The sequence below is a fragment of the Pelophylax lessonae genome (genome assembly GCF_965119305.1).
Source record: "Pelophylax lessonae genome assembly, chromosome: 4".
Taxonomy (NCBI): Eukaryota; Metazoa; Chordata; class Amphibia; order Anura; family Ranidae; genus Pelophylax; species Pelophylax lessonae.
In genome coordinates, this window is record NC_138771.1 from 624,899,081 (window position 1) to 625,158,921 (window position 259,841).

The window sequence follows — 259,841 nt, forward strand, 5'->3', positions numbered from 1 at the left end:
TTTAAAGAGGTTGTAAACCGAGAAAAAATTTTTTTCTCTTCTTTACATCCTGAAAGAGAAACCCATAATGAGCTAGTATGCATCGCATAGTAGCTCATTATGAAATACTTACCTCAGAACGAGCCCCCGCCGTGCCGTCCGCTTACCTGTATGACGGGCGACATGTATAGTCGCCCGTCTTCCGGGATCGCGGCATCCGGCCATCTGATTGGCCGGAGCCGCGGTGACGTCACTCCCGCGCACGCGCGCGGGAGCCGACGGTCACGGCACGGGGCTCTGAAGGAACGGCACGATCTGCCGTTCCTTCAGAGCGCATGCGCCAGTGACGTCACTGGCTGCATTAAAGGTAAATATCTCCTAAACGGTACATGTTTAGGAGATATTTACAGTACCTATAGGTAAGCCTTAATATAGGCTTACCTATAGGTACAACTTCCTGAGGAGGGTTTACTTCCTCTTTAAGAAGTCAGACTCTCTATTTGTGCTCACAGATGGACCTTACAAAGGGTTGTCCCCTTCTTCTTTGACCATTTCCACATGGATCAGACAGACGGTGGTTCAGGCTTATTGCATCAGGGGTCAGGTTCCTTCTTTCCCTGTCAAGGAGCACTCTACTAGGACGCTTAGTGTCTCCTGGGCTTTCTGTCATCAAGCGTCAGTGACACAGGTTTGCAAGGCGGCCTCCTGGTTGTCGGTGCACACTTTTACAAAATTTTTATAAAGTGGATGTGTTGGCATCTGCGGATGCTACTTTTGGCTGCAAGGTTTTGCTGGCTGCTGTTGGGAGGACCTGATCCTCTTTTAGGGTGTATTGTTTTTTTCAGATGAGCTCCAGTTCTTTATGGATGAGCTCCATGTTACATGTTTAGCCTTGGGAATTTTTTATGCTTTTTCCCACCCCTCATGTTTAACAGTGCTTTGGGGCATCCCAATGGTTAAGAAAAATCAGGAGCTGTGTCCATCAATGAGCGAAGGGATTTTTGACTTACCGTAAAAATCTATTTCTCTGATGTTCATTGACGGACACATGACCCACCCTTCTGTGGAGTTGTAATTCTTCTGACACTGCTTGTAACAAAACTGAGTGCCTATAGCTGAGAGTGGGTGTATACCCCCTGGGACTGCCCATAGGCGTAGTCAATCTTTTTCCTGCCTAGTGTCCTACTCCTGTAGGGGGCAGTATAACCAATGGTTAAGAAGAATCAGGAGCTGTGTCCGTCAATGAACATCAGAGAAATGGATTTTACGGTAAGTAAAAAAAAATCAATTTTTAAAAAAAAAAAATGTATTAATGTGTATTTTTTCTCAAAAAACTGTGTTTTGAAAGACTGCCGCGCAAATACAGTGTGACGTAAAATATTGCAACGATCGCCATTTTATTCTCTAGGGTCTCTGCTAAAAAATGTTTGGGGGTTCTAAGTTATACTGATTTTTAACTTGCAAGCATCAAGTGTCAGAAAAAGGCTTAGTCTTTAAGAGGTTAAATTGCCCTCACTTACAGATGGAAGTTCATTCCTTTGATCTAAAAGAAGGAAATGATACATTGTAAAACAATGTGCTTAGTTATCTAGCAGCCTAAGTGCCGGTTCACACTAATACGACTTGTCAGGCGACTTGGTCAGCCTGGCAAGTCGTGCACCGTCGCGGTCATTGAGTAGTACAGGACCGGTTCTAATAGGAGCAACACAAGTCGCTCCGACTTAGAAAACGGGTCCTGTACTACTTGGGGGTGACCTGGAGGCGACTTGCATTGACTTCCATTATGTGAAGTCCGTGCAAGTCGCGCCGAAGTCGCGCTGCACGCGACTTCACAGGTCGCCCCCTAAGTCGGATAGACCTAATGTGAACAGAGGCTTAACACTATTGAAAAACATTTGCTGGAGGTCTTTTTTTTTTTTGTGAGTGAGCAGTGAACGGCTCTGTAAGAATCGAGGACATGCTGTTTTAAGATCGTGAGGGGGGTGAATCGAGATCGCAATTTTCTTAACGATTAGTCTTGCAGCTCTATAAGGGACATTACAGTAGTAAGGAAGGCACCGGTGTCGCTCAGGTAGAGGAGTGTGTCATCCACATATAGCGAGATTTTGTCCTCTCTGCCTCCTCTAAGGAAACCTGTAATCGCTGGGGAAGGTCTGACTATCGCTGCCAACGGTTCAAGGGTAAATGCAAAGCGGGGGTGACAATGGAACCCCTACCTTGTACCCCGATAAAGAGAGGGATTGGTTAAATCCCCATTAATACGCAGCCTAGCCGTGGGGGCTGAAGTGTCTTAAAACCGCCCATAAATATAGCCACTCTACGCTATCGAAGTCTTTGGTTACATCTAAGGATAGGATTGCACGATTGCCCAGATTGGTTACAGATATCTGAAGGTTCAGAAACAATCTTCTGATATTCATCACTGTGGATCTAGCAGGGATGAAACCAGAATGATCCCTGTGGATGAGCTTACAAATGACTCTTGCCAGACGTGTAGCCAGGGCTCTAGCTAAAAGTTTGACATCTGTTGTTAACAGCGAAATGGGTCGGTATGAGTCTGGTAACAGGCAGTCTTTGCCAGGTTTAGGTAAAAGAATAACTGCCTCATTCATAGAAGGGGGGAGGCGTCCCAACTCCAAAGCTTCTAAGAAAACATCATTTAATTGTGGTAAGAGGGTCCTGGCGTACTTCTTATACACCTCTGCCGACAACCCATCCGCACCCGAAGGGGAGACCTTGGAGGAATATACATCAACATAGAAATCCCAAAAGGTTGTAAGTATTTCCAAATGAGTTTTACCCACTCGACCCAAAACGTTAATAATTGTAGTAATCAAGGACAAACCTCTGTGAGATTTTGCTAGCATCGCCAACATATGTCCTGTGTTCTCCCCTTCCTCAAAGAACTTTTGTTGCAAAAAAAAAAAGTTTATTTTTGGCTTTGCTCAAAACCACCTGTTTGGATAGTCGCTGGGCTTCTACCCATGTCCTCTCAGTATGAGAGGATGGGAGATCCACATATGCGGCTTCAGCTTTTTTGACTTCCCGTATTAACAACTGCTCCCAGGATCTGGTCTTGGTCTTAATGGAGGAGATTTGTTTTTAGAAAATGGCCCAGTTTAAAAGCCTTTAACGCATTCCCAGAACATCCCTGAGGACGTTGTGAACAACCGTTTTGGTATGGGGTCAGGCTCTGGGAACAACGATAGCCAGAAAGGGTTAATTTTCCAGTACGTCTATTTTGAAACGTCCAAAGTTACAATGCGGGCATGGGGGGGAAATGGTCAGAGATAGTCCTCGACTCTTAATTGGATGACAAAATCAAGGGAAGCATTTCATCATTACAAAGACCGAGATCAATTCTGGAGAAGCATGTCTGATGGAGGGAGGGGCCTGAATATGGCGCCAGCAAGGACGGATGTATATGTTGAAACTGATGGATGAACAATCTTGTAGAGAATGGAGTAGTTTGATGTGAGCACAAATGGGTCTCCTGTAAACACACTACAGAGGAACCTAGACGTTTCGCCGTGTGCAAAACAGCCAGTTTTTTCACTCGTTACCCAACCCTCTCATGTTCCAGCTAATTATCCCATGTGATCTCGACATAGCAAAACTGTATAAGAAATGTTAAGTGAGTTAATCCAAACAGTGCAGAACTTCATCACATCATACAACACCCTTGAGTCCTGCTAAAATGAAGAGGTGAAGCAGTAAATGTGACACACTACAGGATCACAGGTCCCAAATCCAGAGGTGGAGGCACTCCTCAACCACATGGAATCTTCAAAAACCAGCAAATGTCTTCCAGTGCAAGAACAGAAAAAAAAATAATAAAGCTCATGGACCAACAGAGTCCATAAGTTAAACTACAGTATGAAAATGTACATGTGAGACCAACATCCAGGGGGTTTAAACAGCTGGACTACATAGCATAGCCAGGCTCATAGGTATGGTGCAGAGTTGTCAGAACTAAAAAGAAAAACCAACCAAAAACAAATGTATCAGGTACTTGCATAGATCCGCCTTGAGCAAAGATCAGGGGCAAATAAGGCAATACAGTAGGTGATTGAGAACGCTAGGAGTAACCAGCTCATGTAGCTTGCCTGCGTCTCACAGCATCTTCCCGAAGTGATCATTCCTCTCTGTCCAGCAATTGGGAAACAAGAGGGTTTTTCGAAGAAGTGTGTTTTATTCTTTAGGTATCACACGTAGGCGAGTAGGATACAGCATAGCATATTGTAGATCCAGAGCCCGAAGGTGTTTTTTCACCTCAGTGAATTGTGCCCTCTGCTTTTGGGCCTCTGCTGAGAAGTCAGAGAACAATGAGATCTTTGAATTGCCAATCACTAGAGCAACCCCCATAGACCTGGCTTTGGAAAGGATCACATCACGATCTTTTGTAGTTGAGCATCTTAAAGAGGAATGATATTGGAAAATTGTCTGGTGGTAAAGGTCTGGGAGGGACCCTATGGGCCCTTTCTACCGGAAACATTGGTGAAAAGGAGTCTCTTCCGAACACAGAAATTAGCCATTGTTCGATAAATGCGACTGGGATTTTCCCCTCGTTTTTTTTTTCCAGGATGCCTATCGCTCTAGCATTGTTTTGCTGCAGACTGTTTTCCATGTCATCAAGGTGAGCAGTGAGGGCTTGCTGATAATGTACATCATGCCGCAAAGGTGCCCAGGCGCCCTTCCAGAGCTGTTGTGTGATCCCGCAAATTTTGCATTTCTTGGCGGATAAGGGAATTTCGGTCTTCATCCCCTTAACCTCTGATGCAAGCTCTGTAATGGAGGAGCTACAGGTGGTGACAGCCACTGGAATGTCCCTCCAAAGTGGGTTCCGATCCAATCAGGCTCTGGGTCTGTTCTGCACGGCTGGCCATGTTAGTAGGAGGTGTACTCGCTGTGTCCCACGAGGGTAAGAAGGCAGAGGAGTCTTCCAGCGGTACAGTGTCATCAGCCTCAGACTGATTGCCACTATGGTCTCCTGGAGTGTCAGGCGGTGAAGGAGCCTCCCATGGCTGCAGCTTGGCAAAGCACTTTTGAGCTGCCTCTTTATATTTCTCCTTTGGCTGGCCACTGGGGGACGGCACCATCTTGCCCCATACTGTCCGAGGTAGAGCGGGAGGTAGATCCACGTTTGAACATGTCGCCCGGAAGTGGGGAGAAGTATCGCCGGGTAGCCCAAGAACTCAGCTTTTACCCAGTGTAGGTAGCTTGGCAGGGAGAGGAGTATCGTAGGTGCACGAATGTTCGGCGAAGCTAGGAGACCACGTGTCCGTCTACATTTGCTGCCAAGCCACGCCCCCACATTAACTTTAATGACATCCCAGTCTGTCTGTAGGATTCAATATTGAGTTGGCCCACCGTTTGCAGCTATGACAGCTTCAACTCTTCTAGGAAGGTTGTCACAAGGTTTAGGGGTGTGTCTATGGGAATGTTTGACCATTCTTCCAGAAGCGCATTTGTGAGGTCAAGCGCTGATGTTGGACAAGAAGTTGAGGTCAGGATTCTGTGCAGGCCAGTTAAGTTCCTCTACCCTAGACTGCTCATCCATGTCTTTATGGACCTTGCTTTGTGAACTGGTGTGCAGTCATGTTGGAAAGAAAGGGGCCGGCCATCCCCAAACCGTTCCCACAAAGTTGGGAGCATGAAATTGTCCAAAATGTCTTGGTATTCTGACACTTTAAGCGTTCCCTTCACTGTAACTAAGGGGCCAAGCCCAACCCCTGAAAAAAAATCCCACACCATAATCCCTCCACCCCCCCCCCCCCCTTCCACCAAATTATTTGGACCAGTGTACAAAGCAAGATCCATAAAGACACGGATGAGTGAGTTTGGGGTGGGGGAACTTGACTGGCCTGCACAGAGTACTGACTTCAACACAATCGAACACTATTCCAATTAGTGCAGCTCTTACTCAAAATAATTTACATATTTGATAATATGTGAATCAATTTTTAACCAATAATTAAGTAAATAAATGATGAATAAATGAAAAAAAAAAATGAATATTGTGCAACAACACATCAGTCTTTGTGCTGTCTCTTTAAAACACCCATTTACATTTAACCAGTGAGTCCAGACAAAAAACACAAGTGATTCTAATCCCTACAATAGATTGTATCCTTTGATTGTAGAAGATATCCTTAAATGTATCCACTATTCACCATTCTTTAAAGTGGATGTAAACCCCATTCATGAAATCTGACCTGGCACATACAGTTAGGTCCATATACACTGCTCAAACAAAATTAAAGGAACACTTTGAAAACACATCAGATCTCAATGGGGAAAAATATCATGCTGGATATCTATACTGGTATGGACTGGGTAATGTATTAGGAATAAAAGGATGCCACATCATTTAATCAAAATGAAAATTCTCATCCTACAGAGGACTGAATTCAAAGACACCCCAAAAATCAAAGTGAAAAAATGATGCAGCAGACTAGTCCATTTTGCTGAAATTTCATTGCAGCAACTCAAAATGGTACTCAATAGTTTGTATGGCCCCCACGTACTTGTATGCATGCCTGACAACGTTGGGGAATGCTCCTAATGAGACGACAGATGGTGTCCTGGGATATTTCCTCCCAGATCTGGACCAGGGCATCACTGAGCTCCTGAACAGGTTGAGGTGCAACTTGGTGGTGTCAGATAGACCAAAACATAATTTCCCAGAGGTGTTCTATTGGATTTAGGTCAGGCGTGTGTGGAGACAATTCAATGGTATCAATTCCTTCATCCTCCAGGAACTGGCTGCATACTCTCACCACATGAAGCCGGGCATTGTCCTGCACCAGGAGGAACCCAGGACCCACCGCACCAGCGTAGGGTCTGACAATGGGTCCAAAGATTTCATCCCAATGGTAGTCAGGGTGCCATTGTACAGCCTGCAGAGGTCTGTGCGTCCCTCCAAGGATATGCTTCCCTGGATGATCACTGACCCGTCAACAAATGGTCATGCTGAACAATGTTACAGGCAGCATAACGTTCTCCATGGCTTCTCCAGACCCTTTAACTTATGTCACATGTGCTCAAGGTGAACCTGCTCTTATCTGTGAAAAGCACAGGGTGCCAGCGGTGGACCTGCCAATTCTGGTGTTCAATGACAAATCCCAATCGAGCTCCACAGTGCCGGGCAGTGAGCACAGGGCCCACTAGAGGACATCGGACCCTCAGGCCACCCTCATGAAGTCTGTTTCTGTTTGATTGATCAGAGACATTCACACTAGTGGCCTGCTGGAGGTCATTTTGTAGGGCTCTGGCAGTGCTCATCCTGTTCCTCCTTGCACAAAGGAGCAGATACCGGTCCTGCTGATGGGTTAAGGATCTTCTACGGCCCTGTCCCGCTCTCCTAAAGTAAGCGCCTGTCTCCTGGAATCTCCTCCATGGTCTTGAGACACTGCTGACCTTCTGGCAATGGCACATATTGATGTGCCATCCTCGAGGAGTTGGACTGCCTGTCCAACCACTATAGGGTCCAGGTATCGCCTCATGCTCCCAGTAGTGACACTGACCCTAGCCAAATGCAAAACTAGTGAAAAACAGTCAGAAAAGACGAGTAGGGAAATTAATTTCAGTGGCCTCAACATATAAAACCATTCCTTTTTTGGAGGTTGTTTCATTGGTGCCCATCTAGTGCCCCTGTTATTTCATTAACACTAAAAGTAGCTGAAACTGATTAACAACCCCTCTGCTACTTAACTGACCAGATCAATATCCCAGGAGGTTAATAGACCTAATGCTATACTCTGATTAAAAAGTGTTCCTTTCATTTTTTGAGCAGTGTATATTTAGACACAGGACAATGTTCATACTTTTGGCTCTGTATGCCACCAGAATAAAAATAAAATGAAACAATCCAAATTAATTTGCAGTGCAGACTTTCAGCTTTAATTCAAGGGGTTGAAAATAAATATCAAGTACAAATTTTAGGAACTGCAACCATTTTTATACACAGTCCCCCCCCATTTTCAGGGGCTCAATTGTAATTGGACAAGTGAATATAATCATAAATAATATGTTAATTTTTAATGTTTTGTTGAGAATTATTTACTGGCAACGACTGCCTGAGATCTGTAACTTCTAAACATTACCAAAGAATGGGTTTCCTCCCTTCTGATGCTTTGCCAGGCTCTAACTGTAGCTGTCTTCAGTTGTTCTTTGTGGGTCATTTTGCCTTTTTAGTTTTGCCTTCAGCAAGTGAAATGCATGCGCAATTGGGTTGAGATCAGGTGATTGACTCGGCCATTGCAGAATATTCCACTTCTTTTCCTTCATAAATTGCTTTTGCAGTGTGTTTTGGATCATTGTCCATCTGTACTGTAAAGCGTCGTTCAATCCAACTTTGCTACATTTGGCTGAATCTGGGCTGACAGTATATCTCTAAACATTGCAGAATTCATCCAGCTGCTTCTGTCTTCTGTCACATCATCAATAAAAAACCAATGACCCAGTGCCACTGAAAGTCATGCATGCCCATGCCGTCACACTGCCTCCACCATGTTTTACAAATGACATTGTGTGCTTTGGATCATGAGCTCTTCCAAGCCTTCTCCATACTTTTTTTTTTTTCTTCCCCTCATTCTGATACAGAATCTTCGTTTCATCCATCCAAAGAATGCTTTTTCAGAACTGGTCTGGCTTTTTTAGATGTTTTTGGCAATCTAATCTGGCTTTTCTATTCTTCAGGTTTATGAATGGTTTGCACCTTGTGGTGAACCCTCTATTTGCTCTCGTGAAGTCTTCTTTGTTGACTTTTATAATGATACGCACACCTCCTGGAGAGTGTCCTTCAATGGTCTGAATGTTGTGAATGGGTTTTTCTTTACCATAGAGAGGATCCACCACTGTTGTCTTCCGTAGAAGTCCAGGCCTTTTTAAGTTGCTGAGCCCACCAGTGCGTTGTTCTTTCCTCACATTTTACCAAACTGTTGATTTGGCCACTCCTAATGTTGCTGCTATCTCTCTGAAGAATTTGTTTCATTTTTGAAGCCTTAAGGCCCGTACACACGTAGCAATTGTCGGCCGTAAATATTCGGCCAACGTCCAATCGGCCGATTGTCGGCTTGTTAGTATGATGCTTCCGACAACCGACTGCGACTTTTCGGCCGAACAGAATCTGGTGTGCATGCTTTAAAATTTTTGTTGGCCAACACCAGAACGGCCGATTGTTCCTCAGTCAGTACAGAATTCGGCCGACAAACAGCAGATGAGCAAGACTGGGCATGCTCAGAGAAGAAAAAACACACGGAAAGTTAACCATCACATGACATCACTTCTGCAGTCGGCTGTTGTTGGCCGACAAAATTCATGTGCAGTCTTTAGCACTTTTCAACCGACAGGACAGCACCGGACAAAAGATGGCCGATCGTTCGGCCGACAATCGTTACGTGTGTACGGGGCTTTACAATGACCTCTTTCACTTGCACGGACAGCTACTTTGAACGCATGATGTAGGTTCACAGCAATAGTTTCCAAATGCAAATATCACACTTAGAATTTACTCCAGACCTTTTACCTGCTTAATTGATGAAGAAATAATGGAGTAGCCCACACCTGGCCATGAAACCGCTTTTGATTCAATTGCCCAATTGCTTTTGGTCCCTTGAAAAAGGGGGATGGCTATTCTTAAGAGGTGTAATTCCTAAACCCTTCCTCCAATTTGAATGAACATACCCTCACATTAAACCTAAGAGTGTGCACTTTCAACCCATATCCATTATATAACTATAGCTTGAATATGTTTTGGTAAATATCTGAAAAAAAAACTAAATTTGTTCTTGTGTCCAATTGTATATGGACCTAACTGTATGTCGGTAGTGTTACTTCTCTCTCTCCAAAGCCCTCAGTCCCATGTCTTTGTGCTGCTCCGCTCCTCTGTTATCAGCATGATAACTTCTGACAAGTTCTCTGACACAGGAGATAAAAGCAGCTGAAAAATTGTGCCGGGGAAGGGACTTGGAGACAAGCAGAGAGCTGGTCTATTCACAGCAAAGCTCTGCAAGTTTCTTCCTTGCTCTGCCTATGTGGAGGGAGGGTGTGTGCCTTTTCTCCAATCAGCTCACACACAGTATAGGCCCAGACTCCATACCCACTGCAGAAACAGGAAGAAGAATTTCTAACCCGATGTCCACTTTCTAAAGCAGGGGCTGACACCTGTGTTCTAAAGGATTTAGAAAGCTAAAGACAGCAGATATACAAGTAAACCTTATGTAGGGAGATTTTGGCTCCTCTGTGTATCATCTGAGACTGTTCACTTCACTGGGTATATGAGGGTCTACATCCACTTTAACTCTCCTAAAGATTCATGCCACCTTCACCAGATGTGCCCTCACCTTTTATAAGGGTATAAACAAGCCTTGGTACATCCTTAATTCCATAAAATCTTTTTCTCTTCACTCCGTGCTCCGCAAGTGTATCACTCCTCCTGCTGTTAAGCAGCCTCCAAGCTTCCAGCTTTTATGCCACTCAGTACTCATGCAAGAAATCGAAAGTGCAATAGTGCTTTATCTTTTTAAAAACTCTTTTTAATCACACAAAATACCACTCACATTTGAACAACCACAATATCGCCCAATATTGCACATAGCTGCTCACAAGAGTGTAACATACCCAATAGAACACCTTTGGGATGAATTCAAGTGAAGACTGCGAGCCAGGCCTTCTCGTCCAACATCAGTGCCTGATCTCACAAATGTGCTTCTGGAAGAATGGTCAAACATTCCCATAGACACTCCTAAACCTTGTGGACAGCCTTCCCAGAAGAGTTGAAGCTGTTATAGCTGCAAAGGTCGGGCCAACTCAATATTGAACCCTACAGACTAAGACTGGGATGCCATTAAAGTTCATGTGCATGTAAAGGCAGGCGTCCCAATACTTTTGACAATATTGTGTATATTTAGGCCTCATGCACACTGGTCACTTGTACAGCTACTGTTTTTGTTAACTTTGTTAACCCTTTTCCACCTAGTGTCCTACTCCTAGAAAGTGCAGCATAACCCATTTGACTAATGAAGATATGTCGCTGTGTCCGTCAATGAACATAAGAGAAATGCAAATTTTCCGGGAAAAACTATAGTAAAATGAATTTTAGTGCAAAACCACGCCATATAAAACCCATTTTTGGTTAAAATATAAAAGAGGAGGTTGCATCGAATAAAGAGATACCCAACATGCCATGTTTTAAAATTGTGTGCGCCCACGATATCCCCAAAAACTATGGTACCCAAAAATCATTATAGGGGATGCTTTAAAAGCCGTCACAGCTCATCAATTTAGCATTAACTAGGAGCTCTTGTGCTAGAATTACTGGGCAGTTCCAGGTGGTATACTCCCACTTCCTGCTCTAAGATTCAGTTTTTTTCTGCCTAGTCAGGAGGTACTTGATGGCGACTGAGTCAATTCAGAAGTTGGATTCCTTGCTTGTTCTCACGGAGAGTCCTCATAAGGCTCAGGCTGCGTCTGCTGCGACCATTTTCAGATGGATCAGGCAGACAGTGATGCAGGCCATTAAGGGTCAGGTTCCTCCTTCCCAGGGCCGGTGCTTCCACTAGGCAAACTAGGCAGCAGCCTAGGGCGCATTGCCACCTAGGGGCGCAGCCACGAGTCAGCACTCTCCGTCATGAATGATCCTTGTGAGCTGAGGGGAGGGGCAGCAGTGGGGGAGGAAGTAGGGACAGAGGAAGATGTCAGGTGTCTGAGGCAGTGGCAGAACTACCAGGCCCTGGCTTTCCACCATTGTTGGGGGAGCCCCAAGGGGCAGGAAAGAGCCCACCGGAGTGCTACCTGCATGATGATCCTCTTCGTCTGGAGCTGAGCGGCCTAAACCATGGGCGGGAAGTCACTCTCTACACTGAGCTGGTGGGCAGCCGTTCATTTCCCTGGGTCGGTATTAAGCAGGGAGTGGAGGAGAGCTGAACCGGAGCCGGAGCTCGGCACTGGAGGGCGGCACCTTTACTGGAGCAGAAGCAACAAGGCACCGGAATAGTCTGAGGATGTTGGTGATGAAGGAGGTGCGGAGCTCTCTGACTGCTGCTGCTCCCTCCACCAGGAGTCGGTTGGAGCTGTGGTGAGCACTGTGGTCCAGGAGAGGAGCATCCTGAGAGAAGGAATAAGCAGGATCATGGTGAAAGAGGGCAGAGTGCAGGCCACTCTCTTCATACTGCCCTGTGAGTGTCCCCAGAACAGGGGATCAGGGTCCCTGGGTGTGACATGGAGGATCCCTGGTGTGAAAGAGAATTGGGGTCACCAGGTGTGCCATGGGGAATCTGAGTCACAGAGGGGTCACAAGTGTTACAGGGGTTCGTGGTCACCAGGTGTGCCATGAGGAATTGGGATCCCTGGGTGTGCCATGGGGGATTGAGGTCCCCAGATGTGACATGGAGGAACATCAGGGTCCCCAGGTGTGACATGGAGGAACATCAGGGTCCCCAGGTGTGACATGGAGGAACATCAGGGTCCCCAGGTGTGACATGGAAAAACATCAGGGTCTCCGGGTATGACATGGAGGAACATCAGGGACCCCTGATGTGACATAGAGTAACATTGAGATCACTGGGTATGACAGCATGACATGGAGGAACACAGGGGTCCTTGGGTATGACATGGAGGAACATCAGGGTCAGTGGGTATGACAGCAGTATATGGAGGAATATTGGGGTCCCAGGATGTGACATAGGGGGACATGAGGGTCCCTAGGTGTGACATGGAGGAATATGGGGGTCACTGGGTATGACAGCATTACATGGAGGAACCATCAGATCAGGGTCACTGGGTAGGACATAGAGAAGTTTTTAACCCCTCCCCGTTTTATTTTTTATTTTTTGGGAGGGGGGGGGGGGCGCAAGTAGCTGATCTTGCCTAGGGTGTAAAACAGTCTAGCACTGGCCCTGCTCCTTCCCCCTGTCAAGGTGCATTCTAAGAGGACGCTCAGTGCCTCCTGGGCCTTCCGTCATCAGGCGTCAGTGGTTAAGGTTTGCAAAGCGGCCACCTAGTCGTCTGTACACACATTCACTAAGTTTTACAAAGTGGATATTTTTGCATCTGCTGATGCTGCTTTTGGCCGCAAGGTTTTACAGGCCGCGGTGGAAGAGACTTCTACCTCTTGAAGGTGTGCTTTTCTGGTATGTGAGCTCCGGTTGTTCCTGGTTGAGCTCCTTGGTTACCTGGTTGGCTATGTTTAGCCTGTTGGGAATTGTTCTTGCTGTGTTCGTTTCTCCCCCCTCATGCTGATACTGCTTTGGGACGTCCCATTCGACTAATGAAGATATGTCGCTATGTCCGCCAATGAACGAAAGAGAAAACTGGATTTTTGTCTTGCTGTAAAATCCTTTTCTCTGATGTTCATTGACAGACACAGCCCCCGCTCCTCTGTGGAGGTGGGTTATGTATTCTTCTGACGCTGATTGTTACACAACTGAATCCTAGAGCAGGAACTGGGAGTGTACCACCTGGGACTGCCCCATGGGTGTAAAGTTCTGTTAACTTTTTCCGCCTAGTTTCCTACTCCTGGGAAGCGCAGCATAACCCATTCGATTAATGAAGATATGTTGCTGTGTCCGTCAATGAACATCAGAGAAAAGGATTTTACGGTAAGACAAAAATCCAGTTTTAACCAGTTCTGGACCGGAAGGATTTGCCTCCTTAATGAACAGGCAATTTTTTGCGATTCGGCACTGCGTTATTTTAACGTAAAATTGCATGGTCGTGCGACACAGTACCCAAATAAAATTGATGTACTTTTTTTTTTCCCTATAAATAGAGCTTTCTTTTAGTGGTATTTTATCACCTGTGTGATTTTTTTTATTTTTTGCGCTATAAAATTTTTTAAAAAAGACCAACAATTCTGAAAAAAAAAAAAAAAACACAATATTTCTCACTCTCTGCTAGATAACATTTCCCCCCCCCCCCCCCCCCAAAATTTTTTCATCCTTTCAAACCAATATGTATTCTTCTACATATTTTTGGTAAAAGAAAATGGCAATAAGCGTATTTTGATTGGTTTGCGCAAAAGTTATCACAAATACAAACTAGGGAAAAGATTTATGTAATTTTTATTTATTTATTTTTTACTGGTAATGGCGGCGATCTGTGATTTTTAGCGGGACTGCGACATTGCGGCGGACAGATCGAACCCCTAACTGACCTTTTTGATACTTTTGGGGGGGGGGGGGGCAGTGACATTACTACAATCAGTGCTAGAAATATGTACTGTTACTGTAATAATGACACTGGCAGGGAAGGGGTTAACCCTGTGGGTGATCAACGGGTTAAATGTAAGCCTAGGGGAGTGTTTACTAACTGTGGGGGGAGGGGCTTGTGAAATGACCATAGAGACCAGTGATCCATAGAGACCTGTGATCCTATATAGAAGGATCACAGACGCTCTGTGATCATTAAGAGATAAGAACGGTTGGCTGTGTTTACAAGAGCTGACCGTTCTTCTCTCTCTCTCTCTGCGGGGAGCAATCATGGGTGGCTGGCGGCAATCGGTGCCACCAGCCCCGTGCATCGGCAGCCTAGTGGCTGGCGGCATCGGCTGCCTAGTGGGGGGTGGCAGCACCACGCGCGCGACCGATGTGGTCCACAGGAGGAGCGGGCTGCCTGCCTCAGTAAAACTGCGACGGCCGGTCCGGAACTGATTAATAAACAGTTGCGCAAATATCATTGCAAATTTTTGTTTCACATGATCACCTTTTTATTATACAGTGCCTCTGCTTGCAGAAAATATTTAATGTTCTGGGGGTTTATGTAAATTTTAGATTTTGTTTCATGTATGCGACAATAAGAAAAAAAAAATTGCTCTGGAGCAAAACTTGTGTTTTTTTTATCAAGTTGTTATGGGTAAATTCTGCTTTAAGAAAGATTGGGTGTACCCGAAGCATTGGATGATCCTCCGTTTTTCAATGTTTACAATTGCCACACGGTAATATGTTTTGAGGATTTTCATTCTAGCATTAAGATGGTCCTATTTGTCTCTCTTACAGTTCCATTGCTGCAGGAATGTCATCTTTGCGCTTTTCCGGCTCTTCTTTGGATACTCCATCACACCTGTCAAGCAGCTCGTCCTCTCCTTCACTGGTTCGCAGGATCCGCTCACAAGGCTCGTCCGTGAGTTCTAGCTCACCTCATGCAGAAGGCAGAGAACTCGAGGTGGAGGAGGAGCCAGAAGAAAATCTGTAAGCAGTTTGTATACTTCCAGCAGCCCCCCATATTTATGGAGGCACACAGGCGTGATAAAATAATCCCGATCTATGCTGAATTTTTGTGGCAGAAGCTAACAGAAAAATCCAGCGTTAAAATGCTCATTTTGGAGCATAAACTCCATTTAATAATGCATTTAGCCTCGGTTTACACTGCGGCGGCTTCAGAGTTGTGCGACTTTGATCCCAACATTCCAGCCAGATTTCACTACGGCTTGCATACGACTTCTTTAACCACTTAAGCCCCCGGAATATTTTACCCCCTTCCTGACCAGGTGTTTTTTTGCGTTTTTTTTGTTTTTTTTTACTGCGTGACTTTAACGGACAATTGCGCGGTCGTGCGACACTGTACCGAAACAAATTTGACGTCCTTTTTTTCCTACAAACAGAGCTTTCTTTTAGTGGTATTTGATCACCTCTGCGATTTTTTTTTGATCATGCGCTATAAACAAAAAAAGAGCTTCAATTTTTCAAAAATAACTATTTTTCACATTTTTTTATATGAAATTCCCCCCCAAAAAAATGTAAAAATCAAAATTTTTTAACATTTTCGGCCAATTTGTTTTCTGCTACATATGTTTGGTAAAAAAAAATTGCAAAAAGCGTATTTTGATTGGTTTGCGCAAAAGTTATCGCGTTTACTAACAAAGGGAAAGATTTTTGTTGTTTTTTTTTTATGAGTAATGGCGGCGATCTGCATTTTTTTTTTGCGGGACTGCGACATTACGGCGGACAGATCGGACCCTTGACTGACATTTTTGACACTTTTGGGGTTACCAGTGACATTACTACAGTAATCAGTGCTATACATATGCACTGTTACTGTAATAATGACACTGGCAGGGAAGGGGTTATCTTTTTTTTGAGAGGGAGGGGTGGTGTGTGTCCCTAGGGGCGTGATTCTAACTGTGATTGGCTGTGGCTTGAGGTGTAGGAACAGTGATCAACGGTCCTACATAATAGAACCGTATGATCGCTGTTTCTACACAGGGGAGAATGACAGGCGGCTTGTTTACATCAGCCGCCTGCCTTTCTCCCTCTGCACCGACGATCGGCGGACATCGGGTCTGCCGGTCACACTCGCAGGGGGGTCCGTGATTCCGGGGGCGCGAGCTCGCTCCCTAGACCCTCACAGGCTAGCGACGTAGTACTACGTTGCTTTGCCTGTGAGGGGCTGACCGCCGCAGTAAATAGTCGTGTGGCGGTCGGCAAGTGGTTAACAGAAGTCAATGCAAGTCGTGCTGAAGTCACACCAACAGGAGTGCAATAACGATAAAAAATCCAGAAATAGCGCTAGGACATAAGAGACATATAGCAACAGTGATGAATATGGGTCCAATGAATGGGTCTTGAGCTGCTAGCACAACGTCCTATTGGTAGAGGATACAATCAAATTAAACAGCAGCGCTCAGGGTGTATATTCCTAACAGTCCTCCAGTGAGATATATATGAACACTGTGAAAAGGAATCGATGGATCCACCACCAAGATAACTAAAACATGCAGCCTCTTACCAGATGATACTGGATCAGATAGCAGTCAGAAAAAGCATTTGTCAATCGCTTGGACATTGGATCCGATCACTCAATCCACATAGGTATAGATTCCAAGGCACATACGTGGAGAAATAACAGAGCGATCATTGCGTAGACATCTTTAAAAATATTTATTAAACCAGTAAAAACTGCACACAGGATACTCACACTTTCTCCAATACAACAAGCATATAAAAATGGCAAGGAAGTGGTGTAAATTAGTTTTAAGTAAAAAACATGGCCGACCTCCAATGGCATGTATAACGCCAGCGTCATGTGGTTAGGCTTCTGCCGACGCGTTTCGTCATAGCTGACATCATCAGTAGTGCAGGAACCTTTTTCTAAGTCTGAGCAACTTGAGTCGCACTGAATAGAACTGTTCCATTGCAGTTAATGGGACGTGACTTGTAATGTGACTTTGAATCTCTCAAACACATACACAATATTCCCCACATACACATTCAAGAAAACGGCTGTTCTGTGATGCTGGGTGCTGTAATGACCACAGACTGGAAACCGTGGATAATCAAAATGAAGAAATGTCATCAGCACACCAAGGATTCCTTGAAAGGGTCCAAAGCTTTATTCTGTGGTCACATGATAAATATACAGCAACGTTTCTGAGCCACGCAGGGCCCCTTAGTCAGGCACGTGACCACGGAATCAAGCTTTTGACCTTTACGAGGAATCCTTGGTGTGCTGATGACATTTCCTCACTTTGAATCTCTCAAGTTGCATGACAAGTCGCAGCAGTGCGAACCAGGTCTTAGAGGCGTATACTTCTACTTGCCGTAATATTAATTTATTCTAGCTACTAAAATGAATATACACATTTCCAGCAATATTAGGCCAATGAGCTCCTCTCCAAATGAAGGTTTGAAGCATTTCTCAGCCTTTTTTTTTTTTTTTTTATTGTCCTGAACGCTGATCAAAAACACAGATCTAAATACCACAATGTGCATGGCACACAAAGGGGGAGATTTACTAAATCTGTTCCAGCTGTGCATAGTAACCAATCAGCTTCTTCAGCTTATTCAATTAGGCTTTAACAATAAGGCTACATTTACACTTGTGCGACTTCAAAGTCGTGCAATTTCCATTGGGACTTTCATGCAACTTTGGATGGGCGCGACTTGGAGGTGACTGACTGTTGGCTTTGACGGTTGCACAACTGTTACATTAATTAGGGTGCAAATTTCATTTGACTTTTCAGAGTTTACATTGCAGTCTATGGCACTGAAGTTACATGAAAGTCGCATCAGAGTAGTGCAGGAACTTTTTTAAAGTTGCTGCAACTTTAAGTCACATAGATTTGAACGGCTTCTGTTGAAATACATTGGCTGCGACTTGTCATGCGACTTTGTGTCCAAATTCACATGGCAAGTGGCACAAGTGTGAATGGAGCCTTAGCTCTGGTTCACACTTATACAATGCGGGAAACACAGCGACTCCTGTGCATTGCCTGCATCGCATTGTGATTGCACAGCGCCCATGCAATCTGCTGCAGGTGTCAATGTTATCTTAACGATACCCCGAAACAAATTGCAAAACGCAGTGCGATTGCCATAATCGTATTGCATGGCTGTGAACACCCATGCGATTCAGGTGCAGGGGGGAAAAAGGGTCCATCACCATTTTGGTGCAGATGCGATTTCAGCCATACAAAATGTACAGATGTGCACAGGAATGTGATGCGATTCCTGTGCGATCACATGCGGTAATAAAAAAGGTGTATCTCTACGCTGTGGTGGGGCGGCAGCTGACACCGATAAGTAATATAACAAACTTATCCTTAAGAAAAAGGCTTCTGCACACATAGAATGCATTAAAAAGTAAAAAACCCTGAACTGTTAGAACAACTAAACCACTTTAAATTTGGAAGCTGATTGGCTGCAATGCACAGTTGCATCAGATTCTGTGTGCACCAGTTTTAGTAGGGTTGCATCGGTACTGGTATCTGTATCAGTGCTGATACTAAGCATTTGCTTAGATACTTTATATCCAGATACATGCGCTGACATCTTGCACTTAGATGGCGCTGCTCTTTCTTTTTGCTAAGTTTTCATAAATCTCCCCCATTGGCTGAAATAGAGCTGCGTTTAGGGGGAAGTTAAAAAAATATTTTGTGTCTGTGTGCATGAGGTTTGTTCATAATATATATATTATCTTAAAAAAGTAAGTTATTTTTTGTAACACTGAAGAAATGACACTTTGCTACAATGTAAAGTAGTGAGTGTACAGCTTGTATAACAGTGTAAATTGGCTGCCCCCTAAAAATAACTCAACACACAGCCAATAATGTCTAAACCGCTGGCAAAAAAAGTGAGTACACCCCTAAGTAGAAATGTCCAAATTGGGCCCAAAGTGTAAATATTTTGTGTGACCACCATTATTTTCCAGCACTGCCTTAACCCTCTTGGGCATGGCGTTCACCAGAGCTTCACAGGCTGATACTGGAGTCCTCTTCCACTCCTCCATGACAACATCACGAACCTGGTAGATGGTGGGGACCTTGAGCTCCTCCACCTTCTTTTTTTAGGATGTCCCACAGATGCTCAACAGGGTTTAGGTCTGGAGACGTGCTTGGCCAGTCCATCACCCTTACCCTCTGCTTCTTTAGCAAGGCAGTGGTCATCTTGGAGGTATGTTTGGGGTCATTATCATGTTGGAATTCTGCCCTGCGGCCCAGTCTCTGAAGGGAGGGGATCATGCTCTGTTTCAGTATGTCACAGTACATGTTAGCATTCATGGTTCCCTTAATGAACTGTAGCTCCCCAGTGCCGGCAGCATTTATGCAGCCCCCGACCATGACACTCCTACCACAATGCTTGACTGTAGGCAAGACACACTTGTCTTTCTACTCCTCACCTGGTTGCTGCCACACATGCTTGACACCATCTGAACCATATACGTTTATCTTGGTCTCATCAGACCACAGGACATGGTTCCAGTAATCCATGTCCTTAGTCTGCTTGTCTTCAGCAAACTATTTGTGGGCTTCTTGTGCATCATCTTTAGAAGAGGCTTCCTTCTGGGACGACAGTCATGCAGACCAATTTGATGCAGTGTGCGGAGGATGGTCTGAGCACTGACAGGCTGACCCCCCCCCACCCCTTTAACCTCTGCAGCAATGCTGGCAGCACTCATCTGTCTATTTCCCAAAGACAACCTCTGGATATGACGCTGAGCATGTGCACTCTTTGGTCGACCACGGCGAGGCATGTTCTGAGTGGAACCTTTCCTGTTAAACCGCTGTATGGTCTTGGCCACCGTGCTGCAGCTCAGTTTCAGGATCTTGGCAATCTTCTTAGAGCTTATGCCATCTTTATGTAGAGCAACCATTCTTTTTTTCAGATCCTCAGAGATCTTTTCCATTAGGTGCCATACTCAACTTCCAGTGACCAGTATGAGAGAGTGAGAGCGAAACACCAAATTTAACAAACCTGCTCCCCATTTACACCTGAGACCTTGTAAATTTAACGAGTAGCATTACACTGGGGAGGGAAAATGGCTAATTGGGCCCAATTTGGACACTGTCACTTAGGGGTGTACTCACTTTTGTTGTCAGCGGTTTAGACATTAATGGCTGTGTGTTATTTTGAGGGTACACTAAATTTACACTGTTATACAAGCTGTACACTCCCTACTTTACATTGTAGCAAAGTGTCATTTCTTCAGTGTTGTCACATTAAAATATATAGTAAAATATTTACAAAAATGTGAGGGGTGTACTCTTGTGAGATACCGTGCGTGCGTGTGTGTATATGTATATGTATATATATATATGTATATATATATGTATATGTGTGTGTAATTTTTTTTTGTCTTCAGAATCACTTTAAATAGTATGCTTGGACCAAGCTGGTCTAAACAAACTATTTTCTTCAGTAATACATGCAGGGGCTGTCAGCGCTGTATGAACTGTCCATATAGTAAACAGAGCTGTGTTCCCGCAGCGGGACAGGGACTTCCATCCCGTTCCCACTAAAAAAATCGGGTTGTGTTGAGTGCTGTTCAGCCATTCACAGGAAGATTTGTATTAATGCATATGAGTTTTACGTTGATTGGCTGAGGTGGAGATTGTGACATCATCTGCCTGCCTCTCCATCTTCGCCAATCAAAGGAAGCCTTGTATTCCAATGTGTATTTTAACTAATGTTGTATTTGTTTGCCAACATCTAGTCCCCTCGTAGGCAGTAGTATAACCTAAAAGTAATGACTTCCCTAGTCTCCGTTCGCTCTAAGAAAATGATTTTACTGGGAGATTAAAGTCCTATTGTTTTCATATGGGATATATAAATGTCATTCTTGCTTTCTGTGTTCGTTCTTTAATCATGTGAATTTAATTTAGTGATTTGGACAGTCTGGAAGAGTTTTCTGATGATGATGGGAGTGACTTTGAAGACTCTCTAAAGAAGAAGCACAGAAGACCTAGCAGGGATTTTATTAAACTCACCCAAGTAAGTTGCATGACATTTTTCTACGGCTTATGACTACAGCGTGTTCACAGCGGTAAAATCCAAATAAAGTCCAAATCATTTGGTGGAGGGAGGGGGATTATGGTGTGGGGTTGTTTTTCAGGGGTTGGGTTTGGCCCCTTAGTTCCAGTGAAGGGAACTCTTAAGGCGTCAGCATACCAAGACATTTTGGACAATTTCTTGCTCCCAACTTTGTGGGAACAGTTTGGGGATGGCACCTTCCTGTTCCAACATGACTGTTTGTTAGCTTACCATTTTTTAGTACCTGCTAATGACAATGCACAAATTGTGCGAGGTGTCTGCATTCAGAATAAAATTACTCAAGGTACCATTTTCACTTGGTGGATGTTTGACTCTTAAATCCTTTATACTGTCAATGCAGAAAAAAGTGTTCTGTATTCAGCAACCTGTATGACACTTAAAGTAGAGCGCCACCCAAAAGGGGAAGATCTGCTTGTTTGCTTCCTCCGCTGCCACGTTTAGCATCTTTCGGGAGGTGGGGGGGGGGAGCAGGTACCTGTCCCCTGGAAGTTAGGCCCCCCTCCTCCCTTCCCCACCTCCAGGCCATTTACAAAGCGCAGTAATGAACCAACTGTGAAGCTGCAAGCTGCACTGCCTGGTTCCCTTACATGGAATGGTGGCAGCAGCACCTGAGAGCGGATTAAATAATCAGCTGGGGTGCTGACACGGGGGGGGGGGGGGGTACCCGGAACAGGTATGTCTTCTTCTAATATTAACAGTAAGCGTGTAGTTGGACTACACGGGGATGAGAGAGGACCAGAGCGGCGCACCTACAAAATTGCGATCCGGCTGGAGACAACCTTTAAAGACTCCACCGCAGCCATAACAAAAGAACTAAGGCACAAGGACCTCCTTGAAAAGGACCGGTTTTATTTATACCGGAACCAAATTAGCCATTAAGTGAAACTGGGCCACATATATGAAACCGCATAGGCTCCCGTTGTGCTAAAGAGGGAGTCACCTCAACATACAAGGATTTAAAGAAAACAATATAAATGGTGACTAGCAACCTTGAAAAAGGCCCCCTCTAAAAAGGGCCGAAACGCGTAGGATATAGGAGACATCTCTGATCAAAGCAACCCAAGCTTACCAGCAGGGAATGACAGAGATACACCCCTAAAAAGTCACCATTTACCACGTGTCACTATCCTCCAACTATTACACACCTTCACAAGGGTCTATAACCCTTTTCACGCTACTGTACTTCACTGTACTTATGTTTTTAAGGATTAAATATTATTTTATTATTATTAGCGATTTTGCTTGAACTTTATCGTATCTTCATACCTGCCTTAAAAGTCCCACTTTTCATTGGCCTGAGGTACCAAAAAACTGACACAATATTCAACCAGGGACGACGGCAAACCCGACTATACATAGGGCTATAGAGATCAAAAAACCCTTTCTACTGAGCATGTGCAGAGCAGGGTGAGACAGTGTATTACAGGATTTTAAACAGTATAGACACTTATTTTTAATGTTTTACATAAATATACCTTCAAAAGAGGCCAGCCTGAAGTGATCTAGCAGGACCTCATTTTCTGACTAAAGTTCAATGTTAACTACTTCCATACCGGGCCAATTCTGGCATTCCACTCCTACATGTAAAATCTTGATCTTCATAACCATTGGGTTATACTGCCCCCCTACAGCAGTAGGACACTAGGTAGAAAAAAAGTCTGGCTACACCTATGGGCAGTCCCAGGGGGTATACTCCCTCTCTCTGCTATAGGTACTCAGCAGAGTATGGACCTAGTTCCTTGCTGGGATCTTTGGTCCTGGCAATTATTTTCTTTTTAGATAGAAGTTTTTTACCTGGGTTTTTCCTGTGAGATCTACAATCAACTGCCGGACTGGGCGACGGGCTAGATAATCTAGATCCAGTAGTCCCCCCCAATCTAGCCAGTGAGCGCATTCAGACTTTGTCTCCGCGCTAGGTCGGCCACGACATAGCCCCACCGGATGGGGGCTGGCCTGCGAGTTAACCTCCTTGCAAGGGCGCATACGACCGGGTCACAGCGTTCCTCCTGGTCGACAGCCCCCTATTTAGATGGCAAGGAGTTCTGTTTGTACCTGGTGGGGGCTTCTGCCTGGGCGCCTCGTTCTGCCTACGCCAGCCCTTGAGCAACCGCGGCCATTTTGCGGTGGTTTGCTATTGAAAATAGCGGCAGCCATGACAGTGGAGCCCTGTGAGTGGCAATTTCAGCAGGGGGGTGCTGGATGGAGTGCAGATTATCCTGGTGGCTGCAGGTGCCTGTTTCTGCTGGGTGGGGAGTCTCTTTCTCTCTGCTGAGGATCATTGGGTGGTGCTGCCAGTGCGCTGGGGGTTGTCCGTTTGCAGTGTTTTACACTTTTTGTGGAGTCCCCCTGGTGACTTTTGGAGCGTATCTCCTCAACTGATCCCCTCTCTGAGGCTGCAGGGCTCTCCGGGTTCCAACCATCTATCGATGCATTGACGGCAGTTGTGGAGTCCTTTGTGTCCCGGGTGGAGGTGGCTTTCGAGGGACGGGCTAGCAAAAAGCGTCCCCCGCCTTCCCCTGCCTCATCTGTCTCATGAGATCCTGAATCTGATTTGGCCGCCACGCAAGTAGGTCACCCTGCTGGGTCTGCGACCATGCGCCCGGAATCCTCCGATAGTGAGGATGATTCCTCTACATCTGCAAGCGCGCACGAAAAGGCGCTGGTGGAAGCACTGATTGTATCTGTGCGTTAGACTTTGAAGATGGAGGACGAAGCAGTGACGGAGGCGCAGGTTCCCTTTGGCCCTCACAAGGCACCCAGAGCGAAAAAGGTGTTTCCTTTCCCCTCCTATTTTGCCATAATGGTCGCTAAAGAGTGGGGGCGACCAAAGCGTCCCCTTTGGGTCCCTAAGCGATTTACTAGGCGATAGCCCTATGAGGAGTCCCTTATTAAGAAGTGGACTGTTCCACCGGTGGTGGACCCTCCGGTTTCCAGATTGATGAACAAGGCAACCATGGTTCCGGTTGAAGAATCCCCGGCCTTTAAGGATCCAGTTGACAGGAAGGCGGAGGCGGACCCACAATATGTACACTCTGGCTGGAACCAAATGAACCTGGTCTGGCAAGCCAAGAGCGGGCTTCTCCAGACCCGCAGACAAGGCTCCTTCTGCATAAAGGTGCGCCCTCACCCGTATCGGGGGTGGGGGGGACATCTTCTCTGGTTTTCGGACCCGTGGACTTCCCTGGTACAAGACAAGTGGGTTCACAAAGTCATTCGGTCTGGCTACAAGATCGAGTTTCGCTCTTGCCCCCCGGCAAGGCTCTTTCCTTCCAACTTGCGCTTGTCCCTGGACCACTTACAGGGTCTGTTTGGGGCGGTACAAGACCTGTTACTTCAAGGGGTGATTGTCCCGGTTCCGACTTCGAAACGTTTTCAGGGTTTTGTAACTCAAACCTGTTTACAGTTCCCAGGAAGGTAAGGCACGTCCAATCCTGGACCTCAAGGCGCTGAACTGCTTTGTGCGGGTGCAGAAGTTCAGGATAGTCCATTCGCACAGTGGTGGCATCCCTGAATCAGGGGGATTTTCTTGCCTCTATCGACATCAAGGATGCTTGCCTTCACATTCCAATATGTGTCAGTCACAGCGCTTCCTACGTTTTGCCGTGGGAGAGGAGCATCATCAGTTTGTGGCATTACTCTTGCAAAAGTGTTGACACTGGGGCTAGCATTGCTATACCAAAGGGGGATCGTGGTACTAGGCTACTTGGACAACCTCCTTCTGCGAGCGGTGTCTCCTACTGCTCTTGTGCAAAACCTAGAAATCCCCATACAAACTCTGTAGGAGTGTGGCTGGATTCTGAATTTTCTGAAGTCTGCTCTGGTTCCGTCCACAAAGCTGGACTATCTGGGTCTGACTCTGGACTCGGCCTTGGCCGGAGTGCTCCTTCCTCTGGAAAAAGTCCAGAAATTGCAGACCGCAATTCATCTTCTGTTGTCCAGCAGATGGTCTTCCCTCCAGACTTGCATGCGGGTGCTGGGCCTGATGGTGTCTACCTTCGAAGCGGTTCCATTTGCACAGTTCCATATGAGGTCCCTGCAAAGGGAGATTCTGACCAAATGGGACAAGACTCCGCAGTCTCTGGACAATCGGATCCGGCTGAGTCGGGGAACGAAGGAGTCCCTGATATGGTGGCTTCATTCTCCGGCGCTTCGGCTGGGAGAATCCTTCCTTCCTCCCCTTGTATTGGACAGTGGTCACCAAGGATGCCAACCTATCCAGCTGGGGAGGCGTCCTCGGGCAAATATTCTGCTCAGAGGCCCTGAACAGTGAAAGAGTCCAGACTACCGATCAATGTCTTGGAACTCTGAGCGATCAGACTGTGCCTGGACCATTGGATGGATCGTCTTCAGGGATGTCCAGTGCGTTTTCAATCGGACAATGCCATGGCTTATGTCAATCACCAAGGGGGCACAAGATATATCCTGGCGGCTCTGGAGGTAGCTGCCATTCTAAGGTGGGCAGAACGGTTAGTTCCTGCCCACTCCGCCAACCACTTGCCAGTTTTCCCGGGAATGTGTTTTACCTCAGTGGGCAGGTGTTGGACCAAGGGGAGTGGTCCCTTCATCCTTAGGTGTTTCATCAGTTGTGTCTCCAGGGGGGCAACCCCAAGGTGGATCTGTTGGCATCTTGGCTCAACAGAAGGGTGCAGAGGTTTGTGGCTCGGTCAAGGGATCCTCTGGCAGACGCCATAAACGCGCTGGTGGCCTTCCCTCCTCTCAAGCTTCTGCCAAGACTTCTACGCAGGATCGAGGCAGGAGGGATTCCGGTCATCTTAGTGGCTTTAGACTGGCCTCACCAGGCTTGGAATGCCGACCTGGTGCGGCTGGTCGCCAATGTTCCTTGGAAGCTTCTTCTCATGGCGGAACTGCTGTCCCAAAGAATAATCTTCCATCCTGCTTTGGTCGCCAGCTTTGACGGCCTGGCTGTTGGTGTTGGTGCTGATGGATAGAGGTTTGTCTGAGTCAGTGATTCCAACGCTGTTAAAAGCTAGGAAATCCTCTTCTAGGAAGATCTGCCATTGTACATAGAAAGCGTATATTGCGTGGTGTGAGTCTCCTGGGGTTTACCCTTGCTCTTTTTCGGTGGCTCGGATCTTGACCTTCCTTTAACGGGGGGTGGAGCAGAAACTGGCCTTGAGTATTATCAAGGGCCAGGTGTCGGCCTTAGCGGTTTTCTTTCAACAGCCCTTGGCCACACACTCCCTGGTGGGTACTTTTCTTCAGGGAGCTCAGCACATGGTTCCTCCAGTGCGGTCTCCATTACTGCTTTGGGACCCTTAATTTGGTGCTCTAAGTCCTCTAGAAGCTTCCTTTTGAGAATCGTCAGGAGATTCCCCTGCTTATACTGTCCCAGAAGGTGGCCTTTTTGGTGGCTATCACCTCTGCGTGCACGGTGTCAGAATTGGCGGCATTATCCTGGCAATCACCTTACTTAGTGATTCACAGAGATGAGGTGGTTCTTCTCCCCTGTCCGTCGTTCCTTCCAAAGGTGGTCTCTGGTTTTCGTTTGAATGAAGTCATTGTGTTGCCTTCCCTGTGTCCCAGGCCATACCATCTGAAGGAAATTGCTTTGCATGCCTTGGATGTGGACCGGGCAATTGGGGTGTACCTGGCAGCTATGGAGTATTTTAGGAAATCAGACTCACTATTTGTGCTTCACGGATGGGCCTCAAAAAGGGCTGTTCGATTCCTCTGCAACCATTTCCAGATGGATTAGACAGACGGTGGTTCAGGCCTATTCCATCAAGGGTCAAGTTCCTCCTTTCCCTTTCAAGGCACATTCTACTCGGCGCTCAGTGCCTCCTGGGCCTTCCTTCATCAGACGACAGTGTCGCAGGTTTGCAAGGCGGTCAGTGGTTGTTGATGCACACTTTCACAAAGTTCTATAAAGTGGATGTGTTGGCATCTGCGGATGCTTCCTTTGGCCGCAAGGTTTTGCAGGCTGGTGGTTAGAGGACCTGGTTCTCTTTGAAGGTGTATTGTTTTTTCAGGTGGGCTCCAGTTGTTTTGGTAAGTTCCTGTTTACCTGGTTGGCTATTGTTAGCCTTGGGAATTTATTTTTCGCTGTTTCCCACCCCTCATGTTTAATACTGCTTTGGGACACCCCAATGGTTATGAAGATCAAGAGCTGTGTCCGTCAGTGAATGAAAGAGAAAATAGGATTTTTGACTTACCTTAAAATCCATGTGTCTGATGTTCATAGATGGACACAGCACCCACCCCTCTGTGGAGTTGTAATTCTTCTGACACTGCTTGTAACAAAACTGAGTACCTATAGCAGAGAGAGGGAGTATACCCCCTGGGACTGCCCATAGGTGTAACCAGACTTTTTTTCTGCCTAGTGTCCTCCTCCTGTAGGGGACAGTATAACCCAATGGCTATGAAGATCAAGAGCTGTGTCTGTCAATGAACACCAGAGAAATGGATTTTACGTGAAGTCAAAAATCCTATTTTTTTTGCTAGAAAATTACTCAGAACCCCCAAACATTATGTTGTGTTTGTTTTTTTTTGTTTTTTTAGGCAGAAACCCTAGGGAATAAAATGGCAGTCATTGCAACTTTTTATGTCATGCAGTATTTGCGCAGTGATTTTTCAAAAGCGTTTTTCTTTTTTTTTTTTTTTTTTTTTTGGATAAAAAAAAGTTTCATGAAAAAAACAAAACACTAAAGTTAACAAAAAAATTGGGCTAATGTGAAAGATGATGTTACACCGAGTAAATAGATATCTAACATGTCCCGCTTTAAAATTGCGAATGCTTGTGGAGGAATGGCGCCAAACTTCGGTACTTAAAAAAACATGGGTAACGCTTTAGAATTTTTTACAGGTTACCTGTCTAGAGTTACAGAGGAGGTCTAGTGCTGGAATTGTTGCGCTCTCTCTAACGTTTGCGGTGATACCGTGTGGATTGAACGTCGTTTACATATGTGGGCGCATCTACGCATGTGTTCACTTCTGCGTGTGAGCACGTGGTATCGGGGGCACTTTAAATTTTTTTAATTGTTTATTTTATTTTCACACTTTCCCTTATTTTTTTTGGGGATCACTTTCATTCCTATTACAAGGAATGTAAACATGCCTTGTAATAGGAATAGTGCATGACAGTTCCTCTTTATGAAGAGATCTGGGGTCAATAGGACCTCAGATCTCTCCTACAGGCTGGAAAGCCTGAGATAAAAAAAAAAAAAAAAAAAAAAAAAACTATCTTGGCTATCCAGCTTAGATCACAGCAGTATTTACAACTGCAAGCTGGGCGTGACTTCATAACGTCACACCTGGGCCTTTGAGAGTCATAGAGACTAGGGCTGCACGATATTGGAAAAAGTACATTGCGATATTTTTATTTCCAACGATATATATTGCGATATTGAGAGGAAATCATGGAAGTACTGCAGCAGGGCAGCCTTCTTCTGATTGTAATTGCAGATTGCACCATACAGCCAGGGCAGGGCAGTGTTAATGTTATTGTAGGGATTGACAGTGACAGTCAGTGTGGATTAGGCACAGTCGGGACTCAGTGGTGGCAGGAGGTATAAGAACACAAGCCTGACATGACATCTGTCCACGGTGTACTGAACTACTCAGTGAACTGACTCTTCACTCTGAACTGTTACAAATTTACAAGTTTGTATCCAGTTCTTCAGTGTCAGTGAGCTAGGAGCCGCTGATTGGTTACAGGGAGGAGCTGAGCTCCTTACTCTAGGATCATATTACCATCAGCTGGAGAACTAAGCTAGCTGCTGGCAGGCAGACTGAACGTGTGGGACGGATGTTGGCTCTGTTTTGCTACAAAGACTGTGAGTCATCCCGACTTCTCCCTGCCTAATGCCTATGCCTTACATCGTTATCTTCAGCGATGTGACAATCGTCCACGCCCACAGCACGATAGTCGATATCACATCGACTATCGTTCAGCCCTAATAGAGACTGCCGGGGACCATCTAGTCCTCGGTATTCTCTATGATGTACTTCCGCCGCCGCTGGATTCCTTCTCCTGCTTGCTGATCACACAGGGGAGCCGGTAGAAGCACCGGAGGGCAGCGGGAGGGGGGGGGGGACATGCCATCCCATCCCATCCCGCCACCTGTAACTGGCTGAACAGCCGCTATGATTGTTCTTATGGTGAAGAGAATCGCCGGCTAAAATAAAATATCTGATGCCTGCAGCTGCACCCATCATTCAGATATCCCCACTCAAAGCCCAGGATGTCATATGACCTCCAGCAGTATGGAAGTGGTTAGAGCAAATCTTATTGCTTTTTCCGGTTTAGGCAAAGCAGAGGTTTTTGTTAAAATGTCAATCAAACGGCTGAATACACAGTTGAAACCCTGCCAAAGTATTTGTAATTCTGTGCAGCATTTTTGATGCAGGTAGAACCAGGTCATCAATCTTCAGAGATGGTTCACACTGGAATGCACCTATTATGTTTGCCAGCCCATTTGGCTAAAAAACTCAGGCAAAGAGCAGTGCAACACTCATATTTTTTATATCTCTTTGAAGCAAATGTGGCTGCAAATGCACTGCATTTGTGAGATGCATTTGAGGTGCCATTAACAAATTATTGGCATCCACGCACATCTTGAAAGGGCGGCAGTTTCATGTGTGGTGCACGAATTGTGGTTTAAACGGGCCTTCACTGCAGGGAAACCGTCTATCAGAACATTTGCACTGTAGCAGAACCTGACTGGCCCTGAGTGTGTTGACCTTGCCTCTACACAGTCTGTTTATGCAGAGGACCTTTTAAAAAAATGCTGATATCAAGTTTGTGCTGCCTGGTGTTCAGCTTTAATGTGGATATCAGTTGCCACTTTGTCTGACAGCAATAGTAAAGGCTCACAAAGTTAGGATCCAGCTGTAGATGGGAAGTCCTCTTGGCGATGTGGTTTCTGGGCTTTGTCCTGCTCTGTGTATGTGTGGGAAGCCCTGTGGAGGAGATACACTTGGACGGAGGTTAATTCTTACTTTTAGTTTCAGCTTTACACCATTCGTGTCTTTCATCTTTTGCCTGGCATCCTTTTAACTTTTTGTTTTTCCCATAAGGCCTCTAAAAGAATTAGAAGAGATGAGAGTGCTGCAAGAGACCTGTTTGAAGCCATCAGAGGAGGCAAGAGCGCCATTCAGGTGAGAATCTGTTCAGTGCTGCTGTCTTTTAAACCGTATTTATTGGCTCAATAACTCCTTTTTTTTTTTTTTTCATTTTTAGTCATTTTTTGTTTTTGTTAGAAAAAAAATAAAAAGCCCAGGCATGATTAAATACCACCAAAAGAAAGCTCTAGTTGTGTGAACAAAGTGATATACTTTTTAGTTTGCGCGATCATTCAACACTGCACCCAATCATCATTCAAAGCACAACAGCACTGAAAGCTAAAAATTGGCCTGGGCAAGAAGGGTGTGAAAGTGCCTGGTATGGAAGTGGTTAAAGTGAAGCTGTAGCCCGGCTATCGATGTCTATTTATTGATGAGTATTTCGATATTTTTTAGTAGGCTTTAAATGAGTTTCAGAGCAATACTAAGGGTCCTTTCACACTGTTCGTTCTGTGGACGGACTCCGTTCTGCTCAGCGGGGGATCGATCCGCCGATCCCCACTGCGCAGGCGGATGACAGCTCTATCTCCGCTCTGTGTGCGGAGAGGGAGCTGTCAGATCCCCGCTGTCCTCTGTGGGGAAATCGGATGAGAAGGGACCGCCTGTCTGTTCTTATCCGATCCGCCAGACGGATGGAAACCCTATTTTTGACAGACCGGATTGGATGGCAGCGGGTGTCAGCGGACATGTCTCCGCTGACATCTGCTGCCCCATAGGGATGCATGGGGGCATCTGATCAGGTCCACCTGAAAAACTGACAGGAGGATCTGATCGGATCGTTAGTGTGAAAGGGGCCTATCTCTGTAGTTGCAGGCACTGTGGAGCAATGTATCCAGTGCAAAAGCTCTGTAGTCATTCAAGTCCTTTTTCTAAGCAGCTCTGCTCACCCTGCTCTCCTTCACAACAGTGAGTTATTAGCTCAACTGAATGCAGCTTTTGCATGTGTTAGCAAGACATACATATCATTGAAACTAATGACTGTACCTTGTTTTTATTTAGGATACATTGGGGTGGCTTTACTAAACAGTAGAGTTCAAAATCTGGTGCAGCTCTGCATAGGAACCACTCTTTGTTTACATTAACCACTTAAGCCCCGGAGGATTTGGCTGCTAAAGGACCAGGGGTTTTTTTGCGATTTTTTACTGCGTGACTTTAACGGACAATTGCGCGGTCGTGCGACGTTGTACCTAAACGAATTTGACGTCCTTTTTTTCCCACAAACAGAGCTTTCTTTTGGTGGTATTTGATCACCTGTGCGATTTTTTTGATCACGCGCTATAAACAAAAAAAGAGCGTAAATTTTGCAAAAATAACAATATTTTTCACATTTTTTTATATGAAATTCCCCCAAAAAAAAAGTAAAAATCAAAATTTTTTAACATTTTTCGGCCAATTTGTTTTATGCTACCTATGTTTGATAAAAAAAATCGCAAAAAGCGTATTTTGATTGGTTTGCGCAAAAGTTATCGCGTTTACTAACAAAGGGAAAGATTTTTGTCATTTTTGGTGTTTTTTTTTTAACGCGTAATGGCGGCGATCTACGATTTTTTTTTCGGTACTGCGACATTGCGGCGTACAGATCGGACCCTTGACTGACATTTTTGACACTTTTGGGGGTACCAGTGACATTACTGCAGTAATCAGTGCTATACATATGCACTGTTACTGCAAAAATGACACTGGCAGGGAAGGGGTTAACTTTATTGGACAGGGAGGGGTTAAGTGTGTCCTAGGGGCGTGCTTTCTACTGTGCAGGGACATTCCTATTGGTGTAAAAGCAAAGATCAACCGTTCTACATAGTAGAACGGTCAGATCTTCACTTTTACACAGGGAGAACTGACAGGCAGCTTGTTTACACAAGCCGCTCTGTCTTTCTCCCTTCACAGGAGCGATCGCAGTGTGACTGGCGGACATCGAGTCCGCCGGTCACACGCACTGACTTGCCTGTGAACGAGCCTCGGCGGGCGCGCGCCCGCCCGCGATAGGCTCGCAAGTCAGTGACAGGCGAGTGACGTACCGATACGTCACTCTGCCTGGCCGGGGCTGACCGCCGCAGTATATAGTCGTGCGGCGGTCGGCAACCGGTTAAACTGTTACTAAACCCACAACAGTAAAAGCAGCCTGTATAATTCAGTAAAGCATGCTTGTTATACTCCCTGTGGGATTTAAGGGGTTAATCCTCTGCATTGAGTTAAAAGGCTGCTTGATCCTGTATGCACAGATCCTCCTCCTCTTCCACTGATTACAAAACCTGTCTGGATAAGACGGAGCCTTTGGAGTAAGGCTGCACATGCTCAGTTTGGTTTGTATTGCTAGAGAGGTTTTTTTTTTTTTTTTTCTTGGGAGAGTGCATGTGATCAGCACAGGGCCAATTGGCACTGTACAGACAGAGGGTCAGGAGCCCTGCAGCCTCATAGGACAGCTCAGTGCAGCATGAAAACTCCTCCTACAAGCCAGCAACTGATAGAAATCACAAGACTGCTATATATTGCTGATGAGAAAAGGTATTTAGCTGTTTATATTTACTAAAATAATTACATTTCCATGTTCTGTGCAGTGTGGGAGACCAGATATAGTGACTGCAGGCTCCTGGATTTAGTAACACTTTAAAGAGAAGGCTGCCAGGTCACTGCTAAAAGAGGGGGTTGCTGACTTGCAACGCTTCAAAAGCCAAAGCTGATAGGCGGCAGAGATTAACATTTTGGTTAAAGAAAAAAATGAAGAGAAAATGATAGCAAAAAAAAAAGTTCAGACTTTTCTTAGCAGAGCTCCTAGAAGACAAGCGATAAACTGAGCCTTGCTGGTAGTAGAGGGGTTATCCCTGGCCTGGCCTACATTTTTCTGATGTCCAATCCTCCTGTAGCCAACAATATAACCAGAAGGAGAAAGCTTCTGAGCCACTGAAAAAATATTTTATGGTAATCACAATCCTAAATGTGTAGCCATTTTTCTTTCTGTTTTCGTGTGTCTTTCATGCTGCATACATTTTCTGAAAACAAAGAGAAAGCTGCAGTTTGAAAGTTGGTTAACCACAAGCCACAAAAATGTATAGATGGAAAGTGTAGTATTGAATAGAACAGTAGAGAATTTTCCTTGCTGTTTATGTGCAGTTTGGTTTCTATCCAAGGTAAACTTCAACATTATGGGGTATGTTTTAACCCTTTCCCACTCGCCCAGGCGTCCCTATAAACAGTTCTGAATGCCCAGGGAGGGGGAGGATCGGCGATCATGATCAGAAGCCCGCAGCTACTGATCTTTAGTCAGGTCTGAAAGCTTTTTTGACAACTCGGTCTTTGTGCTGGGATTGCGCAGTGTGCGTGCTTCCAGCACATAAACATTGGCTGCCCTGTGATGCATATGTGCAGCGTGTAAGTGTTTAAAACCCACCCTTTTGTGCATATATGTTAGATGGCCGTAAAGCAGTGAATGCCACATTCACTGCAGATTAGTATTCCTGATGCATGTGTTTTTAAATTACCTGCTGTGAATATTTAATGAATTAGACATTTACAGGCGGTCCCCTGGTTACGAACAAGATGGGGTCTGTAGGTTTCTTCTTTAGGCCCCTTTCACACATGCGGTCCCTTCAGTTCATCAGTTCAGTCACGTCAAAATGTATCAGTTTTCCGTCCGTTTTCCGTCCGTTTTCCGTCCGTTTTCCGTCCGTTTTCCGTCCGTTTTCCGTCCGTTTTCCGTCCGTTTTCCGTCCATTCTTCATCCATTTTACGTCAGTTGTTATTCGTTTTTCGTCAGTTGACGTCCGTTTTTCATCCATTGTCGTCCGTTTTTCATCCATTGTTGTCCGTTTTTCATCCATTGTCGTCCGTTCTCCATCCGGTTCTCCATCCGTTCTCCATCCGTTCTTCATCCATTTTTAATCCGTTTTACGTCAGTTGTTGTTCGTTTTTCGTCAGTTGTCGTCTGTTTTTCATCCATTGTCGTCCGTTTTTCATCCGTTGTCGTCCGTTTTTCATCCGTTGTCCGTCCGTTTTTCTTTCGTTGTCGTCCGTTTTTCTTTCGTTGTCGTCCGTTGTCATCCGTTTTTCATCCGATCCGTTCTTTTGACGGATGAAAAATAGGGCATTCATCTGTTCAAAAAAAACGGACATTGACGGAAGCGGATGAAAAGGGATGTTAACGGATGATCATCCGTTGTCATCCATTTTTACATAGAGATACATTGATGTCCGTTTTTCATCCGTCAACGGATGGACGAAAAACAGACAAACGGACAACATGTGTGAAAGGGGCCTTAGTCGAATTTGTTTGTAAGTCGGAACAGTTACATTTTTTTTAAGTTTAGCTCCAGCCAAAAGAATACATTTTTTACGTTTTTTTGGATAGCATAGGGAAGGGTTAACACCCCTGTACCATTTGTTTTTCTGTCTGTACCCCTGTTCAGAAGATTTCACCTCACTTTCTGTCCCTATGCATTTTGAAAATTTTGGGTTGTTGTGGAAACAAGGATTGGTGATTAAAGCTTCAGTGGAGACACCTTTTCCCATGAGAACTCTTACTGGAGTAAATTTCCCTTCCTAAGGCGAGATTTCTCCTCGCTTCCTGTTGTCTTTCTCCGTTGGTAAGTAGGAGTCTTTTGTAAGTCGGATGTTTGTAACCCAGGGACCGCCTGTACTGCTTTGAAAATATGCCTCTATCTGTATGTTGCCCTTTTACAGAGAGTGATCACTCTGATAGCCAGTCACAGGCTTTTTCCAGCGATCATGTATAAAGAAGGAGCCAGTCCTTCTGTACGAGTCCTGAAGCTGTGGGTGCCGGCTTGATCTCCATTCTGGGAGCGTGATATGGAGTGTGCTTCCAGCACAAATACAGAAGTGCACATATTGAGCATCTTCAATGAATACCCAGGCTGCATATATGTCTGAGGCAGTCTGCTATGGGTAAAAGTGGTTCTAAAGCCTTAGGCTGCATTCACACTTGAGCGTAGCGTTTTTACCGCGATTTTACCGCGATTTTTACCGCGATTTTTTCAGGCGTTTTTCATTGACATCTATCAAAAACGCTGGTAATCAGCCCAAAAAGAAGCTCATGTACTTTTTTCAGCTACAGGCGTTTTGCAAAACGCTCAGATGTGAACAGGGGCCATTTAAATTAATCGGGTTTTACTTGTTGGGTGTTTTGGAAGCGTTTCTTTTGAGCGTTTTTGGAGCTGAAAACGCCCAGGTGTGAATGGAGCCTTAAGGTTTTTACCTTCATTCATTCTATGCATTAAGGTAAAGAAACCTATTGCAGAGGATCCCCCAGCACCACATTATACGTACCTGAGCCTGATCTCATTCCAGGGCTTGTGCACGAGGGCATCGGCTCTCCTGACTCTGTCCCTCCCCACAGGGCAGATTGAGAGCAGTGGGAGCCATTGACTCCTGCTTTTTTCAATTGAATCCTATGACGAGGGGGGCGGGGCTGAGCTCTGCTGTCTGTTTCAATAGACACAGACCATGCAGCTCGGGGGCGAGTTTGCTCGAGTACCCCCATAGAAAGTGGCTTGCTATGGGGGCACTCAGTGGAGGACCCGAGAAGGGGAAGATCGGGGCTGTTCTGTGCAAAACCATTGCACAGGGTGGGTAAGTATAACATTATTATTGGCTATCAATATAGAGTTTTTACTTGGTGAACAGCAGCTGCATTTCTGATATTCAATTTTTTTATATTATCATTGTTATTTTTACACTTAGCGTGGGTTTAATAATTAGTTAGATATTATTATTATTATTATATAGGCTTCATTTAGTGCCAACAGTTTACACAGTGCTTTACAACATAAGGGCAGACTGTACAGTTACAATACAATTTAATACAGTAGGAATCAGAGGGCCCGGCTCGTTAGAGCTTTCAAGTTTTTATAATTTTTTTTCTTTAACAGAAAAGTTTTATCGATATAAAACAAGTCAAATACAACCATCAAGGTACATTATCCAAAAACAAACCAGTATAAATACTTCTCATGTGCACAAAATTTGGTATTGTATGTAAGCGTCAGGAGCTAACACAGTATATCATATAAAAGTGTCAAACGTGAGCAAAACCAAGTCCCAAACCCACGGTTACTCGGGGTCCCCCAGGGAGGAGCGGGGCTGGAGGGCCAGGACAAGGGGTGCCACAACAGTGTGTGCCCCATTCCCCCAGGGGAGTCCATAATAGCACATTGCCCAGAAAACATAAAGTAGAAGATCAACATCCTCGCCACCAAGGTAAGCCCCGGAAATCTAAATCGGCAGAGACCTGGCCCCAAGCCACGGATCCCATATCTTCCCAAACTTTTGGGGGCATTACAACATGTTTATAATTTTAATTAAAAAATAAAGGAAGCTTCAGCGCCGGTTCACATTGCAGCGACGCTACTTCGCACCGCGACCTCCGAGGAGCGGCCGCCACGGACTTCATAACATTGAAGTCTATGGCGGTCGCCTCCGGGTGGCCCCAAAGAAGCTCCGGACCCTTTTTCTAGGTCGGAGCGACTTGTGTCGCTCCTATTAGAACGGGTCCGCAGCTTCCCTATGGGAGGCGACCTGTGAGGCGACCAGGTCGCCTCACAGGACGCCCTAGTGTGAACCGGCACTTAATAGCACTTTCTACTGCTGATTTCTCACTGTGGGATTTTTGTATTATTTCTTGGTGCAGGTTCTTGTTGATGATTGGTTGGACAGTTATAAGAAAGACCGAGCGGCTGCTCTCCTGGAATTGATCAATTTTCTAATACAGGCTTGTGGGTGTAAAGGTGAGGTTGTGTTTATATCACAGAGACATCTTGTTTTTCAGTTGTATAGCTGGCTGATAGGAGAGAATTGTGCTACGATTTACAGTCTCCCATTTATTGGCTGCCTAATCGTCAAATTCCTGCACTACAGTTATTCTATTGTTAACCACTTAGCGACACCCTGTAGCAGTTTTACTGCTACAGGGCGGCAGCTGTGCGCAGGATGACGTGTGTGTGTATATATATATATATATATATATATATATACGTGATCCTACACTTCTGGGTAGGGGGCATAATTGAGTGCTGCTGGCAGGTCGCTTCCACTGTGATTACACACAGCGGGAGCAGATCGGCAGATACTGCAGATTCGATGTCCGTCGGCATCTGCTGATCCTTGACATGTAAACAAGGCAGATCGCCGTTCTGAGAGGGAGGAAGGCATAGATCCTGTGTCTTTGCAAAGCAGGGACTATAATCCATGTCTCCCCCTAGTAAAAGCACCTACCACAGTTTAGTCAAACACTGGCTAGGCACACAGTTAACCCTTTGAAAGCCACTTATGTTAACCCCTTCTCAGCCAGTATCATTAGTACAGTGGCACTTTTTTCTTTTTTAGCACTGATCATGGGTATATACTGGTAACAAATGATGGATATAAAGTGCAATAGTGTTGAATATAATAATAATAAATAAATAAAAATTTGATCAATTAATACAATTCCTATAGGTCATCAATTCACAGTGAGTATAAAGTGCAACAGTGTTGGATATATCGGGTACAAGACATTAAAATCATGCAGGCAATAGCGTTGGTGGTCAGCGGTGCGGGCTGCACATTCTCCTCACGGAGCTGGCTTCCGGCTTCTGGTTTGCGTTCCACCAACGTAAACGTAACGACGCCATGCGTTCCAAGCTGACACGTTTCGTCACTTCCGGTGACGTCCTCAGCTCTGAGGACGTCACCGGAAGTGACGAAACGCGTCAGCTTGGAACGCATAGCGTCGTTACATTTACATTGGTGGAACGCAAACCGGAAGCCAGCTCTGTGAGGAGAACGTGCAGCCCGCACCGCTGACCACCAACGCTATTGCCTGCATGATTTTAATGTCTTGTTCCCGATATATGGGTAAATAAACTACCTATAATACTACACTATTTGGAGCATTCTTTCTCCCCCTCTATTGGACCGGATTATATATATTGGAACCCAGAGGAGTTGTTGCCAGCCCACGGGATACCGTCCAGAGGGGACCCATCGAGCCCAGGGGGCTTACAAAGTTTGTTTGGTCCTGGTGCCGTATGGCATTCAGGACCCATTACATTCGGTAAGTGACCCAACTTATTTCCTACTTGGGATTGGATACCGCTGAGACTATATCAATCAAGCCTGAGCACGAGCACTTTCTGAATATTTAATAATCACTCTCACCAAGGACTTTTTTATATATATTTTTTTATATAATTATCTGAGCACTCAAAGTCACTGTTGTATTTAAATGTAATGTTGTGAAATATTCCATTTTATCCAACACTGTTGCACTTTATACTCACTGTGAATTGATGACCTATAGGAATTTTATTAATTGATCAAATTTTAATTTATTTATTATTATTATATTCAACACTATTGCACTTTATATCCATCATTTGTTACCAGTATATACATTTATTTATCACCACAGCAAGCGCTGTATTTGGCTTTTTAGACCAATCACTTGCAACTATTCCACTTTCATACAGCAGCTGCTATTATATTCACTTATTTATTTAATTAATATTGTTTAGTAAACTACACTATTTACCATCTCACCCTTTCCCAGAGGCGCGTGGAAATATACAAAGTATATTTATTTTTTACTGATCATGGGTGTCACTGGTTCCCAAAAGGTGTCAGAATGTCCACCCCAATATCGCAGTCTATATGTCGCTGATCACTGCCAGTGCCAGCAACAACATTTTTTTTTTTTTTTTTAACCTCCTGCCATCCGCGCTATAGCCTATATACGGCTGCAGCGCGGACTCGAATTTTCGGGAGGCCGTTTTTGAACGGCCTCCCAGTGACACGCCCCCCGCGCGCTCCCGCGAGCGCGCATCGGGGAGAATCTGTGTCGGCCGTGTCCCTTGGACACAGCCGATCACAGATCGTGGTGAATGGCCAATCACAGCGGCCATTCACCACGTGATCAAGCCGTCCAATGAGAGATGATCATATATGTAAACATATGAGATCATCTCTCATCGCCGGCGCTCCTTCCTCACACAGAGCCTGTGTGTGAGGAAGGAGGGAGAGCTGCACAGCGCCGGGGACACAGAAAAAAGTAATCAGGGCACTGATGACCAGTGCCCTGATTACTAGAGGTACACCAAACACACCTTCAATGCCCACAGTGCCCACCATCAGTGCACACAATCAGTGCCCATAGTGCTGCCAGTCAGTGCCCATAAGTGCCTGCTCATCTAGGCACTGATGAGCACTGACTGGCAGCACTATGGGCACTGAGTGTGGGCACTGATGGTGCCGCCCATCAGTGCCCATCAGTGCCGCCCGCCAGTGCCCATCAGTGCCCATCAGTGCCGCCCGCCAGTGCCCATCAGTGCCGCTCATCAGTGCCACCTCTCAGTGCCCGTCAGTGCCACCTCTCAGTGCCAAGCAGTGCCACCTCTTAGTGCCCAGCAGTGCCACCTCTCAGTGCCCAGCAGTGCCGCCTATCAGTGCTCATTAGTGCCACCTATCAGTGCTCATCAGTGCGGCATATTAGTACCTCCTCATTAGTGCCACCTCAGCAGTGCCCATAAGTGCCACCTCATCAGTGCCCATCAGTGCCGCCTCATCAGCGCACATCAGTGAAGGAGAAAAATTTATTTATTTTCAAAATTTACTCGCAAAAAATAAGAAAAACTTTTTTTTTTTCAAAATTTTCTGTCTTTTTTTCTTTTTTTTTGTAAAAAATAAAAAACCCAGAGATGATGAAATGCCACCAAAAGAAAGTTCTATTTGTGTGATAAAAATTTTATATGGGTACAGTGTAGCATGACCGCGCAATTGTCATTCAAAGTGTGAGAGCGCTGAAAGCTAAAAATTGGTCTGGATGGGAAGGGGGTTTAAGTGCACAGAAGGCAAGTAGTTAATAAATAAAAATATCCTATAGTTTGTAGATGTTATAACCGGTTTATTGGGATTTTTTTTTAACCAAAAATATGTAGCAAAATACATATTGGCCTAAATTTTCTAAAGAAATTTAAATCATTAAATTTTTTTATTGGATGTGTTTAATAACAAAAAGTAAAAAAAAAAAAAAAAAAAAAAAAAAGGTATTTTTTTTTTTTTTCAGAATTGTTGGTCTTTTTTGTTCAAAGCGCAAAAAAAAAAAAAAATGCAGAGGTGATCAAATACCACCGAAAAAAAAGGACATACATTTTATTTGGGTAGTGTTGCAAGATCGCACAATTGTCAGTTAAAGTAATGCAGTGCCTTATTGGAAAAAAATGGCCTGGTCATAAAGGGGGGGGGGGTAAATCTTCCAGAGGTCGTGGTTAAAGAGTCAGTCCACCCAACACTGATATTTTAGAGTTGTACCTATGAAGTGTTTCAAATTTATGTATGGAAATGTTTATACGAGTATCTGCATCAATGGCACTTAGTCTTCAGTGCCTTGAAAAAGTTTTCATACTTTCCACATTTTTTCATGTTACAACCAAAAATGTAAATGTATTTTATTGGGATTTTATGTGATAAACCAACACAAAGTGGCACATAATTGTGAAGTGGAAGGAAAATGATAAATTAAATGGATTTCAAAATTATTTACAAATAAATCTGTGAAAAGTGTGGCGTGCATTTGTATTCAGCCCCCGGAGTCAATACTTTGTAGAACCACCTTTCCCTGTAATTACAGCTGCAAGTCTTTTTGGGGATGTCTCTACCAGCTTTGCACATCTAGAGAGGGACATTTTTGCCCATTCGTCTTTGCAAAATATCTCAAGCTCTGTCAGATTGGATGGAGAGGGTCTGTGAACAGCATATTTCAAGTTTTGCCACAGATTCTCAGTTGGATTTAGGTCTGGACTTTGACTGGGCCATTCTAACACATGAATATGCTTTGATCCAAACCATTCCATTGTAGCTCTGGCTGTATGTTTAGGGTCGTTGTCCTGCTGGAAGATGAACCTCTGGGCCCCAGTCTCAAGTCTTTTGCAGTCTCTTTTAATAGGTTTTCTTCTAAGATTGCCCTGTATTTGTCTCCATCCATTTTTCCCATCACCTCGAACAAGCTTCCCTATCCCTGCTGAAGAAAAGAATCCCACAACATGATGCTCCCACCACCATCATGGTGGGGATGGTGTGTTCAGGGTGATGTGCAGTGTTAGTTTTCTGCCACACATAGCGTTTTACTTTTAGGGCAAAAAGTTCAATTTTGGTCTCATCTGACCAGAGCACCTTCTTCCCCATGTTTGCTGTGTCCCCCACATGGCTTCTCACAAACTGCAAACAGGATGTCTTATGGCTTTCTTTCACCAATGGTTTTCTTCTTGCCACTCTTCCGTAAAGACCAGATTTGTGGAGTTGCAGGACCTGTGCACAGATTCTCCTACCTGAGCTGTGGATCTCTGCAGCTCCTCCAGAGTTACTATTGGCATCCTTGGCTGCCTCTCTGATTAATGCTCTCCTTGCCCGCCTGTCAGTTTAGGTGGACGGCCATGTCTTGGTAGGTTTGCAGTTGTCCCATACTCTTTCCATTTTCCAATGATGGATTGAACAGCGCTCTGTCTGATGTTCAAAGCTTGGGATATTTTTTATAACCTAACCCTGCTTTAAACTTCTCCACAACTTAAAGTGGATGTAAACCCAAACATCCTCAGATGATACACAGAGATTAAGCAAATCTGCCCACATAATTTTTACATGTATATGTGGTGTCTTCAGCTTTCTTTACGGTTTAGAAAATGCACGTCCTGTTAGAGTTTTCTCTTCCTGATTCACCTGTGGGTGTGGATTCTTGCCATACACTGTGAGACAGCTGATTGGGGGAAAGGCACATACCCCTTCTCCACATAGGCAGAAAAAGGAAGAAACATGAAGAGCTGTGCTGTGAATAGACCAGTTGTCTATTTGTTTTTTCTCTGCACCCACCTCGACACAAAATTCAGCCTGGTTTTATCTCAGTTGATAGGGAACTTGTCAGAAGTTATCATGCTGATAGCAGAGGAACGGAGCAGCAGAAAGATGCAGGACTTAGGGCTTTGGAGAGAGATAAGTAAACACTACAGATTGATGTGCCCAGGTCAAATTTAATGGATTGGGTTTACATCCACTTTAATCCCTGACCTGTCTGGTGTGTTCCTTGGCCTTTATGATGCAGTTTGTTCACTAAGGTTCTCTAACATACCTTTGAGGGTTTCACATAACAGCTGTATTTATACTGAGATTAAATTACACACAGGTGGACTCTATTTACTAATAAGGTGACTTCTGAAGGCAATTGGCTCCACTAGATTTTAGGTAGGGGTATCAGAGTAAAGGGGGCTGAATACAAATGCACGCCACATTTTTCACATATTTATTTGTAAAAAACGTTGAAAAACACTCCTCATTTTTCTTCCACTTCATAATTATGTGCAACTTTGTGTTGGTCTCTCACACAAAATCCCAATAAAATGCATTTACGTTTTTGGTTGTAAAGGCCCGTACACACGTACCGATCGTCGGCATACAAACGTCGGTGGACGAAGGATCTGCCGATTGTACGCGTGTTAGTATGGTGCCTCCGACAGATGTCTGCGCACAATCCGCGGACAAAAGTCTTTCTTGCAAACATGAAAATATTTGTATGCCGACACCAGAACGGACGATTGTTCGCCTGTCAGTACACAATTCGGCCGACAGACCGCAGATTTGCAAGACTGGGCATGCTCAGAAAATAGAAAACACAGGGAAAGTTAACCATTACATGACATCACTTCTGCAGTCGGCGGACAAAATTCTTGTGCTGTCCTTGTGCTGTCTTTGCACTTTTCAGCAGACACCGACATCCCGGGGAGAAAAGAGGAACATTTGTAAGCCGACCATCGGTACGTGTGTACGGGGCTTAACATGACAAAATGGGGAAAGTTCAAGGGGTATGAATACTTTGAAGGCACTGTACTTTACTCTACCTGCCACAGCCTAACCAAATACTAAACTCAGTACACATAGGAGCCAGTTACGTTTGATGTAAGAAAGCAGAGTTTGTGAAGGCTGCCCACCAATTCACTGTTGGGGGGGGGGGGGGGCAGTAATAGTTGCTTCTCTTTCTGAAAATAGTCCTTTGCGTTAATACCTGTAGTTACTCTTGTCTGTTTATTGCCAGGTGTGGTGACCCAGGAAATGTTGGATAAAATGGAGAACGCAGACATCATTAGAAAGATGACTGAGGATTTTGGCGAGGTCTGTGGTAAACTAGGAAGGAATTCTACTTTGTTTTTTAAAACCAAAAGGAAAATGTGCAGTGTTGTTTTATTCCTATTGTATTGTATAAGTATGCTAGTAATTTTTTTTTCCTCACTAGTGTTCTCTTTTGAAATATAATATTTAATTGTCATTTTGATCCTACTGTAGGACTCTGCAGACTACCCCCTGTCACTCAGTACACAACCTTGGAAGAAATTTTGTCTCAACTTTGGGGAGTTCCTGGATAAGCTGGTTATCAGTTGTCAGTATAATATCATGTATGATGACGTTCTCATGGACACCCTCGTCTCCCTCCTTACTGGGCTTTCCGATTCACAGGTGCGAGCTTTCCGTCACACAAGCACCTTTGCAGGTGAGAACATTAAATCACACCACGAGTGTTAAAATCGAAAAAAAAGATGACATTTATTCAAGTAAAAAATAGCCATGGCAACAACAATTTTTTTCTTCTTTGCATCTGGTACTTAAGCAGACCATAGACAATTCAAAAACCAAATGAAAATTCTTGGTTGTGCGTTTTCGGTATCATTAGTGTGCCAGCTGCAACATGCGATTTTCCTGCTACAATTGAAAGTGCCTTATCCAACCTGCTGGGCTTTTTTTTTTTTTTTTTTTTTTTTTTTAGAAAAACAAAAAAAAATTATGGCACAAACATGCATTATTTTCGTTTTTTGAACGTCAGAACATTGTTTTCGACTCGTCTATGGCCAGCCTTCGTTAAATTGGAACAGTGTGAAATACAACACCCCTCCTTTTATTTAATGCATACATACCTTTTTTTTGGCTAGTCTGGTGGTGCCACAGACTGCTCTTCTGCAGCAGGGGGGGGGGGGGGGGCGGCTTCCCTTCCTTACTGCTGAATGAGTGCGCCAGGGGGCTTATCCATGACAGCCTTGGCTACAATGAATAAACTACGGTATAAAATGTGAAAATGTTTTCTTCCAACTTCATTGAGGTACTCAACAGAACTCTGTGGTATAAGCCCTGTCCCAAAATTGGATATGCCAAATAGCAGAAGACCATTTCTTCTCTATTTGTGGGCTATACACTGTTGCACGGGAAGTGAGATCTCAGAAGTAGCTAGCAATACTAAGGCTCCATTCACACCGGAGCGTGTCGATTTACTGGTATTTTTCAGGCATTTTAGGCTATTTTAAAGCGTTTTAGAAGTGTATTACAAGCGTTTTACAGCTTCAGGTGTTTTTTTTTTAGCCAATAGAAAGCACTAAGGGGAGGAGAGGGAGAGAAAATTAGGGGTGGAGAGATGCTATTTGAGCATTTTGCAAGGGGTTTTCTGCTCTGTCTGCGTTTCTTTTGAAGTCTATGGGGCCAAAAACGCCTGTGATCTGCCAAAAAGAAGCTCATGTACTTTTCTGAGCTCCAGTCGTTTTGCTTCAGGTGACAGAATGCTCAGATGTGAACAGGGGCCATTAAAATGAATGTTGTTTGGCATTTTTGGACTGTAGAGCTGAGTGTTTTACAAGCTGAAAAACCCTTAGGCTCCATTCACACTAGAGCGACTTGTCAGCCTGACAAGTCGCGGCCCCTTGCGGTCCATTGACCGCTACAGGACCCGTTCTAATAGGAGCGACACAAGTTGCTCCGACTTAGAAAAAGGGTCCTGTACTACTTCGGGGCGACCTCGGGGCGATTTGCATAGACATTCATTATATGAAGTCCGTGCAAGTCGCGCCGAAGTCGCGGTGCACGGGACTTCACAAATCGCCCCCGAAGTAGTACAGAGTCGTGCCGCTGCAGTGTGACTGGGCTGTAAGGTGTGAACAGGGCCTAAGTGAGGTAGAAGTTACAAATGTAACATTGAAAAGCAACAGGCAAATTTCCAAGACCCCAGAGGACGATTGTGTTCCCTAATAAACTCTTCCAAAAAAAAGAGTACAAAATGTTTGTGAGTACAACAATCCTACATTTTTTTTTGTAACATTTGGTTACCAAAATGCTCTGCCCAGGAGAAATCAGAATGAAAATCGGTTATCTGACATATTTAGGGCACTGTGGTTGGATGGCTTGCTTTCAGGAAGAGGAGGTTAAAGGAGACCCTCAGCAATGGAGTGACACCATTTGTGATGGAGTATTGTTTGCAAAAAAAGAGTTGGGAAGTGAATAACGGGTCACTAACACTTTGGGGCATCAACATTTTCTTATGAAGAACTGAAGTCCCTTCTTCTTGGCCACTAATCAACATATCTGCCCTGAAAGTTTGGATCTGATTGGCGGCCATGGGTAATAACGTCTTAAAGAAGAAGTAAACCCTCCTCAGGAAGTTGTACCTATAGGTAAGCCTATGATAAGGCTTACCTATAGGTACTGTAAATATCTCCTAAACATGTACGGTTTAGGAGATATTTACCTTTAATGCAGCCAGTGACGTCACTGGCGCATGCGCTCTGAAGGAACGGCTGATCGTGCCGTTCCTTCAGAGCCCCGTGCCGTGACCGTCGGCTCCCGCGCGCGTGCGCGGGAGTGACGTCACCGCGGCTCCGGCCAATCAGATGGCCGGATGCCACGATCCCGGAAGACGGGCGACTGAACATGTCGCTCGTCATACAGGTAAGAGAGCGGCACGGCGGGGGCTCGTTCTAAGGTAAGTATTTCATAATGAGCTAGTATGCGATGCATACTAGCTCATTATGTCTTTCTCTTGCAGGTTGTAAGAAAAAAAAAAAATTTTTGAACGAGTGTACAACCTCTTTAAAAAGAACATAGGGCTCTTGTATGTCCCTATATCTCTGCTCTTGCAACTTCTTTTTTTTATTAGCAGGCTCTTTAACTCCTTGACACGGACAGTACGCAGATATGCGGCCTCACTGGACTGGACTTTTTTCCGTGGGGGCCACATATTTGCGTATCCATCTTTGTGCTAGGAGCGCGCTCTCAGCACAGACACTGGGGTCTCAATGGGAGTCCGTGTCCCGTACTGGCCATTGGGACCCAGCACACCCGTTCCGGGTCACCTGAGCCTCTGATTGGCTATCACAGTGATCAGTCACTGTGAAGTCTGCCCCTGTGTTTCTCTCTCTGTGAACGGAGAGGAAAAATGCATTGTCTCTTTCTCTTTCTTTGCAGAGAGAGAGAGACAAACAACTGTGTGAAAAAAAAAACAAAAACCCTAGATCAAGGTTTGATCTAGGTCAGTGTCAGGGTTAGTGTTTGGGTCAAGAAAGGATCAAAGGTCATGGTCATTATATTTTAGATTTTTGGACAGGATTTTATCTATTTATTTTTTTTTAAACGTGTGTTTTCGGTAGGATAAAAAAACAAAACAAAATGCGCACTATTGTACAAATAACATACACATATGTAGCATCACTGTGGTCATTGGGAGCAGGGGAATTTATTTTGAGTTGTTCTTTGGTTGTAGGTTTCGTTCATTGACAGACACAGCTCCTGTCATTCTTGATCATTGAGTTATGCTGCCCCCTACAGCAGTAGGACACTAGGCAGAAAAAGCTTCTGGCTACACCCATGGGCAGTCACGGGAGGTATACTCCCTTTCCCTGCTAGAAGTCGCTCAGTTTTTTTCTGCCTAGTCTGGAGTAAGGACCTAGTTCCTTGCCGAGATCTTTGGTCCTGGCAAAATTTTTTAGATAGAAAATGTTTTCCTTCTAGATTTTTCCTGTGAGATCTAGATTTTTCCTGTGAGATCTAGTATCAACTGCCGGACTGGGCGACAGGCTGGATAATCTAGATCCAGTGGTCACCCAAGTCTGGCCAGCAAGAGCACATGCCTCCGCTCCGCACTAGGTCAGCCGCGACATAGCCCCACTGGCCCTGCGAGTTGAACGTCTCGCAAGTAGCTGTCCCCCCTCTACCCCTGGTGGGTTTTGGGGTGGGCGTGGGCCCTTCCTTGGGACAGTTGGACCCCTGGGTTCCCCCTCTTCCCGAAGGCATCCTCCTTGCCAAGTTCCTCATCCTGGGCTGGGGGCAGGGCACTAACTGAAGATGCAGGGGGAGCGCCGTGCCGCCGGCGACTGGACGTTCGACTGGCAGGGGGAGCTGTACCTGGTAGGGACTCCCTGTCCTGCCTGGATCTGTCCTGAGGCCTGGTCTCATGATTGTTGGACCCCTGTAGGCCTCGTGGCGCTGCCATTTTGTTGTAGCCTTGTGTATTCCTATATATGGCGGCCATGGTTTAGATGGTTTTTTCATTGCAAATAGTGGTGGCCATGACAGTGGAGCCCCGTGGACGGCAATTTCGGCAGTGGGAACCCCTTCTTATCCCCTGGTGCTGACTCCTGAATCATTTAGCTTCCTGATCGCCGCACATGTAGTGCAGATTCTCCTGGTGATTGCAGATGCCTGTGTCGGTGGGTGGTGAGTCTGGTGGGGTCCTCTCCCTCTCTGCTAAGGATCGATCTGTGCTTTGCGACCGGGTAGTGCTGCCAGCGCGGTGGGGGTTGTCCCTTAGTGCGTTACACTTTTTGTGGGGTCCCCACCTGATTCCCTCTGAGACTGTGGGGCCCTCTGTGCCCCAACCATCCATCCATCCATGCACGGACCGCGGTCCTGGAGTCCCTTGTGTCCTGGGTGGAGGCGGCTTGCGGGCGTCGGGCTAGCAAAAAGGGCCCCTCTGCCTTCCCCTGCCTCATTTCTCTTGTTAGATCCTGAATCTGATTCGGCCGCCCCGGACGTGGGTCACCCTGCCAGGTCTGTGACCACGTGCTTGGAATCCTCTGATAGTGAGGATGATTCCTCCACATCTGTGACCGCACACGAAAAGGCGCTGGTGGATGCACTGATTGTATCTGTGCGTGAGACCTTGAAGATGGAGGACGCAGCTGAAGCTGCGATGGAGGCTCAGGTACCTTTTGGCACTCACAATCCCTCTAGAGGGTTTCCTTTCCCTGCCTATTTTGACAGAATTGTCGCTAAAGAGTGAGGATGACCAAAATGTCCCCGTTGGGTTCCTAAGCGCTTTACTAGGTGTTACCCCTATGAGGAGTTCCTTCTTAAGAAGTGGACTGTGCTACCGGTGGTGGACCCTCCGGTTTCCAGATGAAACAAGGCAACCATGATTCCAGGGGAAGAGTCCACGCCCTTTAAGGATCCGGCTGACCGGAAGGCAGAGGCTGTGGCCCGCATTATGTACACCTTAGCTGGTTCAGCAGTGAGGCCGGTGTTTACCATTGCTTTAGTGTTGCAAACTCTGACAGAGTGAGCTAAGCTCCTACGCCGTGAATGGTTTAGATTTTATTTCTTGTTTGATGGTTCCCACTACCTCCAGGTACAGGGTGTGGCGATGGGGACATGTTGTGCCCCATCGTACGCCAACCTGTACCTGGGGGAGTGGGAACGCACTCTCCTCTCAAACGAGGACCTTGTCGAGTACACTGGCCAGGTCTCCACCTGGCTAAGGTACATCTACGACGTCTTTATCGTTTGGGAGGGGTCAGAGGCAGCTCTGCTATCATTCGTAGAGTTAATGAACATTAATGATTTAAACCTGAAGTTTACCCTAAGTTATAGCAAAAATACCATCAATTTTCTTGATCTACAGATCGGACGCACTATGGGGGGCTGTCTTTCGAGCACACTCTACAGAAAAAGCACAGCGGGAAATACTCTGCTACACGCAGACAGCTTCCATCCTGTCCCCTTAAAGAATTCGATTCCATTTGGACAGTACCTGCGTTTGCGCAGGAACTGTTCCAGCGACGAGGGAGGGAGGCTGCACTTCTCCAACAGAGGCTGTTAAAAAGAGGATATAGTCGTTCATGTCTCAAAAGAGCATATAATAAAACTCTACTAACAACTAGACAAGAATTACTCTTTGGTTCCAAAAAGCCAATAAATTCTAGCTCTAAAGACAAAAACCCATCGCGCATTATTATACGCTACTCACGCCAGCATGCTGCCATCCGTGACATTATCAATCGACATTGGTCTATTTTGACCGATGATCCTAAAATCCAGAAATTTGTGCCCCCAATACCTGCTATCACATTCAAACGAGCAAGTTCGCTTAAGGACAAGCTCGCATGTAGCGAATTCCATGACCGCAGTAAAAAACACTGTCCTACTACAGGCACTTTCCCTTGTGGACATTGCTCACATTGCCCCTACATAGAGAAGCGCAAATCATTCAAGCTTCCTAACGGAGAAACTTTTACCCCTCAACATTTTGTAAACTGTCAAACAAAGGGGGTAGTTTACATTTTCCAATGTGAATGTGGATCTTTCTATATTAGAAAGACCAAACAGGAATTCTGGAAAAGATTTTCAAAACATGTTTACAGCATGGAAAAATGTAACCTACATCTACCACTGGGCAGACATGCGGCTGTAGCACACCATCGAATAATGCCAAAAGTCACCTTCGCGGCCCTGGAGCGTATCCATGTTCCAGATCGCGGAGGTGACTGGAATAGAATTTTGCTGCAGTGGGAACAGAGATGGATATATAAGTTGAACGCTACTGTAGCCCCTGGCTTAAATGAATCCATTTCATTTGTTCCCTTTTATAAAGGGTTTGGCTTCTGGTAAAACTCAATAAAAGTCCCCTCTAGTCCAACAACATATTTGTCTATTGCTCCATATTTTTTTTTTTTTTGCATTAGATCAGAAGGTTACATCTAATCTTTGAATTGTACTAATATCAATATTATCAATAGTTGAAATTTGTCTTTGTCCTGGCACTAAATGCTTTCCATGGCTCTTTGTTCATATGTATATTTGTAATCTGTTGTTCAATATACCAAATTGTTAGCAATGTGTTTGCATCTTAGTATTTGCAACGCTTTGTTTGTTATCATAAATAATTGCTACATTCCAATATTTATCCAAGCCTCTCCTTACATGGACAGGCTGTTCCTCGAATTGGGCTCCCCCTTCTCATTTCCATGCTATGGCTTGTTAGTGTACAGGTCTCCCAGCATGGGGAGACATTCGGTCATGTGTGACCGTCTCTCTGCTTCCCCTTCTGGCTTTTTGCCACCAGGGGGAGCATCCTCATGCTGGCGCCGTTCCGGATCTCCGTGCCCTCTCTTCCTCCGATGCGCATGCGTGGCCTCCTCCTCCGCTCCTGCGAACTGGATGGAACGGGTTGGCATGGCGACGGCGGACGCCGGCAGGAGGCTTCCGCCTCCTCTTCCGGAACGCCGAAGGAGCCACCCGATCCACGAGGCGGATCCCGCCGGCCATTAGGAGCACACACCTGATGGAATATGGGCACCTTTACACAGGTATTTAAGCCACCATTAGAGTGAGGGCACAAGGATCCTCCTCTCTGCAAATTGCAGTACTGACCTGACATGGGTAAGTGTGGAGTGCTGGGCTCTATGCTCGTTTCCCCTGCTACAGTTCTCCTCTTTCTATTTCCCATTTCGTTCACTCCTTGGTTGCTGTCCTCTCCCCTATGTTTCCTGCATGTTCCCTGTTCTCTGCTCTGCGTCCCTCTTTTTCAATGTGGTTCTATGCGGTTGGGCTCTCAATGCCTATACCTCTCTCTGCTAGCATGTATCTTGACTCCTATCCTTATATGTGCGATTGGATCTGTTTTTTCTAGTATGTGTTCTTGACTCTTATCTACATGTGCGTTTGGACTCCTATTTCTCAGTCTCTGTTCTTTTCATGTTTTGGTTCTGTTCCACATTCTTTCAGTGGGTCCTTTGCCGCCCCCTATCTCCTTCCCAGTCACTCTCTTTTCCTTCCCCCTTTTCCCTACTTTTCCCCCCTATTCTACCAACTCCACCCACTGCCCTGTCCGTATCGCTACCACAGCCTCATAAATTAATATGCCTTTTTGCTTGGATAGCTTTATCATGATACACATCTCTTACCAGGTGTTTTATGCCCCTTTTTTTGGCGATCGTCTGTTGGTGACTCCCTGCAGACCTCTACGCCTACTTTGTCCTGCATGGTGGTAGAGGGTATGCCCTTTAACTCTCGAGGATGTTCTAACTATCCAATTTGCTCCTTGGCTTCCAGCCCTTGATTGCTACAATGGTAAAATTTATTACACAATCGTGTAAAAAGTGTTGCTGTCCTATGATGTGAACATATTGATAATGCTGATATGTTTTTTCTAGATAGCACAGTCCCCTTGAAGAAGACCGCCATTAGGTCGAAACGCGTCGGGGCTAATGCCCCTCCACCACTAAGTGTTTGGGGTGTTGCACTGTATTTACCTTGTGACTATCATTATGCAATTCAATTAACATGTATCAACAATCAGGAGCTCATAACATACTTCCCGTTTAAGGGTTGTTTTTAACATGTATATTTATTTCATTTTTTGTCACTTTTTCCACCTTTTTTGTTTAATAAAGAAAACTTTTTATAAATCTTTTTTGAAATCTTCATTCCAAGATTTGGTTAAATTTGCTTCCTAAAAACCCGTTGGGGGTTGATACCTCCGGTATCTCTTGTTCCAGCTCCTACGCCGTGACCTGGAGAGTGAACAACTCCCTCCTGCCTTTGCTGAGCTGGCAGACCAGCTGGTTCAGGGGCTGCAGTTTATCTGTGATGCCTGTTTGGATACGGCTCCCCTGATGACTCGCCTCTCTGTTTTGGGGGTGGTCTTTCGGCGTGTCTTTTGGCTCAAATGCTGGTCTGGGGACCAGACTTCTAAAAAAGGCCCTGACTGATCTTCCTTTTCAAGGAAGTCTGTTTGGAGCTGCCCTGGATGACATCATTAAAGGTCTCGCAGGGGGGGGGGAAGAGTACCTTTCTCCTGCAGGCTACTAAGGGCAAAGAACCTCATCATAGACGCAGACCTTCCTTCTCGGTTCATAAGAAGTTTTTTCGACTGACAAGGGCTTGAATGTTTTTCGGCTTGACAGATGACCCTGGTTTGGCAAGCCGAGAGCGGGTTTCTCCAGGCCTGCAGACAAGGCTCCTTCTGCATGAAGGTGTGCCCTCATTGGGGAGGACATCTTCGCTGGTTTCTGGACCCGTGGACCTCCCTGGTGCAAGACAGGTGGGGCCACAAAGTCATTCGGTCCAGTTTCGCTCTTGTCCGCCAGCAAGGTTTTTTCTTTCCAGCCTGTGCTTGTCCACAGACTGGTTGCAGGGTCTGTTTGGACCCGTACAAGACCTGTTCTTGAAGGGGTGATCGTCCCGGTTCCGACTTAGTAACATCTGTTTAACCCTTAGGCATGCAGAGGTTAAAGTTGGAAGGCCTGTTAGCCTTAGTGCCTACTCTAATAAGGGTCTAAGCTGCCAGTTGGCATTTAAGTATATCTGATAGGAAGAGGTGTATTTCCTAAACTAATGTATGAGTTAATAATTCAGTAGTGGCTCACTGGGTCATTATTGACACCAACCAAAGTCCTAAAACTCAATTTTCAATGTACTCGAAAACAAACCTAATAATTCTCACTGTGGTTAGGAGATTAAATGAGAAATGTGTATTTTTTATATCTGTAGCCATGAAAATAATGACCAGTATGGTGAAAGTAGCGAAGGAATTGACTCATCATATTGACACAAGCAAGCGTCAGCTGGATGTGGAGAGGGCAAAAAGCCCAGAAATTAGGGCACCAGAAAAGCTGGAGAATCTGCGTGAGAAGATACAAGAGGTAATGGAGAAAAATATTGTTTAAATGGTTCACAATGTGCACACCAATTTCAGAATCAGTATCAAGTTGCACAGCCAGCAAGTCCCAGATTAGCTTAGTGTCCTGAGGAGGAGGGACATTTTTATTTATTTATTTTATTTATTTCAGGTTCTTATATAGCGCTGTCAATTTACGCAGCACTTTACATATACATTGTACATTCACATCAGTCCCTGCCCTCAAGGAGCTTACAATCTAAGGTCCCTAACTCACATTCATACATACACAGTAGGGCCAATTTTTATACAGGATCCAATTGACCTACCAGCATGTCTTTGGAGTGTGGGAGGAAACCGGAGTACCTGGAGGAAACCCACGCAGGCACAGGGAGAACATGCAAACTCCAGGCAGGTAGTGTCGTGATTGGGATTCAACCAGCGACCCTCTTGCTGCTAGGTGAAAGTGCTAATCGCTACACCACTGTGCCGCCCATCCTCTCAACTTAATGCTGATTCAGGATGATTGAAGATTCAATGCATAACTCTGGTAAGAAATGTCCCCTCTTTCCCTCATCAGTGATCACTGTGTATAACAATAACTTTCTCTAAATACGTTAACTGCTTGGGGGCTGGCCGCATGCAAATATGCCGCCTCTTGGCACCTGGGCTTTAGCGCTTATAGGCCGCATATTTGCTTAAATTGTGGTCAATAGCGCTGTGCCAAGAGCGTGCGCCCTGTGCGCTTCTGGCACAGTGACCAGCGTCTAACTGAAAGCTCCCGATCGCTGCATGCGATTGGGAGTTTTCAGATTACGTGACAGCCAATCACAGCGGTCACATGATCCTAAGCCACGCCCAACCTCCCAGTCTCTTAAACCTTAAAAGAGCTGGAAGGTGCCAGTGTATAGAGGTTAAAAAGTCATGGTCACGTGACTGCTGTAGTCCCTTCCTTCCATTTTTCTTAGCAGTAGGGAACAGTGATGACCAACTTCTTCACAAAAAGTGATGAACACAGGGAAAATGTCCTATGATGTGTTGCGTCTTCAGTAGTGAGGGATATGGGGAAAGTATGTGGCTCGGAAGTAGTGAGGGGCTGAAAAATTGTATGCTTAATTATTTGCGGACCGTATAACTTGCATATATGACGGCAGAGTTCCTGTGCTGGATCACGTTCCCAGTACGTAATCTGCACGCTCGGGAAGGACGCGCAAACCAGCCCGGCTGTGTTGTGATTCTTTATAGCACATGCTGATCACGGGGTCCCGGCCAATAATTAACTTGAATTGTCGGGACACAGTGATCGGCACTGAACACAGCTCTGTCATTGTAAACAATACAGAGCTGTGTTGACGAACAGGGGATCTTGTTTTTTTATTTCCTGCTAAGCAGGAGATTGAAACAAGATCCTTAGTAAAAGCAGCACACATTACACATAGTTGGGCACACAGGTAATCCCTTAAAGCGGTAGTATCCCGCTTTTTGACACTTTTACCTACAGGTAAGCCTATAATAAGGCTTACCTGTAGGCACAAATAATATCTCCTAAACCGGCATGGTTTAAGAGATATTTACAGTGCATGCAGCCGATCTCGCGAGCGGCGCATGCGCTCTGAAGGTCCGGGGGGGACCTTCAATTAATTTGCCGGGAGCTTGCCGGAAAATCACTCCCGCGCTCATCGCAACGAAGCCCCGACACGGACCCCCGGACATCGCTGCGGGCGCTGCCATGATCCCTCGCCGTCTCTTCCGGGTTCGGCGGCTCCGGCGCGGTGATTGGCTGGAAGAGACGGCTCCGGCGCGATGATTGGCCGGAGCCGCCGAACCCGGAAGAGACGGCGAGGGATCATGGCAGCGCCCGCAGCGATGTCCGGGGGTCCGTGTCGGGGCTTCGTTCTAAGGTAAGTTACACATAATGGGCTAGTATGCGATGCATACTAGCCCATTATGCCTTTGTCTTGCAGATTTTTTTTTTTCCTAGGGTTTACAACCGCTTTAATTGCCCTCTTCCTTCCTACCCAGTGTCATTATTACAATGACAGTGAATTATATAATCACTGATCACTGTATTAATGTCACCGGTGATGTCAGTGGCATTTAGTTCCCCCCAGCATCAGGGGTTTATTTACTAAAGTTAGAGAGGGCAAAATTAGTCACAATTTTGCAGAGAAACCAATCAACTTCCAGGTTTTATTGCTAAAGCTTAATTAAACAAGATTTCTCTGCTGAATTGTGTCTAATGCTGGCCATATACTAGCCGAAAGATCGTCATTTGGTCAGATCATTCGTTTTTCGTCTAGTTAATGAGCACTTTTCGTTTTTAACTTTTCAGAGCCGAAAAATCGAAGGAACAGTTTTTTGAAAATCCGCCGACTGAACGATAAACAAACGATAAATTGAAAGGTTAATCGTCTGCTCTCACGGCCGATTTTTCGTTTTTCAAAAATGGGCTTGCCCGATATTTCGGCTAGTGTATGGCCAGCATAACTAGCATAAGCTATAACTTTCACTACACACTTATTGGCATTTTGTTTACCAAAGATATGTAGCAGAATACATTTTGGCCAAAATTTTATATGCTGTTTTTTTTTTTTTCAAAATTGTCAATCTTTTTTGTTCGCAAAACATAATAAACCCAGTGGTAATCAAATATCACCAAAAGAAAGGTCTATTTATGTGAAAAAAATTAAATGCATTTAGTTTGGGTACAGCATTGCATGACCGCGCAATCTGCGTTTAAAGTAATGCAGTGCCAAATAGCAGAAAATGACCTGGTCAGGAGAGGGGTAAAGCCTTCTGGAGGGCAAATGGATAATGCCTCTTATCACACCCAAACACATCACAGAACAAGCTACAGTACTTGGCAGGTAGCAAGTTGATGAACGGAAACATGCATTTTTGTTTTTTAAGCTACATGGCGAGCATAGAACAGACAGAAAATGGCTGTGCGACGCTGGCTGTTTGTTGCAGAGCCAGAAGTTGAATTCTAAACAAAGCCAGTTTTGGATTTTTAAATGAAGATTAACCCCTTCCCACCAACGGAATGCAAATATTTAGCTTTAGCTAGAGGCATCACCCCAGTATTGTTTAGCGCTGACGGTCGGCTTTCTTGTAATGATAACCGATGCAGCTGAGCAGTCGCTCAATTGTCATTACAAGGATCGGGAGGGAACCACCATGACCACCCCTCCCACGGCTCGCCCCGGTCTCCCATCCCACTGCATGTCCGCCGGCTGGCCAAAGACCCAAACAAAGCCGAATTTGCCTCTGATCAGGTCTCTGATGTAAAAACCCAGAAGTGATATCATGATATCACTTCCAGGTATTGTCATGACATATCATGACATCACTTCCAGGTATTGTCATGACATGTCATGACATCACTCCCAAGGCCCCAGATTAAAAAAAAAAAAAAATGACAGCTTTCAAATGCTGTCTTGAATGCTTTTAAGTGCAAAGGAGGGATTTGGGGTTTTTTAGACCCCAGATCCCTCCATAAAGAGCACCTGTCACTGCCTATTACTATGACAAGGGATGTTTACATTCCTTGTTACAACAATAAAAGTGAGCAAAAAAAGCGCCCCGTCCCACTGTGCTCACGCACAGAAGCGAATGCATACATATTTTGCGATTGCATTTGTAAACGGTGTTTAAACCACAAGTGAGGTATCACCACGATCGTTAGAGCGAGAGCAATAATTCTAGCACAAGATCTTTTCTGTAACTCTAAACAGGTAACCTTTCAATTTTCTTAAAGTATCGCCTATAGAGATTTTTAAGTACCAAAGTTTGACTCCATTCCACGAGTGTGCGCAATTTTAAAGCATGACATGTTAGGTATCTATTTACTCGCCGTAACATCGTCTTTCACATTATACAAAACAATTGGGCTAACTTTACTGTATTGTTTTTTTTTTTTTTTTATTCATGAAAGTGTATTCCTTCCCAAAAAATTGCATTTGAAAAACTGCAGCACAAATACCGTGTGACATAAACTATTGCAATGATCGCCATTTTATTCTCTAGGCCAGGGATGGCGAATCTAGTTTTGGGACTACATTTCCCATGAAGCTCACCTACACTGCTGAGTGCATGAGCATCATGGGAAATGTAGTTCCAAAACATCTGGGATGCCAAGGTTCGCCATCACTGCTCTTGAGTCTCTGCTAAAAAAAATATATATAATGTTTGGGGGCTAAGAAATTTTCTAGCAAAAAAAAATACTGATTTTTAACTTGTAAGCAACAAGTGTCAGAAAAAGGCTTAGGCCTCTTTCACACTTATGCGACGCGATTTTGCGGCGCGATTTTGAAAGCAGTGGCTATGGCTAAGGCTCAAAACACAATCAATTCGGGGCAAAGTAGTGCAGGAACTACTTTGAAGTCGGTGCGACTTCAAAACGCACTGATATGAATGGGGCTCATTGAAAATAATGGAAAACGACTTGTCATGTGATTTTTGCGGTCCAAAATCGCTGGACAAGTCGCACTAGTGTGAAAAGGGCCTTAGGCTTCAAGTGGTTAAATCCATTATAAATATAGAGGACAGCTTTGATGCCCACATGGGGTATAGAAGTTAAATATTTATGTTGAAATCAGAGTTTTAATGCTGGCTTGAATGTGATTTTGTTACTTTGGGCAATGCTTATGATTCTTATTTCAAACATGTTTCTGGATCAGAGTTATGACTAATTCTTCAAAGAAAGCTAAGAGCAGTTCTTCAGAGATTTACAGCGCCATGTGTTAAAGGGTGACGTATTTCATTCGTGTCTGCTCTTTTCAGCTTGGCTCAAACTTGGAAGATGTCGGTAATATGATGAATTCTTTATTCAAAGGCGTGTTTGTGCACCGTTATCGGTGAGTCATTTTGCTTATCTCATATTTCTTGATGCAAACTCTATTAGCTTGGTGACCCCCATCTTTGAAATGTACTGTGGAAAGGCGAATAACTGTAACATTTCAGTGCTACTGAGCTGCTGTTTAACCTCTTGCCGACCGCCCACCCTTGTATTACTGCGGCAGGGCGGCTCGGCTACGCAAAATCACGTAGTACTACGTGATTCCGTGCACGAGTTCTCAGCGGCGACCGGAGCCACGCTTCCGCTGTGTTTGGACACAGCGGGATGCGGGCCGCGGGAGGAGTGGCGGCGATTGCCGCTGGCCTCCCGCGATCGTCAGAGAAACTGACAGAAGACCCGCCTGCTTGTGTAAACATATCTCTCTGTGCCTGTCACAGAACCATTCCCCCACACAGTAAGCATATTTAGGTACACATTAACCCTTTTCGATCACCCCCAGTGTTAACCCCTTCCCTGCCAGTGTCATTTATACAGTAACAGCGCATAATATTTAGCACTGATTACTGTATTAATGTCACTGGTCCCCAAAAAGTGTCAAATATGTCAGTTAGGGGCCAGATCTGTCTGCCGCAAAGTCGCAGTCCCGCTAAAAATCACTGATTGCCGTCATTACTATTAAAAACAAAAACAAAAAAAATTCCAAAAAACTATCCCTTAGTTTGTAAACACTATAACTTTTGCGCAAACCAATAAAATACGCTTTTTGGGATTTTTTTATTTACCAAAAATATGTAGTAGAATACAAATTGGCCTAAACTGATAAAAAAATTAGTTTTTTACATTTTTTTTATTGGGAATGTTTCATAGCCGAAAGTAAAAAATATGGCGTTTTTCTTCAAAATTGGCTCTCTTTTTTTTGTTGTTTTATAGCGCAAAATCTAAAAACCGCAGATGTGATCAAATACCACCAAAAGAAAGCTCTAATTGTGGGGAAAAAAGGACATCAATTGTATTTGGGTGCAGCGTCGCACGACTGCGCAATTTTTCATTAAAGTAACGCAGTGCTGAATCAGAAAAAATGGTCTGGTCATTAAGGGGGTAAAACCTTCCGGAGCTGAAGTGGTTAAAAGTCCTACATTTTAGCATATATTGAACCCCCCTGGCTTCTTCTTAGTTACTATTCCTGTAGCCAGTGAAATCTCCAATCCCTGCCTATGTCGAGGTTATTATATAATCTTTTAGGTTATGTCCACCATTTTCACTGACTTGCTGCAGATTTTAGCATCTAAAGTATACCTAAAAGGCAAGAACACAACCTGGTTCCCTGAACACCAGCTGACCTACTGTCCGCCCAAGTATGCCTGACTCCCTGAAATATACTCTTAAAAACACTGCTAAAGGATCCCATGGTGGCTGAGCGTATGAAAAATTGCCATGACACCCAGTCATGTGATCCCCAGGGAGCAGAATAGGGCCCCTTTAACACTTGTGCGACTTGTCCTGCGACTTGGGACTACAAAATCGCACGACAAGTCGTACCCCATTATTTCCAATGAGTTCCATTTATATCTGTGCTACTTCAAGTCGCAGCGACTTCAAAGTAGTCCCTGCACTGCTTTGGTCCAACTTGGATGCGACTTGAGGTCCATAGACCTCAGGATTACACAGGCATTGCATAAAGTCGCAGAAAAAAAATCGCACGGCTTTCAGGTCGCACAAGTGTGAAAGGAGCCTAAGGCCTCTTGCAAACAATACTCCTGTTTTGAGCATCTACTTTTTCCAGACCTTTTTTTTGTATGTATTTGCGAGTATTCGCGTGCATTGAGGCTTAAATTACTGACCAAAAATGCAGATTTTTCTATTTTGTTCTTTCTGAAAAATGTACAGCGCTTGTTTACGCGCCTGTGTGCATAGGCACATTACAATTAATGGGCTGCATTTTAGCTCAAAAAGCTGTACTGAGCATTTTCAAGCCGTGAGATGCTCAAACAGGAGTATCGTGTGCAAGAGGCCTAAAGGATAAGTTCACATTTAAAAAAAAAAAAATAAATGCACATTTTCATTGTTTTTGCAGGTGAAAAAATGTGCATTTATTATTTTTTGTTGCAGAAGCCGGAAAAGCATTGCACCAGCGACCAGCAGATCGCAAATGCCATGCAGGTCTCCTGCACACTGTCAGTGTATTGGCTTATCTGTGCATCCCGATACTCACTGACAGGAAGACTCATTGAACGAACACAGCCCTCCTCAGGTAGTTCATTGAGAATTACAAGCGGACAGCCGCAAAGGATGTTGGGGCTTGTAGTTCATTCAGACATACGAAGCTGTGTGACTGAATGACACGGATGTGTGGGCGGAGCCCCGCACGACCACGCTGCTTTCAAATAGTGGCAGCTAGTACAGGGAACTTCTCTTCTGGCAGTGGGCGGCGGCTGCAGCACTGGGGACATATTACATGTTCCACCCTAAAAACATGTTACATGTACCCAAGGGTAAACTTATTCTTTAACCACTTCTGGACCGGATGGTTTTACCCCCTTAATGACCAGGCCATTTTTTGCGATACGACACTGCATTATTTTAACTGACAATTGCGCAGTTGTGCGATGCTGTACCCAAATAAAATTGATGTCCTTTTTTTTCCCACAAACAGAGCTTTCTTTTGGTGGTATTTGATCACCTGTGTGATTTTTATTTTTTGCGCTATAAACCGAAAAATAACGACAATTCTGGAAAAAAACAACAATATTGTTTACTTTCTGCTATATAATATTCCCAATAATAAAAAAATAAAAAATCAAATTTTTTCATTTTAGAACAATATGTATTCTCCTACATATTTTTGGTAAAAAAAAAAAAAAAAAATCCCAATAAGTGTATATTGATTGGTTTGCGCACAAGTTATCGCGTCTACAAACTAGGGGAAAGATTTATGTCATTTTTATTTATTTATTTATTTTTTTACTAGCAATAGCGGAGGTCAGTGTTTTTTAGCGGGGCTGCGACATTGCGCCAGAAAGTAACTGAAGAAATGTAAAAAAATAAATAAAGTTTAAAGCATGTACATTTATTATACTTTACCTGGTGTTCCCTACCACTCTCCTGGCCCTCTGATGTGCCCCAGTTAATGACGGTTGGGTTCCAGTCAGTGCAATAGCTTGGCCTTTTTCTTAAAAATTAAAAATAGTCAATGCTGTATAAGAGAGTGAAGTTCTGCTTTAATATTACACTCTCTCTTCTGCAGTGTTACAATTGCAGACTGCCATGTAGTGTACTATTTTTAATACTGTGTTGTCCTGCCTTTGGCTGCCAGATACTGCCAGCTGCATGGCAATGCCTTCTCCTCAGCCTGGGCTGAGTTGCTGTGCAGACTAGACTCAGGAACTGCAAATTTCATATCCCACAATGTAATACGAAAGCCCTGCACTGATTCCTGGCTAAGCTGGGCTGTCAGCCTGCATAATGTAGTCACAAACAAGTGGCTAATTAGGACATATGTTAAATTGGCTTTAAAGTCAGAAGGTTTTTTTTTTACCTTAAAGCAGTTGTAAAGTCAGAAGGTTTTTTTTATCGTAAACGCAAATAAAAAAAACAAGAAAAACAAGAAAAAAAAAAAAACCTGTAAAGAGAAAGGCCTAATGAGCTAGTATGCATCGCATATTAGCTCATAAGGAAATACTTACCTAAAAACGAAGCCCCCGCAGTGTCGCCCGCTCAGCAACAGGGCGGCCGCCATGTCCGGCCGCCCTGCTTCCTTGTTCGAGTCCTCCGGCCATCTGATTGGCCAGGGGCACGATAACATCACTCCCGTGCATGCACGCGGGAGCCGCCGTTCACGGCATAGGGTTCTGAAGGAACGGCAAGGGTGGCCGTTCCTTCAGAGCGCATGCCCTGATGATATAATCCGCTGCATTTACTGTAAATATCTCCTAAACGGTGCATGTTTAGGAGGTATTTATAGCACCTATAGGTAAGCCTTAATATAGGCTTACCTATAGGCAAATGTAAAAAGCGTGGGTTTACAACCTCTTTAATGCATTCTATGCATTAATATAAAAAGCCTTCTGTGTGCAGCAGTCCCCCTTGGCCTCCCTAACGCTTACCTGAGGTCACTCTCTGTCCAGCAATGTCCATGAGTGTCTCAGCCGTCCGAGATTCTCCCATTGGCTGCCGGTGCTGTCAATAAAAGTCAGCTAGCCAATCAGGAGCGAGAGGGGGCCGGGCCGAGGCTCCATGTTGAATGGACACAGGGAGCTGTGACTCTCCCATTGGCTCCCATAACAAGCTGCTTGCTGTGGGGGAACTCAACAGGAGGGAGGGGCCAGGAGCACAGAAGAGGGGACCCGAGAAGAGGAGGATCCCGGCTGCTCTGTGCAAATCCACTTCAGCAGAGCAGGCAAGTATAACATTTTTGTTTTTTTTATAGTAAAAAAACAAGACTCTACAATCGCTTTATTGCAATCTATGCACTAAGATTAAAAAAAAACAAAAAAAAAAAAAAAAAAACCTTCTGGGTGCAGCTCCCCCCTAGCCCCCCCTCTTATACTTACCTGAGCCCCATCTCGATCCAGTGATGTGAATGAGAGCAGCTGCCCCTCCCAGTCTCTCTCTACTTATTGGCTCACATGGCTTCTGCTGCTGTCAATCACAGCCAGTGAGCCTTTACAACCACTTTAATTATTGTAAGTGTAAGTTTTGATATATTTAGTGATTTTTATCAGGTCCTCAAAGCTTTGGTTTGACCATTTCTTTTCTGCTGTTGTACATAGTGATGTCCACGCTGATGTCCGTGCTCTGTGCATAGAAGAACTCGGAATCTGGATCAAAAGCTACCCCCATTCCTTTTTGAATGACAGCTATCTGAAGTATTTAGGGTGGAATTTACATGACAAGGTGAGGAAAATGGAGATGCCAATTAGCATGAGGATGGTCAAGCACAGAGGTCACATCTATTATTCCTCTGATTGCTGCTGCACACTCTTCGCCCTGAAGTGCCCGGCAGTGATATGTGCTCCTAGAAAGGCTGGATGAACTCTGGCACTGGGGGGGCGGGGGAGAAGCATTGTACCGGTAGGTAGAAATAATGAGGTGGCTTTACAGCCACCAGAATCACGTCAACTAAGCCGTCACAAGCTGGTTGATATCATCCTTTTGTTTGCCATAATTATAATATGGAGTATATCCATGACAGATAAGGGTTAAAGCCCAACTTAAACCAAAAGCTTCTTTTTTCTTTTTTTCCTGCCTAAAGCTTGGATGGGTTATAAATCTCTGTTGAGGAGACTACACTTTCACTTCCTGTTCTGACACCTTTCAAATGACAAGAATCAGGGAATAATACTAAATGAAGACAGTGATTGCTGTGAGTTGGGACATTTGAAAGGTTCAGCCCCTTGCACACTCCAATAAAATAATTTGAGTTGGCAGTGGGCTTTAAAACCCATATCTGGGCATGACTGGAACCCCCACCCATCCAGCTCACCCCACTTCCACCCCCCTTCCTTCTACCCATTCTAAACCATAAAAAGAAAAAGCTTTCCTAAGCCCATTTTTAACTTACTAAAGCCACCTTCACAATACCTGCTGTGACACCGATTCTGGAATGGAAGACAGATGATCCACAGCTGCAGTCTGAATCTGTTGGCAGCTGGTCTTGTTGCTGCCCATCTTTCTGACATCACCACACTGCCAATCGACTATTCAGGATGGGGATAGGAAGTGTCCATGTCACCAGCCTCTGCAGAGGAGCAAAGACCTAGAACCCGGTGCATCATGTGACCAAGGATTCAAGGTAAGTATGTGATGCATTTAGAGTTTTTGAGCTTTTTTTTTATTACTACAGTGATTAGTTAAAATGGATGGGGACTCGATGGCCAGAGTTCAAGCAGTATTAAACCCAAAACCAAAAATGTCATTTATTGCAGCTTACCAATTATTAGGTGTGGTGGCTGCATTCATTTTCTTTTTTCCCTCTCTGTTTTCACCTGGTGATCTGGCCAGTAACACACCTCCTGTTTTATGGCGCTTTTCCACTGCATGGAACCGAACGGTTCGGCACACTTTTGTGCTTTTTCCACTGCTGGTACTGCATGGTATGGTATAGGAACGGTTCGGTACGGTACGGCGGCGCTTTTCCACTACATGGAACCGAACGGTACGGCACTGTATGGCTCTGAAAAAACAGTACCTACTCGATTGTGGTTCCAACAGGTACCAAACTGGTACCATATCCCACAATCCTTTGCATGCAGTCACTACTAGCCACTGATTGGTCAGAGAATCCCACCCACCCTGTTGTTATCCCACCCACTTAACTTTAGTACTACTTTAGTGGAAAAGCAAACCGTACCGTACCAAACTGTTCCAGCACCGTACCATGCGGTACCAGCAGTGGAAAAGCAAACCCGGCCAAGCAGGGCTGAGTAGAGCCGAGCCGGTACTTGCAGTGGAAAAGTGCCATTAGAGTGCCCTCCACCCTGGACGAATGAGAACAGGAGGCACAGCAGACAGCAGCATTGTCAGTACAGCTATTTATTTTTTCATTTTGGAATAAATAATGTACATGAATAAAGAAAATCTGATCATTGTAAGCCCCCTTGTCAGTGTTAAATGGTTTGACTGATCCCTGTAAACTGATACATTAGATATATCTAAACTTACTGGCTGGGTCACCAGATGAAGAAAGAAAGCCTAAAAAAGAAAACAAATGCAGCCATCACATCTAAGAATGAGTAAGTTGCAATGCAATAAAGGTTTGCTTTTGGGTATAATACCGCTTTAAGATTTGCTTTTTTAACTTTAAAGTGGAGTTCCACCCATTTTTGGAACTTTAGATCTATGTAATCCCCTTTAAAACGGCTTTTACCAATGGAAACTTTTTTTTTTTTTTTTTGCTAGTAAATACCTTAATTTCGGCTTTATTCCTCCTCTCCTCACTTCCGGGTCCGATCGGCGATGGCGTCATTCGGCGATCCGCAGTGTCTGCTGGGATGTATTCTATTCCAGAAATCTCGCAGTAGCTGTATCTGTACTGAGCCGTGCCTGCCCCGCCTCCGCCCCGCCTCCTCTCATTGAGTTGTATTGTATGAATGTATTAAGGCTGTTCTCTGCCCCGCCTCCGCCCCGCCTCCTCTCATTGAGTTGTATTGCAATAAAACTCAATGAGAGGAGGCGGGGCGGAGGCGGGGCAGAGAACGGCCTTAATACATTCATACAATGCAACTCAATGAGAGGAGGCGGGGCGGAGGCGGGGCAGGCACGGCTCAGTACAGATACAGCTACTGCGAGATTTCTGGAATAGAATACATCCCAGCAGACACTGCGGATCGCCGAATGACGTCATCGCCGATCGGACCCGGAAGTGAGGAGAGGAGGAATAAAGCCGAAATGAAGGTATTTACTAGCAATAAAAAAAAAAAAAGGTTTCCATTGGTAAAAGCCGTTTTAAAGGGGATTACATAGATCTATGTATTCCAACCTATTAAAAATGGGTGGAACTCCGCTTTAAGGATCTCAGGTCTAAATTTCCAAAAAATGTTAGCTGAAATGAATACTAACATTTTGCATTGAAACATGGAAATGGAATTGTTAAGAATGCATGGCTCGCTCGTGCACAGTGGGCAGCTGGCTGTGAAGCCGCAAGCTGTCACAGCCGGGTGCCCACAGTTTAGATGCCGGGGACAGAAGACAGATGGAACAAACTCGGGTGAGCACATCGCTGCATCTTGGGACAGGAGAGCCTCTGTTTATGAAAAGTCAACCGCTACAGTTTTTGTAGCTGCCGTCTTTTAATAAAGACAAATATGACTGGAGCTCCTATTTAAGCGTGAGAGGTAGGTTGCTCAGCTAAGTGTCACATCAGCTGTAATTCTATGCAGAAGCACTACAAATTTTGGTTGCTGCAGTGGATTATAAAAAAGAAAAAATTGAAATAAAAAAACATCCAAGAGCAGTACATTAAAACTTTCATAGTTGATTGTGGTTGCAGTTCACTATTTGAGTTGTTTTGGTAATTATTCTGTTCTTTTTAGCAAGGACATGTCAGATTGCAGTGCATACACTGCTTGCAGGAACTGTATACTGTCCCAGGCAATGGTGGAAAAGTGGAGCTTTTTACGCATAGGTTTAAGGTAAGTTTTTTTTTTTTTTTTGTTTTTTCTTTGTCTTCTGGATTTTGGTTCATCGTGTGTGAATACACCTTCCTATTACAGGACAGAATATTGTCAATGGTTCACGACAAAGAGCCGCAGGTTGCTGCAGAATCAGTAAAGCTAATTCATCTGATCCACATGTAAGTGTTATGTCATATTATACCTTGGGGAAATATAGCGGGTCTCTGGGGTGTATAATGCTGGCCAGACACTAGTCCAGTTTTTTGTTAAATTTTTTTTTTTTTTTTTAAAGAAGGTTTGTTTGATTTTCTAATCTGTAGTGGGGTTTAATTGATGATCACTTTCGACTGCAGTTACAAGAAAATTTGAAGGAGCAGGATAGAAAGATTTTCCCGATCAAATTTCTAGAAATTAATTTTTATTCAGGAAATTTAATTCAATCCACATTTTAAAAGTAAACCTTTTCAGAAACCGTTTCAAACCACATTCGTCAAATCGTTGTGTATATATACTGATGAGAATTTTCATTTGAATGTTCTTTCGAAATTCTGCTAGTCTGTGGCCAGCTTAAAGAGGAAGTAAACCCTCCTCTGCAAGTTGTACCTGTAGGTAAGCCTATGATAAGGCTTACCTATAGGTACTGTAAATATCTCCTAAACATGTACCGTTTAGGAGATATTTACCTTACATGCAGCCAGTGACCTCACTGGCGCATGCGCTCTGAAGGAACGGCTGCTGGTGCGGTTCCTTCGGAGCCCTGTGTGGTGACCGTCGGCTCCCGCACGCAATCAGATGGCCGGATGCCGCGAACCCAGAAGAAGGGTGACAGAACATTTCACCCATGGGAGAGGTGAGCGGTCGGCGCTTTGGGGCTTCGTTCTAAGGTAAGTATATCATAATGAGCTAGTATGCGATGCATACTAGCTCATTATGTGTTTGTCTTTCAGGTGTACTTTAAAAAAAAAAAAAAAAATTCTGAGGTTTACAACCTCTTTAAGCCCTGCCCTCTAGAGGACGAACAGGGCTGCTCTCTCTTTACACTACAGTGGTGTGTTAACAGCATAACACTACAGGGGGCCATTTACGGATAAGAGGAAAGTGCTATATTTATATTGCTGTTTTAAAAATGAGAAGGTATTACAAAGCAGTGGTATGGTCACAGGCCATGCTGCGGCTTTAGAAAATGGTCCCTAAAGCTGGCCACACATGGTTAAAAAAATAGGGCCAAAGCTCTTTTGGCCCTGCTTCTCCTATGGGTCACAGGAGTGCAATTATTTCTACACTCCTGTGACCCAGGTTCAGCTGACAGCGGGCTAAATATCACCCAGCCGATCCAGACTCTGGCGGGATCCCAACTTTAAGGTCGGGATCCACCCAGATGCTTAACCAGCAGTTGGCCCATCCTCTCAGCGCGTCACTGAGAACCTGAGCCAGCTGCTCCTGTCCCCTCCACAGCCTGGCACTCAAGTGAGTGCCGGAGGGGCAAAGCAGCGAGCCAGTGGCTGACGGTCAACGCTCTGTGCTCAGTGAAGACCGAGAAGTGAGCGATTAGCAGTCTGGGATTGCTCAGTTCTTGGTCTTTAATGCGGCAGGGGAGAGATGCAGACCTATGTACATCCACTTAGGTGAGTGTGTAAGTTTATTTTTTTGAAATCCTGCTCTTCTCTTTTAAATTTTGTGGCTGAATAAAATAAAATAAAAAAAAAATCTAACATTTTATCATGCACGCTGTCAAAATACTCAAACAGCCGCATTTGAATGGGGGCATCCGCTGTTCTGATGACAATTTTTCATTCAAGATTTTTGAGAGATTTCGGTTTCTGATTTTGTACAGTGAGCAGGTAGCTCTTCTCATAAAAATAATTTCAATTGTTCTGTCTCTGGAAAATGATCATTAGCAGACAATGGTTTTTCATTAAATTAGAAAAATTACATTGACAGCTGTTCAATTTCATGCTTATATTTCATTGGTGGATATTTTTATACTTGGAATGTTGCAATTGGCTTTTGGCTGTCCTATCTCTTGAAAAGCCAGTCTGTGTACAGCTCCCTAAAGCAGTCTATAGATGGGTCAAAGTTCAAGCGGATTAGCAGGGACTTCTGTTGAGCAGAAGTTGGAAAACTTTTGTTAATCAGTGGCTTGCAGCCAGACGGCTGCTACTGCTGATCAGTGTATTTTGACAGCAGAGAAGCCCCGCTGTCGGAATACAATGGCACAGCAGAGAGGATTCCTCCATCCACCTTGATTGTGTGGATGCAGTATTTGACACTAAGGGGTTTATTTACTAAAGCTTGAGAGGGCAAAATTAGTCACAATTCTGCAGAGAAACCAATCCACTTACAGGTTTTATTGCTAAAGCCTAAATAACCCCTAAGCCTTTTTCTGACATTTGTTGCCTAAAAGTTAAAATTTGTATTTTTTGCTAGAAAATTACTTAGAACCCCCAAACATTAGATATATATATATATATATATATATATATATATATATATATATATATATATATATATATATATATATATATATATATATATATATATATATAATATTTTTTTTTTATTTTTGCAGAGACCCTAGAGAATAAAATGGTGATCGTTGCAATATTTTATGTCACACAGTATTTGCGCAGCGATCTTTCTAACAATTTTTTGGGGAAAAATACACTTTAATGAAATAAACAGTAAAGTTAGTACGATTTTTTGGTATATTGTGAAATATGATGTTAGGCCGAGTAAATAGATATCTAACATGTCATGCTTTAAAATTGTGCAGACTTGTGAAATGGCAACCAACTACGGTACTTAAAAATCAGTTTAGATTTACAGAGGAGGTCTAGGGCTAGAATTATTGTTCTCGCTCTACCGATCGCGGTGATACCTCACATGTGTGGTTTGAACACTGTTTACTTTTGCAGTCGCGACTAATGTATGCATTCGCTTCTGCGTGCGAGCACGGAGGGATAGGGCGCTTTACTTTTTTTTTTTCCCCTTATTTTATTTCTTTATTTTTTTTATTTACACTGTTCCTTTGAAGAAAAATTTCTGATCACTTTCATGGCTGCCAGAAGGAATGTAAACATTCCTTGTGACCGTAATAGGCAGTGACAGGTACTCTTTATGAAGGGATCTGGGGTCTAAAAGCATTCAAGCACCAAGTTTGGGTGTTTTGAATGCTGTCACTTTTTTAATTTGGCGCCTTTAAGTTTTCTGTAAACCGGAAGTAATGTCATGACATTGCTTCCGGCTTACAGATCTGAGACCTGGTCTAAGCCGATTCCGGACCGGCTGGTCGCTTGGGCCTCCCGGTGGGACGGGAGAGTCGGGGTGAGCCGTGGGGGGGGGGGGGGGGGATGGACGTCCGCTCCCGCTACTTGGGATAACAGTCGAGCTGCTTCTTAGCTGCATTGGTTGTTATCCCAAAAAAGCCCTATAAAAAAAAAAAAAAGGTACCAGGGTGATGCTTGCAGGCATCACCCTGGTACAAGCCCTTCAAGCCAAGGCCCCATTTTTGCAAACGGTCGGCGTGAAGGGATTAAACAAGCTGAGGTTAGAAGGTGATTGGTTTCTCTGCAGAATTGTGACTAATTTTGCCCTCTCTAGCTTTAGTAAATAAACCCCAAAGATAGCAAATCCCACAGTCACATCTGTGAGCACATGAATAGGGTCTACCAGGGCCTGCTTGGCCAATTTGAAGCAATAACAAAGCATCTATGGCTAGCCTTAATATCAAATTACAAACGTTTCTGCTTACATCTGTAACTAAGATAGTACAATATTTTGCTGCAGGAACATGGAGAATATTTTCAGTGCTGATGATTGTGCAAGTGTTGACACCCTGGTGTACACCATCAACCGTTTTGTAGCATCTGCAGCCGGGAGCTTCCTGTACCAGAGGTTAGTTTTATAGAGCCCCATCCCTTTTTTTATATTGATCTCATATTTTCCTTTCTATACCTGATGATATAGTTGATATTTTTGCCTATTAAAATCAAGTTCTTTTAGAACCTTGGTTTGTATAATTTTCTTACCATGCTCATCCAGTTATTTATGGGTTTACCACTTTGACTTCCATAAATGCTTGAACAGTGTCACTATCTCCTTTTTTCTGTTGAGGCTGTTAGGGCACTGTTCATAAAATATTCTTTCTGGTTATAGTAGCCCTCCAAAATCTTGGAAAAGGGTTCTCTGTCACTACATGCCCACAGTCTAAATATCATACACAGGCCACCAATACTTAGCGAAATATAGAGATTTTTTTTTTCATAAAAGCATAAAATGTATTATAAAATTGTTAAAACCCATATAACACCATATCCATTACTAAAACCCAGGGTTCACATATATTTTCCATATGACTACAGAGTGAAGAGAAGCGTTCCACATGTCAGCTTGACACATTTTGAATGATTACATCTTCATCAGGAGAACATGTGGACAGAACCTCTTCACTCTAGTCATGTGGACAATTTGTGTGAATCCTGGGTTTTACTATTGGATATGGTGTTATATGGGTTTTAACGGTTGTATAACAAACTTTATGCTTTCATGAGAAAACTTTTCTCTATCTGGTGCCAAGATTTATATGCTCTCTAAAGTCATGCACTGCAAATATTGATGGTCTGTGCTGGTCATAGCCCTGCTAAAGTCATGATATATGGTTCAGGGAAAGGGACCTCTGGAGATGCCTTTGTTGAATTCAAAATGCACTGACTGAGGCTGCAATGCTGCAGCGGGGTAGGGGAAGGTGGGATATAAGGACCGCTGGAGAAATAGGTATACTACTACTTCTTTTGTGGAAACTTTTCAGCTCCAGGTTTTAAAAACATGACTGGGTCAGTTAAAAGCAACATGGTAAATCTGGATCTCTACTGGTTCTTAGAAGAAAGAGGGGAGCTGCTATCCACAGTAAAAGCCAAAATTCTAATTTATTGAATAATCCAGTGCATATACCTTATACCTGGTGCTTCTAAGCTCTGACACGTTTCACTCGTAAATCGTAGGTTATTCGTAGTTTGGGGATCACAAGATAAGGCAGCTTTTATATCCGAATTGCATTAACTTACAGCTCTGTCCATTAGCAGTCCTAATATGCTGCGTGGATTATTCCTGTCACAAGTGTCTTGCTAATACACAGTGGCAAGTCTCCCCCAGAAGGAAAAGGCTTTCGTCTCTGCCAGTAGGTCTTCTACTACTGTGGTCAGGAAGGGCTCCTTTCATCCCTTTTTAGTTTTCCTCTGCTAAGTTTAAGAAATGGCTTTCCAAACTAGCCAAGACCTCTTCACAGTGATGAAACGCCCCCATCTTTGTGTTGGTGATGTCTGTTGACCTTCTGATCCCAGAAAATCCCAGATGCCTGGGTCCAAAGGGTTGTTTTTAGTGGCTAGGAGGGTGCAAACTGGAGTTTCGTACTCCTACCTCCTCCCCACTTCATCACCTTGTCGTCTTCCTCTGTCAATGTATCCCGGTGTTTCCACTAGTACATAATCAGGTGTCTGTTTGCCAACATCCGATTGTCAATCAAAAGAAAGAATCCCCCACTTGGATTTGGGACTTTGCAGGCAGACACAACACCAAAATCATACGTTTTAGCTCCTATTACCAGATGCATAACGTCCTGGGATTGGACTTCATCAGACTCACTGATGTTACTAAACTGAAGGCCTAAAGCAGAGAGGGGGAAGTATACCACCTAGGACTGCCCATAGGCGTAGCCCTCCTGTAGGGGGCAATATAATAACCCGGTGGTTCTGAATAATGGAGATCTGTGTCTGTCAATGAACTCGGAGTAATGAATTTTACGGTAAGTACAAAAATCCAATTTTTCAGTGTTGAATGTCTTCTCCAGCTGTGTCACCTTCCACTTGACCGAACGAGCAGTGGATATTGGTGGTTTGATGCATCCTCTTATTTCTAAACTATGTTGATATTTTTTTTTTAACAGGTTGCTGAGAGTGGACCTGGAGGAACTTAGTCCTGATAGGAGGAATCGTCATGAAGCAGATGTAATATTTTTTCAGAGATTAATGTCATTCTTTAATTCCAGCAAGGTGAGCGAATGTGACATTTTATTCTGTTTCTAACCTGTTTGTGTGTGTTTCCATTTCATGGATAATATTTGCATCACATTACTGTGTCCTCGTAACCCTGCACATTTTTTCACAGTTTCTGGTTGCTATGGATGACTCACTTCGTTTTTAATGTTAAATAATCCTAAATTTTTCAATAGTTCATTGAGGGACGTTACACGGTAGGTTCATATACATGTGAGTATATTGGCACCTACAGAAGGTTTGGACACCAAGTGAAAAAGTACCCTTTAGTTTCTATACCCCTGCTACTGCTGTTTAGCATGGTGTCCTCAAGAGTTTACAGGCAGGGGAATGGAATGGTCCCAAATGTCGCACGTCTCACAAAACCCAAGGTAAATAGTAAAAGCAGCTTTGGCCCAGAATCCATTCAGACCACGCCGACTGATGTGTTTCGCCCTGCCCATGAGGCTTAGTTATAGCTACACCTTGTGGGCAGTGCGAAACGCGTCATAGCAGAGCAAAACACGTCAGCGTGACTTGGATGGATTCTATGCCGAGGCTGCTCTTACTATTCACCTAGGGTTCTGTGAGAGGTGTGGCACCCGGGACCATTCTATTCCCTTGCCTGTATCCACCAAGCTGAGACCAGCTCCTTCCCTGCCTGTACTCCCAAGCAGTTAATGGACATGGACTGACAGGAGACTGGAGTGGCACCCCTTGTTTTTGTATGGGTCCTCAAGAGGATAACATATTTCACTAGCTATGCTGAAACAAGATTTTTCAAGGGCTTCTCTCTTCTGCTAGCTCAGTTGTTTGATGCCGATGTTGGGTCTAGCCTTCCTCCCTCTTGATCAGAAGGTCCTCACGACAGACAAAAACCTCTTTTTGGAATGGAGCTGTGGGCATTCTATTAGTGAAGGGTTGGTAGTCCCCAGAGGGGGTCGATTATTTTCATAATTCGAGTGATATGACTGTCCCTGATTCACTGGACTAACCTTCTGCAGGGCCATCAGCTACAAGTCTAGTCTGACAGTGCCATGGTTGGTGGCATATGTGAATCACCAAGGGAGCACAAACAGCGATGCTGCAACCAAGCTGTATTCTCAGATGGGTAGATTAGTGAGTTCCAGCCCTCTCGCAAGATCGAAAGATCCCCGGTGGATGATCATGCTTTAGTGGGACTATAGGATCAACATACTCTATTTTATGTGTTTCACCCCTTGAAGCTTCTTTCACAGCTCCTGTGTTATCTCTATCATCCCCATTGCTTCACATTGGCCAAGGAGGACTTGGTACAGACATGATTCATGTGCTTACAGGTGTGCTGTGGTGACTGCTTTTTCTTTTTTTTTTTTGCATACAATACAACAAAAACCCATTATATTAAATAAACCCACTGTTGTCTTTCATTAATATACATTAGAATTCATGATCCAGTACATGGTATAGTTACAAGTTTGCAAACGCATGAAATGAGTAAGCATAGAGGTATAGATATTGCTTCTTGGTCACTGAATTACTGTGGAATCCCAAGTGCTGGGAGAGAGAGGCCTGCAAGGGAGAGAATTTCAGTTCCTGTAAGGATTATCTTCGTGGTCGGTGTATGTGCCTTCGTCATCCTGCTGCTCTCCTCTCTCCCTTCCCCTCTCCCTCTCTCTCTGCCTGTCAGCGGCTGTGTGTGTGTCTCTCCTCGTCTTAGCGACCCCCCTGCAATATACTTCCACCTACAGGAGGATCGGACGCTAGCAAATAACAAGAACTGTAGACAAGTCCAGGATAACCCCTCCTGCTCCCAACATGCCTCAGTTTCTTGCTAGGTGGATTGATATCTTTCTTCAGCTCTGCCGGGAACAATCTAACCCTGGCTTGACTATTGTCTAGGACTAGACCCAGATACTCCCAAGTGACAAGTCGTTTCCAGCACATTTTTCTGAAGATTCAGGATCCAACCAAACCTCTGCAAAGTCTGTACAGTCGAAGCAATGTTATCCACCAGACCCTGTGCTGGGTGTTCTCTCAGCAAGAGATTGTTTAGATATCCCATAATGAGAATGCCCTGAGAACGCAGTAAGGCTACTATTGGAGCAAGCTCCTTGGTAAACACCTGAGGTGCAGAAGATAGGCCAAATGGCAGCACAATAGACTGGAAGTGCAGAGGACACATAAAGTGTGGGAATAGCTGGAGCACTGAAAAAAGTTTTCTCTGTCGCTCATTGACAGACGTAGTCCTCTTTGATTGACATCAATTGGGTTATGTTGCCTCCGCAGGAGTAGGACTAGGCACCACCCTAGGGGCAGTCCCAGAGGGTATATCCTCCCTCTCTCTGCTACAGGGAATCAGTTTTTTTCTGTCTAGTCAGGGGTAAGGTTTTTCCATTGCCCAAATGTTTTGGCAATCCGATCAAAGAAGAATGGAGTCTGCCAAAACGCACTTCTGCTATTTCCAAACGCATTAACAGGCGTTATCCGTTTGAGGAAACCCTCATTAAGAAATGGACAGAACCACCTGTGGTGGATTCACCAATTTCTAGATTAAATAAAGCCACAGTTATTCCATTAGAAGACGCTCCGTCTTTTAAGGATCCGGTGGATCGCAAGATAGAAGCTATGTCTCGCACCATGTTTTCCTTGATTGGATCAGCTTTCAGACCAATAATTGCTATTGGGCTGGTTTCGCAGACTGTAACTGAATGGACCAAATGGTTACGCCGGGACTTAGAAGAGGTCCCTCAGGCGGTATCAGATTTGTTGGAACAGATGATACAGGGGTTACAGTTTGTGTGTGATGCGGCGTTAGACGCCACTCCATTATTGGCGCGAGCATCAGTTTCAGCAGTGGTTCTCAGGCGCACACTATGGCTAAAAGGTTGGTTAGCCGACCAAGGTTCCAAAAAAGCATTGGCTAATCTCCCCTTTTTAGGAGAGCGTTTATTTGGAGCCAACTTAGATGAGATCATTAAGGATCTCACGGGAGGAAAGAGCACCTTTTTACCGCAAAGTACTAAGGGTAAAGGTCCTAGTCAAAGACGGGGGCCTTCTTTCTCCGCTCATAAAAATTTTTTTCGTCCCGCGGGTGAAAAAATTAAGTCCTCCAAAGCTCCTTCAGGAGGCTTCAGGGGACGTTGGTCGGGCAAGCAAAAGCCCGCCCCTTCCAGACCTGAAGATAAGTCTACTAAACCCTGAAGGTGCGCCCCCACCCATAACTGGGGTGGGGGGACGTCTTCGCTGGTTCCCGGATCCATGGCTCTCCAGAATCCCGGACAAGTGGGTTTGCGAAGTCATAAGGTCAGGGTACAAGATCGAGTTTCGATCTCTCCCACCGGCGCGATTCTTCCCTTCCAATATCCGACTATCCCCGGATCGTTTAGAAGATCTGCGGAGAGCAGTCACGGATTTACTACAAGGAGTGGTAGTCCACGTTCCTTGGACAGAACGTTTTCAGGGGTTTTATTCAAACCTATTTACAATACCCAGGAAAGAGGGCAAAGTGCGTCCAATTCTGGACTTAAGGGCACTCAATTCCTTTGTCAACATAAGAAAATTCAAAATGGAATCCATTGGCACAGTAGCGGCCTCCCTGCATTCAGGGGATGTCCTAGCGTCCATAGACATCAAGGACGCCTATCTTCACATTCCCATTTACGCAGGACATCAGCGGTTTCTACGTTTTTCCGTAGAAGAGAACCACTATCAGTTTGCGGCGTTACCTTTCGGTCTCGCCACGGCTCCTCGGGTCTTCACGAAGGTGTTGGCCCCAATGTTGGCACTACTGCGCCAAAGAGGCATATCGATTCTAGGTTACCTAGACGATCTTCTGCTTCATGCAGAGTCTCCACAGACCCTGCTACAAAACCTAGAGATTACTATGATTTCTTTACAGGAATTCGGGTGGCTGGTGAACCAGCAAAAGTCATTTCTGGTTCCCACCCGGAGGCTCGAATATCTGGGTCTAATTCTAGACACATTCAGGACAAGAGTTTTCCTTCCGGTAGGGAAACTCCGGAAGATTCAATCAGCAGTCCAGTTGTTACTATCCAACAGCTGGTCTTCTCTTCAGACTTGCATGAGGGTTCTGGGGTTGATGGTGGCTTCCTTCGAAGCAGTCCCATTTGCCCAGTCCCATACCCGAATTCTTCAGCAAGAGATTCTTCTCAGATGGAATCGGAATCCAGAATCCCTGGACTATCGGATCCGATTGAGCAAACAGACCAGAGAGTCTCTGGTCTGGTGGCTTCGGTCTCCAATGCTCAGCCAGGGAAAGTCATTTCTGCCAATATATTGGACGATAGTGACCACGGATGCCAGTCTATCCGGATGGGGAGGAATTCTCGGTCAGTTATCCGTTCAGGGACTTTGGTCCCCGGAAGAATCCAGGTTACCGATTAAATGTATTGGAACTGAGAGCGATCAGACTTTGTCTGATTCACTGGACCGAGCAGCTCCAGGGCAGCCCGGTTCGGATCCAGTCGGACAACGCCACGGCTGTGGCTTATGTCAATCACCAGGGGGGCACCAAGAGTGTCCGGGCGGCCAAGGAAGTGGATTGCATTCTTCGCTGGGCGGAACGGTTTGTTCCAGCTATCTCTGCGGTATTCATTCCGGGGGTGGAGAATTGGCAGGCAGATTATCTCAGCCGTCAGACTCTGGATCAGGGGGAATGGTCCCTCCATCCAGAAGTTTTCCACCAGTTGTGCCTACGTTGGGGCACCCCGGATGTGGATCTGTTGGCATCTCGATTCAACAGAAAAGTACAGAGATTTGTGGCTCGCTCCCGCGATCCTCTAGCAGAGACCGCAGACGCACTGGTCGCCCCGTGGGGGCAGTACCAGCTAATGTATGCCTTCCCTCCTCTCGGGTTACTGCCAAGACTTCTTCGCAGAATAGAGGAGGAAGGAATTCCAGTAATCCTGGTAGCTCCGGACTGGCCTCGCCGAGCTTGGTACGCCGACTTGGTCAGACTGGTGGCGGACGTCCCGTGGCGACTTCCTCTCAGGGAGGACCTACTGTCTCAGGGACCGATCTTCCATCCTGCTTTACGATCGCTGGCTTTAACGGCCTGGCTATTGAGACCCAGGTGCTGAAGGACAAGGGATTGTCAGCTTCAGTTATTCCTACTCTAGTTAAAGCAAGGAAAGCGACTTCCAGAAAGATTTATCATCGCACATGGAAGTCCTACATTGCATGGTGTGAACCTCTGGGGTTCCACCCACGTTCTTATTCGGTTAGTCGAATATTAGCTTTTCTGCAACAAGGGGTTGAGCAGAAACTGGCCTTGAGCACTATCAAGGGTCAGGTCTCAGCATTAGCCATCTTCTTTCAGAAACCTTTGGCTACTCATTCCTTGGTGCGGAATTTCATCCAGGGGGTGCGACATCTGGCTCCGCCAGTGCGCGCGCCGTTACCACCCTGGGATCTTAATTTAGTATTGTCGGTTCTTCAGAAACCTCCCTTTGAAGATATTAGGGAAATTCCTTTACCTACGTTGTCCCAGAAGGTGGCCTTGTTGGTGGCTATCACTTCTGCACGCAGGGTGTCAGAACTGGCTGCATTATCTTGTCGTTCCCCATATCTGGTGGTTCATAGAGATAAGGTGGTTCTTCGTCCGAATCCATCCTTTCTACCAAAAGTGGTTTCAGAATTTCATCTGAATGAAGAAATTGTATTACCTTCCCTGTGTCCTAAGCCCAGTCATCCTCGGGAGTTTGCTTTACACTCCTTGGATGTGGTCCGGGCGATCAGGGTATACTTGAAAACGACAGACTCGTTTCGCAAGACGGATTCACTTTTTGTGGTCCCGGATGGACCCAAAAAGGGGTTGCCTGCATCTGCCGCGACTATTTCCAAATGGATCAGACAGACGGTGGTACAGGCTTATTCTATTAAGGGTCGGGAGCCCCCGTTCCCTGTTAAGGCGCACTCCACTCGGGCACTTAGTGCGTCATGGGCCTTTCGCCATCAGGCGTCAGTGGTCCAGGTGTGCAAGGCGGCTACCTGGTCGTCGGTGCATACCTTTACAAAACATTATAAAGTTGATGTAATGGCATCGTCTGATGCCTCGTTTGGCCGCAAGGTTTTGCAGGCCGCAATTTGAGGAGACCAGTGGTCTACCTCGAGGGTTTTTTTCCGTTGGAATTTTTTTATTTGAGTCTCATTCTTTGTTTATAATGAGCCTTTAAAACTTCTAGTTGGCACCGGTTGGGCCTTCTAGATTGGATTTGATTTCTGTCAATCCCACCCCTCATTTGTGGCACTGCTTCTGGATGTCCCAATTGATGTGAATCAAAGAGGACTACGTCTGTCAATGAGCGACAGAGAAAATCGGATTTTTGTAAGATCTTACCGTAAAATCCTTTTCTCTTAGCTCATTGACAGACGTAGTACCCGCCCCTCTATCATTGAGTTGGGTTGGGTTAAATTCTCTGTTACTGCTTTATAACAGAACTGATTCCCTGTAGCAGAGAGAGGGAGGATATACCCTCTGGGACTGCCCCTAGGGTGGAGCCAGAACGTTTTTTCTTTTCTGCCTAGTCCTACTCCTGCGGAGGCAACATAACCCAATTGATGTGAATCAAAGAGGACTACGTCTGTCAATGAGCTAAGAGAAAAGGATTTTACGGTAAGATCTTACAAAAATCCGATTTTTACAAATTCTTATTGTCCACAGAAGCCAGAAAGTCTCCCTGATGGGAGGGGATGGACATGGCTATTACAGACCCAAGAGGCTCCATGAGGAATTTCTGAATCAAATGAAAACATTTAGGGCCCTGAAATCCAAGATGAGGCGTATGCCCGCCCCCCTGTGGCTTGAGGACCGTGAACAGGTTGGATTAGAACTCCTGAAACCATTTGCCATAAGGACTGGGGCAATGACGTCCTGTTCCAGAAGACTCATTAGGACTGCTTTCAGATCTGTTAATCTGTGTGGTAGCATGGGCAGCTTGGAAGTGATTAACCAGAGAGGGGTCTGGGAGCAAAGCTCTAGCTAGTAGCCCTTGGAAATCACCTTTTACACACACTCATGTTTTATGCAGGCTGTCCAAGTGTCCACAAGGGCCAGCAGATATCCCCCACTTTTGAAAGTTGGGGCACACGCTCATACCAAAGAAGACTTATTTGAGGGCTTGGGGGACTTTCTAAGTCTGGGGCAAACTGGACCTGTAATTTGAAGTCGTGGAGTAACGACAAAACGATTGCTGCCGGTATCCGCTAGGTGAAATGTTGAGTGCACTTTACACACTTTTTCCTGTTATTCAGCCTAGAGGAAGTACCATCCCACTGCCGCTCCCACTCCCACTGCCACTCCCGAAGCCCTTAGTGAATCATCCAATCTCTGGTCTCATTCCATTGCCAACCTACAGTGACTTGGTTATTTCCTGCCATCTGTGACCCAGCTGCTTGGGTTTGTGAGTACATGAGGCCTTGCCTCATTTTGGGTCATTGCTATGCAGTGATAAGTGTGTTTTCAAAGACATGCAGTCCTGCTGCAATGGCCTATATTACTGATATCTACTGTTTTATTGGTGATTTTCCTGTACCCTCAGAAGGAACCCATGACTGTAACCAAAATCATAGGATCCCTATTTCTGTAGAGTCAGCCGCCTCCAAGGTTTTAATAGCTCTGCCGGGTGAGACCTCCCCTGTGTCCACACGGCTTTTTATGTCCACTTTGGAATTTTTGTCGGTTTGTACAATTATTGGAACACAATTATCGGAACAATCTGCTAGCAGAGGCTCTAAGGGCACTCCAACGCCATCCATGATCAAGTCTAATTTGGACCTTACTGAGCCTCCATCTCTAAGTGTATCTTACCATTACTGATTCATATTTAGAGTCCTCACAGTCTACTCCGGAAGAGACTGTTTGAGCAAGTTATGTATATGACTGATAAAGTGAATAGTAGTTCATGTTTAACTTGCCTCCTTTGTTGTCTTTCCTGTAATAAACACTCTGTGATCCTGCCAATCAAAGGTCCTTCCTTTCACAGGGTGACTACTTTAAATTAGGGATCGACTGATTATCGGCAATGCCGATATATAGGGGCCGATATGCACTTTCCCCGATATAATGGATTCGGCCCCTGAGGTTACCGATATTGCCGATATTCCAGGAAAGTGCTTGTATGGGAGTGATGCCTGCAGCTAGAGGCATCACCCCGATACCGGCGTCCAAAGCCGACGGTCGGCTGTCTTGTAATGACAACCGATGCTGCTGAGAAGCCGATCGGCTGTCATTACAAGATGCGGGAGGGGACGTCCCTCCCCCTCCCGCCGCCTTCCCGGTGGGACGGGAGACCCGGGCATCCTACCTCCACGGCCGCCAAAGAGAAGACCTGATCAAAACCGCATTCGTCTCTGATCGGGTCTCCATGTAAAAACCCGGAAGTGATGTCATGACATCATTTCCGGGTACTCTGCGCCAAATTCAAAAAAATGACAGCATTCAAAACAGCCAAACTTGGCTGTTTTGAATGCTTTTAAGTGCAGAGGAGGGTTTTGGGGTCTTTTAGACCCCCATATCCCTCCACAACTGTACCTGTGAAAAAAGATAAAATAAATACATTTTTTAAATGTCCGAAAATATCGGCCAATATCGGCCGATACCAATATCCGATGACCAAAATATCGGCAAACAAAAAAAAACGATATCGGTCGATCACTACTTTAAATGGCCTGCAGTGAATCCACCCTGTGCAGCTACGTCCTTACACATGCAGAGGAGGACGGATATCCGTGTTGTCACAGCTGATACCCCTTCCCTTGCCTTTCAATCAGCAGAGGATATTTGATCCAACAGTGTGTTCTCCTTTTTTGGAGGAAATTATACACTGTACCCTCTAGGATCCCCCCTCTGAAAACTGGAGACCTCTGTTGTGAAGTCACCAAGAAGAGTAATTCTTCCATTACAGAAATAGATAAGTTTAAAAAAAAAAAACCCAACCAAGATTGCATCTAAAGAGGGAAAGACAATTCGCCAGAGAAGAATTCAATAAATAATCCTAATTTCTCTAGCGCTCATTGACAGACGTAGTCCTCGGTGATACAGCACCTTCGGGTTATGTTGCCTCCACAGGAGCAGGACTAGACAGGAAATTAAAAAGCTCTGGCCACACCCTAGGGGCAGTCCCAGAGGGTATATCCTCTCTCTCTGCCTCAGCAAATCAGTTATTTTCTGTCTAGTTAGGAGTAAGGACCTAGATACCTTGCTGGGATCTTAGGTCCTGGCAAGATTTTTTTCTTAAAAGATTTTTTAGACAGCTTTTTTTCTCCAGTGTTCCTGTGAGATCTTCAAGCAAGAAAGCTGAACTGGGCGACGGGCTGGATGTTGAGATCCGGTGGTCACCCCAGTTCAGCCTACGAGCGCGTGCAGGCCATAGCTCCGCGCTGGGTCGGCCGCGACAAAGTCCCATTAAAGGACTGACCCCGCGAGTTAAACGTCTCGCTGAAACGCCAAAGACCATGAGTCACGGCGTCCATATCGGTCGACAGCCCTCCCGCCCCGGTGGAGAGGGGTACTGTCAGGAGTTGGTGCCCGCCTGGTTCCGGTATGGTGAGTAGTATGTTCCCCCTTTTCCCCTGACGGGTCTTGTGGTGAACGCGGGCCCCTCTCTGTATGGTAAGATAGAGTCCCTCTCTATCCTATAAATGACATAGATCCTCCTACTTTGAGTGTGATTTTATGTGCAAAAAGCCAGGAGGCTTGGTTTGGGAGCTAACAATCTAATTGTATACATGTTAAAAAGATTGTAATCAGTGGCATTCTGGGAATCTTACGGTGATAAGAATAAGCTACCTACCAGTCAGAAGCCACGGACATGTAGACTGCCTTCCTAATCAGATCTCCAGCTATTAGCAGGCCTCCCGAATGGCCATGCGGTCCGCCAGGGCCGGTACCGCCAACCACGCCATATCCCCATGCAGAGAGAGTGTTGTGTGCCCTGCAGCACACCGCTATTCAGTACAGGCCGCCGCCATTTTTTTTGCTGGATCGCACGAGCCGCCATTTTGGCGTAGCCTCGTGTCTCCAGCATGGGGGCGGCCATGTTTGAGGCGATCCAAACACCTCGTGGAGCTAGGGGAGGCGCCGGAAGGCGTGCAGAGGGGCGGAGCCGCCTCCTTTCTTCCTGGGCAGCCAGCCAAAAGACTTCCTGTTTGTCAAGACAGCGCTGTAACCTGTTGCAGTTAAACTCTGAGCATCAAGTGGTGAGCCTGGGGGTCTATCTCTCTCTCTCTCGATCGATAGGGATCCCTAGCAGGTAACACTAAGGGGCTTTTTGTGGCGCTGGGGGTCTGAAAAAAAAAAAAAAAAAAAAGTTTTTTTTATTTTTGAATTATATTATCCAGGAAGTGACTGGAATTATCATGGACCCTGCCACACATATTCCCCCACCTGTTTCCCTCAAGGGGGCCACGGGACCCGCCGGTGCACAGAGTGTAGAGTCATTTACAGCAATTTTGGAGTCTATGGTGGCTCGGGTGGAGGCGGCCTGTCAGGGACGGGGGTCAAGGAAGCGACCCCCGCCTACCCCTATACTATCTGACACCTCTGACTCAGATTCAGAGATGGTCACTGCAGTTGCAGGTTCCTCTGCAAGGGCTGTTATCTCAGGTAAAGCCCCCTCAGACAGTGAGGAGGACGTTTCTTCTCCCGCTATAATTCAGGAAGAAGCATTGGTGGACGCACTAGTTGTGGCAGTGCAGGAAACCTTAAAACTTGAGGCTTTACCGGCAGAGGCAACTGAAACAGAGATTCCCTTTGGTACTAACAAGCCCATTAAAACGGTGAAGGTTTTTCCTGTACCCAAGTGTTTCGGTAATCAGATTAAAGGAGAATGGGAGCATTCTAAACGTACCTTTACTATTTCCAAGCGTATTGCTAGACGCTATCTGTTTGAGGAATCCATCATTAAGAAATGGACGGTACCACCAGTGGTGGATCCACCTATTTCCAGGCTGAATAAAGCCACGGTTATCCCAGTGGAGGACACTTCGTCCTTTAAGGATCCGGTGGATCGAAAGATGGAAGCGGAGTCCCGCACCATCTTCTCTCTGATAGGGTCAGCATTTAGACCAGTAATTGTTATTGGTCTAGTTTCCCAGACACTTACGGAATGGGCGAGAATGGTACGCCAAGACCTTAGGGGAAAAGATATTCCCCAGGAGACATCTGATTTGATGGAACAGATTATACAAGGGCTACAGTTTATCTGTGACGCAGCCTTGGACACTACTCCCTTATTAGGGCATGCATCTATGTCAGCGGTCATCCTCAGACGTGTGCTGTGGTTAAAATGCTGGTCAGCTGACCTAGGTTCCAAAAAGACCTTGACAAATCTCCCTTTTCAGGGGAATCGTCTATTTGGGGCCAACCTAGATGAAATCATTAAGGATGCCACTGGGGGCAAGAGCACTTTTTTGCCACAGGCTGCTAAAGCTAAGGGACCTCACAACAAGCGAGGACCTTTCTTTACCGCCCATAAAGGGCGCCCGGCTGGTACAAGCGGGAAAGGCAAGACTCCTCCAGGAGGGTTCAAGAAGGGCTGGTCGGACAAGCAGAGGACCAACCCAGCCAAACCCGAAGCAAAGGAGTACACAGCCTGAAGGTGCGCCCCCACCCGGTTTCAGGGTGGGGGGACGTTTTCACCGGTATTCAGGACATTAGATCGAGCATCAACCACTACTACCGGTGCGATTCTTCCCTTCCAACATTTAAGTACTACAGGAAGCGGTAGTTACCGTTCCCTGAATAGATCTTTTCCTTTACCTTTTCCTAAGATTAGTCCCTATACCTCACAGGAATCGGATCTGGTTGACCAGATAGGCCAAGTAGCCTCTAGTCGGGTGACTTCGGTCCCTGAGGTTCAACCAGAAAAGATCACCCTTCCTGATAGCAATCAGGTATCTGATAAATGTGTGGGAACAGAAAACGACCAGACTTTCTCGGATGGTCGGGGCCAGATACCTCTAGGGACGCCTGGTTCAGATTCTATCAGCGCCAGTGGTCCTAGAAATTCTAGGCTGGCCTCCTCAAGCCGGCCTGGCCGACTTGGACATGCTAGTCGCAGACGTTCCGTGGGAACTTCGTCTCAGGGAGTGTCTGTGGTCTCAAGGACCAATTTACCATCATGCTTTACAGTCGCTGGTTTTAATGGCCTGGCCATTGAGACCCAAGTACTGAAGGACAGAGGTTTGTCTACTTCAGTCATTCCTACCCTTATTAAAGCAAGGAAAGCGACTTCCAGCAAGGTCTATTATCACACATGGAAGACTTATATTGCGTGGTGCGAATCTTTAGGATTTCCTCCACGTACCTATTCGGTGACTCGAATATTGGCCTTTTTGCAACAAGGGGTTGAGCAGAAGCTAGCCTTGAGCACCATCAAGGGTCAAGTTTCAGCATTAGCAATCTTCTTTCAGAAGCCTTTAGCTACCAAGTCCTTGGTGCGGAATTTCATCCAGGGGGTGCGGCACCTGGCTCCACCAGTCCGCGCGCCCTTACCGCCCTGGGATCTTAATTTGGTTTTGTCGGTTCTACAGAAACCTCCCTTTGAAAACATCAGGGAGATTCCCTTGCTTACTTTATCCCAGAAGGTGGCCTTCTTGGTGGCTATTACTTCTGCTCGCAGGGTGTCAGAACTGGCTGCATTATCATGCCAGTCCCCATACCTAGTGATTCATAGGGATAAGGTAGTACTTCATCCTAAGCCATCTTTTCTTCCTAAGGTGGTTTCAGATTTTCATCTGAATGAAGATATTGTACTACCTTCCTTGTGTCCTCAGCCCAAGCATCATCGGGAACATGCGTTGCATTCCTTAGATGTGGTTCGGGCAATCAGGGTATACCTGAAAGCTACGGAATCATTCCGTAAGACGGATTCACTTTTTGTGATCACGGATGGCCCCAGAAAGGGTTTGCCTGCATCTGCCGCGACCGTTGCCAAATGGATTAGACAAACGGTGGTACAGGCTTATTCTATTAAGGGTCAGAGTCCTCCGTTCCCTGTTAGGGCGCACTCCACTCGAGCGCTCAGTACTTCCTGGGCCTTTCGCCATCAGGCGTCAGTGGTCCAGGTATGTAAGGCGGCCACCTGGTCGTCGGTACATACCTTTACAAAATTCTATAAAATTGATGTGACGGCATCGGCGGATGCCTCATTTGGCCGCAAGGTTTTGCAGGCCGCAATTTGAGGAGACCGGTGGTCTACCTCGAGGGTTTTTTTCTGTTTGAAAGAAGAAAAAAAAAAAAAAAATTTTTTTCTCTTTTTTGTTGATTCTCATCATTAAGGATGAGCATTGTAAACTTCTAGTTGGCACCGGTTGGGCCTTCTAGATTGGGATTTGATTTTCATTTTCCCACCCTTCATTTGTGATACTGCTCTGGGACGTCCCGAAGGTGCTGTATCACCGAGGGCTACGTCTGTCAATGAGCGCTAGAGAAAAATGGATTTTTGTAAAATCTTACCGTAAAATCCTTTTCTCTTAGCTCATTGACAGACGTAGTCCCCGCCCCTCTGTTTTTTGAGTTGGGTTGGGTTAAAATCTCTAAAGACTGCTTTTTCACATAACTGATTTGCTGAGGCAGAGAGAGAGAGGATATACCCTCTGGGACTGCCCCTAGGGTGTGGCCAGAGCTTTTTAATTTCCTGTCTAGTCCTGCTCCTGTGGAGGCAACATAACCCGAAGGTGCTGTATCACCGAGGACTACGTCTGTCAATGAGCTAAGAGAAAAGGATTTTATGGTAAGATTTTACAAAAATCCATTTTTTGATTGAGACATTATAACCTCTCATACCTTTTTTTTTAGTTCCATGAACACGCTGCATACCTTGTGGACAGTCTGTGGGACAGTGCTGGGTCTCGATTAAGGGACTGGGAATGTCAGACCGATATGCTGCTGACAGAGGCTGGTGAGTTTTTTTATCTATCATCACACTAGTCTTTCTTAATGGCAATAATTGCAGTAGAAATAACAAGATGTTGACAATTCATGCAATAAAAGCTTTGGTGCCTGATCACACTGCCCTGCATTCTTAGTTTCAAAAGCTGTATGCCACACTGAAGTATTCTCTTCCATAGTACTTCCTCCTTGGATAGTTATACCTAGGAGGTGTAGTTATATACCTAGGAGATGTGAGGGAAGGGGCATTTTATTTATTGTCAGTGGCCTGACTTCTGTGGGTCCTAAACCCTGGTGTCATTCACAGGAGTCGTAGGCCCCATTCACACCTTAATGCAGAAAAATGTTCCAAAATGTGCATTGTGCTTGCAGCACCTTCATTTCCTAATGATACCCCAAATGTGACTAGGATGTCATGTACAAAACCTCGCAATGCTCACTGTCAAAAAAAGATGCAGTAGCTACTTTGACATGTGTAGGGCAGCCCTATTTTGGATAAAGGTGTTTTTTTTATTTGCTTAATCTGGTAATTAAAGTGGAATTCAAGCAAAACACTAGCTATTTTAAGGCTCCATGTACACGGGACGCTGGAAATGGCCCCTCATGTCACAGGTCAAGCTGCAGAGACCAGAGACCGGCATAATCACCGGAGAGGTCATCGCAGGAGGACCGGAGGAAGAAGAAGAGCCGCCAGCAAAAGAGCAGAAGACCGTAGAGGAGAAGAAAAGAAGAGAGGACAGCAGAAGGGCGGACAGCAAAAGAGCAGAAGACCCCGGAGAGGAGCGGACAGCAAAAGAGCAGAAGACCGGAGAGGAGAAGACCGTATGAAGATTTTTAATAAACTTTCCAAAATGTCTCCTGTAGTTATTTCCATACACTGCCTTTTATGTGGTGAATGAGTAGGGGTACAGTGTACCCCATACCCATTCACATAGGGAGGGGGTCCGGGATCTGGGGGGCGCCCTTGTTAAAGGGGTCTTCCAGATTCCGATGAGCCCCCTGCCCGCAGACCCCCACAACCACCGGCCAGGGTTGTTGGGATGAGGCCCTTGTCCTCATCAACATGGGGGCAAGGTGCTTTGAGGTGGGGGGTGCAGAGCTCCCCCTGCCCCAAAGCACCAACACCCCCCCATGTTGAGGGCATGTGGCCTGGTGTGGTCCAGGGGGGGTGGGGCCGCTCGCTCGTCCCCTCCCCTTTCCTGGCCTGCCGGGCTGCATGCTCGGATAAGGGTTTGGTATGGATTTTGGGGAGGACCCCACGCAGTTTTTTCCCATTTTTGGCGTGGAGTTCCCCCTCAAGATTCTCATAGTGCAGGTCGCGCCGCAAGTCGGATCCGACTTGCGGTGCGACTTCCATTCAAATCAATAGGCTCCCATAGGGAACCAATGATTTTGAATGGAGGCAGAAAAATGCTGCTAAAAACAACGTGGCCAAACGTGCAATAACTCCAATGGAAAAAGTTACTGAAAGCACGTTTAACTGCTGCTTTTTCCCGGCGTCAGAAATAGCTTTGCAGGACGTTTTTTCTAACGTCCCGTGTACATGGAGCCTTAAAATGATTCCTTTCCCCCTCCTGCTACTTTTTTTTAGTCTGCTCTGGTCCGGTCATTTGATCCTGCAGCACTGGCTCACCTGTGGCATAGAGCGCTCAACAATGGCTGGAAATTCCTGGGACATCACCCATAAGTTCCCATTGCCCAGCCGTTGTCAGCTCTCTCTTCTCTCCCCCGCAGCCGCCGCTTACTGACAGGGGAGCTGCAGGACCACTGGGCCGGATGGATTAAAAAAAAAAAAAGGTAAGTATACAGATCTTTTTTGCACAGGATATGTAGGGGGCGGGGGAAGAAATGTTTTAAAGAATAGTTCATGTTAGATGTAAACCTATGCTTTTGTATGAGGAGCAACTCGTTCTTTTAATTGTGATCGCCTCTTGTACAGAGAATCTAAATGTCAGTTCAAAAATAATCTGTCAGCCAAGGTCTTTTAATGATATATAATTTTATATTCATGCCTAGGTTTAAATGACCAGGAAGAGAGCCTTCTGATAGAGATTTTGGTGTCTTCCCTAAGGCAAACTGCAGAAGGGACATCTCCTATTGGTCGAGTGCCTGTAAAAAAAGTGAGGCATTAATATAAAAAGCATTAATGTGGTCTATCTCTCTTCCTTCTCATACCTTCCATCTGTTCCAGATTCAGTCCATGAAGGACAGGAAGGCTCATACAGAGGATAAAAGCAGACTGAGTCGTCACATGATTGTCGCTCTGCCACATCTTCTGGCTAAGGTAAGGCAAGTGAGAGGTAATGGCGTGTGATACAAGAGGCCATTCTAGTTAGAGTGGAAGTAAACTCCCTTGGTTGATTTTTATCTATTGGTAAGCCTATAATAAGGCTTACCTATACTTACAATAAATATCTCCTAAACAATGCATTTACTTTTAGAAGCAGCCGGTAAAGTCACTAGCGCATGCGCTCTGAAGGAACGGTATGCCCGTGATGTTCCTTCAAAACCCTGTGCTGTAAACTGATTCTCACTCGCATGTGTGGGAGTGACGTCATCGCGGCTCAGCTGTTCATACTGCTGAAACCTGCGAACCTGGAAGGAGGACTGGGTAAAGATGCGTGCCGCTGGAGGGCTTCATTTTCAGGTAAGTCTGTCATTATGTGCTAGTATGCAGTACATACCAATACATTATGACTTAAACTGCCCAGGGCCCAATTTTTTTTTTTTTCTGCTGCGGTTTACTAGAACTTAAAACAGAGTGGTTTCTAACTGTTAAACACCTAAAGAACTCCATCTTTCCACACTCTTTATGACCAAGCTTCTCCAAACAAACTATGTCCTTCACTAACCTGTTAGGCTGCTGGATGTGCGGTATCGACTGTATGTAGCTGTGGCTACATACAGCATACCGCACTGTGTTCTGGGTGCGAGCAGAAACCTGTCTCATACCCGGAAAACAGAAGAGTCTACTGTAGTGGCATTTAGAGCATGCAATGTATTCTATCAATGCATACAAAGCTTCCTCTGAGAGGCAGAGAGGCGGGCTGATGTCACAACCTCTGACTCAGCCAATCAGAAGAAGCTGTGTATTCATTGATAGAATACATTGCTTGCTCTGAGCGGCTGAGCCCTGCTATGGTAGACTCTTCTGTGTTTTGGGTATGAGACAAGAAGTCTCAGCTCGCACCCCAAACACAGTGCGGTTTGATGTATGTAGCTGCAGCTACAGACAGTTGATACCGCACACCCAGTGGCCTCACTGGTTATTGAGGGACATAATTTGTTTGAGCCAGCTTGGCCAAAGTAAAGTGTGTGGAAATAATGGAGTTTTTCTTTAAGTAGAGAGAACAGCAACATGACATTGTTTGAAGAAACACAGCTGCAGAAAGGAGTCAAACAGTGCATAGCCAACCTTGCGTGGTAACGTTTATTCAAAACACATAACATATACCAAGTCAGTTACACTCACATTTCCAATAAAAATGACAGGCACTTCAGCAAGGACCTTCTCCCCCTCTCTCTCTCTCGGATGGTCTACAGTATGCCCTGCAACCGACAATCCGCCCAGGACACCGCCACCACCGGTCCGTATGTCTCCGGTCTCCCTTCCAGGTACCTGCATACGGGTCCACAGTGCGCCTGCGCACAGACTCGCCGGCTATTCCCGACTGCGCACGTGCACCACATTCTTGGCCGAGGCAACACTGGATACCAGACAAGAGTAAGAAGGATCACATGTGCTGCTGAAAGGTTGCCAAGATAACATGTTTCGGAGGCAAAGCCTCCTTCTTCAGGTCATGACATTGTTTGAGAACTCTTTAACTTTTTTCAAATGTTCACAGTTGAGCACCTTGTAACACTCCTAATAACCTAGACACAATTTGTTACACATAAGGGAAATAATATCTTTGCGTGTGTGTGTGTGTGTGTGTATGTGTGTATATATATATATATATATATATATATATATATATATATATATATATATATATATATATATATATATATATATATATATATATATATATATAAAGTTTATCTTTACACCCGTATTTAGGCCCCGTTTGACATTGGCTCCTGCTGCTGTTAGTCAAATCCAGTGATGCAGGGGGCAGGCTGTCTGTGTCAATGGACGCAGCAGCGGGACCCGGGAGCGAGCCCACATGGGTACCCCCAGGGAAAGCATCTTTCCCTGGGGGCACCTGATGATGCAGAGAAGGGGGCCTGGACCACTGGTGGGGCACCCTAGAAGAAGAGATTGAGGGCTGCTCTGTGCAAAACGATTGCACAGAGCAGGTAAGTTTAGGCATGTGTTTTTTTTTTTTTATTTTTTAAAAAGACGGTTTACAACCCCTTTAATTCTGGAATTTATGTTGTTTATTTCCTCATCTCATTAAAGTGCTGTGGCTGTTGTCATCTGAATAAATGTAAAGCTGCTAAAATGCAGGCAATGCCGTCTGATTCTGGAAATGCCCTCTCCCAGACCACCCTGTTGCCTAGATTTGATCTGCAAATTTGTTGCTAGGAAACTCCAACCTAAACAGCAGCAGCCTTCAAACGAACATTACTCAACAAACATAACATACTTTTTCAGTGGGCAGTGTCTGTAATCTTTGAGATCTGGTAGTGCTGCGACTGACCCTGTATCTAATGTTTCTCAATATGTCAGAGAGTAAGTCCGCCACTGTGTCCTGTAGTGGTTTAGCAGCCAAAAGACACAAAGCAAAGCGATGAACCAGGCATTCTACACATCCCAAAGTATTTACGTATAAAGACAAGTAATTATTTAATTCTTTCCTGTCCATTGAGGGAACACGGGAAGGCTTTCACCTTTTGGGTTAAACTGCCACCTTGGTCTATTGGACACTGTCAAACAAAGAAGGAACTGTCCACTTGAAGACCAGGCCTTTTTCTGGCTCTTTTTTTTTCTCTTACGTCCTCTGACAGTCGCCGCCCAATGGTATTAGCCTTCACTAATGGGTAATGGCGTACTCTGTAGGAGCAGGCTAGGCAGATAATTATCAGGTTAATACAAAAAAACCTTTGTACCTCAGCACGCCACTAGGGGGCCATCCCACAGCCATTACCAGAAACCCAATCTGATATTACTTCAGTTTCATGCTACCTAGCGTCAGGAGCAGAGCTTAGGTCTTCCCTGCTGAGACCTAGCGTCTTGGCTTTCTTATGTTTTTTTCTGAATTTCAGTGTTTTTCTTTCCACACTATTATTTTCTCTCACTATCACTAGTTAGTCAGGGATTCCTTTCCTGGAGGACCTACAAGTGACTGCAGAGCTGGGCCTCGGACTGGGTATCATAGATCCTTATGCAGTCCCAGCCTGCCAACGAGCGTTGCAGGTTACTGGTACGCTCAGGCCTCGCAAAGACAGTGCCCCTCCATATGGGGATGAGCCCGCGGAGCTGCGCTTCGCAGAGTATGTCTCAACCCAGATCGACCACGTGTTGCCAGTGTCCTTCCATGGCTGACGGCACCCCCACTTAGGGTGGGAGGTCTCCCGTTTTTGAGCAGTGCCCGCTGCTGGACTGGTGAGTACTGAACCCCTTGTCCCTGGGGACGTTTGGGGGGAGTTGTGGGCCCACTCCTGGGGATAGCAGAACGGACGGTCTCTGTAGGATCCCTCTCCTGGCCGGGTTGGGGTCCCCCCCTCCCCTCCCTGCCCCCGTTGGGGGCGCTGTATCGGTATGCTGTGGGGGGTCTCCCTGAGGTCCCTGCTAATAGCCAGAAATGTGTTTGGCGCATGTATTTTGAAGCCGCTTGGAGCGGCCGCCACTTTAGTGGTAGGAGATTCTCAGCTCTGTGTGAAACATCAGCCATGTGAGATTTCTGCTCTGGTTGCCGGTCGGGTGCCATCTTGGATGTGGGCGACATGCCTAGTAAGGACAGCCGCCATTTTCCCTGTGACTTTTGTCATAGGCTTTCATAGGCACCTTTTCTCTGGGCTCGAGGGCTGGCCTCTAGCGATGGGAGGTCACTTCCTCTTTCTTTACACTTTCTCCTGTGTAAAAATTGTACTGTCAGGCTGGGGATTTTTGCTCCTATCTCGACCATTATTAAACCAAATCGAATTCTGTTTTTTGCTAGAGCGTTTTCACAAGGGGTCTCCTCAGTGCAGATTGCGGGGGGGTCCGCGGAACCGCCAATTTAAAGGGCCAGCGTCCCTTTTTTTAATTTTAAGACAAAATTGACTCACAGGAAAACAAATTCTCCGCAGTCCTAGTGGGGGCTTCAGGTAAACCTGAATCCTCTTCCTCCTTATCTGCTGCCCTTGCGCCTTTGGCGTCCCAGGTGCATCTGCTGATGTCAGAATGCTCTTCCAAAAAATGGCCTGTGCCCTCCCAGTCCTCTGACTCTGAGCCAGAATTGGTTGCCACGGACAATGGTCCCCCTGAGGGGTCCCAGCCCCCCGCTTCTGAGCGGGATGAGGAGGAGGTGGAGTCTTCCCCCTCAGTAGTGCGGGAACGCGCTACGATGGACGCTATCATTCGCGCAATTAAAGAAGCTCTTGTTCTTGAAGATGAGCCTTCTCAGTCACGTAAGCGGTCTGCTTTCGGGTTCGACTGACCCCAGAAGTCTGGTCAGGCTTATACCTGCCCGGAGGAATTTCACGAGATGGTGAATGACCTGTGGCAGCGTATTAAGCACATGTTGGTAGTGCCTAAGCGCTTTGCCGTCTGCTATTCTTTTGCGGAGGCGGTAGAAAAACATTGGACGGTATTCCCAAAAGTGGATCACACTGTGTCTCAGCTGAATAAGTCCACCTTGATGCCAGTGGAGGATTCCCGGGTCTTCCGGGATCCGGCGGATAGACGGGTGGAGGCACTCTCCTGTCACATTTATATGGTGGCGGGTTCCCTGTTGAAACCTGTTTTTGCCTCTGTGATGGCCTCTCAGGCGCTCACGGTATGGGGCAAGGGGCTTGTCCTTGCAATGGTTGATCAGCTCATCCAAACTGGGATGTATCTGTGCAACGCGGCTTTGGACGAAGCTCCCTTGGTCGCACGGTTGTCAGCGGTGGGGATCGCAATCCGCCGCATTATCTGGTTGAAGAGCTGGTGTGTGCGGGTGCAGAAGTTCAGGATGGAATCCATCCGGTCGGTGGTAGCATTGTTGAGACCCGGGGACTTCCTGTCTTCAATAGACTAGAAGGATGCGTATCTACACATCCCGATTTTCGAGGGTCATCAGAGATATCTCCGCTTTGCGGTGGCTGGGGAGCAGGGTCTTCGCCAAGGTGTTGGCTCCGGTTCTTGCTTTACTGAGTTTTGTGGGACATTGCGGTCCTCGGTTACCTAGACGACCTCTTGTTAAGGTCGAACTCATGTGTGACCTTGTCGAGCGATCTGGCAGTGACGGTTCAGACACTCCAGGAATTCGGGTGGACCATCAATTTTCAGAAGTCAGCACCGACTCCCTCAAATCGCCTTCAGTATCTGGGGATGGTCCTGGATTCTGCTCCATCTCGGGTCTGCCTTCTGGAGGACAAACTCAGGACTTTACGGGAAGAGATCAGGGCCCTCAGGCTCAGCAATCTCTCTTCTTTGCGGACCTGCATGTGAGTTCTGGGCCTTATGGTCTCGGCAGGACACCTCAGTCCTTGGAAAGGAGAATTTCCTTAAGTTGCCTGGTGAGGTCGGATCTCTTGTGGTGGCTCCAGTCGCCATCTGTGACCCAGGGCCAGTCTTTCTGGCCTCTGTTGTGGACGATTCTCACCACAGATGCCAGCCTGTCGGGCTGGGGAGGAGTTCTGGGCACGCTCTGTGCCCAGGGGACCTGGTCGGCAGGGGAGACCTCGCTGCGGATCAATGTCCTGGAGCTCCGGGCGATAAAGCTTTGCCTATTCCAGTGGTCATCTCAGCTTCAGGGGTGTCCGGTCCGGGTACAGACGGACAATGCCACAGCCAGGGGGGGCACGAAGAGTGCCCGGGGCGGCCATGGAAGTGGCCGAGATCCTGTCTTGGGCTGAATCGCATGTACCGGCGATATCGGTTGTTCACATTCCGGGTGTGGAACACTATCTGAGTCGCCAGACCTTGGATCAGGGGGAATGGTCCCTGCATCCGGAGGTGTTTCTCCTTCTGTGTGCCCGGTGGGGGACCCCGGACGTAGATCTGTTCGCGTCCCGTCTCAACTAAAGGTGGAAAGGTTTGTGGCCAGAACTCGCAATCCTTTGGCGGACGCCGTGGACGCGTTGGTGGGGCCTTGGCACCTCTACCGGCTGGTCTTTGCCTTTCCTCCGATTCAACTGCAGTCCAGGTTCGGAACGGTTGTCAGTAATTCTAGTGGCCCTGGAATGGCCTCGATGGTCCTGGTACGCGGACATCGTCCAGATGGTCGTCGAACCTCCCTGGCGGCTTCCGCTGCGAGACGATCTTCTGTCTCAGGGACCGATATTCAATCCTGCTTTACAGTTGCTGGCTTTAACGGCATGGCTGTTGAAAGCCAGGTCTGGAGGGATAGAGGCCTTCCGCAGGCGGTCATCCCTACCTTGTTAAAGGCTCGCAAAGCCGCTTCCAGGAAGATTTATCACCGCACCTGGAAAGCGTATATCGCTTAGTGCAAGGAAAATGGTCTTCTTCCTCGTTCCTTCTCGGTGGCGAAGGTCTTGGCCTTCCTACAGTATGGAGTTGATCAGCATCTGGCGCTGACTACAGTCAAGGGTCAGTTGTCGGCCTTAGCCATCTTTTTTCAGCGACCGTTGGCGTCGCATTCTTTCATTTGCAGCTTTATTCAGGGCTGCGGCACTTGGCTCCCCCGAGGAGGGCTCCTTTGCCTCCCTGGGATCTGACTCTGGTTTTGTCGGTGTCCCAAACACCTCCTTTCAAGAACATCAGAGAGATTCCTCTGTCTGTGTTGTCACAAAAAGTGGCCTTTCTGGTGGCCATCACGTCTGCTCGCAGAGTGTCTGAATTGGCAGCCTTGTCCTGCCATTTTCCTTATCTGGTACTTCATAGGGATAAGGTGGTGGTTCTGCGACCGAGTCAATCTTTTCTTCCCAAGGTGGTTTCTTCATTCCACCTTAATGAGGATATCGTGTTGCATTCGCTGTGCGCACGGCCCAAGCATCCTAAGGAGTTTGTCTTGCATTCTCTGGATGTGGTCCGGGCGGTCACGGAGTCAATTCGGCAGTCTGGCTCTCTATTTGTTCTTCCTGAGGGATCTCGGAAGGGATCGGCCACCTCCGCAGCGACCATTTCTAAATGAATCAGACAGACAATTGTTAAGGCCTATTCTATCAAGGGTCAGGTTCCTCCTTTCCTGGTAAAGGCTCATTCTACTCGAGCAGTTAGTGCCTCTTGGGCTTTTCGCCATCAGGCGTCTGTGGCTCGGGTGTACAAGGCGGCGACATGGTCGTCCATGCACACTTTCACAAAGTTTTACAAACTTGACATTTTGGCATCTTCGGATGCTTCCTTTGGCCGCAAAGTTTTGAGTGCGGCAGTTGTTTGAGGGGACATTCATTTTTATTGTCTTTCCTTGTTGGAGTGTTTTTTCTGGGTTTGTTCCAGTTTTTTCTGTGGGCTCAGGTTGTTACTAGCCCGGTTATTTGCGTTACCTTCTTATCTGGTTGTGTTGCTTTCCCACCCCTCATACCTGCACTGCTTTGGGACGTCCCATTAGTGAAGGCTAATACCATTGGGCGGCGACTGTCAGAGGACGTAAGAGAAAATAGAATTTTTGTAAGAACTTACCGTAAAATTCTTTTCTCTGAGTCCTCTGACAGTCGCCGCCCCCACCCCTCTGGTTTATGGATCTGGGGGTTGTTGTCTTCCGGTACTGCTTGCTACGAAACTGAAGTAATATCACATTGGGTTTCTGGTAATGGCTGTTGGATGGCCCCCTAGTGGCATGCTGAGATACAAACGTTTTTTAGTATTAACCTGATAATTATCTGCTTAGCCTGCTCCTGCAGAGTGCGCCATTACCCATTAGTGAAGGCTAATACCATTGGGCGACGACTGTCGGAGGACTCCGAGAAAATAATTTTACGGTAAGTTCTTACAAAAATTCTATTTTTTTTTTTTTTTTTTTTTTAAGCAGAAGCCCTACAGAATAAATTGGTGAGTCAATAAATTGGTGGGTCTTGCAATTTTCTATGCCTCAGCAACAGTCGTGGAATGGATATCTCCAAAAGAAGCTGACACGTTTTGAGGGGTGTCCCCTCTTCCTCAGAGCTGGCCAGTTGGAAAACTGGGTTCATTTACACTTTTATCTGCTTGAATTGTTGTCTTAATTTGTTAGTATGATGTGCATATTTTTTTAAATAAAACCCTTTTTTGCAAAGGTAAAGCGCTAGGTTGGTGCGCCCTTTTTATTTTTTCTAGAGTGCCATTCGGGTTTCCCCTGACCTGCTGAGAGTGGCAGCCCACGTGGCGCTTGTGGTAGTGGACCTTCAGTTTCCATCTGTCACATTACCACTTCTCAAGCGCAGGAGCATTTACTTTGTTATTTCTGTAGGAGCACAGGGGCACCTTTTGGGCAGCAGCATTGTCAGTTTGGGGGATGGGAGTGTTAGATGTACTAGCACAGGGGTGCTCAACTGGTAGCCCTCTGATGTGGCCCGTGACCTCCTGCTCTGGAATGGTTGGCAAGCCCAGATCCTGGTTTGCTGACCAACTATCTCGGGGCATGAGTGTGAATCTATGGATGGAGCCGGCATCGGAAGAAGCAAGCGACTGCGGAGGGATCAGAAGCCGCATAAGTAGATGCCTCCACTATAGCACCGGCTACTGTCCCAGGTGGAGTGATACAAAATGCACTCCGCCTGCGACATCAATGCCTGCAGATAGGATAAAAGGTCAGTTTATGAATATCACAGTAGCAGTTGCCATGTTTATTATCCTATTTTTGCAATGTGCATATATGAGCAATGGGCATAGTTGTGCAATGGTTATTAGGATTATTAGACACAGTAGGGACAGTCCCACTATAACTTGTAACCAATTCACACTCTATGAACATCTCTAGGAGTGGCCCAAATCACCAAGTTAACTGCTGCAATGAAAATCTATAGGGTGCTTGTAACGGATCAGGGCACCCCTGACCGACCGGGTACCTCCGTTGACAGATGCTCCTAGTGCTTCCCGAGGGACTCCAAGCACTCCACCAGACACCGTAAGCACTTCAGACTCCACGAACCGCCGCAGCTTGGTTAGGGTCTTGGCATCTCCTACCCACCCTGGACCTACGACAAGGCTCCAGGTTCCTGTGGGTGAACCTCTTTCCCCAGAGAGTGCAGCAGAACAAGCTCTTATACAAGCTCTTACAAGAGCTCAGTGATTCTCTAAGGGAGTATGGAAGACCATAGCAATCCCTTGTAGCATATCCCCCAATAAGAGACAGAACTCTAGTTTGAGGTTGAATGAACTCAGCACAACTTTAATTGAACAAGACTTATATACAGTTTTCACCCACAAAGTTACCACCCAGATGGACCTTGTTGAAGACTGAACATAATATTCACCATCCAATAGGAACAGAGTTTTACACTCTCATACAGTGTACAAAATATACAATGTGGGACAATCCCCCCTCCCCCTTAGCATCCAATCCACATTCCTATACGTTTCTCTTAAGGCAGACAGACAGAACAATGGGAGGTCATTAACACGTAACAATGCAAAAGGGCAATCCACATCGCCTCCCAATACACAACAAAAGGAATACCTGTCTGACATTGAAAGCTATGTAATATACCCAGCATTTAGAAATTACAGATTTCATGGCAAATGGGAATAAATCTTAATATTCCTATATGGAAATATTGCTGGCAAATATGAAGCAATCCAAACCATTACTTATCTGTCTTTAAATTCCAGTGACGGTGAATACTGTCACAGTGCTGATCACAAGAAAATCTTCAGTGAGACTTAAGACATGTTCATCACCCAAGGACACTAGTGCAAAACTGAGGATAAGCTTTGCTGGCCTAGGAAGGTTATGCCTGAGCAGGAAAGTCTGCCTTTTCTGGCCAGTGTTCATTCACCTTCAGGTGGCAGCATAACCCGGTGGTCATGAATAGGAAGGTGCCCTATGTCCTGTGCCACCTGTACTCAAAGTAAAGGATTTTACAGGTAAACCAAAAATCCTACTTTTTGTTTTGATGCACCTAAAGTGTATTTATCTGATCTGGGGGAAAAATTATTTCTTCGTTCATTGACGGACACAGCTCCTGGCATTTATAACCATTGGGTTATACTGCCCCCTACAGGAGTAGGACACTAGGCAGAAAATAATTCTGGCTACACCAATGGGCAGTCCCAGGGGGTATACTCCCTCTGTCTGCTATAGCCACTCCGCTTTTTTCTGCCTAGTCAGGAGTAAGGATCTAGTTCCTTGCTGGGATCTCTGGTTGTGGCAATTTTTTTATTTTTAGGTAGAAATGTATTTTCCTGGATTTTTCCTGTGAGATCTACAATCAACTGCCGGACTGGGCAACGGGCTGGATAATGTAGCTCCAGTGGTCACCCCAGTCTGGCCAGCGAGTGCGCAAAGAGCTCAGCTCCGCGCTAGGTTGGCCACGACATAGCCCCACCGAATAAGGGCAGGCCTGCCAGTTAAACGCCTCGCGAGGTCACATACAACTGGGTCTCGGCCAGAGTCGCAGTGTTCTATCTGACCAACAGCCCCCCATTTCGATGGAGAGGGGTTCTGTCTAGAGCGGTGCCTGCCTGGTTCATGGTATGGTGAGTAGTTGTTCACCCTCTCTCTCTGGAGGGTTTTGGGGTGGACGTAGCCCCTCCTTGGGATGGTCAGACCCCCTCCTTCCCGCAGGTACCCCCCCCCTTGCTGAGTCCCTCATCTGCCCCCCCCCCCTCCTCTCCACATATGTTGGTGCTTTTTTTTTGGGTGCTCTAGTCACTGTTCCTGGACGTGGTGGTCATGTTTGTGTAGTCCAGGGGTCGTTTTGCTGTGGTTTGCCATTAAAAATAGCGGCAGCCATGACAGTGGAGCCCTGAGGACGGTGATTTTGGAAGTGGGAGTCCCTCCTCACCCCCTGGTGCTGACTCCTAGATGTTTTTACTTCCTGATCGCCGCATGTGTAGTGCATTATCCTGGTGGCTGCAGGCTCTTGTTGCTGTGGGTGGTTAGTCTGGTGGGGTCCTCTCCCTCTCTGCTCAGGATCCCTTGGTGCCTTGCAACCGGGTGTTGCTGCTAGCACGGTGGGGGTCGTCCCTTAGCAGTGTTATTTACACCTTTTGTGGGGTCCCCCTTGTGGAGTCTTTGGAGCAAGACCTGTTCCTTCAGGGGGTGATTTTCCCGGTTCCGACTTCAGAACGTTTTCAGGTTTTTTACTCAAACCTGTTCACAGTCCCCAGGAAGGATGGGAAAGTGTGCCCAGTCCTGGACCTCAAGGCGCTCAGCTGCTTTGTGTGGGTACAGAAGTTTAGCATGGAATCCATTCGAATGGTGGTGGCATCCCTGCGCCAGGGAGATTTCCTTGCCTCTGTCGATATCAAGGATACCTATCTTCACATTTTGATATGTGCCATTCACCAGCATTTTCTCAACTTTGCTGTGGGAGAGGCGCATTATTTGTTTGTGGCGTTACCCTTTGGTCTCGCCTCTGTTCCTCAGGTCTTCACAAAAGTGTTAGCCCTGGTGCTAGCATTGCCACGCCAATGGGGGATGTTGGTACTGGGCTACTTGGACGATCTCCTTCTGCAGGCTGAGTCTCCCTCTGCTCTGGTGGAAAACCTGGAGATCACAATACGAACTCTGCAGTCGACGTTCCTTGGAAGCTTCCTCCCAGGAAGGATCTGCTGTCCCAAGGACTGATCTTCCATCCTGCTTTACAGTTGCTGGCTTTGAGGGCTTGGCTGTTGAACACCAGGTGCTGAAGAATAGAGGTTTATCTGATTTGGTGACTCCTACACTGTTGAAAGCTAGGAAATCTACTTCTAGGAAGATCTACCATCGTCCTCCAGTACAGTGTTCGTTACCGTCTTGGGACCTCAATTTGGTGCTTTCAGCTCTACAGAAGCCTCTCTTTGAAAATATTCTGGAGATTCCCCTGCTTACGCTGTCCCAGAAGGTGGCCTTTTTGGTGGCTATCACCTCTGCACGCATCGTGTCGGAACTGGCGGCATTATCCTATTGTTCACCCTATATGGTGATTCACAGGGATAAGGTGGTTCTTTGCCCCTGGTCGTCTTTCCTTCCAAAGGTTGCCTCCAATTTTCATTTGAATGAAGACATTGTGTTGCCTTCCCTGTATCCCCGGCTTAAACATCCGAAGGAAAATGCCTTGCATGCCCTGGATGTGGTCCGGGCAATTAGGGTGTACTTGCCAGCTACAGAGTCTTTCAGGAAGTCAGACTCTCTATTTGTGCACACAGATGGGCCTCGTGAAGGGTTGTCCTCTTCCTCTGCGACCATTCACAGATGGACCAGACAGACGGTGGTTCAGGCCTATTCCATCAGAGGTCAGGTTCCACGCTTCCCTGTCAAGGCGCACTCTAAAAACAACATGGGTTTACTTCAGGGAGATCATGTCAAACAAATCTTATAGATTTTTTTGACTGGGTGACTAAAATAATAGACGGTGGAGGTGCAGTAGACATTGCATATCTAGATTTTAGTAAGGCTTTTGACACTGTCCCACATAGAAGACTTATCAATAAACTGCAGGCATTGAGCATGGACTCCCATATTGTTGAGTGGATTAGGCAGTGGCTGAGTGACAGACAACAGAGGGTTGTAGTCAATGGAGAACATTCAGAACAAGGTCATGTTACCAGTGGGGTACCTCAGAGATCTGTACTGGGACCAATTTTGTTTAATATCTTCATAAGTGATATTGCAAAAGGCCTCGATGGTAAGGTTTGTCTTTTTGCTGATGACACAAAGATATGTAACAGGGTTGATGTTCCTGGAGGGAAACGCCAAATGGAAAAGGATTTAGGAAAACTAGAAGAATGGTCAGAACTCTGGCAACTGAAATTTAATGTGTATAAGTGCAAGATAATGCACCTGGGGCGTAAAAACCCAAGGGCAGAATATAGAATATTTGACACAGTCCTGACCTCAGTATCTGAGGAAAGGGATTTAGGAGTAATTATTTCAGAAGACTTAAAGGTGGGAAGACAATGTAATAGAGCAGCACGAAATGCCAGCAGAATGCTTGGATGTATAGGGAGAGGTATAAGCAGTAGAAAGAGAGAAGTGCTTATGCCGCTGTACAGAACACTGGTGAGACCTCACTTGGAGTATTGTGCGCAGTACTGGAGGCCATATCTCCAGAAGGATATAGATACTCTAGAGAGAGTTCAGAGAAGAGCTACTAAACTAGTACATGGATTGCAGGAAAAAACTTACCAGGAAAGGTTAAAGGACCTTAACATGTATAGCTTGGAAGAAAGAAGAGACAGAGGGGATATGATAGAAACTTTTAAATACATAAAGGGAATCAACTCGGTAAAGGAGGAGAGCATATTTAAAAGAAGAAAAACTACCACAAGAGGACACAGTTTTAAATTAGAGGGGCAAAGGTTTAAAAGTAATATGAGGAAGTATTACTTTACTGAGAGAGTAGTGGATGCATGGAATAACCTTCCTGCAGAAGTGGTAGCTGCAAATACAGTGAAGGAGTTTAAGCATGCATGGGATAGGCATAAGGCTATCCTTCATATAAGTAAGCAATATCCAATAGATTATAAAGTGCATGTATACACATAAGTGGTTAAATATACTCCAAAAGAATGTTCAATGCTTGAAACAAAAAGTCCTTGAAGTGATCCAATTAAGGTGCCAAGGTGCCAAAAAAATATTCAGGTGCTTGCAAAGTGACAAGGTGCCCCTCAAGGTTCCCCACTCACCAGATTGCAGATAAATTAAGACCTTCAAGATTATTGCACATTGCCCAGGATCTTTAAAGACCAGAACTTCTCCTGTGTAGCCTTCACACTTATTGGGTCAGCTTCCGCCTCCACCGTTAAACAAAAGAATGGCCATACATGGTGAAGTACGTTTAAAACAATTTTATTCCCAATAAGTTATCCAGATGGGTACTCACAAGCATGTAAAAAGATAAAGCATATACAAGGAACTCGTGCAGCGCCGCTCTCGGCGTGCGTTCCACACACAGGAAGTTCCTGACCGGAAGTGACGTTCGTTTTGGTCCGCAACCGGAAGTGCGTCAACGCGTTTCGCCGTCAATACAGCGTCTTCAAAGACATCACTTCCTGTTAGCGGAGGCTTTTTATATCGTAGCCTCTCGGTGCTCATTTCCGGAATCTTATTATTTATACTTTGACAATCGATCACAAACCATTATACTATACTAATGGCATTATTATAGTGAATTTACTCGTCTATAGCCTTTATTAATTTGCAAAAATATCTATAATAGTCATGAACGATTGGTACGTCCGGGCATCACTTCCTGTATACAAAACGAATTTGACCCATTATTAAATTCTGCTATATTTCATTACAAAAACATCAATAACATTATATTTTGGGTTAAACAATTATATAGTTCAATTTTAAAACTAAGTTTGATAATAATATTATATTATATGTATATGAATAGAACGTTAAAATTATATATAAAGCTGATAGAAAAACCTATAAGGAGGAAATAAAGAATCTTTCATATTTTTATAGATATTGGGACAATTTCAAATAATATATATACACAAATAGGTAAAATCATTAAAATATTACAAAAATTAAAATAATATCTAGACTTCCATAAATTTATAAAAAGGAATGGGGATTCTGTATATTCATTAGAGGAGTGGGATCATACACTAATATGAGACTTAATATTATATAGTGCGATGTAAAATTGTTATGTAGAGGGTTGATTAAAAACTGAAGGAAAGAGTATGTGTAAGGGTTTGGACCTATTAGAAGGAATAAGGAAAATTTTTTTAAAAATTTAAAAAGAACTACCAATTGGATAAAAAGCAGTTGACATCTAAGTCTACGTTCAGTCCTTTAGGTTTCAGTGTCTCCAAACGATGGATCCACTGAGTTTCATTTTGTGACACTGCTTTTTTCAAGTTGCCTCCCCTCCAGTGGGGTTCTATTTTATCTATGGCACAAAAAGACAAGAGTGTAGGGTCACTATGGTGGAACAATTTGAAATGGTGGGACAGACTGTGGTTTTTAAACCCTTTCTTTATATTGGAGACATGTTCTCTCAATCTTACTTTCAATTCCCTAGTAGTCCTTCCCACATACTGCAGTCCACATGGACAAGAGAGAAGGTAAGTCACATGTGTGGATGAACAGGTTATAAATTTATTGATTTTGTACATTTTACCATTAAAAGATGATTTAAAATCCATATTTTTCCTCTTTCTATTGAAAGATAATGTTCTTAGAACTCTACTTCCATCTAAACCCCAGTTTATTTACACTAAGCCCAAGACCCTCAGATTACAATTAGCACACAACGTGGTCAATCCACCTAAAAAAAAAAAAAAAATAGGCACATTCTGGGATCAGAATGGGTTCTTTAGCTGTGGCAGATGTATGATCTGCCGCACCTCTAGGTTTAGAAAGAGGAAAAATATGGATTTTAAATCATCTTTTAATGGTAAAATGTACAAAATCAATAAATTTATAACCTGTTCATCCACACATGTGACTTACCTTCTCTCTTGTCCATGTGGACTGCAGTATGTGGGAAGGACTACTAGGGAATTGAAAGTAAGATTGAGAGAACATGTCTCCAATATAAAGAAAGGGTTTAAAAACCACAGTCTTTCCCACCATTTCAAATTGTTCCACCATAGTGACCCTACACTCTTGTCTTTTTGTGCCATAGATAAAATAGAACCCCACTGGAGGGGAGGCAACTTGAAAAAAGCAGTGTCACAAAATGAAACTCAGTGGATCCATCGTTTGGAGACACTGAAACCTAAAGGACTGAACGTAGACTTAGATGTCAACTGCTTTTTATCCAATTGGTAGTCCTTTTTAAATTTTTTATAAAATTTTCCTTATTCCTTCTAATAGGTCCAAACCCTTACACATACTCTTTCCTTCAGTTTTTAATCAACCCTCTACATAACAATTTTACATCGCACTATATAATATTAAGTCTCATATTAGTGTATGATCCCACTCCTCTAATGAATATACAGAATCCCCATTCCTTTTTATAAATTTATGGAAGTCTAGATATTATTTTACAAAAAGTGCAGCGCTAAAGTAATTTGAATAATAATGTGGCAAGTGGAGAACCACAAAAAAAATATACAATATAAGCAAAATAGTGTCCAAAATACTGAATAAAGTCCCAAAACAGAAATGAAAATGAATCCGCATGCAAGGTGTTGAGGAGAACAATCCTTTTCAGTGACACCCAGGGAAAAGTGGAGGATGGGGACACCTCTGTGCACAAGTATCACAAGCAGCTTACCAGAACTCCTTGGCTACTCAATTTAATGAGACAGCCTCTCCCAGCAAGATGTTATACCAATGTCACCAGCGGTTGTCAAGCTCCAATGCTTCATAATCACTCCATCATATAAGCATGAGTATATAAAAAGAATAAAAGCCCATAGCGTAATTCCGTAACATATAAAATCCAATTTATTAAAAGAATACTACTCACAGTGAGAAGGTAAAAAACAGGTACATAGAACAGTGCGGCGTCCCGCAATTGTCCAAAACAGCATCAAGCAATGTAAAGCAGCCGGCTCCGTAAGGGGGCGTGTGGACTTTGCATCTGGAGTCGCCAACGTTTCGTCATCAAAAGACTTCGTCTGGGCGTGACGAAACATGACGAAACGTTGGCGACTCCAGATGCAAAGTCCACACGCCCCCTTACGGAGCCGGCTGCTTTACATTGCTTGATGCTGTTTTGGACAATTGCGGGACGCCGCACTGTTCTATGTACCTGTTTTTTACCTTCTCACTGTGAGTAGTATTCTTTTAATAAATTGGATTTTATATGTTACGGAATTACGCTATGGGCTTTTATTCTTTTTATATACTCATGCTTATATGATGGAGTGATTATGAAGCATTGGAGCTTGACAACCGCTGGTGACATTGGTATAACATCTTGCTGGGAGAGGCTGTCTCATTAAATTGAGTAGCCAAGGAGTTCTGGTAAGCTGCTTGTGATACTTGTGCACAGAGGTGTCCCCATCCTCCACTTTTCCCTGGGTGTCACTGAAAAGGATTGTTCTCCTCAACACCTTGCATGCGGATTCATTTTCATTTGCATTTCTGTTTTGGGACTTTATTCAGTATTTTGGACACTATTTTGCTTATATTGTATATTTTTTTTGTGGTTCTCCACTTGCCACATTATTATTCAAATTACTTTAGCGCTGCACTTTTTGTAAAGATTTTGGTTATTGATCACTGTTAGTTGATTTTGGTGCTAGCTGCTCACATAATTCATATCGAATACACTGTCATTTATTTAACTTAGCGCAGGAATTTTTTTCTCTCCCTTTAGATATTATTTTAATTTTTGTAATATTTTAATGATTTTACCTATTTGTGTATATATATTATTTGAAATTGTCCCAATATCTATAAAAATATGAAAGATTCTTTATTTCCTCCTTATAGGTTTTTCTATCAGCTTTATATATAATTTTAACGTTCTATTCATATACATATAATATAATATTATTATCAAACTTAGTTTTAAAATTGAATTATATAATTGTTTAACCCAAAATATAATGTTATTGATGTTTTTGTAATGAAATATAGCAGAATTTAATAATGGGTCAAATTCGTTTTGTATACAGGAAGTGATGCCCGGACGTACCAATCGTTCATGACTATTATAGATATTTTTGCAAATTAATAAAGGCTATAGACGAGTAAATTCACTATAATAATGCCATTAGTATAGTATAATGGTTTGTGATCGATTGTCAAAGTATAAATAATAAGATTCCGGAAATGAGCACCGAGAGGCTACGATATAAAAAGCCTCCGCTAACAGGAAGTGATGTCTTTGAAGACGCTGTATTGACGGCGAAACGCGTTGACGCACTTCCGGTTGCGGACCAAAACGAACGTCACTTCCGGTCAGGAACTTCCTGTGTGTGGAACGCACGCCGAGAGCGGCGCTGCACGAGTTCCTTGTATATGCTTTATCTTTTTACATGCTTGTGAGTACCCATCTGGATAACTTATTGGGAATAAAATTGTTTTAAACTTACTTCACCATGTATGGCCATTCTTTTGTTTAACGGTGGAGGCGGAAGCTGACCCAATAAGTGTGAAGGCTACACAGGAGAAGTTCTGGTCCTTAAAGATCCTGGGCAATGTGCAATAATCTTGAAGGTCTTAATTTATCTGCAATCTGGTGAGTGGGGAACCTTGAGGGGCACCTTGTCACTTTGCAAGCACCTGAATATTTTTTTGGCACCTTGGCACCTTAATTGGATCACTTCAAGGACTTTTTGTTTCAAGCATTGAACATTCTTTTGGAGTATATTTAACCACTTATGTGTATACATGCACTTTATAATCTTTTGGATATTGCTTACTTTTTAGCACTTAGCACTTTGTGTACATGACCTTTTATGCACTTTATAAATTATTGAATATTGTTTACATATCACAGCACTTATCACTTTATTGAAGCTAGCGCTGCATAAATTCGTTTTATCACATTTTCCTAAGAAATTTCTTAGAGTCGGCAGCAGCTGCTCATTACTTCACTTATATTAATATTTTTCACGTTGTGAAGCGCGGGTTTAATTTTGTTTTTTCATTCTTTTATCCTTCATATAAGATAGGGCCAGGGACTATTCATAGGATTCAGATATATTGGGCAGACTAGATGGGCCAAATGGTTCTTATCTGCCGACACATTCTATGTTTCTACTAGAGGCGCTTAGTGCCTCCTGGGTTGTTCCCACCGCTCATGTTTAACACTGCTTTGGGAACGTTCCAATCGTTAAGAAAGCCAGGAGCTGTGTCCATCAATGAACGAAAGAGAAAATGTAATTTTTGACTTACCGTAAAATCCATTTCTCTGATGTTCATTGATGGACACAGCACCCACCCCTCTGTGGAGTTATTCTCCTGACACTGCTTGTAACAAAACTGAGTGGCTATAGCAGAGAGAGGGAGTATACCCCCTGGGGACTGCCCCGTGTAGCCTGAATAATTTTCTGCCTAGTGTCCTACACCTGTTGGGGGCAGTATAACTCAGTTGTTATGAATACCAGGAGCTGTGTCCGTCAATGAACATCAGAAAAAGGAATTTTACAGTAAGTCAAAAATCCCATTTTTTTTTTCTCCTATCAAAATAGCTCGGAGATTAATAATAATCCCAATGCAGGGTCTCTCCTACTAGCAAAACTGCAGTCTCTGCCCGATATGGCAATCTCCATGAATAATATGCATGAAGAAGTTGCTTTTCACACTATGAACTACTTCCCTGTACACCAAGGACAAACTTGTAATCAAAAATATTAATTAGACATTGCCATTATCTTTTTTGGTCGACCCCTCTAAAATGATCTGCTAACCCTGTTTACAGCCCGTTTTTGGGTAGTTCCTCAGGGCATGGTGACTTTCCGTTTATTCTGTTTTAAAGTGGAAGAAAGGCATACTTTTTTTTAAAAAAAATTCCCCCCACCTGTCCTGCCTAACTTGTATAAAAAAAAAAAAAAGATCTGTGTACTTTTTTAAAATCCGGTCTGGTCATGCGATCCTGCATCACATGACCTGCCTAACCTATTTGAAAAAAGATGTAGCTCCGGGATCAAGTTTTCAACGCTTTCTCCAAAGCTGGGAATAAATTGGAAGTATTTAACTTTTTTTTTTTTTTTAGCTTCTTGTGCATGTTTTGTGATAGGCCAGATTGAACAGATGGAGACTGTAAGAAAGATAATTGATCATACTGTCAAAGTGTATCCTCAGAGCCCGCAACCCTATTAACATCAAAGCTCAAGGCACAGGAATGGAATATTGTAGAGCCTGTGAGAACAAGTTAATATAGAAGTCAGGAGTGAAATAGTCCAATGGGAAACCAAGAAACATTTCTTTCATTATTAAAATAATCCATAAAATAATCAACAAAAGTTTGAGCTGAGTGTACAGTAATTTTTTTGGCTACCTATATCCTGGAATTTGTACTGTTCCATTGACACAAATGTGCTTTATTGGTCAATATTTGTTTCTGATCTCCCTTTCTAATTGGCAGCTTTGGACATGGAGTGTATGTTGCTGCAAGAAGATCAATGATCTTCTCAGGAGTCTCAAAAAGGGAGAAAAAATGAGAATTGGAATTTTTAATACGCCATCAAAATAAACAACCTTATAAAACAATGATATTTATTGAAATCCCAAGCATAAAACCAAAATAAAATCAAGGCTGATACAAAACTGCTGTAGGAAAAGACCACCAATCAGTACACATGTCATATGGTTTTCAATCAATCAGAGCTTGACAGATTATTGCATGCGAATCCCAACAAATTTTCTTTTCTAAAGAATGCCATTTTAGTTTTAGTCCCATCTTAATCATTGTATTTTAGTTGCGCTACAAATGTGAAAATAATTGGATGGATCCAATATACGGTATGTGTTAACCCGTGATTACATATATAAAAATCAAGAAAACCATGAGATACTACATCTCATATGGAAGGTGCAACGTGCAAACTTGTGCAAAAATATATGATATGAAATGCAATCACACTATAGCCTTTAAAGAAAGAGTAAAACAGTGTAAAGAGTCCTCAAAGGTATACAAATTGTATGAGGTAAATGTCCACATATAAGGTGAAAACCATAAATATGAAGACAATCGTCAGTGATCCAGTGAAGAAAAAGGAAAAAAAAACACCAATAGTGCTTCCAACACCAAACAGAAAAACTGCAGGAGCGCTTACCAGAGATAATGGACTCTAATGCTGTTAACATAGTCGTACCGCATAGGATAGTAAAGCCTTGCTGGGACCCCCCTGGTATCAGATTCCTCTTCCAATCATTAAGGTGTGGAGATGATAGACTCCAATGTTGTTACCATAGATTTGCATGAACATAGAGTGATAAGACCTTGCTGAAAATGACCCTTAGTATCAGATTCCTCCTCCGGTCTTTAACCACTTGCCTACAGTGCACTTTCACCCCCTTCCTGCCCAGACCGATTTTCAGCTTTCAGCGCTCTCACACTTTGACTGAGAATTACTCAGTCATGCAACACTGTACCCATACAAAAATTGTGTCCTTTTTTTCACACAAATAGAGCTTTCTTTTGATGGTATTTGATCAATACTGGGTTTTTTATTTTTTATGCTATAAATAAAAAAAGACTGAAAATATCGTGAAAAAACGCATTTTTCTTTGTTTCTGTCATAAAATTTTGCAAATTAGTCATTTTTCTTAACAAATTTTGGCCAAAATGTATACTGCTACTTATCTTTGGTAAAAAAAACCCAAGTAAGTATATATTATTTGGTCTTTGTGAAAGTTATAGAGTCCACAAGTTATGGTGCTATTCATTGAAAATTGATCACACTTGATCACACCTGATGTACTGAAGGCCTATCTCATTTCTTGAGACACTAAAAGGTCAGGAAAGTACAAATACCCCCCAAATGACCCCTTTTTGGAAAGTAGACATTCCAAGGTATTTAATAAGGGGCATGATGAGTTTTTTGAAGTTGTAATTTTTTCCCACAATGCTTTGCAAAATGAAGATTTATTTTTTTTTTTTTTTTTTTTTTTACAAATTGCCGTATTAACAGGTTATTTCTCTCACACAGCACATGTATACTTTCAACTACACCCCAAAACACATTCTACTACTCCTCCTGAGTATGGCGATACCACATGTGTGAGACTTTTTCACAGCCTGGCCACATACAGAGGCCTAACATCCGAGTAGCAGCGTCCGGCATTCTACGAGCACAAATTACACATATCATTTCCTGACAACCTATCGCACTTTTGAAGGCCCTGGAGCACCAGGACAATGGAAACCCCCATAAAATGACCCCATTTTGGAAAGCAAACAGCCCAACGTATAATTTTTGAGGCATAATGAGTCTTTTGAATATGTCATTTTTTTCCACAAGTTTTTGGAAAATGTGGAAAGAAAATGAAAACACATTTTTTTTACACAAAGCTGTCCATTTATGCAATATTTCTAACACATCGCATGTACATAGCAAAACTTGCACCCCAAAATACATTCTGCTACTCCTCCTGAGTATGGCGATACCACATGTGTAACACTTTTTCACAGCCTGGCCACATACATAGGCCTCACATCCAAGTAGCGCTTTACACAAAGTTGTCCATTTATCCACTTTAAGACTGGGCCTATTTTTGACACTTGGTGTTTACAAGCTAAAATCATTTTTTTTTTGCTAGAAAACTACTTTGAACCCCCAAACATTATATATTTTTTTTTAGCAGAGACCCTAGAGAATAAAATGGAGATCGTTGCAATATTTTTTATCACACCATATTTGCGCAGCAGTCTTCCAAATGCGATTTTTTTGAAAAAAATTCACTTTTTTGAACTAAAAAATAAGAAAACAGTAAATTTAGCCCAATTTTTTTCCATAATGTGAAAGATAATGTTACGCCGAGTAATTAGATACCCAACATGTCATGCTTCAAAATTGTGCATGCTCACAGAATGGCGCCAAACATTGGTACTTAAAAATCCCCATAGGCAACATTTTAAAAATTTCTGCAGGTTACTAGCTTAGAGTTACAGAGGAGGTCTAGGGCTCAAATTATTTCACTCGCTCTAACGATCGCGGCGATACCTCACATGTATGGTTTGAACACCGTTTACATATGTGGGCGGGACTTGCGTATGCGTTTGCTTCTGCGCGTGAGCTAACGGGGACAGGGCGCTTTAATTTTTTTTTTTTTCCTATTTATTTTATTTATTATTTTTTTATTTTTACACAGTTAAAAAAAAAAAAATGTTTTGATCATTTTTATTCCTATTACAAGGAATGTAAACATCCCTTGTAATAGAAATAGGCATGACAGGTCCTCTTTATTGTGAGATCTGGGGTCAAAAAGACCTCACACCTCACAACTACACTAAAAAAGAAAAAAAAAAAAAAAATTGTTGAAAGAGGAAAAAAAAAAAGCAAAAAAAAAAAAGCGGCCCTTTAAACCGGTTGCTAGGCAACGTCTTTTGACGTAGCTCCGGTCCTCCAAGACCATAGAGTTGAGTGAGGGCCATCTTGCCCTCACTCGACTTCCTGTCTCTGAGGATCCGGGACCGGATAGTTTTCCCCGCTGCCGGCGGGTCCGGTAAGCTGGGAAAACGTCTGGGACGCGGCAGGAGGGGGGGGGGGGCACCTCTTCCCCTGCACCGTAAGGGTAATTCCGCGGCGAATCCGCCACTGGGACCACCCTTATCTGAAAGCTGACCGCCCGCCGTTTCAAAAAATACCGGGGTTATGGGGGCTATCTGCTGCCATAACCCCAGTATTTAGCTTTTAATGGCCAACGCATATAGTCGTTAGGCGGTCAGTAAGTGATTGCATGTATATGGCAAACCGGTGACGATGACTGATGGGGTGACAGGTGACGATGACTGATGGGGTGACAGGTGACGATGACTGATGGGGTGACAGGTGACGATGATTGATGAGGTGACAGGTGATGATGATTGATGAGGTGACAGGTGACGATGATTGATGGGGTGACAGGTGACGATGATTGATGAGGTGACAGGTGATGATGATTGATGGGGTGACAGATGACGATGATTGATGGGGTGACAGATGACAGTCACTGACGGGGTGACATGTGACGATGATTGATGGGGTGACAAGTGACGATGACTGATGGGGTGACAGGTGACGATGACTGATGGGGTGACAGGTGACGGTGATTGATGGGGTGACAGGTGACGGTGATTGATGGGGTGACAGGTGACGGGCGATGGTCACTGATGGGTGACAGGTGACGGGCGATGGTGCACGGCGGTACTGATGGCAGTCTCTGGTGACCGGTGAACTTTAGGCTATGTTCACATGTGAGCGTAGCGATCATGGGCAGAATCACTGCGATTCCGCCCGTGATCCAGAAATCATTGCAAATTGCGGGACGCCTGTGCATTGCCCGTGATTTGCAATAGCACCCCAAACGCTGTGCGATGTTGCTGCGATTTCCGCCTGCCGAATCGCGGTAACATCACGCAAACAACGCATGACGCTCCAAAGAAACTCTTGTACCTTTTTTGGGCGTCATGCGATGTTTGCGCGATGTTACCGCGATTCGGCAGGCGGAAATGGCGGCAACATCGCACAGCGTTTGGGGTGCTATTGCAAATCACGGGCAACGCACAGGCGTCCCGCGATTTGCAATGATTTCCGGATCGCGGGCAGAATCGCGGTGATTCTGCCTGCGATCGCTGCGCTCAAATGTGAACGTTATGGGTGTCAATTTCTGGGCACTGATGAGGTGACTGTTGGGTGACAGGTGATATTGGGGGGGGGGGGGCTGAGGACTGTGTGGGGGGACCTTTATTAGTGTGATTTTTACTTTTTACAGGTGTACAGAGCAGTAACTCACTATTTCTAGCTCTTCTCCCCTCATACTGGAAGCTGTATGAGGAGAGAAGAGCTAGTAACAGTCAGTTACTGCTCTGTGTTTACATTTTGTGATCGGCTGTGAATGGATTCACAGCCGATCACATAGTAAACAGTCACTGTCAGTGACTGTTTACTACCGCCGGTGACAGCTGTGTTCCTACGGAACACAGTGCCACCGACACGACCGCGCTGCGCGCTCCCGATCGCGCATGCGCGGTCATCTGGTGGGCGCCTTCATTGTGATCGGCTGTGTCATTGGAACACAGCCGATCACGTGGGAAACAGCCACGCCCATTGGCTGTTTCCCCCCTGCCGGTGACGGGGGGTGTCCCGGGGACACCCCGACACCGACAGTGCAGGGCGGCGTGCACGCGATCGCGCGCCTGCCCTGCTTAAAGTGCCGCCGTCATATGACGGCGGCCCAGGATAATGGTCGCTCCGCTCCGCCGTCATATGACGGCGGGCGGGCGGCAAGCGGTTAAAGTGCTCCAAAAAACAAAAATGCTCCACATAGTGTGATACCATCCAAAAAAAATGACTTTATTTAAAGGGAAACAACTTACATTTTTCATGTATGAACAGGCAACTCACATTGAAATCACATGTAGAATCAGATGGGCGCAATGTTAGAAAATAAGCTTCATCTGGGGTATTAGCCTCTGTATACAATCGCTGTAAAAATGCAGCTGACGAAAACTTTGACAAACGTTTTCATTGATGAAATTACCACTGGTTGTCAATACTAACAATCCTACCTTACAATAACAGAAGCCTAAAGCCCCGTACACACGATCAGATTATCGAACGATCTGTCGTCCCTTTTTTGTGGCATGCTAGTCTGATGTGGAAAGTGAAGAGGTTATTTTCATACGAATTTTCCCGTACAACAGAATTCTACTTCAGAAGTGATGTCGAGTTGGATTGTTTTGTATGTGTTCTTTCATCTCTGAGCATGCCTAGTCTTGCTCTTTAAGATTTTTTTTCCGTCAAAATCTGTACTAATGAGACGAAAATTGGACGTTGTTTTGACGGACGACAAAAATTATATAGCCTGCACATCAGGATTTTGTCAGCCGAAAAGTCGGAGTCAGCTGTCGAAAGCACCATACTAACAATCCGAAAATCGACAGATCGGTCGTCGGACAAATTTTCCCTACAGATTTTCTTATCGTGTGTATGCGCCTTTAGGCTCCTTTCACACGGGTGCCTCCATGAAGCAGAATCCGCTTGCTCAGCGGGGGGTCGCTCCGCTGATCCCTGATCCCCCGCTGAGCAGGCGGGTGACAGGGCCGTGTCCGCTCCGCTATGCAGAGCGTACACAGACACAGCCTGCTCTCGTCTGTGGGGATGGATGGGGAACAGGTTCCCCATCCCTCTGTTTTTGGCGGACAGAATCGGATTGGATGGTGGCGGTCCGCTGACATCCGCCGCTCCATAGAAGAGACTGGAGGATCTGATCAGGTCTGCCTGAAAAACTGATCCGATCACCCGTGTGAAAGTGGCCTAGAATAGATTTAGCCAAAATTCAGGACAACTTTGGTTAACATTTTGTATCTTTTATGAACACGGTTTTGATACAAGTATTTATGCTTTAAACCAACCATTCATCTGTCCTTGATGAAGATTCTTTAGAAATTGAAATGCCTTGAACTCACATTTAACGATCTGCCAAGATCCAATTTATTGAAAACCATATGATGTGTACTGATTGGTGGTCTTTTCCTACAGTAGCTTTGTATCAGCCTTGCTTTTATTGGGGTTTTATGCTTTTCAATAAATATCATTGTTTTATAAGGTTGTTTATTTTGATGGTGCCTTAAAAATCTAATTTCCCTTTTTTTTTTTTTCTTTGTAAATTGTATGTGTAAGGTATATGGCACCTTGGCCTACCTTAGACTCTGTCTATATTATTTGAAACATTAACAGCATGGAGGAAATTGCACTTTGTGATCTGTTTATCCTAACCAGACTGAATTTCTTTTTTAGTTCTCGGCTGATGCAGACAAAATGGAAACATTCCTGAAGGTGGTGGGGTACCTAGAGCTGGATATGTATTGTACTGATAGACTGGAAAAGGTGAATATCAATGCCTGCATACAAGCTTTGCAAGTATTTTTGGGTTTTATAGAGCGAGGGAAAACTGCAGAAGCTGTTTGCTTTCTCTTTTTCTCTATTTCTGTCTCTCTCTGAAATTCAGAGTCAGTGTCTGAACAGAGAAGGAAAAGGAGAGGAGTCACTTCTCTGATTAATTCAGGTGTGCATTTGTGTGTGTAAATCTGAGCTTGAGTCGTTGAGTGTAAACTTGCTTTTCTTCAACAGAACAGTTAAAACAGACCTAGCATTAATTAACTTTGCTTCTCCAAATTTTGAAGTGGTTGTAAAGGCTGATTTTTTTTTTTTTACCTTCATGCATTCTATGCATGAAGGTTAAAAATCTTTCTGGGTGCTGGCCACCCCACAGCCCCCTAATACTCACTTGAGCCCTTTCTCGATCCAGCAGTGTGCACAGGAGTCTCGGCTGTCCCCGGAATCCCTCTCCCCATTGGCTGAGACAGCAGTGGGTGCCATTGGCTCCCATTGCTTTCATTCACAGCCAGTGAGCCAATGAGGAATGAGTGTGGGGTGAGTCCGAGCTGCGGCTCTGTGTCTTATGGATGCATAGAGCAGGGCTTAGAAGCGAGCACGCACCAGTAACCCCATAGCAAGCAGCTTGCTGTTGGGGGCACTGGTCAAAGGGGAGGAGCCATGAGCGCTGTTGGGGAACCAGAGAAGAAGAGGATCGGTGCTGCTCTGTGCAAAACCATTGCATAGAGCAAGTAAGTATAGCATGTTTGTTGGTTTTTTTTTTTTTTTTTTTTAAAGCTGAACCTTTAATATAACTTTAATTTACTGATTTAACGCATATAATTACATCACTTTATGCTGGGTCTTAACTAGCAAGAAATAGTTATCTACTTTCCTACCGGACCAATCCTGACATTCCTCTCCTACGCTTAAAAAGTATCTTTCTCTTTGGTTTATTGACGGACACAGTTCCTGGTATTCATTTCCCATTGGGTTATACTGCCCCCTACAGAAGTAGCACACTAGGCAGAAAGGAATTCTGGCTACACCTATCGGCAGTCCCAGGGGGTATACTCTTTCTCTCTGCTATAGCCACCTAGTTTTATTCTGCTTAGTCAGCAGTAAGGATCTAGTTCCTTGTGGTCACCCCAGTCTGGGCAGTGAGCGCACGCAGACCTCAGCTCTGCGCTAGGTCGGCTGCGACATAGCCCCACTAGATGGGGGCTGGCCTGCGAGTTAAACGCCTCACGAGATCACATATAGGTCTTGGCCCAAGTCGCAGCGTTCCTCCTGGCCAACAGCCCCCCATTTCGATGGAGAAGGGTTCTGTATAGAGCGGCGCTCGCTTGGTTTGGTGAGTAGTTGTCCCCCCTCTCTTCCTGGAGGGTTTTGGGGTGGATGTGGGCCCCTCCTTGGGATGGTCTGACGCCTGGATTCCCCTCCTTCCCACAGGCACCCCCCTTGCTGAGTCCCTCACCTGCCCCCCCCCTCCCCTCCACATATGTTGGGGCTGCTTTTGGGTGGTCTGGCCACACTTCCTGGGGTGGAGGCAGGGTGCTTACAAGCAATGGGGACCGGGGGGGCTGTGCCGCTGATGACCGGACGATTGACTGTGGGGGGGGGGGGGTTGTACCTGGTGGGGGCTCCTGCCAGGGCCCACCATCCTGCCTGGATCTGTCCCTGTGGCCTGGTCTCCTTCCTGGGTCCCTGTACACCTTGTGTTGCCACCATTTTGTTGAAGCCGGTGTATTCCTATATACAGCGGCCATGTTTGTGTAGTTCCGCCATTTTGCTGTGGTTTGCAATTGAAAATAGAGGTGACCATGACAGTGGAGCCCTGTGAGCTGTGATTTCGGCATGGGAGCCCTTCCTCATCCCCTGGTTCTGACTCCTGGATGATTTTACTTCCTGATTGCGGCATGTGTAGTGCATTATCCTGGTGGCTGCAGGCGCTTGTTTCTGCGGGTGGTGAGTCTGGTGGGGTCCTCACCCTCTCTGCTTTGGTGCTTGTGCCTGGCGACCGGGTGGTGCTGCAGTGTTTATACACTTTTTGTGGGGTCCCCCTGGTGACTCATGGAGCCTTCAGAGCACATTTTCCCACCTAAACCCCTCTCTGAGGCTACGGGCCCCCCCCCCCCCGGTCCCAACCATCCATCCATGCACTGATGGCGGTCCTGAAGTCCCTGGTGGAGGTGGCGTTACCTCTATGAGGAGTCCCTTCTTAAGAAGTGGATTGTGCCACCCCACCGGTGGTAGACCCTCCGGTTTTCAGATTGAACAAGGCAACCATGATTCCGGTTGAAGAGTCCCTGGCTTTTAAGGATTCGGCTGACCGGAAGGCGGAAGCTTTGGCCCGCAAAATGTACACTCTGGCTGGTTCGGCAATGAGGCCGGTATCCACTATTGCCCTAGTGTCGCAAACTCTGACTGAGTGGGCTAAGCTCTTACGCTGTGACCTGGAGGGGAAACGCTCCCCTCTGCCTTTGCCGAGCTGGCGGACCAGCTGATCCAGGGGCTGCAGTTTATCTGCAATGCTTCCTTGGATGCGGCCCCCCTGATGGCTTGCCTCTCTGTTATAGCGGTGGTTCTTCGGCGTATCTTTTGGCTCAAGTGCTGGTTTGCAGATCAGGTTTCAAAAAAGGCCTTGACTGATCTTCCTTTCCAAGGTGATCGCTTGTTTGGAGCTACCCTGGATGACATTATTAAGGGTCTCAAAGGGGGGAAGAGTGCTTTTTTTCCGCAGGCTACTAAGGGCAAGGAACCTCGTTGGAGACGTGGTCCTTCCTTCTCAGCTCATAAGCTTTTTTCATTCCTCAGGGTCGATTGACAAGGGCTCAAAGCCTTTTAGGGCCTCTTCAGGGGGATCCAAACAAGCCTGGTCTGGCAAGCCAAGATCAGGCTTCTCCAGACCCGTGGATAAGGCTCCTTCAGCATGAAGGTCTGCCATCATCCGTATCGGAGGTGGGGGGATGTCTTAGCTGGTTTCCGGATCCATGGACTTCCCTGGTTCAAGACAAGTCCATGAAGTCATTCGGTCTGGCAACAAGATCGAGTTTTGCTCTTTGTCCCCCAGCAAGGTTTTTTTCCTTCCAACTTGCGCCTGTCCCCAGACAGCTTACAGGTCCTGTTTGGGGTGGTACAAGACCTGTTCCTTTAAGGGGTGTATGTCCCAGTTCTGATTTCGGAAAGTTTTCAGGGTTTTTACTCAAACCTGTTTACGGTCCCCAGGAAGGAAGGCACAGTGCGTTCAGTCCCGGACCTCAAGGCGCTCCAAATGCTTTTATGGGGGTACAGAAGTTCAGAATGGAATCCATTCGAATGGTGGTGGCATCCCTGCGTCATGGAGATTTCCTCGCCTCCTATTAATATCAAGGATGCCTACCTTCACATTCCGATATGTGCCAGTCACCAGCGTTTTCTCAACTTTGCAGTGGGAGAGGAGCATTATCAGTTTGTAGGATTAACCTTTGGTTTCGCCTCTGCTCCTCGGTTCTTCACAAAAGTGTTAGCCCCGGTGCTAGCTTTGCTACGCCAACGGGGGATTATGGTACTGAGCTAATTGGACGATTTTCTGTGGGCAGAGTCTCCTTCTGCTCTTGTGAAAAACCTGGAGATCACTATGCAAACCCTGTGGAGTTCAGTGGCATTCTGAATTTTCAGAAGTCTGCTCTGCTTCCATCCATGAAGCTGGACTGTCTGGGTCTGACTCTGGACTCGGCCTTAGCCAGAGTGCTCCTTCCTCTGGACAAACTCCAGAAGTTGCAGGCTTCAATTTGTCTCCTGCTGTCCAGCAGATGGTCATCCCTCCGGACTTGCATGCGGATGCTGGGGCTGATTTAGTTTGCACAGTTCCATAAAAAGTTCCTGCATAGGGACATTCTGACCAAATGGGACAAGACTCCGCAGTCTCTGGACAATCAGATCCGGCTAAGTCGGGGAACGAAGGAGTCTCCTAAAATGGTGGCTTCGTTCTTCGGGTTGGAAAATCCTTCCTCCCCTTGTATTGGGCAGTGGTCACCACAGATGCCAGCCTGTCTGGCTGGGGAGGCATCCTCAGCAAGCATTCTTTTCAGGAAATCTGGACGCTGGAAGAGTCCAGGCTCCCGATCAATGTCTTGGAACTCTGAGCGATCAGACTGTGTCTGGACCTTTGGACGAATTGTCTTCAGGGATGTCCAGTCCGCATTCAATCAGACAGTGCCACGGCCGTGGCTTATGTCAATCACCAAGGGGGCACAAGAAGTTTCCTGGCCGCTCTGGAGGTAGCAGGCATGCTAAGGTGGGCAGAATGGTTCGTTCCAGCCCTCTCTGCCATACACATTCCCGGGGTGAAGAAAACTGGCAGGCGGATTACCTCAGTCGGCAGGTGTTGGACCAAGAGGAGTGGTCCCTTCATCCAGAGGCGTTTCATCAGCTGTGTCTCCGGTGGGGCACACCCAAGGTGGATCTGTTGGCATCTCGGCTCAACAGAAAGGTGCAGAGGTTTGTTGCTCGGTCAAGGGATCCTGAGGCGGACGCCACAGACGTACTGGTGGCCTTGTGGGGTCAGTATCATCTGATTTACGCCTTCCCTCCTCAAGCTTCTGCCAAGATTTGTTTCCAGGATCGAGGCAGAAGGGATTCATGTCATCCTAGTGGCTCCGGACTGGCCTCGCCAGACTTGGTACGCCGATCTGGTTGCAGACGTTCCTTGAAAGCTTCCTCTCAGGGAGGATCTGCTGTCCAAACAACCAATTTTCCATCCTGCTTTACAGTCGCAGGCTTTGATGGCTTGGCTGTTGAACGCCAGGTGCTGAAGGATAGAGGTTTATCTGAGTCGGTGATTCCTACACTTTTAAAAGCTAGGAAATCTACTTCTAGAAAGATCCACCATTGTACGTGAAAGACGTACATTGCATGGTGTGAGTCTCTTTGGGTTCATCCTCGCTCCTTCGCGGTAGCTTGGATGTTGACCTTCTTTCAACAGGGGGTTGAACAGAAATTGGCCTTCAGTACCATCAAAGGCCAGGTGTTGGCATTGGCGGTCTTCATCCAACAACCTTTGGTCACACACTCCCTGGTGCGTACCTTTCTTCAGGGTGCCCGATGTTTGGTTTCTCCAGTACGGTTTCTGTTGCCGCCTTGGGACCTCAATTTGGTGCTTTCAGCTCTACAGAAGCCTCCCTTTGAAAATATTTGGGAGATTCCCCTGCTTACTCTGTCCCAGAAGGTGGCCTTTTTAGTGACCATTACCTCTGCATGCAGGGTGTCAGAAATGGCGTCATCCTGTCTGTCGTTCACCTTATTTGGTGATTCACAGCAGAGATAAGGTGTTTCGTCTCCCCTGTCCATCATTCCTTGCAAAGGTTGTTTCTGATTTTCATTTGAATGAAGACTTTGTGTGTCTTCCCTGAGTCCCAGGCCTAAACATCCGAAGGAGTCAGATATATTCCATCAAGGGTCAGGTTCCTCCTTTCCATTTTCAGATGGGCTCCAGTTGTTTTGGTTGAGCTCCTGTTGCATGGTTGGCTACTGTTTAGCCTTGGGATTTTTTTTTTTGCTTTTCCCACCCCTCATGTTTAACACTGTTTTGAGACATCCCAATGGTTATGAAGATATGAAGCTGTGTCTGTCAATGAACGAAAGAGAAAATTGGATTTTTGGCTTACCGTAAAATCCATTTCTCTGATATTCATTGATGGACACAGCACCCACCCCTCTGTGGAGTTATAATTCTTCTGACACTGCTTGTAACTAAACTGAGTGCCAATAGCAGAGAGAGGGAGTAAACCCCCGGGGACTACCCATGGGCCTGGCCAGACTTTTTTTCCTGCCTAGATTTCTAATCATGTAGGAGGCAGTATACCCAAAAGTTATGAAGATCAGAGAAATTGATTTTACAGTAAGTCAAAAATCCCATTTTCTCTAGCGCTCATTGACAGACGTAGTCCTCGGTGATACACCACCTTCGGGTTATGTTGCCTCCACAGGAGCAGGACTAGACAGGAAATTAAAAAGCTCTGGCCACACCCTAAGGGCAGTCCCAGAGGGTATATCCTCTCTATCTCTGCCTCAGCAAATCAGTTATTTTCTGTCTAGTTAGGAGTAAGGACCTAGACACCTTGCTGGGATCTTAGGTCCTGGCAAGAATTTTTTCTTAAAGGATTTTTTTAGACAGCTTTTTTCTCCAGTGTTCCTGTGAGATCTTCAAGCAAGAAAGCTGAACTGGGCGACGGGCTGGATGTTGAGATCCGGTGGTCACCCCAGTTCAGCCTACGAGCGCGTGCAGGCCATAGCTCCGCGCTGGGTCGGCCGCGACAAAGTCCCATTAACAGACTGTCCACGCGAGTTAAACGTCTCGCTGAAACGCCAAAGACCATGAGTCACGGCGTCCGTATCGGTCGACAGCCCTCCCGCCCCGGTGGAGAGGGGTACTGTCAGGAGTTGGTGCCCGCCTGGTTCCGGTATGGTGAGTAGTATGTTCCCCCTTTCCCCCTGACGGGTTTTGTGGTGAATGCGGGCCCCTCTCTGTATGGTAAGATAGAGTCCCTTTCTATCCTACAACATGACACAGATCCTCCTACTTTGAGTGTGATTTTAGGTGTGCAAAAAGCCAGGAGGCTTGGTTTGGGAGCTAACAATCTAATTGTATACATGTTTTAAAGATGTAATCTGTGGCATTCTGGGAATCTTATGGGTTAAGAATAAGCTACCTACCAGTCAGAAGCCACGGACATGTAGACTGCCTTCCAGCTATTAGCAGGCCTCCCAAACGGCCATGCGGTCCGCCAGGGCCGGTACCGCCAACCACGCCATATCCCCATGCAGTGAGAGTGTTGTGTGCCCTGCAGCACACCGCTATTCAGTACGGGCCGCCGCCATTTTTTTTGCTGGATCGCACGAGCCGCCATTTTGGCGTAGCCTCGTGTCTCCAGCATGGGGGCGGCCATGTTTGAGGTGATCCAAACACCTCGTGGAGCTTGGGGGAGGCGCCGGAAGGCGCACAGAGGGGCGGAGCCGCCTCCTTTCTTCCTGGGCAGCCAGCCAAAAGACTTCCTGTTTGTTAAGACAGCGCTGTAACCTGTTGCAGTTAAACTCTGAGCATCAAGTGGTGAGCCTGGGGGTCTATCTCTCTCTCTCTCTCGATCGATAGGGATCCCTAGCAGGTAACACTAAGGGGCTTTTGTGGCGCTGGGGGTCGAAAAAAAAAAAAAAAAAGTTTTATTTTTGAATTATATTATCCAGGAAGTAACTGGAGTTATCATGGACCCTGCCACACATATTCCCCCACCTGTTTCCCTCGAGGGGGCCACGGGACCCGCCGGTGCACAGAGTATAGAGTCATTTACAGCAATTTTGGAGTCTATGGTGGCTCGGGTGGAGGCGGCCTGTCAGGGACGGGGGTCAAGGAAGCGACCCCCGCCTACCCCTATACCATCTGACACCTCTGACTCAGATTCAGAGGTGGTCACGGCAGTTGCAGGTTCCTCTGCAAGGGCTGTTATCCCAGGTAAAGCCCCCTCAGACAGTGAGGAGGACGCTTCTTCTCCTGCTATTATTCAGGAAGAAGCATTGGTGGACGCACTAGTTGTGGCAGTGCAGGAAACCTTAAAACTTGAGGCTTTACCGGCAGAGGCAACTGAAACAGAGATTCCTTTTGGTACTAATAAGCCCATCAAGACGATGAAGGCTTTTCCTGTACCTAAATGTTTCGGTAATCAGATTAAAGGAGAATGGGAGCATTCTAAACGTACCTTTACTATTTCCAAGCGTATTGCTAGACGCTACCCGTTTGAGGAATCCATCATTAAGAAATGGACGGTACCACCAGTCGTGGATCCGCCTATTTCCAGGCTGAATAAAGCCACGGTTATTCCAGTGGAGGACACTTCGTCCTTTAAGGATCCGGTGGATCGAAAGATGGAAGCGGAGTCCCGCACCATCTTCTCTCTGATAAAGTCAGCTTTTAGACCAGTAATTGTTATTGGGCTAGTTTCCCAGACACTTACGGAATGGGCGAGAGTGGTACGCCAAGATCTTAGGGGAAAAGATATTCCCCAGGAGACATCTGATTTGATGGAACAGATTATACAAGGGCTACAGTTTATCTGTGACGCAGCCTTGGACACTACTCCCTTATTAGGGCATGCATCTAAGACAGCGGTGATCCTCAGACGTGTGCTGTGGTTAAAATGCTGGTCAGCTGACCTAGGTTCCAAGAAGACCTTGACAAATCTCCCCTTTCAGGGGAATCGTCTATTTGGGGCCAACCTAGATGAAATCATTAAGGATGCCACTGGGGGCAAGAGCACTTTTTTGCCACAGGCTGCTAAAGCTAAGGGACCTCCAACAAGCGAGGACCTTTCTTTACCGCCCATAAAGGGCGCCCGGCTGGTACTAGCGGGAAAGGCAAGACTCCTCCAGGAGGGTTCAAGAAGGGCTGGTCGGACAAGCAAAGGACCAACCCAGCCAAACCCGAAGCAAAGGAGTACACAGCCTGAAGGTGCGCCCCCACCCGGTTTCAGGGTGGGGGGACGTTTTCACCGGTATTTAGGACATTAGATCGAGCATCAACCACTACTACCGGTGCGATTCTTCCCTTCCAACATTTAAGTACCACAGGAAGCGGTAGTTACCGTTCCCTGAATAGATCTTTTCCTTTACCTTTTCCTAAGATTAGTCCCGATACCTCACAGGAATCGGATCTGGTTGACCAGATAGGCCAAGTAGCCTCTAGTCGGGTGACTTCGGTCCCTGAGGTTCAACCAGAAAAGATCACCTTTCCTGATAACTATCAGATATCTGATAAATGTGTGGGAACAAAAAACGACCAGACTTTCTCGGATGGTCGGGGCCAGATAGCTCTAGGGACGTCTGGTTCAGATCCAATCAGCGCCAGTGGTCCTAGAAATTCTAGGCCGGCCTCCTCAAGCCGGCCTGGCCGACTTGGACATGTTAGTCGCAGACGTTCCGTGGGAACTTCGTCTCAGGGAGTGTCTGTGGTCTCAAGGACCAATTTACCTTCGTGCTTTACAGTCGCTGGTTTTAATGGCCTGGCCATTGAGACCCAAGTACTGAAGGACAGAGGTTTGTCTACTTCAGTCATTCCTACCCTTATTAAAGCTAGGAAAGCGACTTCCAGCAAAGTCTATTATCACACATGGAAGACTTATATTGCGTGGTGCGAATCTTTAGGATTTCCTCCACGTACCTATTCGGTGTCTCGAATATTGGCCTTTTTGCAACAAGGGGTTGAGCAGAAGCTAGCCTTGAGCACCATCAAGGGTCAAGTTTCAGCATTAGCAATCTTCTTTCAGAAGCCTTTAGCTACCAAATCCTTGGTGCGGAATTTCATCCAGGGGGTGCGGCACCTGGCTCCTCCAGTCCGCGCGCCCTTACCGCCCTGGGATCTTAATTTGGTTTTGTCGGTTCTACAGAAACCTCCCTTTGAAAACATCAGGGAGATTCCCTTGCTTACTTTATCCCAGAAGGTGGCCTTCTTGGTGGCTATTACTTCTGCTCGCAGGGTGTCAGAACTGGCTGCATTATCATGCCAGTCCCCATACCTAGTGATTCATAGGGATAAGGTAGTACTTCATCCTAAGCCATCTTTTCTTCCTAAGGTGGTTTCAGATTTTCATCTGAATGAAGATATTGTACTACCTTCCTTGTGTCCTCAGCCCAAGCATCATCGGGAACATGCGTTGCATTCCTTAGATGTGGTTCGGGCAATCAGGGTATACCTGAAAGCTACGGAATCATTCCGTAAGACGGATTCACTTTTTGTGATCACGGATGGCCCCAGAAAGGGTTTGCCTGCATCTGCCGCGACCATTGCCAAATGGATTAGACAAACGGTGGTACAGGCTTATTCTATTAAGGGTCAGAGTCCTCCGTTCCCTGTTAGGGCGCACTCCACTCGAGCGCTCAGTACTTCCTGGGCCTTTCGCCATCAGGCGTCAGTGGTCCAGGTATGTAAGGCGGCCACTTGGTCATCGGTACATACCTTTACAAAATTCTATAAAATTGATGTGACGGCATCGGCGGATGCCTCATTTGGCCGCAAGGTTTTGCAGGCCGCAATTTGAGGAGACCGGTGGTCTACCTCGAGGGTTTTTTTCTGTTTGAAAAAAAAAAAAAAATTGTTTTCTCTTTTTTTGTTGAGTCTCATCATTAAGGATGAGCATTGTAAACTTCTAGTTGGCACCGGTTGGGCCTTCTAGATTGGGATTTGATTTCCATTTTCCCACCCCTCAGTTGTGATACTGCTCTGGGACGTCCCGAAGGTGGTGTATCACCGAGGACTACGTCTGTCAATGAGCGCTAGAGAAAAATGGATTTTTGTAAAATCTTACCGTAAAATCCTTTTCTCTTAGCTCATTGACAGACGTAGTCCCCGCCCCTCTGTTTTTTTGAGTTGGGTTAAAATCTCTAAAGACTGCTTTTTCACATAACTGATTTGCTGAGGCAGAGAGAGAGAGGATATACCCTCTGGGACTGCCCCTAGGGTGTGGCCAGAGCTTTTTAATTTCCTGTCTAGTCCTGCTACTGTGGAGGCAACATAACCCGAAGGTGGTGTATCACCGAGGACTACGTCTGTCAATGAGCTAAGAGAAAAGGATTTTACGGTAAGATTTTACAAAAATCCATTTTTTATTTTCTAGAAAATTACTTTGAACCCCTAAACATTTCCTAATTTAAAGCAGAAACCCTAGAGATTAAAATAGTGGGTTTTGCAAATTTTATTTTTTTTTATTTTTATTTTTTTTAGGTCACACGGTATTTGCGTAGAGTTTTTTTTGTAAAAAATGCACTTTAATGAATTTTAGTGCACACATACACAATATAATACCCATTTTTTTTTTTTTTGGGGGGGGGGGGGTGAAATATAAAAGATTGTGAATAATGGATACCTAACATGGCATGCTTTAAAATTGCGCAGGCTCGTGCAACAGCGCCCAACTAGAGTACTTAAAGATCCACATAGGTGACCCTTTTTTAAGCCTTTACAGGTTACCGGTTTAGAATTACAGAGGAGGTCTGATGCTGGAATTATTGCTCTCGCTCTAACATTTGCAGCGATACTGCACGTGTGGTGCAAACATGGTTTATATATGTGTGTGCGACCTACGTATGAGTTTGCCTTTGCGCGCTAACATGGGGAGGACGGATGCACTTTAAAAAAAAAAATGTATTAACTTTATTGCTAATGTATTAACTTTATTGCTATCACAAGGGTTGAACAACATCCCTTGTGATAGCATGGGCAGTGACAGGTACCCTTTACTGAGACATCTGGAGTCTATTAGATCTCTCCTCTGCCCATAACGGCATCTAATCAAACCAAGATTGATCAGATTTTTTTTTTGCAAGCCAGTAATAGCTATTTACATCCTGAAGAAACCATAAAGGACATAACATAATACTCATTGTTTATGGTTTATTAGACCATTGAGATGATTGGGGATGTTCCAGTCTTCGGTCATCTCTATGGTAAGCCGGTGGAACCGCTTCTTCAGTCCCGGGCTCAATTATGTGACAGGAGAGCCCGGAATGGTGGGGGGGGGGGCCCGGGCCCCCTTTCCGCTGCATGTAAAAGCCCCCAGGATTGCTTTTACATTAAAGAGAAATGCAGGCAGAAACAAATGATATTGGGATGATGACCTGCAGGCATCATCCCTGTATCACCACTGAAAGTCCAGGATGTCATATGACGTCTTATGGACGGGAAGTGGTTAAAGGACATCTTAAGTGATATATACAGGTTGCCATGCGTGCTGATCAAAGCTTCTAAAAATGCTTACTTGTGTGGCTGTCATTCCCAACTTTGTTAGTCATTGGACTGCAGAAATTGTAGTGATAAGAAATGTTTGTTTCTCTTCTGTCCATTGAAGGACACAGGTAGATCTTTAGATCATAAATGATGGGTTTGGTTTGCTTAAGCTAGCTGCAGGAGAAGGATACTAGGTACAACATGACAAAAAGGAAGAATCACCCCCTGCTGGTGGCCAAAGCCCCCATCTGCTTCTCACAGTTCAGTTTTTTGCTTAGAGGTTAGTACCTAGGATTATTTTCTGCCTTCTTATTTTCGGGATTTGCTTCCTGTTGATTGAATTTTTTTTCTTCTAGTTCTAAACTATTCTAGTTGATGGATTATTTTTTTTTTGTCTTCAATCAACTGCTGTGTTGGGTGACAGGCAGATGTACAGTATATGGATCTGGGTAGTCCCCCTAGCACTGCCTACAAACAATAGGGTCCTTTTCACACGGGCTTTCCGCCCGGTGGACTCCATTTTGCTCAGCGGGGATCGATCCCTGCTGTGCAGGCGGATGACAGGTACGTCTCTGCTTGCTTTGCAGAGGCAGACCTTTCAGATCCCCACTCTCCTCTATGGGAGATCGGATGAAAACAGACCGCCTGTCCGTTTTCATCTGATCCAATCCTCCTGAATTATGGAAAATAGGGTTTCCATCCATCTGGATTTCAGAGACCACATCGGATCGGATAGCAGCGGGTGTCAGCGGAGAGAAAACTGTTGCTGTTTATTGTGACATATCAGGAATTCCTGCAGATTCATAAAGTTATGGTGCGTTTTAGGCAGTAATGCAACAGTATGCACAAAATGTTAACCATCCTGCCATTTTCTTATCTTCCCAGTACTTTGATCTTCTCCTGACCCAAATACGAGAGATCCTGGAGAAACACACTGACCCAAAGGTTTTAGAGAGCTGTTCCCGGGCACTTTACGCTTTATCTGATCGCAAACAGACCTTGCACAAGAAGACAGATCTCACAGTCAGCCAGTTGGTGGACTGGCTCAGTGACCACTTCCTAAAATTGCTCCCAGACATTATGCAGGTATTGGATACACACTGGTCAGCTTATGAATGCCTTGCTATGATTCACTCAAAGAAAACCAATACAGAGGAAAATGCAAGAGAAGTCATTGCTGACATTTTTCTGAAAATGCTCATTGATTGGCTCTCTGGCTTTAACCCTTTGAGACACCAATTTAAAAATGCATTGGGGAAATTGGTGTGAACTTGAAGCTTCTAAATTGCACACTAACCTACAAGTCACTGTCCCTGGCTACAATGCTTTTTTTTCTGATTGAGGTATTTCTACAAAAGAAAAACTTATTATGGCCACTAGGTGTTGGTGATGGTTTAGGAACCATGCATATTAGAAGAAGTATGGCAATTTGCCGTCTGATTGGGCGGATTTTTGTCATATTGACGCAGCAAACATTTTATATGTAGATCCTTTAAAGGATAAGTTTACCTTTTGGAACATGTTACATATTCCACCTGTTTTAAGAGAATAGGTATCAGGGAACTGGAGAGAGTGCAGAGAAGGACAACCAAACTAATAAGTGGCATGGAGGAGCTCATCTATGAGAAAAGATTAGAGGAACTGAATTTATTCTCTCAACTTGGTGTTGAATTATTCACTTTAACCACTTAAGCCCCGGAAGATTTTACCCCCTTCCTGACCAGGGCCTATTTTGCGATTCGGCACTGCGTGACTTTAACGGACCATTGCGCAGTCGTGCGATGCTGTACCTAAACGAAATTGGCGTCCTTTTTTTCCCCACAAACGGAGCTTTCTTTTGGTGGTATTTGATCATCTGTGCGATTTTTTGATCATGCGCTATAAACAAAAAAAGAGCGTCAATTTTGCAAAAATAACAATATTTTTCACATTTTTTTATATGAAATTCCCCGCCCCCAAAAAAAATGTAAAAATCAAAATTTTTTAACATTTTCGGCCAATTTGTTTTATGCTACATATATTTGGTAAAAAAAATCGCAAAAAGCGTATTTTGATTGGTTTGCGCAAAAGTTATCGCATTTACTAACAAAGGGAAAGATTTTTGTCATTTTTGTTGTTTTTTTTTTTAACACATAATGGCGGCGATCTGCGATTTTTTTTTTTTTTTGCTGTACTGCGACATTGCGGCGGACAGATCGGACCCTTGACTGACATTTTTGACACTTTTTGGGTTACCAGTGACATTTCTACAGTAATCAGTGCTATAAATATGCACTGTTACTGTAAAATTACACTGGCAGTGAAGGGGTTAACTTTTTTTTGAGAGGGAGGGGCTATGTGTGTCCCTAGGGGCATGATTCTAACTGTGATTGGCTGTGGCTTGAGATGTATGAACAGTGATCAACGGTTCTACATAGTAGAACCGTATGATCATCATTCATACACCGGGGAGAATGACAGGCGGCTTGTTTACATTAGCCGCCTGCCTTTCTCCCTCTCCACCGACGATCGCGAGTGACCAGCGGACGATCGGGTCCGCCGGTCACACGCGCGGGGGGGTCAGTGACCGCACGGGAGTGGGAGCGTGCCTCCGGCGGCGCGCGCTCGCTCCTGAGACCCTCACAGGCTAGCGACGTAGTACTACGTCACTCTGCCTGTGAGGGGCTGACCGCCGCAGTAAATATACTGTGAGCAGTCGGCAAGTGGTTAAGGTTATCACAGAGGACAAGGGGGCACTCTCTACTTCTAGAAGAAATGAGACTTAACCTCCTAAATACAGAAAGGCTTCTTCACAGTAAGAGCTGTGAAAATGTGGAATAGACTTGCTGGTTCTAGCCAGCTCAGTAGATTATTTTAAAAAAGGCCTGGATTATTTCCAAAATGTACATATTTTAAATGGATACTAACATTTATAGGTAAAGTTGATCAAGGGAATATTCGATTGCCTCTTGCTAGAGCAAATTACATAATGTGTTGCTTGGGGTTTTTTCCCTTTTATTGGTTGAACTAGATGACTTTCAACCAGACTAACTGTTTTACCAAACTAATGTAACATGCTCCAGCTCCTGCTGCCAGTTCTTCTCCCTGCGCCTGCTGTCGTTCTGTTTTTTTCTTTTTATTCGTTTTTTTTTTTTTTTTCGTTTTTTTTTTTTTTTTAAAGAATGCAGCCATGCGGGGCAACCTTGTCAATCTCAATCTTCTGTGAGTAAATGAACTACAAGTTCCATCAGACACAACGGCTGACGGCTTGAGGCTCTGAATGAACTGCAAAGGCGCTGATGAACACTTTTGTAGTTCATTTACAAGCCCTGCAGCTTTTAAATAGCTTTTAAATACAGCCTGTATGAAGGTCCTGGCAGAAATCTGCAGGGCTTGTCTACAGAAGCCTGACATTGTACCCCTGATCCACTGATCACGCTTGCAATGCTTTCCAGGTTCCTGTAGGAAAAAGTAATAAATGCATTTTTTTTTAGCCTGCAAAATTATGTGCATTTATTTTTTATGGTAGGGTGAACTTATCCTTTATAGATTTCTCTGGCCCAGAGATTCTCCCATTCATTCTAAACAGTGTGGATGGTTGAATACCTCCCGCTGTCTGCTATTGTATTCCAACAGCTGACGTCCATGGCTTTTAGAATACCCAAATAGTAACTCCAACTGATTGGCTGCAGTCATGGTTCGGCTGATTTTATTTCTGCCTGACTCCTTCAGTTTCTCTGTCTATATCAAGACAAGTAATTGACCACAATTTGAGCTGTGCATGGCCAGCTTAACAATGGATTGTTACAGTGTTAGTTTGCAGTGCATTGCAGTGATTTTTTTGCAGTCTAAGGATGTTGTTACGGTACACTTTAAGGGTTAGTTCACCTCTAATGTCTATTTTACAAAATATTCCCTATGCAGTCCAGCACATTACATGCCACTCCTCCGCCATACAAATTGTAACTCCTGCCCCCCTCCATACATGTAGGCCATGCACATTCTGTCCAAAAAAATGTCTTAGTAGCTGTCCCCCTCTGTCCTGCCATTGCTGGTCATTGCTAGTTTGGGCCCTTTGGAACTTAGCAATTGACAGGCAGAGATGTATAGTAACTAAGTAGAACTACTTCACTACTGTACTTAAGTAACGAAAGGCGGTATCTGTACTTTCCTAGAGTAGAATTTTTTTCTCCTACTTCCACTTTTACTTCACTACATTTTTTCGATGATTTCAATACTTCTACTCCAATATTTTTTTTTTTGTGCTGCATAGTTACTCGTTACTATTATAAAAATGACCACTGCCAGAACAGTAGATGGCAGGTTTCATGAAGCTCAAAACATTTATTTATGTATAAATAAAACTGCATTTGAAATAATAAAAAACAATATGATGTTCAAACTTTTGACTTCTTTCTTTAATAACTACATAACACAGTACTTGTATTTTTACTTTCAGTACTTGAGTAGCAATTTTTTTTTAAAACTACTGGTACTTTTACTTTCAGTACTTGAGTAGCAACATTTTTTAAAAAACTACTTGCAATACTTAAGTACAAAAACTTTTGAATACTTTAGTACTTCTACTCAAGTCACTTTTTGATTGAGCATTTCCACTTCTACTCAAGTCACTTTTTGATCGAGCACTTGTACTTTTACTCAAGTCACTTTTTGATCGAGCACTTGTACTTTTACTCAAGTATGGGTTTCGAGTACTTCATACAACTCTGTTGACAGGTGACGTGGAGGTAAGCTCTCTTTTTATAGGAAAAGTTAAGCTTTTGGGATAACTTCAGCTACTTATATTTCTTGGTCCGCTGATGATCCGATTTTTACTAAAAGGAACCACTGCATATTTTCATCACCAGAAAAGTTTAAACACTCCAGTGCTCAAACAGTAATGCTTCGTTCGATGTAGTCCTCCTCAGACCTGGAAATCTCCAAAACTCACAAACCTAAAAAGGAACAGACGTGTTAACTCCGGCCATAGGCGATGCCATCTGACCATATATGCCAAAGTTGAAAGGCTAATGCGTTTCGGGTGACATGCCCCCTTCTTCAGAGTGCGTTTGCCCCCTCCTGTGTGTTTTTACAGATCTTTTCATCATATGTTTAGTTTGAAGTGCTCAGGTTTTTGACAGGAAAGTAGGGTAAAGAATAGAGGACATTACTGAGAAACGGAGAGTATGAGAATCAGCAGACTAACCTATGATTGGTATTTTCCAGCCTATTTTGTGGCACTGACTACAGACATTGTGTGAAACATTGTTTTGCCTCCAGCAGCCATTTTTCTATTCATTCTTCTAGGGTAGTATAGATAAGAGTGAGAAACTGTCTGTACATAAAAAGTAGCCTCTATTCCTTTTTATTTATATTATTTTAGCAGATAGGCTGGGCTATACGTGCTAACCAGGTATTCTTTTGCAAGGTGTCAGATCTGGATGAGGACGATGTCTATAATGCCGCTGCCACAATGAAAAGACTTTCGGCTCTGTACAGGTAACACTCTCCGATATGAAAGGGAATAATAAAAAATGCGTGAAATTATTAGAATATGAAACAAGGGGTCCTGTTTATTGCAATGTGAACTGCCTGTGTTGCCTCATATAAATAAATCCCATTTATTTTTATTGCGAGAAGGAAGTGGGGGACACATGGCCTAATGAGTAAGTTGATTCCTTCTCTCTCTGAAGCGGCTCGAGTTCAACTTAGTGTCTATAGGATGAGGACAATATACAGTGCATCCGAAAAGTATTCACAGGTCTACGTTTTCTACATTTTGTTATGTTACAGCCTTATTCCACTATGGATTAAATTATTTTTCTCATTCTACAAACAATAATGAAGTTTGTTTGAAATATTTGCAAATTTATTAAAAACAAAAAAATGAAAAAAATATGTCCGTAAGTATTCACAGCCTTTGCTCAATATTTTGTTAAAGCACCTTGGCACCAATCACAGCCTCAAGTCTTTTTGAGTATGATGCTACAAACTTGGCACACCTATTTTTGGGCAGATTCTCCCATTCTTCTTTGCAGGACTTCTCATGCTCCCATCAGGTTGGATGGGGAGCGTCTGTGCACAGCCATTTCCAGATCTCTCCAGAGATGTTTAATCAGGTTCAAGTCGGGGCCACTCGAGATTCACAGAGTTGTCCTGTAGCCACTCCTTTGTTATCTTGGCTGTGTGCTTAGGGTTATTGTCTTGTTGGAAGATGAACCTTCCCCCAGTCTGAGGTTCCATAGTGCTTTTGAGCAGGTTTTCATCAAGGATGTCTCTGTACATTGCTGCATTCATTTTTCCCTCGATCCTGACTAGTCTCCCAGTTCCTGCCACTGAAAAACATCCCCACAGCATGATGCTGCCACCACCATGCTTTACTGTAGGGATTGTATTGGCCTGGTGATGAGCGGTACCTGGTTTCCTCCAGACATGACGCTTTCCATTCAGGCCAAAGAGTTCAATTTTTGTTTTATCAGACCAGAGAATTTTGTTTTATCAGACCAGAGAATTTTGTTTCTCATGGTCTGAGAGTCCTTCAGGTGCCTTTTGGCAAACTTCAGGTGGGCTGTCGTGCCTTTTACTGAGGAGTTCCTTCCCTCTGGCCACTCTACCATACAGGCCTGATTGGTGGAGTGCTGCAGAGATGGTGGTTGTTGTGGAAGATTCTCCTCTCTCCACAGAGAAATGCTGTAGCTCTGTCAGAGTGACCATCGGGTTCTTGGTCACCTCCCTAACTAAGGCCCTTCTCCCCTGATCGCTCAGTCTGGCTGGGTGGCCCGCTCTAGGAAGAGTCCTGGTGGTTCCAAACTTCTTCCATATATGGATCATGGAGGCCACTGTGCTCATTGGGACCTTCAATACTGCTTAAACGTTTCTGTACCCTTCCCCAGATCTGTGCCTCAGTACTATCTTGTCTTGGAGTTCTACAGACAATTCCTTGGACTTCATGGCTTGGTTTGTGTTCTGATATGCACTGTTAACTGTGGGACCTTATATAGACAGGTGTGTCCCTTTCCAAATCACGTCCAACCAACTGAATTTACCACAGGTGGACTCCAATCAAGTTGTAGCAACATCTCAGAGATTATCAGTGGAAACAGAATGCACCTGAGCTCAATTTTGAGTGTTGTGGCAAAGGCTGTAAATACTTATGTACATGGGTATTTTTTATTTGTAATAGATTTGCAAAGATTTCAAACTTCTATCACGTTACCATTATGGGGCATTGTTTGTAGAATTTTGAGGAAAATAATGAATTTAATCTATTTTGGAATAAGGCTGTAACATAACGAAATGTGGAAAAAGTAAAGTGCTGTGAATACTTTCCAGCTCCACTGTATGTAGGAACATGCCCCTCTGGCTAAAGCCCTGCCAACAGCGATGGACAGTAGTAGGGAAAATCTGTGCCAGACGGGAAGGAGTTCTATACCATCCGGAGTATGAGTACTGATGGAGGCAGTATGAACCCTACTGAATCATTTTCTGGCTTTGAGGAGGAGTAAATTCCAAGCCCTGCTCCCCAAGCGAAGGATTTTCCAGCAATTGCAAAAAATTTTTTATATCCGGTGTTAATATGAGCCATTTGTTATGAGGCATGAGCTTCTACACCAGGGGTAATGAATTAAAATTCATGAAGGTCCAGTAGGTAAAATTTTCTTCAAACCGAGGTCCGAATCATATGTTTGGATCTCAATGGCACCGTCCTCTGCACAATGCGCAAACATGGCGCGTCTTTACGAGTGCCACATCACATGGTGCCGCAGTACCATGCAGCTTGGTACGGCGCAATTAAAAAGAAAAAAAAAAGGTCAGGGACTTATTTTTCTGCGTTTCTGCTTACAAGGCAGCCCACTGAAATAAATGGGCCGCCTACACGCGTTACGCAATAATGTGAACCTAGTCTACAATCCTTCACATCACAATCCTTTTTATTACATCAGTGTTCTCAGTCCCCCTGTACATCATCCCCCCTTCACATTACAGTCCTCAGCCCTTCACATTTTTGTTAGCGGCCCCCCTTTATATCACCCCCTACTTTAAATTGCAATTCCAAGCCCCTTTCATATCACCCACCCTTCACATTCCTGTTCTCGCCCCCTTTATAGTACCCCTCCTTCACATTGCAGTCCCCAGCCCCCCCTTCACATTCCTGTCCTCATACTCTTTATAGCACCCCCCTTCATATAACTGTCCTCCCCCATTTTATTGTGCCCCTCTTCACACTGCAGTCCCCAGCCCCCCATTAACATTCCTGTCCTCACCCCCTTTATAGCACCCTCAGACATTCCTGTGCTCATCTCCTTTTTTTTCAAACCCCCCTTCACACTGCAGTCTCCAGCCCCCCTTCACATTCTAATCCTCACCCCCCTTTGTAGAACCCCATCCCCCTTCATACCGTATCACTCCTTTACTTTTCTGCCTCTTCGATATCCCCCCTCTTTTCCCCTTTTACATTTGCAGTGCCTCTTCCCTGTCTTACCTTAAACAGGGCAGCGTGGCTGACATCGGAGGCACAGCAGCTGACATCGGAAGTGCTCAAAGGGATGCACGGAGGGCGGGACCTGCCCCAGGTAACTGATTGGTTGCTAGAATACAGGGCAGTTCTAGCAACCAATCAGTTAACTGTACCAGCCCCCGTCCTCCGTGAATCACTGCGCTGCTCCTCCGATGTTAGCTCTGTAAAGACAGAGCTGCAGCTGCAGCAGCGGCGGCAGAGGGAAAAAACAGATCCTAAATGGCGCGACCACTGCGGGGCCGGACAGAACATTGATTGGGTCCGGACTTGGCCCAGGGCCGCCATTTAGTGATGCCTGTTCTACACGTTCACAAAAATAGGCATTATAGCAGGCTGGGTTCGTATTGTACATTTTCCTAGGACTTTACACATTGAAATCACATCTTTAGAACTCATCTTAAGCTGGTCATACACCAGTACAATTTTGTTCAGAAAAGTTCACTCTCTGAACGTTTATACCCTATTCACACTTGTGTGACTTGTTATGCGACTTTGGACATAAAACTCACTTGACAAGTCATACCCCATGGTGTCCAATGATAACCATTCATATATGTGCGACAGTCATACATGAATGTTTTACACGCCACAGTGGTGCAATGGGGTCTGACTTTGCAGAGGGACAACAAGGCACATTCAAGTCACACCCATTCAAAGTCACATCAAAGTTGCGTGACTCTGCAGTCCTACAAGTGTGAATGGAGCTTTTAATAGATTTTCAAATGGTTAGTGGGGTCAAATCAACTTTTGTTTTGGACCGTAGTGATGAGAAATGTCGAAGGAGCAGGATGGACATTTTTTTTTTTAGAAGAATATTTAACTGAATGTGATTTTTGTTTGAGAAAAATCATACATAAATGAAACCTGTTTAATTCATCTGGGATTCCATTCAAATGGCAGGTCTGAATTAAACTGTAAGGGCTTTTGAATGAAATTAATTGATTTAACCACTTTACCACCGGAGGATTTTGCTGTCTTACGTCCAGGCCACTTTTTGCGATTCGGCACTGTGCGACTTTAACTGACAATTGCGCGGTCATGCAACGCCGTACCCAAACAAAATCTACGTCCTTTTTTCCCCACAAATAGAGCTTTCTTTTGGTGGCAATTGATCACCTGTGCAATTTTTACTTTTTGCGCTATAAACAAAAAAAGTACGACAATTTTGAAAAAATAACAATATTTTTCACATTTTTTTATATGAAATTCCCCCCCAAAAAAATGTAAAAATCAAAATTTTTTAACATTTTCGGCCAATTTGTTTTCTGCTACATATTTTTGGTAAAAAAAATCGCAATAAGCGTATTTTGATTGGTTTGCGCAAAAGTTATTGCGTTTACTAAGGGAAAGATTTCTGTAGTTTTTGGTGTTTTTTTTTTTTTATCGAGTAATGGCGGCGATCTGCAATTTTTTTTTTTTTTTGCGGGCTTGCGACATTGCGGCGGACAGATCGGACCCTTGACTGACATTTTTGACACTTTTGGAGTTACCAGTGACATTACTACAGTAATCAGTGCTATAAATATGCACTGTTACTGTAAAAATGGCACTGGCAGGGAAGGGGTTAATTTTATTGGAGAGGGAGGGGTTAATGTATGCCTGGTGCTTACTGACGTGTGTGGGGGGAGGTGACTGAGTGACACAAGGACAGATCGCATGTTCAGCTATGCTGAACCCTGCAATCTGTCACTGTCTGTCACTTAGGAGATCCGCCCGCTCTGTTTACACAAGCGGGCGGATCTCCACACTAGATTCCCCGACGATCTGGGAAGAGCAGCGGTGATCGCAGCTGCTCCTCCCCTGGCCCGGCTCCCGATGTGACTGAATACAGCGGGAGCCAGCCTCCTGTGGCGCTCGCGCGCCGCTGAGAAAGGGGAATGTCTGGCGACGTAGGTCTACGTCGCCAGACGTTATAGAGCCACTTTGCCGCAGTAGAGCTCTAGTGAGCAGTGTGGAAGTGGTTAATGGTGGCAAAAAAAATGTTCTGACAAACTGCAGGGAATATAAAAAGTCTACACACCCCTGTTATAATGTCAGGTTTCTGTGATGTAAAAAAATGAGACAAAGATAAATCATTTCAGAACTTTTTCCACCTTTTGATGTGACCTATAAACTGTACAACTCAGTTGAACAACAAACTGAAATCTTTTAGGCGAAGGGAATTAAAAATAAAAAAATAAAATTATATGGTTGCAAAGGAATGCACACCCTTAAACTAATACTTTTTTTTTATTTATTTATTACAGCACTCAGTCTTTTTGATTATGAGTCTATCAGCATGGCACATGTTGGCTTGGCAATATTTGCCGACTCTTCTTTGCAAAAACACTCCGAATCTGTCCGATTGCGAGGGCATCTCCTGTGCACAGCCCTCTTCAGATCACCCCACAGATTTTCAATCGGATTCGGGTCTGGGCGCTGGTTGGGCCATTCCAAAACTTTATTCTTCCTCTGGTGAAGCCATTCCTGTGTTGATTTGGATGTAAGCTTTGGGTTGTCATGCTGAAAGATGAAGTTCCTCTTCATGTTCAGCTTTCTAGTAGAAGCCTGAAGGTTTTGTGCCAATAATGACTGGTATTTGGAACTGTTAATAATTCCCTCTACCTTAACTAAGACCCCTGTTCCACCTGAAGAAAAACAGCCCCAAAGCATGATCCTACCACCACCATGCTTCACTGTGGGTATGGCGTTCTTTTGGTGATGTGCGGTGTTGTTTTTGAGACAAACATATCTTTTGGAATTATCGCCAAAAAGTTCACCCTAATTTCATCAGTCCATACCACATTTTCCCATACTTTTGGGAATTGTTGAGATTGTTGTCACATGTACCACACAAGCCAGTACTTGCCAGATATTCCTGCAGCTCCTTTAATGTTGCCGCCTCCCTGACCTTTTTTCTTCTTGTCTTTTCATCAGTTTTGGAGGGATGTCCAGTTCTTGGTGATGTCACTATTGTGCCAAAATTTCCCAACTTGATGATGACTGTCTTCACTGTGTCCCATGGTATATCCTTGGGAATTCTTTTGTTCCCTTCTCCTGACTGATACCTTTTAACAATGAGATCCCTCTGATGCTTTGGAAGCTCTCTGCGGACCATGGCTTTTGCTGTAGGATGCGACTAAGAAAATATCAAGAAAGACCTCCTAGAACCGCTGAACTTTATTTGGGGTTAATCAGAGGCACTTTAAATAATAGCAGGTGTGTACTGACTCCTTTTTATCTTAGGGGCTCTTTCACACACACTGTCCGTTGGACGGACTCCGTTTTTCTCAGAGGGGGGATCGACAGCTGTTCTCCGCACTGTGTGCGGGGGGACAGCTGTCAGAGCCCCATTCAACTCTATGGGGGAATCGGATGGGAACGGACTGTCGGTCTGTTCTCATCCGATCCGCTGGACAGATGGAAAATAGGGTTTCCATCCGTCCAGATTTGACGGATCGGATGTCTCCGCTGACATCCGATGCCCCATAGACATTCATGGGGGGACCATTCCAGATCCGCCAAAAAAAGACAGGCAGATCTGAACGGTCCGCCTGTGTGAAAGGGGCCTAAGGGTCCTTTCACACGAGCGATCCGATCAGATCCGCCTGTCAGTTTTTTAGGCGGATCTGATCGGATCCTCCATGGATCCCTATGGGGCAGCGGATGTCAGCGGAGACATGTCCGCTGACCCCCGCTGCCACCTGCATCCGATCCTGTCCGTGAAATTCGGACGGATGAAAGCCCTATTTTCCATCCGTCCAGGGGATCGGATGAGAGCGGACAGGCGGTCCGCTCTCATCCGATTCCCCCATAGAGATGCATAGGGCTCTGACACCTCCCTCTCCGCACACAGAGCAGAGATGGAGCTGTCACCTTCCTGCTCAACGGGGATCAGTGTATCGAACCCCCGCTGAGCAGCACAGATCTGCCTAGGGAGGCAGACCGTGTGAAAGAAGCCTTACTCCTATTTTTTTGAGTTTGAATGTGATTTCTCAATTCTGAACACAGCTACATCCCCAGTCATAAGAGGGTGTGCACACTTATGCAACCACATTATTTTAGTTTTCTATTTTTACTTCCCCCCCCCCCCCTCCCCCACCAAAAAAAAAAAAAAAAAAAGATTGTTTGTTTTTCAATTTATAGGTCACATTGAAGGTGGAAAAAGTTCTGAAATGATTTATCTGTGTGTCATTTTTTTACATCAGAGAAACCTGACCTTTCAACAAGGGTGTGCACTGTATTTTTTAGAACTCCTGTATGAATGTTTGAACCAAATCCAACTGTGTATGCCAAGCTTTAGTTTGCTTGCTGTTAGCGATCACTGGCCTGGAGAGGTTTATAGGGGAAAAAAAAAAAAAAAACCTGATCTAAGTTCTAGTCTATCACTCTGTATTCAAAAATTACAAAAATTGTTTTTCTGGAGTTTGAGTGTTTTCAAGCTGAGGATAAACTAAAGCTTGCATAAAACAAAATATAAATGCTGGAGCCATTTTGTACTTAATTTAACTGCTGTTTTTTCATTATTGTTAATATGAATTTCATGTTCAACTCTGGCAGCTGATTGGTTGATGCTTGTAAGGCCTCATGCACACTGGATGTTTATTGCTATCTCTGCTAGACACCTTTCCTCCTGGCCGTGGTGTGTTGGCAGAAAAAATGCTTGACGCTTGTAAATGCGTGTAACGCATTTAGGCCCGTGAAGTGCTTAGGCCTTAGTTTTATTGTAGGAGTCCAGGACAACCTGGGCTCTAGCGATCACAGGATGATCACATTTAGTGTAAATAACAACATAACAAGACAAGTGGGGAACATAAGAACCCTAAACTTCAGAAGGGCAAACTTTCCAAAATTGTACTCAATGATGGAAAAGGTAAACTGGGACCAAACCCTGGGATCCCTGACCACAGAGGAAAAATGGGAATGCTTTAGGAACATATTAGGCAAAGGCATCTTGCAGTGCATTCCTATGGGAAATAAATTTAGAAGAGACAAAGCCAAACCTGGCTGGCTAAACTGTAGCGTCATAAAACTTATTAGGGGGAAAAAATTGGCCTTCAAGAAGTATAAATCAGAGGGCACAGTATCGGCTTTCGAGCAATACAAGGAGGCAAATAAGAAAAGTAAACAAGAAATCAAGATGGCTAAAATCAACTTTGAGAGACAAATAGCGGAGGATAGTAAAAAAAACCCAAAGAAATTCTTTAAATATATCAACAGCAAAAAAACTAAGGCAGAGCATATTGCACACATAATTAACAATGATGGGAGGATGGTTACAGAGGACACTGAAAAAGCAACCGTGCTAAATGCTTTTTTCTCGTCAGCCTTTACACAGGAAAAGGAGGGGTACACTGACCATGACTGTATGGTTAGTAGTAATAAACAGGACTTGCCACCATGGCTAACAGAGGGGGAAATCAGGGAAAGGCTGGATAAACTTAACACAAACAAATCGCCAGGACCGGATGGCATACATCCGAGAGTACTCAAGGAACTCAGTAAAGTTATATCGAGACCACTGTTCCTGATCTTTGCTGACAGTATTAGGACAGGAGATGTACCAGGGGATTGGAAGAAAGCTAACGTGATTCCAATATTCAAAAAGGGCCAGAGGCATATCCCGGGAAATTATAGGCCTGTCAGTTTGACATCAGTAGTATGTAAACTTCTGGAGGGGATGATAAGGGACTATATTGTAGAGTTTGCTAAGGACAACAACATCATCAGCAGTAATCAGCACGGGTTTACAAATGGGCGTTCTTGTCAAACCAATCTCCTTACATTCTACGAGGAGGTGAGCTGTGAGCTAGATAGGGGGAGACCAGTGGATGTGGTGTACTTGGATTTCGCTAAGGCGTTTGATACAGTTCCCCACAAGCGCTTAATTTATAAAATAAGGTCTGCAGGTATCGATAGCAGGGTTTGCTCTTGGATACGGAACTGGCTAAAAAGGCGGGTCCAAAGGGTAGTAATAAACAGCGCATACTCAGACTGGTCTGAGGTGGTAAGCGGGGTCCCCCAAGGCTCAGTCCTGGGACCAACCTTGTTCAATTTATTCATAAACAACATTGAGGTCGGGATCAGTAGTTCGATATCAGTTTTTGCAGATGACACAAAATTGGGCAGGGCAATAACTTCACAACATGAAGCAGATATCCTGCAGAATGACCTGGACAAAATAACAGAGTGGGCAACGACATGGCAAATGAGGTTTAACGTGGAGAAGTGTAAGGTTTTGCACTTGGGGACTAAAAACATAAAATCACAATACACGTTAGGAGGGGAGCCCTTGGGGGAATCAAAAATGGAGAAGGATCTGGGAGTATTGGTTGATGATAGATTAGGAAACAGCATGCAATGTCAAGCGGCAGCTTCCAAAGCCAACAGAATATTAGCATGCATAAAGAAAGGGATGCATTCCAGAGATAAGACTATAATCCTTCCACTTTATAAAACTCTGGTCCGACCGCATCTGGAGTATTCCGTCCAGTTCTGGTCGCCAGTCCTCAGGAGGGATGTGTTGGAGCTGGAGAGAGTCCAGAGAAGGGCAACTAAACTAATTAGGGGATTGGAGGACCTTGACTATGAAGAGCGTCTACAATCGCTCGATTTATTCTCCCTGGAGAAGAGACGTCTGAGGGGGGACATGATAGCAATTTATAAATATCTTAATGGGGATCCCAGCTTAGAAAAAAAGCTGTTCATTCGAAGGGATTGCATGAGGACTCGAGGGCATACAATGCGATTAGAGGAGAAGCGTTTTAACCTCAGGCAACGCGGGGGGTTCTTTACTGTTAGGGCAACAAGATTGTGGAATTCTCTACCACAAGAGGTGGTTTCTGCGGGTAGTATGGTGGCTTTCAAAAGACTCTTAGACTTACATCTCAAGGATCAGAACATTCAGGGGTATGGGAGATGATTACAGCCACACATGCCTACACAGGTTGAACTGGATGGACTATTGTCTTTATTCAACCTCACCTACTATGTAACTATGTAACTATGTAACTAAAAATTGTCTAGCATAATAGTTTATTCTTGCCATTGAAATTAATTAATGTTCAAGCGCTAAACGCACGCAGTGTTAATACGCATGTACATGCGTCAAGCGTTTTTTCTGCTACAGCGCCGCTGCTCCTGAACACGCTGGCAGTTGTGTGTTTTTTTTTTTTTTTCTGCCACTAAATGCCTCTAAGGAAATAAATACAAGTACAGCGCCAATCATAAAATTTAGGACAAATCACTAAAAAGTAAAGGTCCAAACAATAAACGGATGATAATCCTCAATAGAACAAATGTGAGAGTCCAGCCACCAAAGATGGAGTCAGTAAATGGAAGACATCATCACCCCGTGCAACAGATTATGGATGTCGACTTACCGGAAACCCTGGACCCCCTGTTAAGGTGGGTCACATGAGCGAGTGGTAAATGGATCCGGGAAGAGGGTCCTCTATAGTGCGGATACCAGTCCTGGGATGGTCACTCCAAGGAGGGCACACTTCCAATATCCCGAATAACCCGTGCAGTAGGTGAAATACCTCAAAATCAAGAGGAAGACTCCAATGGCATAGTACACTACTCAGCTTTATTAATTAAAAGATGTAAATGGCAACTCACATTTGAAGACAAATCAATGCGCATAAAAGTGGTACACCAGGAACAAGCGTGAAGACAAGCGGACGCGCCTGACGTTTCATCCTCCCTAGGACATTCTCCTAAATTCCTCTGCTGCTAAACACCTGTGTGTACATGGACACAGAGGTTAACATGGAGGGGTGATTAGAGGCAGAAAAATCAAACGGCAGATGCTCCTAAGAATAGCATCAAAAATGTCCAGTGTGCATGAGGCCTAATAAAGCTTTAGACCTCTTTTTGCACAATTTTATTTAGCCCAATATTGAAAGATAGTAGCAAATCATCCGCTTCTTCCACCTTCTCTCCAGTGCTTACAATCTTACCAAGTGGGAGCTGTTTGAACCGTGCTGCCAGATTCTGCAGAAGGCAGCAGATACAGGAGAGGTTCCTGAGCAGGTACCATGGACTGATCCTAATGTGGCATAATCTCTCACATGGCAAACTCCTTTTATGAACATAGTTACTTCTTTTTATGTAGATTGCCCTCCCAGCTCTTGTCTGCTGTTACTTCTCTCTTCTTTGGACTCTCGCCCATCTCAACAACTCCCAACCATCGGAGGTAAGATTTCTTCACTTTAGAGTGGATCTTCACTGTACCTAAGCACCACAAACCAAAAATTCTATTTAATTTTTAATATTTAAATCAAACTCCCCCCATCCATCCATGTCACAATGCGTTATGTTGTTGAGAAACCACTTTGAAAAACACCCCCCTAGCATTTCTGGCCATGGCCATCTTGAGTAAGGGCAAATGATTCATGTAGCATTGACTTCCTGGAATCCATTTGCCCTTGGCTCAAGCATGCAGGCAGGAGAATATGCTTAGTTGGGAAAACATCTCCCTCCTCTCCTCCCCTCCCCTTCTGAAGACTCCTGGGATGTATGCGATAATTTGTCTTGGCTAGAAACCAGGAAGTAACTGAAGAAATCTAAAAACAAAGTTTAAAATAAGTAAATATGAATTACTTTGCTATCTATTTACTAAGGCTAGCAGCATAAGGATTACAAATAATCAATGTTGATTTGGAGATTGAAGGTACACTTTAACATAAGATATGTAGATCAGCCTTTCTCATCCTCCCTGTGGGCAAATACCCTTTTACATAGGCAGTAGGAGCCTGTTTCAAAACCGTTTTGCTGACCTGCCTACTCATTTTTACTGCTAACAATCTTTAGCCTGGACCCCCCCCCCCCCCCCCCCCAAGTCCAGAGAATTACAACCGCAACCACCTTCTGCAAAGTGCCTCCGCTTTGTGTTTTAATTTTGTTTTTCACTATGTGTGCTTTATTCCGAAGTCTTCTTCAGGCCAATCACAGAGTGTGAAGAGTCCTCTTCTTACAATTTTCTCCCAATGGTGGATTGACCTTGAAAATGCATATAGCTGTGCTAACCTAATGGCATTGGCATTTTCTGCACTGCTATACTGTAAAAAAAAAAAAATGGCTCTGTAGTGACACCACCTTAGGGGGCCACCTGTACTCACAGTATATTCTTAGTCTCTTTGATTAACACCAATTATTCCGTCTTGAAGACTGAGGACGTCTTGTGGTAAAAAGGAAATACTGCGGGGGCAGCTCTGAATTGAAGGTGAGTATCACAGTCTGAGCATTTTTCTCATGATTTTTTAGCCCCTTATGGGAGTGTAAACAAGCCCTTGGAGTTGGGCTTTAACGTAGACACTTTGGGGTTGATTTACTAATGGCAAACATACTGTGCACTGCAAGTGCCAGAGCTTAGTAAATGAGGTAAAGCTTCACTTTGTAAATAATACTCCCCTCGTTTCAGAGCCTCCCCTCGTTTCAGAGCCTCCCCTCGTTTCAGAGCCTCCCCTCGTTTCAGAGCCTCCCCTCGTTTCAGAGCCTCCCCTCGTTTCAGAGCTTCCCCTCGTTTCAGAGCCTCCCCTCGTTTCAGAGCCTCCCCTCGTTTCAGAGCCTCCCCTCGTTTCAGAGCCTCCCCTCGTTTCAGAGCCTCCCCTCGTTTCAGAGCCTCCCCTCGTTTCAGAGCCTCCCCTCGTTTCAGAGCTTCCCCTCATTTCAGAGCTTCCCCTCAGATCTAGAACAATTGCACTTGAAATGCACAGTATATTTGCCTTTAGTAAATCAACCTCTCTGCCTTGTACTATCCTGGTGACTGAGGCATGTCCATCTACAGTGTCCCTATTAGGAGTAAGTTTAGGGACTCTATTATAATCTTCCTCCTCCAAAGCATAACCTAATGGTCCTGGCCACTAAACACTGTTCTGCTTCTGCACCACACACACCACCCACCTCTTTCATCTTCAGTGTGGAACATTTCTTCCAAAGGATTTGGGGGGATTTGCAATTTTTATGTGAACCTACTGTGCCCTGCATGCACAGATACACTTAAACGCTTACTATACAGAGGCTGTTTTTTGAGGTTCTGTTTAATGTGAACAAGTCAGGAAAATCTATGATAGCTGCCATGCTGACCACATTCTGAATGTGCCAGTTGGGTATCTGTTTTGCTGACCATGTAGCTTCAATACTGTGAGTCACTGGGGTTGATTTACTAAATGCAAATAGACTGTGCACTTTGCATGTGCAGTTACTCCAGAGCTTGGTAAATGAGCAGAAGTTCTGCAAACTTTCATCATCCAATCATGTGCAAGCGAAAAACGCTGTTTTTTTTTTCCTTTTTTTTTCTTGCATGTTATTGGGTTTTCTTTGAAAAGTGAAGCTTTATCTCATTTACTAAACTCTTGAGCTACTGCACTTGCAAAGTGCACAGTCTATTTGACTTTAGTAAATCAACCCCACTGACTCGTACTTGATATTTATTAATTTAATAATTGTTAAGAAATGACATTAGATATTGTCTACATATTCTACATATTCTGAGCCAGCTACTCAGCACTGAAGCGGAGGATCAGCATGCCAGGCAAGTCATATTTTCCTAAGGAGAGATCAGCAATGGCAGCCTTCATTTTTTTTATTTTTATTGTTTGTAGGATGCCTGTAGGCTGCATATTTTGAATATTCAAATCATTGCCTATGACATCCTCCTCTTCTGGAGGACAAGAAGAAGTTTATTACGATCGTTATTTTGTAATATGTTACTCATGGACGAGGCTGGGGAAAAGATAAACTATGGTTTATACATACACTAAAGGTGTATGTAGACTCTTTAAAAACAAATACGTGTTGTTTCAGATACAGTGGGGAAAATCATTATTTGGTCCCCTGCAGATTTTGTATGTTTGCCCACTTACAAACAAATTAAGGGTCTATAATTTTTTATTATAGGTGTATTTAAAATGATAGAGACAGAATATCAACCAAATATCCAGAAAATAATCACATGATACAAATGTTATAAATTGAGTTGCAGATCGGTGAGTAACATAGGTATTTGATCTCCTACCAACCAACAATAATTCTGGCTCCCACAGACTAACTACAGTATGTGCTTATGTTGTACACAGATTAGTCCTGTCTATTTAAGAAGGTGCTCCTAACAATAACTCACTAGGTGTATAAAAGACACCTGTCCATAGAATCTCTTTATTCCATTCAATCCTCCCCATCATGGGCAAGACCAAAGCGCTGCCAAAGGATGTCGGGGACAAGAACAAGATTGTAGACCTGCACAAGGCTGGAATGGGCTACAAGACGATCAGCAAGAAGCTTAGTGAGAAAGAGACAACTGTTAGATCGATTATTCGCAGATGGAAGAAATACAAAATAACCATCAATTGCCCTCGGTCTTGAGCTCCATGCAGGGTTTTGCCTCATGGGGAAAGGATGAGGGATCAGCCCAGAACTACATGGGAGGAGCCTGTGAATGATCTCAAGGCAGTTGGGACCACAGTCACCAAAACTATTGGTAACCCAATACGCCGCCATGGATTGAAATCCTGCAGCACCCGCAAGGTCCCCCTCCTCAGAAAGCACATATACAGGCCCGTCTGAAGTTTGCCAATGAACATCTAAATGATTCAGAGAAGGATTAGGAGAAAGCGCTGTGCTCAGATGAGACCAAAATTGAGCTCTTTGACAATAACTCGACTCGCTGTGTTTGGAGGAAGAAAAATATTGAATATGACCCTAAGAACACCATCCCTACAGTCAAGCATGGAGGTGGAAACATTATGCTTTGGGGCTGTTTCTCTGCTAAAGGTACTTATCTCCATTGAGGGACCAATGGACAGGGACATGTATTGTGAAATCTTGGATGAGAACCTTCTTCCCTCAGCCAGAACACTGAAGATGGGTCGTGGATGGGTGTTCCAGAAAGACAGTGACCCAAAACATACTGCCAAGGCAACAAAGGAGTGGGTCCAGAAGAGGAACATTAAAGCGGAGTTCCAGCTGAATTTATTTTTTTTTTTAAAACGCCCCTAGTATAGTTAGGGCTCGTGCATTTACACTGTTATCCTGTAAACTGTCCCCTGTTTTGTTTTTGTGCAGCATGCCTCACTTACTTTAGTCTTCTCTTCTACAGCGCGACCATCTGCAGTATAGGCAGCTGAAGCCGCACTGTTTTTTTTCCAGGATTCCGTGCATGCTGGCTAACCAGCATGCACCTCCCGATCTCACGCATGCGCAGTGTGTTGCAGTGAGTCCCACCGCTTGCTACGAGCCAGCGATGCCCATTGACTTCTGGGATTGATGACACTCGTCTCCCAGGAGCAAATGCAAAGCATGAAATGACGTAGGCGGCTGTGGCGCAATAGGGAGGAAGAGAAGAGATTTTTCAACAGATATAAGGTAAAGGAACCGAAAAAAAAAAAAGCCAAATCGTTATTAGCATGTAAAAAAGTTATGCATAATGGGAAGTGTAAAATGTGGCTGGAACTCCGCTTTAGGGTCATGGAGTGGCCTAGCCAGTCTCCAGACCTTTAAATCCTATAGAAAATTTATGGAGGGGGCTGAAACTTTTGAGTTGCCAAGCGACAGCTAAGAAACCTTAAGGATTTAGAGAAGATCTGTAAAGAAGAGTGGACCAAAATCTCTCCTGAGATGTGAGCAAACCTGGCCACCAACTACAAGAAACGTCTTATCCCTGTGGTTGGCAACAAGGGTTTCTCCAGGAAAGTATTAAAGCGGAGTTCCACAATGAAAATGTGTTTTTTCACTGTCCGCTTGCTCTAAATTACCTGTAAAAAAAAATGGATAGTTACATTTTTTTTTTTCATTCACTTACCTTGTTTTTAAAGAAAATACTTACCTTGTTTTTAAAGAAAATATACTTACCTTACTTCCTCTTCCTCCCTCTCCAGCCATGGCCCGCCGTCACTTCCTGGGAGATGAACGTCATCGCTCCCAGAATCAATGCGCCTGCACCGGCCCCGCTCGTCAGTTCCAGCACAGGCGCATCATTCCCTGCTAAACAGCTTCTGGGCATGCCGAGAAGCTGTGCAGGGATGACGTGCCTGCATCGGAACTGATGAGCGGGGCTGGTGCAGGGCATTCTGGGACTGAAGAGTATGCCCTGGCTTCAGCTGCCCACACCTGAGATGGCAGCGCTGGACAAGAAATTTTCAAGGTAAGTATTTCTTTAACAAGGTAAGTGCAACCTGGGACAGTTCAGAGGCTATCCATTCTGAAATGCACTAGCCCGGACTGTCCCGGGGGTATTTTTATCTAAATGTTTTTTTTTCAGGCCGGAACTCCGCTTTAAGTCATGTTTTGCTTGGGGATCAAATACCTTTTTCACTCACTAAACTGCAACTTAATTTATATTTGTATCATGTGTTTTTTTCTGGATTTTTGGTTGATATTCTGTCTCTTTTAAAATACACCTATGATAAATTGATAGTACTGTCCTTTCTTTGTAAGTGGGCACACTTACAAAATCTGCAGGGGATCAAATCATTATTTTTCATACTGTATCAGCCCTGCCCAGTTCACCTCTGTGAACTACAGAACACCTCCCACTCTTGTTATGAAGAGGTTTTCTGTAGCCCTAGGGTGGCAACACCCTTGGACAGGAAGTATACTACTGGCAGGAAAATAAATAAAAAATCTTAAAAAAAAGTAAATCTAATGTAGCCAACACATCTGAGGACTGTATGCTGCAATATATTACGTTTTTATTCCTGGGTTTAGATACACTTCACCATTTCTCAAGCCCTTTAGAAATGACTTCCACACACGCCAATAAATATAACGAAGGACAGTTGCCTGCTGTTAAGTGTCAGTCTCCCAATTGTACTAATAGTTTTATTTTCTTTGTCCCATCATTTTTCTTTTAATCTAAGTTTGTGTCATTGCCTCTATCGCTCACCCCCTTCATTGTTCACTCTCTTATCAGGAGGAGGTTACAGCTCTAAGTAAGAGACTTCACACATTCATTGAGTTGTGTCAGAGTTTTCTGTCAGATCTTAATCGCAGTGTCAGAGAACAGGTAATATGATCATAAATTAAGTGTACAGTATTTCTACCTTTGTGGCAGATAGTCTGCAGTACAGCAAGAAAATTATTGTCTTTGTGAACAAAAACTTTGTCATGTGTTTTAAAAGGCTCCAAAGCTCACCTGTTCTGGTAATTTCCACCTAGATGGCAATTCCCTAATGCATGTTTATTCTAGTGTGCACAAAATACTTACCTTATTCCTCCTGCTGGATGATTGGTCCAAAGAAGCCTCTTATCTTTGCCATTGAGTGGCCACCTCCTTGCTGATGTCATCACATGCAATGCAGGACCAGCGGTCCTACATTGTACATGAAGATGCTGAGGCTCCATCCACATTGCAGGAGTGGGGGAGAATGCTGGCTGCTGTAGAACCTAGGAATAAAGTAAGTGCACAGTTAGTGTGAGTATAAAGGAAAGGGGCTTAAGCCAGCCATAGATAGTTTGACTCTCGAATCGCCCGAGATCATCTTTGGGCAGGCTGATTGTACTTGGGTACAATCAGCATGTCTGATTTTCCATGCGATTATTGCCAGTGGATATAGCTAGCAGTAATTACTGTGTTCTCTCAGCAGGGACACCCATCAGCTACGTAAGTGCAGCTCACTGTACACATTCGGCAGTGCCGAATCCAACTGAACTCCTGCACATGCGCGAGAGAGACTCTATCCCCTGCCCAGCCAATGAAAGCAGCTGGCCTTTAAGACCTGGAAGCTGGCCGCCCAAATATGTCAGCGGCCGGGCAGGAAGCTCAGAAATTCCACGCCACATCGCTGGAGCGGAGGTGAGTATAGTTCCGCTTTAAAGTAGTTGTAAACCTTAGACATGAAATATGAAAAAGCAAATCCCTCTATAGTGTGTACTTTTACAACAACTTTTAAAACAATTGCGTTTCCTCACACCAAGAGAAAAATGGTGATGTAAGAGGGAGTTTCAGCCGATTGACCGCCCCAGCTCTGTCCCTGTGTGCTGTTTAAAGATGGGAGGGCTTGTTTTCTCCAATCAGTTCTCAGAGCTCTCCTCACTGAGCTTGGCGGAGTGTAACTAGCTCTCCGCCCACTTTTTTTCTGAGCTCTCAGACAAGTTCATAAATTGAGCACTTAGAACGGATGTAGAAGAGAGAAGACTGCAGATAAACAGGAGGATTTGTTCCATCTCTGTGTATGTCCTGAGCATAGTCCCTTCCCTGGGCATATATAGGTGTTTACAACCACTTTAAGTGATCTTTATCTTTTTAAAGGGACTGTATGTGCTGGGATGCTGAAAGTGTTAGTTCTCCTTTACAGAAAAAAATGAAAAGGTAAATTAACACTGTACACTCTATAGATTGAGGTTGGGAATGATTTAAGGGTAATGCTGAGGGTTAGGTGTTACTGTTGGTCATTTTCCATCAGAAATTTTAGCATTTGGAAAGTAAATAAGGACAGAGGATGAATGTGTGCCAAGGGGCTGCTTTACTGTTAGGGGTACTCACATAGGGTCTCTTGGGGGAACAGCAGGATTTACAATCACCACAGAAAGCTCTATGCTGAAGACTACACAGAGCAGTCAGCTAAGAATTAATATACTATGAATGAGAAATACTCCAAATAAATGCAATGTACTTCTAAAAAAATTGCATATCATTTCACCCAGTGGAAATGTTTGCACCATTTGCACAGAAAGAATGTACATGGACTGTCACTGGGCAAATTGCTATGCACATTTTTAAATAAATACAGTCCTAAATGTCTGACTGGCTATACAATAAATTAATGATTTCTTTCTGCTGTTTGTATACCTTTCTCTTCGTCTCTCTCTGTACACTTGTCTGTTGTTTTTTCAGGCATTTAAACTTCTCAGCGATCTCCTAGTGATCTTCAATAACCACCTGAGCCGTGATGATCGCTTGTATCTCCAGCCGCTTGTCTGCACACCTGACCTGTCTCTGCAGGCCGAGCTTGCTGGCTTCCTTGTCGATCATGTGTTTACAAATGCTGCAGATCTAGAAGGTGATAAATACTTAAAGCTCAACTCCTGGAATTAGACCAAATATCTATCCTTGCATTGGAGAACCCCTGCATTCCAATTGTTAAATGCTCCATATGTCTAGAGGTTTAAAGAAGAGGCGGTATTACTTACCCTAACCCCTACTCTGGCATTGTCCTCCGCTATGGTCTGTGGGCGGTACCTTGGCATCATCATGTATATTGCAGGGCTGTTAACCCGAGCGGCCTTAGTTTCTTAGAGATGAGGTTTTGCAGGACCGAGCACACAACTAGAGGGACCCTTCTGGAGTATGGAATAAGTTAAAATGACACCTTATTCATGCACCTCCTATGCAATTTAACCCTTGCAGCCCCAGAAAAGGGACCCCTGCAAGGTTTTTTTTTTTGTTTTAAAGAGTTGTTTGTTGAAAAATAAGTAGACCCGCAAATACCTGACCTGAAAAATGGTACCTGTGTCAGCCGGATTGTGTTTAAAGATGCAGACTCTGCAGTATTTTTCCTTGCTTCCCTTCTTAGTGAGTCTCTGAACAGATGTAAGTCCTGTAACATGCACAGGATAAAAATGACAGTGTAGTACCTGAAACTTTAAAACAGTCATAGTTTATTCTAATAGATTCCTGTTAAAAGGGCAAAGAGAAAACTAAAATGTCTTTGTTGGATCTATGGTAAATAATTGCCTTCTTAAAGGGAACCCGTGAAAGGAGACATATGGCCAGAGCTCTTTTGGCCATACTTCTCCTATGGGTCTCAAGAGTGGACTTCGTTCTGTACTCCTGTGATCCAGATTTAGCCGTCAGCACGCTAAACCCTACTGTTGGCTGAGGTCAGAGATCCGTTCCAGGCTCTGCAGGGATGCTGACAGTAATGTCCTACTGAGAACCTGAGCCAGCTGCTCCCACCCCCTCTACAGTCCAACATTCCAGTGAGCACTGGAAGGGGCAGAGGGTGGACCCAAGAGCTGAGCGATCAGCAGTCTTTTATTGCTCATTTCTAGGTATAGAGCCAGTGGGGGGTTAACCCTACAGCAGCATCGTATCGATGCCTTAGCCATCTAGGTGAGTATAAATGTTTGTTTCTCTTCATTGACGGACACAGCTCCATATCTTCTTGACCCTTGGGTTTATGCTGCCCCCTACAGGAGTAGGACACTAGGCGGAACAAAGTTTGACTAGGACTATAGGGTAGTCCCAGGGGGTATACTCCCACTTCCTGCTCTAGGTCTTCTGTGAAAGAGTCGCACCACACAAAAACAAAAGTTTTAGATTTTAGAAAAACAGACTTTTCAAAAATGAAATTAGTCATAAATGAGTCCTTATCAGACTGGAACGGATTACATGGAGTCCAGGAGAAATGGGACTACTTAAAAGGTGCATTATTGAAGGCAACAGAAAAGTGCATTAGACTTGTCAGTAAAAGCAAAAAAAGGAAGAGACCACTGTGGTACTCAGCAGAAGTGGCCCAAATCATTAAAAATAAAAAGCTAGCATTTTGTAATTATAAAAAAACCCAGAGCAATGAAGATAAGGAAATCTACAAGATTAGGCAGAAAGAGGCCAAGCAAGTTATAAGAACTTCTAAAGCGCAGCCAGAAGAAAAACTAGCTCAGTCTATGAAAAAGGGGGATAAGACATTCTTCAGATATATAAATGAAAAAAGGAAATTAAAACAAGGAATAACTAAATTAAAAACAAAGGACGGAAGGTATGTAGAAGAGAATAAAGGGCTAGCCGACTGCCTTAATGAATACTTCTGTTCAGTTTTTACAGAAGAAAAAGAAGGAGAAGGACCTCCACTTGAAAGGATGACTAATGAATCGTTTGATGCATGTGTCTTTACAGAGGAAGACGTTCTAAGATTGCTGTCTAAAGTGAAGACAAATAAGTCACAGGGTCCTGATGAGATACACCCAAAATTATTAAAAGAGCTTAGTGGTGAGCTGGCAAAACCATTAACAGATTTATTTAACCAATCATTAGCAACAGGAGTCGTCCCGGAAGATTGGAAATTGGCAAATGTCGTGCCCATTCACAAGAAAGGTAGTAGGGAGGAATCGAGCAACTATAGACCAGTAAGTCTGACATCAATAGTAGGCAAATTAATGGAAACCCTATTAAAGGATAGGATTGTGGAACATCTTAAATCCCATGGATTGCAAGATGAAAAACAACATGGGTTTACTTCAGGGAGATCATGTCAAACAAATCTTATAGACTTTTTTGACTGGGTGACTAAAATAATAGACGGTGGAGGTGCAGTAGACATTGCATATCTAGATTTTAGTAAGGCTTTTGACACTGTCCCACATAGAAGACTTATCAATAAACTGCAGTCATTGAGCATGGACTCCCATATTGTTGAGTGGATTAGGCAGTGGCTGAGTGACAGACAACAGAGGGTTGTAGTCAATGGAGAACATTCAGAACAAGGTCATGTTACCAGTGGGGTACCTCAGGGATCTGTACTGGGACCAATTTTGTTTAATATCTTCATAAGTGATATTGCAAAAGGCCTCGATGGTAAGGTTTGTCTTTTTGCTGATGACACAAAGATATGTAACAGGGTTGATGTTCCTGGAGGGAAAAGCCAAATGGAAAAGGATTTAGGAAAACTAGAAAAATGGTCAGAACTCTGGCAACTGAAATTTAATGTGGATAAGTGCAAGATAATGCACCTGGGACGTAAAAACCCAAGGGCAGAATATAGAATATTTGACACAGTCCTGACCTCAGTATCTGAGGAAAGGGATTTAGGAGTAATTATTTCAGAAGACTTAAAGGTGGGAGGACAATGTAATAGAGCAGCACGAAATGCCAGCAGAATGCTTGGATGTATAGGGAGAGGTATAAGCAGTAGAAAGAGAGAAGTGCTTATGCCGCTGTACAGAACACTGGTGAGACCTCACTTGGAGTATTGTGCGCAGTACTGGAGGCCATATCTCCAGAAGGATATAGATACTCTAGAGAGAGTTCAGAGAAGAGCTACTAAACTAGTACATGGATTGCAGGAAAAAACTTACCAGGAAAGGTTAAAGGACCTTAACATGTATAGCTTGGAAGAAAGAAGAGACAGAGGGGATATGATAGAAACTTTTAAATACATAAAGGGAATCAACTCGGTAAAGGAGGAGAGCATATTTAAAAGAAGAAAAACTACCACAAGAGGACACAGTTTTAAATTAGAGGGGCAAAGGTTTAAAAGTAATATGAGGAAGTATTACTTTACTGAGAGAGTAGTGGATGCATGGAATAACCTTCCTGCAGAAGTGGTAGCTGCAAATACAGTGAAGGAGTTTAAGCATGCATGGGATAGGCATAAGGCTATCCTTCATATAAGATAGGGCCAGGGACTATTCATAGGATTCAGATATATTGGGCAGACTAGATGGGCCAAATGGTTCTTATCTGCCGACACATTCTATGTTTCTATGTTTCTATGTTTTTTTTCTGCCTATTCAGGAATAAGGAACTAGTTTCTTGCCAGGATCTCTGGTCCTAGCATTTTTTCCTTCTTAAATTGAATTTAGCTTATTTTATTATTCCTGTGAGAACTATAATCAACTGCTGAACTGGGTGACGGACTGGATATTCTAGATCCTTATGGTCTCCCCAATCCGGCCAGCCAGCACGACCCGACCTCAGCTCCGCGCTAGGTCGGCCGCGACATAGCCCCACTGGACGGGGGCCGGCCGGCGAGTAAACACCTCACGAGGATGCATAGCATGCCTCTGACTCGCAGCACCCCATTCCAAGATAGTGCGGTGGTCTGCCTGGAGTGGTGCCCACCCGGTTCCAAAGTGGGGTAAGTACTGTCCCCCCTCTCACTTGGTTTTCTTTTGGGGTGGACGAGGTCCCCTTCCTGGGATGGGCGGATCCCCGGGGTGCCCCTCTAAACAGTGACTCTGGGTCTTTTGGCCCACAACCCCCCCCCCCCCCCCTGGATGTGGTAGGAGCTGGCTTTGCCAAAAACTCCAGAATGGGGGGGAGGGGATTGGATGTGGTTGCTGCTGACCGGTTTGCACAACTGGGGGTTTTTGAGCAGGTTTCCTTTCTCCTGGGGGTTAGTGACTGGGGCAGGGATGTCCTTTGGGCTCCCTGCAGCGGTGGTTGGGCTGGGGGAGCGAATGTTTTATCATCCACGGGTACGCACCTCATGCGGTCGAATTGGGCCAAAAATTTAGGCCGCGGCTGACCAACCAAGCTGTCCAAGCTGCTGGGCAAGATGTCTGTGCTGCTGACTAAGCTGGGGAGCGGATGTTTTATCCACAGGTACGCACCTCACGCAGCCGGATCGGGCCAAAAATTTAGGCTGTGGCTTTGTGGCCTACTCGCGGCTGACAGACCAAGCTGTCTGAGCTGCTGACCAAGTTGTCTGAGCTGCTGAAACTGACAGAGTTGCTGACAGGCATCTGCCGCTTTGGTTGGGGTGCAGCCTCAGTGCGTTTAGCTGAAGCCCCAGACTCTCTCCCTGGGCACCTGCCGGACTGTGAATCCGGGCATATGTGGCTGGGCTTCCACTAAAATTTAGGCCGCGACCTGCTGGGCCATATGGTCAGCTTGGCGCCTCCCTTGAACTGGGTGGCGCCGTGGGGGGCGTTTAATCTTTAGGGACAGTGTAGCTGCCATTATTGTGTGGGCGAGGGTAATCTGCCTGCGTGTCCGCGTCAAAGGGGCTATGTCCTATTATGTCCTCTATGGAGGTCGACTTTCTTGATTTTGCAGGGTCTAATAGGTGGTCCTTTTGTGGACCTTTGGCCAGTGTCCCCTTTAGGACTGAGGTCGGCGGCCTTCCCTGCTTGTTATGTTTTCAGGGTGAGCTTAGTTTATAGCGACCCTACTGGGTCTGTGTCCACACACTTAAGAGTGCTCTGATGGTGAGGATGATTCCTCTTTTACTGCATATGCGCATAAAAAGGCGCTGGTGGATGCACTGATTATACCAGTGCGGGAAATTTTAAACATGGGGAATGCAGCTGCTGCTGCGTCCGAGGCGCCGGTCTTCTTGGTGCCCGCAGATCCTCTATGGAGGTCGACTTTCTTGATTTTGCAGGGTCTAATAGGTGGTCCTTTTGTGGACCTTTGGCCAGTGTCCCCTTTAGGACTGAGGTCGGCGGCCTTCCCTGCTTGTTATGTTTTCAGGGTGAGCTTAGTTTATAGCGACCCTACTGGGTCTGTGTCCACACACTTAAGAGTGCTCTGATGGTGAGGATGATTCCTCTTTTACTGCATATGCGCATAAAAAGGCGCTGGTGGATGCACTGATTATACCAGTGCGGGAAATTTTAAACATGGGGAATGCAGCTGCTGCTGCGTCCGAGGCGCCGGTCTTCTTGGTGCCCGCAGATCCTCTAAAGCGGCAAAGATTTTCCCGCCTACTGTGACAAAATTGTTGCGAGTCATTGGAGTTGTTCTAAACGCTATTTCTCTGTCGCTCATTGACAGACGCAGATCTCTTGATTGATATCAGTAGGGTTATACTGCCCCCTACAGGAGTAGGACACTAGGCAGAAAAAAAGTTCTGGCTACGCCTATGGGCAGTCCCAGGGGACATACCCTCTCACTTCCTGCTATAGGATGCCAGTTTTTTTCTGCCTAGTCAGGAGTAAGGACCTAAGTTCCTTTCTGGGATCTCTGGTCCTAGCAAGCTTTTTTAGAAAAACATTTTTTAGCGGATCAACAGTAATGTACAGCGGGTTGTGGCCCGCTCCCGGGATTCTCGGGTAGACGCCACTGACGCGCTGGTGGCCCCGTGGGGTCAGCATGAGCTGCTGTATGCCTTTCCTCCTCTCAGGTTTCTACTGAGACTGCTTTGTGGGATATAGATGGAAGGGATTCCGGTCATTCTTGTGGTTCTAGACTGCGGTTCTAGACATTGGGCTTAGTACGCCGACCTGGTTGGGCTAGTCGCGGACGCTCCCTGGGGACTTCTTCTCAGGGAGGACCTACAGTCAGGGGCCTATCTTCCATTCTGTTTTACGGTCGCTGGCTTTGATTGCTTGGCTGTTTATAGCCGGGTGCTGAAGAAAAGGGGATTGTCTGCTTCAGTCATTCCTACTCTGCTCACACTAAGGAAAGTGACTTCTAGAATGATCAACCATCGTACGTGGAAGTCATATTTATTGCGTGGTGTGCGTCTGTTGGGGTTCCCCCAAACTCTTGCTCGGTGGCTCAATTGTTTGATGGCATCTGCGGATGCCTCTTTTTGCCACAAAGTTTTGCGGGCTGCTGTTTAAGAGGGCCTCTCCCTTGAGGGTTTCTGTTTCTCAGGTGGGTCTCATCTTATTGTTTGGATGAGTCCAGTGTTACCTGGTGGGCTATGTTTAGCCTTGTGGATTTGTTTCTGCTGTCCCACCCTTCATTTATGGGTCTGCTTTGGGACGTCCCTACTGATATCAAGAAGTCTGCGTCTGTCAATGAGCGACAGAGAAAAATGGATTTTTGACTTACCGTAAAATTCTTTTCTCTTAAGCTCATTGACAGACGCAGTACCCGCCCCTCTATTTGTGAGTTGGGTTGGTATGATTTTTCTGACACTGCTTTGATACAAAACTGGCATCCTATAGCAGGAAGTGAGAGGGTATGCCCCCTGGAACTGCCCATAGGCGTAGCCAGAACTTTTTTTCTGCCTAGTGTCCTACTCCTGTAGGGGGCAGTATAACCCTACTGATATCAATCAAGAAGTCTGCGTCCGTCAATGAGCTTAAAAGAAAAGGATTTTACGGTAAGTCAAAAATCCAGTTATGGCAGTGCCTAAGCGTTTCGACAGACTGTATCCTTTGAGGAGTCTCTGTTGAATAATTGGACAGTTCCACCTGTGATGGACTCTCAAGTCTCCAGGCTGAATAAATCCACCCCATTTGCGGTGAAGGAGTCTCCGGTTTTTAAAAGATCCTTTTGGCAGGAGAGCTGAGACTTTGGTCCGCCACATGTTAACTGTGGCCGGATCAGTCCTTAGGGCGGTGTTCACTATAGCATTGGTGTCCCAGACTTTAACGTTGTGGGCAAAGCATTTGCACCAGGATCTGGAAGGGGAACCGCTTCTCCCTGCCTTTTGCGGAGCTGGCGGACCAGTTGGTCCAGGGGTTGCAGTTCATCTGTAATGTCTCTCTGGATGTGGCTCCCTTTGTCTCTAGGCTGTCCGTGACAGCAGTGGTCCTTTGGCGCAGCAAATGGCTGACATGCTGGTCTGCGGGCCAGACTTCCAAGAAGGCCTTATCTGATCTTCCCTTTGGGGGGGATCACCTGTTCGGATCCTCCCTGGATGATATCATTAAGCAGGATTTCAGGACAAGGGACCTCCTCCGAAGGTTCCAATAGGACCTGGTCTGGTAAGCCAAGGGCGGGTCCTTCTGGACCTCCCTGATTCAAAACAGGTGGGTCCATGAGCTGCTTCTGTCCAGCTACAAGATCGAGTTTTGGTCTTATCCTCCAGAGAGGTTCTTTCCTTTCTACTTGTGTTTATCCCCAGACTGCCTGCTAGGTCTCTTCGGGGCGATGCGAGACTTGCTACTACAAGGGGTGATTGCTCCGGTCTTAGGATCGGAACGTTTTTTTCATGTTTTTTTTTTTCAAACGTGTTTACAGGTTCCAGGAAGGAAAGAAAGGTACGTCCAATATTGGACCTCAAAGCTCTGAACTGCTTGTGGGGGTACAGATGTTCCGAAAGGAGTCCATTCGTATGGTAGTGGCATCCCTACATTAGGGGGATATTCTGGCCTCTACTGATATCAAGGACGCTTACCTTCATATTCTGATATATGTCGGTCATCTGCACCTCCTCCGCTTGCCCTGGGTGAGGAGCATTATCAAGAGGTCTTGCCTCAGCTCCTCGGGTCTCCACAAAGTGTTGGCATTGTTGCGACAGTACTGGAGTACCTGGATGATCATATTCTAAGGACAAATGGGAGATTACTGTGTGGACTCTGCAGGAGTTCGGTTGGAAATTATATTTCCAGATATTGGCTCTGGTGCCGTCCACCTAGTTGGACTGTCTGGGTCTGCTCTGGACTCAGCCTCAGCCAGGGTGTAACCCCAATGGGACAAGCTCCAAAATCTGCAGGATGAATTTGGCTCCTGTTGTTCAGCAGTCGGTCGTCTTTCAGGACAGGCATGCGGGTGCTGGGTCTGATGGTGGCTACCTTCGAAGCGGTTCTGTTTGCACAGTTCATCATGAGACCTATGCAAAGAGAGATTCTTGCCATGTGGGGCAAGAATCCACAGTCTCTAGACAATCTGATCCTGTTAGGCGGGGTACGAGAAGGTCTCTGATTCGGTGACTTTGCTCTCCAGCACTTTTGACAGGGAAAATCTTCCTTCCCCTGTACTGGACAGTGGTCACCACGGATGCCAGCCTGTCCGAGTGGGGTGGCGTTTTTGGCACGGATTGTTCTCAGGGGTCTGGATTTTGGAATAATCCAGACTACCGATAGATATACTGACCATTTCCTCTGGAGGGGTTTCATTTTAGTTTCAGTTGTGTCTCTGGTGGGGAACTCCCGAGGTGGTCCTGTTGGTCTCTCGTCTCAACAGGAAGGTGCTTAGGTTTGTGGCATGGTCTCGGGATCCTCTGGCTGACGCCACTGACGCACTGGTGGCTCCTTTGAGGCCAGTATAGTCTGCTATACGTCTTTTCTCTTTTTGAACTTCTGTCAAAGATTCCTGCGTAGGTTTGAGGCAGAAGGGATTTGAGGCAGAAGGGATAACGGCCATCCTAGTGGCTCCAGACTGGCCTTACCGATCTTGGTACGCAGATCTGATATGGTTGGTCGCCGATGCTCCTTGGAGACTTCCTCTTAGAGGAAATCTGTTGGCCCATGGGCCAATCTTCTATCTTGCCTTACAGTCGCTGGCTTAACGGCTTTGCTGTCGGAAGCCTGGTGCTGAAGGATAGAGGGTTGTCTGAATCGGTGATTCCCACGCTGCTGCAAGCTAGTAAATCTACTTTTAGGAAAATTTACCATCGCGTTTGAGGAGCATACTTTTGTGAGTGTGAATCTCTTGGGGTTCACCACCGCTCCTTTTTGGTGGCTCGGAGTTCCCTCCAATGAGGTGTTGAGCAGCTTCTGGCCTCGGGTACCATCAAGGGCCAGGTTTGGCCTTGGTGGTTTTCTTTCCATGTCCTTTGGCTACGCATTCTTTGGTTCGCACCTTTGTTCAGGGGTTTCGCCACTTGGCTCCCCCAGTGCGGGCGGTCTCCATTGCCCTTGTGGGATTTCAGCTTGGTGCTGTCGGTTCTTCAACCGCCGCTGGTAAATATTTGCGAGATTCCTCTGTTTACATGTCCCAGAAGGTAGCCTTCTTGGTGGCTTTTTCTTCTGCACCTAGGGTTTTAGAGCTGCCAGTCGTCAATAATTTCCATTTAAAGACATTCTGTTTCCTTCCTTGTGCTCTAAGCCTAAGAACCCTAAAGAGATTGCCTTACATTCTTTGGATGTGTTTTGGGCAATCAGGGTGTACCTGGAGATGACTGAATCGTTCCTAAAATCGGATTTCCTGTTTGTCCTTATGGATGGACCCCCTAAGTGGCTGGCTGCGTCTGCTGCAGCCATTTCCAGATGGATCAGGCAGACGGTGTTGCAGGCCTATTCCATTAAGGGTCAGGTTACTCCTTTCCCTGTTACTAAAAGAGAAACGAGAAGTTGGGACTTTAAATGGAGCACAGAAAAATGTGCCCCCATCCCTAATTACTTGAATAGAGGAAAGGATTGGGAATTTAAATGAGGTGAAAACCAGAACGCTGGGAAATATGAACAATTCAAACATGTTGTTATTGCTATACACCAACAATTAACAAAGTACAACATATGAAATGTCAATTCATGTATGGTCAACACAATCAAAATACTTGGGTCAGTCTGCCATATGTGCAGGTACATCAATCATATATATATATATATATATATATATATATATATATATATATATATATATATATATATATATATATATATCAAGAGTATAGGGACTGATAGCACTCCCTATATGCCACACAGTCCATAATTATACCATTGTTGCCATGTTATACAGGTCCCTCTCAAAAAATTAGCATATTGTGATAAAGTTCATTATTTTCTGTAATGTACTCATAAACATTAGACTTTCATATATTTTAGATTCATTACACACAACTGAAGTAGTGCAAGCCTTTTATTGTTTTAATATTGATGATTTTAGCATACAGCTTATGAAAAACCAAAATTCCTATCTCAAAAAATTAGCATATCATGAAAAGGTTCTCTAAACGAGCTATTAACCTAATCATCTGAATCAACTAATTAACTCTAAACACCTGCAAAAGATTCCTGAGGCTTTTAAAAACTCCCAGCCTGGTTCATTACTCAAAACCGCAATCATGGGTAAGACTGCAGACCTGACTGCTGTCCAGAAGGCCATCATTGACACCCTCAAGCAAGAGGGTAAGACACAGAAATTTCTGAACGAATAGGCTGTTCCCAGAGTGCTGTATCAAGGCACCTCAGTGGGAAGTCTGTGGGAAGGAAAAAGTGTGGCAGAAAACGCTGCACAACGAGAAGAGGTGACCGGACCCTGAGGAAGATTGTAGAGAAGGACCGATTCCAGACCTTGGGGGACCTGCGGAAGCAGTGGACTGAGTCTGGAGTAGAAACATCTAGAGCCACCGTGTGCAGGAAATGGGCTACAGGTGCCGCATTCCCCAGGTCAAACCACTTTTGAACCAGAAACAGCGCCAGAAGCGCCTGACCTGGGCTACAGAGAAGCAGCACTGGACTGTTGCTCAGTGGTCCAAAGTATTTTTTTCGGATGAAAGCAAATTTTGCATGTTATTCGGAAATCAATGTGCCAGAGTCTGGAGGAAGACTGGGAAGAGGGAAATGCCAAAATGCCTGAAGTCCAGTGTCAAGTACCCACAGTCAGTGATGGTCTGGGGTGCCATGTCAGCTGCTGGTGTTGGTCCACTGTGTTTTATCAAGGGCAGGGTCAATGCAGCTAGCTATCAGGAGATTTTGGAGCACTTCATGCTTCCATCTGCTGAAAAGCTTTATGGAGATGAAGAGTGCCAAAACCACTGGTAAATGGTTTACTGACGATGGTATTACTGTGCTCAATTGGCCTGCCAACTCTCCTGACCTGAACCCCATAGGGAATCTGTGGGATGTTGTGAAGAGAAAGTTGAGAGCAGGGGCGGACTGACCATTAGGGCACTCGGGCACTGCCCGAGGGCCCGGGGCTAGTAGGGGGCCCCATGAAAGGCTCCTGGCACCTACCTTCCAAAGCATCTGTGATGATCCCGGAGCCCAGTGCCAGAACAAGTTCCAGCACTGAGCTCCGGTAACTGGCCTGACAGAGACACACTAGCGTGGGCACTCAGGACACCTTCCCTGCATCTCTTTCAGGGTGCCTGGGCTCCCTCACGCAGCGATCGTCCTTCTGCAGCAGCTGACACTTACATCTGTCCCCCAACTGATGCCTGCACAGTACACAGAGCTCACCAAGGATCCTCCTCCACGGCTCTGAAGTACACAGACAGGAGGAGGAGGAGTAGCCGGGGAGGAGGGACATTAACTTCAAGAGCTGCACTGATTATCTGAGGTATGTACTGTACATAGTTTATGGATACGGAAGGGGGACAGATAACAAGGATGCACATATGGAGAAGTGATGGGGGCGGGGGCATATGCTAGGGGGATGCTTTTGGAGGGGGGATGACTTGTGCTAGAAGGTGAGGAGGTGGTGTGAGGGGATTTCAACTCTGACCTCTCCCCTCCAAATGCACCCCCAGCACATGTTCTCTTACTGCCCCTTCTCCCCAAATCAAAGAGGTGCAGATTGCCACTCATCCCAGGACCCCTCTCTGCTGTCATCCCAGGACCCCCTCTCTCCTCATCCCAGGACCCCTCTCTCCTCATCCCAGGACCCCCTATCTCCTCATCCCAGGACCCCTCTCTGCTGTCATCCCAGGACCCCCTCTCTCCTCATCCCAGGACCCCTCTCTCCTCATCCCAGGACCCCCTATCTCCTCATCCCAGGACCCCTCTCTCCTCATCCCAGGACCCCCTATCTCCTCATCCCAGGACCCCTCTCTGCTGTCATCCCAGGACCCCCTCTCTCCTCATCCCAGGACCCCTCTCTCCTCATCCCAGGACCCCCTATCTCCTCATCCCAGGACCCCTCTCTCCTCATCCCAGGACCCCCTATCTCCTCATCCCAGGACCCCTCTCTCCTCATCCCAGGACCCCTCTCTCCTCATCCCAGGACCCCTCTCTCCTCATCCCAGGACCCCCTATCTCCTCATCCCAGGACCCCTCTCTCCTCATCCCAGGACCCCCTATCTCCTCATCCCAGGACCCCTCTCTCCTCATCCCAGGACCCCCTATCTCCTCATCCCAGGACCCCTCTCTCCTCATCCCAGGACCCCTCTCTCCTCATCCCAGGACCCCTCTCTCCTCATCCCAGGACCCCCTATCTCCTCATCCCAGGACCCCCTCTCTCCTCATCCCAGGACCCCTCTCTCCTCATCCCAGGACCCCCTCTCTCCTCATCCCAGGACCCCCTCTCTCCTCATCCCAGGACCCCCTATCTCCTCATCCCAGGACCCCCTCTCTCCTCATCCCAGGACCCCTCTCTCCTCATCCCAGGACCCCCCCTCTCCTCATCCCAGGACCCCCTCTCTCCTCATCCCAGGACCCCTCTCTCCTCATCCCAGGACCCCCCCTCTCCTCATCCCAGGACCCCCTCTCTCCTCATCCCAGGACCCCTCTCTCCTCATCCCAGGACCCCCTCTCTCCTCATCCCAGGACCCCCTCTCTCCTCATCCCAGGACCCCTCTCTCCTCATCCCAGGACCCCCTCTCTCCTCATCCCAGGGCCCCCTCTCTCCTCATCCCAGGGCCCCCCCTCTCCTCATCCCAGGGCCCCCCCTCTCCTCATCCCAGGGCCCCCTCTCTCCTCATCCCAGGGCCCCCTCTCTCCTCATCCCAGGACCCCCTCTCTCCTCATCCCAGGACCCGTATCTCCTCATCCCAGGACCCCTATCTCCTCATCCCAGGACCCCTCTCTCCTCATCCCAGGACCCCCACTCTCCTCATCCCAGGACCCCTCTCTGCTGTCATCCCAGGACCCCCTCTTTCCTCATCCCAGGACCCCCTCTCTCCTCATCCCAGGGCCCCCTCTCTGCTCTCATTCCATGGCCCCCTCTCTGCTCTCATCCTATGGCCCCCTCTCTGCTCTCATCCCAGGACCCCCTCTCTGCTCTCATCCCAGGACCCCCTCTCTGCTCTCATCCCAGGACCCCCTCTCTGCTCTCATCCCAGGGCCCCCTCTCTGCTCTCATCCCATGGCCCCCTCTCTGCTCTCATCCCATGGCCCCCTCTCTGCTCTCATGCCATGGCCCCCTCTCTGCTCTCATCCCAGGACCCCCTCTCTGCTCTCATCCCATGGCCCCCTCTCTGCTCTCATCCCAGGACCCCCTCTCTGCTCTCATCCCAGGACCCCCCTCTCTGCTCTCATCCCAGGACCCCCTCTCTGCTCTCATCCCAGGACCCCCCTCTCTGCTCTCATCCCAGGACCCCCTCTCTGCTCTCATCCCATGGCCCCCTCTCTGCTCTCATCCCAGGACCCCCCTCTCTGCTCTCATCCCAGGACCCCCCCTCTCTGCTCTCATCCCAGGACCCCCTCTCTGCTCTCATCCCAGGACCCCCTCTCTGCTCTCATCCCATGGCCCCCTCTCTGCTCTCATCCCAGGACCCCCTCTCTGCTCTCATCCCAGGACCCCCTCTCTGCTCTCATCCCAGGACCCCCTCTCTGCTCTCATCCCAGGGGTCTCTCTCAGCTCTCATCCCAGGGCCCCCTCGATGCTCTCATCCCAGGACCCCCTCTCTGCTCTCATCCCAGGGGTCTCTCTCAGCTCTCATCCCAAGGCCCCCTCTCTGCTCTCATCCCAGGGGTCTCTCTCAGCTCTCATCCCAAGGCCCCCTCTCTGCTCTCATCCCAGGGGTCTCTCTCAGCTCTCATTCCAGTGTCCCCTCTCTGCTCTCATCTCAGGACCCCCCCTCTGTTCTCATCTCAGGACCCCCTCTCTGTTCTCATCTCAGGACCCCCTCTCTGTTCTCATCTCAGGACCCCCTCTCTGTTCTCATCTCAGGACCCCCTCTCTGCTCTCATCTCAGGACCCCCTCTCTGCTCTCATCTCAGGACCCCCTCTCTGCTCTCATCCCAGGGGTCTCTCTCTGCTCTCATCCCAGGACCCCCTCTCTGCTCTCATCCTATGGCCCCCTCTCTGCTCTCATCCCAGGACCCCCTCTCTGCTCTCATCCCAGGACCCCCCTCTCTGCTCTCATCCCTGCACCCCCCTCTCTGCTCTCATCCCAGGACCCCCTCTCTGCTCTCATCCCAGGGGTCTCTCTCTGCTCTCATCCCAGGGGGTCTCTCTCTGCTCTCATCCCAGGACCCCCTCTCTGCTCTCATCCCAGGGGTCTCTCTCAGCTCTCATCCCAAGGCCCCTCTCTGCTCTCATCCCAGGGGTCTCTCTCAGCTCTCATTCCAGTGTCCCCTCTCTGCTCTCATCTCAGGACCCCCTCTCTGCTCTCATCTCAGGAACCCCTCTCTGCTCTCATCCCTGGACCCCCTCTCTGCTCTCATCTCAGGACCCCCTCTCTGTTCTCATCTCAGGACCCCCTCTCTGTTCTCATCTCAGGACCCCCTCTCTGCTCTCATCTCAGGACCCCCTCTCTGCTCTCATCTCAGGACCCCCTCTCTGCTCTCCTCTCAGGACCCCCTCTCTGCTCTCATCTCAGGACCCCCTCTCTGCTCTCATCCCTGGACCCCCTCTCTGCTCTCATATTAGGACCCTCTCTCTGTTCTCATTCCAGGACCCTCTCTGCTCTCATCCCTGGGGCCCCTCTCTGTCCTTATCCCAGGGGTCCCTCTCTGTTCTTATCCCAGGGGCTACTCTCTGTCATTATTCCAAGGGTCACTCTCTGTCTTTATCTCAGGGGTCCCTCTCTGTCCTCTTTCAAGGGGTCCCCTAAACACCAACTGGGATAGGTTGTTCAGGACAGCAAGGGCCTGTTTAAATTTGCAGTTTGGGGGCAGGAAAACCTCAGAATTGAGCCCTGTATTTACTCTCCCCCACCACACCCCCTTTAACTGCAAGGGCCAGGGGTGTACACATGTTGCATCCGCATCAGGAATTATATGTCCTGTCACGCTTGGCAGATGTAGCACCTGCCAAGCATAACTCATTCAAGTGAATGGGGCTGCATTGCAAAGGCTGTGCAACCTTGTGCAGTACAGCAAAAAAAAAAAAAGGGTTAAAGTAGGCAATGAGAAGGCGTTGTATTGCCTCCTCATCACCTGCTTCAACTCCTTGAATCACACACTAGCATGCTGAAACTATGTGCATTGCACATGGTTGCAGGGTGTTTGCTGAGTGGGCCTCATTCACTTGAATGGGTCACGATAACCCACCAAAAGCAACAGGGGGTTTAACTCCTGCTGCAACATGTGTACTCATGGACATGGACACAGGGGGGCCCCATGATCTCATATTGCCCGGGGGCCCCATAGGTTATCAGTCCGCCCCTGGTTGAGAGACGCAAGACCCAACACTCTGGATGAGCTCAAGGCCGCTATCGAAGCATCCTGGGCCTCCATAACACCTCAGCAGTGCCACAGACTGATTGCCTCCATGCCACGCCGCATTGAAGCAGTCATTTCTGCAAAAGGATTCCCGACCAAGTATTGAGTGCATAACTGAACATAATTATTTGAAGGTTGACTTTTTTTGTATTAAAAACACTTTTTTTTATTGGTCGGATGAAATATGCTAATTTTTTGAGATAGGAATTTTGGTTTTTCATGAGCTGTATGCCAAAATCATCAATATTAAAACAATAAAAGGCTTGCACTACTTCAGTTGTGTGTAATGAATCTAAAATATATGAAAGTCTAATGTTTATCAGTACATTACAGAAAATAATGAACTTTATCACAATATGCTAATTATTTGAGAGGGACCTGTAGATAGTCTGCATGGTACACCATGGCAATGAATGCTGAATCATCAACTTGCTGCCGCAGTCATGGACCTAGTTTGTATCGTGTATATAAAAATACACAAAAATACAATAAACGTACAAAAGGTAAGTAAGCGTTAAAAAATGATTGGGTGTACTGTATGGTTGAAAAATTGATGACATCCTTGTAGCTCTACGCGTTTCGTGATTTAATACCACTCTTCAGGAGCGGATGCCAAAAACTAAAATGACTGTCATTGACAATATGCAGTCCTGTGGACGCAGGGCATCGCATGTGTCTCCCCCGGAAGCTGTGGTGGTAATCCCTGCAAAACGCACCACACATATCCCCATATAAAAACGAAGTTCAATAATGGAAGAAGGTAAGTGGTGACTGTTGCTTAAGTGTCTGCCTCGTGGTAATGCAGTCAGCAACATGTGGTGTGTCCCAGATCCTAACTATCAGCATGCCTGTTTTTTTTTTTTTTTTTTTTTTTTTTTCTAGTGTCCTAGGAGGATGGACATCTTTTCTTCAGCTCAGCTGGGAAAAAAATAGCTAGCTAGTTTTCCTGTCTTTTTTCTTTAATCTAAATTCTTGTTTTTAGTGCAACTAAAGCTGATCTCTTTGGTTGCAGCTATCTAGTAAGGCTGTCCTGGCTTTTTGAGTGCTGCATCTGGACTCACTGGACTGGACATTCTAGGATAGTCTTGCAGTAAGCACAATGAACTACCTCATTTGTTTGGATCGCTTTGATCTTCAAATTTTCTGCATTTTGACGGTTCCTATGGCAAAATGGGTTAACGCTGAGGAACAAATTTTACCATTATCCGCTGATTGAAGTGTCGATTGTAAGCTCCATACTCTTTTCCGCAATTCAGTGCCAAGGAAGCATCTCCTTGGTGCTGCTGCTGCTACTGCATTCTAAAGAGCCACATGGAACACCAGTCTTCGGTCTGTTCCTGCTGACCCTCATACAGACAATCATCCTGTCCCTTCCACCAGTGCTGTTCACATTCTTGGGTCCTTTAGATCCCCTAGGACCGCAAAGACTTTTCCTGTGCGCCTGCCATTCTGCCAGTCAGTCTTATGCCTAGTCGTCTTCTACTGAGATTGGAAACACCAATACAGGATAGCAGGGTATTTGCTCTTTTCTAGTGCTTGTTATTGTTGTATCCATTTGAAAAATACTTTGTTGAAAAGTGGTCTGCCCCCCTGTGCCCTGTCTTAGCAGATCAACCACAGTTCGGGTAGTTTGGGCCACTCTCTAGAGCACTTGTGTCAAACTGGCAGCCTTCCAGCTGTTGCAGAACTAGAAGTCCCATGAGGCATTGCAAGGCCGACAGATACAAGCATGACTCCCACAGGCAGAGGCATGATGGGACTTGTAGTTCCACAATAGCTGGAGGGCCGCCAGTTTGACACCCCGAGTCTAGAGCTTCTAGATTGACGTAGGCAGTGCAGCTGGGCCTTGCGTCTCACGAGGCAGAAGTTCCGGTGTGATTGTGCCAAGGACTCTGAGAGAGCCGGGCTGCTGCAAGGAGCAAACCACCAACAGTCTGCTGGCTTCTAACCCTAGACAGCTGCACCTAGGCTTGTGGGTCACTGGAAGCATCCGTACATAGAGAGAGGAACAAGGAGAAGTGCTGTGTCACGGAGTGGTGAGAGCCTCCGGTCACCCTTTCATCTCCAGTGTTGCATTTAGCCACTATTATCTATGATACCGCAATTCCAAGCATGAGCTTTAGACTATTGACCACCCTCACTGTCGTGGATGGAACTTTTCACATGGGCGCTTTAGTTTAGTTTGGGACTGGTGTGAAACACTTGGCTATCATAGCGCGGCCATATTGCAGTCATTAGACAACCATTATTCCAAGACTGATATAACCTATTGGTAGCCACTCTACTTCACATGGTGATGTCTGTTTTTTTTCATCCGTGGACAAATTGAGTGCAGCATGGCCGTCTCTCTGAGGCTTATGCCCTCAGCCTAGTCTCTCAACCTTTCCGGGACAATATGAATCCAGGGATACAGAAGTGTATTAAGAGGTCCTTCTCTCTACATAACCCTGAGCGGATTTATTTTGACGCTGGACTACCTCCATTAGCCCAATTCATATAGTCCGCTTTCATTGAGACATGTTATTTGGAAGGATTTGGTATGCATGAGAGTGAATGGGGGGCCCATTTTATGTCTGTAACATATGTTATGTAGTAACTGGTTTTACTATATGGGATTCCTGGAGGTCATAGGACTAGGACTTCAGTTGTAGTATTTGTTGTTTACATTTTTCAATAAAGTGTTTTTTGTAATTTCATATTTACAGTGGTTTGTTCTCCATATACAACTCTTTTTCTTTATAAAGGTAGCCATGTGGTCGTCCTTTGTATGTTTTTTCTGATTATACACTAGTTGTGGAGGTACCCCATCCTGTTGGCGAATCTGCAGAAAATTTCCAAGGGTCAGACTGCAAAGACACTGTTAGTTAAGAAAAGTCCTTTTTTGTTTCTCCACTCTCACAACATACATCTAAACCCCCGAATTTGGCTTTCTCTGCTATCGCAAGGTCTGGGACTCAAGTCTGCCAAATCCACAGATAAGCCTTGCTCTGCATAAAGTTGGTGGGGTTTTTTGTTAACCTTTGCGGGCACATAAACCGCTTGCATCTCAGATTCTGGTATGCAGAAAGGGGGTTTCCAGGGGCTATATGCTGGAGTTTTGCTCTGTGCACCCAACTCCAACCTTCCTGTATCACTGCAAAAAAATTGGAAGATTTCCTGGTCCCTACATGGTCTTTTCAATGAAAGGACCATTGCCCTAGTTTCTTTAGTAAAATGCTTCCCGAGGTTTTAGTCCAAAGTGTTTACATTTCCCAAAAAGAGCATCTGCCCCATCTTGGATCTCAAACTACTGAATGTTTTCACTTGAGCTCAGAAATTCCTTATGTGGCCCATTAGGTCTAACATCACCTCCCTTCACTAGGGAGACGTTCTAGTTTATGTTAACATTAAGGATGTGCACCTCCTTGTCCCCATCTTTCCTTTGCATTAGCTTTTCCTTTCCTTTGCTGTGTTTCCTCCTACACTACCAGTTCATGGCCCTGCTTTTTGGCCTCTCATCTGCTTCTCAGCTGTTCGCCAAGGTGCTTTCTTAGTACTTACCCTGCTGCGCTCTCGTGACATCCCTATTGTGGAGTACTTAGATGATCTCCTGTTGAAGAAACTTTCGGTGCAAGCTCTGTCGGACAGTATGGCCTTTGACACATTACAATGTTTCAGATGGATCCTGCACCTTCAGAAATCCTTTTCTGGATCCCACTCACCATTTAGAGTATCTGGGTCCATTCCTGGACATGACATAAGCCAGAGTATGTCTCCCACAGTAAAATAATTCAGACTTTTTGATCTCTGATTCAAGCTTCCCAGTTGAGGAGTCATCTGACTCTCCACTTTTGCATGAGAATCCTGAGGGTTTGCCCAATTTCACTCCAGATTTTACAACACAGTATTCTGTTGTCTTGGGACGAGTCAAGTCCTAACTAGACTGCATTGGTGCCAACTGAATTAGTCAGTCTGTCCATGGATTGGACTTGACTTGGACTTTAATCTTGGTTGCTTGGGAATTCAGCAAATTCCTTTCTTCCAATTGTCATGGAAAAGCCTCATGACGAATGCCAGCCTTTTCTACTAGAGAGAAGTTCTGGGCACCCTGTTAGTGCAGGGGAATCAGTAGTCTGAGAGGTCTCTTCTTAGGATCCACATTCTCAAGCTTCAAGCAATTCTGTTCTCATAGCAGCGCTGGATCATGCTAGAAGGTAATTTCATCCATATGCATTCGGACAACGCCACGATAGTGGCGTACATTACTCATAAGGAAGAATTCAAAAGTCTCGCTGTGGCAAGAGAGGTAGATCAGATCCTGGTATGGGCAGAACTTTACATTCCAGGTTTGCGTGTTGTAGGCAACATCCTAGGGGTAGACATCTGACAGCCAGACTTGTCCAGCTGGCAACGTCTGGATGCAGGGAGGTGGTCCCTACACTTGACCTGGATGTGTTCCAAGGACCTGTGTCACAAGCGGAGAACTCTGAATGTGCACCCCCAGGTTCAACAGAAAGATTTGTCTCCTGGTACAGGGTTCCCCCAGCTCTTTTATCTATCGTTCATCTACAGGCGCAGCTCCATCTCTTCAGAGACCATTGGGTTATAATCCTCCAATCAGGAATAGGCATTAGGCAGGAAAAAGTCTAACCACGCCTATGGGACTGTCCCTGCAGGCATAACCCCTTACACTCTGCTATCGGCAATCAGTTTGTTTCTGCCTAGTTTTCGGAATAGGACCTAGCTCCCTGCTGGGACTTTGGTCTTAGCTTTTAATAGGGAATTTTGTGTTAGTTGGTATTTTTTTATTTTTTGCACAAGTTCTGACGGACCAAGATCTAGAGGAACTACAAGCAACAGCTGGCTTTGATTTCGCACTAGATAATCTAGATCCTTAAGGTCTCTCAGCCTGGCCAAGGAGTGTGAGCAGGTTATAGTCCAGAACTAGGCCTCGCCACAACAGTGCCCCGTTGGATCGGACGAGCCTGCTAGTGGACCGTCTCGCTGGGACACAACGACCTGGAATGCCCTGAGTCGCAGCTTCCCCCTGGACTTGCTGCGCCAACGGGGGATTGCGGTACTGGGGTACCTAAACGATCTTTTGTTGAGAGCGGACTCCCATTCAGCCTTGATGGGCGATCTGACGATCACGGTCACAACTCTGCAGGAGTTTGGATGGAACATTTTCAAGAATTTTCAAGAAATTTCAAGAATTCCGCCCTGATACCTTCCTTGAGACTGGATTATCTGGACCTGACCCCCCCCCCCCCCCTCCCCGGACAAGCTGCAAAAATTGCAGGGGGGGATTCGGTTGCTTTTGGCAAACCATCTGACTTCACTGCAGACTTGCATGTGGGCCTTGGGTCTGATGGTATCAATCTTTGAGGTGATTCCGTTTACTTAGTTCCATACCAGATCTTTGCAAAAGGAGATTCTTGTCAAATGGAACAAGGATATGAAGTACTTGGACTCTTTTATTCAATTGAGCCACAACACAAAGTCTGCTCTCTTGTGGTGGATTCAGTCTCCAGCACTATGCCGGTGCAAGTCTTTCCTCCCGTTGTTTTGGACGGTGGTAACCATGGACGCCAGCCTTTTAGGCTGGGGTGGTGTGCTGGGGAAGCTCTGTGCCCAGGGTTCTTGGACATGGAAGAGTTGAAACTACAGATAAACGTTTTGGAGCTCAGAGCAATAAAGATTTGTCTGAGCCATTGGATGACTCTTCTGCAAGATTGTCCGGTTCGGATTCAATCGGACAATGCCATTGAAGTGGCCAAGATTCTGGCCTGGGCGGAAATGTTTGTTCCAGCCCCTCTGCTGTGCACATTCCAGGTGTGGAAAACTGGCAGGCGGATTACCTGAGTCGTCAGGTGTTTGATCAAAGGGAGTGGTCCCTACACTTTTATCTCTTGTGTGTTCGCTGGGGGACACCCGAGGTCAATCTGTTTGCTTCTCGCCTCGACAAGAAGGTTCAGAGGTTTGTAGCCAGGTCTCGGAATCCTCTGGCCGACGCCACAGACACTCTGGTGGCTCCTTGGGGTCGGTACTGACTGATTTATGCCTTCCCTCTGTTGAAACTTCTGCCAAGGCTTCTCCACAGGATAGAGGTGGAAGGCATTCCGGTCATGCTAGTGCCTCCAGACTGGCCTCACCGGTCTTGGTACCTGAACCTGGTAAGGTCGCTGATGTTCCTTGGAGACTTCCTCTCAGGGAAGATCTGCTGTCTTAAGGCCCGATCTTCCATCATTCTTTACAGTCAATGGCTTTAACGGCAAGGCTGTTGAAAGCCAGGTGTTGAGAGATAGAGGTCTTTCTGACTCTGTGATTCCTACGCTTTTGAAGGCTAGGAATTAGACTTCCAGGAATATCTATCATCGTACGTGAAAATCGTACATTTTATGGTTTGAATCACTGAAGGTACACCCTCGATTGTTTTCGATCGCTAGGGTTTTGGCCTTCCTGCAGAAAAGGGTTGAACAGCGGTTGACTTTGGGCACTATCAAAGACAAAGTGTCGGCTTTGGCTATATATTTCCAACGCCCGTTAGCTATGCATGCCTTGATTCTTACCTTCATACAGGGAGTGCGCATATGGTGCCTCCGAGATGGTCCCCGTTACCGCCGTGGGATCTCAATTTGGTAAGCCTGCTTTTGAGAATATTCGGGAGATTTCTCTGCTTTCATTTTCTCAGAAGGTTGCCTTCTTAGTGGCTATCACTTCTGCTTGCAGGGTGTCTGAATTGTCAGCATTGTCATGCCGCTCACCTTATTTGGTGGTACACAGAGATAAAGCGGTACTTCGACCTAATCAGTAGTTTCTTCCCATTCTTTGGATGTGGTTCGGGCCATTAGAGTTTACTTGGTGGCTACTGATTCTTTCAGGAAATTGGACTCTCTTTATCCTTACCGAAGGACCTCGAAAAGGATTGGCTGTGTCTGCTGCTACCATATCCAGATGGGTCAGGCAGACAGTTGTTCAGGCAGTTGTTCAGGCTTATTCACTGAAGGGTTCAGGTTCCTCCTTTCCCTGTGAAGGCTCATTCTACTAGGGCGCTGAGTGCATCTTGGGCTTTTTGCCATCAGGCGTCAGTGCTGCAAGTTTGCAAGGTGGCAACTTGGTCATCTGTGCATACATTCCCAAAATTATACAAAGTTGATGTGTTGGTATCTTCGGATGCTTCCTTTGGCCGCAAGGTTTTTCAGGCTGCTGTTTGAAGAGAATCTTTTTTTGTTTCTCTTTGAGGGTGTATGTTTTTTCAAGCTGAGCTCCCGTTGTTCCTGGTTGAGCTCCAGGTTACCTGGTTGGCTAAGTTTAGCCTTTGGGCATTTATGGCTTCTTTGCATTGTCTTCCCACCCCTCATGAATATACTGCTTTGGGATGTCCCAATGGTCTTAGAAGAGATGAAACTGCTTCTGTCGACGAATGATAGAGAAGACTGGATTTTTGTAAGAACTTACCATAAAATCAGCAGAGTGTGTGGGGTTATGCCTGCAGGGACAGCCCCATAGGTGTAGTTAAATGCAGTGAAGACAGATAGTTTGCCAACAGCAACGAAATCGCCCCCTACAATTTTTGCAGCTTGTCCGGGGGGGGGGGGGGGGGGAGAAGGGGAGAAACCCTCGCCAAAGCTGAATCCAGAGTCAGGCCCAGATAATCCAGTCTCAAGGAAGGTATCAGGGCGGATTTCTTGAAATTGATGTTCCATCCAAACTCCTGCAGAGGTGTGACTGTGATCGTCAGAACATCCCATATTCCTGTGTAATCATGCTGGTGTTGACTTCTCTATAATTTGAGAGTCAACAACATCTGGTAAGCAGTTTACCTATATCCACATGGTGTTTGCTGACAGGACTCCATCTGTATTGTCATTCACTGGTATGTGGAGGATTCTCTTGGTCACTCTTCATATGGACTTTTATATGAACTTTTCTTTTATTATGCATTGGCGCTGCCCTTTTAAAAAAAATAAAAGTGAAAGTGCATGCAAACCCACTTAAATAACAATGTAATAATAAAATATAAACTAACATCCTTATTAAACATCAAGTGTTAAAGTGTGCCATTTCATATAATGACATAAGTGACAGTTCATCAGAAGTGTATAATGTGAGATTCTTATCCAGAAATGTTCATTTGCATCTAAAGCACCTATTCCTGTTCACCACTGTGCTCTGTGCCCTCACCTGATTGATATGATATACACAGCATGTATTATCATATGCAGATTGGTTCTCTCCAGCCGATATCCTATGCAGGGATCCTCAGTTTGCTTGTAGTATGGCCTCCCACACACTAGGGTACTCCTATCCTGTTGGATGTATTTCCTGGGGAATTGGGCACTGGCCCTATTAAGAGCGCCTTACCCACATGCTGTATAGTTACTCCCGTGCCATATCAAATTAGAGGATGCCCCCAATAGTGTAATACTGTATGGGAATACTTTTATTCTAGTTAAAATTGCACTTACATTAACCTAAAACACTATAGACAATCACAGGGGTACTGTGTCTTCCTGGTTTGATGTCACTTCCATTCTGCAATCTCTCAGGCTCTGCCCTATGTGTTACGTCACACACCGCGTAACTTTCTCAGGTTTTTGTTTTATTATAAGGATTGTTAGTGCAAAACTTAGTAACCTTATTTCTTTTATGAATTGTATTAACAATTTGATGCATTCAGCAACCTCTTGATTTTATTTTGTTCAATTAGTTATATTATTTATTGGCTACAAATTAGGTATTATTAGTCTTGAGCTGATAGCGCAGAAGTTATTCACAAACACACCATTTGAACCTCTTATGGATAATCCTCTTTCTACTCTTTCACAAGGTGGTATTCCTTTTAGCCATTATCTCTGTAAGTGTGTCTGAACTGGTGGCTTTCTACTGCAAGAAACCCATTCTGGTTTTGCTGAGGGTGTTGGGCCCAGGACTTCCTTTTTGCCTAAGTTAGTTGCTGCTTTTAGCCTTTATCAGAACATAATTTTTCCCTCTATCTGTCTACAGTTCACCAAATGGAAATTTTCCTCCATTATCTGGATGTGGTCCGGATTGTGTGAGTCTGTCTCTTAGCCACTGCTTCTTTCATGAAGCCCGATTCTCTTTTTGTAAACCCAGATGGTCCCTGTTCCTCTTGCCTGTCCTCTTGCCTGCCTTTTATACACTCCCCACTTGTCTCCTTCACATACTGTCTGCCATCATACACACTGCATACTTCTTTATTGCGTATATACCACCTGCAATCATACCTTCAACACACCTTTTGCTCCATTGACTGCCCCATATCATACTCTCAGCACTACTCTGCTGCACATCTTACCCATTAAAGCATTTCTTTAATATAATTTGGAATATACCCCTCTTCGCCCATCCTGAAACAGGCACGCTTTTGCTAGTACTGTGATATATCAGTTTTCTTGCAATTTAGCTCCTCCTTTCCAAAACAATCCTATCTTTCTATAATTAGATTAGAGTTTTACACCTTTAATGGTGTTTTTTGTTTCTGCCAGGAGATGAAAATGAACAAATTGCTGAGCTGCATAACAGGCGTGTCCTATTGGCTGGTTACTGCAAGCTGATTCTGTATAACACTTTGGAGCTGCACTTTGCTAGTGAAGTCTTCAAGTACTATGTAAAGGTGAGAAATTACAGGTGTTAACAAAGAGAGCTCATTCAGTACTCACACACATACATATGTATATTTATACAGTGTGTGCGTGTGTGTGTGTATGTATATATATATATATATATATGTAATATATTCCATGGAAATTTTAAATGCATAGACATAAAAAACATAAACAATTTAACCACTCTGCAACCGCTCACAGTAATACTACTGCGGCAGAGTGGTTCGTTATCGTCCAGCCACGTAGTATTAACGTGACTGGACACTCCCCCTTCTGGGCGGCGCTTGCGCGCCGCCGGAGGCTCGCTCCCGCTGTTTTCATTCACAGCGGGAGTCGGGCCAGGGGAGGAGCAGCGGCGATCGCCGCTGCTCTTACCCGATCGTCGGGGATCTCCATAGTGACAGGGAGTGACAGATCGGACTGTTCAGCATAGCTGGACATCCGATCTGTCCATGAATCACATAGTCACCTCCCCCCCTACACGTCAGTAAGCACCAGGCATACATTAACCCCTCCCTCTCCAATAAAATTAACCCCTTCCCTGCCAGTGTCATTTTTACAGTAACAGTGCATATTTATAGCACTGATTACTGCAGTAATGTCACTGGTACCCCCAAAAGTGTCAAAAATGTCAGTCAAGGGTCCGGTCTGTCCGCCGCAATGTCGCAGTCCCGCAAAAAAAATCGCAGATCGCCGCCATTACGCGTTAAAAAAAAAACACCAAAAATGACAGAAATCTTTCCCTTTGTTAGTAAACGCAATAACTTTTGCGCAAACCAATCAAAATACGCTTATTGCGATTTTTTTTACCAAACATAGGTAGCATAAAACAAATTGGCCAAAAATTTTTAAAAAAATTGGTTTTTACATCTTTTTTGGGGGGAATTTCATATAAAAAAATGTTAAAAATATTGTTATTTTTTCAAAATAAACGCCCTTTTTTTGTTTATAGCGCAAAAAGTAAAGATCGCACAGGTGATCAAATACCACCAAAAGAAAGCTCTGTTTGTGGGAAAAAAAGGACGTAAATTTCGTTTGGGTACGGCGTCGCACGACCGCGCAATTGTCAGTTGAAGTCGCACAGCGCCGAATCGCAAAAAGTGGCCTGGACGGAAGACAGCAAAATCCTCCGGTGGTAAAGTGGTTAAACACAATTTTCAGAAGCTTTTTTACTGTGATTGGTTGCTGTCAGCCAGGCATCTTTTTAATTTAGAACTAAAGTCCTGAAAACAAAAGATCTCCAGAAAGTAGAGTATTTTTGTTAGAAGAGACATGCATTGTCTTTTACCTAAAAAACCTTTTCTCTGGCAATGTTTCTTTTGTGTTTACACTGCATGTACCATGCAGTGTACATCACGGCTCTATTGCTGGCATGCCAAGAATAGAGCTGGGTGCCAGAGGCGATGTAACTCCTGTATGCATACATCATCAGTGGCTCTCCAGTGGCTGAAGAGGATCACAGTGGGAACTGGAGGAAACAGCTGCATAGGTGGCCATAGTGGAGGACTCGCCAGTGACAGGAGTATGCTTTAACATTATGTTGAAAACCTAGCTTCATCAACATAGGTTTAATTCTGCTTAATGTAAGTTTATAGACAATGAAGCGACCAAACGCCAAAAGGATTAGTGGCCTAAAATACTGCAAACAATTCTGTCCTGCCATAACATTTACAACAATTGCAAGGTTTTAGTAAAACCTCCCTAAATTTCTTTAGCAAGGAACAAACATTTCACATTAATATTTATGCTACCAAAATTAAAGTGTACTGAAGCCCAGAGCCACTAAACAGCAGTAATCTTTAGGCTGCCAGCATATTGGCCACTAGTGGCTCTGATTTTTGGCACAATGCCAAAAATGGAGAGCAAATGAGTATGTGTAGAGCGGGGTGAGACCGTGGGGCTGATTTACAAAAACTGGAGAGTGCGTGCACAGTCTGGTGCAGCTCTGCATAGAAACCAATCGGCTTCTAGTTTTTTTTTTTTTTTTGGGTAAAGCTTAGAGAAGTTCAGGTAATATTTTTGTTTATTAAAAGTCAGCAGCTAGAAAAGTGTATCTGCTGACTTTTAATAAACAGCCACTCACCTGTCCCACAAACCAGCAGTGTACTTACCCCAGCCGTGCTCTCCCTGTGTCCTCCCTCTATGGCGCTGGCATTTCTACTATGGCCACCAAGGCTGTGACAGCTTGCGGCTTCACAGCCGGCTGCCCACTGCGTATGCGCGAGCGGCGCTGCACTCTGGGACTGGTCCCGAATCCTAGGACCTGCCACATGTCCCAGAAGACTATGGGAAGGAGAACTTCCACTTCCGATCACCTAAGGCGACCGGAACAGAGGTGGGAGCGGGTACCTGCTCCCCCCTCCTCTCCAAAAGCTCAGTTTCACAAACAGGAGCCAGGGTAGAGGCCTTAAAGCAGAAGTTCAGCTTTTGGGTGAAACTCTGCTTTAATTGAACAAGCTGAGATTAGAAGCTGATTGGCTGCCATGCACAGCTGCACCAAATTATACACTCCAGTTTTAGTACATCAACCCCAGTGTATTAATGGATTCTAAACAGTATAGGCACTTAATTTATAATGTTTTGCATAACTATACCAGCAGAAGGGGCCAACCTGAAGTAAGCTAGTGGGACTTCAGTATCTGACCAAAGTTCCACTTTAACTTTCCACACAAAATCTTTTCTTCCTTTCAGTATTATATTCACTATGGGGACATCATTAAGGAAACCCTTCACAGATCCCGTTCAGTGAGCAAGGAGGAGAGCACCAGGACCATCCTCCTGAGTCTAACCCAGGTATCATGGTCTATCTTTAATGTATTGTCTAAGATATCTCCCTGTATGTGGGAGTGGTCCTCAATAGGAAAAAAAAATACGGACAGCAATGAAAATATTTTCTAAAGTTCCAACCCTTGTTCGAATGTGTTTTGTCCTATTACTCTTTGTCCTGACAGATAGCAAGGGTTCATTTTACCAATTTAATTTTACCTTCTATAACAACCCCCACAGTTACTCTTTTGTATCACTTGTCCCTCCATTTAGATTGTAAGCAGTCACGAGCCCTGCACTGTATTGTAACTGTATTGTTTCTATTTTGTAAAGCATGCACAAGCTGGTGCAATACAAATCCTGTGTAATTTTAACATATGTAATTCTAAACGACGGACAATTTTGAAAAAAAAGAAATATTTTTTCTTTCTGCTATAAAACCTATCCAATAAAAAAATGAAAAAATCTAATTTCTCTTTCATTGATTGACGGACACAGCTCCTGGACCATTGGGTTATACTGCCCCCTGCAGAAGTAGGACACTAGGCAGGAAAAAGCTTGACTACCACTATGGGGCAGTCCCAGGGGGTATACTGCCACTCTCAGCTATTTTTACTCCTGTTTTTTTTTCCTGTGAGATCTGCAGTTAACTGCCAGACTGGGCGATGGGCTGGATAATCTAGATCCAGTGGTCACCCCAGTCTGGCCAGCAAGCGCACACAGACCTCAGCTCCGTGCTAGGTCGGCCACGACATAGCCCCACTTGCCTGCGAGGTACATGTCTTGCGAGGTCGCATACGATCGGGTCTCGGCCCGAGTTGCAGCGTTCCTCCTGGCCGACAGCCCCTCCATTTTGATGGAGAGGATTTTCTGTGTGGAGTGGTGCCCGCCTGGTTCCTGGTATGGTAAGTAACTGTCCCCCCCTCTCCCACTGGAGAGTTTTGGGGTGGACGTGGGCCCCTCCATGGGACGGCCGGACCCCTGGGTTCCCCTCCTTCCCGTTGGGTACCCCAATCATTGGTCTGGTGGTCCCTGTGGGCCATCTCTCCCCCCATCCACCCCCCCTTCACTGACCCTGGGGCTGTGGGGTGGCCTGGTTCACCGCCTAGGGTGGTGCTATGCTGGCGGGGGGTGCGCCGCCGGCGACCGGGCAATCGGCTGTGGGGGAGGGGGGGCTGTACCTCATGGGGGCTCCTGCCAGGGCCCCCTCCCTTTATGCCTGCGCCATTTTCTGAGGCCTGGTGCCGCCATTTTCTTGTAGCCTGTGTGCTTAATGCACGGCAGCCATTTCTGTGTAGTCTGGCGGCCATTTTTCGGTGGTTTGCCATTGAAAATAGCGGCGGCCATGACAGTGGTGCCCTCTGGTTGGCAATTTTGGCGGTGGTAGCCCCTCCTCATTCCCTGGTACTGACTCCTGGATCTTTTCATTTTCTGATCGTAATTTGTGCAGTGCAGATTCTCCTGGTAGCTTTGGTGCCTGGTTTCGGCTGGGTGGTGAGTCTGGTGGGGTCCACTCCCTCTCTACTGAGGATTGATTGGTGCTCTGTGGCTGGCAACAGGGTGGGCTGCCAGAGCGGTGGGGGTTGTCCCTGAGCAGTGTTTTACACTTTTTTGTGGGGTCCCCCTGGTCACTTATGAAGTCTTTGGAGCACATCTCCCTACCTGATCCCCTCTCTGAGGCTGCAGGGCCCTTCGGGTCCCACCCATCCATCTATGCAGTGACGGCTATCCTGGTGTCCTGGTTGGAGGTGGCTTTTGGGCGAGGGGCTGGCAAAAAGCACCTCCCGTCTTCCCCTGCCTCATCTGTCTCCTCAAATCCTGAATCTGATTTGGCCGCCGTGGATGTGGGTCACACTGCTGGGTCTGCCACTATGCACCCTGAATCATCAGATAGTGAGGAGGATTCCTCCACTTCTGTAACCGCGTATGAAAAGGCGCTGCTGGACGCACTGATTGTATCTGTGCCTGACACCTTAAAGATGGAGGACGCAGCTGACACTGCCGCAGAGGTGCAGGTTCCCTTTGGCATTCTCGAGCCATCCAGAGCGGAAAAGGTGTTCCCTTTCCCCTCCTATTTTGACAGAATTGTCACTAAATAGTGGGGACGACCAAAGCGTCCCCTTGGGGTCCCTAAGTGATTTTGCTAGGTGATACCCCTATGAGGAGTCCCTTCTTAAGAAGTGGACTGTTACACCGGTGGTGGACCCTCCAGGTTCCAGATTGAGCAAGGCAGCGATGATTCCGGTTGAAGGGTCCCCGGCCTTTAAAGACCTGGCTCACAGGAAGGCGGAGGCTGTGGCCCGCTATATGCACACCCTGGCTGGTTCAGGACTGAGGCTGATATTCACCATTGCCCTGGTGTTGCAGGCTCTGACTGAATAGTAGGCCTTTGCACCGTGACCTGGAGGGGGGAGTAGCTCCCCACTGCCTTTGCTGAGCTGGCGGACCAGCTGGTCCAGGAGCAGCAGTTTATCTGTGATGTCTCTTTGGATGTGGCTCTCCTAGTGGCTCGGCTCTGTTTTGGCAGTGGTCCTTCAGTGTGTCTTTTGGCTGCGGACCAGACTTAAAAAGGCCTTGATTGATCTTCCCTTTCAAGGAGATCGCCTGTTTGATGCTACCCTGGATGACATCATTAAAGGTCTCACAGGGGGGAAGAGTAACTTTCTTCCGCAGGCTACTAAGGGGAAGGACCCTTGTCATAGATGTGGGCCCTCCTCCTCGGCTCATAAAAAGTTTTTACGTCCCTCAGGGTCGACTGACAAGGAATCAGAGCCCTTCGGGGCCTCCTCCTGGAGGATCCAAGCAAACCAGGTCTGGCAAGTCAAGAGCGGGCTTCTCCAGACCGGCGGACAAGGCCCCTTCAGCAGGAAGGTGCCCCCCTCACCTGTATCTGGGGTGGGGGGACAACTTCGCTGGTTCCCGGACCCGTGGACACCCCTGGTACAAGTCAGGTGGGTAAACCAGGTCACAAGATCGAGTTTCGTTCTTTATCATCTGGTAAGGTTCTTCCTTCCAATGTGCGATTGTCCCCAGTTTGCTTACAGGCTCTTTTTGGGGCGGTGCAAGACTTTTTACTTTAAATGGTGGTGGTCCCGGTTCCGACTTTGGAACGTTTTCAGGGGTTTTTACTCAAAGCTGTTTACAATCCCCAGGAAGGAAGGCAAGGTGCGCCAAGTCCTGTACCTCAAGGCACTAAACTGCTTTGTGCGGATGCAGAAGTTCAGAATGGAGTCCGTTCGCATGGTGGTGGCTTCCCTGCATCAGGGGGATTTTTCTTGCCTCCATCAAATCAAGGACGCTTACCTTCTCATTCCAATATGTGTCGGTCTCCATCGCTTTCTCCGCTTTGCCATGGGAGAGGAGCATTATCAGTTTGTGGTGTTACCCTTTGGTATTGCTTCTGCTCCTGGAGTCTTCATGAAAGTGTTGGCCCCGGTACTAGCATTGTTACCCCAATGGGTTATCGCGGTACTGGACTACTTGGACGACCTCCTTCTGCGAGTGGAGTCACCTACTGCTCCGGTGGAAAACCTTGAAATCACCACACGAGCTTGAGGGTGTTTGGCTGGATTCTGAATTTTCAGAAGTCTGCTCTGGTTCTGTCCACAAAGCTGGACTATCTGTGTCTGACTCTGGACTCGGCCTTAGCCAGAGTGCTCCTTTCTCTGGACAAACTCCAGAAACTGCAGGCTGTAATTCCTCTCCTGCTGTCCAGCAGATGGTAATCCCTCCGGACTTGCATGCTGGTGCTGGGCCTGATGGTGTCTACCTTCGAGGTGGTTCCGTTTGCAGTTTCAAGGGAGATTCTGGCCAAATGGGACAAAAATCCGCAGTCTCTGGACAATCAGATCCAAGTGAGCGGGGGAACGAAAGAGTCCCTGATATGGTGGCTTCGTGCTTTGGCTGTGCAAATCCATCCTCCCCTTGTATTGGACAGTGGTCACCATGTATGCCATGCAAGCCTGTCCAGCTGGGGAGGCATCCTCGGCAAGCTTTCTGCTCAGGGGATATGGACGCTGTAAGAGTTCAGACTACCGATCCATATCTTAGTACTCCGAGCGATCAGACTGTGCCTTGAACATTGGATAGATTGTCTTCAGGGATGTCCAGTGCTCATTCAGTTGGAACAATGCCATGGCCGTGGCTTATGTCAATCACCAGCGAGGCACAAGAAGTGTCCTGGTGACTCTGGAGGTAGCTGACATTCTAAGGTGGGCAGAACGGTTTGTTTCAGCCCTATCCACCGTACACATTCCCGGGGTAGAAAACTGGCAGGCGGATTACCTCAGTCGGCAGGCGTTGGACCAAGGGGAGTGGTCCCTTCATCCGGAGGTGTTTGATCTATTGTGTCTCTGGTGGGGCATCCCGAGGTGGATCTGTTGGCATCCCAGCTCAACATAAAGGTGCAGAGGTTTGTGGCTCGGTCACTGGATCAGACGCCAAGGATGCGCTAGTGGCCCCGTGGTGTCAGTATGGTCTGATTTACAACTTCCCTCCTCTCAAGCTTCTGCCAAGACTTCTATGCAGGTTTGAGGCAGAAGGCATTCTGGTCATCTTAGTTTCCCCGGACTGGCCTCGCCGGGCTTGGTACGCCGATCTGGTGTGGCTGGTCCCTGACGTTCCTTGGAAGCTTCCTCTCAGGAAGGATCTGCTGTCACAAGGAGCAATCGTCCATCCTGCTTTACAGTCGCTGGCTTTGGCAGGTTGGCTGTTGAACGTCAGGTGCTGCTGGATAGAGGTTTGTCTGAGTTGTGATTCCAACACTGTTAAAAGCTAGGAAATCTACTTCTAGGAAGATCTACCATCGTACGTGAAAGACGTACATTGCAATGTTGTGAGTCTCTTGGGGTTCATCCTGTCTTTGAGAATCTTCTGAAAAGTCCCTTGCTTACGCTGTCCCAGAAGGTGTTTTTTTTTTTTTGGTGGCTTTCACCTCTGCGTGCAGGGTGTCAGAATTGGCAGCGTTACCCTGTCATTTACCTTACTTGGTGGCTCACAGTGGTAAAGTTGTTCCTTCCTCAGGTTGTCTCTGATTTTCATTTGAATGAAGACATTGTGTTGCCGTCCCTGTGTCCCAGGCCAAAACATCCGAAGGAAACTGCCTTGCATTCCCTGGATGTGGTTTGGGCAATCAGGGTGTACCTGGCAGCTACGGAGTCTTTCAGGAAGCCAGACTATTTGTGCTTATGGATTGGCTTCGGAAAGGCTTGTCTGCTTCCTCTGCAACCATTTCCAGATGGATCAGACAAACGGTGATTCAGGCCTATTCCATTAAGAGTCAGGTTCCTCCTTTCCCTGTCAAGGTGCACTCTACTCGGGCGCTCAGTACCTCCTGGGCCTTTCATCATCAGGCATCAGTGACGCAGGTTTGCAAGGCGGCCACCTGGTCGTCGGGGGAAACACTTTCACAGAGTTCTATAAAGTGGATGTGTTGGCATCTGCAGATGCTTCCTTTGGCCGCAAGGTTTAGCAGGCTGCTGTTTAGAGGACCTGGTCTTATTTGAGTGCGTAATGTTTTTTCAGGGGAGATCCAGTTGTTTTGGTTGAGCTTCTGTTTACCTGGTTGCCTATAGTTAGCCTTGGGAATTTCTTTTTCGCTGTTCCCACCCTTCATGTTTAAAACTGCTTTGGGACGTCCCAATGGTTAAGAAGATCAGGAGCTGTGTCCGCAAATGAACGAAAGAGAAAATGGGATTTTTGACTTGCCGTAAAATCCATTTCTCTGATGTTCATTGACTGACACAGCACCCACCCCTCTGTGGAGTTTTACTTTTTCTGACACTGCTTGTAACAAAACGGAGTATCTATAGCAGGGAGAGGGCCATAGGTGTAGCCAGACTTTTTTTCTGCCTAATGTCCTACTCCTGTAGGGGGCAGTATAACCCAATAGTTAGGAAGAGCAGGAGCTGTGTCCGCCAATGAACAGAGAAATGGATTTTATGGTAAGTCAAAAATCCCATTTTCTTTATCCAATGTTTAGGCCAATGTTTTTGATAAAAATAAACCCTATAAGCATATAATGATTGGTTTGCACAAAAGGTATAGCATCTAAAAACTGAGATATAGTTATGGAATTTTTATTTATTTGTTTTCTTAATAGTAATGGCGGCAATCGGCGACTTATAGCAGGACTGCGATATTGCGGTGGACAAATCAGACACTTTTAACACTTTTTTGGGAACCAGTGACACTAATGCAGTGATCAGTGATAAAAATATGCATTATTACTGTACTAATGACACTGGCAGAGAAGGGGCGATCAGAGGGTTAAATGTGTGCCTAGCCAGTGTTTAGGTGTAGTGTGGAAGGTGCTTTTACTAGGGGAAGACATGGATCCTTGTTTCTACTTTGCAGGAACACAGGATCTATGCCTTTCTTACTGACAGAACGTCAATCTGCTTTGTTTACATAGGCAGACTGCCGTTCTGCCTGTGTACCGAATGATCAGCGGGTACTAGGAGACATTGAGTCTGCGGGAACCGCTGATCGGCTCCCGGTGTGTAGAATCACAGCAGAAGGGAACTGCGCCCACTCGCGCCTGCTACCTGGAAGTAAAACTGCTATAGGGCGGTCGGCAAGTGGTTAAATGTTCTTTACAGAGATTCACATACTTGTATCACAGATGCAATGTCTATTGGTAACTAATGAAATAGTAAAATCTTTAATAAAATATGAATTTATTAAGTTATGAATGTGAATTGTGTGTTTAATGTCAGTGTAGAGTGTTCGATAACCATACAGGCTGGATGGGTATCATGCAGCAGGTTTTACATGGCAACATCTGCAAGGCCATCTGTTCACAAAGGCCTTCCACCCTAAGCAGCTCTGGGAAATAGACTTCTCAGCACAGGATAATTTAATGAACTGTCTCAGATCTGACAGTTCACGAACAGGCTGAGCCTGTATGCTACTCAGCTGCCTTGTTTGGGAGATAATGCCGTAGCTGCAGAAACATTCCCAAAGGTGATTTGCAGCAAAGGTTTTTGTGGAGCTACTTTAAAGCTACACCGATCAATTTTAACACCTTTAATTACAGGATCAGTACACTTTAGAATGAGTTGCACAGACCTTTTATCTCTAAAACTGAAGCAAAGATACAGAATAAACAATCAGGTTGTTTAAAGGAAACCAGAAAAAAATGTAAAAATACAGGATTGCCCTATTAAAAATAGTTTTTTAAATGAAGGTCCTTAAGAAAAAAATATCATTTAAGTTCATCTTTCATGTTCATATTTGAAAAGAAAGTTTTATACTAAACATTTCTTTTTCCGCAGTCATATACAGGGTTCCTTTTAGAGGATGATTCTCCTGACAATCGCTTTGCATCTTCTTTCCTTGAGATTCGTGATCTTGCAAGACGTTTCGCTCTGCTGTTGGGGCCGGATCAGTTGAAAAATCGACAGGATATCATACTTCTGCACAAGTGAGAGCAGCAACTATAAGCCTACTGCTAGCTTCCATGTGCTGTTGACAGGGTGCTAGTTAGAGTCCAGATTCCAGATACTTATGGCCGGTACACATTTTCCGAAGGTACAAACACGAAAAATGTACCCGTACGATACCAGATTTTTGTTTAATCAGTACAGTTTTCATCCGAAAATACAACACAAATACACTGCAACACATGACATCCCTTCTGAATTTATATTCTGTCGTACGGAAATTTTTCGTACTTTAGTAACCTCTTCATTTTCGATCTGGAGACTAGCATGCAAAAAAAATGGATGATCATTTGTCCAATAATCTCATCATGTGTACTAGGCTTAAGTATCCAAGTCTTTAAAAGTGTTGTGTAGGCAAAATATAAAAGCAGGCCCAGGAAATTAATGAGGAGCAAATAATTGCCAGGGTTAATGGCAGAGATATGTGTGTTTTGACTGTGTTTGCTCAGTTTCATACTGTTTTTACACAGTTCGCCACACCTGCAAGTTACTGTTACATCAGTAATAAGGCACAGAGAGTAGGGGGTGTCTGACTGTTTTGCCATCTGCAGAGAAAAAAATAATAATGTGGACCTAAACTCAAAAAGAAAAGATTTCCGATCTAGAAATGTTCGTAAAAAGTACCATGAAAAATCTACCTTTCTCTTTTGTTCATTGATGGACACAGCTCCTTAAATTCCTGACCACTGGGTTATACTGATCCCTACAGGAGTAGGACACTATACAGGAAAAAGCTGGACTACGCCTATGGGGCAGTCCCAGGGGGTATTCTGCCACTCCCACCTATAGGCACTTAGTCTGCCTTTAGGCAGCTCCTTGCTGGGATCTCTGGTTCTGGCAATTTTTACTTTTTAAATGGAACTTTTTCCTATCTTTGTTATTTTGTTCCTGTGAGAATCTACTATCAGCTGCCGGACTGGGCGACGGACTGGATAATCTAGATCCAGAGGGTCCCCCCAGTCTGGCCAGCGAGCGCTCACAGGCCTCAGCTCTGCGCTAGGTCAGCCGCGACATAGCCCCACTGAACAGGGGGTAGTCTGTGAGTTAAACGTCTCACGAGGGCGCATACGACCTGGCCTCGGCCTGAGTCGCAGCGTTCCTCCTGGCCGACAACCCCCCATTATGATGGAGCGATGCCCACCCGTCTCCTGGTATGGTAAGTAGCTGTCTCCCCTCTACTCCTGGAGGATTTTAGGGTGGACATGGGCCCCTCCCTGGGATGGCCTGACCCCTGGGTTCTCCTCCTTCCCATGCAGTATCCCCCTCCCTTTCTTATTGGTCCTCTGCGGACTTTTCACCCCCGATCTGCACACACCCCCCTCCCCTCCCATGGGGTGGCCATACCTTTTAGGTCGGTCTGGAGTGTCAAGCTGGCGATGGGGGGGGGGGGGGGGGTGCGCCGCCGGCGACCGGACAATCGACTTTTGTGAGGGGGCTGTACCTGGTGGGGGCTCCTGTTAGTGCCCCCCTTCCTGCTGCGATCGTGTTCGGAGCTCCTGAGGTCCCACATGGGCCTCTGGGAGCCGCTTGAGGCCGCCATTTTCGTGTAGCCTTTTGTGCTGTAGATCAGCGGCCATGTTTGTTTAGACTCTGCGGCCATTTTCTTGTGGTTTTCTCATTGAAAATAGCGGTGGCCATGTTTTTGAAGCTATATGATGGTGATTCCGCGGTGGGAGCCCCTCCTCATCCCATAGTGCTGCCTCCTGGATCTTTTTCTGATCGCTGAATTGTGTGCAGTTTAACTTGGTGCTATAAGTGCCTGATCTTTTTATGGGGTTTCCTCTCCCTCTCTTTGCTATAGCAGCGGTTGTGCTCCGTGTTGGGCCCTGTGGTGCTGCCAGTGCGGTGGGGCTGTCCCTAGCAGTTTTATACACTTTTTGTGTGGGTCCCCCTCTTTACTAATGAAGTCCCTGGAGCACATTTCCCCACCTGATCCCCTCTCAGAGGCTGCCGGGCCCTCTGGGTCCCAACAATCACTGACTGCACTGACGGCAGTCCTGGAGTCCTTCGTGTCCAAGGTGAATTTGGTCCTGGGAAAACTGGTTAGCAAAAAGTATCCCCCGCCTTCACCTGCCTCTTTAGATCCTGAATCTGATTCGGCCGCTGCGGATGCGAGTTACCCTTCTGGGTCTGCGTCCACGCACCCTGCATGCTCAGATAGCGAGGATGATTCCTCTGCTCCTCTAGCCGCGCATAAAAAGGCGCTGATGGATGCACTGATTGTGTCATTGCGTGAAACTTTAAAGATGGAGGATGCGGCTGATGCTGCGTCTGAGGCGCCGGTCCCTTTTGGCACCCACGGGCCCTCCAAGGCGACGAGGGTGTTCCCCTTTCCTGCTTACTTTGATAATATTGTCACAAAACAGTGGGGTTGCCCAAAATTGACTTTTGCGGTCCCTAAGTGTTTTGCGATGCGTTATCCTCATGAGGATTCCTTGCTTTAAAAAGTGGAAGGTCCCCCCTGTAGTGGACTTGCAGATTTCCAGGTTAAATAAAGCCACCCTTATTCCGGTTGAGGAGTCCCCGGCCTTTAAAGATCCAGCTGATAGGAGGTTGGAGGGGTTTTGGCCCACCATATCTTCACTGAGGCTGGTTCGGCACTTAGGCTGGTATTTACAATTGCCCTGGTGTAGCAAAATCTGACTAGGTGGGCTAAACTTTTACACCGGGACGTGGAGGGGGAACAGCTTCCCCTTGCATTTGCAGAGCTGGCGGAGCAGTTGGTCCAAGGGCTACAGCCTCTTTGGACGTGGCTGTTTTGATTTCTAGACTGTCTGCCTCAGCAGTGGTCCTTCAGCGTATTATCTGGCTGAAATGCTGGTTTCCAGACCAGACTTCTAAGAAGGGCTTTTCTGATCTCCCATTTGTGGGCGATAGCCTGTTTGGCGCTTCCTTAGATGACATCATTAAGGGCCTCACAGGGTCCCAAGGGCAAGGGGCCCCGTCGTAGACGGGGGCCATTCTCAGCTCATAAGAGGCCTTTTTCGTCCCTCAGGGTCTCAAGACAAGGGATCTAAGCCCTTCAGGGCCTCCACCGGAGGTACCAAGAGGACCTGGTCTGTCAAGCCACAAGTGAGCTCTTCCAGAATTGCAGACAAGGCTTCCTCTGCATGAAGGGGCGCCCCCACCTGTATCTGGGGTGGGGAGACGTCTTCGCTGGTTTCCGGATCTGTGGACCTCCCTGGTACAGGACAAGTATGTCCACAAAGTCATTCGGCCCGGCTACAAGATCAAGTTTCGGTCTTATCTTCCGGAAAGGTTCTCCCCTTCTAATCTCCGCTTGTCCCCAGATGGCTTACCGGTTCTCTTTGGGGCAGTGCAAGACTTGTTACTTCAAGGGGTGAGTGTCCCGGTTCCGACTTCAGAACGTTTTCAGGGGTTTTACTCAAACCTTTTACAGTTCCCAGGAAGGAAGGCATGGTACGTCCAATTCTGGAACTCAACTGCTTTGTGCAGGTGAAGAAGTTCTGAATGGAGTCCATTCGCACGGTGGTGGCGTTCCTACATCAGGGGGATTTTCTTGCTTCTATCGACATCAATATTGTCGGTCACTAGTGCTTCCTCCGCTTTGCTGTGGGCGAGGTGCATTATCAGTTTGTGGCGTTACCCTTTGGTCCCGCCTCCGCTCCTCGAGTTTTCATTACGTTTTTGCCCCGGTACTAGCATTGTTGCGCCAGCGGGGGATCGCGGTACTAGGGTACCTCGATGATCTTCTTCTGTGAGCGGAGTCTCCAACTGCTCTGATGGACAAGTTGGAGATTACTCTGCGAACTCTGTAGGAGTTGGAATGGATTCTGTACCTTCAGAAGTCTGCTCTGGTTCCGTCCACAAGGCTGGACTATCTGGGTCTGACTCTGGACTTGGCCTCAGCCAGAGTGTTTCTTCCTCTGGAAAAACTCCAGAAATTGCAGGAGGCAATTCAGCTTCTGTTGTCCAGCTGGCGATCATCCCTCCGGGCTTGCATGCGGGTGCTGGGCCTGATGGTGTCTACCTTTTCTGAGGCGGTTCCGTTTGTGCAGTTCCACACGAGATCTCAAGAATCTGCAAAAAGAGATCCTGGTAAAATGGGACAAGAATCCTCAGTCTCTAGACCATCTGATCCTGTTGAGTTGGGGTACGAGAGGGTCCCTGATCTGGTGGCTTTGTTCTCTGGCACTTCGATAGGGAAAATCCTTTCTCCCCCCAGACTGCCAATCAATGCACTGGAACTCTGAGTGATCAGACTTTGGATCATTGGACAGTTCGTCTTCAGTGGTGTTCGGTACGCATTCAATCGGACTATGCCATGGCCCTGGCAGCTCAGGAAGTGGCCGTTATTCTAAGGTGGTCAGAACAATTAATTCCAGCCCTCTCTGCTGTACACATTCCAGGGGTGGACAATTGGCAAGCGGATTACCTCAGTCGACAAGCGTTGGACCAGGGGGAATGGTTGCTTCATCCAGAGGTGTTTTATGAGTTGCATCTCCGATGGGGTACTCCTGAGGTGGATCTGTTGGCCTCTCGTCTAAATAGGAAGGTACAGAGGTTTGTGGCACAGTCTCGTGATCCTCTAGCCGACTCCACAGACGCTTTAGTGGCTCCTTGAAGTCAGTATCGTCTGATTTACGCCCCCCCCCCCTCTCAAACTTCTGGCAAGACTCCTGTGCAGGATCGAGGCAGAAGGGATTCCGGTCATTCTAGTGGCTTCAGATTTGCCTTGCGAGTCTTGGTACGCAGATCTGGTACGGCTGGTCGCCGATGCTCCTTGGAGACTTCCTCTCAGGGAAGATCTGCTGTCCCAAGGGCCGATCTTCATCCTGCTTTACAGTCACTGGCTTTAACGGCTTGGCTGTTAAAAGCCAGGTGCTTGAAGGAGAGAGGTTTGTCTGAATCAGTGATTCCTATGCTGTTAAAGGCTATAAAATCTACCTATTGGAAGATCTACCATCATACTTGGAAGACGTACATTGAGTCTCTTGGGATTCACCCTCACTCCTTTTCTGTGGCTCGGATTCTGGCTTTCCTCCAATGGGGGGGGGGGGGGGGGTTTGAGCAGCGCGTGGCCTTGAGTACCATCAAGGACCAGGTTTCGGCCTTAGCGGTTTATATTCAACTTCCATTGGCCATACGTTCCTTGGTGCATACTTTTATCCAGGGAGTTCAATACTTGGCTCCTCCAGTGCGGTCTCCAGTGCCGCCGTGGTACCTCAATTTGGTGCTGTCAGTTCTTCAGAAACCTACTTTTGAAAGTCTTCGGGAGATTATCTGCTTACGTTGTCCCAGAAGGTGGCCTTTTTTGGTGGCTATTACTGTGGTTCTTCGTCACTGTCCATTGTTCCTTCCAAAGGTCGTCCTGATTTCCATTTGAATGAAGACATTGTGTTGCCTTCCCTATGTCCCAGGCCTAAACATCCTAAGGAACTTGCCTTGCATTCCCTGGATGTGGTTCAGGCAGTCAGGGTGTACCTGGCAGCTACGGAGTCTTCTAGGAGGTCAGACTCACTATTTGTACTCAGATGAGCCTCAAAAAGGGTTGGCTGCTTGTACTGCGTCCATTTCCAGTCCATATCGGACAGACAGTGATTCAGGCCTATTGAATTAAGGGTCAGGTTCCTCCTTTCCCTGGTAAGGCACACTCTACTTGGACGCTTAGTGCTTCCTGGGCCTTCCGTCATCAGGCGTCAGTGCTGCAGGTTTGCAAGGCGGCCACCTGGTCGTCTGGGCACACTTTCACAACATTTTATAAGGTGGATGTGTTGACATCTGTGGATGCTTCCTTTGGCTGCAAGGTTTTGCAGGCTGCTGTTCAGAGGACCTGGTCCTCTTTGAGGGTGTATTGTTTTTTTTTTTCAGGTGAGCTCCAGTTGTTTATGGTTGAGCTTCATGTTACCTGGTTGGCTACAGTTTAGCCTTGGGAATTTTTTCTTGCCGTTCCCACCCCTCATGTTTGACACTGCTTTGGGACGTCCCAATAGTCAAGAAAATAAGGAGCTGTGTCCGTTAATGAACGAAAGAGAAAATGGGATTTTTGACTTACCGTAAAATCCATTTCTCTAATGTTTGACTGACACAGCACCCACCTCTCTGTGGAGTTGGCTTTCTTCTGTTTGCCTATAGCTGAGAGTGGGAGTATACCCCCTGGAACTGCCCCATAGACTTAGTCAAGCTTTTTCCTGCCTAGTGTCCTACTCCTGTAGGGAGCAGTTTAACCCAATGGTTAAGAAGATAAGGAGCTGTGTCCGTCAATAAACATCAGAAAAATGGATTTTACAGTAAGTCAAAAATCTAATTTTTTTCCTTTAAAGTGGTTGTAAAGGCACAATATATTTTTTTTTTTTACCTTCGTGCATTCTATGCATGAAGGTAAAAAAAACTCCTGTGTGCACCAGCCCCCCAATGCTTACCTGACCCCCATCTCGATCCAGCAATGTCCAGTGAGCCAATCGGAAGAGGGCGAGCCAAGCCGCAGCTCTGTGTGTAAATGGGCACAGAGCGGCAAGTTGGGAGTGTGCCTGCTTGGATGCCCCAGAGCAAGCTGCTTGCTGTGGGGGCCCCCAGCAGGAGAGAGGAGCCAGGAGCGCTGACTTGGGACCCTAGAAATTGTGCAAAAGCAGGGGGCAGCAATGAGCAGTCATATGATCAGATGACATGCATCTGATGTATTCTGTTACCTTTTATTGAGACCATTTTATGAAATTGTATTTGTATTGCGCAAGAGAACATTAATTTTTTTTTTTTTGGGGGGGGGGGGGTTCTGGCAGAGCTCTTGTATACCATCTCACATCTATTATACTGGCTTTCATTGTAAGCTTGCAGGTCAAATTATGGAATGAGCCTATCACATTATAGGTTATAGATTTGTAGAGGACACTGAAAAGAAGGAGGGAAAAGAAAATCAATAGACCTATTTTGTTATTTATCAAGATTTGTTTGCATTTTAGAACAAAACTATTTGTTCTAGAAGTGAATTTGTTGCTTTACCCTACATGGACAAAGTTCATGCTCACTTTAACAGTTTTAACATCAGGCAGATATGGTGAAACATCTATCTTGTCCATTGAGGGACACAGGAAATCTTAAACCTTTGGGTTATACCTGTACCTACAGGAGGATTGAACACTGACCAGCAAGAGCAGGCTGGGATAGCTCTCTTATCCTGCCAGCATGCCTCAGTTTGTTGCTGTAGTCCTAAAAGTATGAACATCTTTATACCTCTGCTGATTTAGGACTTCACCTACATCTTTTTCTAGCAATCAAGATTCATCTCCATGTATTTGCAGGAAGTCTCTTCGCTTTTCCACAGCTACCCAACACAGTTGTCCTCAGTCTCATCTTTTAGTTTTACTATGGCCAGACCCTACTGGATTGAATATCACGGGGTCAGCCTGAAAATGACTCTTGGGCACCTCTCAAAAAGGTTCTTAAGTTTGCTGCCGAGCGCTTTCCAGGTCCACAGCTGTTGGTATCGCCTCTGTGTTCATCCTTGCACTTTGTGTACTGTCTCTAAAAAATGATTTATTTGAATGCGCTGTTCGGTCTGGGCACCAGGAGATGCCTCATTTTTTTAGTCCCTCGGGTCCTTTTTTGAATCCCCCCTTTTCCCGCCAGCTTGCCTTGGAAGGGATTAATGCTATGGAACACAGTGCTGGTCATTCCACTGGGATGAGTGTCACACATCGCTATGCGTCTTTTTGGCAAACCGCATTGTGGAAGCATCTCTTCACTGCTGCTCCTGCTTTGAGGTCCACGTAAAACTTCGATCCCCAATTCATTCCTACTGCCGGTCTTCAGTGACGCATGGTCACCTCCAGCCACTCAACCCTCTAATCTTGAGTGTTTTCTATCTGCCCAGGTTCCGTGAGTACTTAAGGCCTCTTGTACGTTGCTTACTGCACTTGGCTGCAACATTTCTGATTCTAGACATGGGGGGACAGGTCAGCTATACTGAATGTCCCCATCACTTCCCATTGAGTGGTCAGGGTTTGCTTGCTGCGTGCCCCCTTGATAGTGCCAATGGACATAACATTGAGTCATGTTGCCCATTAGTGTTAATGTTATCCCCTGCCTTGGAGTCTTCTTCAGCTCTGTCAGGGATTGCTTGGCTTGTTCCCCTCTCTGAGGAGGTTTTTATTAGTCATGCAAACTTTTGGGTATCTTATTGCCCAGCCTTTGACCCTGACCGCAGAGGCCAAGGACATGCTACTGCACCTTCCCCCTCCAGATTCAGGGCTTGATCTACATATTTTTGAGTTTTCTGTACTAACTGTACTTCTTTTAATGAGGAGTTTTTCACAAAGTGGTCTGTTCTCACTGTGGATCCAGCCATCCCTTGCCTTAACAGTGCACTTACCATTACAGTTGAATATGTCCTTTCATGGACCCCACTGATAAGAGACTGGAATCTTTGTCTAGGGCCATGTTCTCTTTGACCAGTAACGCATTGCACTGTATTCTGGCAGAAATTCTTCTATGCCCAGACCATGGCTGACTGTGTTAGATGCCGTAAGCATGGTATTACTGATACTGACATTCGCCCCAATCATTGATCATGTAGACCAAATTTGAAGTTATGTTAAAGCTGTGATTGCTTGCTGGAAGCTCCTTGCTTACCCTCTTGTATTGGTCTTCTGTCAGTGCACTTGTGAGGGGCTTTACACCACATTGCTTTCAAGGGACAATGTCTCTTTGAGCCTACGTTGGACACTGTCATAAAGGATGCTATAGGGGATAGGAGTACCAACCCTCCTCCGTGGAAGAAGCCTAAGGAACAGGCTCCCCACTTCTCAGAAGCATCCCTTTTGCTTCACCGTGCCTTTGACTTCCATGTCAAGATTCTCATGGTTTTATTCTCCTTCCATCTGGTAGACTTGGAATTCCAATCTGCAAAAAAAACCCTGTTGGGATTAATGTGCCGCCCCCCCACCTTTTGGAATTTCTACTGAACTTTTCAGATCCATGGAAATCTTGCATTCCCAATGGCTTGTGTGAAAAAGATGGTATCCCAAGGTTATACGTTTTCCCTGCCTCCTCCTCACTTTCTCACCTTCAATCTTCAGGTTTCTTCCTCCATTGTCTGTACTCTTGGAACAGGGGGTTATTTGCCAGAGTTCCCTGCTTTGGTGTGCTTTCAGGAGTTTTATTCCTTCTCAAGCTCGAATGAGGCATTTGTCCCATCATGGACATCAGTCTTAAATGTTTACATTTATGTAAAAATGATTCCAGATGGAAGCAGTGTTATTCATTACAGCCTCTATGCTTCAAGGGCACTTTCTGGCCTCAGTGGACATGGATGCTTACTTGCATGTACCCACATTTTATGCACTTTTCAGTGAGGATTCACCAGTACCAGGTTGTGGCCTTTCCCTTTGGCCTGTCCTCTGAACTTTAGGGGGTTCACCAAGATGCTGACTCTATTGTTGGCCCTCCTACACTCTCGAGGTATCCCGATTGTGAACTACCTGGATGACCTTTTCCAGGAACAGTAAGTGAGGGCTCTAAAAGGCAAAGTGTACCCTATTGTCCAGATATTGTAGAGGCTCAGATGTCATTGCTGACTTCAACCCCTCGATTGGAATATCTGAGGCTGGTCCTGAACACTTCCCTGGCCAAAAATATTTTTTCCCCTGAAGAAACCTCAAACTCACCGTCTAAAGTTTATGCACAGTTCAGGAGCTGTCCGACGCTCTGCTTCTGCATTCGAGTTTTGTTTGGTTTTTAATGCCCCTGAGTGGCCCCAGCACTGTGTGCTAGCACTGACCAGGTAAGACTTCTCATGGATGCACCGTGGGCTCTGCCAGACCAACCGGATCTTCTGTCTGAAGGATGGATTTACCTGCCTCCAAGTCATCAACTTTAACATGGCTGTGGAAAACCAAGGTTCTAAAGAACACAGGCATATCACTGAGAGTTGTATCTCTATGATGCTCAGTTCAAGAATATCTATTTCCTGCAAGATCTGTCATCTGAAGTGAAATGCATACTTCACGGGGTGCGAGCCTAAAGGCTTTCATCCCAGTATTTTCTCTGTGGGATCGACCCTCACTTTCCTGCAGTTGGTCTGGAACACTGTTTAGCCCTTAGTACCAGCAAGGGCCGGATCCCCGCTTGTGCAATTTCTTTCAACAGACCGTTGGCTTTCCATTCTGTGTGCAAGAGATCTCCCATGTGGTTCTCCCCGGGTCAAATTCCATCAACCTCTGCGGAAGCCAATTTTGAAGAGATATCCCTCTCTATGCGCTGACAAAAAAAATTATATATATATTTTTTTTTTTTTTTATTGCTATCACTTCTAGAAGCTTGTCTGAACCGGCAGCTTTATCCAGCACAGAACCCTTTTTGATTTTTATATTGGGAAAAGGTGGTCCTGGGACCTACAACTTTTCTTCCTTCAAAAGTAGCATTTGTTTTTCACCCTAATCAGGGCATTGTCATTCCCTCTTTTGTATCCAGCTGCAGTTAACCAGAAGGAAATTTCTCACCACAGATGTTATTCAGATGATTCAAATGTATCTCTCTTCTGCTTCTCCATTACACAAGTTTTATTTTCTTTTTTACATTCTGGCTGGGCCTCAGAGTGTCTTCTGGTTCTACCATTTCCGAGTGTCTCAGGCAGACCATGGTGCAAGCTCACTGGTCTTAAGGATCAGGTTCCCCCTTTCCAGTCTAACTCAACCAGGACTTTAAATGCTTCTTGGGCTTTTTGGCATCAGGCCTCTGTTTTTTAGGGTTGCATGGCTGCAGCCTTAAGTTTACAAGTTTTACCAGAAGGATGTTTCAGCCTCTCCTGATGCCAGCTTAAAATGTAAGGTCCCCTCAGCTGGCTCCATGAGCTTCAGGCATTCCTAAGCTCCTGTTGTTTTTAATGTGCTGGTTAGCATTTGTTTGCTTGTTGCCATCTTCCCCCTATTCCGTCCCCCTCAGTTGGGCTGCTTTTGGATGTCCAAAAAGTTTGATTTCCAGTGTGCCTCAATGGAGGATAAAGAAAAACGGAATTTTTGTAAAATCTTACCTGTAAAATTCCTTTCTCTGAGTCCTCCGACAGTCGCCGCCTCTTCATATTCGTCACATATGGGGTATTAGACTTTGCTCCGAAGGAGTAGCTAGGCAACAGAATATGTTAACAATAAAGCTTTAACATATCCCACCCTCAAGGGGTGGTCCCCTCAGTCAATACCCTCCTACTTCCTGCAACCATATCTCAGTTTTAGTGGAATAGCAGTAGAGTATACAATCAAACCCCAAAAGAGGGGCGGGGGCGGCGACTGTCGGAGGACTCAGAGAAAGGAATTTTACAGGTAAGATTTTACAAAAATTCCGTTTTCTCTTACGTCCTCCGACAGTCGCCGCCTCTTCATATTCGTCACATATGGGGACGTCCCAAAGCAGTGCAAACATGAGGGGTGGGAAACGCATCCGCGCCGAAAGGCAACGCAGTCTCCACATCAAAGAAAGGAACCTTACCAAAGGAAGGAAACCAGCTGGGCAACAGCAAAAATAAGTGCTCAACAGGAGCAACAACTCAGGAAAAGACAAAAAAACCAGGGGATACAAAACTTATCCCAACAGCCAGGAGTCCCCAACAAGGGACCCTAGGGAACAGCCGCACTAAGAACCTTGCGGCCAAAGGAAGCATCCGCCGATGCCTGAACATCTACTTTGTAGAATTTTGTGAAAGTGTGCACGGTCGACCAAGTCGCCGCCTTACACACCTGGGCCACAGAAGCCCCATGACGACAGGCCCAAGACGTACTCAGAGATCTAGTAGAGTGCGCCTTCACAGGCACAGGGGGAACCTTCCCCTGCAAAGCATAGGCCTGTTCAATGGTCTGCCTGATCCATTTGGCGATGGTAGAGGCCGAAGCCGCCATGCCCTTCCGAGGACCCTCTGGAAGAACAAACAAGGAGTCCGTCTTTCGAAAAGACTCAGTCGATTTAAGGTAAACCCTTATCGCCCGAACAACATCCAGAGAGTGCAATCTCACCTCCTTTGGATGTTTAGGCTTCGTGCACAACGAAGGCAAGACAATATCCTCATTAAGATGGAATTCCGAAACTCGTTTCGGCAGAAAAGAAGGATTAGGTCGCAAGACCACCTTATCCAAATGAATAACCAGGTACGGAGACTTGCAGGACAAAGCCGCCAGTTCCGACACTCTGCGAGCCGAAGTGATCGCCACCAAAAAGGCGACCTTTTTGGACAACATAGACAACGAGATCTCCCTGATCTGTTCAAAAGGAGCACGTTGCAACACAGAGAGAACGAGATTCAAGTCCCAAGGGGGCAGAGGATCCCGCCTCGGGGGAACCAGATGCCGCTCACCCTGAACAAAGGTGCCAACCAATGGGTTGGAAGCCACGGGACGTTGAAACAGAACGGCCAGAGCAGACACCTGACCCTTTATCGTAGCCAGCGCCAAACGCTGATCAACACCCGTTTGAAGGAAAGACAGCACACGGGACACCGAGTACGTGCAGGGTGAAAACCACCTGGACTCACACCAGGCAAAATAGGCCTTCCAAGTACGGTAATAAACCTTCCCCGAGGAAGATTTCCTCGCGTTGATTAAAGTATGAACGACCTCCGGAGAGAGACCCCTCTCCTTCAGGACCTCGGTCTCAACAGCCAGGCCGTCAAAGCCAGCGACTGTAAAGCAGGATGGTATATCGGTCCTTGAGACAGTAGATCGTCTCGAAGAGGCAGACGCCACGGGGCGTCGACCGCCAGATTCACGAGGTCTGCGTACCAGGACCGGCGAGGCCAGTCCGGTGCCACAAGAATCACCGTGTTGCGTTCCGAGTGTAACCTGCGAAGGAACCTGGACAGCAACTGAATCGGTGGAAACGCGTACATCAGCCTGTACCGATGCCACGGGGCCACTAACGCGTCCGACGCGTCTGCCTGAGGGTCGCGCGTCCTTGCCACGAACCTCTTCACCTTGTTGTTGAGGCGAGACGCGAACAGGTCCACATCTGGAAGACCCCACTTCGCGCACAACGTCTGGAAGACAGCCGGATGGAGAGACCATTCCCCCTGATCCAGGGTCTGGCGACTCAGATAGTCCGCCTGCCAGTTCTCCACTCCCGGAATGTGAACCGCCGTTAACGCCGGGACATGAGTCTCGGCCCAAGACAGAATGTCGGCCACTTCTCGAGCCGCTCGGGCACTCCTGGTGCCCCCTTGGTGGTTGATGTAGGCCACCGCCGTGGCATTGTCCGTCTGCACCCGAACCGGGCAACCCTGTAGCCGGTCCGTCCAGCGATGAAGACAGAGCCTTATCGCAGGCAATTCCAGAATGTTGATCGGAAGGGAAGACTCCCCCTCCGACCAAGTCCCCTGAGCGGACAGAACGCCCAGAACTCCACCCCAGCCCGACAGGCTGGCATCCGTGGTGATTACCGTCCACGAGATCGGACGAAACGACTTGCCCCCAGACACCAACGGGGACTGGAGCCACCACAGAAGGTTTTCCCTGGTGCGAAGACTCAACGAGATTTGAAGATCCAGAGATTGAGGTCGCCCGTCCCACCTGGACAGGATCTCCGCTTGGAGACCCCGCGTGTGAAACTGTGCGAAAGGAATCGCCTCGAAGGCCGAGACCATCAATCCCAGACATCTCATACACGTCCGCAGAGACGAGTTCGGAACGTCCCTGAGGGACCTGACTTCCTCCCGGAGAGTCCTGAGTTTGTCTTCCGGCAGGAAGACCTTCGCCTGCACCGAGTCCAGTATCATTCCCAGATAGGGGAGACGAACCGACGGACTCAGTGTCGACTTTGGAAAATTTATCGTCCAACCAAACTCCTGCAGAGTTTGCATTGTGACAGACAGGTCCTCTTCCAGACCCTGTCTGGTCGCAGACCGAACCAGAATGTCGTCCAGATACCCCAGGACAGAAATGCCCTGGGCCCTCAATAATGCCAGAACCGGTGCAAGCACCTTGGTGAAGACCCGCGGAGCCGAGGCGAGACCAAAGGGCAACGCCACGAACTGGTAGTGATCCTCCGCAATGGCAAATCGAAGGTACCTCTGATGACCCTCGAATATGGGGATGTGAAGGTACGCATCCTTCAAATCGATGGAGGCCATGAATTCCCCCGGAACCAGGGCAGCCACCACCGACCACAGGGATTCCATGCGGAACTTGCGAACCCGCACAGAGCGGTTCAGAGCCTTCAAGTCCAGAATCGGACGAACCTTGCCCTCCTTTCTGGGCACGGTGAACAGATTGGAATAAAACCCCCGAAACCTGTCCCGATGAGGCACCGGAACCACCACTCCCTGAGCCCTCAGGTCCCGCACCGCCAGGTGCAGGTCCCGCAGGCGCTCTGGAGACAGTTGAAGATTTGAGGGAAAAAATCTGCTCTCCGGCCGAGAGAGAAACTCGATCTTGTAACCAGATCGAACGATTTCCAGAACCCATCTGTCCCGCACACGGGCCAACCAGGGCTGAAGAAAACCGAGCAAGCGTCCCCCCACCCCAAAACTGGGTGAGGGCGCCCCTTCAGGCCGAACTGTTATGGGCTGCAGGTCCGGATTGGCCGGACTTCTGTTTCCCAGACCAGGGCTTCTTCTGAGAGCCTTGACCTTTGAACGGTTTGCCCTTGTAGTGCGGCCGAAAGGCACGAAAGGACCCCTGAGGGGGCCGAAAATTTGCATGCTTCTTCCCAGAAGCCCCCTTAGCCTTGGGGAAATGGGGCAAGAGAGTGCTCTTACCCCCGGTGATCCCCTTAATCAACACATCCAGGGACTCCCCAAAAAGGCGAGACCCATCATAAGGCAGATTGGCTAAGGTCTTACGTGAAGATTGGTCCACCGACCAACATTTTAACCAAACCAGGCGGCGAGACAACACCGCCACGCTGTGCACACGTGCAGCCAACGGAATCAGGTCCAGGTCCGCATCACACAGATACATGACACCCTGGTGGATCTGATCCACCATATCCAGGGTCGCCGCCGAGGCTGAATCGGCCACTAGAACGCGCCTAAGCATCTGCGTCCAACTTGCGATCGCCTGGGCCGCCATGAGAGAAGCAAACAGAGCCTTAAGCATAGAACCCGTAACAGAATAAGTATGACGGGCAAGAGACTCCAGTCTCCTATCCGAGGCATCACGGAAAACAGGGGAACCCTCTGCAGGAATCGCAGTGGCTTTGTTCAAAACCGCAATTGCATGATCCACTGGTGGAGGCACACACCACCGTTCATCAGTGGCAGGCGAAAAAGGATAACGCAGCTTGAATTTACTTGGTACCGCAAAAGGTTTGCGCAGATCGCGCCATTGATCCTTAACAGCGCGCTGAAAATCAGCATTGCAGGGAAAAACCTGCGGCGTCCTGCGTTTTCTCTGCGTCCCATAAGCCGCCAAGGCAGCGGGGGGACACACTTCGTCCTGCAAACGCAGCGTTTGCTTAATGGAAGCAATCAACTCATCCATGATTGCAAGCTCTTCAGGCGAGCCAGGGGGAGAATTATCGACCCCCTCAACTTCAGCCTCCACCTCAGACCCCACTAGATCAAGAGAGGAGCGGGACCCCGATAAGGAGGCCCCTGCCAGAACAGCCCCATCACCTTCACCCTCAGAATCAGAGGAAAGAGCAACTCTGGGCCTTTTAGTAGATTGAGCAGCCACCAGCATTTGCACCTGAGCAGCAAGGCCAGCCACAATAGTGGCTAAATCCCCCCCTGGGGGGGAAACAGCGGTCCTCTGGCTTTCCACCAATACTGTAGGAAATTTGCCCTCCTGAGAATCCATTGCCCCTGTAATGCCAGACAACCAAGGGTTAACTGCCCCTTTTCAGCAAGCGCGGCAAGCGCAGCCCACCGCACCACACTCAAGCACAATGAGACCCCCACAGGGAATATGCAAACTGAACACAGGCAATGGATAGCAAGAACAGAAGGATAAAACCTGAGGAGACCCTCGCCGCTGCTGCTGCCTCGATCGGTGTTCCTGGAAAGAGGAAGTGATGCTGCCAGGGCGCTCTATAAAAGCCTATGGAGGCTACAAGAAAATGGCCGCCATGCATGTAAACCATGCGGCCGGAGCGGGTGTGGGCAAAATGGCGTCGTTTGGCGCCGAAAACGCCGCTCCACAGTGCATTAAAACACACATTACATTCCAATATAAGAATACATGTCAGATCGCCGCAGCGATCGCTGTATATGCCCAAACATGCCAAAAAAACATGCCCCACAGCACACAGCTTCTCACACTGCCCAGTCTGACACACACAGTGTCATACAGCTCCCCCCCCCCTTGCAGCCCACAGCATGCAGCCGAGAGATAGGGAGACAAGCAGTGTGAATAGAGGCAGGTTACACAGTCCCAGACTGACACCCCCCCCAGACAGACAGGTCCCCACATAAATACACTTACCTCACATGGCGTGGGGGACCCGCACAGGCGAACAAGCCGCTGCACATGAGGCAGGGAGAGTCGCAATTCAAGACGCACAAAATGGGGGTTAAGAAACCGCACAGCGTCCAGTGAGGTAGCCACCTCACCAATCATCCCTGCACCGAACAGGGATGGGTCGTTCACTATGCCAGGAGCGTTACCTGGCTGAACGCTCGATGGCAGACTGGGAAGCCACTGACCCACGACCTGCGACCAGGGGGATCAGCCCGAGACCCAGTCCGCATGATCCTCTTCGTCCGAAGAACTAACTAACGCTGACAAAATAACAGCTAATTAAAGGTAGAGAGAAAAACTCAAACAAAATATTAAAAAGAAGAAAGAGTCTGGGACAGAAAGTCCCAGCACAGAGAGAGCCAGCCACTCCTGACAAGCTAGACATTAAAACTGAGATATGGTTGCAGGAAGTAGGAGGGTATTGACTGAGGGGACCACCCCTTGAGGGTGGGATATGTTAAAGCTTTATTGTTAACATATTCTGTTGCCTAGCTACTCCTTCGGAGCAAAGTCTAATACCCCATATGTGACGAATATGAAGAGGCGGCGACTGTCGGAGGACGTAAGAGAAATAGGATTTTTGTAATCATCGTACAATCCTTTCCTTGGGGTCCAGTCCTCTTGTGGACAGTAGTATAACCCAAAAGTTTTAGACTTCCAGTGCTCCTCAGTAGACTCCAAAAATGTTTTTACAGTGAGTACAAATTACTTTTCAGCCCAGTTTATTAATATATCAATTCATTTGTTAAAATAAAACTAGTATACATACCGGAGTTCTATTTTTATTTTTTATTTTGACTTTCTTTTAATCTGTGAGCATTAGGCATAATATAATTTATTAGCTGCACAGAGCTGCTGAAGGAGCAAAGCCATGATGTAGAACTGAAGAGTAATTTTCAATTATCACTGCCACTGTGTACATCTAAATTCACAAATTTAGAAACAATCCATTAGGTCTCGCTTACCTAAAAATTGTATTCCTGTCTGTAGGTTGTTTTATACAACTGTCTGGAATCCTTTAAAGTAGGGGTGCACAACCTGAAGAGCAGGGGCCACTTAAAGTGGTTCTAAAGGTAGAAGGTTTTTTATCTTAATGCATTTAAGATAAAAAAACCTCCTTTGTTCAGCTCCCCCCCCAGCCCCCGTTATACATAAACTGAGCCCCATCTCGATTCAGCGATGTTTCACAAGAGTCTCGGTTGTCTAGGGGCTCCCCCTCCTCATTGGCTGAGACAGCAGAAGATGCCATTGGTTTCAGCTGCTGTTAGTCAGTGAGCCAATGAGGAGAAAGAGGTGCCAAGGCCGAGCCACGGCTCCATGTCTGAATTGACACACAGAGCAACAGCTTGGCTGACTTGTCCTCATAGCAAGCTGCTTGCTTTGGGGGAACTGTGCAGGGGGGGAGGGGCCAGGAGCGCCGGCAAGGAACCTGAGAAGAGGAGGATCTGGGCTTCTCTGTGCAAAACCACTGCACAGAGCAGGTAAATATGACATGTTCGTTATTGTTAAACAAAAAAAAAACTTTCTCTATCGCTCATTGACAGACGTAGTCTTCTTGATTCTCAAGAGCTGGGTTATGTTGTCTCCGCAGGAGTAGGACTAGGCAGAAAGACAAAACGTTCTGGCTCCACCTTAGGGGCAGTCCCTGAGGGTATATCCTCCCTCTCTCTGCTACAGGGAATCAGTTTTTTTCTGTCTAGGAAACCGCAGACGCACTGATCGCCCCGTGGGGGCAATACCAGCTAATATATGCCTTCCCTCCTCTCGCGTTACTGCCAAGACTTCTTCGCAGGATGGAGGAGGAAGGAATTCCAGTAATCCTGGTAGCTCCGGACTGGCCTCGTCGAGCTTGGTACGCCGACATGGTCAGACTGGTGGCGGACGTCCCGTGGAGACTTCCTCTCAGGGAGGATCTACTGTCTCAGGGACCGATCTTCCATCCTGCTTTACGATCGCTGGCTTTAACGGCCTGGCTATTGAGACCCAGGTGCTGAAGGACAAAGGTTTGTCAGCTTCAGTTATTCCTACTCTAGTTGAAGCAAGGAAAGCGACTTCCAGAAAGATTTACCATCGCACATGGAAGTCCTACATTGCATGGTGTGAACCTTTGGGGTTCCGTCCTCGGTCTTATTCGATTAGTCGAATATTGGCTTTTCTGCAACAAGGGGTTGAGCAGAAACTGGCCTTGAGTACTATCAAGGGTCAGGTCTCAGCATTAGCCATCTTCTTTCAGAAGCCTTTGGCTACTCATTCCTTGGTGCGGAATTTCATCCAGGGGGTGCGACATCTGGCTCCGCCAGTGCACGCGCCGTTACCCCCCTGGGATCTTAATTTAGTGTTGTCGGTTCTTCAGAAACCTCCCTTTGAAGATATTAGGGAGATTCCTCTACCTACGTTGTCCCAGAAGGTGGCCTTCTTGGTGGCTATTACTTCTGCACGCAGGGTGTCAGAACTGGCCGCATTATCTTGTCGTTCACCATATCTGGTGGTTCATAGAGATAAGGTGGTTCTTCGTCCGAATCCATCCTTCCTACCAAAAGTGGTTTCAGAATTTCATCTGAATGAAGAAATTGTATTACCTTCCCTGTGTCCTAAGCCCAGTCATCCTCGGGAGTTGGCTTTACACTCCTTGGATGTGGTCCGGGCGATCAGGGTATACTTGAAAACGACAGACTCGTTTCGCAAGACGGATTCACTTTTTGTGATCCCAGATGGACCCAAAAAGGGGTTGCCTGCATCTGCCGCGACCATTTCCAGATGGATCAGACAGACGGTAGTACAGGCTTATTCTATTAAGGGTCGGGAGCCCCCGTTCCCTGTTAAGGCGCACTCCACTCGGGCACTTAGTGCGTCATGGGCCTTTCGCCATCAGGCGTCAGTGGTCCAGGTGTGCAAGGCGGCTACCTGGTCGTCGGTGCATACCTTTACTAAACATTATAAAGTTGATGTAATGGCATCGTCTGATGCCTCGTTTGGCCGCAAGGTTTTGCAGGCCGCAATTTGAGGAGACCAGTGGTCTACCTCGAGGGTTTTTTCCGTTGGAAAATTTTTCTTTAGTCTCATTCTTTGTTTATAATGAGCCTTTAAAACTTCTAGTTTGGCACCGGTTGGGCCTTCTAGATTGTATTTGATTTGTCAATCCCACCCCTCATTTGTGGCACTGCTTCTGGATGTCCCAGCTCTTGAGAATCAAGAAGACTACGTCTCTCAATGAGCGATAGAGAAAAATGGATTTTTGTAAGATCTTACCGTAAAATCCTTTTCTCTTAAGCTCATTGACAGACGTAGTACCCGCCCCTCTATCATTGAGTTGGGTTGGGTTAAATTCTCTGTACTGCTTTAAAACAGAACTGATTCCCTGTAGCAGAGAGAGGGAGGATATACCCTCAGGGACTGCCCCTAAGGTGGAGCCAGAACGTTTTGTCTTTCTGCCTAGTCCTACTCCTGCGGAGACAACATAACCCAGCTCTTGAGAATCAAGAAGACTACGTCTGTCAATGAGCTTAAGAGAAAAGGATTTTACGGTAAGATCTTACAAAAATCCATTTTTAATATAACTTTTAAGTGATTTGGTAACTGTTCCCGGGCCTCAGTGAAATAAAATGGTTTAGAATTTTACATTTTTTTATTTTGAATAGCATAATGAAGATTTTAAACAACAATTGGGATAATCAATTTTTGTGAAACCAATCCCTGCTAGATGTTTACCCACTATTAAATCACAAAAATCACATTTTTTATTAACCAGATCACCATTAATCCCAATCTCGCGCTCAGGCGTGACCATCCAAAAAAGCTCAGAACCAATGTTGCAGCATTCACTATATCAGGGTCTTTGCAGCCATCCCTTGAATGACCAAAACAAGAACTGTAATCAATCTAAACAAAAAAATAGACGAAGGAAGCGCATGCCTTAGTAGTGCAATAAACTTCTTTATTAAGCAAAGATAAAATGACACAAAATGCACTCCCATGCCCCTGGAATGATACCAAGCTAATCACACAACTGTGAGAATCCACCTTCAGAACCTCTGTTACAATGTCACTAGATGTAATCCACTTGGCTAAAGGCTCCACTCACCTTGTCTGTGTGTTAAAGTGGTAGTAAACTTGACATTGATACCACATTTAAGCATTATATCAATTAAACTACTTGTTTTCAATTAAAAAGACTCTAATAAAAAAAATCATCAAAATCATCATCAAAATTGTTCCTACTTTTACAAATAGATTGTGAAACCATCCTTCTTGTTCCTAGCCACCGCCATCACAACTGAGGTCTTCCCTGTTTGTGCAGTACCTTCTTTCCGCCCTCAGTATGTTTCCCTGACCATAATCCCGTGCATACGCAATATTTGCCGTATCCAAGCCTCGTTTTCATTCCCGGGTACAAATGAAACCTTTATGCAGCGAATAGGAGCCAATCCTGCTTCTGCCTTACTCCAGAGTCTCGCGGGATTCCGGGGCTGACGATGACAGTAGGAAATGACGCAGCCCCGGCATAGACCCAGCACTTTTCCGGGACCATAAGCTTGCCAGAAAATTATGGCTAACGGCACATGCGCAGGTGACATAATTTAAAAGAAAAACAATGATTACTCATAAAGGAAGCCGTTAAGAGGAGAATAAAAAAATTACAATAATTAACATAGCCTGCTATTATTTAATTTAAAGGAAAGTGATCAGAATGGGTATACAACCGCTTTAAAAGAGAAAGGGAAGAGCGGGGAGCTGGCCAAAATAGCGGCTTGTGTATGACCGCAGACGGGATTATAGAGGACCGGCAATTATTTAGTAGAGCAGCATGTACCTGAAGGAGGCTGTGCAGGTTGCCATAGGTTTTAGGTCGTGGGCCACATTAGATGGCCCCGTGGGCCATAGGTTGAGCATGCCTGCTTTAAAGTGTTTGTAAAGGCAAAACTTTTTATTTCATTGAGTGGTGAACTGGTAGAACACTTGCCTGGTGTTATTGCTGCCAGTTTCTCAGCTAGGGAGGTTCACCCTCCTTAATTGTCCTGGTGAAAGTTGTCAATGGGACAGAAAGTGTCCTATCTGCCAGAGGGAATATCAAGACTTTTGAGTTTTCACCAGAACACAGAGAGAGCACAAACCTTCCCATGGGGACACCAATCCAGTGACAACGTCCTTAGAGGGGATTTCCCTCACTTTGGAGAGCTTTCCACTATCTTTCTGTTGTGTCGACAGGTAACAAAGGGAAATTGTCACAGATGGCAAAAAAAGCTGACGGGTATTCCCTACTTTACTCAAAATAAAAAAAATGTAATGACTTTCTTGTACTGTACTTTATTTTTTTAACACATGAGGGCCAGATATGAAGTAACTGTAATAATGGTATACCTGCTGTACACCCTCATGATGCTTCTCTCTGATGTTCTCTTTCTAGAGAGGGTATTAAGTTTTCTCTGCGAGCCTCCACAGATACCACCTGGTCCTCCCAGAACCTGCTTTTCCTTGATGTGCTCAGCGAATTTTCACCCAAACTTCTTAAGCAGGACAAAAAAGCTCTGTGAGTAAACTTTACAAAGAAAATCAGCATTACTGTACAAGAGAATACATTTACATTTCACAAACAATCTCCCCCTACTCTAACACTGCCATTTCATCCAGCAGTCCACACCTTGAATACTTGTAAGTAGAGTCTTTCAGTTTGGCCTTTTCACAGTCATGAGAAGTCAACTTTTGCAAAAATACTTCTGCATTAAACCTTTTTTTTTTTTGGTGCTGTGATACTATAGCACCACCAGGTTAACACTTTGGCATCAATACTGTAAGTATGCACTTTTAGGTGTTTAGGTGTTTAAGTGTTTGAGGTAGGGTATTAGGGATGTGGTGGTTAAAGGAATATATGGTGGTTTTTGTATGTATCTGCTTTATCTTCTATGGTGAGGTATAAAAATATCTTAAATTACATATGGTCCCTGATGTTGGAAACGGTGCAGGAATCTGAGATAAAAGCCATGCCACTAGAATCTGAACTAAAGCAGATTCACAAATTGGCCGCAGGTAGGGGGTTCCTGAATGGGACAGGAGAGAGGCCACCTTCCCTTCAAGCACACCACTGAGGTGGCCGTTGACAAAACAATAACCCCCCCCCCCCCCTAAAGGAGTCAACTATGGACACCAAGGTGGGTGAAAATCAAAAAAATTAAACTTTATTAAGGCACATGAGCCAATAATGGCAAAAACAGTGTGGATAGGTGTGACACAGCACAGAATAAAACATAATTAAAAACAAAGCAAAAACACAATGGGATTAAACATCAACCCGGGTTGGATAATAAAGACTCGTTACATGGGGAATGCTGTAACTGGTGTATGTAGGCCAGTATAGGCAATTTAAATTATTGCACAATCCCAGTAGCAGTGATCAAACACCGAGGGGTAAGAGGAGAGGTGCTGGTGGCAACAATCCCAAGTTAGTGAAATAGAAGTACCACCACAAAGGTGGATCAATCGTTGGGGTAAATGAGCCCAAATTTGAGGGGCTGGGTCTGATGATGCCAGATTGGTAACAAGTTGAAGGCAAACAGGTGGAGGTTTGCTCAGTGGAAAAGTTCCATATATGCAGATGCAATGGGTGATGACAGTAGGTGAGCACCAAGATAGCGTACCATATACCTCTATATGCCGTCCATGGTGTGTTGATTCAGGCCGTTGGATGGGTTCCCGGAAAGGATAGACCCTGTGGACACAGCAGCGCCTGCCACTAGAATGATGGGCTCAAGGCACACAAAAAGAACCCAGAAGACGTGCAAAACGACGTGTTTACAAAGCTCAGTAACGCAAGCTGGAAATACACACTCAGTTCTCACCTGGCATCTCGCTGAAACTGCAAAGTCCCCAGATTTGTAGCGCACTCTAGACACCCTGTTGCTGATGCTGTTATGCCCCTTTCACTCCACACTGTCTAGTTTGTCTTTTCTATTCTAAACCTTTCTCCTTGGCTACAGTGGCTAAGTGGTTCGCACGTCCGCCTAGGATTGTTAGTTCGAATCCCAACCACAGCACTACCTGCATGGAGTTTGCATGTCCTCCCTGTGCCTTGCATGGGTTTCCTCCCACACTCCAAAGACCTCCTGGTAGATTAATTGTCTGCTGTCTAAATTGGCCCTACTATATGTATGAATGGGAGTTAGGAACCTTAGATTGTAAGCTCCTTGAGGGTGGGGACTGATGTGAATTTATAATATATATGTAAATTGATGGCGCTACATAAGAAATAAATAAAAATACCCAAGAAGTGCAAGCTAGAGGAAGGCAACGCCAATCTGTGCCCCCAATTTGGCCAAGCAGACCTGGGCATTCATAACTAATCTGTGTCTTCAGATTCTCACCCCTACATCCAATCTGGTTTGGTCAGACCTCCTGTCCTAAAGGCCCCCCTTTCACCTTCTTCTTGGTCACAGGCTTTAATGGCATGGCTTTTAACCCCTTCATTACCTAAGGGTAAAACAAATCGAAATGCCTAAGCACAATTTTGCGATTTTGACATGTGTTAGTAAAACCATACATATCATCACAACTACTTTGTGCATCCAGGTTGATTATACCTTTTTTTTTTTTAGGACAAACTGGGCTTTCATTTGGTAGTAAATAGTTATGGATATCTCCTGATTTTTTTATTATTAAAGAAAAACTGGCCCAAAATATTAAAAAAAAACTTTTTTTTTTTTTTTTAAATTTAGCTGTAAATTTCTTGTTGCTACTATAACCATCCACTTAAGAGCAACCCCAAATAAATGTTTGCTGCTCCTTACAATCACAACGATACCACATCTGTGCATGTTATTTGTTGTTTGTAGCCGTAGTACAGCTTAGAAGCAATGGTGCGCATTTTGCTTTTTTGCTTTTTTTTTTATTTCTCCTACCTAAAACACACTGACACTAACTGACACTGATGCTAATTAAAAAAAAAAAAATGAATCATGTCCAAAATATACAGGCCTTTGACCCAAATACTACCCCTGTCACTGAACTAGATCAAAACCTGATCTAGGAATTTTTTTTTATTTATTTGAAATTTGTTTACAAACCCTTTTTTTTTTTTTTTTTTTTTCCCTTTCTGCAGGGAACGAAAGATACATTGTATCCTCCGTTTACAGAAAGGAAAAAAAAAACACAGATGTGGGCTTCAGACTCCATTCACACTGGGGCAACGCTACTTGCCGGGGCGACCTCGAAGTCAATGCAGGTCGCTCCAGGTCGCCCCAAAGAAGCTCCGGACCCTTTTTCTAAGTCGGAGCGACTTGTGTCGCTCCTATTAGAACGGGTCCACAGCTACTCTATGGCAGGCGACCTACGGCGACCGGTCAGGCAACCAGTGTGAACGGGGTCTTACAGTGACCGATTACTGTGGTAGCCAATCAGGGGCTACCGCAGTGATCAGGCGATCTGGGTCCTAATAGTACAGGGTTCAGGGCTCTCGGTAAGACCATGGTCTCTGTGCACGGTGCGCTCCCACCACAAGGGGAGAAACCTATATACAGTAACTCACAAAAGTGAGTACACCCCTCACATTTTTGTAAATATTTTATTATATCTTTTCATGTGACAACACTGAAGAAATGACACTTTGCTACAATGTAAAGTAGTGAGTGTACAGCTTGTATAACAGTGTAACTTTGTTGTCCCCTCAAAATAACTTAACACACAGCCACTAATGTCTAAACCGCTGGCAACAAAAATGAGTACACCCCTAAGTGAAAATGTTGAAATTGGGCCCAACGTGTCAATTTTTTATGTGGCCACCATTATTTTCCAGCACTGCCTTAACCCCCCCTGGGCATGGAGTTCACCAGAGCTTCACAGGTTGCCACTGGAGTCCTCTTCCACTCCTCCATGAAGACATCACGGAGCTGGTGGATGTTAGAGACCTTGCGCTCCTCCACCTTCCATTTGAGGATGCGCCACAGATGCTCACTTGCATCTCACAGTAATACATCAGTCAGTGGAAGTGAACAGGCATCAACACGTTTCAGGGGCCCCGCCCCATTCGTCACATTTCACTTCCACTGACTGAGTTTAGGTGCGGCTAGGACGGCTGTGCATGCCGCCGGTCCCCATCCCTTTGGCAGGTCCAGCTTTGCACAACGAAGGCGTACTGATCCTGTGTTTGGATAAAACATCCAGTATCCCCGTGTGGTTTCCTTCTGCGCCTGTATGATGATCACAGTCTTCCTTCATGTAAGTGTTCTATTTGTATATAGAATAAAGTGATGCTGATTTACTGACCCTTGCTCCTTGATTTTTCTTTGCATTCTGAGCTTTTTACAGTCCGATCTTGATAAGTGATTGACCCCAGAACAAGCAAAGGTCAAATCTTGGCACTTACAATTTCACTAACTCTTTCAGTCAGGCTGTTTGTTGTGACTCAGTATGGTCCTTTCTGTTCCTTTAGGTTTCCACTTTGAGCCTCATTGGGAAGCTTCATTTGTAAGAGTTGGCCTTCTTAGTTGCAGTAACTTCAGCCTGGATAGTTAGTGGTACTTTCCTGTTGGTCCCCTTTTTAATTTTACATAAGGACAAAATAGTGCTTTGCCCTCATCTCTCTTTTGTTCCCAAATTACTCTTGCTTTTCTAGCCTATTATGGGCATTGTCCTGCATTCATATTGCCCCCTCAACTTCTGTTGCTCAGCAGATGGCCCTCTACACCTTGGATGTGGTGCAAGCTTATAAAATGTATCTTGTCATCACAGTTCCCTTCCTTGGATCAAATTATTAAGGGGTCTCAAGGGTTCACTTGCATTTAGGGTTGCTATTGGTTTCCAGACCATCTCTTGGTCTGATTGTGCTGAGGGTCAACTTTTATCTTTTCCAGTCTTCATTCAACCCACACGGTTTTACATTGTGGATTTTTTTTTTTCTTCCACCAAGCTTCTGTTTTCCATGTGTGCAAAGACCTGGACATCCATTCATACCTTTACCTCTACTAGGCTTTATCACATCAATATCACAGATTCAGACCAATTTTGTTGACAAAGCCATGCAGGAGACCATAGTATTCAGCCTGGCCAGACTTCAGTCTTTAGTTGTTTTCTTTTGCATTGCTAAAGCACAGATTCAAATGCTGGCTGCCTGGAGTTGGCAAAAAAGGAAAAACTCTGGCTGTAATATAGGAGCCAAGTTTTTTTTTTTTCTTTTTTTTTTTTTTCTCCAGGTTTAGACTTGCACAGCTGTGACATGAAAAAACAAAATGTTTTACATGTGTACCAGCATTTAGAGGCATGGGGACAATATAAAATGTTTCATTCACAGAAAAGGGCTGTAGATCTTTCACATTGTTATGTCAAGTGGTCATTCTACATATGGCATTTTGTGAAATTATTTGTTCCGGTCATACATTCATATGTAGTACTTGAGTCGAATTCATCCATCGTTTTCAGGCTGAACTACTTTGATGAGACCTGTAAGCAGTGCATCCCTTCTAATCAGGAGTACGGAGACGACGCCAGTGAAATGTGGGCTCCCCTTCACGCCTACAAGAAATCTCTCAGTTCAGACAGTGAACCAGGGACTACCACACCCACCCACCCCAGAAGCCGTCGAGGAAAGGACAGTAAGTCAGCCAGAGTGCCCAGAGTCTCGCCACACAGAAAGAAGAGGAGAACCGACAAGGGTAAGACAAATAAAAGGTTAAATAGAAGCTTAAATAAACTAGCGGATGTTGAACGATGTGAATATGGAAGTCCCAGGGGTGCCTATTGTCTTCTATCCATTGTTAGAACACTAAAGTGATTAATTAACTATATGAAATTTGTAATATCAAGCAAAGTGGAGCAGTGAGGCATATAATTGGGGTGCAGAATGAAGTAGGTCACATGTAGTACAGGATATATCCTCACCATTCACCCCAATACACTCAGTACACCCCTTCATGCACTGCTATACACCTATCACAGCTCACAGAGTTCCCATTAGTACAGACTTGGGGAAATTGCAGCCCCAGGGCCACATCTGGCCTTCGGTTGTCCCTGTCTGGCCTCTGATGCCTCCAATTTGATCATGCCTCCCTGAGTCTGTCTACTTCCTCAATGAGGAAGGCTTCGTTTTGGTGGGAGATTGTTGCCTAGGGGATGTGTTTATACGCTCTCCTGCCACTCCTCTACCTGCCCCGCCCCCCCCCCCCCCCAAGTTCTTGTTGTGTAAGGTAACCCATACATTAGGTAGTTTTTTTCATTTGACCAGCAGCTTTGGGGGCTCAGCGCATCCTTGGGCTGTGTGCATCCATAGATGCAGCAGGGCTCAGCCATGCTCTGTTCTCACAGGATTTGACTGCCAGTAGCTGGGGCCAATGGTTTCCTCTGCTCTCAGTATATCCTGTGAGCACAGAAAGAGAGCGCAGCGCTGTTGCACTCAACAGCAGCGTTGTATCAAAAGAGGACTCAGGTAAGTGTGGGGGGGGGGGAGTTAGTGGTAGGTTTTGATTTTGGAGCCGCTTTAAGAATTTCTGCTGTGTTCTATTAATGTACTGATAAGGATGTTCTGGAATGCAGCTAAAAGGTGGTTGTTATAGGCGATGCAGTTCTTGGGATATTCACATTGGGGAGAGTGGAATCCTTCACGTGCTGCCCTTTACAGACAGAATTCAATATGAATCTAACCTGTGTTGCAACCTGGAAAATTTTAACATAATAATGGTATCCTGCTGTTCCTAACTAAGTTTTGGGGATGCCCAGGCCTCATTATCACACTCCTCATGACCTGATTTAACCGTGTAAACATCACACTGCCGTCCCGCAATCCCCTGCACTGCATGCAGTTGCAGTGCAGCCACATTAATTTGCATTGGACCCAGTAACGCCAGCCAAATGCGACATGCTGTTTAATTTTGCCCATGAAGAACAGCATCGTGGCCACTGTATTTTTACAGCCCTGAGCGACTGACCAGGTTCATGCAGGCAGCAAAACTGCTTGGTTTTACCACCCACTAGCCGCACTTGGGAACAAACCCTGTCAGCTGTCCTAAATAAAGACATAGAGCAAAGTGACGGCGTCTGTCTAAAAGGCATCCCTTGATCCTTTGACGCTCACCTTGCCAGCACTCCCTTGCCTCTGTAAGAAAAAATTATGATCCAGATGACATTGTGTGACAGGTATTTCTTAACAGTAGTTATACTGCCCCCTACAGAAGTAGGACACTAGGCAGAAAAAAAGTTCTGGCTATGCCTATGGGCAGTCCCAGAAGGTATATCCCTCTGCTATAGGATGTCATTTTTTTTTTTTTTCTGCCTAGTCAGGAGTAAGGACCTAGTTTCCTTGCAGGTCCTGGCAAAAGGTTTTTTTTTTTCTAGTTTTTTTTTTATCCAGATTTTTTTCCTGTGAGATCTACAATCAATCAACTAAGCCACGCTGGGCAACGGGCTCGATGGGCTGGATATATAGATTCAATGGTCACCCCAGCCGGCCAACTAACGCGCGCAGACCCCAGCTCTGCGCTAGATCGGCCGCGACATAGTCCCATCGAATGGGGACTGGCTCAACGAGTTAAACGTCTCGCCAGGTCGCATACGACCGGGTCTAGGCCCGCGTCGCAGCATTCCTATTGGCCAACAGCCCCCCACTTTGGTGGAGAGGGGTTCTGTCAGGAGATGGCGCCCGAAGCTTCCAGGTATGGTGAGTAATTGTTCCCCCCTCTACCCCTGGTGGGTTTTGGAGTGGACGCGGGCCCCTCCTTAGAACGGTGGGACCTCTGGGTTCTCCTCTGTCCTGTCACGCCCCCCCTTCCCCGTCCCCCCTCCCCCCCTCCTCCCCTCACTTACTGGGGCTATGGGACTGCCTTTGCGGAGCTGGCGGTCCAGTTGGTTCAGAGGCTGCAATTTCTTTGCGATGTCTCGCTGGATGCGGTTCCACTATTGGCCCAACTATCAGTTTTGGCAGTGATCATCCAGCGTATACTTTGGTTAAAATGCTGGTCTGCGGATCAGACCTCAAAGAAGGCTTTCTCTGATCTACATTTTCAAGGTGATGGCCTGTTTGGGGCTACCCTTGATGACACTATCAAAAGTCTTACAGGGGGTAAGAGTACCTTTCTTCCACAGGCTAACAAGGGTAAGGACCCTCGTCGTAGATGGGGTCCCTCCTTCTCAGCATACAAAAAGTTTTTTCTTCCCTTAGGGTCAATTGATAAGGGATCAAAGCCCTTCAAGGCCCCTTTGGGATTGCTCCAAGCGACCCTGGTCTGTCAAACAGAAATCGGGTTTCTTCAGACCTGCAGCTAAGACCCCTTCGACCTGAAAGTGCGCCCTCACCGTATCTGGGATGGGGGGAAGTCTTTGCCGGTTCCCAGACCTGTGGCTATCCCGGATACAAGACAAGTGGGTTCACGAGGTCATACGGTCCGGTTACAAGATCTAGTTTCGATCCGTCCCTCCGGTAAGGTTCTTCCCTTTCAATGTGCGACTGTCCCCGAATCGCTTACAGGCTCTCTTTGGGGCGGTACAGGAACTGTTACAACAAGGAGTAATAGTTCTGGTTTCGTCTTCGGAATGTTTTCAGAGCTTTTACTCAAACCTGTTTACGGTCCCCAGGAAGGAAGGCAAGGTGTGTCCAACTCTGGACCTAAAGGCACTGAATTGCTTCGTGCTAGTTAAAAAATTCAAGATGGAATCCATTCGCACGGGGGTGGCTTCCCTACATCAGGGGGATTTTCCGGCCTCCATAGACATCAAAGATGCCTACCTTCAAATCCCAATATGTGCAGGACGTCAACGGTTCCTTCGTTTTGCCGTCGGAGAGGATCACTATCAGTTTGTGGTGTTACCCTTTGGTCTTGCCTCTGCCCCTCGGGTCTTTACAAAGGTGTTGGCTCCGGTCCTGGCGTTATTACGCCAGCGGGGGATATCCGTCCTGGGTTACCTGGACAATCTGTTTCTCCATGCAGAGTCTCCCACGGCACTGGTGATAAACTTAGAGGTCACCTTAAGAACTCTGGAGGAGATTGGGTGGATTCTGAACCTTCAGAAGTTGTCCCTGGTCCCTTCCATGAGACTGTATTATCTGGGTCTGACTTTGGACTCGTCCTCAGCCTCCGGACAAACTTCAAAAACAGCAGACTGTGATTCAGTTAATGCTGTCCAGCAAAGATCGTCCCTTCGGACTTGTATGAGAGTTCTGGGACTGATGGTGTCGTCCTTCGAGGTGGTCCCTTTCGATCACATGAGAATCCTCCAGAAGGAAATCCTTCTCAAATGGAACAAAGATCCAAATTCCCTGGACAACCAGATCCAGCTGAGCCAGTTGACCAGGGGGTCCCTGATATGGTGACTTCAGTCCTCGACGCTCAAACAAGGAAAATCCCTTCTTCCCCTATATTGGACAGTTGTCACCACGGATGCTAGTCTGTCCTGGTGGGGAGGTGTTCTCGGCAAGCTCTCTGTTCAAGGGGTCTGCTCCCTAGAAGAATCCAGGTTACTGATTAATGTTCTGGAGCTGACAGCGATCAGGCTTTGCCTAGTCCTCTGGACGAAGTACCTTCAGGGCTGTCCAGTGCGCATTCAATCGGACAATGCCACGGCCGTGGCTTATATCAATCACCAAGGGGGAACCAGAGGTGTCCTTGCGGCCTTGGAGGTGGCAGGCATCCTTCGGTGGGTGGAACATTTTGTTCCAGCTCTCTCCGCCGTTCACATTCCAGGAGTGGAAAAGTGGCAGGCAAATTACCTGTCGGCAGACCTTGGATCAAGTGGAATGGTCTCTACATCCGGAGGTGTTCCAGCAGTTGTGCCTTCGTTTGGGGCACTCCAGAAGTAGATCTGTTGGCTTTTCGGTTCAATAGGAAAGTGCAGAGGTTTGTGGCCCGCTCTTGGGACCCTCTGGCAGACGCCACAGACGTGCTGATGGCTCCATCGGGTCAGTATCTGCTGATGTATTCCTTTCCCCCTCTCAAGTTGCTGCCAAAACTTCATTGCAGGATCGAGGCGGAAGTGATTCCGGTCATCCTTGTGGCTCCGGACTGGCCTCGCTGAGCTTGGTACACCGACCTGGTCGTATATTGCGTGGTGTGAGTCTCTTGGGGTTCCCCCTCGCTCTTACTCAGTAGCTCTGATCTTGGCCTTCCTTCAACGGGGAGTTGATCAAAAACTGTCCTTGAGTACTATCAAGGGTCAGGTTTCGGCCTTGGCAATTTTCTTCCAGAGGCCCTTAGCCACCCATTCCCTGGTGCGTAACTTTATCCAGGGGTTGCGACACTTGGCACCTCTGGTGCGACCTCCGTTGCCACCTTGGGACCTTAATTTGGTGCTGCCGGTTCTCCAGAAACCTCCCTTTGAAAATATTCGGGATTCCCCTGCTTACCTTATCCTAGAAGGTGGCCTTCTTGGTGGCTATTACTTCTGCACGCAGGGTGTCATAACTGGCGGCGTTGTCCTGTCGTTCTCCCTATATGGTGGTTCACAGGGATAAAGTGGTGCTTCATCTGGATCCCTCCTTCCTTCCGAAGGTGGTTTCCAGTTTCCACTTAAATTAGGACATTGTGCTACCCTCCTTGTGTCCTAAGCCTAAACATCCTAAGGAATTTGCACTGCATACTTTGGATGTGGTTTGGGCAATCAGGGTGTACTTGGCGACTGCTGAGTCTTTTCAGAATCCAGATTCACTCTTTGTACTCACGAATGGACGAAAGAAAGGGCTGCCTACGTCTGTTGCGACTATTTCCAGATGGATTAGACAGGCAGTTGTGCAGGCTTATTCAATTAAGGGTCAGGTTCCACCTTTTCCTGTTAAGGCGCATTCTACTCGGGCGCGTAGTGATTCCTGGACCTTTCGCCATCAGGCATCTGTGGTCCAGGTTTGCAAGGTGGCTACCTGGTCATCTGTTAATACCTTCACAAAGTTTTTTTAAGGTGGATGTGCTGGCATCTGCAGATGCCTCCTTTGGCCACAAAGTTTTGCAGGCGCTGTTTAAGGGGGTTTTAGTCTCCCTTCAGGGTGTTTAATGTTTTTTCAGGTGGGTCTCCACTTGTTGTTCTGATGAGTTTTATGCAGTGGTGGGATTCAGCCGGTTCGCACCGGTTCCATAGAACCGGTTACTAAATTTCTGAAAGTTCGCAGAACCGACTGTTCCCTCTAAGCTGCGCGCCTCTAAGCTACATATTCGGACCGCGCAGACGTAGCGGCCGGGGGGCAGAGCAGTGCGCCCCGAGCCCGCCCATTCTGTGACAATAGCGAATAAAAATTCGCTATTGTCACACGGATCCTCCTCCTAGCAAATCAGGGATCGGTTCCTCCCGCTTCCTGATTGGCCAAAAGGCAAACCCCGTGCCATTGGCCAAGGAGGCGGGAGGACTGAGGAGACGCGGGGAGCCGGGGACTGAAGAGAAGCTGCCGTGACCGTCCGTGAGGTAATTGCATGGGTCTCGCGGGGGGAACGCTGGCACTCTGCAATGATTGTGGGCAATGCTGTGGCACTCTGCAATGATTGGGGGCAATGCTGTGGCACTCTGCATTGATTGGGGGCAATGCTGTGGCACTCTGCAATAATTGGGGGCAATGCTGTGGCACTCTGCAATGATTGGGGGCAATGCTGTGGCAGTCTGCAATGATTGGTGGCAATGCTGTGGGCACTCTGCAATGATTGGGGGCAATGCTGTGGCACTCTGCAATGATTGGGGGCAATGCTGTGGCACTCTGCAATGATTGAGGGCAATGGTGTGGCACTCTGCAATGATTGGGGACAATGATGTGGCACTCTGCAATGATTGGGGGCAATGGTGTGGCACTCTGCAATGATTGGGGGCAATGGTGTGGCACTCTGCAATGATTGGGGGCAATGGTGTGGCACTCTGCAATGATTGGGGCAATGGTGTGGCACTCTGCAATGATTGGGGGCAATGCTTGGGGGCAATGCTGTGGCACTCTGCAATGATTAGGGGCAATGCTGTGGCACTCTGCAATGATTGGGGGCAATGCTGTGGTCACTGTGCATTGAAAGGGGGGTACGCTGGTCACTGTGCATTGAAAGGGGGCATGTTGGTCACTGTGCATTGAAAGGGGGGCACGCTGGTCACTGTGCATTGAAAGGGGGGCACGCTGGTCACTGTTAATTGAAAGGGGGGCACGCTGGTCACTGTGCATTGAAAGGGGGGCACGCAGCGCTGGCCACTGTGCATTGAGAGTGGGCATGCTGGTCACTCTGCATTGAAAGGGGGGCACGCTGGTCTCTCTGCATTGAAAGGGGGGCACACTGGTCTCTCTGCATTGAAAGGGGGGCACGCTGGTCACTGTGCATTGAAAGGGGGGCACGCAGCGCTGGTCACTGTGCATTGAAAGGGGGCACGCTGATCTCTCTGCATTGAAAAGGGGGCACGCTGGTCACTGTGCATTGAAAGGGGGGCACGCTGGTCACTGTGCATTGAAAGGGGGGCACGCTGGTCACTGTGCATTGAAAGGGGGGCACGCTGGTCACTGTGCATTGAAAGGAGGCACGCTGGTCTCTCTGCATTGAAAGGGGGCACGCTGGTCACTGTGCATTGAAAGGGGGGCACGCTGGTCACTGTGCATTGAAAGGGGGCACGCTGGTCATTCTGCTGGGAAAGTCGGAACTGGTTACTAAAATTTTTGAATCCCACCACTGGTTTTATGTTGCCTGGTTGGCTATAGTTCAGCCTTGGGGAATTGTTTTCTGCTGTTCCCACATGTTTTATGGCACTGCTTTGGGACGTCCCTACTGTTAAGAAGAACAGAGACCGCATCAGTCAATGAACGATAGAGAAAATTGAATTTTTGTCTTACCGTAAAATCCTTTTCTCTGAAGTTCATTGACAGACGCAGTACCCGCCCCTCTTTTTTGAGTTGGGTTGGTATTGTTTTCTCTGACACTGCTTTGTTACAAAACTGACATCCTATAGCAGAGAGAGGGAGTATACCTCCTGGGACTAATCATAAGCGTAGCCAGAACTTTTTTTCTGCCTAGTGTCCTACTCCTGTAGGGAGCAGTATAACCCTACTGTTAAGAAGAACATAGACTGCGTCTGTCAATGAACTTCAGAGAAAAAGATTTTACGGTAAGACAAAAATCCATTTTTTTCTAAAAACACAGCAAGCCTACTGTTCTGCCACGGTGGGCAGCTGTAAGGCCAGGTTCACACATGTCCGGCTGCGGGTTCGTGTCTGGGGTCTGGTGCGTGTCTGTTGACCAGTTCAGGTGCTATTCAGGTCCACATTTTGGCCTTAATTTGCACGTGAAACTGACCCAAACACGCACCGCACTCTTTTTCATTCCTGACCACAGCTGCCCCGAACATATGTGAACGGGCCCCATTAAGAGCTGGTCACACTTGCCTGTCATGTGAATTCCCGCATCCAGTTTACATATGTTTAAAGTTGAACCCAACCTAAAGGTAAGAGTGCTCAGCACTGGGTAATTGTGAACTGTATTGTCTGTCTTGCAACAGATGATTTTCAAGATTCCAGCAGTGTTGTGGGTGAAGAGGAGCACCGAGGCGCGCCAATTCTGACCTCCACAATGGTACAAGAGAGGAGTGAAGCTTCAAGTCCAGCAAGAGACCAAGAGAATGATGGATCAGACTCTGATTTCGATATGAGGTCTGAAAAGCATTTAACTATTATTTAAGTTTATAGTGTTTATAATCTGTGTCCTTTAACATTGTGTATATCATTTATACCGCTCTGGGTTTTATTGGTGTCTGTGGCCCCAATGGGAAGACCTCTCCCATCCATGCTATGGGCTAGGTAATATCCAATTTCTGATGCATTCAATTTTAGCACTGAAAGTTTTTGGCAAAGAACGATGGCCCTACCTGAGTGCTGCTCACATTAAGGGCCATGTAAGTGGAGCCATAGTAGGTACAGAATCGCTCTGAGTTTTAGTTGCTAGGATTTCTTAATTGTAGTCAGTTAAAGATCTGTGTCACTTTGTGGCCATTTGTTTACCTGGCAGAATTACTTTAAAACCACTTTACCACTGGAAGATTTACCCCCCTTCATGACTAGCCAATTTTTTGCGATATGGCACTGCATTTCTTTAACAATTAACTTTGACAATTGTGCAGTCAAGCAATGTTGTACCCATATAAAATTTGTCATTTTTCCACAAATAGAGCTTTCTTTTGATGGCATTTGATCACCACTGGGTTTTTTTTTTATTTTTTTGTGCTATAGACAAAAAACAGACCATTTTGAAAAAAACAAAACCGTGTTTCACTTTCGTTCATTGATGGACACAGCTACTGGTATTCATAACCATTGGGTTATACTGCCCCCTACAGGAGTAGGACACTAGGCAGAAAATAATTCTGGCTACACCCAAGGGGTATTTCCCCTCTCTCTGCTAAAGCCACTCAGTTTTTTTCTGACTAGTCAGGAGTAAGGACCTAGTTCCTTGCTGGGATCTCTGGTCCTGGCAAATGTTTTCTTTTTAGATGGAAATTTTTTCTCCTGTTTTTTTCTTGTGAGATCTACAATCAACTGCCGGACTGGACGACAGGCTGGATAATCTAGATCCAGTGGTAACCGCAGTATGGCCAGCGCGCACACAGGCCTTAGCTCCACCGCTAGGTTGGTTACGACATAGCCCCACTGGACTGGAGCTGGCCCTGCAAAGTTAAATGTCTCCTGAGGTTGCATATGACCTGGTCTCGGCCTGAGTCACAGGGTTCCTCCTGGCCGACAGTCACCCCATTTCGATGAAGAGGAGGATCTGTCTGGAGTGGTGCCCACCTGGTTCCTGGTATAGTGCGTAGCGGTCCCCCCTCTACCCCTGGAGGGTTTTGGGGTGGACGTGGGCTTCTCCTTGAGACGGTCGGACCCCCAGGTTTCTCTCCTTCCCACAGGCACCCCCCCCCCCCCCCCGTCAAGTCCCTCATCCTGCCCCCCCTCCACATACGCTGGGGATGTCTTTTTTTGGGTGGTCTGGCTGCTTTCCAGGGGTGGGGGCAGGGCGCGCTAACTGGCGATGAGGACCAGACGATCGATTGTTTGTGTGTGGGGGGGTTTGCACCTGGTGGGGGCTCCTGCCAGGGTCCCCCGTCCTGCCTGGATCTGTCCTTAGGCTAGGCTTTCCCTTTCTGGGTCCCTATATTCCTCGTGGTGCTGCCATCTCTATACACGGCCATGTTTGTGTAGTCCGGCGGCCATTTTCTTGTAGATTGCCATTGCAAATAGCAGCAGCCATAACAGGGAAGCCCTGTGGGTGGCAATTTCAGCGGTGGGAGCCCCTCCTTATTCCCTGCTGCTGACTCCTGGATCAGTTAGCTTCCTAATTGCAGCACGTGTAGTGCAGATTTTCCTGGTGCTTGCAGGTGCTTGTGTCGGTGGGGGATGAGTATGGTGGGGTCCTCGCCCTCTTTGCTGAGGATCGCTCTGTGTCTTGTGCTTGTCGACCAGGTGGTGCTGCCAGCACGTGACCCCTTAGCAGTGTGTTACACCTTTTTGTGGGATTCCCCTGGTGTTTTATGGAGTCTTTGGAGCACGTTTCCCCACCTGATCCCCTCTCTGAGGCTGCGGGGCCCTCCAATTCCCAATCATCCATCCATGCACTGACGGCGGTCCTGGAGTCCTTTGTGTCCCAGGTGGAGGCGGCTTGCGGACGACTAGCTAGCAAAAAGCACCCCCGCCTTCTCCTGCCTTATCAGATCCTGAATCTGATTCAACCGTCGCGGACGTGGGTCACCCTGCTGGGTCTGCAACCACACGCCTGGAATCCTCTAATAGTGAGGATGATTTCTCCATGTCTGCAACCGCGCACGAAAAGGCACTGGTGGATGCACTGATTGTATCTGTGCGTGAGACCCTAAAGATGGAGGACCCAGCTGAAGCTGCGACTGAGGCGCAGTTACCCTTTGGCATTCACAAGCCATCCAGAGTGGCAAAGGTGTTTCCCTGCCTATTCTGACAGAATTGTCGCAAAAGAGTGGGGACAACCAAAGTGTCCCTGTGGGGTAAGCGCTTTACTAGGTGTTACACCTATGGAGAAGTCCCTTCTTAAGAAGTGGACTGTGCCACCGGTGGTGGACCCTCCGTTTTCCAGATTGAACAAGGCAACCATGATTCTGGTTGAAGAGTGCCTGGCTTTTAAGGATCCAGCTGACTGGAAAGGCGTAGGCTGTGGCCCGCAATATGTACACTCTGGCTGGTTCGGCAATGAGGCTGATATTCACCATTGCATCACCGTAGCAAACTCTGACCGAGTGGGCTAAGCTCTTACGCAGTGACCTGGAGGGAGAACAGCTCCCCTCTGCCTATGGAAAGCTGGGGGACCAGCTGGTGCAGGGACTGCAGTTTATCTGTGATGCCTCTTTGGATGCAACTCCCCTGATGGCTCGCCTCTCTGTTTTGGCGGTGGTCCTTCGGCATGTCTTTTGGCTCAAGTGCTGGTCTGTGGATCAGACTTCAAGAAAGGCCCTGACTGATCTTCCTTTCCAAGGAGATTGCCTGTTTGGAGCTACCCTGGATGACATCATTAAATGTCTCACAGGGGGGAAGAGTACTTTTCTTCCGCAGGCTACTACGGGCAAAAAACCTTGTCGTAGACTCGGGCCTTCCTTTTTAGTTTTTTCGTCCCTCAGGGTCGTCTGACAGGGCCTCATCAGGGGGGATCCAAACGAGCCTTGTCTGGCAAGCCAAGATTGGGCTTCTCCAGACCCGTGAATGAGGCTCCTTCAGCATGAAGGTGCACCCTCACCGGTATCAGGGGTGGGGAGACGTCTTCGCTGGTTTCCGGATTCGTGGACTTCCCTGGTGCAAGACAAGTGGGTCTACAAAGATATTCGGTCCTGCTACAAGATCGAGTTTCGCGCTTGTCCCCGGCAAGGTTTTTTCCTTACAGCTTGCACCTGTCCCCAGACCGCTTACAGGGTCTGTTTAGGGCGGTACAAGACCTGTTCCTTCAAGGGGTGATTGTCCCGGTTCCGGCTTCGGAACGGTTTCAGGGTTTTTACTCAAACCTGTTCACAGTTCCCAGGAAGGAAGGCAAAGTGCATCCAATGCTGGACCTCAAGGCGCTCAACTGCTTTGTGTGGGTACAGAAGTTCAGAATGGAATCCATTCGAATGGTGGTGGCATCCCTGCATCAGGGGGATTTCCTCACCTGTATCGATGTCAAGGATGCCTACTTTCACATTCCGATATGTGCATTATCAGTTTGTGGCGTTACCCTTTGGCCTCGCCTCTGCTCCTCGGGTCTTCACAAAAGTGTTAGCCCCAGTACCAGATTTTCTATGCCAACAGGGGATCGCGGTACTGGGCACCTTAGACGATGATCTTCTGTAGGCGGGGTCTCCCTTTGCCCTGGTGGAAAACCTGGAGCTCACAATCTGAACTCTGGAAGAGTTCGGCTGGATTCTGAATTTTCAGAAGGCTGCTCTGGCTCCGTCCACGAAGCTGGACTATCTGGGCCTGACTCTGGACTCAGCCTTAGCCAGGGTGCTCCTTCCTCTGGACTTTGCAGACTCTGGACAATCAGATCTGGCTGAGTCAGGGAACAAGGGAGTCCCTGATATTTGGTGGCTTCGTTCTCTGGCGCTTCGGCTGGGAAAATCCTTCCTCCCCTTGTATTGGACAGTGGTCACCACGGATGTCAGCCTGTCCGGCTGGGGAGGCGTCCTCGGCAAGCTTTCTGCTCAGGGGATCTGGACGCTGGAAGAGTTTAGACTACCGATCAATGTTCTGGAACTCCGAGCGATCAGACTGTGTCAGGATCATTGGACGGATCGTCTTCGGGGTTGTCCAGTGCACATTCAGTCGGACAATGCAATGGATGTGGCTTATGTCAATCACCAAGCGGGCACAAGAAGAGTCCCGGTGGCTCTGGAGGTAGCCGGTACTCTAAGGTGGGCAGAACAGTTTGTTCCTGCCCTCTCTCCTGTACACATTCCCAGGGTGGAAAATTGGCGGGCGAATTACCTCAGTTGGCAGGCATTGGACCAAGGGAGTGGTCCCTTCATCCGGAGGTGTTTCATCAGCTGTGTCTCTGGTGGGTTACCCCCCAGGTGGATCTGTTGGCGTCTCGGCTCAATATAAAGGTGCAGAGGTTTGTGGCTTGGTCAAGGGATCCTCTAGCAGACACCACAAACGCGCTGGTGGCCCCGTGGGGTCAGTATCATCTGATTTATGCTTATCTCAAGCTTCTGCCCAGACGTCTACGCGGGATGGAGGCAGAAGGGTTTCCGGTCATCTTAGTGGCTCCGGACTGGCTTCGTCGGTCTTGGTATACCGATCTGGTGCGGCTGGTCGCCGACGTTCCTTGGAAGCTTCCTCTCAGGGAGGATCTGCTGTCCCAAGAATCGATCTTCCACCCTGCTTTACAGTCGCTGACTTTGCTGTTGAACACCAGGTGCTGAAGGATAGAGGTTTATCTGATTCAGTGATTCCTACACTGTTCAAAGCTAGGAAATTTACTTCTAGGAAGATCTACTATGGTACGTGGAAGACGCACTGTACATTGCGAGTCACTTGGGGTTCATCCTTGCTCCTTCTCGGTGGCCTGGTGCGTACTTTTCTTCAGGGTGTCTGACATTTGGTCCCTCCAGAGCAGGCTCCGTTGCCGCCTTGGGATCTCAATTAGATGCTTTCAGCTCTACAGAAGCCTCGCTTTGAAAATATTCGGGAGATTTCCCTACTTACGCTGTCTCAGAAGGTGGCCTTTTTGGAGGCTATCACCTCTGCGCGCAGGGTGTCTGAACTGGCGGCGTTATACTGTGGTTCACCCTATCTGGTGATTCACAGGCATAAGGTGGTTCCCTGTCTGTCCGTCTTTCCTTCCAAAGGTTGTCTCTGGTTTTCATTTGAATGAAGACATTGTGTTGCCTTCCCTGTGTCCCAGGTCTAAACATCCAAAGAACAGAGAGAAGACAGGCGCCTTTTGAGTAAGGACTGTAAAAGTTTTGTCAACAAAGTTCTTAAAAAACTTACATGTAGGTATATGAAAGCAGACTTAGGGCAGTTGTGAGATTTGCCTGGTGTCCTAGAACGGCATGGGGCCACTGTCTGTGGGTCAGCTGTGCTCTTTGGGTCTCTGCTGGCGTTCATATACCTACATGTAAGTGTTTAAGAACTTTGCTTAATGGCCTTGCATGCCTTGGATGTGGTCTGGGCAATAAGAATGAACCTGGCAGCTACGGAGTCTTTCAGGAAGTCAGACTCTCTACATGTGCTCACGGATGAGCCTCGTAAAGGGTTGTCTGCTTCCTCTACGACCATTTCCAGATGGATCAGACAGATGGTGGTTCAGGCCTATTCCATCAGAGGCAGGTTCCTCCTTTGCCTGTCAGGGCACATTCTACACAGGCGCTTAGTGCCTCCTTGGCTTTCTGTCATCAGGCGTCAGTGACGCAGGTTTGCAAGGCGGACACCTGGTCCTCGGTACACACTTTTTATAAAGTGGATGTGTTGGCATCTGCGGATGCTTCCTTTTGCTGCAAGATTTTTCTGGATGCAGTTTAAGAGGACCTGATCCTCTTTGAGGGTGTATTATTTTGTTCAGGTGGGCTCCAGCTGTTTGGCTCCTGTTGCCTGGTTGACTAATGTTTAGCCTTGGGGAATGTTTTTCGTTGTTCCCACCCCTCATGTTTAACACTGCTTTGGGATGTCCCAATGGTTATGAATACCAGGAGCTGTGTCCATCAATGAACGAAAGCGAAAATGGGATTTTTGACTTACCCTAAAATCCATTTCTCTGTTGTTCATTGACGGACCCAGCACCCAGCCCTTCTGTGGCATTATTATTCTCCTGACACTGCTTGTAAGAAAACTATAGCTATAGCATCGAGAGGGAGTATACCCCCTGGGACTGCCCATGGGTGTAGCCAGAAATCTTTTCTGCCTAGTGTCCTACTCCTGTAGGGGGCAATATAACCCAATGGTTAAGAATACCAGGAGCTGTGTCCGTCAATGAACATCAGAGAAATGGATTTTACGGTAAGTCAAAAATCCCATTTTCTCTTTCGTTCATTGACAGACACAGCTCCAGAACCTTCTTGACCATTGAGTTATGCTGCCCCCTACAGGAGTAGGACACTAGGCAGGAAAAAGCATTGCCACGTCTATGGGGCAGTCCCAGGGGGTATACTCCCACTTCCTGCTATAGCATTCAGTTTTTTTCTGCCTAGTCAGGAGACAAGAATCCAGTCATTGCACAATCTGATCCTGTTAAACCGGGGTACGAAAAGGTTCCCTGATCTGGCGGCTTAGTTTCTCCGGCTCTTCAACAGGGAAAATCCTTCCTTTCCCTGTACTGGATGGTGATCACCATGGATGCCAGCCTGTACGGGTGGGGAGGTGTTTTGGGCACGGATTGTGCTCAGGGGTGTCTCCGGTGTGGAACTCCCGAGGTGGATCTGTTGGACCCTCTTCTCAACAGGAAGGCCAGTATCATCTGATATATACCTTTCCCCCTCTAAAACTTCTACCAAGACATCGAGGCAGAAGGAATTCCAGTCATCCTAGTGGCCCCAGACTGGCCTCGCCGGTCTTGGTACGCGGATCTAGTATGGCTGGTCGCCGATTTCCGTTGAAGACTCACTATCAGAGAAGACCTATTGGCTCAAGGGCCAATCTTCCATCCTGCTTTACAGTCACTGGCTTTAACTGCTTGGCTGTTGAAAGCCAGGTGCTGAAGGATAGGGGGTTGTCTGACTTTGTGATTCCCACGCTGTTAAAAGCTAGGAAATCTACCTCTAGGAAGATTTACCATTGTGTCTGTAAGTCGCATATTGCGTGGTATAAGTCTCTGGGGGTTTCTCCCCGTTCCTTTTCGGTGGCTCGAATTTTGGAATTCCTGCAAAGAGGTGTGGAACAGCGCCTGGCCTTGGGTACCAAATTTATTTGGTAAAAAGAAATTTCAAGGTAAAGTCTCACATGGTGCTCGGTGTCTGCAGAGAGGAATGACCATATTCCAATAAGAGCAATTGAACTAAGCTGACTAGGCCTAGAATATGTCAAGTGCCGATTCTCTTTGCAGCAGGTACAGTGCCTTGAAAAAAGTATCAATACCCCCTTAAATTTTCCACACTTTGTCATGTTACAACCATAACGTAAATGTATTTTGTTGGGATTTTATGTGATAGACCAACACAAAGTGGCACATAATTGTGAAGTGGAAGGAAAATGATAAATGGTTTTCAAATCTTTTAACAAATATGTGAAAAGTGTGGCGTGCATTTGTATTCACCCCCCTGAGTCAATACTTTGTAGAACCGCCTTTCCCTGCAATTACAGCTGCAAGTCTTTTTGGGGATTTCTCTACCAGCTTTGCACATCTAGAGAGTGAACATTTTGCCCATTCTTCTTTGTAAAATAGCTCAAGCACTGTCAGATTGGATGGAGAGCGTCTGTGAACAGCAATTTTCAAGTCTTGCCACAGATTCTCAATTGAATTTAGGTCTAGACATTGACTGGGCCATTTTAACACATGAATATGCTGTGATCTAAACCAGGACTTATTATGGCTTTCTTCGTGCCACTCTTCCATAAAGGCCAGATTTGTGGAGTGCACCACTAATACACTGCTCAGAAAAACACTTTTTGTTCAGATTATAGCATCAAATCAGTTAAACTCCTTTGATATTGATCTGGTCAGTTAAGTAGCAGAGGGGGTTGTTAATCAGTTTCAGCTGCTTTGGTGTTAATGAAATTAACAGGTGCTCTAGATGGACAACAATGAAACAACCTTCAAAACAGAATGGTTTTACAGGTGGAGACCACTGACATTTTTTTTCCCTATTCATATGACTGTTTTTCACTAGTTTTGCATGTGGCTAGGGTCAGTGTCACTACTGCTAGCTTGAGGCGATACCTGGACCCTATAGAGGTTGCACAGGCAGTCCAACTCCTCCAGGATGGCACATCAATGCTTGCCATTGCCAGAAGGTTTGCTGTGTCTCCCAGCACAGGCTCAAGAGCATGGAGAGGATTCCAGGAGACAGACAGTTACTCTGGGAGAGCTGGACAGTGCCGTAGAAGGTCCTTAACCTATAAGCAGGACCGATATCTGCTCCTTTGTGCAAGGAGGAACAGGATGAGAACTGCCAGAGCCCTACAAAATTACCTCCAGGCCACTGGTGGGAATGTCTCTGACCAAACAATCAGAAATAGACTTCATGAGGGTGGCCTGACAGCTCGACATCCTCTAGTGGGCCCTGTGCTAACACTGCCCGGCACCGTGGAGCTTGATTGGCATTTGCCATTGAACACCAGAATTGGCAGGTCCACCACTGGCGTCCTGTGCTTTTCACAGATGAGAGCGGGTTCACCCTGAGCACATGTGACAAAAGTGAAAAGGTTTGAAGAAGCCGTGGAAAACGTTATGCTGCCTGTAACATGGTTCAGCATGACCGGTTTGGTGGTGGGTCAGTGATGGCCTGGGGAGGCATATCCATGGAGGGATGCACAGACCTCTACAGGCTAGACAATGGAACCCTGACTGAGTAAAATGGACTAGCCTGCTGCATCATTTTTTCACTTTGATTTTCGGGGTGTCTTTGAATTCAGCCCTCTGTAGGTTGATCATTTTCATTTCCATCAAATGATGTGGCATCCTTTCCTTCCTAACACATTACCCAGTCCATATCAGTATAGATATCCAGGATGATATTTTTCCCCATTGAGATCTGATGTGTTTTCATAGTGTTCCTTTAATTTTTTGAGCAGTGTAGCTGTCCTGTGGACAGATTCTCCCACCTGAGCTGTGGATCTCTGAAGCTCATCCAGAGTTACCATGGGCCTCTTGGCTCTGCTGCAGTTTAGGTGGACGGCCATGTCTTGGTAGGTTTGCAGTTGTGCCATACTCTTTCTATTTTCTGATGATGGATTAAACAGTGCTCCATGAGATTTTCAAAGCTTGGGATATTTTTTTATTCCCTAACCCTGCTTTAAACTTCCCCATAACTTTATCCCTGACCTGTCTGGTGTGTTCCTTGGCCTTCATGATGCTGTTTGCTCACTAAGTTTCTCTAAAATACCTCTGAGGGCTTCACAGAACAGCTGTATTTATACTGAGATTAAATTACAAATTACACATAGGTAGACTCTATTTACTAATTAAGTGCCTTCTGAAGGCAATTGGTTCCACTAGATTTTAGTTAGGAGTATCAGAGTAAAGTAGGCTGAATACAAATGCATGCCACACTTTTCAAATATTTATTTGTGAAACATTTTGAAAACCATTTATCATTTTACTTCCACTTCACAATTATGTGCCACTGTGTTGGTCTTTTGCTTAAAATCCCAATAAAATACATTTACAGTTTTTGGTTGTAACATGAGAAAATGTGGGAAATTTCAAGGGGTATAAATACTTTTTAAGGCACTGTAAAGCCACCCACATGTCTCAATTGGAAGGATGGCCAGCGAGCGCGGCGAGGATACGCGTCATCGAAAGTGACATCACTGGAAACCAGAAGTTGTTAGCCGCAATACGTGGACACACTGGGAGGCACCAGGAAAATGCTTAAACAGCGCGGGTTGCCAGGACAAAATGTTTTGGGGTGTACCCCTTTCTCAAGTCCTGAGGCAAAGACCAGAATTAAGTTTTAACTTAGCTGATTATATGACATTGCATGCTTGTGTTGAAATCTAGCGCCCAGTCTCTTCTTTAATTTCAATCGTCTTAGGACAAGAGTTGATGGGCTTTGATGAGCAGCTGCAGCGTGCTACATCAGTTTGAGATCCTTCTGAGATCATTCAAAATTAATTTCAGGTATAGTCGACATGCGTTTGACCTGCTTTACCTTCCTTTTGCAATCCCATAGTCTTGTATGGGGAGTTTTTTCACCATAGATGCGCAGATCATACAAGTCCAAGGGATGCTGATAAAACGTCCTTATTTAATAGTAGTTTTGAATGTGGTGGCTAAGTCGCTGCAGCTCCAATCCAATCCACAGGGTGGCGGATAAGTAAACTGAACAAGGCAAAAAAGGAGACAGGCGCACATCCGACCTAGTGTAATTCCATTTTATTAAGGTGACCTGAAAAGGGAGGTCACGCCTCCGAAACGTGTCGTCGTAGCAAAAGACCAGGTCTGGCATCTTCTCCTTCCTATCTGCTGAGAGCTCCTCGCCCCCACCGGTCTTCCGGCCGGGCCGATGCGTGGTAGGGGCCGTGCAGGTTGATCGGGCACAAGCGCGGTGACCGGAGACACCGGAGCGTGCTGTGTCTTCACTAGACTGGGAGGGAGCATCAGTTCACCTTGACTCAGGGACACGGATCGGGTGCCCGGTTTCCACCTAAAGAGGCCATAAATGGATAGGAGGTGTTGGACATGCTCAGTACCAATGGTCAACATGTGAGTGCAACTTTTTCTTATATCTGATAATTTTAATAAAACGGAATTACACTAGGTCGGATGTGCGCCCTGTCTCCTTTTTTGCCTTGATGTAAACAAAAGCCCATCAACATTGGCTCTTTATATCAGGAAGCACAGATAAATCTGACTTCCGGGAATAGTTGAGACCTCAGCCTCCTCAAAGGATCCAGAAGGGCTTCCATGGAGGCAGAGATGTGTCTGAGGACTAACCAAGGTATTAGTGGGCACCACTGGTATCTGCATTCTGTTCTGTTATCTTAGAAATTAACTGAATTCTGTTCCTCCATCAGTTGCCCTTTTTTTAGAAATTTGAACTGAGACTGAACTCCGAAAATGAAGCTTTGCGATCTTTTAGTGAAAGTTACAAATGTTAATTGTGCCCAAGCTGTAAACTAAAAAAAAATATACATTTTGTCTGGAATTTGTCCTGAAAAAAGCAGCACACTTCCTGGTATATTGGTGTGCCTGGTCACTTCTATGCATACATCCCTATAGCTGTATATCTGCAGTGTGAGATCTAAGGCACTGCTGCTCTTGACTGCTAGTGAGATTTTGTGATGTTCACGGTTCTCCTTGCTGGAGGCTCTGACATGGAAGGCAAAAAGCCCTGCCTTTACCAAGATGACCACCTCCACAAAGAGATACTGTGCAATACATGTCAGTAATGGGAAAGAGTCAGCTGTAGGGAGACGAGGGGCAATACTGCAAGACTATTCCTTTGCCAACTGGGCAGAGCTTTCAGAGTTTAGTTCCTCTTAAATTTTATGAGGCAATATGGTGTGATATACCAGTCACTTATGCTTACCTGAAAAACTTCTATGGTAGTCAGTCCACTCACTGAAAATGTTCTGTTTTCTTAGTGGATCTTTCAAGATTCGTCGCCCTGTCCAGATACCGAGGCCCCAGAGAGAAGCATCATCTTCACTGCCCAGCATCATGCACAGGTGAGGTATTTCCCAAAAACAGGACTTTTACCATGGCAGGGTGAAAGCTGAAAGACAACAATCTTCCTGGAGCTCTGCACTAAGTGTACTTCTGTATGGATTTTTTAAAGCGATAGTAAACAGCCGGCGTTTTTTTATTGAATGCTGCAAGCCAAAGTTATAATGTGCTAGTATGCATCGCATGTAAGGATCAGCCAAAATTCGAGCTGTTGGCAACTCTGTCTACTTTCAGCTAATTTTGTACAGTTGTTGCCCAGAACAGAGGTCTTCTGCTCGGTCTTAATAAACTATAACTGAGGGCAAAACTCTATTTTCTATTTTTTTTTTTTCTTTTTTTAGTTTTAGATAAAGTGGACAGTGGTTACAACCCCTGTCAGGTTTTTATTGCTGTCTGTGTCCCCATTAGGGCGATTCACCCTCTCTAGTTGTCCATTTTACTGATATGGCTAAAAGTGAAGGTAACCCAAAATGTGGGATTTTCTTTTGTGTTCAGAACAGGAATAGAGGGAAAATCTTCCGATGGGGACTCTAGTTCTGGTGACAAATACGGATTCCCTCACTTTAGGATTTCCACTCACTTACTGGTTGGTTATAGGCCAGGAAGTGAAGAGAAATCTCCCTAATTGGAAACAGATGGCAAAAAAAATAACCTGAGGGGTTAGAACACTCCCTTAGGCCTGCTTCCCACTAGTGTGATTTCAGATGTGACTTGAGTCACACAGAATCGCATGACAAGGGAAATCACAATCTTTTCACTGGTGCCCTTACACATTAATGTGACTCAGTGCGGAGTAAAAGGTTCCTGTACTACTTTGATGCATTTCCAGTACGATTTTAGCCCCAGAGAATATACAAACCTTATCAAAGTTGCATCCAAGTAGCACCACGTAATCGACAGTTGGCTGAAAATCATATTGCAGCGGTGTGAACCTAGATTAACTTTATCCAAAATGGAGAAAAAGTTTTGCTTTAGTTCTACTTTAAAGCAAAACTGTACCGTAATGCAAATACTAATAACTGATCCACCTCTATCCCTCCACACACATCAATAGTATATGACACAATGCACAAATCACTTTTTTGGGATTCCACAGTCTCCGCCTTATGGAAGAGGACCCGATGGAAGAGGATGAGCAGATGGTGATAGAAGATATACAGAGCAGTGCTGAGTCAACACCTGGAGAGGAGGTGAGGTATACAATCTTTGTTGGTGTCTGTCCTATTTCCTGCCTGTTATATCAGGTTATGCTTATAACATTATAACTTGGACAGCTTAGGTTCCATCAAATGCACCCACTCACTTTAGGTAGGTAAAAAGGGTAAAGGTTTAATTGAGGTGAGCATATACTATGTGAAAGGGGAGAATGTGGGGGGAGATTCTGTTTTGACACCTTATCAGACAAAAATCATAAATACATGCCAAGGCCCTATCCCTCAAAAGGTAAAGTAGGAATGAGGGGAGGAGATTCCAACCCCTTTCTCTCCCTTTAAGGAGAAAGAGGAATGGAAACACTAAGAGGGATTTAGGCGGTACCCGGCGTAAATACACATGTAGCCAATAATTATAAAAACACTACAATTTATTAATATGTCATTAAAAGTCATTAACATATATAAGTGTAATAACAATACATGGTGTGCCTCGCTGGGCAAAAAAGTAGTAGTAGGCGCACATGTGGGTAATTCCATATCTACGCGTTTCGCCCAGAACTAGGGGCTTCCTCAGGATCCAAGATATGAATTAACACCACTTCAGTTGTAAGCAAAAAATGCCTGAAAATCCAGCAGGTGGAGACAGCCAGAACTGTAGCTGGCTCATGTGGAAAACACCATGGATAAAATATAAAATCAATATCATCAATTGCTGCATATGAATCAGCCAGCCTGTGGAGGCTCTATAAATATCCGAAAGGATATAATCCACTTAATCAGCCTGAAAACATCAGAAACAAAAGGAGAATATATATAGTGTGTGAGTAGACTTCCAACGGGCCATTTCCTTTATTAGCTACATGGGCAGAGCAGGGTCAGCAGATCCCAATTTAGCCATCCCTCTCTCCCTGCTTGATGGACCCAATAGTCCTCAAAAGGAAATATAGCCAAAAGTCCCACTGCAATCAGATGTGTGGAGACGGCGTGAGGTGATGGATCAGCTGTTCCATCTCACGAGGCAGCAGACTTGTATAAAGTACTCGAAATTTCTACTTGAGTAAAAGTACAAGTGCTCGATCAAAAAATTACTTGAGTAGAAGTGGAAGTGCTCGCAGAAAAAGTTACTTAAGTAGAAGTACTAAAGTACTCAACATTTTTTTTACTTAAGTATTGCAAGTAGTTTTTTCAAAAAATTTGCTACTTAAGTACTAAAAGTAAAAAGTACCAGTAGTTTTGAAAAAAAATTTCTACTCAAGTACTGAAAGTAGAAGTACAAGTACTGTGTTATGTAGTTATTAAAGAAATAAGTCAAAAGTTTGAACATCATATTGTTTTTATTATTTCAAATGATTTATTTAAATGATTAACCTGTGTTTGTTAGTAGTTTCTTGATGCACTTTAAGTGCTGTAGCACCATTTATTTGTTTGTTTCATATTTTCTTTTTATTGGAAAGATTTGGTATAGCAGCTTTTATTATACACAGCCTTTATTTTCGTATGCGCTGATTTACAAATGACATTATACACATTTTTTTGAGCTTTATGCAACCTACCATCTACTGTTCTGGCAGTGGTAATTTTTTTAAAAGTAACGAGTAACTATGCAGCACAAAAAAAAAATACTTGAGTAGAAGTATCAAAATCATCGAAAAAATGTAGTGAAGTAAAAGTAGAAGTAGGAGAAAAAAATTCTACTCTAGGAAAGTACAGATACCGCATTTCGGTACTTAAGTACAGTAGTGAAGTAGTTCTACTTCGTTACTATACATCTCTGCGAGGCAGTGGGACTTTTGGCTATATTTCCTATATAGGACTATTGGGTCCATCAAGCAGGGAGAGAGGGGTGGCTAATTTGGGATCTGCTGTCCCTGCTCTGCCCATGTAGACAATATAGGAAATGGCCCGTTGGAAGTCCACTCACCCAACTATATATTTTCCCCTTTTGTTTCTCATGTTTTCAGGCTGAGAAAGAGCTTTTGGATACCTACAGAGTCTCCACAGGCTGGCTGATTCGTATGCAGCAATTGATGTTATTGATTTTATATTTTATCTATGGTGTTTTCCACATGAGCCTGCTACAGCTCTGGCTGTCTGCTCCTGCTGGATTTTCAGACATTTTTTGCCTACAACTGAAGTGGTGCTAATTTATATCTTGGATCCTGAGGAAGCCCCTAGTTCTGGGCGAAACATGTTGATCCAGAATTACCCACATGTGCTCCTACTACTACTTTTTTGCCCAGTGAGGCACACCATGTTTTGGTATTGCACTTCTAAATGTTAATGACTTTTAGACCCCATTCACTGGCCAGATCAGCAGCTAAAAAAAGGCCCTTTAAAACAAAAAAACTTATGTAGCCACCACATCTAATAATTGGTCAAAGATGCAATATAACGGAAAATGTTATACTTACCTGTCGGTAATTTTCCTTTCCTGATGCAAAGGCATGACAGCATACACATGTGGGTATAAGCTCCACCCCTCGCCCAATCATGACTGGTTATACTATATAAATGAGTTGCCTCCCCAAGGGCGGCATTCTCGTAACTATACTCCCCAAGGGAGGGATCTGTATGCTTTCATGCTTATGTATTAGGAAAGGTAAGTATAACATTTTCCATTTTCCTAAAGCAAGCATGACCGCATACATGTATAGGATGTAGCACGCCAACAAAAAACCATAAGGGAGGGCTATGCTGAAGTGTTTTAATCAACATATCCTTATACTCATATAGAACTGAAGTCAACTCCCCTGCTTCCAATGTTGCTTTATTAAAAGAGAAGTATGAGGTGTGGGCTATTTTTCAAGCCTGCCTTTTAGTTACACAAATCTTTTCTGGACACTGGCACCCTAACAACCAATGACATCAGTTTATAAGGAGGATGTTTGCTGCCTCCACAGCATCCTTGTTTGACCCTCCTGTGCCCCTCTCCCTCAGCACTGAGGTGGTGGTAGCTGGGTGATAGAGAGGAAATTAGGGAGAAGAGAAACATTGGAATACTAGTCAGTACCAGAGTGCAAAAGTGTATTTGTTTTGAAAGAAATAATCACCTCTAGTGTTGCGTGTCTTACGTGTGGATGTAGCTGCATTGTGCAAAGCTATTAGAATAGTTGTTTACATTTTAGAATGGGGTGCCTCGAGATTGTCCATAATTTTGAAGGGTGCCTCGACTGAAAAAAGGTTGAGTAACACTGTTCTAGTATACCTGAAGTTTGTAGCAGGTGCTCTGACTTCCACAGGGTTTCAAATACTGAAGGCCAGACCCCTTGATGAGCCTTCCATACTTGGTCTCCCAGCTTCTAGATCTAACTTGGCTGAATTTGGATACACTTGGCCCCACTGTGAAAGGTCTGAAATCTCAGGAAGGAGAATAGGAGGTTCTTGGGCCAAATTCTATATTTGAGGACACCGCGGCCTGTAAGGCCACCAGGAAATAATTGTCCTGATCACACCTGGACTACGGATCCTGATGAGGAGATTGGAGATCACTGGGTCTGGTGGCTATATAGGCTAACCTGCCGACCCAACTGTGGATGTTAGTGGATCCACTGCTTCAACTTCTATGAAGCTCCTTGTTGCAGGAATACCTTCCATTCATGACCCTAGAGGTTACTGTCAGGTTGAGATTCATCGAACTGCTTGTTGGTCTAGGGCAAGGATCCTACGGGAAACTACGGCCTTCCAGGCACTGCGGAACCACACGTCCCATGAGGCACTGTAAAACTCTGATATTCACAGACATGATGGGAACCGTAGTTCCAGAACAACCAGAGGGCCACAGTCTGAAGACCCCCAGTCCAGGGACACACTCTTGACATCCAAGACCGTGTATCTTACAGTGTCTGACGGGAAGTTCTGGAAAGCCAGAACACAAAGAACGATGAGATGAGACCGGTTATACTGTGGGCAAACCTGAATGGGGGATACCTTTTGATTTGACCTCGCCATGAAGATAGATTACCATTGCCGTCTGTTTGGAGCATAACTGAGGCCTCCTAGGTCAGTGATGGCGAACCTTGGCACCCCATATATTCTGGAACTAGATGCTTATGTACACTGCAGTGTAGTTGAGAATCATGGGAAATGTAGTTCCAAAACATCTGGGGTGCCAAGGTTTGCCATCACTGCCCTAGGCTATGTTGCCCAAACGACTTCAACGCTTGGGAATCACTGCACCCCTGACGTTAGACACTTCGATCTTGAGCTAGGAGGTCATTTCGGATAATACCAAGAAAGTGAATAGATTGTGACGATTGGTATGCCTTCTTTAGCCACCACCAACGGGACGTGTCTCATATGTGGGGTCATCTTCTCTGGAGTAGGAAGCGAATCCTACATTACCTTCGAAGGTCAGATTATAATGTTCTCAATCTTCCAATGAGTCCAACCGACTGCATTGATTACTGCAGACTTCTCAACCATTTGAGACCATGGGATATAAACAGATTGGATAGTGGTATGAATTGCCCCAAGTGAGAACCTAATACTGTCACCTTCTGTGAGGGCAACTCTACAGTATTCTCCTGAGTGTCCAAAATGTTGGCCTTCCTCAGCTGATGATCCTTTCCGAATTTGATCTGAGTCTGAATCAAAATTTGCCAGGACTTGGAGGATGTTGAGCCACCCGAAAGCTGTTGTCCAGCTATGGAACCTGCTTACCCAAGATGGAAGCAATGTTCTGGAAAGTATCTTGAGTATGTGGAAAGGCCAAAGGTTGTTGAATAAACCTAAAGTGAAACGGTGTACCGACAAAGCGTATGTCCACATCAACTAGATCTAGAAAAAAAACTACAGTTTTATGGGATGGTTTGAGTGATTGTTCTCAATGACTCCATATGAAGTTTTGGATTTTGATTCTTCATTCCATTTCCAGTCTAAATCTGCTTTTCGACTAAGAAAAATGGATCGATGGCTCACTGTTGGAACACAATTTGGTAACATTTGCTTAGTTTTGATTGCCTTAACCATAGTGGGAATAAGAGAAGTTGGAGGAGTGGAAAGAAAATTCCAACAACTTCCTTACTGCACAGGCCCCACCAATATTGAACCTCCTCTGCCCAAATTTGCAATAATTCCTGCCATAAAACACCTACTGGGCAAATTTGAGTGAAAGGAACTTTGCTGCTCCTAGGGAGGAGCAGACTTGGATTCAGGTGACCAAAGAAATATGATTATGGATCTTTCAATCTCTTCTATAGCTCTTCTCAGGCCCTGTCACCAACTCTTTGTTCTGGGCCTAGGTCAGTGGTCCTCAACCCTGGCCTAGAGGGCCCACTAACAGGCTAGGTTTGCAAGATAACTGAAATACATCCCAGGTGATATCATTTGCTGCTCAGTGATTGCAGTACTCCAGTCTGCATCTCCCCAAGGTAATACTTAAAATCTGGCCTGTTAGTGGGCCCTGAGCAACGGAGTTGAGGACCACTGGCCTAGGTGACTAGCCTAAGGGATTAGTTCCAAATCTAGACATGACTGATTCCATCTTGAATAGCAGTCTATTCACTTTAGAACAAGGTATATGCAGTCAAGCCTTAGGGCTTGACTAACCACACAGAATACTAGAGGAACAGCATACTGCATCGCTGGTTACTTTAATGTAACTCGGGGATCACACACCACAGAGATTTATTACTGGTCCAGTTTGCCTTCAACTCTTCTGTTGAGAACCATATAGCCTTGGCTACTGAAGTGAACTCCCACGCAGGCCACACAACACTACCTAATGGTAGAATAAACCTTCATTTTCAAATACGTATTGCTGTTCCCATGCCTCAGCGAAGGATATTGCATCATCCGCTGGCAGACTGGCACTTCTGGTTAGTCTGATAAAGATTCCTTGGCCAACTGCCTCTGAAGTAAAGCTGGGCTTTACAGAAAGGATCTTGTATCCCCTGCTAGCATGAAGACACATCTGGCCAATTTGATGAAAGCTCCTTGGCCCGCTGCTTTTGAGGCAGGGGTATTCTTTAAACAAACTTAGCTGTTTAATTAGCTTAATACCTGAGCGTTGGTGACTAGAGATCCACCCAGTCAGTTTGAACAGCGTCAAAACAGCTGCCTTTTTGTTTACTGCCGCCTGATTTGCAACTTTGCATAGCATCATCACGGGCACGTCAGCTGGCCACACTCCCCATACTGCCTAGGATGGTCCTTATTGTGATTTCCTTTAGTCTGCCCCTCCTGGCAGCACCTTGAATGTATATCGGTTTTCTTCAAAGCCAGAGAGGACCTGTCACTGTTGAAGGAACATGTTGCCTCTTTTCTTTTGGGGAGTGGTGCTGGTATTAAGGGCTGGAGAGTTTTACCATCCATACTGCCCGCACACTTTTTTTTTTGGATAGTATACCTACCTGACCCTCACCTTAATGATCATGGCTGGTCTCTGTGTAAGCTCATACCTCAAGGATATGAGCTGCAGGTTTGTGGTCCCAATACCTGGAAGCACTGGCTAGGACATTAGCATTAATACACTGTCAGTGGCCATCCACACATCCATCTGCAGACATTGACGCAGCAAATGGACCTATATGCTATTGTGAGCTAGAATTAACCCCTCAGAAGAAGCAATTACCAATAGATGAGCAATGAACTTTACTCCAGCATTTAGACCATAACAGATTAATGTATAGCAATCATTTAGCACAAGGAAGGGTAAATATACTCCAGACCAATAGCCCTGGCAGGATAACCCACTAGTCTGCAAAGGTTAAAAACAGCAAACCAGGCATTAGAGCATAAACAGTAATCCAAACCTGCAGAGCCAGGCATTGCTGAGTTAATAGGAAAGACTCACATTGCACAGCAACACTTGTATATCAGCCCATTCATTAGCAGTACTGCAGATGCAACAAAACCTGTGAAACAATAATGAAACAAGCAGAACTATAAACAGCAAATAACCTACTTTGGTAGCCTGACCTATTCACAGCACAATGGTCATGACAGCCTATGGTTTAGCTTACCTACATCCTTGACTGGCTTTGAGGTGATGGGAGAGGCTCTATTCCTGAACAGGTGGCCACCAACACCCCCCCCAGACAGCTGTCCGAGGTTCCCAGTCGCTATTTCCACGAGCCGGAAGTTATCCCAACGGCATCTTGCTGCTTCTTGTCAACCTGGAAGTCTGCCGGGTGCCATCCCCATAGACACATCTATCTGCAAAGGGAAGCCCGTCGGACACAGCCAAAGAAAGTAGACAAGGAGCCATCTTGGAGGGGGGGCATCTGCCCCAACAACAATGCCTGCGTTTTGTAAGGGAATTAAAACATAATACACAGAGTGCCAGACTAACCAAATAGTATGTGGGGGCCACAACTCACCAGGGAGGAGAGACTGGATCAGTCCCAACAACACAAGACATAACTTTCTTACCTCCCAGAGACCAGTATCCTGCACCCCAGTACCTGGACCTGGGGGAGGCCTCCCTCGTATAGGCAGTTTACACCCGAACAGAGAGCTTCGTCACAGGAGAGGCTGAACCTGTGCGGCTGGCCAGATGAATCCGGCAAGGTGAGGGCAAAAAAAAAAAAATCATCTTTCCATAGTAATAACCAGTTGAGCATTTGAGGAACAGATAATGCCATCTTAGGGGAGGTGACTCATTTGTATACTATAACCAGTCCTGATTGGGCGAGGGGCGGAGCCTATACCCATGTCATTAAATTGGAAATTGCATTTTTTTTTGTTTTGGGTTTAATATCACTTCAAAGTTTACACAGGGCTTCCTTCTCTTCACTTTTGGTGACCAAATGGGGAAGCTGGGGAGCAGAAAAGGTTAGTATGTGCAGTGAGTATGGCTACCTTTAATGTGAACAGATTGTTTTGCACTGCCTGGTTAGAAGGACTACCCTGTGTTTTGTACTGGAACTCTTGTTAGAAGGAATGCTGTACAACTTACTGTAACCGGGAAAGAATATTAAAGGTTGTATTTTTGTATTGCTCAAAAAAAAAAAAAAAAATATCTGTATCTAATAAGATAATAAAGCGAAGTACTGGGAGCAGTGGCTCTACCAGTCATTCCTGAATCCCACGTTCCCCTAGTAATTGTCCTTCCTGTACAGAGCCATGTTAGCGCAGACAGCTTTATGCCTGGTACACACGATGAGATTATCCAAAGAATGATTGTCTGTTCTTTGTTTTTTTTTTTGCATGCTAATCTCCATATCGAAAATAAGAGGTTACTAAAGTTATGGAAATTCTCGTACGACAGAATAAAAATTCGGAAGTGATGTAATGTGTCGTAGTGTATTTCTATTATATTTTCGGACAAATACTGTACTGATTAAATGAAAATTGTACGATCTGGTATCCCTACGAGAAAAATTTTCATGCTTGTCCTATCGGATATTATCGGATTAAATGTTGTGCACTAATGATCAGATAATCGTACAATCGCTTTGAAAGTATGATTTTCTGATCGTGCGTATTAGCACCGTTCATACTCTTATTATGTGCTTGGCCAGCCCCACTGTATTGAATCTCTTCTTCCCTAAATATTATCCTCACACGATTCTTTTCTTTCTTTGTAATACCTACAGCTTCTTCCTGACTTGTTGGATTCCGCCCTCCTGGATAATGAAGAGTGACAGATACTGTTCGCTAGATACTGCACTTCCACGTTTCTGTATGGTGACAAATATCCATTGTGACACAGAAATTCCGCACCAAGGTAGACACGGAGCACTCCGTAGCACAGTGACACGTTTGTTACTCATTTCTGTTATATCTGACAGCTGCTGTGTGCTGTTCCTATACAGCAGTCTGTTTTCTTTTTTTTTTTGGCACTTTATATGAAGCTTTGTTATGTTCGAACCTTACAAAAAGTTCCTGGCTTCTTCTTGTTAAAGTGATGAAATCTTTAAAGAAAAAAATGAATTAAAATAATTTAAGCAACATTGGGTGATTTGGGTATGTGGTTTAAGTGTCCGCTTTGTGTGTATCATTTATTTTCTCATATACAGGCAGTCCCCGGGTTACAAACAAGATAGGGATTGTAGGTTTGTTCTTAAAGCGGTGTTCCAGTCTCCTAGCCGAAATGATACCAATCACAACATCGAGATCATTGCAATTCACCATAACTGCAATGGATATTTCTGGCCAGGGGCAGATTGTATTTACTTGCTCATTTCTCTTTACTCCCTCGATTCCGGCTGCGGCCATGGAGGATGTGGGTATCTGAAGCCGACCTGGCTTCATTTCCTGGATTTCATGCAGCTGGCTACCCAGCATACACCTCCAGATCTTGTGCCTGCGCAGCAATGTCACTGCGAGGCAGGCTTTGTTCCAGTCACTAAATCTTGCGATTGCATCCGCATTAGATGCCCGAAGACTTCTGGGTATCCCAGGAGTCAATGGGCCAGCCTGATGACGTAATCGCCTAGGCGGCCGTGATCGGATGTCAGGGGAAGATTACTGAAAAAAAAGTACTTAAGAAATTTCACCATATAAGCATCCAAACATTTCATCACTATGGGTGTGCATTACAATTTGGCTAATTACAAAAAATTAGTGGAACTCCGCTTTAAGTCGAATTTGTTTGTAAGTCGGAACAGGTACATTTCTCTTGCGTCCTCTGACAGTCGCCGCCTCCTCTAAGTCATCACTATTGGGTATTGTCCTCTGCTCCGCAGGAGTAGCTAGGCATATAGACTTAGTTAAAAACAAAAGGCATTTGCATGTATACACCCCTGGGGGCTGTCCCATCTGCCCAATACCCCCCTGCAGTGACCATTCCCAACTCAGTTTTACTTTGCCTAGCATCAGGAGTAGTTAGGCTTTCCCTGTGCTGGGGCTTCGGTCTCAGCCTATCTTCTTTTTTATTTGATTTTCTTGGAAAAATGTCAGTTTTTCTTTCTTTACTAGCTGTTTATTTTGTCAGCTTAGTTTTTAGTCGACTCTTCGGATGAAGATGGATCATGCGGTGCTGGGATTCGGACTGGCCGCCCTGGTTCTCCAGGGCACAGAGGGTCAGATGGACCCCCAGCCCGCCATCGAGCGTTCAGCTATGGTTCGCCCTGGCGCTATGAACGACCCAGAGAGAAGGAGGAACAAGCCGCTCAGGTGTGTCAGCCCAACCTGGTGCTGGTAAGACCCGTCATCCGGAAGGTTGCAAGTAGAAGTAGTGAAACCGCACTCAGGTGGATGAAAGCAAATGAAGTGGTTTATTCTTCAAAATCATAGATATACAGACAGTGCAGGGAACAGATAATCCAGGTTAACGCGTTTCACGGCTCACATGGCCGCTTATGACGGACGGTTATGAGTAAGCGGCCATGTGAGCCGTGAAACGCGTTAACCTGGATTATCTGTTCCCTGCACTGTCTGTATATCTATGATTTTGAAGAATAAACCACTTCATTTGCTTTCATCCACCTGAGTGCGGTTTCACTACTTCTACTTGCAACCTTCCGCTATGAACGACCCATCCCTGTTCGCAGCAGGGATGCAGCTGTGAGGTGGCTACCTCACTGGACGCATCTGCGTATCAGCAGTGCAATGTCCCTGGCAAACGGCATTCCCTGTCAGATGAGGACAGCGGCTTTCCGTTCTGTGAGGGGTGGCAGTCTTGGTTGCTGTGTGTTCCCCATGTCTGTACCTTGTGTGACTCCCTGCTGCGATCCCTGTGGGGATCGCTTGTACATGCGCTGCGGTGCTGTGTGTGTTTGGGGGTCCCCTTCCCTGGGTCACTTCGGTGTTTGGGGGTGCAGACTGTGTATGGACCGTGGCGGGTTGACAGCCGCGCGGTCCGCCATTTTTTATTACAATGGGCAGGCATGTGAGCTTCTCTGTGGGCTATACAACATGCTGATTTGGCGCCATTCGCCGCCATATTTGCGGTGACCGAGCGCTCGTTTCAGGCCGCATGTCGGCGGCCATTTTGGTGGAGTCTCCCATACGTTTCTATGGGGCGGCCATTTTCCCTGGGTCATGCAGCAGATTAGTTCAGCCTGATTTTGCAGCACTTCCTCTTTCCTCTGAAGCAGGACAGCGGTGGCAACACTCTGCGGGGCTCTGCAGGTTATTGCTCTCAATATATCTCTGTACTGTCGCTTCTGGCTCAGTTTTGTCTCCTTTCCTATGGGGGTCTTTTGGTCTGTATAGCTGGAGCAGGGGGCTGCGTACTCGCAGCGCTCTTAAGGGGACAGCACCTAATTCTTGCACTGTCCTTTTTTTCTCACTTGAGCATGGATTCTCAGGATAGCACATTTCCACCAGCCTTGGTGGGGGCCCCCAGTTCTCCTGTGGCCCTTCTGAGACCTGATTTGGCCGCTGTAGTGGCGACTTTGGTGTCCAATAGGCAAATGCTGATGGCTGAACGTGCTGCTCGTCAGAGGCCCAGATTGTCCCTCTCCTCTGATTCAGATGGTGATATGGCTGCTGCGAGCGTGCCCTTTTCAGGGTCCCGCTCATGCTTGGACCCCTTGGGGTCTGAGGGGGGAGACTGTGATGGAAGGGGTTGATGCCCTCTCCCCGGGGTCGCCTGCAGAACGGGCGACCATGGCTGATTTGATTGTGTCTGTTAAGGACACCTTATATTTAGAGGATGAGCCCTGTCCTCCGGGCGTTGTGTCCCCGTTTGGGACGCACAGCACCCGTAAGTCTGCGCAGGTTTTTCCCTGCCCGGAAGAATTCCATGACACTGTTACTGCACAGTGGCGCACGTTATAACGTCCATTCCTGGTACCTAGTCGGTTTGGGTTGCTTTATCCTTTTAATCCGGCTACGGAATCACGATGGTGTGTGCCTCCACAGGTGGATCACGCTGTGGTTGTGCTGAACAAGGCTACCTTAGTTCCCACTGAGGATGCCCCGGTTCTCCGGGGTCCCACGGACCGGCGGTTGGAGTCCCTATCTCGCTATTCCTATACGGTGGCGGGTTCATTGCTCAAACCCGTTTTCGCTTCCGTTCTGGTGGCTCAGGCGGCTGCTGCTTGGACTAAGATGCTTAAGCGCAATCTTGTGTCTGCTGGTGTTGCACCTGCCCGGCTGAAATTGGTGGATCCAATCCACCGAGGAGTAATGTACTTGTGTGATGCAGCCTTGGCTGAGGCCCCCTTAGTGGCTCGCCTCTCTAGTGTCGCGGTGTTTAAACGGTGATTGTTATTGCTGAAGGGCTGGTCGGCCGACCAGGCCTCAAGGGAAACGGTTGCTGATTTTCAATATGCTGGCTCTCGACTTTTTGGCGAGGCTTTGGACACCCTGGTTTCAGGCGTCACGGGGGGCAAGAGCACTATGCTGCCCCAGAACCCGAAGAACAAGTCTTTCCGAGGCAAGCGGGGTTCTGCGCCTAGATCCAATCAGGGGTCCTTTCGTGCCTTTCGGAACCAATCCAAGGGCAAGCCCTTCAAGACTCAGGGCAACCAGAAGAAGCCCTGGGCGGGTAAGCAGAAGGCCGGCAATGCCGGCTCGGCGGGACACTCCGCCTCTGCCTGAAGGTGCGCCCTCACCCGTTTCAGGGGTGGGGGGACGTTTGCGTGGTTTCCTCCAACCTTGGCTGCTCTGGATATCGGACAGGTGGTTTCGGGTAATCGTTCTAACAGGTTACAAGATCGAATTCCTTTCCCGGCCGGCGGACAGATTCTTTCCCTCCAATCTCCATCTGCTTCCGGGGCGTCTGCAGGACTTGCATCAAGCGGTGCAGGACCTGCTTGCTCAGGGAGTAATTGTCCCGGTGCCTCATCGGGACGGGTTTCGGGGGTTTTATTCAAATCTGTTCACTGTGCCCAGGAAGGAGGGCAAAGTGCGTCCTATTCTGGACCTGAAGCACAGAACCGCCTCGTGCATGTTCGGAAGTTTCGAATGGAGTCTCTCAGTTCGGTTGTGGCCTCCTTGGGTCCAGGAGAATTCCTGGCTTCGATAGATCTGAAGGATGCGTACCTGCACATCCCCATTTTCGAGGGTCATCAGCGGTACCTTCGGTTTGCTATCGCAGAGGACCACTACCAGTTTGTGGCGTTACCTTTCGGTCTCGCTTCGGCACCAAGGGTGTTTACCAAGGTGTTGGCGCCGGTCCTGGGCCTGCTGCGGGCCCAGGGCATTGCAGTCCTGGGCTACCTGGATGATCTGCTTCTGAGATTGCGTGCCAGCCAGGACCTTGTGCGCGATCTGTCCATCACGGTACAGACGCTCCAGGAGTTCGTTTGAACCATCAACGTTCAAAATTCAGCGTTGTCTCCATCGCTTCGCCTTCCCTATCTGGGAATGGTTCTGGACTCTGCTCGGGCAAAGGTGTTCTGGCCGGAGGACAAGCTCCAGGCTTTGCGAGACGAACTCAGGTCCCTCAGGGACATTCCGTCCTCGTCACTCAGGACCTGCAAGCGGGGCCTGGGGTTGATGGTGTCGGCCTTCGAGGCGATTCCCTTTGCCCGGTTCCACACGCGGGCTCTCCAGACGGAGATCCTGGCCAGGTGGGACAGACTTCCTCAGTCCTTAGATCTGGATGTCTCCTTAAGTCCTTCCGTCCGTTGGTGTGGACAGTGGTTACCACGGACGCCAGCCTGTCGGGCTGGGGTGGAGTCCTGGGCAACCTGTCTGCCCAGGGCACTTGGTCGGAGGAGGAGTCCTCCCTCCCGATCAATGTGCTGGAACTACGAGCGATAAAACTCTGTCTCTTCCAGTGGTCGGACCGTCTCCAGGGCCTGCCTGTTCGCGTACAGACGGACGATGCTACCGCGGTGACTTACATCAATCACCAGGGGGGCACCAGGAGTGCTCGAGCGGCCCGGGAGGTGACCGAAATTCTGTCTTGGGCCGAGACTCATGTCCCGGAGATCTCAGCAGTTCACATTCCGGGTTTGGAAAATTGGCAGGCCGACTATCTGAGCCGCCAGACCCTGGACCAGGGGGAATGGTCCCTACACCCGGAGGTCTTTCAGATTCTGGGTGCGTGGTGGGGATCCCCAGACGTGGATCTGTTCGCATCCCGGCTAAATCGAAAGGTGGAAAGATTTGTGGCAAGAACGCGCGATCCGTTGGCGGACGCCTCGGATGCGTTGGTGGCCCCTTGGCATCAGTATCGTCTGATGTACACCTTTCCTCCGATTCAGTTACGATCCCGGTTCCTTCGCAGATTAGTCTCGGAACCGCACATGGTGATTCTGGTGGCGCCGGACTGGCCTCGCTGGTCCTGGTACGCCGACGTTGTTCACCTGGCAGTGGCGCCTCCCTCTGCGGAAAGATCTCCTGTCCCAAGGTCCGATCTTCCATCCTGCTTTACAGTCGCTGGCTTATCGGCCTGGCTGTTGAGACCCATGTCTTGAAGGACAAGGGTCTATCCCCTGAGGTTATCCCTACCCTAATCAAGGCTAGGAAATCCTCCTCTGGTAAGATCTATTACCGTACCTGGAAAGCCTATTTCACCTGCTGTGAGTCCAGGGGGTTCTCCCCTCGTTCTTACTCGGTGTCAAGAATCTTGGCTTTCCTCCAGTCTGGAGTGGATCCGCGCCTGGCGCTGGCCAAGATAAAGGGCCAGGTGTCTGCACTGGCTGTCCTTTTCCAACGCCCTGTGGCGTCTCATTCCTTGGTGCGCACCTTCATTCAAGGTGTGCGACATTTGGCTCCTCCCAGGAAGGAGCCTTTTCCTCCAGGGGACTTGGTTCTGTCCGTGTTACAGCGTGCTCGCTTTGGAAATATCAGGGAGGTCTCCTTGCCTCTGTTGTCAAAGAAGGTCGCCTTTTTGGTGGCGATCACTTCGGCTCGCCGAGTGTCGGAGCTGACGACGTTGTCTTGCCGCTCCCCTTTTCTTGATAATCCACAAGGATAAGATGGTGTTGAGTACACTCCCGTCCTTTCTTTCCGAGGTGATCACTTAATTCCACCTTAATGAGAAAATTGTCCTGACTTCGCTTGCGCGAAGCCTAAGCATCCAAAGGAGATTGCGTTGCATTCTTTGGATGTTGTCCGGGCGATCAGGGTTACCTGTCGTCTACAGAATCCTTTCATTAAACGAATTCCCTATTTGTTCTTCCTGGGGGATCGATGAAGGGCAAGGCTGCATCCGCAGCAACTATTGCCAAATGGATCAGACAGACCATTGAGCAGGCTTGTGCTTGGAAGGAACGGGTTCCACCCTTCCCTGTTAAGGCGCACTCTACTAGATCTGTGCGTACGTCTTGGGCTTGTTGGCATAGGGCCTCGGTGGCCCAGGTGTGCAAGGCTGCGACTTGGTCGTCGGTGCACACTTTCTCAAAATTCTACAAGGTAGGTGTTCTGGCATTGGCTGATGCTTCCTTTGGCCACAAAGTTCTCAGTGCGGCAGTGCCATGAAGGACCCTTGGTTTTTTTATGCGTCCCTGGCTGTTGGTATTTGCTTTCCTGGGCTGTTGCTCCTGTTGAGCATTGTTTTTTTCTGTTGCCCAGAAGGTTCTCTTACAGTACATGTAAGATTCCTTTCTCTGACGTGGGTACTGCGTTGCTTTACGGTTGCGTCTCCCACCCCTCATGTCTATACTGCTTTGGGACATCCCAATAGTGATGACTTAGAGGAGGCGGCGACTGTCGGAGGACGTAAGAGAAAACAGAATTTTTGTAAATTCTTACCTGTAAAATTCCTTTCTCTGAGTCCTCCGACAGTCGCCGCCCCCGCCCCTCTTTGGGGTTCTTGTTACTTACTGCTATGCTACCAAACTGATTTGGGAATGGTCACTGCAGGGGGGTATTGGCCAGATGGGACAGCCCCCAGGGGTGTATACATGCAAATGCCTTTTGTTTTTAACTAAGTCTATATGCCTAGCTACTCCTGCGGAGCAGAGGACAATACCCAATAGTGATGACTTAGAGAAGGCGGCGACTGTCGGAGGACTCAGAGAAAGGAATTTTACAGGTAAGATTTTACAAAAATTCAGTTTTTTTAAGTTTATCTCCAGCCAAAAGAATAACTTTAAAGTTTTTTGGATAGCATAGGGAAGGGTTAACATCCGTGCAACATTTGTTTTGCTGTCTGTACCCCTGTTCGGAGGATTTCACCTCACTTTTTGTCCCTATGACAACTGGATTTTGAAAATTTTGGGTTGTGGAAACAAGGAGTCAAGTAAAACAGCAGCGCTCAAAATGTATTCCAAACAGTCGTCCAGTGAGATAAGCACAAACACTGTGAGAGGAAGACGATAGATCCACTACCAAGGGAAATGAGCATACAGCCTCTTACCAGATTCCAATGACTGCTGGGTTGAGCACCAGTCAGAGTGAGCATAGATCAATCACCTGGTCAATGGATCCAGGTTCTTTAGCAGCATAATGAGACTCCAAAGCATATGAGTGGAGAAATGAAAGAGCGATCATTGCACAGACATCTTTAAAAACGATTTATTTAGCAAATAAAACCTGCACACAGGATACTCACACTTTCTCCAACAAAATAGGCATAAAAAAAAACGACAAAATAGTAGTGTAGATTTGTTTCAAACAAAAAACATGGCTGATCTCCAATGGCATACAACACCAGCGTCCATGTGGTTAAGCTCCTTCAAACGCGTTTCGTCATAGGTGACATCATCAGGGGTGTGGAAACAAGGATTAGTGATTAAGCTTCAGTGGAGACACCTTTTTAACATGAGAACTCTTACAAGAGTGAATTTCCCTTCCTAGGGCTAGATTTCTCTTCACTTCCTGTTGTCTCCTTTTGTTTGCAAGTAGGAGTCGTTTGCAAGTCGGATTTTTGTAACCCGGGGACCGCCTATATCTAGTTTAGGGATCTCCAAACTACGGCCCTACTTGCAGAACTACACGTCCCATGAGGCATTGTAAAACTGACATTCACAGACACGACTAGGCATGATGGTAATTGTAGTTCCTGAACAACTGGAGGGCGATAGTTTGGAGACCCCTGCTTTAATTCAATGTAAAACAGCAGCTGTCATAATGGAGCTGGCACTTTTTATGTCCTCGCCACAGTCACAGAAAAGTTGATTACTGATGCCTCTGCGTGTGTGTTTTGTGGGATATAACTGGAGCCAAGAATGAGGAGAATGCACTCTCCATGTAGATCAAGCGGGCCATAGACCCATGGTTGCAGGAAAGAAAACCAAATCATCTATTCTATGCCTTGCCTAAATTTTTTTGATGAAAATTAAACTCAGACAAGGTAGCAACACTAAGCGCTTGGACATGGCGCTGCCTGATTATGTGAGGGATCTATAAGAGATGACTGCTACCAATGTTTTAGGATCGGCAAACAATTCTAAAGTCTGTGATCAGATACGCATATATAGAGCCCAGGTCTATGCTATAATTTGTTAAAGCCTGTTTGCACATATGACAATTTATGACACCAGCCCCATTGATGTCCTGACAGTTCGGTTGAGAGCATAAGCAACATTGACCGTTATTCACAGCATGCCTTGCATGTAACTCTGGAAACCGTTACATTGATGGGTTTAGTTCCCATTTAAAGGGAATGTGTAATTGTGCTAATTACTGGTCTCAAAAATAGCAGTTCTGTCTGTATTCCACAGCTGGGTGAGTGAATTTACCCACAGGAAAGAGGACTATTTGAGACAAGTCTACAATCAGAGAATGGCTTCTCCATTTGAAAGGTTCCCTTTAAACCCTAACTTCGGGCACACAAACTGACATTAACCACTTACCGCATACTAACGTAGGTCTACGTCAGTAAACTTTGCGGTAGTGTACCGGGATGATGCCTCTAGCTAGAGGCATCATTCCGGTACCGTGGTTTGAAGCCGACGGTTGGCTTTCCGTCGGTACTGACCGATGCGGCTCGGGAGCCGCTCGATCGGTACCCGGGGGGGCGGGAGGGGACGTCCCCCCCCCTCCCGCCGCCTTTCGTGGCTTTGCTCGGGGCTCCCGTCCCACCGGGAGCCCCGAGCACCCAGCCGGCGCGTCCGCCGGCTGGATGGAGTCCCGATGAATGCCGGAAACAGCATCGATCGGTGCTCCGTTGACGTAACCCGGAGGCGGCGTCCATGACGTCACTTCCGGGTTACTGTGCCGCAAAAGGCGGCAAATTTGAAAATCGGCTGTATGCAAAAACGCCGTTTTTGGCATTTTGCATACAGGGAAGTGTAGTGGAGGGGTCTAGGGTCTTTTAGACCCTCGATCCCTCCATAAAGTGTACCTGTCACGACATATTGCTGTCACAAGGGATGTTTACATTGCTTGTGACAGCAATAAAAGTGATCAGATTTTTTTTTTTTTTTTAAAACTGTAATAAAGTTAAAAAAATAAATAAAATAAATGGGAAAAAAAAAAAAAAAAAATTTAGCCGCCCCCGTCACCGTTAGCTCGCGCACAAAAAAAAACGTATACGCAAGTCGAGCCGCAAATGAAATCGCTGTTCAAACCACACATGTGAGGTATCGCCACGATCGCCAGAGTGTGAGCAATAATTTAAAAAAAAGAGCTACACTCTACCTCTAAACTGGTAACCGTTAAATAAATTTAAAGCGTCGCAGATTGAGATCTCTATTGACCGTAGTTTGTCGACATCCCACGGGGGGGCGCAATTTTAAACCGTAACATGTTGGGTATCTATTTACTCGGCGTGACATGTTCTTTCACAATATACAAAAAAAATGGGCTAACTTTACTGTTTAGTATTTTTTAAATGCAGTGAAATGTGATTTTTCAAAATTTTTCCAAAAAAATGGCGCTTTATAGACCGCTGCGCAAATACCGCGTGACAAAAATGATTGCAATGACCGACATTTTATTCTCCAGAGTCTTTTCTAAAATAATATATATAATGTTTGGGGGTTCTAAGTTGTTTTCTAGGGAAAAATACTGATTTTAACTTGTGAACAAAATGTGTCAAAAATAGGCTCGGTCCTTAAGTGGTTAATTACACATACACTATATTGTCAAAAGTATTGGGACGCCTGCCTTTACACGCACATGAACTTTAATGGCATCCCAGTCTTAGTCTGTAGGGTTCAATATTGAGTTGCCCCCCCCCCCCTGGCAGTTTAGACAGCCTGAACTCATCTGGGAAGGCTGTCCACAAGGTTTAGGAGTGTGTCTATGGGAATGTTTGACCATTCTTCCAGAAGTGCACTTGTGAGGTCAGGCACTGATGTTGGATGAGAAGGCCTGGCTCGCAGTCTCCGCTCTAATTCATCCCAAAGGTGTTCTATTGGGTTGAGGTCAGTCCAGTTCCTGCATCCCACACTCGCTCATCCATGTCTTTATGGACCTTGCTTTGTGCACTGGTCCAAATCATTTGGTGGAGGGGGGATTATGGTGTGGGGTTGTTTTTCAGGGGTTAGGCTTGGCCCTTGGTTCCAGTGAAGGGAACTCTTAAGGCTTCAGCATACCAAGACATTTTGGACAATTTCATGCTCCCAACTTTGTGGGAACAGTTTGGGGACGGCCCCCTTCCTGTTCCAACATGACTGCGCACCAGTGCACAAAGCAAGGTCCATAAAGACATGGATGAGCGAGTTTGGGGTGGAGGAACTTGACTGGCCTGCACAGAGTCCTGACCTCAACCCGATAGAACACCTTTGGAATGAATTGGAGCGGAGACTACGAGTCAGGCCTTCTGGTCCAACATCAGTGCCTGACCTCACAAATGCGCTTCTGGAAGAATGGTCAAACATTCCCATAGACACACTCCTAAACCTTGTGGACAGCCTTCCTAGCATAGATGAAGCTGTTATAGCTGCAAAGGGTGGTCCAACTCAATATTGAACCCTACTGACTAAGACTGGGATGCCATTAACCACTTACCCACTGGGCACTTATACCCCCTCCTAACCAGGCCAATTTTCAGCTTTCAGTGCTCTCGCATTTTGAATGACAATACACTGTACTCCTATGAAATTACTGTCCTTTTTTCACACAAATAGAGCTTTCTCTTACGTCCTCCGACAGTCGCCGCCTCTTCATATTCGTCACATATGGGGTATTAGACTTTGCTCCGAAGGAGTAGCTAGGCAACAGAATATGTTAACAATAAAGCTTTAACATATCCCACCCTCAAGGGGTGGTCCCCTCAGTCAATACCCTCCTACTTCCTGCAACCATATCTCAGTTTTAATGTCTAGCTTGTCAGGAGTGGCTGGCTCTCTCTGTGCTGGGACTTTTTGTCCCAGACTCTTTCTTCTTTTTAATATTTTATTTGAGTTTTTTCTCTACCTTTACTTAGCTGTTGTTTTTGTCAGCATTAGTTAGTTCTTCGGACGAAGAGGATCATGCGGGCTGGGTCTCGGGCTGATCCCCCTGATCGCAGGTCGTGGGTCAGTGGCTTCCCAGTCTGCCATCGAGCGTTCAGCCAGGTAACGCTCCTGGCACGGTGAACGACCCATCCCTGTTCGGTGCAGGGATGATTGGTGAGGTGGCTACCTCACCGGACGCTGTGCGGTTTCTTAACCGCCATTGTGTGCGTCTTGCATTGCGACTCTCCCTGCCTCATGTGCAGCGGCTTGTTCGCCTGTGCGGGTTCCCCACGCCATGTGAGGTAAGTGTGTCTATGTGGGGACCTGTCTGTCTGGGGGGGGTCTCAGTCTGGGACTGTGTAACCTGCCTTTAAATCACACTGCTTGTCTCCCTATCTCTCGGCTGCATGCTGTGGGCTGCAAGGGGGGGGGGGGAGCTGTATGACACTGTGTGTGTCAGGCTGGGCAGTGTGGGAAGCTGTGTGCTGTGGGGCATGTTTTTAATGGCATGTTGGGGCATATACAGCGATCGCTGCGGCGATCTAACATGTATCCATATAATGGGATGAAATTGTGTGTGTTTTTATGCACTGTGGAGCGGCGATTTCGGCGCCAAACGACGCCATTTTACCGGCGCCCGCTCCGGCCGCATGTTTTACATGCACGGCGGCCATTTTCTTGTAGCCTCCATAGGCTTACATAGAGCGCCCTGGCAGCATCACTTCCTCTTTCCTGGAACACCGGTCGAGGCAGCAGCAGCAGCGGGGTCTCCTCAGGTTTTATCCTTCTATTCCTGTTGTCCATTGCCTGTATTCAGTCTGTATATTCCCTGTGGGGGTCTCATTGTGCCTGAGTGTGTGCGGTGGGCTGCGCTTGCCGCGCTTGCTGAAAGGGGGCAGTTAACCCTTGGTTGTCTGGCGTACAGGGGCAATGGATTCTCAGGAGGGCAAGTTTCCCACAGTATTGGTGGAAAGCCAGGGGACCGCTGTTTCCCCCCCAGGGGGGGATTTAGCCACTATTGTGGCTGGCCTTGCTGCCCAGGTGCAAATGCTGGTGGCTGCTCAATCTACTAAACGGCCCAGAGTTGCTCTGTCCTCCGATTCTGAGGGTGAAGGTGATGGGGCTGTTCTGGCAGGGACCCCCCTATCAGGGTCCCGCTCCTCTCTTGATCTAGTGGGGTCTGAGGTAGAGGCTGAGGTTGAGGGGGTTGATAATTCTCCCCCTGGCTCGCCTGAAGAGCTTGCAATCATGGATGAGTTGATTGCTTCCATTAAGCAGACGCTACGTTTGCAGGACGAAGTGTGTCCCCCCGCTGCCTTGGCGGCTTATGGGAAAACGCAGGACGCCGCAGGTTTTTCCCTGCAATGCTGATTTTCAGCGCGCTGTAAAGGATCAATGGCGCGATCTGCGCAAGCCTTTTGCGGTACCAAGTAAATTCAAGCTGCGTTATCCTTTTTCGCCTGCCACTGATGAACGGTGGTGTGTGCCTCCGCCAGTGGATCATGCAATTGCGGTTTTGAACAAAACCACTGCGATTCCTGCAGAGGGATCCCCTGTTTTCCGTGATGCCACGGATAGGAGACTGGAGTCTCTTGCCCGTCATACTTATTCTGTTACGGGTTCTATGCTTAAGGCTCTATTTGCTTCTCTCATGGCGGCCCAGGCGATCGCAAGTTGGACGCAGATGCTTAGGCGCGTCCTAGTGGCCGATTCGGCCTCGGCGGCGACCCTGGACATGGTGGATCAGATCCACCAGGGTGTCATGTATCTGTGTGATGCGGACCTGGACCTGATTCCGTTGGCTGCACGTGTGCACAGCGTGGCGGTGTTGTCTCGCCGCCTGGTTTGGTTGAAATGTTGGTCGGTGGACCAATCTTCACGTAAAACCTTAGCCAATCTGCCTTATGATGGGTCTCGCCTTTTTGGGGAGTCCCTGGATGTGTTGATTAAGGGGATCACCGGGGGTAAGAGCACTCTCTTGCCCCATTTCCCCAAGGCTAAGGGGGCTTCTGGGAAGAAGCATGCGAATTTTCGGCCCCCTCAGGGGTCCTTTCGTGCCTTTCGGCCGCACTACAAGGGCAAACCGTTCAAAGGCCAGGGCTCTCAGAAGAAACCCTGGTCTGGGAAACAGAAGTCCGGCCAATCCGGACCTGCGGCCCATAACAGTTCGGCCTGAAGGGGCGCCCTCACCCAGTTTTGGGGTGGGGGGACGCTTGCTCGGTTTTCTTCAGCCCTGGTTGGCCCGTGTGCGGGACAGATGGGTTCTGGAAATCGTTCGATCTGGTTACAAGATCGAGTTTCTCTCTCGGCCGGAGAGCAGATTTTTTCCCTCAAATCTACAACTGTCTCCAGAGCGCCTGCGGGATCTGCACCTGGCGGTGCGGGACCTGAGGGCTCAGGGAGTGGTGGTTCCGGTGCCTCATCGGGACAGATTTCGGGGGTTTTATTCCAATCTGTTCACCGTGCCCAGAAAGGAGGGCAAGGTTCGTCCGATTCTGGACTTGAAAGCTCTGAACCGCTCTGTGCGGGTTCGCAAGTTCCGCATGGAATCCCTGCGCTCGGTGGTGGCTGCCCTGGTTCCGGGGGAATTCATGGCCTCCATCGATTTGAAGGATGCGTATCTTCACATCCCCATATTCGAGGGTCATCAGAGATACCTTCGATTTGCCATTGCGGAGGATCACTACCAGTTCGTGGCGTTGCCCTTTGGGCTCGCCTCGGCTCCGCGGGTCTTCACCAAGGTGCTTGCACCGGTTCTGGCATTATTGAGGGCCCAGGGCATTTCTGTCCTGGGGTATCTGGACGACATTCTGATTCGGTCTGCGACCAGTCAGGGTCTGGAGAAGGACCTGTCTGTCACGATGCAAACTCTGCAGGAGTTCGGTTGGACGATAAATGTTCCAAAGTCGACACTGAGTCCGTCGGTTTGTCTTCCCTATCTGGGAATGATACTGGACTCGGTGCAGGCGAAGGTCTTCCTGCCGGAAGACAAACTCAGGACTCTTCAGGAGGAAGTCAGGTCCCTCAGGGACGTTCCGAACTCGTCTCTGCGGACGTGTATGAGATGTCTGGGATTGATGGTCTCGGCTTTCGAGGCGATTCCTTTCGCGCAGTTTCACACGCGGGGTCTCCAGGCGGAGATCTTGTCCAAGTGGGACGGGCGACCTCAATCTCTGGATCTTCAGATCTCGTTGAGTCATCGCACCAGGGAAAACCTTCTGTGGTGGCTCCAGTCCCCGTTGGTGTCCGGGGGCAAGTCGTTTCGTCCGATCTCGTGGACGATAATCACCACGGTTGCCAGCCTGTCGGGCTGGGGTGGTGTTCTGGGCGTTCTGTCCGCCCAGGGGACCTGGTCGGAGGGGGAGTCTTCCCTCCCGATCAACATTCTGGAATTGCGTGCGATAAGGCTCTGTCTTCATCGCTGGACGGACCGGCTGCAGGGCTGCCCGGTTCGGGTGCAGACGGACAATGCCACGGCGGTGGCCTACATCAACCACCAAGGGGGCACCAGGAGTGCCCGAGCGGCTCGAGAAGTGGCCGACATTCTGTCTTGGGCCGAGACTCATGTCCCGGCGATAACGGCGGTTCACATTCCGGGAGTGGAGAACTGGCAGGCGGACTATCTGAGTCGCCAGACCCTGGATCAGGGGGAATGGTCTCTCCATCCGGCTGTCTTCCAGATGTTGTGCGCGAAGTGGGGTCTTCCAGATGTGGACCTGTTCGCGTCTCGCCTCAACTACAAGGTGAAGAGGTTCGTGGCAAGGACGCGCGACCCTCGGGCAGACGCGTCGGACGCGTTAGTGGCCCCGTGGCATCAGTACAGGCTGATGTACGCGTTTCCACCGATCCAGTTGCTGTCCAGGTTCCTTCGCAGGTTACACTCGGAACGCAGCACGGTGATTCTTGTGGCGCCGGACTGGCCTCGCCGGTCCTGGTACGCAGACCTCGTGAATCTGGCGGTCGACGCCCCCTGGCGTCTGCCTCTTCGGGACGATCTACTGTCTCAAGGACCGATTTACCATCCTGCTTTACAGTCGCTGGCTTTGACGGCCTGGCTGTTGAGACCGAGGTCCTGAAGGAGAAGGGTCTCTCTCCAGAGGTTGTTCATACCTTGATCAACGCGAGGAAGTCTTCCTCGGGAAAGGTTTATTACCGTACTTGGAAGGCCTATTTTGCCTGGTGTGAGTCCAGGGGGTTTTCACCCCGCACGTACTCGGTTTCCCGTGTGCTGTCTTTCCTTCAGACGGGTGTCGATCAGCGTTTGGCGCTGGCTACGATAAAGGGTCAGGTGTCTGCGCTGGCCGTTCTGTTTCAACGTCCCGTGGCTTCCAACTCCTTGGTTGGCACTTTTATTCAGGGTGTGCGGCATCTGGTTCCTCCTAGGAGGGATCCTTTGCCCCCTTGGGACTTGAATCTAGTCCTATCTGTGTTACAACGTGCTCCTTTTGAACAGATCAGGGAGATCTCGTTGTCTATGTTGTCCAAAAAGGTCGCCTTTTTGGTGGCGATCACTTCGGCTCGCAGAGTGTCGGAACTGGCGGCTTTGTCCTGCAAGTCTCCGTACCTGGTTGTTCATTTGGATAAGGTGGTCTTGCGACCTAATCCTTCTTTTCTGCCGAAACGAGTTTCGGAATTCCATCTTAACGAGGATATTGTTTTGCCTTCGTTGTGCACGAAGCCTAAACATCCAAAGGAAGTGAGATTGCACTCTCTGGATGTTGTTCGGGCGATAAGGGTTTACCTTAAATCGACTGAGTCTTTTCGTAAGACGGACTCCTTGTTTGTTCTTCCAGAGGGTCCTCGGAAGGGCATGGCGGCTTCGGCCTCCACCATCGCCAAATGGATCAGGCAGACCATTGAACAGGCCTATGCCTTGCAGGGGAAGGTTCCCCCTGTGCCTGTGAAGGCGCACTCTACTAGGTCTCTGAGTACGTCTTGGGCCTGCCGTCATGGGGCTTCTGTAGCCCAGGTGTGTAAGGCGGCGACTTGGTCGACCGTGCACACTTTCACAAAATTCTACAAAGTAGATGTTCAGGCATCGGCGGATGCTTCCTTTGGCCGCAAGGTTCTTAGTGCGGCTGTTCCATAGGGTCCCTTGTTGGGGACTCCTGGCTGTTGGGATAGTTTTTTGTATCCCCTGGTTTTTTGTCTTTTCCTGGGTTGTTGCTCCTGTTGAGCACTTATTTTTGCTGTTGCCCAGCTGGTTTCCTTCCTTTGGTAAGGTTCCTTTCTTTGATGTGGAGACTGCGTTGCCTTTCGGCGCGGATGCGTTTCCCACCCCTCATGTTTACACTGCTTTGGGACGTCCCCATATGTGACGAATATGAAGAGGCGGCGACTGTCGGAGGACGTAAGAGAAAACGGAATTTTTGTAAAATCTTACCTGTAAAATTCCTTTCTCTGAGTCCTCCGACAGTCGCCGCCCCCGCCCCTCTTTTGGGGTTTGAATGTATACTCTACTGCTATTCCACTAAAACTGAGATATGGTTGCAGGAAGTAGGAGGGTATTGACTGAGGGGACCACCCCTTGAGGGTGGGATATGTTAAAGCTTTATTGTTAACATATTCTGTTGCCTAGCTACTCCTTCGGAGCAAAGTCTAATACCCCATATGTGACGAATATGAAGAGGCGGCGACTGTCGGAGGACTCAGAGAAAGGAATTTTACAGGTAAGATTTTACAAAAATTCCGTTTTCTTTTGGTGGTATTTAATCACCACTGTGTGGTTTTTTTTTTTTTTTTTGCGCTATAAATGAAAAAAGACCGACAATTTAGTTAAAAAAAATGCATTTTTCTTCATTTTGGTTATTCTCCATTATTACTTTATTATTATAACTTATGACACACGTTACCATTGCAAGCATACCATGGAGTCC

The 259,841-nt window shown here is 46.2% G+C and overlaps 1 protein-coding gene across 1 annotated transcript; it reads left to right on the forward strand.

The window, feature by feature from the left end:
• Nucleotides 1-14,991: 14,991 nt before the first annotated feature.
• On the forward strand, nt 14,992-242,675 carry STAG3 (STAG3 cohesin complex component; the record flags this gene model as incomplete). Its single annotated transcript, XM_082256553.1, has 32 exons — nt 14,992-15,167; nt 21,077-21,185; nt 30,282-30,362; nt 36,967-37,063; nt 43,393-43,469; nt 43,641-43,845; nt 52,878-53,029; nt 57,787-57,860; nt 62,572-62,695; nt 65,833-65,931; nt 66,013-66,092; nt 69,700-69,807; nt 71,855-71,960; nt 85,744-85,846; nt 87,853-87,956; nt 88,028-88,120; nt 114,359-114,448; nt 127,074-127,274; nt 131,596-131,666; nt 142,611-142,698; nt 142,781-142,861; nt 148,577-148,669; nt 150,500-150,665; nt 175,761-175,888; nt 178,572-178,673; nt 185,921-186,069; nt 207,887-208,009; nt 212,887-213,119; nt 220,894-221,044; nt 232,619-232,702; nt 233,797-233,890; nt 242,392-242,675. The coding sequence occupies 32 exons, from the start codon at nt 14,992-14,994 to the stop codon at nt 242,437-242,439; spliced, it is 3,690 nt and encodes a 1,229-aa protein (XP_082112679.1). The 3' UTR covers nt 242,440-242,675.
• Between the last annotated feature and the right edge of the window lie 17,166 nt (nt 242,676-259,841).